This window comes from Oryx dammah, unplaced genomic scaffold (assembly GCF_014754425.2).
Source record: "Oryx dammah isolate SB20612 unplaced genomic scaffold, SCBI_Odam_1.1 HiC_scaffold_8, whole genome shotgun sequence".
Classification (NCBI taxonomy): Eukaryota; Metazoa; Chordata; class Mammalia; order Artiodactyla; family Bovidae; genus Oryx; species Oryx dammah.
The window spans coordinates 6,822,112-7,055,815 of NW_024070192.1; the positions used below are offsets into that span (position 1 = coordinate 6,822,112).

Here is a 233,704-nt window from a genome sequence, read left to right on the forward strand (position 1 = left end):
CCCCCCACCCCCCCCACCTCCCCCCCCCCACACACACACCGAAGACTCTCAAAGGTGAGGTTCCTGGGGGGCTTTGGTCCCCAAATCAGAGTCCCGGGTGAAGGATTTTGTTTAGCGGTAAGGAAACACCCCCAACCCCCAGACTGTCTAGTCCCAAGTGAAGTGTGGATTCTGAAGTGAGAGCTTTGTTCATTTTAAACAGGAAGGTGTCTGGACATGGAGCAGAGACAGCCCTGACCCAGGGGAGAGGCTCCCCGTCCCCGGATGTCCTGTGGGGTCGGGGGTCCCCGCTCCCCTCGCGCCGCACCCCTCCCATCCACCCGCTCCCTACCGCCAGGTCGGGGCGCAGGGCCCGGTACTGCTCACGGGCGAAGAAGCCGCGGCGCTCCTCCAGCGGCACGTGCGGCTCCCCGGGGAACCGTTGCAGGAAGCCCCGCAGCAGGCCGGCCTCGAAGTCCGCCAGCACGCCGTCCATGTCCACCAGCACCCGCACGGGCCGCGCGCGCCCCGCCGGCGTCCCCATCGCCAGCGCCGCGAGGCAGGGGACCCCGGGGAAACGCGGAACCCGCTCCGGGAGCTCGCGGAGCCGGGCGCGGGAACGGCCGCTTCCGGAGCGGCGGCGGGCGGAGCCGGGCCGGGCTGATTTGCATGGGCGCCCGGGTGCCCCGCCCGCCCTCCGGAGCCCGACCGAGCGTGGCGTCTGGTCTGAGGGTGCGCCTGCGTGGACATCAGCCGCCCTCCGCTCCAGCAGACGCCCTCGCTCACCTCCAAACGTTACTGGGCCAGACCTTCCGGGGGTCCCCTGGACTGTCCTGAATACTGGGGAGCGTGGGCCGGCTCCGGCTTTCTCAGAACCCACACCTGCTCACCCCGCTTGCGGGGATAGGGGGAGAGCTTCCTACCGCTGAGTCAAGGCAGCACCAACCCAAGACCCGAACCTCGGGGGCTCCCAGTAGCTGAAGTGAGTGAATCTGAAGACAATAGGCTCTTGCTGGCACAGCTCCTCAGAGATGAATTCACAAACCAGAGTTGGCTTGAAACATGGAAGCATCTACTTCAAACCTCCTGTTCTACCTGGAAGAGGCGATTTTCCACCAGGCTCAGGTAATCAGGACCATCCTTTCTGTGGAACTGATTTTTCTCTAGAACCCTCCTCAGTTATATACTCCTCTGAGAAAATGCTGGTCACTGCTAACTTTTGTTGACTTAAATTTTTTGTAGATTTCATGTAATTTATTTCCTGAATACATGTAAATATGCTGCGCTTACTCAGTCGAGTCCAACTCTGCGACCCCATGGACTGTAGCCCGCCAGGCTCTTCTGTCCATGGGGTTTTCTGGGCAAGAATACTGGAGTGAGTTGCCATGCCCTCCACCAGGACATCTTCCCAACCCAGGATCAAACCCAGGTCTCCCGCATTGCAGGCGGATTCTTTACCGTCTGAGCCACCAGAGAAGCTCACATGTAAATATATTTACTACAAACTAGATTCAGATTTGAGTGACTGACCCATCTTCCTGTCGCTCCTCACCTGAACACCCCTCCCCTTCCTGATGCTTCTGTTCCATTGGGTTCTGAACACCCCAGTACTTCTAAATGGAACAGAAGTATCAGGAAGGGAAGCCTGGTGGTCTAATTTTAAAACGCTTAAGAAGTAGACTGCTGCTGCTAAGTCGCTTCAGTCGTGTCCGACTCTGATCGACCCCATGGACTGCAGCCCACCAGACTCCTCCATCCATGGGATTTTCCAGGCAAGAGTACTGGAGTGGGCTGCCATTGCCTTCTCCGAAGAAGTAGACTAGGTATTAGCAATAAATACCAAGCCACTTAACTCACATAACTGTGTAAAAAAGCCGAGACTGTCATCAAAATGCTGACTCTTCTGCCCTCATCATTTTAAGTTCAACTTCACTTTCTAAACCATAAGCTTTCTAAGGGGAAGAATTCAACACCCTTAGCAAACATGTTTATGAAGAATTTAAAAAATCTGTAACAGTACCAAGATGACCGGCAGAACTCCTTCACAACACTTTTGGCCTAGGCACTTACCTTCACAGCATAGAGAGGTAAAGCCAAGTTACAGTTATGACGCAAATCAGGGAGCTGTCTTTCCCAAGTCTGTCCAGTTACTGAGAAAAGGGCGCAGGGTTCCTGCCTCTTTAGTTCTAACAGAAACCTTAACTCAGGTTATTTGTAGGATTAATCTGTTTTAGTGAAACTGGAAAAATTGTATAGCAGAGCTGCCCGTTTTGCAAAATAATACGGAAGAAAAACACCCCCACAACCTATGATTACCCTTTTTCTTCCCAAAGAGATGCTTATTAAGTCAAATGAGCTGGTGGTTACACACCAGGCTTAAATCATTTCAACCATGGTGGGGGGTGGTTAAAGGTGACCTGTTTCAAAGTCTTTTTTTTTTTTTAACTTTTTGGGCATGCCCCTAGGATCTTAGTTCCCCAACCAGTGCCCCCTTGAAAGCATGGAGTCTTAGCTACTGGGCCACCAAGGAAGTACCCAAAAGTCTTAAAGTTAGGAACTGAGCTTCCAAGTGACAGGCCCAAGGAACGCTGCTGATTAGCAGTGCAGGTACACCGAAAAAGCCATCGGACAGTGCCCGGTTTGGATGTTTGATACCTCGATCTGGGACTTTTTCCCTAGAACCCAGTGTGCTTTCTCCAATCTTCTGTATCACTTGACAGGACTCAGATGACCTTGTCCCCTTCTGGCTACATGACCCTTCTTTTCTTTGGAGCCCTCTTCTTTGATCACCCACCATTGAGAGGCATCCTGTAGGCATGAGAGAACTTAAAATATTAATGTTATCACCCAGCAAAGGAGGACAAGTGGTAGAAGAGTCCAAAGTGTATTGGCTAATAATTGTTCTGGAAGCCAGGTATCTGTATGACTCCTTTTACTACCAGATGTCAGTTAATGTTCATTTTGGCATTCTGCACTCACGCTGACTTTAAACTTGTTTTCTTTAGAGAGAAACCCACTTCTCTCTAGGCTTTCCTTAAGTCTGTTTTAATTTGAAGGGCTCATCAAATGATTGGCTAGCAGGGTTGTTGGTAACAAAGAAAAAAGCAACTAAGCAGGTAGAACTGCCAAACAATCTCAAAAAGATGACACAGGACACAGTGTTTCAAAATTTGTACATCGTTTACTTTAAGCAACAGTCCAGGGTTGTGAAGTACAACACACATTTTAAGGATGAGACTTTCGTTTCATGGTCAAGCACCGGCATCATGCACACAGCTTCAAGTTATCTAAGAAGAGCACTGCCCCCCGCGGGTCCCTTCCCCAGGAAGACCCCGCCCCTGCTTCACCACCTGGAATTCATCAGTCTGAGTGAACATCAAGCCTTCCTCTGCGTGGGAGCAGCAGGCTTTGCTCAGCCAGTCATGTTAAGTATCTGGCTTAAATGTATCTTAAGGTTCAGAAATAAAAGGCAATTTTTTACTTTTTTTTGCTTTGCAGGCGGCAAGGCATAGGGCACAGGCCTTTTATCGCTCCATATGGCACAGGAGATGCTTTTTAGCAAAGGGCACTGAGAAGTTAGGGCAACACCAGGTAGGTTTCGGCATCAAGACAACCCTTGTTTGGGGGCCTGAAGGGACAGCGCCTGTGGACTGTTTACTGGTCTGTCCGATCCAGGCTTGGTAAACCCAAGTAAAGCTGACCAAAAAAGGGTTTTAAAAACCTCAGTACAAAAGATCCTCTAACACATTTGAAACCAAATGGTTTGTTCTTAAAAACACGGTACTAAGTGTCACAAAGCTTTCCCTCCAATCTACTACTAGAAAACACTCATGCCAAGGCCTACAGACCCAGAGGAATAAGGACAGACAGAGAACCTGTTCTTCCAAAAAATAAAAATAAAATAAAAGACAGCAGTACATAAAGTGCTTCTTTTTTAATGAAACAAATCCAAAAGATGTCCAGTCAGGCTCAAGTTGTGCGGCTCACAAGCACGGAAAAAACAGAGAGACAGAACGACGAGAGACCAGGGCAGACGGAGCTAACCCAGGACGAGGCTGGACTTGCCGCCAGGGGGGTTTCTCCGGGATGGCACAGGCGCCGGCGCCACTGGGCTGGGCACAGGGGCGGCGGGCACAGGCTTCTCCTCGCTCTGCCCCAGGCTGGCCTGCAAGTCTGTGTCCATGTTTTCTAGGAAAACAGAATGAAATTAAGACTAATAACTATTCCCAGTGAAGATGACGAGTCTAAGTTTTTTGAAGGGGCTTTTTGGAGGATGGTTCAAACCATGCCTAGAGCTATAAAGAAGAAAACAGTTGGCACATGGCCACCATCCAGAACCAGCCACTGTTAGTGTTCTGCCGTATGCGTCCCCAGATCTTTCTCTGTGTACCTTCTTTTCTAAATTACCTAAGTATATGGCGACATAAATGTGTTAAATGTGAACATCACAGATAAGCTCTAGGTCCACCATTCCACTTCTAGGTGGGTCTCCTCCCCCTATTCCCAGAGGCCCCACTACTAGCTGTGTGCATCCTCTAGTCCATTTGTTTTGCGTAAGCTTTGTGTGCTTTATTTCTAGCATATCACAGATGATCTTGTTTTATTGTATTTAACATAATTGATAGCAACTTGTCCCTTTTGGAAATTTACCCCCACTTATACACATGGTCAGGACTTCCCTGGTGGCTCAGACGGTAAAGCGTCTGTCTACAATGCAGGAGACCCGGGTTCGATCCCTGGGTCGGGAAGATCCGCTGGAGAAGGAAATGGCAATCCACTCCAGTACTACTGCCTGGAAAATCCCATGGACAGAGGAGCCTGGTAGGCTACAGTCCATGGGGTCGCAAAGAGTCGGATACGACTGAGCGACTTCACTTCACTTATACACACGGTCAGGTGCTTCCCTGGTGGCTCAGTGCTAAAGAATCCGCCTGCAATGCCGGAGCCTCAGGTTCAGTCCCTGGGGCGAGAAGATCCCCTGGAGGAGGAAATGGCAACCCACTTCCCTCCAGTAGTCTTGTCCGAGAAATCCCGTGGACAGAGGGGCCTGGGAGGGCTACAGTCTATGGGGTCGCAAGATTCAGACCTGACTGAGCAATTAAGCAGCATACACATGGTCACACTTGATCTCGCTTCTGCTTTCTAGTATATATACAGTATATGTGATTAATCCTCTACTGATAGCCAAAAAGTAAATCCAGTCTGACCATTCTGAAACCGTAACGTGTGTACTCTGGAACACAGGCCCAGGGGGACACACGCTGTCGTCTACAGTTTGAACAGAGACTGGGCGTCTCCTTCCACAGTGGCAGTCCAGGTCAGAGCATCCTCTCCTCACATCTGTCCACTTCCCCCACTTGATAAACACACCTCACCTTAATATCTGCCTAAGTGACACGTGAAAAACGATTATTTAATTCTGTCATGTGTTAATGTTTCCATGATTAACGAGTGAGGCTGACTTTTTAAAAACCATATAGTATCCAGCTGTACAGACATTTATTAAAGACTCCACCCCCACCCACTGATGGTTAATTATCTTACTCCAGTTACTCCCATCATATCAACCCTGCCCTTTCCTCATTAAAGTCTTAAGAACCAGTGTTATTATCACCCAATACATCCAGTCCTAGATACTGCTTGACTGATTCCCAGACTGACTTGTGAAATTCTCAACCAGTATATAGGAATCCTTAACCAGGTTGTTGCCACTGATTCAAATTCAAGAGTAATTGCAAAAGAAAAAAAAATGCATTGTTTTCTACAAAAGGTAATTTTTGTGAAGAGTTTAATAGTTTACGGCATGTCAAAAAAAAAGCCAGCTCTCTTCATTTCAGTGTTAAATCTTAAATTCTGTTGTATATTCTAACACCTACCTTGCAATAGTCACACAGAGGCACCTTTAGTATAAAAAACTAAGATATTTATAAGACTTGGAAGAAAAACTACCTTAAGGTTTAAAGACATTTATTTCCTCCTAGTTTAGAAGTTCCAAAACCCTGGAGAAGCGAAGCAGAAATACTGGTTGACATATGCTATGTAAGAACTTTGTAAGCACTCATATTAGACACCAACGCAAAGTACTAACTAACTCCAAAAAAATTACTCATTAAAAAAAAAAGTTCCTCATCAGACTAAACATTAAAGGTCCACATCCCTAAAACCGCTTGTACTAAGTTTTCACTCTGCCGACTGAAACAGAGAAGTTCAAGGAGGAAGTCTTAGATCAGAAACATAACATCTCAGGAATATGCTACTGCTGCTTTAAACATTTCATTTCATGAATTTTTGGACTGTTCGATAGAACCTGACTTCTAAGGCATATAAAGTTCTATACTATTCAACTACAGGTAAAAATGTAGTACGCGCTTTCCAAGATGATGGCACTCAGTTATGAACCAAAGCTTGGCGAGAAAGGGTTACCCCTCAGCTTCCTGTTGCACAAGAAATAGGACCAAATGCATCAACACACTGTACCCAAGGCCTCCGACAGGCACCCTTAAATAACCTAGGGAAGCATGTCCAATTTACTGCAAATACAAACAAAACCCAAGAACCCGAATTTTCAAGCCATCCAAGACAGACGAATACAGACCATGAACTCGCCTGAGGCAGCGTATCAACCCAAGCTGTTTCATTTCTGCTGCGAGGACACAGCCTCCCCACTGGACAGGATCTGACTGAATCCACCATCCGGGCCACCCAGCTGAGGAACACTTCAGACGGACACAAATGTTACCCGGCATGGTAGTTTATTTCCATAAAATGATTTTTAGATAAACAAGCTCATTCCTGCCAATCTCACGTTTGCCTTTATCATTATGCACGGAGCCGCTTTGTCTTTCACAACTGGGTAACAAGAAGCCAAAAGAGAAAAAGGGAGGAAAAAAGCACCCGTGGAGACTACACAACCGTGGCCCTTAACCTAAACACTCATTTATCCGGTCAGAAATACTCTGGCCAGAGATAGAGGTTGGCTTGTTACTTCCTTGAGTCTGTGTTAAGTATACAAATTGAGAGTAAAGGCTTTAGAAACTTTTATGGGACTTGACAGAGATCTTTTGTCTACTGAATCCAGTGATTTAAAAGATGTTTTTGTTTTTTTAAACAAAATTATGGCTTCTGCCATAATATACGTCCTATCTACTCCTTACTTGTCTGCCTTCTCTGGCATACCAGTCAGACAGCAATGTCAGAAGAGAAAAAAACAACTCATCTAAGGATCACACAATTAGAACCTCTAGAAGACACAACAGACTTGCCCGAAGGCAGGTAAGGACTTCTGCCCAAGCTTCCTGGACCTTCTCCCTCTTTCTTCAAGATTTCCAAAGTCCTCACTAGAGACGTTCCTGTGTTTAGTTATCCCAAAGATGAAGGCAGTATATCCAAGCAAGATCTGCTTTATTTAACTGAGCAGAACTGACTGGCTTTGCAGTGAAGTTGCCGACAGAACTGGGGTTGACTTTTATTCACTAGACATGGTCTGAATTGTCATACCCCTTGTCATTTTATGACAGACAAGCTAAAAGCAGCAGCAGTCAGGAGCAGAGAATAATCAGGTGCCAAACTGACGATCGATTAGAAAGCACGAAAAGGAAGGGCCTGTCATACTGTACACGTGGCCTGTGCTACTTACCTGAAGGATCCCTAACACTGATCCTGGGGGTGGGGAGAGAATTTCATCTTTTCTTCAGTTACAGTTCAAGAGTTTTATTCAGCAAACAAAGAACAGTATACCCTCAAGGCGTGAAGGTGGGCCAACCCCAAAGGAGAGGTTAAGAGAATTAATTATTAGCAGGACAAATGACATATATTTTCATAACCTCAGGCTCTCACATACTGCTCTGGGCTCCCCAAATTTGTAATTCTATTCATTGATCAAAATTAGTGACTAAAGATTAGCTGCTTCTTGGGCCTCCCTGGTGACTCAGTGGTGAAGAGGAGACAAGGGTCTGATCCCTGGTCAGGGAAGATCCCACACGATGTGAAACAGCTAAGCCCGTGCCACAACTATTGAGCCCATGCTCCAAAACGAGAAGCCACCGCAGTGAGGAGCCTGACCACCTCAACTAGACAACAGTCACCGCTCGCTGAAACCAGACAAAAACCTGTGCAGCAACCAAGACCCAGCAGAGCCAAAAATAAATAAAATTCTATTTAAAAAAGATTAACTTATTATTCTTGCTAAATAAGGTCTGACATTGGAAGTATTTCTGAATACAAAAAGCAGCGAATCAAAAAGTCTAGATTTTTTTTTTTTCTTTTAACCTGCAGAACAATCTTTTTAAATGGAACAAACTAGATAGAAACAAAAACTAATACACCTTCAGTCCAATGAGAAGCAATCTGTCTGGGGAGGGAAAACCCAGGTAAAGTTCACAACGGTTCAGAAGATTCTTCTCCCCTCACGCCCAGCGAGAGACAACAAGGCAACTGAACAGGAATTTCTGTTTTCCTGGAAGACTGACTTGCCCAATCTAATGGCAGAAAAAAGCCTTGAAGAAGCGGCTTTGTCCTGGGCCGGCTGCGTGTCACCAGGTCAACTTGAACCTGATGGCTGCAGGCCAAACACACATAAACCTCACATCACATGCACCAGCAATTCTCTGGCACTTGTTAAACAAGTGCCAATAAATACTTCAAAGATTTTAAATAATTAAATGATTACAGCTCTTTTCCACTTATAATTTGATGATGTGGATGCTAACTGATAATTTACACCTGCCCGCTAAAGTCATCATTCACAAGATCACAGGGTTACCGGTGTCGTGCTGAGTAAGCACTTCAGTAGAAAATCAACTGTAAATGTAATGCTGAGGTCTGAGCTTGCAATGCCAGAGACAGTTACTAAGAAGCTCTCACTGAGTGTAACAAATACCAACCTGACTGACATCCGTCTGTTCTGAAAGCTTTAGGAGGTTTCCAGCCTTGTTCTCGCTGCTGGCCGTGCTTGCTAGCTTCCATTTTGCTTTCCTTTTCCCCTTAGAGGATGGGCACTGGCACCTGGGGCTCAGCCAGGTTCACTCTCCAGCCAGCCTCTTTCCCCAGGACATGACTTGAGTCAAAATTGAGTCTATTCTAACATTCAGAAATTGGCATACTTTTTTCAGACATACTCACCATGAACGTCACCTTCTCCCTGGAAAAGAAAAAAGTTAAAAATTTACTTCAGATTTTAATTTGGCCACACACAAAGAAAACAATCATAGTTCAGAGAAGCTACTGTCTCCCTGAAGACAGATGTCAAATTTTGTTTTTCTGTAGTCAAGTTCAAGGTCAAGGTGCTCTTTACAATAAACAGCCTTTATTCAACTTGGAACAATGCTACACAAAAATGCTACTGGACCAAAAAAAATAAATAAATGCTACTGGATAAATTGCCCCAGTGCTAGTAACATGGTCAAAACACCAAAAAACCTTAACATTGACACTGATGATATCAGTTAGCACTTCAGAGGAGCTTTTATCAGAATGGGAAACTGGTAAACCTATCTTTCCACCCCCTTTACTTTCTTTCTAATCTAGCTGTTGAAGGACCTTCATCAATTCCAAAGCCCTTCTACCAGTCTGCCCACATTCAGGCTGCTGCCGTCTCCATGTGCCCCGAGGTCCCCACTCGGGGACATCCCACCAGGCTTTCCAGACATACACCTGGGGCCTAGGGGCCGTGCTCACCTGCAGACAACCAATGGTAACACCGAGCCACAGCCTCCTGCAGTTTAGCTCAAAACAACAGGCAACATTTGCCAACAACTAAAAAATCCTTGAGCTCAGATATGTTACTATGTGTGAGATACACAGGAAGTGCGAGTGATCCGGTTTCAAAAATCAATACTGAAGGATAAAGACTAACCCAACTGGTAGCAGAGACACATGAACAGACCAAGGTCACATGAACTCATTTTTCTATCAATCCTCCATCAGCAGTACAGTCAGTCCCTTTCCTAATTACCACTCAATATAATAAAACTCCAATGGATAAAAACCTAGTGGGAGAAAAAGCTCAGGGATGACTGGATAAATAATTTGATAGAGGCTCTTTGCCCTGGGTATTAACTCCAGGGATTGAGATCATAAGCAAAGCCTTTAGAGAGTTAGGATAGACAGATGCCCTTTGAGAAATTGTTGCTGGAGTGATATTGATGATGATGGATGGGAAAGATTCATGGAAGTTACAGGAAAGTGATGACTAAGAACAATGCTTATGCCCCTGTCCATGGCCGCCTCCTTACCCCTGCCCCACCTCCCCACCCCTCCCCATTTATGCTATTTTCTCTTTACTCTGTATTTCTATTTATTTACTAATATTGTATTTTTTGATGTTATAATAAAAATTCAATAAAAATTTAGTGGTTAAGTGCAAACAAACAAACGAAAAACAAACCCCGCAACTCCAGTGGCAAGTCTTAGTACAGTGGAGGAAGGGCGGGGGGTGATGTGAGGATTTCATGTCTAAAGGGCGTAAACCTCCAAGCCTGTCTCTCCCCCTGTACTGTTGCACTGACCTTCAGATCTAAGAAGTCTCCAGAGTTCGCTTCAGAAGAATTCCTTCTCTGGGGTCCAGATGACTCAGAATCTTCCCTGCCCCCACTAGACTTGGCACCTGAATCAAAATATACTTTCGTGAGGAATACCAGGGAAAGACCTAAAGCACGCCACTATTTAATGGGCTCGCGTCACGTGACAACACGAGCCCACGGTGTCAGGGAGTGGCGGCTAGTGAAATGCTACACAGGGGCCACGTGAGCCAGCTGACGGCTCTCCTTGTTCTCAGCCTTCACACCGACTCCTGCATCTCCCCCATCTCAGCCCCCGCCTCTCCTCCCATGACAAGCTTTACCTGTTGTTTCCCACGATTAAGCCAGATGTTAGTCAGCAGCACAAACCCAGCGGCAGTGGTCCTGCTGGGCCCACCCCTTGACCACTGACCACAGAGACGGGCAGTACCTGCCGACTTGGCCCAAGAAGGGGGATTTTCCTCAGGCGTCCCAAAGATGCTGGAGGCCATTTTGTTCCTCCTCACAGGTTGTTCTGTTGGTTCATCAAAACCTAATGAAAAATTGGATCCACCGCCAGGAGGCCGCAAAACCCTAGAAATGATGGCGAAATGTCAGTTTCAGATCAGATCAAGACATTTCCTGGTACATGTTTTCAAACACCTTTCATTTCAGTTCACCCACCCATTCATTCCACACACACCCCCACAAAAGAGAATTGTTATGGGAAAATTAGGAATTGATTCCAACGGGGTATAAATTCAATGATGGGCCTTAAGGTGGTGAGATTGTGCACCGCGCCAGGCCGCTGAAACAGTCCTAAAGTACCAACAACAGGCTGGCTGGCATCCCCTTTTAGGAAGAGGCCAAAGCCTAATGGATCCTGTCTGCTAGGCCCAGCTGGACACGTTTGCAAAGAAGTTTAGAAGTACATCTTGTTATTTATTTTTAAAAAAAAGTTTCCATTTTTATTTCCAACAAAACATTTTTAAATGGAAGAATATACATATACATGACCAATTCAGAAGCCCAAGGAAAGCTCGTAATCGTCTCTCCCATCTCAGCATCATTCACAAGCCCTGTCTATACATGTGTACTTCACTATTGTCACTAACCATCCTGAGTGACCAGTCACAAGGAGAGTCAATCAAGAGTTAAGTGTAGGACTCCATGACATGCTCTACACCCATGAACCTTTAGACACCATCTTGTGTTTGACAAGGAAATATGGCACTTTCCCATTTCCAGATCTTCCGGACACAGGTTGACCAATTTGTCCCCTCCATGAAAAGACTCAATTTCATTTGTCCTGTCACTACTCAAAACAGAAAATGGAGATGGTTTCATGGGAAGATGTCCTAACCACAGATTCAGTTCCCTTATGGTGATAGGAGTGGTCTATTTTTCTATTTCTTAAGTCATTTTGAGTAAGAAACATTTCTCTAGGAAGGTGTCCGTTTCATTCAAGTTTCCAGATAAATCTAGCTGTCATTTGTAAACTCAGCTCCTTATATTTGAAAGGAAAGGAAAAATTTAACACTTCAGGTAAAAACTCTCTTCTAAGTATCCCTCCAGAGGCATCCCCAAGTTGTGATTTTTGTTCCCATTCTAAATATTTTCTCATTTCCATTATTTTCTTCTTTGACCCATAAATTATTTAAAAGTACATTTGTAAATTTGCAAACATAGGTCTTTCTAGTCTGATTTCCAGCTTTTCATTATAATACAGACGGGATCTATGTGACATGTTCCTTTGAAATGTGATATGTTTTATGGCTTAATAGGTGCTTCATTTTATAAATCTTCTGTATCTGCCTGAAAAGAACATATACTTACCAGTGTTCTATATGTCTACTAGATAAAGCCTATTAATTGAATTGTTCAAATCTACTGATTTTCTTTTTGTTTGCGCCGCATGGTATGTGGGATCCTAGTTCCTCACCAGAGATCAAACCTGCAGCCCGCACACACATTGGAAGCACAGAATCCCAACCACTAGACCACCAAGAAAGTCCCATCAAATCTACTAATTTTTAAGTATGTTTTATCAGTTACTGAAATTATGTTACCAACTTCTCCTACAATGGGGGTTTTGTCAACTTCTCGTCAGGACTGTCAAGATAAGAATTCTCTCTCAAAAAGACCCACCATTGGAGTATTTTATTTAGTTCAGTAGGGAGAACTGTGATGGATTAACTGGCTAGTCATTTTGATTAAAGGAACAAACCAAATATATATTCCTAACTCACTTCATTTACCACAATAAATTCCAGCTAGGTCAAATATTTAAATTTAAAGCCTAAGACAAAAACATTGGAAGAAAACATGTACGAACCTGGTTCTAGTCATGAAGGCTTTCCTTCTAAGCGCAAGATAAAAGCCAGAAACCATGAAAAATGGACAGATTAAACTTGGCAAAAATACACATATTTGACAAAGGATGATAGAATCACTTTTAAAATAATTAAAAGAATCATGAGAGAAATAAAAATGGACAAAAGGAACTAACAGACAATTTAAAAATATGGGTAGTTTCTAAACATTAAAAATTCAAATTCACAAGCAAATGAAACCTAAAACAAAAGAATATATTTTTGCTTATTAGGTTGGTAAAGATGAAAAAAATGCCAATTTCTGGTGTGAATGGAAGTGTGAGAATATAAATTTGCACAAACTTTCTACAGATAATTTTGATAAAATGTATCAAGTGTTTAAATTTGCATCTTGTGTGAATCAGGGAAGGGGTTCTACTTCCATAAGTTTTCCTAAGTAAATAAGCAGACATACGTACAAGTAAGCTTGCAGATGCAGGCTTGGTTAGGCCTAAGCCGAACAGAAGCAAACTGCTCGGACTTCCCCTCTCAACTATATCTAGTTCTCACCATCTTCTCCAACCCAGTCAGGCCACATTCTTCCCTGTTCCGTGAACTGTTCTGCCTTATCCCCACCTCAGAATATTTACTCCCATATTTCCTCCTGCCCAGAGCACTTTCCACCCTTTCCTCGATGACTGTTTCAGAATCTAGCCATTTCTTACACCTTCTCCTCTTCCAGGAAGCCCTCCATGACCTTGAGAAATCAGCAGGAGGACACTGAAAGGCAAGAATGTTAGATACCCTCTCTTTCTGGCCACCAGTTCTTTCTGTAAAGGACCAAACAGTAATTATTTTTGGCCTGTGGGTCATTCGGTTTTTTGCAGCTATTCAGCTCCATAACAGCACAGAGGCAAGCCACAGGCAACACGAAGATGAATGAGGACAGCTATGTCCCAATAAAGCTTTATTTATGGACACAAATTTGATTTTCTTGTCATTTTCACAAGTCATGAAAGATACTTCTTCTGGCCTTTTTCAGCCATTTATACTTGTAAAAATCAGGTGCCAGCTGGACTTGGCTATCGGGTGGTAGTACACTGGGCTCTTCTCTGTCTAGTTCAACAAATAGCCTCATTTTTTAAAAGAACAAAGTCAGGCCTGGAGAAGTTCTAAATGAGCTGCCCAACTTTAGTTAAAACAAGTGACAAAGATGGGGCCAAACCCCAAGCCCTGGCAGGCACATTTAAAAAGGGCTCAAAGTGAAGTAGGGGGATCACTCAATACCATTTTCTCTTTAAACTACAAACCTATATAGTTGGTGTTCTGATTGCTTTCCATGTTTTCTAGACTCAATATATTTCTTATATAGGTCCTCTAGCATCTTCCTCTAAATCTAATATTCAGGTCTCTCCATAGTAAAATTCAGTACTCAATTTACACTAAATTAAAATGTCATTATGATTTTCCAGGGGTGGGGGTGGGGGAAATCCATTGTGTGCTTTTATAACATGTAAAACATTTAAAAGCCCACTGTTTGTAAGTCTCCCATATTAAATATTCACTCAGATTAAATTCATTAAATAAATTAAGAAATCATGTTCAGGCATACCTCTTATAATTTTGGGTCTGCTAATAAAATTGTTTAAATAATTTAAAATATGTTACAAATTCTTAATAGTCATTCTCTATGTTAAAGTCAGAAGTGACTAGGTTTTTATCATTTGTACCTCAAATCAACAGACACTTGAGATATTATAATCAAAATTAGCTTGCTTCAGAGACTTCCCTGGCTGTTCAGCGGTTAGGGCTCTACGCATCCACAGCAGGGGGCATGGGTTTGATCCCTGGTAGAGGAACTAAGATCCCCCCAAAAAACAAAATTAACTTGCTTCTCTGTCATCCCCTTCATTCCCCAGAGATTAGACTGACTCTCCTTACTATCATAATTAAATTCTCATGAATTATTTCAGCCAGATGAAAATCTTCAAAACCCTAATAGGCCAGGAATTTTTTTTTTTACCTTAAAAAAAGAAAAAAGATACTACAATCCGAACACCAGCTTAGAAAAGAAAGTCAAAGCTCTGACCAGCCCAACTTTTTAAAGGTCTGTGTCCCTCTTGCAATAGCAGGTTCTACCTACTCCGATGACGTCAGTGTTGTGGAGCCCATTTGTAACAGCGAGACATCCCCAAACAAAGGATTTGGATCATAAGAGAAATTATTTCAATTTTATTTTCTAAGATCCTGCTATTCTTCCTGAACTATGATAATGGGATCAGAATTACATATCTGAGACTTAACAAAAATGTGTCCATGAACTGCGGGTAGCAATTTTCAAAAAAGTACTCTTTTTCTTTCTTGTCTCTTTAAATCCCAGAGTTTCCATGTGAGCTTTGCAGATCATTCCCTATCAGACTAAATTTATAATTTGTTTATGGAACTAGGAAACTGTTACTGAAGGAAAGTTTAAGAGAATTAGGTGAGAAGGAAAGGTAGAAGTAAATAAAAGGACAGTGCTACATAGAGTCTTAAGATAACAATATTGGAGGAAAACTGATGACAAAAAGGGGTTAAAACATTTATTTTGCAAAACCGAAAGTCATGTGTGTCTCACATTTCAAAGCTACAAATGAAAAAACTAGTGTGAGGATTCATTTGACCTGGTTACTTAAATTCTTTATGAATTCAGCACTAAACTGCGCTCAACCGCAAAGGATAAAAACCTCTGATTTTTTAATAGAATGCTTGAGTTTTCACATCCCAGTCACTACAGTCTGGCCAGCATAAAGTTGACCTCAGGGCACAAAATGAAAAACCAAAGTTTCAGTTTGTTCCAGTGTCCTCTGGGAAAAAAAAAAAATCTCACTGGAAGGATGACAAGAGAAGAGGGAGTGACCAGGGTTTGCGTAGGTCTATCTACTCAAGTTCCCCTTCCTCCGAGCAGCACACTGATTTAGTTGTTAAAATCTTCCCCATTCTTTTCTACATTTGAAAAGGCAACGAAAGAGCTGAAGTCTTAAGAATGTCATTTCCAACACTACCTCCTCAGCCTCACTGATGAGGCCTGCTTTTTGTCCCCAAGGACTCCAACCCCTGTGAGACACTGCTCTTTCACGGCTGTCTTCTTAGCCCCACAAAATGGCTCCCTTTGTGCAGCTTGCCCAGGACCCCAAGGCTGCCCACACATGACGGCGGGTCGGTGGTCGATGAAGAAGAGAGGCTCAGAAAAAGTGGAATCTAAGCTGCCTCCACGCCTTGGGCAGGATCCCAGAGATGCCTGTGTCCCACCTTGAAGAACAGCCTGCGTGCAATTAGCCGAGACAATGTGGACATCTTCCACGGCATCCAAAGCCTTCCACCAAGTTAGGCAAGGGCTCGGAAGAGAGGCCCTCCCAGTCCACACACCGTGCCCAGGGCCCCCTTGCCTGGCTGCAGTGGCATGAGTGGCCAGAAAGGCTCGGGCTGCGCAGGTGGAGATAGTACGGAAGAGACAATGGATGTCTCGGGCCCCGCCCAAGAACAGGAAACCTCCTCCATCCAGCCCGGGAACCCGGCCCAGAGGTGAACTCATTTGGCAAACGTCAAAGGGGGAAGCGAAAGAGGTGGGATGCAAAGACCGAGGTCCGAAGGTTTGAGCGCAGAAAACCCACTTGGAACGACACGCTCCCCCTCCCACTCGGAGGTGGGCGCGGGAGGGGAAGGAGCAGGGGTCTTTCCTTTGTTAGCAGAGGGGAGGCACTTGGCGGAGGGTTTACGGTTGGGTCCTGAACGGGGGCGGGGATCGTGATGACCAGCGCCGCCCGAAGACAAATGCCACCTGCCAGGCGGACCCGAGTGGGCAGGAGCCCGCCGGACCCGATCGCTGCGGCTGCAGGATCTGACCGCCACGCCGGGCGCGGGGCCACCCACCTGCTCCCGGGCTAGAGACACGAGCGCGTTGTCGGGGGTGGGACAATGGGGCCAGATCAAGGTGCCCCGCGGGCTACCCGCACACCTGGGGCCCAAGACCACCGCCCTGGGGCCGAGCCGGCCGCGCCGCAAAAGGCAGAAAGCGAACCCTCTCAGCACGTCCCGACTAACGAAAACCCGCCGCACGGCGAGCGCGAGCGGCCCCGGCCCTTCCCAGCCCCTTGCTTCGGGGGAGGAATGAATGGGAGAGGAGCAGGAATCGGGCGGGGCCGGCGCGTCAGGCTCGCCGGCCGCACAAAGGCGGAGCCGGTGGCCGAGCCAGGCCAGTCGGCCGGGCGCGAGCGCAGCGCCCCGGGCACGTTACAGCCAACAACCGGCCGCCAGACCCGCCCGGCCCCCTGGGCAGCAACCTCCCGCCCCGGAAACCCCTCGCCTCACCGGGAGCTGTTCCTGCTGTTAGGGTCGACACCCTTGAAGGTGGTGGTGGTGGTCATGGCGCCGAAGAGCGAGGTAGGCTGGCGCGGAGCGGAGCCGAGCACTGAAAGGGTCAGGTCAGAGGGGCGCAGAGGAGCTACCCGACCCAGAGTCGGCGACCGCTGCAGGAGCCTCCGCCGCGGCTTGCCAGCCGGACCGCCGCTTTTATAGGGCTCGCAAATCCCCGCCCCCACCCCGGCGGCATTGGTCGATTCAAATGACCCTGTTCACTCCTATTGGCTCCCTGGAGTGCCAAGCATCCTGCGGCGTCAAGACGGGCTGAGACGGGCCCTGCTCAGCCTAAACCCGCCCCCTTCCTAATCAGGGAAGGTCTGGGGACGTTTCCCCTCCCCCACCCCCAAATCTCGGAGATGATTGGACAAAAGACAAACCTGCCCCGCGCTCCGAACAAGTAGTGCTCGCTGTCACTTAAAAAAGTTACCTTGATAAAAGGAAAAGCTCGCTCTGGGCTAGTTGGAAATCGCAAGTTGAGGACAGGTTTATCTTCACCATCATTTTGTCTTATTCATGGCGGGTAGCTAGGGCATGCTCCTCAAGAGAGGAAAACGACTGCTACAAACCCACGTTTACTGAATACCTACTATGTGTCCTGCCTGGAAACCTGACAGTCCCAAAGCAGCAGCACTATGAGTCAGCAACAGAAAGCACACGAAGATGATCCCTTGTAAAACGACGGGAAATTCTTTACATTTTAATGTTACTATTTAGCTGTAACGCGTGGTGCATGCACTAAACCAAAATTACAGTCGTTCCGATTTGAGGGCCGGTTCTTAAGGCCGGTTAATGCCGGGCTTCGGGGAATGGCCACATCTCTTACTCCTAAGGCCACCGGAGTAGTCCAGGCCTCTGCAGCTGTTTATAACCGTTAAGTCATGACTCTTCCACCTGTCTGGGTAAATCAATCCCCACAACAAATGCAGACACACTTGTAGGGCTCAGGAATGACTGTTTATAAGATCATAATAGCAAAGTCTTGGGCAAACCAGAGGCGAGGCCTTCCTGGTCACGCTATTTCCTCAAGGCAGATCTCTTTATTTCCCGTAAGAAGTGAACTACATTCCGCTTTGTGTGGCCTCCTCCTTGCTGGCCATCTGTATTGGTTAACCACTCTCCTGGGTTTTCATGCAAAGCCAGAGACAAGCCCTCCTCTTCCAGAAGGCCTGGGTCATGTGTTTATGTGCTTACCACAAAAGCATGAAGCATACCACTTGTTTGGATTAAAATCTCTTTCCAAAGGCTGGACCTAAAGTTCCTAAACTGTAAAAAAAAAAAACCCAAAAAACTCTTCAGGCCAACCTAGTGAGCATGCACCCCCTCTTCAAAAAGTCACAGTTATTAACTAGGAGGTAGTGGAATATGGTGGTTGTGAGCTCAGGGTCTCAAAGGAGAAATTCAGGTTTGAATCTCAAATCCTATCTGAGCATTGTTTCATTTGCAAAACAAGGATAGACTAGTACCTAGACTCCACAGACTTGAGAAGACTGGATGAGGTAATGGATGTAAGGTGCTTGTCCTGACCTATCATCATGATAGCCATTTTTATTATCAGACTTACTTGGAAAGTAACCACATTTTTCTTTAAACAATCTGCAAGTGGTTTTGTTAAATGAGGGATTTAGACTTGACTCTTAAGGTCCATTTTCCCCTAAGTTTTTGAGTTTGCACTGGCTTGCCTTATTTCCTCTGGAAACCAGAAAGCCTATATCTAGTTCCACTTCCTCCCAACTTAAGACACTTGTAGGTCATTTATATACTTGAGCCCAGGTTTTTCATCTGTAAAATGGGTTAAGAGCAGCTATTCTGTAAGATTTGGGATGAGATACTTAGGTACTCCATCCTGGCTGCATAACAGAATAATCTATGAGCTTTGGGGGGATTTCTGGATACAAGATACAGCAGTGGATATCTGGAATAAGTTAAACAGACAATTCTCATATACATATAGCTTGGGCTGAGAACCTTTGCTTCAAAGGTAAGGAATCAGTTCCAAGAGAACCCTTTTTAACCTAATCTGATTTATGAAGAGTAAATTCACATAAAACAGACATCTAATTAAAGCCATCTGAGGTCTGTTTGGAACATTCCTTGTATTTTATAGTAAATACTGCCAGAAATTTCCAGAATAATTAGCCCTCCTATTTACTTGTTCACATACTTAACACTGAGTTGGTCAAAAAGCTCATTTGGATTTTTCCATAAGCTGTTTTGGAAAAACCCAAAGAATTTTTGGCCAACACAATAGTTTTGACCAAATTACCATACTTCACTTTCTGCTGCAAAATTGAGATTTGGGGTAAAAGATAACGATATGTAGTTCTGCTATAATCTTTGCTTCAGATGACCAACTAAGTTGAAAATGGGATATTAATCAAATTACATTTTTTCCCCCAAAGATCAACACAGATCAAGGTCAAAAGATGCAAAAGGATGAGACAATGTGAATATCTGCTTATAAAGTCATGAAGGCCTATCATTATGATTTTTAAAATACACACAAGGGTCTGTATCAATACAAAATTTGCTTCAAATTCTCAGGTTAACCTAAAAATCTAAAGAAATAGAAGACACATGAAATCTTGTAACAAGGAATGATCCCACAGCTATTTCAGGACCTACAGCAGTGTTTTTAAACTTTTATGAAGCAGAATCCAAATATATAAAATAGATTAACAGAACCCTGGCTCTCTCTGCTTTCCCATCCTTGGCCACTCTCTACATAGTCCTCTTTTTGCACAACCTGAGGGTTCTATGAGATTTTAAAGTCACTGCACTATATGCATGTCCATTTTCTCCTCCTTTTTAAACAGTTAATAGAAGAATGAGAGTGGCCTCCACTACTTTTTCAGCAGTAAACTCTTTAGCTTCCTGCAGTCCTCTTTAGCTTCCTGCAGTCCCAACTGCCACTTCCCTGCTATATCCATTTGTACCAGTCTTCCATTTTAATTCGCTTCAGGAAGCCTGGCAATCAGCTTTTCCAACAGGCCTTGTTTGTTGGCATCAGGTCCTAGTTTTAGTTGCAGCATGTGGGATTGAACCCAGGCCCCCTGCATTGTGATCACTAAGCCTTAGCCACTCAACCACCAGGGAAGTCCCAACAGATTTTTCTGGCCACTTCACCCAGCATGCATAACTTCCACAACCAGGGATCAAACCTGTGGTCTTTGCAGTGGAAACTCAATCTGTAACCACTGGATCACCAGGCTTTTGTAAACCCAGTATTTTTAGAAATTCCTTAGAACACAATCTACTGCTCTGAAGCATGTGGCAGAAAAATCTTTACTATTTAAAACATGTCAGAAAATGATTAAGGCCCTAATAAATTTGTATTTGGACAGGAATCCTGTTGCTTTTTATATTTGTTGCTGAGGGTGTGGACAGTGTTATCCAAGTATGCAATGTGCAACTTAAAATAGAAAAATCTGCTAGTTGTTCTTCACTACTTGTACACTTGTGCCTATTACAGATAAGTAAATTTTCACCAAACACAAAAAATGCACTAACGTAGCATCTCTTTGGGAGAAGGCAATGGCAACCCACTCCAGTGTTCTTGCCTGGAGAATCCCAGGGACAGAGGAGCCTAGTGGGCTGCCGTCTATGGGGTCGCACAGAGTTGGACACGACTGAAGCGACTCAGCAGCAGCAGCATCTCTTTGTTCTCACACGTTTATTTGTGTCTTCGATGTTACCAGCTTTCCCATTACCAGGTAAACTGATGTGCCCCTAATTTCAACTTGTCCTATTCCAAAATGCCAGAGGAAATAGGCAATCTACATAGTCTCCTTACTGGAATTTATTCCACCTAGATTCTGCACTTGCGTTTGAACCAACCTCAGAATAGTGTCTTTCCCTGTGATCCAATACACATATGTTAGGTTGAACCATATGACACTGCAGATATCTGCTTTTGATCTACATGAATAGCAACTACATATGTTTAAGCATACTTCAATACATACTCGTAATGTTTTCTATTCCGTATGACTAAAAGGAAATACTGGTCATGTGCTTCTGAACTTGGTTGAGTGACTTAATTAATGAACAGCCCAACAAGTACACGTTTCACTTTCCTCCCCTATTGCAGCATGCTCCATAAGTATATCACTCATACATACATTCTGCATCCATCACTCCTAGAGCCAAATTTAGTATACATCTGTCCATTCTTTTCTTAGCTGTATCCTCACCACACAAAAAAAGAAAAAGGCAGATCAATGCCACTGAGAGAAAAACAGCCCAAGGAGTTTAGTTTCTCTTAAAACTCATTTGCCATTAAGTAAATTAAATGAACCAACCTAGAGGCCTCAAATATGGAAAATGGCTTTGTCATATTCTTGCCTTCTCTTTCTCCAAAGTTAAACAAAAAGGTATGCACACTCTACTAAGGTCTGACATGCCCTCTGGTCATTCTGAAATACAAAGAGGAAGAGCACAGTTCCTATTTCCCTTATTTTTTCCTGCTCTTCTCATACTAAAAGCTGAGTAAGATAGTGATTTTTGTCACAATCTATCCTAAGGTGAATTTAACCTCTTTTACAAAGTAGTTACTAAAATTACAAATATCAAGTAACTTAAAAGGGTATGCTCAGAAAATGGGAAAATTCTTAATATTCCATATTCTGTAACTTGTTGCAAAATGAGCCACATAATACTTCTTAAAATATCTAGTGCAAAGAAAAGTATTACATGAAAATTCTTGGACTTTTCACAAAGGCCCTAAGGGCGTAGGAAATCCTAAAATGAGCTCATACATTGTCACATGTCACTGCTTACAGGGAAATAACACTCCACATTCCAAATAACAGATTAAATTCCTAACCTGTTTATATACTCTGTTCTAATTATGTTCCACTATTTCCATTAGTTAACCACTACACATACCAGTCAGTACGAAATACATATATTTCTTACTAAATCCTGGACTAACCCTCAAATCATTACCCAGATAATCAAAATATTGAAGCATCTTGTGAATGAGTCCTTTGGTTCTAAAGCATTAGAGAATCACTAAAATCTTGAGGATTGTTTTTCCTTTAAGACTGGTTAGGGCACAATTTAATATTAAGCATTTATTCAAAAACCTAAAGAAACATATAGTCAGTTTTTGAAATGAAAAGAAAATACAGGCCAATTGGTAGGGATTATGGTATTCAGTTGATGCCCCAGGCAGAGAACTTACCTCATACTGAAAATAATTTTTATTTAAAATTAAACATGGAACTTCCCTGGCGGTCATGGCTAAGATTCTGCCTTCCAATGCAGGGGATACAGGTTCGAACCCTAGTCAGGGACTCAAGATCCCACATGCCATGGAGCAGCTAAGCCCAAGACCACACTGAGCCCCCATGCTCCAAACCTGTGCGCCATAACTAGAGTCAGCGCACTGCGACTTCTGAGCCCCTCTGCCCCAACATGAGTCTGTGCACCTCAAAGAGAGATCCTACACGATGCAACTAAGACAAATAAGTACATAAAATTAAAGAGTTCAGTCCACGGAAGGGATTGTTAAGACGGCCGAAACACCTCATTTAATCTTTACCATGAGGTGCTTGGCTCTCAGTTCCATATTGCACTGAAAATGTATTTCTGGGGGTAGGGCCCAGGCACTGTTATTTTTTAAAAGCTTACCAGGAGATTCTAATGAAAAACCATGATCCAGTCAGTCATATTTAAAAGCAGCATCATTCCAACTCAAAAATAACCCTCTGTGGCACAGCTGCCCCTCATAGCCCCCACGAAGACCTTGGAAAAACTTTCCAACGGGCCTCCCTCAAATCCTGGGATTCCATCGTCCTAGACCTCCTTGTGTCACAATCCCCTGCACAATTACACACTGACTCAAGTCTCCAGTTTCAACTGTCTACTTCTTCCTGTTCCATTCAACCTCACCCTCTTTAGACACAATGTAACCTAATCACCCAATTAATTTCCATGAAAACGTAAAGAAAAACAGTAAGCCAAATAAGTTGATATTCTTACTTCTGAAAAGTTGCTAATGCCTTCTGAGATGCAAAGCAGCTTGTATGAAGTCTTCCCAGGTGGCACTAGAGGTTAAGAACCCACCTGCCAATGTAGGAGATGCCATCCCCGGGTTGGGAAAATGGCTGGGGAAGACAATGGAAACCCGCTCCACTATTCTTGCCTGGAGAATCCCATGGACAGAGCCTGAAAGGTTACAATCCATGGGGTCACAGAGTCAGACAGGACTGACTCTCTACAGACTGGGTTCACTTAGATACTATTTGCTACTTCTGAGATGCAAACATGTGGATATGCAAGCACAGCAAGAAAGTGTTTAGCAAAACTATCCTAACAGTTAACCAAAACAGCAGTATAACTCCCATCACTTGAACCTCTCCTCCTAAGCCAAAAAAAATAAAATAAAATAAAATAAAATAAAATGCTACAATTACTTTCAGCATTTTCAACAATTTGCTTATTTTCAAAGTGTTAAAAAGAATCCTTCCTTAATAAAGTTCTCTGGCTTGAATTTCAATCCTAACTTTACCTTTGGGGACAACAAAATTCCACTACTTAATAGTACCTAGGACAAGAGAAATGTACTTACCTGATCTAAGAATTCCTGGGGGCAGGCTTCTCACATTATTTCACAATATAAATTGTAAAAACAGGTTGGCACACTACACATACAAGAAAATAAAAACTTCTGTTGGTTTAACTTACAGTCAGGAACCTATGCAATTCCCACTCTTTCTCGCAAAGTTCATCCACTGTAGAAACGGAGAATATAAAACAAACCACATTGCAACAGAATAGAGTGCATGACAGTTCATGCGGTCTCCATTCAAAAGGCCACATTTAGGCAGTGAGGGTGGGAATTGTTTCTTGAGAACCATTATTGCAAAACTCCATTAAGTCATCAGAAAACCTAATCTCTAATCCCAGTTCTATAGCCATCTATTAATAACTGTGGGACAAATTATCCTCTGGACCTCAGCCTTCTCATATTTAAAACAGGGTTAGAATTTGACAGTCATTACATCTTTCAGCTCCAATATTCTATTTATTGGTTCTGTAGTTGTTTTCTTCCCCTATACATCTGAATTTAAAAACTGTAGTGATCTGCATACTTAATTGCTGTAAGAACATATATATATATGTAAAAATGTTTTGTCACTTAAGATCCTTAAATAAGGAACAAAAACTATTTTAGGTTAGGGAGTATTTACCATCAGACAAAATGAAGATTAGAATGGTGAAGTGTGATACATCAGCAGTCAGCAAAATCAGAACTTTTTCCTAGCCCTGTGTACTAATCAACTCTGCCTCAGGCAGTGGTTACAGAAAAGAACACTTAGAGAGTAAATCCACAACACTATGGCCCAATTTGTTGCTAGTAAAAGTTGCATACTTGGAACTGACTAAACTTGCTGAATGGAGGCTGAAGCATTCCTTGCTAATCATTTACATAACTTTGTTGTTCTTTGTTTTGCATTAGTCTGTCAGAAATGCAAAGTAGCTTTATTTCTTCCTTGAAATGTTACTTTTAGTAGGCCTATTCAGGTCATGTTTTCCTCTAAGCTTCAACTTTCTATTTAATATTCCTCAAAATAAAGAAAACAGCTCATTTTAAACAAGAAGTTTATTTAAACAACAAGACGCTTGACTTGAAGGGAAAACTATCTAGGATTCATTTCTTTTAGAGTAATTTATCCCTACTTAAAGACAGATTGCCCTACATGTAACAGCTACGTACAAAAAAGTTATAAAATTGTCCTTGGTTTTACAATGATAAATGAAAAACATTAAAATTCTCCAATCGAACAAGGTATGCAAGAATTTTTATGTTGTTCTTTTTTTTTGTTAAACAGTGAGAGCAAAATAACTTACTGGAATATAAAGATAAGAGCTGATGAGCATGCCACTAATGGAGAAAAGGGGGTATTTTCACAGAATCAGTATTTTTCCCCATCCCATCTCCATTTGATGTCAATCAAAACATACCATTGGCCATTTAGTTAAAAAAAAAAATGCAATATGCTTGCGCACATACACCAGTTACTTTATGTACAATAAAGGAATGGGGAAGGGGAAAATGAAAGAATAGAGAAACTATACTGTAGTAGTCAGGATGTGGTGGAACCAAATTGCGGTTTTCTAATTGAGAATGTCTTCTTGGTCTGGAGGAACAGAATTCTGGAGTAAAGTAGCAGGTTCCCTTTTTAGTAGACACCTCCTGTCTGCTGCTGGAATACATCAATTGTATCTTCATCTTCCATCTCCAACTAGCATAAATGAGAAAAAATAATCCACCATTGGTTATTCAGTTCTTAAAATGTTTAACTATTAGACTTAAATGTCCTGAATGAGTTCTACCCCTTCCACTGTTATTTCAGATGTCCCACAGCTTAAAGTAGCATTAGACTTAGGTTTGAATAATTTTTCACTTGGTCTTTTTTATTAACATTATAGACAACTGAATTTTTAAGTTAAAAAATGAGTATGACCATAAGTTAAATCTTCTCATTTTTCATTACTTAAAAGTGATGTGTATGAAGGATCTCAATGCAACGTTTAGATGAGCAAAAACCTGGAAATAACCAAATTATCAAAAACCCAAAGAAATATGGTACATTCATACATGAAATACCATGTAGCTATTATTAAAGAATAGATTTACACATGCAGAAAAGGAAATATCCCTTAGAGAGAATATTGTGCTAAAAAATTTAAAAACCAGGCATCAAATACAATATAGTATTACATTTGTATACATATTTTTAATTTTTTCTAACTGTGTGTACAACAGGAATATATCTTTGCCTATGCACAAAACAGTGGTTACCACTATGCAGTAAGGAAAGGCATATGGGAAAAACAGACTTGTTAAAATCAAAAGGGAACTGTTTCTAATGAAGTTGAATCATAGTACAAGTAAGGCTAAAGTATTAAAATATTAAGTCTCAACTCTCTATTTGTAAAATGGAGTATCATTCAGTTATAAAAATTCAATGAGTCAAAGTATCTAAAAAATGGTAAGTGCATTAACAATTATACTGCTGTTAAAACTGGCTGCTAAGATGTTCTAATTTATACAATTCTGCTACTTAATAAATACTGGAAGAACAATTCTAAAATGAGTCAGTGTTATTCTAAAATAAATTTAATTCCAAATACTAAATGGTCAATTCCAAATTCAATTTGAAGATTTTATAAATGCAGTTGTGAACAAACCTTCCCTAGGTTTAATTATTTGCAGTTAGCATAACAGACAAGTTCTGGAACTTTTTGGTGGTGGGTGAGAGTTTCAAAAAACAGAAAATACATTATCATCAGAGGCCAGCATAATGGTTTAATTCTTTTAAAACCATCAAAACTGGTCTTCAGCCTATCTACTAAAATGAAACTACCAAAATGTTTTTAAATTTTATAGTGAAAGTTTAAATGCTTTTGAAGGATACAGGAGAGCTTTTTCTCTTTCAAGAGAATTCGGCTCCTCCTTGTGGCTACACACTATAATTGCTTCTTAGAGACTCACCAATAGCAAATAAGACTTGAAATTTTTGAAGATTATCAACAAAAACAAAATCTGGATGTTCTGTTTCACTCATATTTATAACTTCCTATTTTTTATGGGGGTGATAAATTCAAAAGTACAGGGGTCCAATTTAAATTTCTGCTATCAATTTTTTCCCCCAAAACTGGAAGTCTTAAAATGAATTTCAGAAGATAAAAAGAAACAAAGACAAAAAATTTCTGCTACAGAAGGTAGCCCAGTCGATTCCCTACAAACTGACAGAATAACTGAGGTTATATGTAGAGATTAAGGGATCAAACAATTAAGGATTTGGAAACAGACCTACTATCAACAGCCTTATGAAACAAGCTATCAAGAGACTTGCAGTTACAACCTCTAGATTCCCTTCAGTTCAGAAATATACCTAATCAAGACTTCAGGAGGAACTAAAATGGCTACAATAGCCAATCAATCACTTGTGAGAAACCCTGAGTATGATTTAGAGTTGCAGCAATGAAAACAGAAGGAAAACAATCTGAAGCAACAGACAGGAATTTTATTATCTTCCAAATGATGCTGGCAAGAGGAAAACTTGGATTGAAATAAAATGACCTACTAGCTTTACTAAGTGATAAGTAGACATTAAAAAACCATTGGCACTTCCCGAATTTATTCCTGTTTTTTCTTTTTGTTCCCCTTTGGCCATATTTTACATAGCTTTGAACTCTGGTAAAGAACTATACTCCAATGACTAGAAGTTCACAAATTAACAAAGCTGCTGAGAAAATTATGAACCCATTTGCTTTCAAGTTAGCACAAAGAGTGTCTTACCTGTGCAGGTGTGTCTGTTTCATTGATTGGCTGCCCGTCAAATCGGAATCTGATCTGCCTCATTGACAAACCCTGGACAAAGCGTTTAAACGCAATAAGAATGCAAAGAAACAGTTAAGATTATGTTAAGATTTCCATACTGGTCAAGTGATTTGGGGTGATTTTTACTTTCTTTATAGTATGTTTTTCATTCTATTACTAGAGCTTAACTAATAAATTCTATTACTAGAGTTTAAGTTCAAGAAATTTTTATGTGCATTTAAGGAGATGAGCCTAAACATGCAACTTTCTGCAAAGGGGACTCCAATGTTTAACTTATTCAAGAATTACCTACCTGTCACAGGGGTGGGAAAGGGCAAGGAAAAAAATAGTGAAGCTGTTGGTAACTGTAGCCAAATGAGAACAAGATAGAAAATAAAGTATCTTTGGAGGTATGCTGTGAATACATTAACTAGAAAAATAGCTTTCTTGGAAGTGTCTTACACAAAGTCATTCCTGTATCATGCACAAATTACAAACTATAACTCTTGTTACACACTCTTTGCTTTAATATTTAAGAGAAAATTAAACTGAGTTCCTAGGATTAAAAATATTGAGATCAAGTATTCCACAAACACTTGTGTAACACCTGTATTCCCTTATTCAACAAGGATTCACTGAATTTGTCTTTGAAACTACCTGTAACATACTGCTTCCTTTAAAACTCTAGTCTTTGACACATACCCACTTCCAGACTAGCCCTTGTCTTGAGGAACACAAGCAATCCCCCATTAGGTAGGTGACAGCCATAACTTAATTCATTCCTCACGACTTTCAAATTTAGTTTGTGATTACACAAAGCAACCAAGAATCCAATGCCAAGCCATTACTACTATTACATATTTACCAACACTAGACTGGAGACGACTGCTTCAACAAAACACTAAGCACCTTTTATATGCCGTGTTCTTCCCTCACTACATCGACTGTTAAGGACCTAAGGTCAATGGTGTGACCACTTAAAATGAGGAGGGGGGTGGGGGAAGGCAGGGCCAGGAGAACACAAGCAAACTGTACTCCTTTATTGCCACCTTTTTATGCTTTTCCTTATCAATAAAAGCTCTTTTATTTTGCTGGAGATGAAAAGTCCAAAATTCAGGAAATTGGCTTTTGAGATTCCATAAACTATGTAAAGTTAAACAATGAATTTACACTAAACCAGTATTTGGTTTTCTCTTATGTATAAATCTCAACATTGAGCTTTAATTGTGCCCCAGAAGAGCTGTGTGAGGCTATCTCTACATGTTCCCACTTCTTCATTTCACAAAAATGAACTGGACTAAACCAATTCTGGGTTCTCTGAAACCACTTGACACCCTAGAAAACAACTAGAGTTAGGGTAAATTTATACTAGAATGGAATACTATGCTCTCAGTCATTTAGCTGAAGGATCTGTGGCTGATATAAAGCGGGCAAACTAATTCTACATGTGAATGAAATACTTATTTAGAAACCAACCTCCAGAGATACTAGTTTGAATCTCTATCATCTTATAAACATATAAGCCAATACTGGTCCAGGAACTAGAGAAACAGTGAACAAAACAGCCCTATGCTCATGGAGCTTACATTTTACTGCACAGACAGGTAAATACAATCATCACTGAAAAAAGCATGGAAACAAAGAGAACTGAGTGAACAAGGGCACTTTGAAATCAGAGAAGTCCCTGAGATAGTAGTCAAGTGTAGAGTAAAAATGGTTTGAGAGCTCAGCACTATCAAACAGAAATACAGTGTGAGCCATACATGTAATTTTAAGTTTTCTAGCTGCCATACAAGAAAATTAAAAATAAGTAAAAGCTTAATAGAAATGTTTTAACTCAACATAATTAAAATACTATCACTTCGACATACAATCAACATTTTAACAACTGAACCTTTTGTCATACCGACTTTCCAAAATCTGGCATTTATTTTACACTTTGCAGCACGTCTCAATTTGGACTAGCCACATTTCAAGTGGTAATCGGTCACATACGGCTTGTGACTACTGTATTGGGCTAAGTTTAGACAGAGAACAAAACTGGGTGATGGATTTTCAGTTATGATACATCATCAAGAAAGATCCTGAGGTTTTGGCAACTAGATGTAAAATGATGCTATTTACTGAGTGGGGACACCACAGAAAGATTTCTAATAGAATCAAGGATCCTCTTTTGCATGTTTAGTCTGAGGTGCCTAGTAGGCATTCACTGGGACTCCTCCAGAGATCCAATGCCAAATGAGTGCATTAGAAAGTAAATATGAGCATTCATTTAGAACCTTGATAGGAAATTCTTGGTCTTCTTCCTCACTTGCCAAAAAACTTAAGCTCTGCAAATCAGATGTGATAAATACTGAGTTTTTTTTAAAAAATAACATGTACCACACTTAAAAAGCAAGGACTCAGTCCTCTTCCTTAGAACCAGAGAAACCACTTGAAAAGTAACAGGGACCTTCTGTCACTCAAAACTTGGAGGTTATCCCCCATTTAAGAGGAAAATGGGAATAAACATCTTTCCAAATTCTTCCTGTTTTCAAATCTTATTTGCATTCCAATGGATATACAGTAGAATTATATTCTTTATGGATTGCCAATGTTTTTTCCTGTAGTGCAAAGTAAGAATGGCCTCAATAGGTTTAGTCAAATATAATCCCAACCTTATGCCTAATAACTGAAAAAAAATCAAAGAAAACTTTAATCTGGGCAGTACAGTAGATTTATCTTAACACACAAGGAAAACTAAAAAATCCTTGATTGACCTACTAACTGACCTTACAGAACAATTCCCTATAAAAGGAAAATCTGGAATACAGAGGATGTGCTTTACTTTTTCTGGGACACAGTATAATGCCCCAGTTTATATGCATCTGGCAAAAAAAATAAATATGTAAACTGTTAATCTAGGGGGTAGACTCATGGGTATTCAATGTATCTTTCTCTAAGTTCAAAAAATTTCAGTCCAGTTTTAAATGAAAGCTAAAATTTACTACTAATCAGAGAAAGGTTAGGCATGATATGCAGAGAACTTTGTAAAAAGTTACCAAATCTAAGCATGAGTTTCTATTTTGTATAAGATTGTGCTACATAAAAGTTCCACCTTTAAAAATTCCCCTGTAACCTGAAGGGGTATTATTGCTAAAATACTGTAGATATTCTTTAGCATAATTAGTAAGTATGTATTTACTAATTGTTACAGGATTTAACCAAAATGCTTCCAATAATAGTACACTTTGTACTTCGTAAAGAATTATGAAAAAGCTTACCTATATAAAAAATTATAATCACAATATTCTGTTATACAAGTAAATTAGGCATAAAACAAAGCTTCAAACTCAAAAGTCTTCAGTTTCTTTAAGAAGCCTTTCAATGTCATAAAGGAGACCCAAGTATCGAATTCAATCTCCCAACTTGTACAGGCACCCCTCGAAACTTGTAAATTTTAACTTTATTTTGAACCTATTTTTAGGTCAGTGTGCAATGTAGATAAATTGTTTTAATCTAACAAAATATTTTCCAAAATTTTATGTTATTCACCCAGGGTCAAGCAAGAAAAATACCCACTGTTGGATTAACTGATCTACTAGTTTCTGCTATACTTGAAAAAGTCAACTTTAAAGTTGCCTTGTAGTGTTACAGACTCAGCATCACAAAAGGAAGCTTCTTTGTCTTAAAGCTCACGTTTACCTCCTAGCATCTGTTTTCTACTTCCTCTTCTTGATGTAAAAAATTTACTATTTTCTGAGTAAAATTCAAATGTCTTTAATATAGGAATGTTTATGCCTGACCTCTACTATTAGTATAAAAAGAAAACATTACAATTTTACATGCTTCAGAAAACTTGCAATGTCCTTAAACTCACATTTTATTTCCAAGTTGGTTAAAATACTCGAAATAAACTGTTTCAACACAAGACAAATTTTAAATTGTCAAAAAAGAGCCTGACAAGAATGTACTACGTCACAGAACCAGAATCATGTACATTAACCATCCTAAGGGGTTTCATGAAAAATCAACAAACCAAGTGTATGATAAAACTCTGATATGTCAAGTATATAACTGTATATATATATATTCTACCAAAAACAATCTATTGTCACATTATGCTGGTTTCTATTTCTCAAGAAAATGTTTGTGTTTTTTAAAATCCGTTTTATTCAGAGGAAGTACACATGTCAGCTCCTCACCTGTCGTTCACAATAGGCTTTCATTAGTTTACTAAGTGGTGTATGCCTCTTAATCTTAAACTGCACCACAGAACCATCCTGCCCCGCCACCTTCAAATTAATATGATCGTTGTTCTCAGTCTTGACTCCTTCCTGTCGAAGAAAAAAAAAATTTAAGTATAATTTGGAAAATGTGAAAGACAAACACCTTTTAAAGAAGCAGCAGCCCAAGTCACTTCAGAAATCAACAGGTTTCTCATTCTGTATGGCAACAGAGCATACAGCTGTTTTCAGCTGCCTGAAATCAATCTGAAAGATGATAAATCCTGAAGCAACAATATTAAATAGCTGTCGCAGAAACAGAAAAGCAGCCTACCTCCAATACTATCAGTATCAACGATCGATTTTTAACGATGTATCCCCTTCAATTTACTGCAATGCCCTTTTGATTCTGAGTTTTAAAAAATGACATCTCCCAAAATATATCTTTGCTCTAAAACGGTTAAAAACAAGCATCCTTTCTCCTTTTAAAGTACTTTGAGTACACAATGCAAGAAACAAAAATCTAGAGCTTGCAATTCAAAACTCATCACAAATCTCGTTTAAAAGTTAGCAAATTAACTTTACTAACAAATCTCAAACTACATTAAAAAAACAAACACCTAACTGAGGAATATCCTTTGATTCTCTCCGAAGCAACAATAATAACTCAGAACCACTATTATTGTTCGCCTCTATGAGCAGCTTCATTTTTGTTTATTTTTAGTTAAGAGCTTTTTCTCCACTCCCCTCTGTTGTCAGGAGTCAAATGCACAGTTTTATTCCAAGTCTTCCTTGTGGATTTCGACAAAATCTGAAGTTCACCAAAATCAAGTGCAGAAAGAATTCTGTAGCCCCTAAACCACTTCAGAAGGGAAGAGAATGGCGAGGGGTGGGGGTCACAAAATCAACCAAAAGAAAAGTCCCGTGGGCCAGGAAGAAGTGTGCGCCCTAGTCCTCCAGGGAAAAGCCTGGTGCCTCAAAACTCACGTTAAAAAAGTTAAGCCCTGCAAAGTCTCTCGGCTCGTACATCTGCCTCCAACTTCTCCAAACCACATGGTCTCGGCAAGCTAAGGGTTACTTGGCACCCAGGGAAAAGCCCCTGCCCATCCTGACAAAAAATGTGGGAAATACTCCCCGGGAATCCCCCAACCCCTACCCCTCAGGACGGCCAGACAGGCATCCGGCTTCCAGACCATCGGCAGTCCATTGATTCGCCCCGAGCCCTCAGCCAACCAGTACGGCCAGGGGCAGGGGTCCCCAGATGCCTGCGGCCCCCACCCCCGAGCGGGGAAGCCCTGGGCCGAGGGAACTCCTCGCCACCGCAGAGGCTGCAACACCCGCCCCGGCGCGGGGTCCGCCGAGGGTGGGGACATCGCGCGCCCTAACGCCCCTCGTCACGCGCGCCCGGCCAACCGGGCCCGAGAAGCCCCGCTCGCGGCCGGTGGGCCCGCGGGTGTCCGCGATTCGCCCGCCCAACTCGCGCCCGGCGCGCACTCCAAGGCGGCCGGGGGCGGGGGAGGGCGGCGGGGCCTCCTCCCGCGCGGGCGGGAGGAAGAGGGGAGGGAGGAAAATGGCGCGGAGCGCCGGGGCCTGAGCCGCGGCCGCCCCGTGGGGGGCCCGGGAAGGCGCGGGGAGTCCGCGGCGGGCTCAGGCCGGACCCCGGCCCGCGCCGTGACCCCGGCCGCACGGCGAGGCGCGGAGGCCGGAGCCGAGCTCACCTTGGGCTTTTCGTCCGCCATGGCGAGCGCCGGAGTCTCCTCAGCTGCCGCTTCACAAAAGAGGTACCAGGTCCGCACGGAACGAGCACACAAGCAGCACCAGGAGCGGCAGAAGAAGGAGGCGGCAGCGGTGGAGGAGGGAGAGGGCGCGCGCACGTCGTGCGCTCCCTCCCCCCACCCTGCGTGCGCGAGCCCGAGTCACCGAGGCTCCTCATTGGTTGCTGCCTCGCGGGAGCGCGCAACGCTTACATAACCACCCCCAACCCCCGCCCCGCGCCGCCCCGGCCTGGCCCCGGCGCCCGCCAGGCCGGCGGGAAGAGGCGCGGACACGCGCACCCGGCCCGCCGCGGGGGCGCGCCTGGCTCTGGGCGGGGCTGTATTGTCCTCCTTCTGCGGTGGAGCTTAATCAAAATGGCTTCCAGCTGGTCCTCGGTGGGGACAAGGAGGCTCGAGGCCTAGACGTGAGAGACAAGCTGGGAAAGGCAGATTGACTAGACGAGGCAGGGGGAGCCAAAATCAAAGCCCCAGCACGAGGTTCGGGGAAAAGAACCTCTCATTCGGTGGCCCAAATGCAGCTTTCCTCTGGATAAGAAGAACATCACACTTCCTCTCAGTCAGCCTCTCATCCCTCGAATTTTAAAGCTTCAGCCTCAGCCCACTTCCCACTAGGCTCGTGCTTTAGTGCTTTGACTACTCTGTCCTGCTGGAAACCCCATACTTTGACTAGCTGAGGAAAAAAGGTTCAGCCTACAAACTCCTTACTCATGGCTTGGCTCCCAACTTGCAAGAGGATAAACAACATCCATCAAAGAAAAGTACCAGATATCTATCTTCCAAATCAGTCGATCATTTTCTCCGTCAGTTTCAGAAATAGAAGTAGGTCCTTCGCATCTTAAGAACAGCCCTGACATCTGTGCCCTGCTTCTCTCCATAGGGTTTATTGATTATTTCTTTTGTCCTGTATTTTCCTACACTCCCTGGTAAGCGTAGAAAAAGACTCTCATTTCTAGTTCCATCTAAAGTTACCACCGTATCTCTCTCCGTTCTTGGCCCAACATCTTGTAAAAAATGTCCACGCCAGCTGTCTCCACTCCCTCACCTCCCACTCACTCCTCAATCCATTGCAATCTGGTGCTGTCCCCATGGCTCCACTGAAACTGCTCTCTCCAAGGTCACCAACGATTTTCCTGCTGAATCCAGGATGCTTCCCGGTTCCTCACTCCTTGAACTCCCTCCCTGTGACTTTGGGTTGTGACTCTGGCCTGGCCTTGATCCCTTTGCACTTTTTTTTTCTTTCTTTCTCAGCTCTTCCGTTAAATGTTCCTTGGATTTCGTTCTGAACCCGTTCCTTTCCCCATTCTGTTAACTCTCCTGGGATGATTTCATACCACTTCTATTACCATCTATTTGTTAATGATTCCCAAGTCTAGATTCTAATCCAGACCTTTCTCCAAACTTCCAGCCTATAAATCCAACTGACTTCTGAACATCTCCACTTGAATGTCCAGAGACACCTCTAACTCAGCCAGTCTCAACTAAAATTCTCAATTTACTTTTCAGACAGGCTTCTGTCTTTCAAGTTCTCAAGTCACTGTATGACACACTGTTACAACCACAACATTGCTTTAAGCCAAAAAGCCAGGGGGCATCCTTGACCCCTTCACACACTTCCCATACAGTCAGTCCCCAAGTCTTGTCTATTCCCCCTTTCAAATACCTGTCAAATCTACCTACTTCTTGCCTATTCTACCTACCTACTTCTTTTCAGCCTCTGTCCAATCTTTGCTTCCCTGGTGGCTCACGCAGTAAAGCATCTGCCTGCAATACAGGAAACCCAAGTTCAAACCCTGGATTGGGAAGGTCCACTGGAGAAGGGAATGGCAACCCACTCCAGTATTCTTGCCTGTCCAGTCTTTGGACTCTATTCCATTTGCTGAGCTTTCCAGCTGGTCCTCCAAGGTGAAGAGGAGGCTTGAGGCCTTAGATGTAGGACAGGCCAAGAAAAGCAGATTGATTCCGGGCAGGCAGTGAAACCCTAAATTCAACTCAAATCTCCCTAGGGCTACTGATCTTTTGGTTTTGACTTGTGTCCCAACTGCGTTTGAATAGTTAAGCAAATCAGAATCATCTAAGGTGCTGCGTTTTTTGTTGTTTTGTTTTTTGGCCACAGCATCTAGGGGTATGCAACGTCTAGTTCCCGGACCAGAGGTTGAATTCAAGCCCCCTGCAGTGGAAGTCTGGGAGTCTTAGCCACTAGACAGACTACCAGGGAAGTCCCTAAGGTGCTAAATTCATATTCTCAGGCAGTGTGGCTCTGGGGACCCTCTTTCTTAAGCATTTTCCCCCCTTAATTTTTGGCTGTGCCATACAGCATGTGGGATCTCAGTTCCCTGACCAAGGATCAAACTTGTGCCCCCTGCAGTGGAAGTGAGGTGTCTTAACCACTGGACTGCCAAGGAAGTCTCAAGGGATCCCTCTTTCTTAACAAGCTTCCCTGGTGATTCTTAAGCACACTAAAGCCCCAGAACCCCAAACCATTCTAAAATAAAAACAAAATAAAAAAAGTTTCTGCCACTCCTTGGTTCAGTGGCAATCTTCTGTCTTATGGGATACAGTTCAAAATTCATATAAGACCTACAAAGCCCTTTGAGAGCTAATCCAGGCTCATCATTTCCTCCTCAAAATCTCTGCTTCAGTCATAATGAATTACTTGGGGTGTCCTGAATGTAGCTGCTCTCTCTCAACTCTAAGCTTTTGTGCATTTTTGATGTGCAAAGATTCACTGAATGACTGACTAATTGAAACTATCACTGTGCATAAGATCCTGTGCTAGGGTAATTTTGTCCGGGGTGTAGGGGGGATCAGACTGCAGTAGGGAGGGGAGGCAACATACAAGAAGTGAAAGGAGAAGAGAACCAACTGCAGTGTGTCAGGCAGTGAGTGGGGCTTTACAATATTAGTTCTTTTCCTCCTTTTACAAACCTATCCAAGTGTATTAGTATTTATTTACTCCTGAGGCTCAAAAAGAGCTAATAATTTGCACATCAGGAAAGTAGTGTTGACTGAGCTCCTATTATATGCCAGGGAATGAAGGAATTAGGTACTGTGCCAGTTACTGTAGAGAAAGAAAAAGAGGTACTATCCTTGCTCTCCTGAACCAAGGTCTTTTTGTTGTTGTTCAGTGGCTAAGTCATGTCCAACTCTTTGCAACCCCATGGACTTCAGCACACCTGTCCTTCACTATTTCCCACAGTTTGCTCAAACTCTTGTCCATTGAGTTGATGATGCTATCCAACCATCTCATCCTCTGCCACTCCCTTCTCCTTTTGCCTTCAATTTTTCCCAACATCAGGGGCTTTTCCAATGAGTCAGCTCTTTGCATCAGGTGGCCAAAGTATTGGAGCTTCAGCTTCAGCATCAGTCTTTCCAATGAATATTCAGGGTTGATTTCCTTTTGACTGACTGGTTTAATCTTGCAGTTCAAGGAACTCTCAAGAGTCTTCTCCAGGACCACAATTCAAAAGCATCAATTCTTTGGCACTCAGCCTTCTTTATGGTTCACTTCTCATATCCATACATGACTAACACGACTGCAGGAAAAACCATAGCTTCGACTACACAAACCTCTGTCAGCAGTTATGTCTCTGCTTTTTAATATGTTGTCTAGGTTTGTCATAGCTTTCCTTTCAAGGAGCAAGCATCTTTTAATATTTTTTTAAATATTTATTTGGCTACACCAGGTCTTCCCTGGTGGCTCAGCTGGTAAAGAATCCGCCTGCAGTGTGGGAGACCCAGGTTCAATCCCTGGGTTGTGAAGATCCCCAGGAGAAGGGAAAGGCTACCCACTCCAGCCTGGAGAATTTCATGGACTATATATAGTCCATGGTGTCACAAAGAGTCAGACACGACTGAGGACTTTCACAACACATTGTTGGGCTTCCCTCGTAACTCAGTCAGTAAAGAATCTGCCTGCAATGCAGGAGACTCGGGTTTGATTCCTGGGTCAGGAAGATCCCCTGGAGAAGGAGATGGCAACCCACTTCAGTATTCTTGCATGGAGAATTCCATGGACAGAGGAGATTGGCAGGCTACAGTCTATGGAATTGCAATATTCAAACACAACTTAGCAACTAAAACCAAACACCAGGTCTTAGTTGCAGCATGTGGGAACCTGCATCGTAAGTGTGGAATCTTAGCCACTGGACCACCAGAGAAGTCCCTGATCCCAGGTCTTCTATTGCCATCACACATCTTCCCAGGCTTATAGGATGGCAGAACCATCAAAGAGGAACATGTCATGTTAAACTTATACTCAGTAAAATGTGGGGGACTCCAATAATCAAATGGTTGTTTAGTTGTTAGCTTCAAGGTGACAAGTGGGTCCTACAATATCATCCCCCCCTTCTAAAGTTCTGCTAAATTACAAAAATCACCTTCAGGCAAAGGAGGAACTCTATAGAAAGTAGTTACATGTATTCAAACATGTGAACAATACATGTTCCAATGACAAACTGGAATTCTGTGAGCTGAGCCTAAGGCAATCTACTAAAACTGAATACTGAGAGTCTCTGCAACTTCCAGGGGAAACAAATTATGAAAAAAACAGTAATTTCCCAACATTCCCTCTATCATTTTCATAGGAATGGGAAGTTTGGTGGGAGGCTGTGCACTGGCAAAGGGTGCTTTGGGGAGAGAAAGTACATGGAGTAGTGTATACATGGAAAAACTGCTAAACATTAATTGAGTGATTACTATGTGGGGATTCTGTGCTAAGCCTTTAATCCTCACAAAGCCTGTAATATTATTATTCCCATTTTGCAGGTGAAGAAACTGAGACAAAGAAAGTTCAGGTGACTTGGTCACCTAGCTTGAAGTGGTAGATCCAGTAGACCTGAGACTTTCTGACTCAGAGCCCAGACTGAGTTTGATTACTGCAGGATTGCATCCAGGCCCCAGTGGAAGGCCTCAGAGAGATGAAAATGTGCAGAAAAAAACTCCCAGAATAGTGGTGGGAGCACAAGTCAAGTTGTTTTAACTTATTTTTATATATAAAATTTATTTTTGGCTGTGCTGGGTCTTTGCTGCTGCACGAGCTTTCCTCTAGTTGCAGAGAGCAGGGGCTACTCTCTAGTTGCAGAGAGCACAGGCTTCTTGTTGCAGTAGCTTCTCTTGTGGAGCACTAACTCTAGGGTGCGCGGGCTTCAGTAGCTACAGCATGTGGCTCAGTAGTTGTGGCACACGGGCTCAGTTGCTTTGCGGCATGTGGCATCTTCCTGACCTCGGGATCGAAACTGTTATCTCCTACACTGGCAGGAGGATTCTTTCCCCTGAGCCACCTGGGAAGCCCCAGGAATAATGAGTATTCAATTCCTGAATACTGCAGGAAATCTGAAGACAGCATCACAGAATCTCTCATGGAAACCTTCCGGCTTTCTACTCTTGGATCATGGCAAAGAAGATGGGACCCAAGCTTGCATCAGCAGTCAAAGCTAAGAAGCTGGTACATTTCACTTTAAATGTATCAGTTGGGGTATTAAATGTAGGGAAATATTGTTCCATTTCACAGTACAATCACTGAAATTTTTTTTATTATAGTTAATTTACAATGTTATGTTAGTTTCAAGTATACAGCAAAATGATTCAGTTATATATGTCTTTTTTAGATTCTCTTCTGTTATAGGTTATTACAAGGTAATGAGTATAGTTCTCTGTGCTATATAGTAGGTCCTTATTGCTTACCTATTTTATACATATTAGTGTGTATGCATGCATTAGTGTATATATGTTAATCCAAAACTCCTGGTTTGTTCCCCCTCCTTGCTATCCCCTTTGTTAACCATAAGTTTGTTTTCTATGTCTGTGAGTCTATTTCTGTTTTGTAAGTTCAATTTGTATCAGTTTTTTAGATTCCACATGTAAGTGACAGGCTTCCTTGGTGGCTCAGACAGTAAAGAATATGCCTGATATACTTGTCTTTCTCTGACTTAATATGATAATCTCTAGATAAATCCATATTGCTGCAAATGGCATTATTTCACTATTTTTTATAGCTGAGTAATATTGCATCACTGAACATCAATATTTACATTGCACAAACCTAACTTAATGAATGGTCCTGTAAGTTTTTTGAGGGCAGGTATTGTCACTTTTCAATTTCATAGTCTCTGCAAATAACAAGTTCCTGAGAGCAAGTGATTGATAAATGTTCACTGACTTATTTTTGCAATAGTAACAGAGTACTTGGCATGAGAATACCAAAAATGCTTAATTTAGGATTCCTGTCAGGTATTCTCGGAGAAGCCAATGGCACCCACTCCAGTACTCTTTCCTGGAAAATCCCATGGACAGAGGAGCCTGGAAAGCTGCAGTCCATGGGGTCGTTGAGGGTCGGACACGACTGAGCGACTTCACTTCCACTTTTCACTTTCATGCATTAGAGAAGGAAATGGCAACCCAGTCCAGTGTTCTTGCCTGGAGAATCCCAGGGACAGAGGAGCCTGGTGGGCTGCCGTCTGTGGGGTCGCCCAGAGTGGGACACGACTGGAGCGACTTGCAGTCAGGAATTCTATCAGGAACGCGATCTCTACGCTGCTATGACGACTTCCGGTTCTTCTCATCCTGTGAAATGCTCCAGTCTTACTCCTCTGTCCATTACTGGATTCAGGAAGGCCCTGTTGTGTTTCATAAGATGAACAGAAACGAACTGAACAAAGTTCATATTTTGCAATTGTGCCAAATATAGATAATAGCTGTACTCTTCAAGCTCCTGTCTGTGACTGATTACTCTCACCCTAAGGTAGGGAAGGCAGAGTTGGAAGGATGGTTCTCAAGGATGGTCCCTTGGGCAACATCACTTGGGAACTTGTTAGAAGTACAAATTCGAATAGATTCTGGGCCCTAGCCCAGACTTACTGTGCTAGAAGTTCTGGGGAAAGAGTCCAAGAATCAGTGGCTTAGAAAGCCTTCTAGATAATTCTGAAGTTTACTAAAGTTTGAGAACCACAGGGCTAGAGCAGCTTTAACTCCATTTCTCAATTGAAGTCTTATGTACATTAGTATGGCTATAAAGATGCTTGCTCCTTAGAAGAAAAGTTATGACCAACCTAGACAGCATATTAAAAAGCAGAGACGTTACTTTGCCAACAAAGGTCCATCTAGTTAAAGCTATGGTTTTTCCAGTAGTCATGTATGGATGTGAGAGTTGGACTATAAAGAAAGCTGAGCACCCAAGAATTGATGCTTTTGAACTGTGGTGTTGGAGAAGACTTTTGAGAGTCCCTTGGACTGCAGGGAGATCCAACCAGACCATCCTAAAGGAAATCAGTCCCGATTATTCGTTGGAAGAACTGATGCTAAAGCTGAAACTCCAACACTTTGGCCACCTGATGCAAAGAACTGACTCATTTGAAAAGACCCTGACACTGGGAAAGATTGAAGGCAGGAGAAGGGGATGACAGAGGAGATGGTTGGATGGCATCACCAACTCAATGGACAGGAGTTTGAGTAAACTCTGGGAGTTGGCGATGGACAGGGAGGCCTGGCGTGCTGCAGTCCATGGGGTTGCAAAGAGTCAGACCAAATGAGTGACTGAACTGAAATGATGGCTATAAAACAGGTTTTTTACAAAATGGCCTTATTCATGTATGTGTGCATATATATCTATATTTGTATTTAAAACATTTATCAGTAAAATATTTTTTAAAGAATAAAAAATTTTAATTCACATTCCCATAAGGCAACACTTAATTTCCAATCCTTATCCACATGTAAATTTCTTCATATAATTGTAGGAAGTTTTAATTTGGTCTTAAATTTAAAAAATTTTTAAATTATTTGGTAAACATGCTAAAAGATAACATTTTCTTTTTTCTTTTTTAAAAGCATTTATTTGGCTGTGTCCACTCTTAGTTGCAGCACACAGGATTTCTGACCTTCAATCTTCATTGTGGCAGGCAGGTTCTTTTTTTTTCAGTTGTGGCATGTGGGATCTAGTTCCCTGACCAGGGATCAAACCCCAGCCATGTGCATTAGCTTAGGGTTACCTGGACCACCCTATTTATTATTAATGGTTGTCTGAGGAGGCCTTGCAAGTAGCTGAGAAAGGCAAATAAGAAGTGAAAGGCAAAGGAGAAAAGGAAAGTATACCCATCTGAATGTAGAATTCCAAAGAAAAGCAAGGAGAGATTAAAAAAAAGCCTTCCTAAGTGAAGAATGCAAAGAAATAGAGGAAAACAATAGAATGGGAAAGACTAGAGATCTCTTCAAGAAAATTAGAGATACCAAGGGAACATTTCATGCAAAGATGGGCTTGATAAAGGACAGAAACAGTATGAACCTAACAGAAGCAGAAGATATTAAGAAGAGGTGGCAAGAATACACAGGAAGTGAAAAGTGAAAGTGAAAGTTGCTCAGTTGTGACGGACTCTGCAACTGTAGTCCATGGAATTCTCCAGGCCAGAATACTGGAGTGGGTAGCCTTTCCCTTCTCCAGGGGATCTTCCCAACTCAGGGAGCCAAGCCAGGTATTGCAGGCAGATTCTATACACTTGGGAAGCAGAAGAACTATACAAAAAAAATCTTAATGACCCACATAACCACGATAGTGTGATCACTCACCTAGAGCCAGACATTTTGGAGTGTGAAGTCAAGTGGGCCTTAGGAAGTATCACTATGAACAAAGCTAGAGGTGATGGAATTCCAGATGGGCTATTTCAAATCCTAGAAGATGATGCTGTTAAAGTGCTTCACTCAATATGCCAGCAAATTTGGAAAACAGCAGTGGCCGCAGGACTGGAAAAGGTCAGTTTTCATTCCAATCCCAAAGAAGGGCAGTGCCAAAGAATGTTCAAACCATGCACAACTGCACTCAATTCACATGCTATTTATTATTAAGTAGTCCCTATTTATTATTACTGATTTTTTTTTCAAAAAATTTAAAAAGTCTTTACAAAGTCGTGATTTTGTTACAATATTGATTCTATTTTATCTTTTGGTCCTTTTGCCAATGAGGCATGTGGGATCTTAGCTTCCCAACCAGGAATCAAACCTGCACACTCTGCATTGGAACATGAAGTCTTAGCCACTAGACCGCCAGGGAAACCCCCTATTTATTATCTTTTGGCTCTGCCTCAGGGCTTGTGGGTTATTAGCTCCTTGACCAGGGATTGAACCCAGGCCCTAGGCAATAAAATTGCACAGTTGTAACCACTGGACCACCAAAGAATTTCCAAGATAACTTTTTTCCAATTGCAAGAGTAATAATACACATTCTTATCAGTATATTTTTCTGCATAAATAGTGATAGCTTTTATTATTTTCTTTACAAAACTGAGAAAAATTTTAATTAAACTTTATTGTGGACTTCCCTGTGGGTTCAGTGGTTAAGAATCAGCCTGCAAAGGCAGAGGACAGGGGTTCCATCTTTGGTCAGGGAAGATACCACATGCTGAAGGGCAACTAAGCCCAGTTTCAGAAAGCTGAAAGCTGAGCCCATGCACCACAACTACTGAAGACTGGGGCGCTCTAGAGTCGGTGCTGTGCAACAAGAGAAACCTTGGCAAAGAGAAGTCTATGCAAGGCAACTATAATAGAGTAGCCCCCACTTGCCACAAAAGACCTAGGGCAGGAAAATATTAAATAAATACATACATAAAATAAATAAGACTTTACTGAATTTTATCTTTATAAACATTTGCTATAATTACCTTTTCCACACGTGCATGTGCTCAATTGTGTCATACTCTCTGCGACCCCATGGACTGTAGCCCGCCAGGCTCCTCTGTCCATGGGATTCTCCTGGCAAGAATACTGGAGTGGGTTGCCATTTCCTTCTCCAGGGGATCTTCCCGACCCTGGGAATGAATCGGGGTCTACCTGCACTGGCAGGCGGATTCTTTACCACCAAGCCACCTGGGAAGTCTTATCTGCTTCCTTTTAATTGCCTCTTAATGACTCCATAATCCTCTAACTGTGAGACATTTCTTACTTCCCCTTTTTTGGTAACTATTCAAATGTCTTGATTGTTTCCTGGAAGTGAATTTATGTGAGGAAAAAGGAGGACTTCCCTGGCGATCCAGTTGTTAACACTGTGCCTTCCAATGCAGGGGGTGCAGGTTTGATCCCTGATCAGGGAGCTGCAATTCTGCATGCCTTGCAGCCAAAACACCAAAACATAAAACAAAAGCAACGTTGTAACAAATTCAATGAAGAATTTTAAAACGGTTCACATAAAAAAAATGTTAACTTTTCCATGTTCTTATCAATCTTTGTAATTCTTCTGAATAGGTGACTATTTCACTGATATTAACTATACTTACTAAGCTGTTCCTCTCTTCCTGTGGTTGAATATCTATGCCAGTAGCTCTTAAAAGAGGTGATTTTGCCCCCGAGGGGACACTAGGAATATCTAGAGACTTTTTTTCCTCTTCCAGTTTTATTGAGATATAATTGACACAACAGCACTATACAGAATGACTTGACTTACATGTATCATGAAATGAGGACCCCAGTAGGTTTACTGAACATCTGTCATAAACATACAAAATTAAAGAAGTAGAAATTGTTTTCCTTGTGATGAGAACTCTTAGGATTTATTCTCATAACAACTTTCATATGTAACATACAGCAGTGTTAATTACATTTGTCATGTTGTATATTATATCCCTAGTACTTACTTTGGAGAAGGCAATGGCACCCCACTCCAGTACTCTTGCCTGGAAAATCCCATGGACGGAGGAGCCTGGAAGGCTGCAGTCCAGGGGGTTACTAAGTTGGACATGACTGAGTGACTTCACTTTCACTTTTTGCTTTCATGCACTGGAGAAGGAAATGGCAACCCACTCCAGTGTTCTTGCCTGGAGAATCCCAGGGATGGGGGAGCCTGGTGGGGTGCTGTCTATGGGATCACAAAGAGTTGGACATGACTGAAGTGACTTAGCAACTTAGCAAGTACTTACTTATAACTGGAATTTTGTATCTTTTGACTGTCTTCATCCAGTCCTCACACCTCCATCTTCTAGAGACTTTTTTGGTTGTCACAACTGTCAAGGGTATTATTGGGATCTACTGAATAGAGGTTAGAGATTCTGCTCAACAGCCTGCAGTGAACAGGACAGCTCTGTTTTGTCACTCAAGTTACTTTTTTTTCTCAGGTCTTCTTCTGAGGGTGTTTTTTCCTTCTGGTCTTTCATGTTTACCAGAATAATTTTTTTGGTTTTATATTGGAGAACAATAGATTAACGGCCTTCCCCTGGTGGCTAATTGGTAAAGACTCCACCTGCAATGCAGGAGATGCAAAAGATGTGGATTTGACTTTGGGTTGGGAAGATTCCCTTGAAGAAGGAAATGGCAACCCCCTCCAGTATTCATGCCTGGGAACTCCCTTGGACAGAGGTGCCTGGCGGGCTACAGTCCAGAGGGTCGAAAAGAGTTGGACATGACTGAGCAACTGTACACACACAGTTGATTAGCAATGTGTTACTTTCAGGTGTACAAAGTGATTCAGTAGCAAAGTGATTCAGTTATATGTATACATGTATCTATTCCTTTTCAAATTCTTTTCAGAATAATTTTTTTCTGGAGGAAATTAGACATTTCTATCAATGTCTTATTAAGCTTGGCTTTAACTTCACTTCTGATGCTTTAAAAACTTTCAATAGAGCAGCTATAATAGCCAGTTTTTAAAACATGATTTATCTGCTACTGAGAGTTTACATCTGGTAACTATCAGGCCTCTTTCATCCACTAGGAAATGGATATGACTTTGTAATTTCTCATAGCCACACCAATGGTGTAAAAAATGCTCAGATCAGAGAAACTTTGTGAAACATTTGGAAAATGCAGCAAGACATAGATGGTAGAACACTGTGGAATTTTGTGTGAAACTACATTAAATTTCATCCTATGGATGGCTGACTTCAGAGATACAGATTTGAGTAAAATTGTGATAACCACAGGATTTTTCTCCCTTTACTAAAAAGTGTATACCTCAAAAGAACAAACTATTGGGGTCACAGGGTTTTCCCAACATCCCAAGTCATCTTATTTCTACTATTCAAATAGGTCGTTGAGAATCATCTCAGTGAAGGAAGTGCTTCCCAAAGTAAATTACTGAAAATTTGTCTTTATTTTCATATCGAATTTATTTTCTAGATAATAAGAGCTGCTACATTTTCAGGCACCATTTCCAAAGGTTTAAGATATCGAATTAGCTCCAGCTTGTTTAAAAAAAAAAAAATGCGCTTATTTGGGAATTTAGAACCAGTAATATTCTCTTCTTTGTATGTCTGCTGCTGCTGCCGCTGCGGCTAAGTCGCTTCAGTCGTGTCCGACTCTGTGCGACCCCAGAGACCGCACCCCACCAGGCTCCCCCGTCCCTGGGATTCTCCAGGCAAGAACACTGGCGTGGGTTGCCATTTCCTTCTCCAATGCATGAAAGTGAAAAGTGAAAGTGAAGTCGCTCAGTCGTGTCCAACCCTCAGCGACCCCATGGACTGCAGCCTTCCAGGCTCCTCCGTCCATGGGATTTTCCAGGCAAGAGTGCTGGAGTGGGCTGCCATCGCCTTCTCCGTCTTGGTATGTCTATGCATTTGTAAACATGGCACTCACAAAATAAATAACTCCTTTAGGTCACCGAAGCACTTTTGAGGTTTTCCATAACAAGACCTGGGATTCGAATTCCCTGATTTGATTTTTTGTCCTGCTTTTCTTTGGTGAGATAACAAATCAGTTGTTCAGTCGCTAAGCTGCGTTCGACTCTTGCGACTCCATGAACTGTAGTCCGCCAGGCTCCTCTGTCCATGGGATTTTCCCAGGCAAGAGTATGAGAGGGTTGCCATTTTCTTCTGTAGGAGATCTTTCCCACCCAGGGATCGAACCCGCGTCTCGGTATTCTTGACCACTGAGCCACCTGGGAAGCCCATAACAAACCAGTATTTGTGTTCAACTGAGCCCAGGGGTCTCCGTTTCCTAGCTGTTTCAGCTGCATCGATCTCGTCCCCCTCACGCCTCTGGAGCCTTTTGGGGTAGGGGCTGGTGACGAATACCTTCGTACACAAGCCCGATGGACCAACGGGGCTCCTGCCATGGAAAAAGCAGCGGCGCCGACGACTGGAGCCTGCAGACCGACGCGCGGGAAGGAAACCCAGGCTCGCCAGAGGTGGTGAGCTCGCTCCCGCCGGGGCCAAACCGAGCGCTCGCCCTCGGTCGCGCACGCGCAGCCGCCTCCCCGCCGCTCCCGCCGTCTCCGGGGGGCCTTCTTTCCGCCCGGCTCAGCGGTGTCCGCGGCGGCGCCGGATCTGGCGAAAGCGGTCCCGTGAGGGCAGGCCGCCCCTGGCGCTGCCCTCCCCGTTCGTGTGGTCGAGACCAGAAGGAGGGGCGCGTGGGCAGCGCCGCAGAGCGGGTGGCCGAGGCTCTGAGGAGAAGGCCCCGCCGCGGCGGGCCTCTGGGCCTGCAGGCAGTGCGGGAGGCGCTCACGCGCGGGGTCCTCTCTCGCAGCCGGCCCTGAGCCGGGGCCCTGAGCCGGAGCCCTGAGGCGCGAGCCCTGGCGGCCCTGCGAGTTCCCGGCGGCTGGGGTGCGGCGCTATGGAGGAGTTCGACGGCGAGCCGACGGTCACTGTAAGGGGGCCCTGAACAGTACGCTTCCCCCGGCCCCGGGGCCCGGAGATTGGGTCCGCCTCGTCCCTGCCGCTGGCAGGGTGCCCGGCCCCTTCCCTCAGCACAGTTGCCCCCCGTTCGGAAGTCGCATTAATTCGCTCCCCGCGTATGGGTCGTGGTGGTCGCCGGGCTTCTGCTCCCTTGTGTATTCTGAGGAATACCTGGCCCTGGAGACCGCCCCCCCAACTCTATTCCTTTCCGTTCCTTGCCTCCCCAATCTCCCTGCTTCTCTGGCTTTTCCTCTTGGGCTAAAGCTTTAATGAGCGGGTTGGAGCCAGGCGGAGATATTGTACGGCTTTTTTTCTCCCAGCGGAGCAAAGCTTCACGTCGCAGCCCCGTGAGATTGGCTTCTGCTTGAGCTGGCCCAAGGTTTACCAAGTATAGTTCTCTTGGGAGACTGCTGTTGTTCAGTGGCCCAGTCGTGTCCGACTCTTTGCGACTGCAGCACGCCAGGCCTCCCTGTCCCTCACCACCTCCCGGAGTTTGCTTAAGTTCAAGTTCATTCCATCCTTGATGCCGTCGTCATCTCATCCTCTGACTCCCTCTGCTCCTCCTGCCCTCGATCTTTCTCAACATCAGGGATTTTGCCAAATGAGTCGTGTGTTCTTATCAGATGACCAAAATACTGGAGCTTCAGCTTCAGCAACAGTCTCTCCAGTGAGCATTCAGGGTTGACCTCTCTTAAGATTGACTGGTTTGATCTCCTTGCTGTCCAAGGGACTTTGAGGCGTCTTCTCCAGCACCACAGTTCGAAAGCATCAATTCTTTGGCGTTCTGCCTTTACGGTCCAGCTCTCACAACTGTACACGACCACTGGGAAGACCATAGCGTTGACCACACGAACCTTTGTCAGTAATGTCTCTGCTTTTCAACTCACTGCCTAGGTTTGTCATCACTTTCCTGTCAAGAAGCAGTTGTCTTTGATTTCATGGCTGCACTCACCATCTGCAGAGATTTTGGAGCTCAAGAGGATATCTGTCATTACTTCCACCTTTCCCCCTTCTATTTGCTGCAGTAGTGATTGCAGCCATGAAATTAAAAGACGCTTACTCCTTGGAAGGAAAGTTATGACCAACCTAGATAGCATATTGAAAAGCAGAGACATTACTTTGCTGACTAAGGTCTGTCTAGTCAAGGCTATGGTTTTTGGTGTGGTCATGTATGGATGTGAGAGTTGGACTGTGAAGAAGGCTGAGCACCGAAGAATTGATGCTTTTGAACTGTGGTGTTGGAGAAGACTCTTGAGAGTCCCTTGGACTGCAAGATCCAACCAGTCCATTCTAAGGGAGATCAGTCCTGGGTGTTCTTTGGAAGGACTGATGCTAAAGCTGAAACTCCAGTACTTTGGCCACCTCATGGGAAGAGTTGACTCATTGGAAAAGACTCTGATGCTGGGAGGGATTGGGGGCAGGAGGAGAAGGGGACGACAGAGGATGAGATGGCTGGATGGCATCACCGACTCGATGGTCCTGAGTCTGAGTGAACTCCAGGAGTTGGTGATGGACAGGGAGGCCTGGTGTGCTGTGATTCATGGGGTCGCAAAGAGTCGAACACGACTGAGCGACTGAACTCAACTGAACTGAATGGAGCCAGCTGCTATGATCTTAGTTTTTTTTAATATTTAGCCTTAAGCTGATTCTTTCACTCTCCTCCTTCACACTCATCAAGAGGCTCTTTAGTTCGTCTTCACTTTCTGCCCTTAGGGTTGGTATCATCATCTAAGTCTGTTGATGTTTCTCCCGCTTATCTTGATTCTGGCTTGTAACTCACCCAACCTGGCATTTCTCATGATGTGCTCAGCCTATAGATTAAACAGTGACAGCAGACAGCCCTGTCATACTCCTTTCTCAATCAGTTTTTCCATACAGGGTTCTAACTTTGTTTCTTTGCCGTTTAGCAGGGCTTACAGGTTATCAAGAGCTAAGAGGTGTAGAACAAGCCTAAGTGGACAGATGGAAATATTTGCCAGTCAGGGAGTATTTCTCAGGAGACAGGTGTGATGGTCTGGTATTCCCATCTCTCTAAGAGCTTCCCACAGTTTGTCATGATCCACACAGTCAAAGGCTTTAGGGTAGTCGATGAAGCAGAGATCGATGTTTTTTTGAAATTCCCTTGCTTTCTGTATCATCCAGCAAATGTTGGCAATTTGATCTCTAGTTCCTCTTTCTTTTCTAAGCCCAGCTTGGACATCTGGAAGTTCTTGGTTCGCATAATGCTTCAGCCTAGCATGCAAGATTTTAAGCATGATCTTACTAGCATGGGAGATGAGTGCAATTGTCTGATGGTTAGCACATTCTTTGGTACTACCCTTCTTGGGAATTGGGATGAAGATTACCTTTTCCAGTCATGTGGCCACTGCTGGGTCTTCCAGACTTGCTGACATAATGAATGCAAAACCTTGATGGTATCCTCCTTTAGGGATTTGAGTAGTTCTGCTGGAATTTCATCACATCCACTAGCTTTATTAACAGCAGTGCTTCTCGTAAGGCCCACTTGACTTTGCACTCCAGAATGTCTGACTCTGGGTGACTAACTACAACCGGACTAACTAGTAATCCGGTTCATTAAGATCTTTTTTATACAGTTCTTCCATGTATTCTTTCTATCTCTTCTTGATCTTTTCAGCATCTCCTAGGTTTCAGGAGAATATTCCTGCTTTTTCATTGCTCTGTTTGCTTTCACGTCTGTTTGAACTCTCAGGAGAGTATGTCAGATGTGGATGATATATAATGCTTAGAAGGAGATTCATGGCTGTTAGAAGAGGGATACCTATCCTTCCCCCGTCTGGGATGCTCTTCTCTCTTAGGTTTCTATCCCACTCATTTTTTTACGTACAAGCTCTAGCAGCCTCTTTGTCAGAAAAGCTTTCCCTGACTAGGAAATATTTCCGTCTGTCTGTTTAGGCTTGTTTTGCATCTCTTAGCTCTTGGTAACCTGTAAGCCCTGCTAAACGGCAAGCTGCCTGACCTTACATTTTTGCTTTTTAGAAAGTTGAGATTCCTTCAGCTTTCTGCTGAAGCCGTCAAATTGCAAAGCAGTATCTCACAAAACCAAAAACTGAAAGTAGAAGTCAGTTCAAAGCTAACTGGACAAGAGACATGAGATCTCAAACAGCAGTGAACGTGGGATGTTACGCTCTATAAAGCTTACTACTATATCCTATAGAGTGTTAACTTTTAATGCATATGTGAAGTACTTTAAATGCTAAATATCCATCAAGGACTGTGTCACTGTTTTGAGGGAGGAAAAATAGACTGTTGGAATCACTGGGACTTTTTCAGACTACGTGTTACCTTGCTTTTCCCTCCTTTCCTTATGTCAGAATCTTTGGATGGCAAAACTTTCCCAGTACTCTGTGCGACCCTGGAGAGCTACTTGCTATTGAACCATGACAATTATTCATGCATTTACAAATGGAATGAAAACAATCAAAGCCGAATTTTCCCCCCAGTAGTGATGACTGACTTGTGACAACCCAACTTTACATAGGTGTTGGGAAGACCAGGTAGGAAGACCAGGTTGGCCTTGTGGACACAGCCTCTCAGAAGGACATCATCCATAGTCTAGAGTCTGAACCTCAACAATGAAAGTTTGAATTCAGTCATGTCTGTATTTGAGAGTCTGCTCTTTAAGCTTGCCCTATACACACGTGTTCTCAAGAGGCTGATGAATAACCTTGAAAACTGTTGTCACTTTTTATAGCAGGGTGAATATATATCAAGGCTCGTGAAGGCCAGTTAGTAACTAGCAGATTCAGAAATGTTTCAGTGTGGATCCAAAGAGATTAATTTTGAGTAGTTTTTCTAGACCAATGGTATTATCTTTTTAGGTCAAGGACTCTTAAGAAATGTGAGTTACACTTCTTGTCTTTTTTTTTTTTTTTTTTTTTTTTAAGGGCTTCCCTGGTGGCTCAGCTGGTAAAGAATCTGCCTGCAGTGTGGGAGACCTGGGTTGGGAAGATCCCCTGGAGAAGGGAGCAGCTACCCACTCCAGTATTCTGGCCTGGAGAATCCCATGGACTGTATGGTCCATGGGTCACAAAGAGTCAGACATGACTGAGCAACTTGCACTTCACTTCACTTCACTTTTTTGGTTCTTTCCAGATAAATACTTAGAAGTGGAATTGCTGAGGTATGGGAGAGATGCATGTACTCAGTTGTGCCTGAGTCTTTGCGACCCCATGGACTGTAGCCCTCTAGGCTCCTCTGCCCATGGGATTTTCCAGGAAAGAATAACGGAGTGGGTTGCCATTTCCTTCTCCAGGGAATCTTCCCCACCCAGGGATCAAACCTGTGTCTCCTGCATTGGCAGGCAGATTCTTTACCACTAGCACGACCTCAGTGGGTCATGAGGGAAAGCGGAGGATTACAAGGGTTGCTCCTGACAGTTGGGGAAGGCTTTGTCCTACTGTGGGAGTGGAATGAGGTTTGGGAATGAGCATCAGAAGTCCCTGTTTTGGGACTTTCCTGGTGGTTCAGTGGATAAGAATCCACCTGCCAATGCAGGGGACACGGGTTCAGTTCTTGTTCTGGGCAGATTTCACATGCTGCGGGACAGCTAAGCCCACAGCTGGAGAAGCCACCACAGTGAGAAGCCCGAGCACCACAACTGCAGAAAGCCCGTGTGCAGCCATAAATTAAGTTCCTGTTTTGGCTCTTGATGTTATGGATATAGCTCTGGAGGTTAGATAACTCATAAAGGGTGGATTATGCAGTTGGATTTATGAAGCTGAGACTCAGAGGAATTGGTGTGACTGAGTTGGAGAAAAAATTAAGTGCCATTAAGATGTGACATAGAGACCATGGGGTTGGAGGTCTTTTTCGTGAGTAACAGAGGTTCAATTCCTGTTTAATATTTTTAACTGCCCTTTTTCTGAACTACAGATCACTAAATTACCATATAATAATGGATTAGGGGGTAGCTTTCCTTTTTATCAGCACTTGAGAAGTGGCAGGCTGGGTCAAGGTGCCTAACAAAACTCTCTTGCTCATTTAGGGTCTAATAGACTGGGCTTATCTCAGCCACACTCAGTTTTATTTATAGATTTATAGATTGATAACTTTCACGACCACTGATTACTAGAATTATACTTGCAAGTCAATTGAAAGCAAAGCCTTTAGGAAGAATAACAATTTCTGTGCCTTATTTTTTTTTTTTACTAGTGGATTCCAGGAGTGAATTCCCAGAAGAAGCAAATGTGTTTTGACTGGGGTCCAGGAGAGATGCTGGTGTGTGAAACCTCTTTCAATAGAAAAGGTAGGTTTTTTTGTTTCTCTTTTAGATTATCTGTGTTGGTACAATTTTTTTTCTCTCTTTATTCTCTCAGATTTGACTAGCTTAGATATGAAAGCAATTGAACTTATTTTGTATCATTTTCATTTTTGAAACTTTTTAGCTATTTAAGAATTTCATTGATTTGTGAGACTTGGCAGATGTTGAGTCCAGGGGAAAAATGTTAACAATGATCTTCCCAGTGTTAAAAGAGTTTTCCTTATACTTAAAAACTTGAAGCTTTTTGTTTCCCTTTTTGTCCCTGAGTGACTAAATTCTCTTTGTAATAGTCCTCTCATTGTGGATGTTTGCAGATGTCACAGCCCTTACCTTCATTTTTTTCATTGTGAACAAAATAACTTGTCCTCTAAGCTCTGGCAGGTGTCGGACATGGCTCTTACCTTTCCGATGGAGACTCCCTATAGTAGCAAGGTAAAATAGACTTCTTGATACTTGATTTTGCTTTCTCCTTTTCAAGAGAGAAATCTCAGGAAATGTTGAAAGGATTATTTTGTGAATCTTTGTCATGTTCTTGATCCAAATAAAGAGGTTTTCCTCTTTTGTTGGGAGCACATTGAGCTAATGAAGGTCATACAATTTTAGCAAATTACGTAGTATGCAGTTCGTGTGATTTTTTTTTTTTTAATTAATTTTTTTTGCCACTTGGCATGGCATGTGGGATCTAAGTTCCCTTACTAGGGATTGAACCCATGACCCCTGCATTGGAAGCATGGAGTTGTAACCACTAGACCACTGATGCTCAGTAGTGTCTGACTCTGCAATCTTACGACTGTAGCCCTCTAGCCTCCTCTGTCCATGGGATTCCCCAGGCAAGGACACTGGAGTGGGATGCATTTCCTTCTCCAGGGAATCTTTGTGACCCAGGGATCGAACTCTCATATCTTGTGGCTTCTGCATTGGCAGGCGTGTTCTTTACCACTGTTCCACCTGTGAAGCCCCTCATGTAATTTTTAAGCAGAGTAGTTTTTCTTGATTTTATAGTTTGAAATGATCCCTGATGTTGCCAAATATCTATGGGATATCTTGGTATTGAGAATCTCAAGTTTGGTAGAGTGGTAGAAGTTGCTCAAAAGAGAAACTTCTGTGACTGTGTCTGAACAGCTTCTTTCCCTACTTAATGGGAAAGCTTATCAACATTTCTAGCTTGTCCTTGATTGTTGGAAACTCAAGATTTTTTTTCTTTTTTTATTTATTGAAATCACATTCACTACAAGCCACCGAACGTTATTACAACTTATTTGAGAAGCTGCTATATGTGAAATTTCCATAAGTTGTTGGTTTACAGAGCCTTTTCATCACTGTTGCAAGATAGTTTAGTCAGTTCTTGATTCTTTGTTTTAGGAGTAATGACAATAAAAAGTAAGGAAACTTTATTTTGACATTTTGTAAAACTTTAGGTGTGGGTTTATCTTATTTTTTGAATTTACATAGGGTAATATTAAGTGGTTTCCTTTTTTTTTTCCTAGTATATTTCAATGGATAGAGGTGAAATGTCTTTACAGAGTATGCTAGTAAGTTGAGGCATAAAGTCTAAGAGTAAACATTTGTGTATAAAAATTCACATATGTCATAAAGCAAGATCCTCTATGACCCACCTCCTAGAGTAATGGAAATAAAAACAAAAGTAAATAAGAGGAACCTGATTAAACTTAAAAGCTTTTGCACAGCAAAGGAAACTATAAGCAAGGTGGGGAAAAAAACCCCTCAGAATGGGAGAAAATAATAGCAAATGAAGCAACTGACAAAGGATTAATTTCCAAAAAATACAAGCAGCTCATACAACTCAATACCAGAAAAACAACCCAATAAAAAAGTGAGGAAAAGACCTAAACAGACATTTCTCCAAAGAAGATATACAGATGGCTAACAACCACATGAAAAAATGTTCAACATTGCTCATTACTAGAGAAATGCAAATCAAAACTACAATGAGATAGCACCTCACACCAGTCAGAATGGCCTTCATCAAAAAGTCTACAGACAATAAATGCTGGAGAGGGTGTGGAGAAAAGGGAACACTCTTGCACTGTTGGTGGGAATGAAAATTGATGCCGCCACTATGGAAGAAAACCACCATATGACTCAGCAATTCTACTACTCACCATATACCCTGAGGAAACCAAAATTGAAAGAGACACGTGTATCCTGTTGTTCTTTGCAGCACTATTTACAATAGCTAGAACATGGCAGCAACCTAGATGTCCATCAACGGATGAATGGATAAAGAAACTGTGGTAAACATACACAATGGACTATTACTCAGCCATAAAAAGGAATGCATTTGAGTCAGTTCTAATGAGGTGGATGAACCTAGAACCTGTTACACAGAGTGAAGTGAGAAAGAAAAAGATTAATACCGTATTCTAACACGTATATACAGAATCTAGGAAAATGATACTGAAAAATTTATTTACAGGGCAACAGTGGAGAAACAGACATAGCAGATAGATTTAATGGCCATGGGGAAAGGAGAGGGGAGGGTGAGATGTATAGAAAGAGTAACATGGAAACTTACGTTATCATATGTAAAATAGCCAACAGGAATTTGCTGTATGGCTGAGGAAACTCAAACTGGGGCTCTGTATCAACCTAGAGGGGTGGGACGGAGAGGGAGATGGGAGGGGGGTTCAAAAGGGAGGGGACATATGTATACCTATGGCTGATTCATGTTGAGGTTTGACAGAAAACAGTAAAATTCTATAAAGCAATTAAAAAAAAAAAAAAATTCATATATGGCGGCTTCCCAGGTGGCTGAGTGATAAAGAGTCCACCTGCCAATGCAGGAGACATGGGTTCGATCCCTGGTCCAGGAAGATCCCATATGCCATGGAGCAGCTGATCCTGTGTGCCACAACTTGAACCTGTGCTCTAGAGCCCAGGAACTGCAACTGCTAAGCCAGTGACCCACAGCTACTGAAATGTGTGCCCTAGAGCCCGTGTTCCACAATAAGAGAAGCCATGGCAAAGAGAAGTCCCTGCACCGCACCTAGAGAGTAGGCCCTGCCCCCTGCAACTAGAGAAAAGTCCAAGCAGCAGCAAAGACCCAGCACAACCAAAATAAATAAAGACTAAAAGATTCACATATGAGGAACTTCTCCAGCTATTCAGTGGTTAGGACTCTGTGCTCCCACTGCAGGGGTATGGGTTCCAGCCCTGGTTGGGAAACTAAGGTCCTGCATGCTGCATGGCCAAAATAAGTAAAAATAAAAATTCATGTGTGGCTAAATAATGTATCATGAAATCAGTAGCAAAGAAGCTGAAGCTTTTGTAATTAGGTACTCAAAATTTTTAGAGTGCTTTGATGAGGATGATGGTGATAGATAATATTTTTTTTTTCCTGTTTCAGAAAAATCAGAGATGGTGGCAGGTTGCCCCTTTATCCATATCATCCGAAAGGATATAGATGTTTACTCCAAAATCCTGAGAAAACTCTTCAATGAATCCCATGGAATCTTCGTGGGCCTCCAAAGAATTGAAGAAGAGTTGACTGGAAAATCCAGGAAAGCTCAGTAAGTTGGTTTCTGATAGGTGCTGCCTCCCACAACTGAATTTTGAAAAACCAAGTGAAATGCATCCTTTTCCTTTTGCACAATGGATGGACCTCCTGGAGAAATATGGGACTCCGGGTTTGATTTTCTGGCCTCTGCTGGGCAGTGTAAGTGGTCATGGTTGGAGAATTCCTACAGAGAATGTGTGAATGGCTGCCAGTTGACTTGTTGGCTGCGTGATGAGCTTTCTTTGTTTCTATTCGTACTTCATTTACCCTCCAAAGAATAAAATTTAGGCCAGATAAGCACCTGAGAGTCATTGAATGAGGTCCCACTGTTGAGTTTTGTTTTGTCTTTAAAGAATTATTTTCAAGGCATTTTTTTGGGAAGAGACCAGAAAACTTGCGTTGTTTATAGACTAGAAGTGGTTGAAGTGTGGTTTGTGAATTAACTGCCTCAGTGTCAGGTACTTACTCAGGCCTCACCTCGTATCTCCAAAATTTCTAGGGGTGGATCCTAAAGTCCCTAGGTGAGTCAAGTACAAGTAGAGTTTGAGAGCCCCTGTGCTAGGTTTTTCTTAGTGTCTATTCATATGTCTAGGGAATAGATAATGTTGGTATTTGTGTTGGAAAAACAAAAAGTTTTTCCTGTGTTTCACTCATAACCCTTCTGACATCAAATGTGTGGGAGTTTTCACGCACCAAGCAGTTCTCTGACCCCAGCTGGGTGTCCTACAATTCAGCTGTATTCTGACACTGCCTACCTGGAGATAGCAACAGATTCCACCAATTAGGGGCTCTATCTCACAAAACTGCCTCCCATTCAGATGCCAGTCACAAATAGTGGGTCCCCAGGTTACCTACAGGTGCTCTCCAGCTTGGCTATAAATCAGAGGTTCCCATGGTGACCTCAGGTTTGATAAATTTGCTGGAGGAGCTCACAGAACTCAAGGAAAGAAGTTTAGCAGTTCATTAAAGGATATAAGAAAGGACCCAGATGGACAGCCAGGTGAAGATGAACGTGGGGCCTGGTCTGGAAGAGTCTCAAGTGCGGGAACCCTGTCCCTGTGGAGTTGGGGTGTGTCACCATCCTGGTACATGGATGTGTTCACCCACCTGGAAGCTCTCCAAACCCCTTGCTTTTGAGATTTTATGGAATCTTCCTCATGTAGGCATGATCCATTATTATCTCCATTTATGGCCCTCTCCCCTCTCCGGGGAGGTCAGGGACAGGGCTGATAATTTCAATTTCTAATTGTGGCTTGGGCTTTCTGGTGATCAGTTGTTATCCAGGAGCTACCTAGAGATGGAATAAAAGCTGCTGCTAGTGCTCTTGTCATTTAGGAATTTATACAAAGGTTTTAGGAGCTGTGGGTCAGGGATTAGGGGTGCAGATTAGTGTTTTATTTCTTCTTATAAACCACAGTGTCACAGTATTTTACTTCCTTGATAAGCACTTTACAGATGAATCACCCCAGAGGATACCCTGGTCAGCATGTGTGTGTGTCTGTATGCTTATGAAAGATCACTGGTGACAAGAGGCTCTGGTACAGGATATTGATAACTCAGAGAAATCTCTGTTGACCAAAGCATGTCAAAAGTCCTGTAATTCCCTGAAGGCAAGGACCCTGTCTTGTTTATGTGGGCCTTCTCCCAGATATCCTCATTCATCTAAATAGTAGATGCTTTTAAATATTTGCTGAATTTAATGAGTTGGTGAACATGTGAATGTCCTACTAATGGTGGGAGGCTAGCTCCTGTTTTGAGGCGGGGGTGGTCAGCATGTCATCTTGTTTTTTGCCCAGGTGAGTTATTTATTTGGGGCTGAGTCTTGACTGAAAAATTAAGTGAGAGTGTGTGCAAGTTGCTTCAACTGCTGCTGGCCCCATTGTACCTTCTGTTCATCTTTAAAGGGAGCCAGAAAATAAACAAAAATAATGGAGCCAGTAGGCAGCATTTAGGTCTTTTCATTTAGTACTAACGTTTCTTTCTAAGGATCTACATCTTGGTAACTAATAGCCAGTTCCTTTTTTGTTTGTTTTGTTCTGCTCTTTCCTTTTTTAAGAACTCTGTTTTGAAATAACTTTAAACATACAGAAAAAGTGCAAAAATAATAGACTTCTGTACATACCTCATCCACCTTCTCTGATGTTAGTATCTTGGACAACGACATTACTGATATTTAAACCGGGAAACTTAAATGTTGATGTAGTATGATTAACTGAAGGCCTTATTTCAGTTCCACTATTTTTTCCACTAATGCCCTTTTTTCTCTTCTGCAACCAAATGAGGTTGCATTTAGTTTTTTTTCTCCCTAATCTGCTTCATGGCCTTATCACTTTTGAAAAATATTGACCAGTTCTCTTGAAAACTGTCCTGGGTTTGTCAGATGTTTTCTCATGACTGAGCAGAGATTATGCATTTCTAGCCAGAATACCACAGAAGTGGTGCGATGTGTCCTTCTTCACGCATCACATCATGAGGTTCATGATGCTAATGTTTTAATATGTTTATATTGACCTTGATCACTTGGTTAATGTGGTTTCTACTGGGTTTCTGTGCTATAAAGTTATCATCTTTCCCTTTGTAACTAGTAAGTATTTGGGGGAAAAGCTCTGAGACTATGAAAATCCCCTTTCTCCTCAAATTTCAGCCACTAATTTTAGGATCCATTAGTGGGTCTCATTTGAGACAATTAATATCCTTGTGGACTCATGGATATTTCTTTTAGTCCCTGGGTTATATGGTATTTTGTTTATTTTGTGGCTCTAGTTGTTTTAGCTTTGGCCATGAGGAACTCCTTCAAGTTGGCTCCTGTCAGCAAGCTTTTTATCTTTTTTTTTTTTTTTTTTTTTGATACTTTCTATCATCACAAGATGTTCCTTATTTTCTGTCACCACAAACTGTTCCAGGTTCATCTTGTATGCCATTTCATCTTTTGTAGATTGGTTCGAGTGAGTAAAAATTACCGATCAGTCATAAGAGCGTGCATGGAGGAAATGCACCAATTTGCAGGTAAGTATTGTGTGTGTGTGTGTGTGTGTGTGTGTGTGTGAGCAATTGAAGTACTTACCTGGCTATAAGTACTACAAGGTAAAATCTGATTGACATTCTAGTTTAACATTCACTTTCCTATCTTACATAATCTTTAATTTTCGGGCAGTTGTCTTGAGTACTGCTGCTGCTGCTGCTAAGTCGCTTTAGTTGTGTCTGACTCTGTGCGACCCCATAGTCTTGAGTACATTTTAGAGCAAATTAGAACATATTATGTTAGCAGGTCTGAGGCTAAAGGGCCAAATTAAAGACCTGTGACAATTACATTCCAGTTCTTTGATCTTGGTGATTGAAGGTTAGCATAACCCCGAGAGCCATGTGACTCGAAGGTGCTGGTAGAATCTTGTATAGCATGGTGGTCTCTACGTTTGCCACATTGTAGTTAAAAGAGACACTTGTCATTTCTGGGCCGTGGTTTGAGGTCATTGATGTACAACAGAGATATGAAGCATGTTTCCAGAAAAATCTGTAGTGAAAATGGGTGGTCATCAGAAGGCACAAGCCATAGTACCTGCATATGAAGCTCTAACAGTAAGACTCAAGTTACATTGCTCACTTAAAATACTTTGTGTTTTGTTAGTTGCTGATAAAGATTCAGCCAGGGGCCGCCAGTTCAGCAGCCAGGTAAGGGGGTGGGGCCGCCTGTGTCATACCAGCACCATTCATGTCCTTCTGAGTCCTTAGTAGCCACCGAGGGTGGCTTTGTAATCACTGATACTGCAGACATCTCTTTTCTTGCCAGGTAGACAGGCAACTCCTTGGAGTGGTAAGAATCATCTTGAACCTCCTGGTGCCCTCTTCAAGGCTTAGCACCTTGGAGCACAAGGATGTGCTTGATAAACACTTGTACAAGTTTTCAGCTCTTAAGGGAAATATAAATCCTAACCACGTTGTGTCACCTGAGATAGTGAGCTGATGTCTTAGAACCACTGGTTAGTCTCATGAACAATACTCATTGAACCAGTATTTTTAAATGGCAGATTGTTACATTTTAGTTGGAAGATGACTTAAAGAATTCTCATTCTTTGGTTAGAATTTTGATATTATTCAAACTCAGTAGTCAGTAGGGACTGGTGCACCATCTCTGAAGTCATCAGACCATTTATTTTTCCTTATGATTAAGGTATAAAATTCTGTGATTGTATAAGGATGATGGGGTACTGCATATTCCTAAGGTCAGGGTCCACAGCTGATTTATTTTGGAGTCTTACATTGGGTTTACTTTTTTAATAGACTGTTTCCTAAACATCAGTCCCTTGAATATCAACATCATTAATTTTTGCTATCCTGTATATTATGATATTATTTGCTAAATATTTTTCTAAAAATCAAATCTCCCTTTTTACTAAGAGCTGCTTCCTAAACTATAATATTCATCAAGATTGGGTGTAAACAGCTACCTACATTTTCCTAACGCACATTAGACTAAAACCACAACCATTAAAACAGAAACTATTATTCTGTGTCCCACCCCCTAAAATTCTCTGACTGTCTTGTGGGGAACCCTACCATAGGAACAGTCATTAAAGGTTGAGTTAATGAATGACCATCATGTGTTTCAAGCTTTGCTTTGTTTCTTAGCTCTAGGGGGAAAAAACCTTAGGAATGTTTTCAGTCAAAACTTGGCCTCTGTTCCTTCCTTAGGTCTCCATTCTGTCGGCAATGGAGCTCATTTGGAACCTTTGTGAGATTCTTTTTATCGAAGTAGCCCCAGGTGAGCACAGAATCATCTCGTCACAGCGGCAGAGGTGTCCCCCTACCCTGTCCTGTGCTCTGATGAGTGTTTTGTTGCCTGGAATGCTCTTTTTGTTGCTTTTCATCAATTTAAGCATTGGGAAGTGTTACAGGATGCCTGAAGAAGCCTGTGTTTTTGTCAAGATACTGCAAAAAGAGTCAGAGTATCTTCTGAAAACCTTAAGTTGTAGGCAGGTGACCCCTAAAAAATATGAAGAAACAGATATTAAACTAGTGTGCGAAAGGAGTGGTCCATATTTATATCATGGACTGGTGAAGCTTTAGAAAGTTTTAGAAGCTCGGGAGAGGTGTGTGCAGGTTCTTCAGCCTCCCAGGGAACCAGCCCTCCCAGCTCTGGAGACTTTTAGCCTCCTGAAACACGAGACAGTACATTTCTGTTGTTTAAAATTTTAAGAATGAAATATGTTGTACGGATATGAGGCAGGATTAGGTGGTGGAAGGCAGAGTCCCTTAGAGAATTCCTTTGCTGGTGATTGGGTCAGGGGCAACCCTACAGCTTCATGCGTCCACTCTGAATTATTCCCTTGATCTTGAATTTGATTGTGGTCAGTACAGTATCCTGGCTTGAGTGGGCTCTCTGTGGAGGGGCTGCAGGCCTTTTTGCTTTCTTCTAATGGTTTGTATTTACTGTTGTCCGTAAGTGTGTATTAGTAGTCTCTGTGTGGTCACAGCTTTTTATTCATACTCCTGCTCAAGCACTGAGCAGCTTGAAATTGAATTGGTTGGTTGTCTGCTTTCCTCCTGCAGTAGATTCTGAGGACTGTCGCTGTCTTTTTATCATGTTTGTGTACCTGGCACCTAGTCAGTACCATCCCCATATGGCCACTACTGATGTGGTCACTGAGTATTGTGTAGTTGTGAAGAAGCTGGGGGTGTTCGGGGTGGTGAGATCTGAGTCTCATGTTCAGCACCCCCGACGATTCAGTGAAAGGTTGAGCTGCCTGGCACAGAGGAGGCGCCCACAGAAGTCCATTCGCTAGCTCAGCCCTGTTGCCAGGAGCACACGCCCACTCACTGAAGAGGAACAAACCACTTCCACCATAGTTCGCTCGCCTGCCCTACATTCTCTGTACTTCGAGAAAGTGGAGTCTACTCCTTGTGTGTTTCCTCCCAGCTGGCCCTCTCCTCCTCTACCTCCTTGACTGGGTCCGACTACACGTGTGCGAGGTGGACAGTTTGTCGGCAGATGTTCTGGGCAGTGAGAATCCAAGCAAACACGAGAGCTTCTGGAACTTGGTAAGACCCTCGTGCATGCTGGGCCTCCCTGCCTTCCTCCTCATATTCTCTTTGGCCTGGGCTCCTGGGCTGGCCTGTGGGTTTCCCTGCTGAGCCCGTGTGCGTGTGGTTCTTTGAGTCCGTGATCATGGAGATGTGCTTAGGGAGGCGTGCTTAGGAAGGTGTTTTCTTCCCTGCTCCGTGGGAGAGTTTTGAACTAAGTTATCATGTAAGAAAAATAATGCTTTGTAGACTTCACAGTGAGAAGAGAATTTTGATCTTTTTGTGGATCTAAGAATGAGACTTGGCGAAGACAACGCAAAGCCGATGGATAGGTGCTGGGGTAGGGGTTTGATGTCAGTGAGCTGAGGGCTGTTTTGAGGTGTTAGATGTGTTCTGAAACTGAGTTGTGATGATAGTGTCCAACTCCATAAACTTACTCAAATTCACCGAATTAGACACTTAAATGGGCGAAAGTTTATAAGGTGTACATTGCAATCAGTAAAGCTATTAAAAACAAAGACATTGATGATCCCAGTCATTTTGGATGGTCAGTTTGAAAGTCAGTGTGTGTGTGTGTGTGTGTGTGTGTGTGTATTCTATGTCTGGGAGAGCAGTACTTTTCCATTCACCTATACTGACCTATGACCCAGTTTGGAGCGACCAGGGTGGAGGTTGCTGGTTGACTTGAATGTTGGAGACTTATAACATCTGAAATTCAGGTAAAGAGCTGCTGCCTTTGATGCTGTTTCTGAGGCCTTCGGGTGCTCCGAGATCTGTGCAGGTAAAGGGGAGAGCCTTTGTTCAGAAATGGTTGGGCCTAGGGTTTAAGTGTGTGATTCATTCACTGTGTATTTGAGTGGTGCTGTGTGCAGGCCCTGAGGAAATAACCAGGACCAAAGCAGGCAGTGGTTCCTGCCCTTACGGAGCTTGCATTCTGGGTGGGGAGACAGGAAATAAATACAGAAGCAAGTAAAATATGTGTAAAAGCGAAGTGCTCTGGAGAGAAAGAGCAGGAGAGGGGAATTGGGAGTATTTAAGTCGAGGAAGGGCACCCTTGTGAGGTGACATATGAGTAGGAACCTGAGGAGGTGACGAGGAGTGAGGGCTCAGCTCCTAGAGAGGCAGTGTGGTGGTGATGCTTAGTCACTCGGTCCTGTCTGACTCTTGGGACCCTGTGGACTATAGCCCACCAGGTTCCTTTGTCCATGGGGTTTTCCAGGCAAGGATTCTGGAATGGGTTGCTGTTTCCTTCTCCAGGGGATCCTCCCGACCCAGAGATCAAACCTGCATCTTCTCATTGGCAGGAAGATTCTTTACCACTGAGCCACCAGAAAAGCCCCAGAGAGGAAGGGTAGTTGAATACTAAGAACAGGGTCTGTGGTGCCAAACTGCCCAGGTTAGCATCCCAGCTCTGCCTCTTACCAACTGTGAGCTCTAGTGAGTCACTTGACTGCCTTTAGTTTCTTCGTGTGTAGCCTGGAGAGTGTAACACCTGTCCCACAGGGCTGTTCTGATTTGGTTAGCTGAAGGAGATAAAGGTATGACCTAGCTGGTGGACACAGTAGAGCTCCCGTTTTACTCCTGAGTCAGCTGGGGTACGGAGGACATTAGAGAGTCAAACACAGGAACACTGTGATCTGACTTAGAGTTTCTTTTCTTTTTAAAAATATTTATTTGGCTGTGCTGGGTCTTAGTGTGGCATGCAGGCTCTTCAGTTGCAGCACGTGAACTCTTAATTGCGGCGTGTGGGATCTAGTTCCCTGACCAGGGATGGAACCCAGGCTTCCTGCATTGGGAGCACTGAGTCTTAGCCACTGGACCAGCAGGGAAGTCCCTGATTTAGGTTTTCAAAGGCTTTTCTGGCTGCACTGCTGAGAACAGAGCAAAAGCAGAACAGAGAGACCAGTCTGGAGGCTCAGGTCCTAAATCAGGCAGCTGTGGTGGTAACTTGGACCCGGGTAGGAGCTGAGCAGAGGAGGTGGTAAGAAGTGATTTGATTCTGGATGCAGTTTAAAGGTACAGTGATAGGATTCGCTAGTGAATTGGATGTGTAAGAAATAGAAGAATGTGGATTGGTGGGTTGGAGGCAACCCCGTGTTCACTTCGAGGCATGTTAAGGTGCCTGTGAGCCAAGTGGAGCCATTGGCAACAGGATGTGCGTGTCTGGAATCAGGGAGAGGGATTGGGACTGGGCAGCATGTGTTTCCTTGGCTTGCTTCTTCTTCCTTTTCTTTTGCCGTGGCTTGCAGGATCTTAGTTCCCCAACCAGGAACTGAACCCAGGCCATAAAATAGCATGCAAAAACCTGAACCAAATTTGGCTAACCCAGTATTTGAACTAGAACTTTTTCTTTTAACTGAAACTTTTATGGATCAGTGCTTTATTTGATGCACTTTGGTAATTTTTATTTTCTGTTCCATTTTTAAAAAGTCAGTCATACCTGCAGTGCGATACAACAACATGCAGTTAGAAAAGCATGGTACGGGTTAAAACTAGAAGGTTGGATGAATTAAATTACCTCTGAGGGAGAAACCATCACGCTTCTCTGGGATGAGGAAGCCAGAGCAGGCTGAGGGGACTGGCTGCTGAGTCTCCCCCTGGATGCTGTGTTCTTGGTATCTTCCCAGGTGACCACCTTGGTGCTACAGGGCCGGCTGGACGAGGCCCGACAGATGCTCTCCAAGGAAGCCGACACCAACCCCACCTCTGCAGGCATGTGCCGAGTCCTGGGGGACCTGATGAGGACCATGCCCATTCTCAGCGTATGTGGAGCCGCCCGGGTCGCGGAGAGGGGTTTATACAGGGAGCGTGAGGGGCTGCTGTGGTGACTGCCCCATCTGTGCCTCTCCCACAGCCTGGGAACACGCAGACCCTGACGGAGCTGGAGCTGAGGTGGCAGCACTGGCACGAGGAATGCGAGCGGCACCTCCAGGACGGCACGTTTGCCTCCAACCCCCACCTCGAGTCCCTCTGCAAGGTCTGCGGGGAGCGGGTCCTGGCCAGGGGCCAAGCCAGCTCCTTCTGGGGTCCTTGCATCCAGCCCAGCAGCAGCTCCTCCTCAGACGGGGCTCTGTATGGGCCCTGTTGGGAAGGAGTGAGCTTTTGACTCAGCTGCTCCAGCTGAGATGAGCCTTACGGGGAAGTGTCCCCAGAGTTAAGGGACAGCGTCTCTTCTCAGGTCCTGCTGGGAGATGATGCCGCCCTGCTGGAGCAGAAGGAGCTTCTGAGTAACTGGTATCACTTCCTGGTGACCCGGCTGCTGTACTCTCAGCCCACGGTCAAGCCCATGGATCTGCACCTCTATGCTCAGGTGCGTCAGCTCCTCCAGGAGGGGAGGGGAGTCGGCGTCCAGGGCTCCACTCCCTGCCAGTCACTTTCACCGTGTGGCCTCGTTGACTTGACCCTCCCTGGAGAACAGAGGGGGCTTTCCTTGGGCCCAGTTTGAAGGACCCCATTGCCCTTCTCCAGGGTCCCCTACACAGCAGCCCTGCCTGCCCCCTTCAGTCTCTGCCACCATCCAGGGACTGAATGGGTCACCACCTTTCCACAGTCCAGCCTTGACCTGTTTCTGGGAGGTGAGAGCAGCCCGGAGCCCCTGGACAACATCTTGATGGCAGCCTTCGAGTTTGACATCCACCAAGTGATCAAGGAGTGCAGGTAGGACCCGCTGCACCACCACCATGCTGGGCGCCTCAGGGTTGCAGTGCAGCGGCTAGTGCATTCACCGTGTCGTACGCCCGTCACCGCCGTCCTTTTCCAGAGCGTCCTGCTCCTTCCTGTTGGTGTCTTAGCCTTCTTCCCACAGACCCATGCCCCCCCGCCACAGCCACATTAGGTAGACAGTGTCTTCTCTCTGGATAAGCCTGGGGGCCTTCCTGAGGCTCGCAGGCTCCTGTATCTCTAACAGTTTGCACTTCAGGGATGTTTACTTAAAGTAATATTGCAAGAAATTACTATGGTATTTAAAATCCAGAAATAGCCAGCCAGCTTGTTTCTTGGAACCTGATGGACATGCAGCTACCTTACAGGGCACTTCTCTGGTGAGCCAGGAGCTACCACGCCACCACACGGGGCTGGGTCTGTTCGGAGCAGAGATTCTACACCAGCCCTCTCCCCAGACCTTCAGCAAGGCAGGAAAGGGAGCGTGAAACAGTGAACCCAAAGCAAAGCTTTCCAGAATCCCCACGTGTAGTCGGTCAGAGAGAACTTCCCCTCCCTCCTCGTGCAGAGGGAGAAGGCTGGGAACTGCTTTGTTAGTGAATCTGGGCAGTGGGAAGGTCTCCCTGCTTCCACCCCCCACCTCCACCCCACCCATGCTACCTGCTCTTCCTGTTTGGCCAAAAGAAAGCCAAGGCCCACCATTCAGAAAATGGTGTTAGACTTGGAGAAAGGAAGGTTTGTGTCCATATTCTTTTCACAAACCTCTAAAATAGGGACTGGTTGGAACTGGAGGATAACTTAACAGAATTCAGCTGATTTTGGCGAGGGGTTGTATCTGCAGTGAAGGGTCAGTGGGATGGCTCCCAGAGGCACAGACACCAGTCTTTAGCTTTGCCAGTGTCTCTGTCTATAATTCAAAGCAATAGGCATTCCAGAATGTGTTGTCTGTTACAGGCAGTGGGTTATTTCTTCCAGGGCTTCCTTCATAAGCCACATCTGGGATTTTAGGATCAAGACAGATTTGAGCTAAAGAGGAAGGAAGGACAATAAAAAAGGTAAAGCACCTTGCTGTTTTCAGTGGTTGTAGAAGGAAAAGATAAAGAAGTGTAACAAAGAGGCGTGGTGCTAATGAACGCCGCTGAAAAACGCATCACTCCTGCCAGTCTTGAAGGAGGAATGATCAGACTTGCAGCCCCTCAGTCTGGGTGTCCGTCTTCCCTGGCAGGCAGGAAAAAAATCGAGGTATTTCCACTAGCTCGGAATCTAGGAGCTCGGGTTTTCCTGACCAGTAAGCTTCTTCCCGCCCTACTCTGAAAAGCAGGTCCCGGGACCTCTGCCCATTAATTGAAAGAAGGGCTGAAGTATCCTCAGAGAGAGAGTGCCCTCTTGGATGAGGAAGGGTGGGATCTGGGGTCTCCTGAGCACTTGCTTTCTAATGGGTTGTTCCGGTTAGGCCCCAGCTCGCTTCCCAGGGGAGAATAGCGCCTCTGTCTGGGCTGGGCCGCTGGTGGTGTAGGGGAGCCTTGAGCTTCAGGTCTGGTGTCAGCTGTTCACTCCTCTTAGGGGTAATGAGGGAACCCTTCCTCAGCTAGAAGGAAGCTTTCTATAGGGGTACTTGATGACCCCCATGTCAACCATGCCAGGCCGTGGGGCAGACAGGGCTCCAGAGGCAGAGCAGAGAGACCCTGAAAGTGTAGTCACTCAGTCGTCTCCAGCTCTTTGTGATCCTATTGACTGCATATAGCCTCCAGGCTCCTCAGTCCATGGGATTTTCCAGGCAAGAATGCTGGAGTGGGTTGCCATTTCCTTCTCCAGGGGATCTTCCTGACGCAGGGATTGAACTCACGACGCCCGCATGGTGGGCAGGCTCTTTTACCGTCGGAGCCATGAGGGAATCCCAGGGAGGCCCTGGGAGATCACAGTTTACCAGCTCCTGCTGAAGGGGCACGTGTTTGCCTGGCATATCCACAGCTGGAGGAAACAAATTGGATTTCTTCTCTTGTGGGTTGCAGCTGCCAATTCTTGCCATCCAGCAAAAGGAAGAGGGGACCTGGCATGTACTTCACAGGACGACAGCAGCCCCAGGGCAGGGCAGACAGCCCATTTAGTCAGTCATTCAGTGTAAACCAATCCCTACTCTTTTTATATCCTGAGAGCAGGATTTTTTACCCTAGCAACATTGAAGGTGCTTTTCCCTCTCCCAAGATTTAAAAAATACTCAAGCATTACATACAGATACAGAAAGGCCTATGCCAAGTAACAGATTAAAAATGTAACTCAGAATGATGTAGTCACACTGCGGTGAGTGCGTTCGGCGATATAAAAAACCTTAACATCTGGAACATTTAGAGGGCCCGAGAAAACGTCATTTTTAATAAGGGCTAGAGATGATTTTAGGTTTTGATTAAATGTGGTTTGGGGATGGACTTTTAGACCTTCCTTATGTGTCAGATTACATATCCAATAAAACCAGATTATTAATCATGTAATCAAGCAAAAAATAATTTTTTATACAAAGTATTAACAGACAATACAAGGTGGTTTTTAAAGTGCTGTCGTGTAAATATAATTGTGTTCATCAGATATGCTAATCAAAACTATGCAACAGTGAGAAGTGTTACTAGAACGTAAACAGCAATCCAAATGCACACAGACATAGTTCTTTGAATTCCATGTTTCATCAAGAATCAAATCCCATTGATTTTTTCATCCTTTTCTTACCCATTACTCTGTATCTGCATTCTCTGTATCTCATTGGGTCCTTGGATTTTATTTTTCGGTGTGACGTTCTCCAATGAAACATCTTGCTGGCTGCTGTTTGGGGTTGAATGTCCTTCTTGGTGTGTTATTAGTCCCCACCTAGCGGGCAGACAGAGTCCAGCTTGACACTGTCTCTCCCCTCCTTTTATAACAAAGGAGGTGTGGGGCTCCTGCTTACGCTCCACACCTGGGGCCGTGGCCGCTCATCCTGATGTTGCCTCTTGCCTTGCTGTCTGAACCCGTAGCATTGCCCTGAGCAACTGGTGGTTCGTGGCCCATCTGACAGACCTGCTGGATCACTGCAAGCTCCTGCAGTCGCACAACCTCTAGTAAGTGAGCCGTGGCCTTGCCAATCTTTCTGCTTGCTGCCACCCAGGCCCTTGAGGGTAGGGTGACCAGAATGCCTCAGGGGAGGTTGGGCTGCCGAAGAGGACCCTGAAGAGCAGCCCGGGAGCCTTGGTCTCGTGGTCTGTTCTCTGCCAGCTTTGGATCCAACATGAGAGAGTTCCTCCTGCTAGAATATGCCTCAGGACTCTTCGCTCATCACAGGTAGGAAGGCCGCAGGGCTGAGGGGCAGCGGGGTGCTCTCCAGCAGGCACTGCCGGTAGACGGGGCTCTCTCCCGTCTGGTTCCTTGAGGGCACAGGGTCTGGGGAGGAGCTGCCTTGGAGGCTGGTTCCTGGCCCCAGGGCAGCCTCTGGGCTCTCCAGTCCTCATGTCTGTCCCCCTCGGACCCATGCAGCCTGTGGCAGCTGGGTGTGGACTACTGTGACCACTGTCCAGAGCTGGGCCGGGTCTCTCTGGAGCTGCATATTGAGCGGATCCCTTTGACCACGGAGCAGAAAGCCCTCAAGGTACTGCGGGTCTGTGAGCAGCGGCAGATGACGGAGCAAGGTGAGTGGACTCTCTTCCCAGCCTTTAGAGAGTCTGGGCAGTAGCTGCCAGGAGGTGAGCCAGAGCGCTGGAGAATCCCTGGGGCAGGGGGAGGAAGAGCTGGGGCCCCACTGGGACCTAGAAGCAGTCGAGCACGCTGCCTGCTATAAAGGTCCTGACCACTTCTACGCTTGTGCTTCCAACCAGAGGTCAGGCTGGGGCAGCCGTGGTTTGTCCTGTCCCAGGGGGGTTGCCGTTGCTGACTCAGGCTAGCTTGGGGGGATGCAGGACTGGAGATGACTCAGGAAGAGCATGGGCAGACGTTGAAGTTTGCCCCGTCTCTTCCCCCTTCGCTGTTGAGTGGTACAGGCCTAAATAGTTATTCTTCCCAGAGGCACTGCGTGTTTATGACTGTCCCTGAAAGCATATAGCACTCAAGACCCAAAGCTTGGTGGGATTTTCAGCATGTGGACAGATAATGACGTGCTGATATGTGGGGAGCCTTGCATATATTCTTGCTACCCCTGAAGTGAAACCTACTCAGAAAGCCAAAGCCTACCAGGGTGGGTCAGACTGTTAACGAGGCCAGAAGACAATTTATAAACCTTACAGTTCCTAGTTCTGCTGCCCAGAGAAGCCACATAAAACTCAGAGGCAGTGGGAAGGCTGTTCCTATCTCAGCAGGGTTTGGGAATGGAGTGATTTGTAGGGTGAATGGTTTGCCTTTTCTCTTTTCCCTGCAAAGTTCGCAGCATCTGTAAGATCTTGGCCATGAAAGCGGTCCGCAACAATCGCCTGGGCTCTGCTCTGTCTTGGAGCATTCGAGCCAAAGATGCTGCCTTTGCCACGCTGGTATCAGACAGGTGGGCTCCCCTTCTGTGTGCTTCCCGGGTGCTGCCTGGGAAGCTGCAGGGCTGAGGAGGGGGCCTGGGGCTGCCGCTCTCATCTCTGGGCTGGCCTTGCAGGTTCCTCAGGGATTACTGTGAGCGAGGCTGCTTCTCTGACCTGGATCTCATTGACAACCTGGGGCCAGCAATGATGCTCAGTGATCGACTGACGTTCCTGGGTGAGTCTCTGAGCTGTCCCCTGGACCTTCAGCACAAGCGCACAGATAGGGACTTGCACAGAAGTTCTAGACTTCTCCAGTCCAAAACACATAGAACTCTGAGGGACTTACCTGGCAGTCCAGTGGTTAAGACTCCATGCTTCCACTGCACAGGGTGCAGGTTTGATCCCTGGTGGGGGAACCAAGAGCCCACATACTGTGTAGCATGACCAAAGGGGGCAAAAAAAACAGATCAAAATACATAGGCGCCTATGTGGTCTCTGCAAAGGGTATTTTTTGGTAACATTTTCTGGTAATTTGAAACTCAGAAATTGTGAAAGTAGTGTAAGGAATGAGACTACCTCACACACTTTACCAAGTTAACCAGTTATTTGTTTTGCCTCATTTGTTTCATTCTGTCAGTCAGGTTTTTTGGGAATAGTTTGAAAGTATGTTGGAGACATTGTTTCTCTTCCTCCCTAAATATCTGAGCATGTATATCCTAAAGAATAAGAACATTCTCTTACTTAACCAGTTATGAAAATCAGGCGGTTCAGCATTGATACAATACTCTCACCCAATCCATATTCTGATTCCATCAGTTGTCCCAATAAAGTCCTTTGTCATGAATTTAGTTTTCGTATCTCATCAATGCCTCTGCCTTTGTTGGTCTTCCTTAACTTTGATATTTTTGCAGTCTGTTCAGCTCTCTTGTAGAATATTCTTACTTTGGGTTTATTCATGAACAGCCTCAGGTTATATACTTGGCAGGAATTCCACTGAGGGGATGTGTTAATAGGAACTCCCTTTGTGGAGTTCACCTTGATCACCTGGTTAAAGCAGCATCCACCAGGGGTCTCCTCTAAAATTTATTAAACAGATTTATTAATCTATGGAGCTGTACTTCAGGATTATTTAAATCTCCTCAGACTTTGATAGTGTTCATAACTACTGGTGATTTTCTGACTGCCAGTAAAATTGTGTTTTAGTTGGCATTCCCCTGTATGGAACTCCCCTTCCTCCCATTTATTCTTTCATTTATATCAGCCATGGCCTCGAGCGTTATTTTATTCAGTCTATTATCACCCATATCTCTCGTTCATTTTGATGCTTATATTCTCCCAGGTTTGGCTCTTTGGAGCCCCCTTTAAGCAAGGCATTTGAATCCTTTTGGTCTTGTTGGGTGATGAGCTTAAGAGGCCACTCTGGAAGAATTTCCTTGCTCTGGGGTCTCTTGTTTAGGGTCACAGGTGACCTAGTGCGCTCTCTTCCCAATAGGGAAGTACCGCGAGTTCCACCGCTTATACGGGGAGAAACGCTTTGTCGATGCCGCTTCTCTCCTCCTCTCACTGATGACGTCCCAGATTGCCCCCCGGTCTTTCTGGATGACGCTGCTGACAGACGCCCTACCCCTTTTGGAACAGAAACAGGTACAGGTTGAGTCCACAGTGTCTTCTCTTATCCCGTAGCTGTTGCAAATGTGTATCATCCATCGTCTCCTAAGTAGGGGTGTGTGTTTGTACCCCCACTCTGGAAATCTAGTATCTCCAGAATTTAGTTTTTGTATCTCATCAATGCTTCTGCCTTTGTTGGTCTTCCTTAACCTTGACGTTTTTGCAGTCTGTTCAGCTCTCTTGTAGAATATTCTTACTTTGGGTTTATTCATGAAATAATACATACTACTTCTAGTATTTCCAGCGCCCACTCTGGAAATCTAGTATCTCCACAAGAAAATGACTTGAAATGAGGCAGCCATCCACTGACAGTGCTCAGCCCAGGACCCTGACGAGAAGAGCTGGGAGTGAGTGGGGCCTCTCACCCCCAGCACACTTCTCCACATGAGATACGAGAAAGGCTGTCTCAGCCCAAGCCCTCGCACAGACCGCGACAGGCGCTGGCTGGGGAACAGCTCCGCGAAGCAGCCTCTCCCCGCAGGTGATCTTCTCCACAGAGCAGACGTACGAGCTCCTGAGGTGTCTGGAGGACCTGACCTCAGGAAGGCCGCTGTGTGGAGAACCTGACGCCCAGCAGCTCCAGGTCAGGCTGATGGTTCCAGGATGGAGAGGAGAGAAGGCCCCTGCCCCATAAGATGTTCGCCCGTTACGAACTCACACGCCTCTCACGTTACCACTTGTGACTATGGCACACTAACTTTTTAGGAGGAAATGGGGTGATTTTAGTGTTCTGGGATCTTGATTTTTTTCCTTTCCTGTCAGTTGTGGTGGTCCTCTGCAGGCAGCTCGGTCTCATACTGAGAACTTGCTGGAAGATACTACTGACTGTTGTGTGCCCTTTCTCTCCCTTTGGATTAGTCTTGGGAAAGAAGGAAAACTTCCTGCTGGTCTTCACACAGGGTCTCTTTGCTTTTAGGATGATGATATTGAGACCACCAAGGTGGAAATCCTGAGACTTGCTCTTGCGCGGAATCTTGCTCGGTCAATTATAAAAGAAGGCTCGTTGGAAGGTTCCTGAAGCTGGCTCCAACATGGTATCTTTGTAAAAGCAATGTATATACACTTTTAAAAGAATAAATGTTTCTTTTTGCAAATACAGGCAAGTTCTTACAGAACTTAAGAGTTCTTACGTGTGGGGAGGTTTTAACCTGACAGCACTGGAAACCTGAAGTAGCCACCTTGGCGAGAAAGCATCCCTGAAGTTACGGGGAACACAGAGCCCTCCTGCCTGCAGGTAGAAACCTGAACAAGAGTGTTCAGTGGTTTGCTTATGCATCTGAAACTTGGCTTCACCTCAGAATCATCTGTTAACTTTCTGGTTATCTTTTTTATTTAGCTTTTTATTTTGTGCTGGAGTATCGCCGGTTAACATTGCTGTGACAGTTTCAGGTGAACAGTGGAGCGACTAACCCATACATATACCTGTGTCCATTCTCCCCCAAACTCCCCTCCCGCCCAGGCTGCCCCATCACAGTGACATTGAGTAGAGTTCCCCGTGCTATACAGTAGGTTCTCTGTTGGTTATCTCTTAAAATAGCAGTGTGCACATGTCCATCCCGAACTCCCTAACTAGCCCTTCCCCTCAGCTGGTTATCTTCTTCAAAACAGGAAACAGTCTAGGAACTCATCTTTTAACAGAAACCTCAGGTGGCACCGGCATAGCTGCCTGCCTGCCTGCGTCTAGAATTCCCACGTGGCACCTTTCCCCACACTGGGGTGACAGTTATCTATATTAGAAAGATTCCAAATAGGGCAAAAATGGTTTTATTTAACATGCAGCAAAACAAGGGAAGCAGCTGATATATCCAGTAGTTTTTTGTCACGAAGTGACCTCAATAGTAACGAGTAACACTCATAAATAACTCTAAAGCCTAAAGCTTATTGTAAAGGTACATTCCGTGTAGTAGTCCCACAGAGCTTCCCAGGGCTGAAGCAGCCCATCTCTGGAGAGCTCTTGGATTTACTCCTTAAGGAGTGAAATGGATTCACTTTCTTTCGTCTGTCCTAACGAAGCAGTGAAACCTGCTCGCTGATGAGGGGAGGGGGCGATGGCCTCTTGATTAAGGAAGCCTGGCAAGAGCAGGGAGGGGTCAGGGCTGCCTCTCCCTGGAGCTGGCTCTGGCTCATCCAGCTGAGCACAGGTGAGCCACGTGCTCATTCCCCAGTGGCTAGGTCTTACCTGCCTGTCAACCCGTGAAGCCTGGACTCCCTGGCCCAGCTGTAGCCAGTGGACGGAGCACTGTTGAAGCAATAGGGCCTGGTGACTCGATTCAAGCAAGGCCCCTAATCTCACCACCTCCAGACCCAACATATCGCTGACAGCGCCCCTCAGCAGCTGGGTACACTCACAGTTTCTGGGCAGCAGATAAGGACGTGAGTTTAGTGCAACGCGCCTGCTCCTGAGGCCTCCTGTTCCCAACTGCGAGCCACCCTGCAGGCCAGCTGGTGGGAGGAGGGGGCCAAAGCGGGACATGGGGTGCTATCCTCCCCTCAGAGGCGTGAGGGCAGCACGGCGGTCTGCTCCACGCCAAGCAAGAGGTAGTGAGTGAGAGATGGCCTGTTCCCACGGCAGGAGGCACCCTTTTCCCGGAGAGCGCTGGCCATCTGCTTCCGGAGAAGGCGCGACACCGCTCTCTTCCATTTCCTTTCTTGGTTGTAGTTCAGGCTGCCGCAAGGCCAAGTTCTGCTTCTAGCAGCTGCAGTTCCTCATCCTACTGTGATGTCCATGGGACACAGCCTGCCGCCGCCAGGGCCCAGCACAACTCCTCGTGGCCGTTCCAGGGTCGTGCTGCCCACAGAGGGCAGGAGTGGCGATCCAGCAGCACCAGCGCCCTGCTCTGGGCCCAGGGCCTTGCGGGAGCTGTGGGCTGTGCCCTCCTCCCAGGAGCCTGCCAAGGGGGAGCCTGGGGATGTGAGGACGTGGTCCTGAAGGAGGGCCCTGAGTCTCCGCATCAGAGGATGCCAGCACAAGGGGAAAACCCACTCCAGCCTTGGGGCCATGTCCCGGGCGGGGGGGGGGGGGGGGGCGCGGGGGGGGGGGGGGCACCTGGGGCCACTCCCCACTCCTGATGTATGTGGCCACTTCAAGTCACACAGGTAGATAAAAACAGGTCCTTCTGGGGGCCGAAGGAAGAGAGATCACAGCAGCGGCTCGGCTCCTGGCAGCGGTGCCCAGGGCCCCTGTTCCACATCAAAGCTCTTAAGCACAGCGGTTAGGATGTGAAGGAAGACTGGGCCTGGAGAGCTCCCCTTCTCGGGGTAGCCTGCCTGGGCTCCAAAGTGCAGCCAACACGTGTCCTCTGGGGTTATAGGTTCCCCCACTGCTCCACGGGGGGGAACTGGTCCACCTCACCCACCTCGGTGCTCAGCTGCTCCCCCAAGGCAAAGGTCAGCCTGTACCGAAGCCTCGCCTTCTCCTGCAGCAGAGGGGCCGCGCGTCAGACATCCCTTCTCTGATACCCTCGGGGTGCTTTTGTGCAGGGGACACGCCCTGCTCCTACCACCCCATCCTCACTTGGCCTTTGGGCCAGGGTGGAAAAGGGACGTGGGAGAAGCGGTAACAGTCCAGGCTGGGAGGCAGTGGACGTGGGCGTCCAATCTTGGGCAGCCGGGGCTTTCAGGTGGGGTCCCCAGCTCCAGCTCACCTTCAGTGGGTTGGCCAGCAGCATGACCTGCGTGATGGCTGCAGGTGGCTGGATGGGGCTGAAAGGAGAGAGTTCTGTCCCAGAGGGTGGTTGCAACTTCACTTTCATTGACTAGAGAGAGAGAGAGGCTCCTTTGAAGAGATGGCAGGTGCCCTTGAGGTGGAACGGGGTGTGGACATGTGGGTACAGGAAGAGGCCCCAGGGAGCGAGGATACCTTGGGCACTGCGGCCTGCAGCACTATGCTCTTGATGGGCAAGGGAGCCGTATTCAGCATGGACACCACCACCACCAGCACATCAGGCCGTCCTGGAGGACACTCCTTGGCAAAATGGAAGAGGATGCGGAAGCCGTTTTTATCATAGGCTGTCACAGGAAGGGCACTGCCTGTGTGTAAGAACGGGGCAGGTAAGGGCGGTGGGGAGAGGTGGGCCTGAGACAAAGCACCGCAGCCAGGCGGGAGGGCACAGCGACCCCGGGACCAGGAAGCTCCTGAAGGAGCCTGGGAAGAACCTCCTGAGTGCACAACGGGGACAAACACAGACTGCGACACGGTAGGGAGGGCTGCGTGTGGCTCTCAGGGACTCTGGCAAGAAAAGCCTGGACCCACCCGTCCCTTGCCATGCGGCCCACACCTCTGCAGGCTGGGACCCCCGCCTCTCACCCCGAGCCTCCAACACCTACTAGGCTTGATAGACTCCAGGGGCACGTGGACACTGGCCAGGGAGAGCTCGGGCCCCTTCACGGGGCTGCCCTGGGCCTGGAAGAGAGGGCTGCCGGGCCCCGCGGAGAAGGGGAGGAGAGGCCGAGTGGAGGCGCCACTGGGGAGCAGAGAGGGGGCGGCGGCGCCCGGGAAGCAGCTGGAGGTGGCGGGTTTCACCAGGCCCGAGGTCCTGGGCAGCAGGAAGGAGGACAAGGCATGTCGAATTCCAGGCAGAGCTGCTGACGGCCCCACACAGGCGCCCTCAGACTAGAGCCGGCTGTCCCCTCATCCCGCTTCTAGATTCCAGCTGACCCACCAGACTGAGAGGGAACTCCCACAACCCCCTGGGGCTGCCTCCCCAGCACCCCCTCCCACTCATTACACTTTAGCCTCTTCAAGAAGCTGGTCGAGGGCATCCAGCTGGTGCACGGTGCTGTCGCCCAAAGCGGAACCACGGTGCCCAGGGGCGATGGGCTCAGCCTTTGGGGCCAGAGCTGGGGCCAGGCCAGTGGAGAACAAGAAGGGGCTGGCTTTGGGGGCAGGAATGCCAGCTGGGGCCACTGGGGCCTGGGAACTGCCTGCGGGGGCCACTGAGGGCTGGAGGAGAGGCCCATCTGCGGGGCTATAGGCTCCCAGCCCAGGTTTGGGGCTGAAGAAGTCCAGGTCCGACCGCTCGCTCTGGGGAATGAAAGTGAGAGTGAGGGGGCCCTGCAGGTGGTGGAGGCTGCAGGCTCTCCACCCAGCCCACCCCCCACGCTGTTCCTGGGGGCTGGGCTGAGCCCTCTGCAAGAGCAGCCGTCCTGCGGATAGAGCGCGCAAAGCGCTGTGTGCAGGACGGTGCCCAGGGCCAGGACGAGGCTGGGAAGTGAAGGCAACACGGCGCCCGCCCCTACCTGGAGCAGGGGCCACTGGCTATTCCCAGCTACCTTGGCGGGAGGAGCACTGGGCGCCGGGTCAGTGAGGCCTGAGGACAGAGGAGACGGCTGTGGTGGAAGAGGCTCCAGGCTGGGGCAGCCCCAGCCCCACCTCACCTGAGGGAGGGTCACCCGTGACCACCAGGCCGCCCAAGGGTGACGGGGCATCCCCTGTAGCTTCTGGAGGGGAATGGACCCTCTTCCGTCTTTATGCTGCAGGGGGCGCCTGCTGGGGAAGGAGGAGCACAGCCAGACAGGATGTCCACCAGAGGACACTGCCCTGGGCCCTCCTTCCCACCCTTGCTAAGCACTCAGGGTCCCCCGCTCGGGCCTCCCCGCCCCAGCACTTCTTGCTGAGGCCCCAGTAGCCCCAGGCAGTCCCCTCCAGGACGCACCCAAGCAGAGCAGCTCCTCGTCCAGCAAGCTGAGGGCGTTGCTTGTGCTGCTGGGCCCTGGGGGGGCCTCGGGCTGGCCGGGTGAGTGGCTGCGCCCAGGGCCTGAGGCCTGGGGGGGCGGAGGGAGGACAGGGATGCCCGAGCTGGCAGGGGTGGGGGTCAGTGCTGGGGGCGGGCCGCTCGGCACCTCCACCTCAGCAAGGTCGATGAGAGTGCCTTGGTTTCCTGGATGGATAACGGAAGAGTACAGGAATCACTGGGGGCCCCTCCTGGACTGCGCAGGGGGAGAGGGACCCTGAGCACAGCCTCTGGCCACCTCCCAAAGCACCTATCTGGGCAGCGGTGAAGAGCTGGTGGAGACGGCAGGTGGGGGAGACCCTGTGTGACCTGCTGGGAGGGGCTTGGGGGGGCTCAGAGGCCCCTCAGGCCCATGGGCTGATACAGGGTCACCCTGCACCGGGGACCCAGGCTGCTCCGGAAGGAGTGGGGAACCAGAACACTTTACCTTCCGAGTCGGGACTGGCTGAGGTCACCACCTCACCGTTGACGACCTGCCCTTCAACGACTGTCTTATAAGAGTTGATGACCCGGGAGAGGTTGTCACTGGCCTGTAAGATGTCCCCTAGTACCGGAGAGAAATCTGTCACTCCCGGCCTGACAATGCCCCCACCACACACATCTAAACCCCCGGGTCACCCCCACAACCACCCTTCCCGGGCCGCTCACCTAAACTACTGTCATTGTCCTCGGTCTCACTGGCGAGCTTGAATAATGTCCGCCTCTTGTTCTCACACCGATCAAACAGCTCCTAATAGAGACCCAGAGAGGAAAATTCAAGCTGCCAGGAGATCACCCAACCCACCATCCACGCCACCAAGTTCTGGCTCCCCTGGTACATGGGTTAGGTGGTACCACACTTAACCCAGATCACCTAACCCAGCATCCACGCAGAGTCCTGGCTCCCCTGGCACCGTGGTCAGCTATCGGAGATCACCTAACCCAGCATCCACACCAGAGTCCCGGCTCCCCTAGTATCAGGTCAGCTCCTGGCAGAGTCAGGCTCTGCACACACGTCTTCCTGCTGCCAACCTTGGCCACTCTGAGTCACAAAACACCTGCTCAGGCGGAGAGGCCGCCAAGACAGCAGGTCCCTTCCCACTCCCGGCCTGGCACACACCTCAGAACTCAAGAGTCTCTATGTGACCGAGGATGGAGGAGCACATCAGGGAACCAGGGTGGGCCTTTCTCTGCCCAAGCGTCCCCAGGCAGAAGGTGAGGTGGAGAGCAGGGGTGCGCCCCGAGGCAGATCTGCAGAGCCACGCAGATGGGAGGGTGCATGGAACGAGTCAGCCACAGCTCATGGGCACTTGGGGGCACCACCCCTCGCGGTCTGGCTGCTGGTGGAGGAGGACTACCAGGTGTGTAGCAGTGTCTCGGGGCAGGAACACCCTCTCCTGGGGCCTACCTTCATGAGCTCCTTGTCTGCCTCCGCAGAGCCCTCTCTGCTGTAGTGACGCAGCATCTCACCAAGCAGCTTCACGCTGTTATCGACCTCCTCTAAGGTGTGCAGACGCTCGGTCACCTTCTGGACCCGCGCCTCATCCTGCGCCAGAGAGGACCAAGGAGCGAGAGCTCAGCTGGACTTGGCCCACTGCCCCCCAAAACCCCGCCAGGGAGGGTGCACACCTGCCCAGGGAACACGCGGGCCAAGGCCCGCCCCACGGAAGCTCCTTTCAACACGTGATTCTTGGAACCACTGGCCTCAGACCCAATCGACAGCTCTTCTTTCAAAGCAGCAGCCTGCCTGCCCCCAAGCCTGGCGCCACAACTCCCGCTCCCCTCTCCTATCCGCCCCCTGCTCCCATGTGTGGGTGAGCCCTGGGGACAGGGGAAGGGATCGCTGCTCTGGGGTCATGGGCTCCTCCTCCCCAGGGCTCATGGCCCACCCACCTCCTTCACCATGGACTTGATGAGCTTGTTGGCCTCCTGTAGGTCGTCCGGGTTTTTGCTTTTCAATAGCTTGGCTAAAAGCTGGAAGAGGAGGGCATCAGAGGCGGAGGGACGGCAGTACCCCCCGGGGAACACACAGGAACTGAGCACAGCCCGGTGCTGAGCGAGCCCACGCCCCATTGAGGATTTTACCTTGGATTTCTCCTCATCATCAAAAACAGGGTTTTTGGGACGAGGCGGTGGAGACGGGATCAGCGTCCTGTCCACAGAGATCAGCGGGTCGGAATGCACGATGCCTGAAAGGGGACGGAGCAGCAGTCGCACAGGCTGGGCCACCCTGGCACCCTTTCCCACACAGCAAGGGGGCGCCCCCGGGACCAGGCCTGCAGGCCGCACACATCTCAGCCCCTCAAAGCCCAGCCCCGCGGCCCCTGCTTGGGCAGACATCCGCGTACCCTGTCTCTTCAACATGTGGTAGGCATCCTTGATCTTTGATTCTTCCGGCAGGGCCAACGTCCAGCTATAAAGCAGCTCAATAACCTTGGTCTTCACTTTCTCAGACACCCTGTCCCCCAGGTACTAAGGAGCAAAGGAAATGGGAAAGCTAATGTGTGCAGCCTGGAGGCAGAGACAGAGGGAGGCTGTGCTCACAGCAATCAAACGGCTGCTAACTGGCTGCAGTCCCCAAGCCGCCTCCAGACTCGTGGGTGTGAGCCGGCGCGGGGGAGGGGAGCGGCATCCATGGGGCACAGACTCCACTCAGGAAGGAGGCCGGGAGCTCGTCACTGTGTTCACGCACAACAGACCAGACACACAACTGCACTTTCTCCCGAAGGAGTGAACAAGAATGCCTTCGCTGTGAAGAAGTGTCCCCTCTGCCGTAAGCGGGTGCCCAGAGCTGAAGCGACACTAGTGTGTGGCCGTGGTGGAGAGACGAGAGCGGCCGCGTGAGCACGGTGAGGAACCGTGGCTGCTGTTGCGGGAGCCCCATCAGCTGGTGCACTGAGGCCAGGAGGGTGGCAGAGACGTCCCTGTGTGCACGTCCACCCTCAGCATGGCGTCCTCTGAGCACAGGACCCAGGGAACCCCAACCCCAGGGAGACACTGGTCCGCGTGGTGAAAGCCGGTAAGGTGGAACCCAGGAGGAACACAAAAGAAGTTCTGAGAAACAGAACTGCCACCGACTGACCTTCGGAGAGACGACTTTGATCAGCTCATTCAAAAACCGGAACTTCCCCACTTCGTTATGGAGCCTCCTCCCGCAGTTCTTCATGCAGGCTTCCAGCACCTGGAGAAGAGGCCAGGCGCTCAGACCAGGACCTGGCGCTCGGCCAGACCCCACACACTGGCGGCGCCGCACAAACACTCGCCCAAGGAAGGACCTAACCAGGAGAAGAGGCAGCCCTGGGGGACATCAGGGCAGTGGGATTACTCACAGAAGAGTCCCTCAAGGTGCAAACCCCTCTGGGGAAGCTCAGCAGAAACTAAAGTAAACGCTGAAGCCCAGATAACAAGACAGTCAGACGGTCAGCCCTGGAGGTGGCCTGCCTGCAGATCCTGCCCTCGGGCTTCACAGGTAAGGAGATGGAGGCAGAGACCACACGCCCCTCTGATTCAGGGTCCAGGGCTCTTTCCACAAGCTGATCAACATGTTGGGCAGGCCGGAGAGGATGTTTCAATTCTGTCTTCTTCATCTTAGATGGACATGCTATTTTCCCACCCTGAGCCCCATCGATCTCCCTCTGGGGCCTCAAGTTCTCAAGTGCTGCTGTGGGGCCTAGCACCTGAGTTTATGCCAAGGAGCACACCACCCAAGTGCAGCCCCGTGCCCCGGCTTCCATCTTTGTAAATCGGGGATTTTCAACCACACTACTACAGACGTTCTGGGCCCGTCACTTGTTCTGGGAGCCTGTCCTGGGCACTACAGAATGCTCAGCAGCACCCCGGGCTCCACCCACATAGATGCCAGTAGCACCCCCCGACCTGTGACCAGCAACAGTGTCTCCAGACACTGCCCAGGGTGCCTGGGGGACAGAGCCGCCCCCGCTGGAGAGCCAGGGTTAATGAAGCCTTCGCTCTGCAGAGCGCACGGCACAAGCATGTGTGCAGGCTAAGCGCCTTTCCCCAACGACCCCCTCCTGCCCTTCGAGGAGCTAAAGGGAGTCAGGAGAGAACCCGGGCATCCTGGCTTAGGGGAAAGCCCAGAGGCACCCCAACACCGCACTCAGCTCTGAATCCCCCGAGTCTGAATAAACGCTAAGATCTGCCCACTGGGGTGATGCCTTCACTAGTGACCCACATCATTTTTAGCTACAGGACAAATTACACTCGGCCAGCTCTTACCTGGCAAGACAGCTCTGTCAGCCTCTCTACGCCCCACCCAGGGCCCACAGCCACTACCCCTCTGCCTTGGCCTCTCTGCTTCTCCCATCAGACCTCGTGTTCACACTCAGTCATCCGTGATGCTTGGGCCTGGCACAGGGGCACACCTGTTTGTGGAACAACTGACTGTGCAAGGTCCAGGTAAGTCTAGTTTGTATCCAGGATGCTCAGCTGGCCGAGGGCATGAGCCATGACCCACTCACAGTTCCCAGCGAACTCGTGAAGAATCATCATTAGCAAGAAAAACCTACCGTCAGGGCCTGGACCGCCTCCCATTCCTGCGGAGACTGGATCTTATGGGCCAGCAGTCGGACGGCGATCTGTGGCCTAGAGACCAGCAAAACCACACCTTTAGGACGCTGCCCCTCGGCCACCTGGCTAGTCCTCCTTTGCCAGTTTTTCACTTTCCCAGTCAACCATCTCTCACCTGCCCCCTACCAGTTTGAGACTCACCCTTCAAGTTCCTTGTTGATCTGATCACAAAAGCCAATTATGTATTCCCAGTCTTCCTGGCGGTTAGAAGGATTGGTAGCTTTATCTGGGGAGAGAACGAAGACGACGACAACTAGTTGTTACAGAGAGCAAGGACACCATGGAAGGTTTTCCTCACATTTTTAAGGCACTGATGTGATGATTTCTTCTCTAATGGAGAAGACTCAATAATTCAGTCAGACAGCAACTCAAATACAAATACTTAAAAAAAAAAAACTTTTTTCTGGTTGTGCCACATGGCTTCTAGGATCTTAGTTCCCTGACCAGGGATTGAACCTAGGCCCTAAGCAGTGACAGAGCAGAGTCTTAACCCCTGCACCACTACCGAATTCCCTACAAATATCGCTTTCTGTCCAGTATTCTAAAAGTTACAAACAAAAAAGAAAACAAATCTGAAGCTTTAAGGTAGGCTAACGACGTTTACTGAGCCCTCTAAGCACAAATTGTGCTATCTGTCCATGGGGTCACAGAAACAGAACCTAAGCTTGAGTAAGCAGCATCCCTCAGTTTAAATGGTCTTCCACGATCAAGGACAAAGACAAGCACTGAAGAGGGTATCCCAGGGTTTAAACTCCAGGAGGTAAATGCCAAGTCTCCTAACACGTGGCGTGTGTCGTCTCTTCTCCATCATGCCCAGATCCTGTGCTTAGAGAGGACAGCCCCAGCTGAGGGTGGTTAAATGCGTTCCCATCTCTGATTCAGATCTTGGAGTCAGCCTCTTCCACAAAGCACTCTCAAGCTGTGTGCTAAATTTAGGGCTTCAGGTTCAGAAAACAAACGGAAGACTGAAGGCGTGTATCCTTTTTTAAGTCCAGGCTCCTCCAGCAGATTTCCGCCAGGGCCAAAAGCAGAGTGAGGGCCTTGAAAAAGCCCTTCCCAACAAGGGGTGATGTTAGAGGTTCCTGAATTCTGATTGCTCGTGACTGTGTTTCTTTACTTCCATTTTCCTAATGTTAAAAATCACTAGCTCCACGCTCAAATCCTAACAGGGACTCCTAGCCAGCCCCATCCCCCGCCCCTCAACAGGCATCACAAGGCAGCAGACGCCACCCAATGGCCGAGGGAAGACCTGCAGTGTCCAGCGCTGTGCGCGCAGGGCAGCGTTTCTGCTCTGGAGGCCAGAAAATTCTGGTGGTTTAGGATCATATTTGGGGGAAAAGAGAGATGTCAGTCCTCAGTCTTGAAAAGAGAATTAGCAGGCCCTTGAAAATGTCATGCTTGGAGGGAAGGGAGATTAATTCTATCAAGAGGGACTGTTTGTTGCCACAGGGACCCACTAACTGTCACCCTCCAGAGAAGCCCTGAGTCTCCCCCACCAGGTACCTAAAATTTTCTCAGGTGTCAGCATGGCTTTGTTACTAATCCCTAGCATTTGAGATGCTTGGAACTCTCATATGACATTAAGAGGGTGTGGGATACAAAAATAAGATGGTTTGAGGAGCCATATCTGCCCCTGTCACTACAATCATTTTGGGAGCAGTCACACGCCTTCCACTGTTTGCCACTGGAAAAGATGTCACAGACACAGGGGACACGTGCACAGCCCCTCCCCTCCCCACACACAGACAAAGAGCCACGGGCGTTCACCAAAAATGTGTTCTGCCTGGAACTGCCACGACTCCATTTCTGATTCCAGAAACGCTCCCACCTACTTCTCATTTTCGTTCGACAGCTCGAGAATCCCACTTCCTGTCCCCCAATAGACTTTTCTACCGCAAACCCTCAGGGAGCTCTCGGCCTACACATGAACACAAAGCCCTGGTTTCAGCCACGGTTCGCCCCACTTCTGAGTATCTCCCCCAACTCTCCAGCCAGCTGAGACAGCAGACCTCAGTCACCCACAAAACTGCATGAACCTCTGGAGATAACTTGGGGTGACTCAGGCACTCCGCCTGCCCACCGCCTCCTGGCAGATGCACACACCCACCACCCACTCAACGTTCCCCTCACCTGCAACGGAGGTGATGCCGGAGCCTCCCCTGTAGATCTTGCCTTCCAGAACCACCCCTCTGCGCTCCAGGTTTCTATTTTGGGGTCTCTGTTGAAAGCCTTATGCTAGTCTGTCTCTCTGCCTCTATACATCCTGCTCTCATTTTCAACTAGCCATGACTGTCGTGGGACCTCTGGTCCAGGAGGGAGGGGAACAGCAATGGCCACCCCGCCCCAACATGGCTCAAACAGTCCAGTGACAAGTTCCACATAGCAAGGATAAGGATGGAAGGGAAGTCAAGCGTCAAACTTTAGTGCGAAGGTCTTAAATCAAGGGAGACTTAGTCAACCACCAAGTCTGTTGTTAAACAGCCACAGAAAACTAAGCAGACAAGTCAGGCCCTGGAGGAACTACAGGAAAAGTACAAGATTCAGACCCTACCCTTGAGGAGGTTATGCAGCACGTGAGGAAACAACCAGAGCAAAACAAGACGGGAATTTTAAGTGCTCATCTGGTGCAGAAACGAGTCTAAAAACACTCATCATTTCTCCTCCCTGACTTCCCTATTTCTATAAATGGTGCCACCATTCCAAAGCTCCTTTTGCCCCCACCCAGGCACCCAGGTCTGAAGGCTCCTTCTTCCCTCTCCTCATCCATTTTCATTTGGAGAAGGCAATGGCAGCCCACTCCAGTACTCTTGCCTGGAAACTCTCATGGACGGAGGAGCCTGGTAGGCTGCAGTCCATGGGGTCGCTAAGAGTCGGACACGACTGAGCAACTTCACTTTCACTTTTCACTTTCACGCTTTGGAGAAGGAAATGGCAACCCACTCCAGTGTTCTTGCCTGGAGAACCCCAAGGACAGGGGAGCCTGGTGGGCTGCCGTCTGTGGGGTTGCACAGAATCAGACATGACTGAAGTGACTTAGCAGACTTAGCAATCTCTTCCTTCTCCATCTCTTTACTATGTTTTTTCCCCTCAAGGCTGAGCCATGGCCCTCGGCAGTTAAAGTGCGGAGTCCTAACCACTGACCTGCCAGAGAATTCACCTCAATGTCTTTTTGTGTGTTGTGCTCAGTCACTCAGTTGTGTCCAACTCTTTGCAACCCCACAGAATGCAGCCCACCAGGCTCCTTTGTCCATGGAATTTTCCAGGCAATAATACTGGAATTGGTTGCCATCTTGTACTCCAAGAGATCTTCCTGACCCAGGGGTCAAACCCGAGTCTCTCGCCTCTCCTGCACTGGTAGGCAGATTTTTTTTTTTTTTTACCACTGAGCCACCTGGGAAACCCCAGTGTCTTTTTAAAATTGTTTTCTTCCTCCTGCCCTGACTGCCTGGTTTCTCACTTGCTTCCAGAACTTCTGCTCCAATCCATCCTATGTAAAACACCTATAGGAACCTTCCCAGAACACTGACTTAACAGGTACAGTATGAATGGGAATCCCTTAACTGGAGATACAGACTTCTTCGGGTGGAATTGGAGCCAGTCCAGAGTTTGGCTCTTCCCAGCTTCCTCTCCCATGTTCCCACAGGAATGCCCTGCTTGAATCAAACGTCTGTTACTGCGTGCCCCAAACACGGCCTGCTCCCTCCACACCACTGTCTGCTGTTTTCTTAGCCTATTTTCCCATTCTTTAAGGCCTAGCTTGAGTGCCATCTCCCCACTCGGAGAACCATCTCCCATTTCACTTATCCCCAGTTTCCCAAAATAAACTGTCTGTATTTTAGCATTTACGGTTCCTGCTTTTTTACTTAAAAATGCTTTATCCACTCCAGCACCACTATCATCAAACTGAAGGCAAAGACTTTTAGTTTTCGTTAACACCTCACACAGCAGGTCATTAAGCACTGATTAGCTGCAGTAATGACAGGACTTTAGAGAAGGCTGAAGTCGTCAAGAGATGGTTTGCGGGGAAGGAGATGCTGGGATGGGTTTCAAAGCATGTAAAGGGGAACAGGGCTTTCAGGAAAGGAGAGGAATGTGTGTTGGTGGCTCAAGAACATCCAGCTGACAGAAGCAAGGAAGAACGCCAGGAAGTCACAGCGAGGCAGGGGGACAGCAGTGCAATGACCTGACTGAGCAGAAGGGCTCTGGGAGCAGAACTAGGGGAGAGGCGGGGAGACCTGAGACCTGCCCACAACGTCAGTCTAAGTAACAGTAAAGGGCCAAAGGCCAGTCTCAGCTCTAGTCTCTACAGATAACCTTCCCTCTCCCCCATCACCATCTCCACTCTCCCTCAAAAACAGGTCTAAACTCTAAACCTAGCCTATTAGACTCAGCTGAGGTCATTTAAATTTCTACGAAGTCCCCATTAACATCTGTAAATGGAACCAATTCCAGGGTATTTATATCCAGTTGGTGGCTCTGGGCATTAGAGCCAAGGTGTCCTCTTGTGACACTGTGACACCAGTACCTACTTTGCTAGGATTCTTGATAAATGAACGTCTTTGGAGCACTCTGAGCTCCTGGGAGAACAGTTCCATATACACAGAAGGCTGTGACCTGCCTGCAGCTGCAGACCTTGCAAATGTAACCTGCGTTCAACCACCTGAACAGGGTTTCTTATCAAGGGGACTCAGGCAATTGGAGGAAACGGGCATCACCCCTCAAGAGGCTGCAGACTCTAGTAAGTAACTGACAATGTACAAGGCAGCATCTCGGCTCCAGCCTGTCTTGTCACCCTGCCCAATTTGTCTTCACTTAAACAGGGCTCCAGGGACCTCCTCTAGCCCATACTTAGTAAACTCAAAGTACTAACCCTTCAGCCAAATGCAACCTGCTAAAGTTAACCTGTATTTCCTCAACAGCAATATAAATGAGCGATCATAGCAATAGGCCGCAATAACTACAATATCAGGCTGCGTCTCTCAGCTTTGCTGAGTAGTTTACCAACGAATGACTCGTTAAGACATGCCGGGGGTGGGGAGAAGGGTCCCCCAACAGAGCTTTCATCATGCTTCGGTTACTGCAGGTAAAAGTACTCTTTTTCTCCTCTCTCTCTTTTTCACCTCAAACATTCAGCCTGCGCGAAGCAGTCACTTCTACTGGAATACACGGTCAAAATTCTGAAGCTATGTGGGTATGGCTCAGCACCACCCACCGCTCCCGGAGTTTCAGCCCCAGTTCGGAGGTTTCCCCTGCGTCGGAAGAGCGCAGGGGTCCCGGAGTCACGGCCTTGCGCAGCCCCACCACAGTTTCCCCAAAACGCCTATGCATGTCAACCCGAAGCACTTGGCTGTCGCTTTCGCGGAGCCCGCGGGGCCCGAGCTCACGGCGCAGCGCGCAGGAGCGAGAGGAGGCGCCGCGGCTCAGAAAGCACGGGCCGGGCCGCCGAGCGAGGAACGGGCGCGATCCCAGGGCGCTCGCAGCGCGTGCGAGGCTTGGCGCGGGCTGCCGGGCGGCGCCACCGCAGGCCCGGGGGAAGAAGCCGAGGGCTGGGGAGAGGGGAGGCTCGAGCGCGAACAGACTCGGCCGCGGATACTCACTCAGCCAGGACTCCAGACTCTCCCCTTCCGCCTCCGCCATATTGCAGCCGTCCGGGCCGGCCCAGCGGCCTCAAACCTCGCGAGAACCTGAGAGAGACGAGCCGGGGCGGGGCCTGCATAGGGACCTCAGAAGACCAAGCGCCGCCGTCTAGGATCTTGCCAGGCTGCAATGGATAATACGAGGGCGAACGTTTCCTTTTTGACTCTCCGCCTTAGACCTTGGAGTGAGAGACTCTTCAGGCCCAGATTAACAGGGTGATGCGCAGAGCTAGGACCTTGTAGCTCTTTTCCCCCGTCTTTAGTCACTCGGTCAGGCACGCCAAGGGCAGTCTCCGTGGGGTCCTGCTGGCAGCCAAGATGGCTGCCCCCACGGTGAAGGTTGCGCTAGGGTGGTCCGGCTTGGCTCTCGGCGTGCGGAGAGCTGCTCTGCGGCTTCCAGGGTGAGAGGGTGGCGGCAGCTGGGAGTCCTCTTGGGTCTTCACGGAGAGACCTGCTGGGGAGGGAAAGAGGGGGCCACAGGCAAGCCTCGCAGGGACCTGGAGAGAGCCTGGGAGGCCGGGATAAATGAGTCCAATGCTCTTTAACCCCCTCCGTGAGTTTGGGTCAATCTGAAAGCTTAGTAGTAGCTCCCTGCCTGAGGAATTCTCACTTGGAACTGATAGTGCGATCTTGTTGAAGAATTCAGAACTAGGATTTTCTTTGCTGGGAGGTGGAGGGGAGGGGAGATCCATAGGCGGATTGTCTATTTTCTGAAGTTCAGGAGCTTGTCCTTACTGTTGGCACTTGAGGAGCAGACTTTCCTGGCCTCTTTAGGGGAGGTCCTCCTACCTCTTGGGACAAGAATTACTGCAGCTCAGCTTTGGCTGGCGGTCTCCTCGCTGCTCGCTTGGCGGCGGTTTGGCATACATGCCTATTGTTAAGTCAAGCCTTTTCAGTTGAGTCAGCTTTTGCCCTCCTCTTCCTCTTCCCCCCACCCCAGGCTAGTGCAGGTGAGGTGGAGCCGCTATGGCCCTGAGTACCAGGATCCCCAGACTGACAAGGAATATTACCGCAAGCCCTTGGCCCAGCTGACTGAGGAGGAGACGTATGAGCGGGAGCTCCGGAAGACTCAGGTTATTAAAGCTGCCCCAGCCACGAAAACATGCTCTGTGTTTGAAGACCCAGTGATCAGGTTAGCAGAAAACAAACTGTTGTTCCACAGAGTGGGACTATACGGGGGAAGGCGGAAGGATCTACAGTAAGGATTTTGTGACAGCCTTGGGAACCTAAACATCTTTTTTTCTTAAAGTAAATTCACCAATATGATGATGAGAGGAGGAAACAAAATACTGGCCAGATCCCTCATGACACAGGTAAACAGTACCTCTCTCTGTCATCTTTGTTTTCCCCATAGCTTTGTGTTTGGCTCTTTCATCTTAACACAAAAAAACAATGGATTCTGTACCTGTCATTAAAAGTACAGAGTTTCTCTGTATTTATGTGTGGGAGTGGAGGCTTAAGAAGTCCTATAGGAGTCAAGCACTGCCATCCCCCAGCCCCACATTACAAATCTTAGCTCATTCTTCTGTCCTAGTCCAGGGTTTTTGTTTCAGAAGTACTAAAGGAATAGCTGGGCAGCTATAGAAGAACAGGATGATGGGAATAAAGGACAGGTTCCTAGCCCAGCTGGGTGAACCCTTTAGGAACCCTGGGGTATCCTCTTCCACTGTATCCCTTTGCAGACCCTGGAAGCTGTGAAAAGGAAGCAGTTTGAGAAGTACCATGCTGCTTCTGCAGAGGAACAGGCAACCATCGAACGCAACCCTTACACCATCTTCCATCAAGCACTGAAAAACTGTGAGCCTGTGATTGGGCTGGTACCCATCCTCAAGGGGGGCCATTTCTACCAGGTGAGTGGTCAGGGTGGGAGAGCAGGGCTGCTCATGTGTGAAATGTTGGGGGTAGAGGTGGGGTATTTAGAGTTGGGCCAAGATTGATAGCTTTCTTGGGACTGCAGAGTGCCAAGGTCTTTTCATCTCAGTCCCATGGTATAAAGATTACAGGCAGAAGATGGAAGAGCCAAAAAATTATCTACATGACCTCTTTAGAAGGCCCACAGTACTTTAGAAGGCCCCCATTGCCCCTTCTGTCCAGCATTCTGTGTTCCAAAGTATAAGTTTCTGATGGTGAGGAGCTATGTTTATACATCAGTGTCTAACATAGTGTTCGACTGATGCTTCATCACTGTTTAACTGAACTAGGTGAAGTGTTAGTTGCTTAGTTATGTCCGACTTTGCAACCCCATGGACTGGGACTTGCCCTGCTCTTCTGTCCATGGGATTCTCCAGCCAAGGATATTGGGAGTGGGTTGCCATTTCCTTCTCCAGATCTTCCTGACCCAGGGATTGAACTCGGGTCTTCTGCGTTGCAGGCGAAGGTGGCTTTACCGTGTGAGCCACCAGGGAAGCTAGCATTTAATTATACTTCATTGTCAGAAGTGGGTGTTCTTTCCTTTTTTTAAAAAATATATATTTGCTTTGTCTTTCCTTTTTCAGTGTAAACCTCACAGGGTAGAGACTTTCTCAATGCCTGTGTCCCTAGGGTCTGGCACAGTGCCTGACACATAGTAGGGGCCTGGCAAATGATTCTTGGGACAAGAGGGACCTGTTTCTAGGCGTTCATGATCCGTGTTGGCTAAGTCGTGCCAGCTGACAGGGCTTTTCCCAGCGGTGCTTTTATCAACTTGGCTGAACTCCTTTTAGAGGTGAAAGAGGCCAGCGCTCAAGGAGTGTTTGTTTGATGAATGCCTATCATGTCTGCTGCACTGAGGTCAGCCAGGGGTGAGAGGAGCTCAGAGAGGAGCAGTCAGGCCCTCCTCCCCAGCACCCTTGCCAGGGCTGGCCCTGAATGGACATGTGGCTACTTATCGGAGCTCTGGCAGGAAGGAGGCTGCAGTCCTGGCCAGTTCTCAGCCTAACTTGCCCCTGTCCCGTCTTGCCCAGGTCCCTGTGCCGCTGGCTGACCGGCGTCGCCGCTTCCTGGCCATGAAATGGATGATCACTGAGTGCAGGGAGAAGAAGCCCCGGCGGATGCTGATGCCGGAGAAGCTGTCTCAGGAGCTGCTGGAGGCTTTCTACAACCGCGGCCCTGTGATCAAGAGAAAGCACGACATGCACAAGATGGCCGAGGCCAACCGCGCGCTGGCCCACTACCGCTGGTGGTAGAGAGTGGGCAGAGGGTCCGGGAAGACGGCAGCGCGCTCTGCTGCCAGAAACAGCGTGAGCCGCTGCCACACTGCAGAACGCCTGTGGGTTAAGGGTACCGTTCCCTCTTCCGGGCAGGCGGGCCTCCTACCAAGGACGGAGCCGCTTGTTTACTGCCTGTTCGTCGTTTCTTTGGGGGCTGGAACTCGCTCTCCCTGTCCCATCTCCTTGGAAAGAGGGGCATATCAAGTTGGATTTCCTCCTAAGAAACCTAGGGCTAACCCAGCCTTCTTTTCCTTCAGCTTGGGGTGGACCTTTGGGTGATACAGAAAGAAGCAGTTTTAGTATCAGAAAGAGTTTATTAGAAAATTCTCGTCCTGACCTGGTGTAACACGTGATGTGGTATTACGATTCATTAAAACCAACTGGAGGAAATACGCTCAGTTCTAAAGTGGTCCTTGTACAGAATGTATAAAAAGCAGTTTCTGGTGTGACTCTGCTCGTCCCCTTTGATATCCCTAAGTGTCCCCACCAATGGCTCTGGGCACCAATTTTACAGATGGGGAAACAGGTACCAAGATAGCTATTGCACCAATGGTTCCACAGGGCAGTGCTTGTCGGGAGTTGCCCAGGTCAGCGGTGAGGGGAGAGAAAGGCTGTTGGGACTGTGGAGTAGGTGTGCCTGTCTTCCGCAATCCTGGAATCGGAGAGAAGGTGCTCAGGGCAGGACCGCTGCATTAAGCGGGATCATCTCAGGCGCCCTTGAGTCTGGAAGGGAAGAAGTCTTTGGCAGAGGTGAAGACTCCACTGCCAGGTTGGAAGGTGGGCAGAAGAAAGGCCGGCGCCACTGGGGAGGAAGCCTGGAGGCCTAGTCAGAGACCTCGCTGTAGTAATACTTGTGGGCAGCCGGGGTGGTCTTCCAGCCGGCTGCCCGGAACTCGATGATCTCCAGCAGCAGCAGCTGGGCCAGGGAGCCGAGGCCGGCCGGGAGCAGGAAGCCGTCCCGGATCAGGACAAAGAGCTCATCCATGCGCTGCCCGTTCATCTTCTCCAGCTGCTCCCCGACCCGGTGCAGCTGCAGCACCAGGCAGTCCACCTGCAGGGGCAGCGGGAGGGGACCCCAGGCACGGCCCTCCGTTACACAGGGCAGCCATTTACTGAGCGCGCTCTGTGTGCCAAGCTCCGGGCTTGGCCTGTGCATACGTTTCCCCCGCTTCATCCTCACATGACCCAGTGGGCACTGTCTCTGTCTCACATGAAAGGAACAAGCTCAAAGACTTGCCTCAGATCTCTCACCTGGGCCAGGTGGACGCAGGCCCCGTCCCCAAACTGCTTCTCAATCCCACTCCCCCTGCCCCCCAATCCGCCCCCCCGCCCCAGTTTAGTTTCTGGGCCACCAGTATCCACAGTTGCTTTCCTACTGTAGGGAACACAGCCTCTGAACCAGGAGGTTCTAGCTGCGCTGTGTTCTGGGTAAATCCCAGACCTTGCAGCCTGTCCTGTAACCCTGACAGGCCATGAACACCCCCACCAGGTTCCTGCCCACAAGTGAAAGTCTCCATGGACAGGGACAGGCATTCCGAGTTGAGCCCATCTCCACAGTCTTCGGTGCCGGGGCCACTCACCTCCTCCTCCTTGCTCAGGCTGTCGGGCTGGGCCAGCCGGAAGAGGCAGTCGTAGACGGGGTTCACCAGGGCCATCATAGGCATGTTGTTCACCTGCGGGGGGAGAGCAGGGCCCAGAGCACTGGCTTAGTGGCACAGGAGACAAGTGGGCCGCCTCTGCTGCACGGGGTGTGGCTGGCGGGGCCTCACCCTCAGGTAGTCAAAGATGTTGCAGATAAAGGTGACATAGCAGACCCAGCCCTGCAGGGAGCGGGCTCGAAGCTGCTCCCGAGTCTGGTACTCCTGCTGTAGCCGGTTGAGGAGTCCACGGCGGAAGACACTCTGGCCCGCTTGCTTGCTCTCTGCCTGTGAGCCAGGGAAAGGGAAGGGCAGTCCCGGGGCCCAAGCTTCCCAGGCCGAGTTCCCTGCTGTCCTCCTCCTCTCCTGCCTCTGAGGCCAGCCCTTCGCCTCTCTGCCCTGCTGGCCTCTGCCCACTTCAGAAGCACCTTCCTCAAAGCGTCTCCCCTTCTCTGCCAGCCCCACCCAACCTGAATGATGGCGTGGCACATGCGTCCTGCTTCCTTGCTGAACACACTGTCCTGCAGAGAATGGTCCACAATCACATTGGCCACTTTCTCCAAGTCCACGGCACCTGGATCTAGGGTAAAGACAGGTGGGGAGTCTAGAGCTACTTAAGTTATATATGCCTCCACCTGCTTCTAAAGGATCTGAGGCATTTACTGACGAGCACTCCCATTATATACTTCCACTGCTGGGAAAGATTGAGGGCAGGAGGAGAAGGGGACGACAGAAGATGAGATGGTTGGATGCCATCACCAACTCAATGGACATGAGTTTGGGTAAACTCCAGGAGTTGGTGATGGACAGGGAGGCCTGGAATGCTGCAGTTTATAGGGGCGCAAAGAGTCGGACACGACTGAGCGACTGAACTGAACTGAAAGACCAGAAGGGGGAATTCCTCGGAGGTCCAGTGTTTAGGACTCTGCTCCCATTGCAGGGAGCACAGGTTCGATCCTTGGTCAGGGAACTAATCCTGAAAACCATGCAGTGCGGCCAAAAAAAATAAAGAGACCAGGAAACAGAGGAAACATCACACAGGAGCAGCTGCAGCCACAAGCCTCCTGGTGACCCAATAAGAGAAGAGGGCTGTGTGGCTGATAAAGAGTCAAAGAGCGCTCATTTTTTTTAGGACACGTCTTTTCCTGGCACTAGGTTGAAGATGGAACACTGACAGCCATTTGATGGAAGAAAGTGTTCTTAACAACACACACATGAACCCCTGACAAAAGCAGGCCAGGGAGGGCCTCTCTGCAGGCTTAGCTTGGCACGCTACAGGCATTGCTAATCGTTCGCTGAGTCAAACTTCTGTCCTGAGTGCTGCGGGAGGGCCTTGGCCCAGGACAGTTAGTGGAGCTCCTCTGCCAAGCAGAACACTCCATCTTCTGTCCCAAGTCAGGCAGCTCCGCATATTCAAGAGAGGGGCTGCAGCAATGCAGAAACCAGGTCCAGCATAAGGACTTAAGGGGCAGGAACTGGGTTTTCTGTGCCTCACCCTCCTTTCCTGGGTACTTTAAAAACACTTTACAATCTGAGGGGTGACTATGATCTATGATTCATACTCCCAAATACTGGCCTAAATGTCTTCCAGTTCCAAATTATGTTGTGGACTCCTGCTCTCAGAAAGTGAAGGGAGAGGGTGGTGCATTCTCAGGGTCATCCCAGTCCTCTGGTCCTGTCCCCCTCTCTGGTGCTCTGGAGCCAGGCTCAGGGGCTCCCCACGCTCACCTTTGAGAGCTGTCTTCAGCAGCTGCTGGGTCTCTGCATCAAAACACTGGATTTTATACTCCTCTTTACCCGGATCCCCCATGACTATCCAGCCGCAGCAGCTCTTTACTGGGGTGGGACTAAGGACAACACCTGGGTTGGGGGAGAGGCGAATGGAGAGGTCTTAGGTGTGGAGCACGGAGGCAGGGCTCCCAGCCCTATGGGCCCTGGATAGGGCTGGGCAGTCCATGGCATTCAGGGGTTGGCTGGGTGCCCACCAAGCTTGGCTTCTGGTGGAGACTGGGCACCAGCCAGGCACCTGCTGCTCAGTTAAAGAATCCTGATAATCTCTGGGATTACACAAGAGTAAAGAGATGAGGGGTGAATGTGTTTGCCCTCTAGTCTGCCTCAAGGTTATTCTCAACTGATACCAAAGCTGGGGTGGGGTCAGGTGCACTGAGATGAGGGGGTGGATGAGTGGATATCAGACACTTTCCATGCCTGTATAAGACGATCGAGAAGCTACTGACTGGTCCACCACGGCTCCCTGCGAGTGAGAGGACCGGGGCTCCAGGCTGTGGGCGTCTGTCCCAGCAGGGTTCCAAGCCCCATCTCCCCATCCCTCTCCCTTGTCAGAGTCCTCAGCCCAGAAAGCCCAGTCCCGGGCTGGGGCCGGCCAGAGGGCTGGGTGCCGCCTTGACTCCCCTGGTACCGGCCAGTTTCTCCCCGGGACGGACTGGTTAAACTGGCCTCCCGAGGGGCAGAAACCTGGCCCTCCCTTCTCAAGAAGGGGGCAGTGCTAAGAGTCCTTAGCTCCATTCTGAGCCTTCTTCTGAAGGAAGGGAGAGCGGTGACGTGACCCACAAAGGTGGTCCCCGCTGGGGTCTCCCCTCCGGACTCGGTGCCTCTCCCTCCGGCCAAAGGAGCGGATCTTAAGGGTCTCCAGACCTGGGCAGCTTTCCTAAGCCCGGAACGCCCCTCCCGGCGGCTCAGTGGAGCCCGCCGTCCGGTGTCTCGTGAGCTGTAGGGGTGGCGAAAGAGCCGGGGACCCACCTGCCGCGTCGGCGCCGCGCCCGCGTGCCCGGAGGCCGCTCGGCCGACATCGTGCGCGCGCCGCGCGTCCACGGCGCTGCAGGCTGGGCCGCCGGCGCCTCACCGCCGCTGAGGTCATTTCCTAGCGCAGGGGCGGGGCGGGGCCTGGGTGGGACCGCGCACGAGCGCCCCCTGCCGGAGCCCCGACGAGGCTGCCCTCGCCAGCCGGCCGCGCCAGCTCAGAGGTTCCCGGCGTGCGACGACGCAGGACGCCCGCGACCCCTGCCCCCACCGCCCCCTTCCTCTCCTCACCTCGTTTTCCCCGGGCCTGCCCGGGACCACGCCAGCTCGCGGGCGCTGGGTCGGACCTGCTCCTCGGTCTGCGTGAAGCCCTCGGTCTTGAGCAGTGGCACTCACCCCGCCCTGCCCCACGCTGGGGCTGAGGTTAAAACGGGGTCAGGAGCCGGGCCCGGCCAGCGGTGTAGGAGGGGCCTGCGGGGGGCGCGGTCCGCAGCCCGGCTGCAGGCGCGGGGAGCAAGGTGGGAGGGCAGAGCAGTCGGCGGGAGGGGCCGGGCCTCACAGAGGTTAGGCCCGGGCTCCCCGCCCCACTGCCCCCATCCGAGGTAGAGAAGGCGAGGAAGCTGTCAGGGCTAGATCGAGTTCCACGAAGACCCCCCGACCCCACTCCAAGTACAAACGATATTGGTAAAATAAATTGACAATCAGTGAACCAGCTCAAGAGAAAGGGGTCTGTTTGCCAACTTTTGATGCCCCAGGAGTTGGGAGTGACCCTGACGTTGAGCTTCCCCGGGGGCTCAGAAGGCAAAGAATCTGCCTGCAATGCAAGAGACCCAGGTTCAGTCCCTGGGTGGGGAAAGATCCCCTGGAGAAGGAAAAGGCAGCCCGCTCCAGTATTCTGGCCTGGAGAATGCCATGGACAGAGCAGCCTGGCGGGCTACAGTCCACTGGGTCACAGAGAGTCAGACATGACTGAGTAAACACATCCACATCCTGACTGATGGATGAGCAAGCGCCTGGCTCAGTCCGTCTTGGTCTGGGCTTGGGGAGAGGTGTGGGCTCAGCAGCCCAGACAGGGCCAGGTCGGAGGTCAACCCTGCGCCACAGGAAGGCATACAGGAGAGGCTGGGAAAGAACTGCCTTTTCCTGTAGCTTGGACAAGAAAGATGTGTTGATGGTGATTTCTGTATCCAGGGCTTGCTTCTCCCGCTCACAGAGCAGCCAAAGTGGTCTCCAGAAAATGGATCGAGGAAGAGAACCTCAGCTGCTGAGAAAGAAAACCAAAGAGCGGAGAGCTGAAGAGAATAAAGTTTACTTCCATGGATATCAAAAAATACATTCGGACAGTGGCCCCCTTGGGCAGCCACAAGCCTTGACTGCCAGACACCCTCTAGCCACACGTGGACCTTCATAATCAGCAACCAAGGGCAGGGAGGTTCCAGGATTCCAGACCAGAGAGGACACGGTAATGGTGAGAAGGGGCCCAGGACCCTGGGAGAGCCATGACACCCACCCATGGCTGCTCCTCGCTGCCACCTTCCTCAGCTGTCAGTGCAAGGGCTGGAGCTAGAACCGAGGTGAGGTCAGGGGAGCAGTCCTGCGTGGGGGTCCCCCTGCACAGCCAGCCTCTAGGGCCATGCTTCCCAGCGGGTGGGTCTTCTGTGATTCTCTTCTTTCGTACCCCTGGCTGTGTCTAGACTGTGGGTTCCTGTGCCTGGCAACTGCCGGGGCACCAGGTGTCCCCGCAGCAGGCAGCCTGCTCAACCCCTTCCTGCGGGGATTGTAGAGGATGCACCCAGCACCATGCTGGACCCAGGAGCTCACCAGCGGGCAGCTGATGCCTCCTGGCCCAGCCTAAGCTCCCACCCACTCAGGAGGGCTAACCCAGCCTTCAGCGAAAGAGTGATCCTGGGAGACTGAGGCAGAGGGCTGCTGCCTTTACCCACACCCCCGCCCCGTCAGCATACCCCCACTGCCGGTGGTGCCGCTGGGATCAGCTTTCCCTAGAGGCCCACAGGCTGGGACCAGTCCCGCCCAGGGAGAGAACAGCCTGAGCAGTGCCTTTATAGATACGGAGATCTGAGTACGGTGGAGTTTTTATATAAAGAGATCAATTCAGCTGGACTCTTTCCCTAGAACTAGAAGCAGAGCTGCCTGAGGGACACAACTGCAGAGCAAAGTAGAATGCAGGGAAGGCAAGGCTCCCTTCCTCCAGCTTTGGGAGGAGGGATGTGATTTAGAAGGGAAGGTGGAGGGGAAAGATTGCTTTCAGCTTTAACATCTATTAAATAGGTGGTGGGAGTAAGCATGGGGACCCTGTACAGGGCCCAGTCCAAGCCTCACGCTCACCCTGCGGCCCCGCCCAGAGTCAGGAGGGCTCTCTGGGCAGCCAGGCTCAGCAGGAGGGCAGCTGCTGCCCCCAGTGTCCGCCAGACAGAGGACGAACACCCAGCTCCTCCTGATGGGCCTCCCGGTGCCCTTCCAGTGGAATCCCGATGGCTCTTCGTGCCTGAGACAGCTGGCCTGGAGGGAACGACCAGGCAGCGCCTCTCTGTGCAACAGGAGACCGTTGATCAAGTCTTCTTCCAGGAGGGGAAGACCGCAGGCCACCCTTTCTGCCCTGGAGGCTAGCTGTCTGCCTTGCTCATGTGATGGAAGAAGTTACAGAAGAGCTCATACCAGAAGAATACCAAGCCAGTGGAGAGGGCGGCCTTCAGAAGGCTGGGAGACAGGCCTTTGAAGCAGCCCTGTGGCCCCTCCTCTCGCAGCACCTGCCCGGCGCAGTCCAGGAGGCCCTTGTAGCTTCGCACCTGGGGAGAGGAGAGGGTGGACACGTGGATATGAGCTCTGTTCTGTCAACACAGGGCCTGGCACATTCAGGTTCCCAGCAGACAGCTACTGGAAGAAGGAATGAATGCCAAGAAGATGGAAGAAGTGAACCTCATTCTTTCTCTTCCAGCTGGGCTAATTCAGGCTTCACAGAGAGGGGCGTGGAAATCAGCACTGGACAGAGCTCCTTCCTTCCTGCCGGGGAAGTTCCCACGGACAGAGGCCCTTAAGGACCCAGTGAGAGCTCTGGACCCTCTCCCAGAGGTGCTCTGACTGTGTGCCCCATCACTCCCTGCCCTCCTTGGGCAGTGGATCTGAATCTGGTCCTTGAGGGCTCTGAGCCTGACCAGTGTCACCAGGCTGGCCACCTCCAGTTGACCACAGATGGCTGCCGTGTCCCCAAGACACAGCTCGGCTCAAGCCTTGCTCAACCCCCAAAGCTCCAGGAACTCCCGAAGATGATAATCAAGAATCAAGTCCAAGCCACGTGGCCTGGTGTTCAGGGCCTTCCACCATTTGGCCTCAGCGTCCCTCGCTGATCTGCCTTTATTGCTCACTGGTCCACTCACGCGGCCCCCACCTCCAGCCACGCCTGCTCACACTACATCTCCGTTGGGAGCAGGGCCTCCCTCCTGTGTCCTGGTCTCTCACCAGCTCTCCCTGTCCAAATTCAAACCATCTCTTCAAACCAAGTTGGTCAAACCAAGTTGGTAATTGGAAAGAGGAGGTCATAAAACCTTGTGTACGACCCCATTTTTATTAAAATGTCCACGTGTTTTCTGCAAAGAAACAAAACAGTAGCAAGGACGGACCTGGGGGTGTTATGCTGAGTGAAATAAGTCAGAGAAAGACAAATGGTGCATGCTCTCACTAATGTGTGGGATCTAAAAAGTAAGCTACTGGTGACTAGAGGGACATGGGCAGGAGCAGGCGAGGAGTAGGGGATTAAGAGATACAAACAAACCACTAGAAAATAAATTACGTGGGACCTCCCTGGAGGTGCAGTGGTTAAGACTCCACACTTCCACTGCAAGCGGTGCGGGTTTGATCCCTGGTTGGGAAACAGATTCCACGTAGAGCCAAGAAATAAATAAGCAACAAGGATATACTGTGCAGTACAGGGAAATGTCGCCATTATTTTATAAGTAAGTGGAATATAAACTATAAAAATGTTGAATAAGTACGTTATACACCTGAAACTAACGTAGTATTGCAAATTGAGTATACTTCAGTAAGAGAAAGAGAGGGGGGAGAGGAAGGGAGACAGAGACAGAGAAAGAGAGGAAGGAAGAGAGAGAACTACTACAGCTCAAGGTTCTGTGTGATCCTCTCCGGGTGGGTGGTGGTGGATTTACCTGTGACTTTATCTTCCTTTTTGTCTAATATCTCTGAAGTTTTCTACAAGGAAACTGTACTATAATCTGTAAGCCCCCTTCTTTCTCCCTGACCAAGCCGTGCATTCTTCCCTTCCTAACCCCCATTCCATGCCCTCTCACTCCTCTGCCGTCTGTCAGGCACGTTGTGCTGTGACATCTTCTTGCTGTGACATCCCAGGGTCCCAGGTTCCAGAGGGAGAAGCCCTGAAGTCACCCAGCCCTGCCTTCCACCCCGCACCGCCCCACCGCCTACCACCTTGGTCTTTCACAAAATCAGCGCCCCACAAGGAGTAGATGAAAACCCAGTATGTGAAAATCGAAGCAGATTAAGGAATGACTATTAACATTACAAAATTACCTACAATGGGGCTTCTCTGATGGCAAACCCTTCAAGTGAATTTAAAATATAATTTAGTTGGTCAGATTTAATTCAACCCTATCCTGGGATATCTATAGCATAAAGCAAAGAACCCCATACACCAGTATGAGCCTGCTTCTCTGTGTTGATATCTTGGGGATCTTTCTTATATGAGTAAACTCTTGGTCCCCAAATGAACTGAATGCTTTGTAAGAGCAGAGCCTGAGTGTGCCTTCTCCTGGGTCTCTGCATGGCGCCCAACACATGCAAGGCTTTGCTCGTGGCTTCCCGTTTGCTCAGGGGTCCCCAGTGTGAGATAAAATTCAGATTTCAGGGCAAGACAAGACAAATCTAAACATAAAAATTCTTCTCCGCTCTTCGGCTGCCCTCTCCCTGCACTGTGCCTCACGTTATCTGTATTTTGCGTTGACCAGACCTTTTCCATCGGCGGGAATACCTGCCCAACCATAGACAGCAACATTCTCCCAGCATCAACAAGGCAACTCCTTAAAGACAATGTTCCTTCTTGATCTCATAAGGGGTCACATGACCCACTATGATGGTGCTTAGATCAGGATTATGTAAACTGTCAATAATGTTTGATGCACAGCCCTCTGTCTCAAACAAAACTTAATCTAAACTGTGTGTCAACGTCCAGCGGGAAGGACAGTTCTCAGAGCTTTCTGAGATGCTCCTCCTGGGTTATAATCCTCAATTTTTCCAATTCTCTCTTAGATCACCTTTTTTTTTTTAATCCAGAGCACTGCATGAATTTGCGTGTCACCCTTGCACAGGGGCCATGCTGATCTTCTCTGGATTATTCCAATTTTAGTGCACATGCTCCCCAAGGCAAGCACTGATTAAATTTCCATGGACACCAGGGCCAGGTTGGGGGTGAGAGGGCTGGGGGAGCCAAAGCTGCCTGACGGGCAGGCGCCGACCCTCGCTCCTTCACACACCTGGTGAGCGGCCAGGATCAGAGCTGTCTGCTGGGGGACGGCTCACCTGGCCAAAGGAGGCTCGGGCCTGCTCAAACCCTCCGACCTGCAGCCGTTTCTTAAAGAGGTCCAGCGGGTACGTGAGGGTCTTGCTGATGACGCCAGCTCCGCTGCCACAAAGCAGGTTTTTGAAGTTTCCTGGACCAGAGATGTGGGATGGAGGGGGGAAAAAGGAGAGAAATGCGGTCTAGGGTAAACGTCAAGGTTATACCTTCTAATTCGGAGCCATAAAACAAAACCTTACAAGCACCCTTGATCTCAGAATTTAACCCAGAGCAAGAGAACCCAGGAACGCGGTCCCTTTCATCAAGGATGACGGCGGACTGCAGGTTGGACAGGCTGATGGCAGAAGGGGTGTGAGCCTGGAACACGCATCGCCCCAGCGGGAGGCAATCGGGGCCTGCAGGCTCTGCCACGTGACCTGGGTCATGCTCAGGAGGGAACAGGATGCCCGTGCCCCTCCCCAGCTTCCCAAATGAAAACCAAATCAAACACGTAAACAAAACCAGGCTGTCTGCAAGTTGGACCTTGGACAAAAATGAAAACCATGACTGGTGGCTGGAGATAACAGTGGCAAGAGCTGAAACAAAGTAATCTGTGAGTGAACGGATTTGTTTTGCTGGCTGCACTAGAGCGGGGGGTTCAGAGGTTTGCGGTGTCCTAGCTGCTGCGGGAAAGCCTTCCTTCCCACCCGACTCAGAAAGAGATGCTATGGCTGGGGAGTGGGGTGGTGGGGGAGCGAGACCCAGATCCCCTTTCCCGGGAGGGTGGTCTTACCGTTTTTCTTGCCTTCGGCCGGCAAGGCCCACTCGTAGGCACGCTTCAAGGAGCTGTAGATGGAGAACTGGAACCCCGCGTAGGGGAAGATGGCGATCAAGGTGGGGTTCAGGCCTTTGTAGAAGACCAAGGGGCCTTCAGTCCTGTACATAGTCACCACGGCGTCTCGCAGGGTTTTATAGACCTGGACACCACACGTGCAATGATGAACAAGGTTATTTCAGTCTGAGAACCCAGCCCGCCAGGTATATTTCCCCGAGCCTAGAAACCAGCTACCAGGGGTGTTACTTCTCCTGCCAGGATGACAAAGAAAATGCTGGGCCAAGGGTGGGATTGCCCAGCAGCTCCCATTCTGGCTATTTACACCACGGGCTTCCCAAGGAGTGCACAGAAATATGTGGGACTGTAAAAGGTGTGAAGTCCACCCTTGGATGATCCGTTTTATAATTTACAGCGTGCGTGCCTGCATGCTCAGTCGCACCTGACTCTTTTGTGACCCCACGGACTATAGCCCGCCAGGCTCCTCTGCTCATGGGATTTTCCAGGCAAGAATACAGAAGTGGGTAGCCAATTCCTTCTCCAGGGGATCTTCCTAACCCAAGGATTGAAACCGAGCCTCCTGCATTGGCAGGCGGATTTTGTACCACTGAGCCACTGGGGAAACCCATGCATATACTTAACCCTTCTTAAACTGTCAACAGGCAATCTTTATGATAGAGATTGAGGACGGTTTTAAGTATACTTCCATTCGACATATATTCTATATATTTTTTGCAGTGGTCCAGCGGGGCTAACTTTGCCTGCCTGTGGGTACTGCAAGGCAACGCACTGACCAAGGGTGACTGATAGAAAAGTCTGCCCCAGGCAGGGAGGCCCTCTTCACACTTGCTCCCAGATGCTGGCAGCTATACTGAAGGCTTCCGCCCTCAGAACTTGCACAAAAGGGTTGGGAAGGCCCTTTGGTGTTTGTTCTCTTTCCCGCCAGGTTCTGTGTCCCCTCAGGAGGCTGTTAGCACCTTGTCTGGTGCCGAGAGCAGTCACAGTTTCGGGGATAGGCTGAAGGGCCTGAAGACCCCCACTCCCCTCCCCCAGCTTTGTTCCCTCTAAGGAAAAGGGCCCCCACCCTGTCACACACCCCCCAATCCCTCGGGCACCCCTTTTCTGACCTGGCCACTCACCCTGGGCTCACCCTGAGCTGCAAAGCGGGTGCGCAGCACGTCCACGGGATGCACGGCGAGGGTGGCCACGCAGGCGGACAGGCCGCCGCACAAAAAGTGCACGGAGAAGTCGCGGGCATCGCGCATGCTGGCCCTGTGCACCAGCTCGGTCAGCACTTCAAACGACAAAAACTGCAAGGGTGCGTGACAGCGTCATGGATAAACAGCCCCGGACGCTTCCCCTCCACCCCGTGACCGGGAGATACTCTCCTTGAGCAGGGACAGAATTCAATAAACACGGAACCTGTGCCCTTTCACTCTGAGCAGAGCCAAACACCCAAGGGCTAAAGAAACATGCGAGGGAGTTTTTACATCAGAAAATTCTACGCAGAAACTAGACTGTGAGTTGTCTAAAGTAACAGACAACAGTTTACGATTTTAGAATTATCTCTGACATCCTTTAGCAGCTAAGAATTGGAGGGTATTTTTTAAGTGGATGAACAATGAATTGTATATTCAGCTCCTGGCATCATTCTATCTTCTTGGATGCAAGTTAAAATAAATAAGCAAATAAGGGAGCAAAAAAAAGAAAGAAAATTCTACTCAGGAATTCCCTGGAGGTCCAGTGGTTAGGACTTAGTGCTCTAGCTGCCATGGCCCTGGGTTCAATCCCTGGTTGGGAACCTAGGATCCTGCAAGCCACAGAGTGAGACCAAAAATAGAAGAAAAAAGAAAGGAAAGAAAATTCTATTCATCACTTAGTTTCCTGACAACTGAGAAAAGATGGTCATCGTCTGATTCTAGGCTGGGCACCCTTTCAGAGCAGCAAGCCGTGGCCCTGAGGCTGAAATTCCATTGGGAGAATTCCATACATTCCATATTCCATGGTGGAAGCCCCCCTTGGGCTCAGATCCTTCTCCATCCAACTCACGGAAGCTCGGGGTGCTGAGAGCACATGTTGCTGCATGAACCCACCAGCATGCAGCGTCCGCGCACTGGCTCAGCGCTAGAGCTGCAGGGCATGTGACCTGAGCAACCCCTGTGATGTCACAGGAAGAGCAGGCAGGGCAGTTCTGTTGCTGGCCGCCCGGCTGGAGTCCTGGCTCGGCCACTTTCCACCTAGCGACTTTGGCTAGGCTAATTACGCTCTTTTTTACGTCTTCTCATCAGTAAAATGGGGGTGACAACAGAGCCTACTGAAGGACTGCTGTGAGATAGTGGATATGACATGCTTTTCCAGGCCCCCAATTAGCATGGTGCAGGGTTGGCTATTTCATCACCACCTCTGTACAACTACAGACTACACGTTGAGGGGTGAACTGGCCCTCAGCTGAACAAATGCGTAACAGACAAGAAGCCTGGACCCTAACCCTAGCCTCGCCACCTATGGGCTGTGTGGCCTCAGGCAGCTTGCTCAACCTCTCTGTGAGCCACGAAATGCCTGCTGCACCTTCCTCACAGCGCTGCTGGGAAGTTCAGAGGAAGCACAAACATGAAAATGCTACTTTGAAAAAGAAAAGTGTTCGTACTGCCATCTGCCAAGCCCCTCTGGGCCTGGCATCAAGACAGTCTCCTGGACACAATGCCTCATGTTCTGTGGGTGCCAAGTCCCCAGCCTTGGGTGATGTGGGGAAGGGGACGCTCCTGGTCTATGTCTTCCATCGCCAAGTAGCTTCCCCACCAAGGCAAGTGGGAAGTGTGTGACTACGTCCTGTTGCCTTACCCCAGGCGGCCCGGGTGCCCACCCTACCACCCCTGGTTCCTCCATTGTGCAACATGACCCCAGGGGCCTGGCCGCTTCCCCTGCCACCTACTTGGACAGCTCCATAGCCTATGGAGAGAAGCTGGGCTGGGATGTGCCCTTTCCAGAATGCTGTTGGGCCCTCCTCTTGAAGAATCTGTCTCCCGGCCTGCAGGATTCCATGGTATTTTGCATTGGGGTCACTGCGAGACAGGCGCTCAATCTGAAGCTAGGTATCAAAATGGAAATGATCAGGATGATGGGGGTGGGCAGGGGTAGGCAGGAGGAGTTTCAGAGATGGCAATAAAGAGCTTCTTCACAAAACTCCAAGCCCCAGGAGCCGCTTTGGCAAAAGAGAGTGAATTGGTCCTCCAGCCCATTACACGGATAACAGAGGAAAGGGTACCTGGAAGCGGATTTTGATGACATCCAAGGGGCTGATCAGCACCCGAGTGACAAGTCCGGACACAGACCCAGCCACGGCCACCTCAAGATTGGAGATATTCCTGTCATCTGCTTTGGGGTCATAGCCCACCATCCCTGCCTCTGGCCCATACGATGTCCATCGGCTTCAAGCTAAACGGGAGAGACAAAGAGTAAACACTAGAGCAAGTGCTTAGGGTCCCTGCTCACACTCCCCAGAGCAGCCCTCCTGAAACAACCCCCCAGAGCAGAGCCCACATCCTCTCCTTATCCTGCTTTATTCTTCTCTGGAGCATTTAAATACTGGACATTGATTCTATACATCTGTTTCTTGTCTCTCTTCCCCACTAGAATTCGAGCCACTCTTTTGAAAAAGAAAAATAGCAAGATATACATGCGCTCAATTGATAAAGAATCCACCTGCGATGCAGAAGATCTGAGCTTGATCCCTGGGTTGGGAAGATCCCCTGGAGAAGGGAATGGCTACCCACTCCAGTATTCTGGCCTGGAGAACTCCATGGACTGTATAGTCCATGGGGTCACAAAGAGTCCGACACGACTGAGCGACTTTCACTGTACCAACGTATAAAGAATAGGGGGAAAGTCTGCAAGGACACACACACCCCGACAGGTTGGTGAGGTTACCTCTGGGCGGAGGGCTGGCAAGGGAAGAGGGAGGACAGGTCTCCCTTTTTCTATATGGACTGAATTCATTATGCCCCACCCTCCCGCCTCCCAAGCCCCAGCTAAAACGAAATATAAAATGATTTCCAAAGAGACTTCAGGGCTTCCCTGGTGGCTCACTGGTAAAGAATCTGCCTGCCAGTGCATGAGACATGGGTTCGATCCCTGATCCAGGAAGATCCCACATGCCGAGGAACAGCTAGGCTGGCGCACCACAACTTCTGAGTCTGTGCTCTAGAGCCTGGGAGCTGCAACTCCTGAGCCCATGGGCAGCAACAACTGAAGCCCCTCGCCCTAGAGCCCGCGCTCCACAAGAGAAGCCACCGCAGTGAGAAGCCCACACCCGGCAATGAAGAGCAGGCCCTGCTCACTGCAAGCAGAGAAAGCCCACGTGCAGCAATAAAGACCCAGCACAGCCAAAAAGTAAGTATATAAAATAAAAAATTATTTAAAAAAGAGAGAGAGACTTCAGAATTAACCTAGTTCTTGAATACCTGGTGGCAAGGCTGGTAAGGAATCCGCCTGCAAAGCGGGAGACCTGGGTTTCATCCCTGGGTTGGGGAGATCCCCTGGAGAAGGGAAAGGCTGCCCACTCTGAGCAACTCGCTTTTGTTTTTGAATACTTTTAGGAACAGGAGAATCAGGGTGCACACAGTGACCCCCTTCACCCCGCTATTGTCTCTTTTTCTCCTTTCATCCTCCCAAGTCCTTACTTTTCTGAAACTTCCAAAATAGCACTCCAATCCATCTTTAAAATTAACAAGGCACATCCATGGGGCTCGACTGGCAACGTATTGTAAAATAATATCTTATTCAAGGTCTAATGGGGTCTTCCCCAGCGGTCCAGTGGTTAGGACTCGGCACTTCCACGGCTGGGGCCCAGGTCTGATCCCTGATTGGGAACTAAGATCCTGCAAGCCTTGCAGCATGGCAGAAAAAAAATAAAACCCAAAATACTAATGGTATGAAACCTCCCACCCCCTGCCAGGAATGTGCCTGCCCCTTGGTAACTTCCCCCCAGACCCTCAAAGGAGACCTCGGTTTTCCCATCAAGTTCTCTTTGATGCTAACTCAGGCTGCGACTCCCAGGGCACCTGTGAGGAGCAGTTTAAATGTGAAGCAGGTGAATGAGAGGCAGGGTCTCTCCACAGGTTACTCAGAGACTGCTCGGGTCACACAGAACAGTGTCAGTTCCCTGCTGTCATGGAGGGAAGGTGGCATTTCTATAAGTAGCTCTGCATAGCTGGTCACAATCTTAAACCCAAGATCAATTTCTGATTCGCTCATGTACCGCGGGCAGGTTTATTTATCCTAGGCTCAGTTTTTCTTCTGGAAAATGGGAATGACAGTGGTCCCGCCTAACGAGATTCCTGGGAGAATCATGCAAGATACTAGGTAAAAGTCTTATACACGTGAAGGGGCTTGCTGAATACAATTCATTAGTGGCCTTACTTTTTCCGCTTGCTTAAAATTTCCTTCTTGTAGCAAAAAGCCTTGATATTTATCTAGAGACAAAATGAACACGAAACACGATTATAAGCATGATATAATAAAGTATCAGAAGGTGGGAGGGGTGCCTTGGAGTGAACAAGGGCAGGTGTGTGTGTGTGGGGTGGGTGTGTGTCCGCTTTCGCCACCCCAGGCGGGAGCCCCTGGGGTTCAGATATGCAGGAGCCCCGCGGTAAGCCTCGCCCCTGAGCCCACGTGCTCAGCCGAGGGTCTCTACAGATGTCCCCGCGTATGGATACCGGTGTCCACATGTGCTTCAGGGCGTGTGTTTGTACCCCGGGTCCAAGAAAACGCCCGCGAGGCGTGAACCCGCGTGTACAGACAGGTGCCCCGGGTGTGTCCAGGGTTTCGCTTCCTGCGCCCCTGAAGATGCTTCACGGCCCCCGCCCCCGCGTGAGGACCTGCGCGTGTGGTCGCCCCCAAGGAATGAGGGTGCAGGTCTCCGAGCGGACAGCGAGAGGGCGGAGGCAGAGGTCACTCACCGGGATGAGAGGGCTCGGCTCCTGTCGCTCGCCTCTCCCTCCTCGCGCAGTCTAACAGTAAAACTTAACTGAGCTTGGCGGTAACTGACAGGCTTCTGGGCCAATCACAGCACAGCTTCCGACAGACGCTAAACCAATGGTTGTACCGGGCACCACCACCCCCCCCACCCCGCCCCCGCCATCGACGCCTATTGCAAGGGGTTGCTTGGCAGTGTAGTCCTCTGCGACCAAGGCCAGCCCCTGCGAGGCGCAGAGCCTACTGGGAGATGTAGGCCCTCGGCGCGCGCGTGCGCAAACGTCTCCCTCGCGTTCGAGGGAGGCGGGTCCAGAAGCCCGGCTGCGTCCGAAGAAGGTCGCCGCGCCGAGTCGGGCGTGTGCCTCGGGTCAGACTGCTGGCGGGCGGAAGTTTAGGGCACGCTGGACTTGACCCGCATTCGTCAAAACTTTCTTAGTTCCAGTACCCGGATACTCTAAACTTGGAAAAGATGGCGGGAAGTTTAGCAAAAGCCTGGGGAAGAGAACAGATGAGTTTTTAAGACCGGGACGAGGACGGCAAAAACACAGAGATTTTGTTTTCCCCCTAGGGTTTATTATGCGTGAAAGGGTTAGTCGCTCAGCTCATTATGAAAATAATATAAAAATATATAGACACAGACAATGTAGAAATGGAAGGGGGAAATGACTCACCCTACCACTCTCATCCTAGAAGCATCAGCATTTTGCAGGACAGTCTTTCTTCCCGATTTTCAAACGGTGTTTTTCACATTAGCGCAATAATTTTGATGCATAGTTAAAAAACATTTTTATTGCACAATGTAAAACTGTTGCGGGGAACTTCCCTGGAAGCCCAGTGGTTAAGACTCCACACGCTTCCAATGCAGGGGGCATGCGTAAACTAAGATCCGGCACCTGGAGAGGCAAGCAAGCAAGCAAATAAATAAATGCATACATATACAAAAGTAGAGCGAACAGCCCAATGAACCATCGTAGAGTCATTACTCAACTTCAACAATTAACCAACTCTTGGTCAGTCTCCTTTTCCTCTATATCTGCACCTAAGTGTTGCTGTTACTTGAGTCTAATAATTAATTGATTCCCTAATACCTTCCAAAGGTTATTGGTCAATGAGTTTATTATTATCATTATGAATACATATTTTATATCTATCATTGTGAACACATAGATTTGTGTCTGTCAGTCCGAACACTGTATTACTGTTTGTCCTTTTTCAATCCACTGCGATTTCCATCCACAGTAATTATTATCCTAATTGATACTCGTATTTTCCCATAGTTGGCCAGTGGGTGCCTATTTAAGTTGGAACCTGAATCTTTTTGACACACCCACTAGTTTCCTTGTTTTCTGGCATGACAAAGCGTTCTAGGCTCCTCACAATTTTCTGCACAGCTTTATTGAGGTGTAACAGACATACAGTTGACACGTTTCCAAAGTGAACAATTTTATGTTTTGACCTGTGGTGTACATTACCATGAGAGAGTGAACCTACATCCATCGCCTTAAACGATTCCTCACGCCTCTTTATGATCCCTCCCCCTTGCCCTCTCTTCTCCCTTCCCAAGCAATCTCTGATCTGCTGTTAGTTTGCATTTTATAGACTTCCATATAAATGGAATTATACATGACATGATGTTCTTTTTTTCTGGCTCCTTTCCCTCAGTATAATTATCTAGAGATTCATCCATCTGTGTGTATTATTTTTTAATATTATTATTTTAAAAGCAATATTTATTTATTTTTGGCTGTGCTGGGTCGTTGTTGCTGCGCGAGGGCTTTCCCTAGCTGCGGCAAGCGATGGCCACTCTCTAGCTGTAGCTCGGGCTTCTCGTTGCAGTGGCTTCTCTTGAGGAGCACCAGCTCTAAAGTGTGGGGGCTCCAGCAGTTGCTGCACGTGAGCTCAGTAGTTGTTTTCAAGGGCTTAGTTGCCCTGCAGTAAGTGGGATTTTCTGGGACCAGGGATGGAACCAGTGTCCCCTGCATGGTAAGGTGGAGTCTTAATCACTATATCAGTAGGGAAGCTGTGTGTGTTATTAATTGATCCCCTTGTATTGCTGAGTCGTATTCTATTGTATGGGTATACAAGAATTTTTTTTTATCCATTCACCTGTTGATGGACACTTGGGTTGCTTCCAGTTTTTAGCTCTTACAAACGAAGCCCTATTGATAGGGACAGAGTAGGAGAATGAAATAGTTTCGAAATCCTGCTAGGGGATAAAAGACAGAAAGGGAATTTTAAGGGAATTTGGGAGACTGTTGTAAGCTAATAACTACTCAGGAAAAGAATCGAGTAACCTAGCAAAAAAGAAATGCAAGTAGGCAAAGAGATTATCTGAGGAGGCTTTACAAATAGTTGAGAAAAGAACAAAAGTGAAAGGCAAGGGAGAAAGGGAAAGATATACTTAACTGAGTGCAGAGTTCCAGAGAATAGCAAGGAGCAATAAGAAGGCCTTCTTAAATGAACAATGCAAAGAAATAGAGGAAAACGATAGAATAGTAAAGGTTAGAGATGTCTTCAAGAAAATTCGAGATATCAAGGGAACATTTCATGCAAAGATGGGCACAGTAAAGGACAGAACTGGTAACGACCTAACCGAAGCAGAAGAGATTAAGAAGAGGTGGCGAGAATATGTGAAGAATTATACAAAAAAGATCTTAATCACCCGGATAACCACAATGATGTGGTCACTCACCTAGAGCCAGACATCCTGGAATGTGAAGTCAAGTGGGCCTTAGGAAGCATCATTACAAACAAAGCTAGTGGAGGTGATGGAATTGCAGCTGAGCTACTTCAAATCCTAAAAGATGCTGTTAAAGTGCTGCACTCAATATGCCAGCAAATTTGGAAAACACAGCAGTGGCTATAGGACTGGAAAAGGTCAGTTTTCATTCCAATCCCAAAGAAAGGCAATGCCAAAGAATGCTCAAACTTCTGTACAGTTGCCCTCATTTCACTTGCTAGCAAGTTCAGTTCAGTTCAGTCACTCAGTCGTGTCCAACTCTTTGCGACCCCATGAATCACAGCACACCAGGCCTCCCTGTCCATCACCAACTCCCGGAGTTCACTCAGATTCACGTCCATCGAGTCAGTGATGCCATCCAGCCATCTCATCCTCTGTCATCCCCTTTTCCTCCTGCCCGTAATCCCTCCCAGCATCAGAGTCTTTTCCAATGAGTCAACTCTTCTCATGAGGTGGCCAAAGTACTGGAGTTTCAGCTTTAGCATCATTCCTTCCAAAGAAATCCCAGGGTTGATCTCCTTTAAATGGACTGGTTGGATCTCCTTGCAGTCCAAGGGACTCTCAAGAGTCTTCTCCAACACCACAGCTCAAAAGCATCAATTCTTCGGCGCTCAGCCTTCTTCACAGTCCAACTCTCACATCCATACATGACTACTGGAAAAACCACAGCCTTGACTAGACAGACCTTAGTTGGCAAAGTAATGTCTCTGCTTTTGAATGTGCTATCTAGGTAGGTCATAACTTTTCTTCCAAGGAGTAAGCGTCTTTTAATTTCATGGCTGCAGCCACCATCTGCAGTGATTTTGGAACCCCCAAAAATAGTCTTGACACTGTTTCCACTGTTTCCCCATCTATTTCCCATGAAGTGATGGGACCAGATGCCATGATCTTCGTTTTCTGAATGTTGAGCTTTAAGCCAACTTTTTCACTCTCCTCTTTCACTTTCATCAAGAGGCTTTTTAGTTCCTCTTCACTTTCTGCCATAAGGGTGGTGTCATCTGCATATCTGAGGTTATTGATATTTCTCCCGGCAATCTTGATTCCAGCTTGTGCTTCTTCCAGTCCAGCATTTCTCATGATGTACTCTGCATATAAGTTAAATATGCTCAAAATCCTTTAAGCTAGGCTTCAGCAGTAGGTGAACTGAGAACCACAAGCTGGGTTTAGAAAAGGCAGAAGAATCAGGGATCAAATGGCCAAAATTCATTGGATTATAGAGAAAGCAAGGGAACTCCAGAATATCTACTTCTGCTTCCCTGACTACGCTAAAGTCTTTGACTATGTGGATCACAACAAACTGGAAAATTCTTAAAGAAGTGGGAATACAGACCACTTTACCTACCTCCTGAGAAATCTGTATGCAGGTGAAGAAGCATCAGTTAGAACCAGAAATGGAACAATGGATTGTTGAAAATTGGGAAGGGAGTATGTCAAGGTTGTATATTGTCACATTGCTTATTTAACTTATATGCAGAGTATATCATGCAAAATGAGGGGCTCAGTGAATCACAAACTGGAATCAAGATTTCCAGGAGAAATATCAACAACCTCAGATATGCAAATGATACCACTCTAATGGCAGAAATTGAAGAGGAACTAAATAGTCTCTGAATAAGGGTGAAAAAAGAGAGTGAAAAAGTTGGCTTACAACTCAACATTCAGAAAACTAAGATCATAGCATCCGATACCATCACTTCATGGCAAATAGAAGGGGAAAAAGTAGAAGTAGTGACATATTTTATTTCCTTGAGCTCCAAAATCACTGCAGATGGTGAGTGCAGCCATGATATTAGATGTTTGTTCCTTGGAAGGAAAGTCATGACAAAATTAGACATCATATTAAAAAACAGAGATATAACTTTGCCAACAAAGATCCGTATAGTCAAAGCTATGGTTTTTCCAGTAGTCATGTATGGATGTGAGTTGGACCATAAAGAAGGCCCAGCACAAAAGAATTAATGCTTTCGAATAGTGGTGCTAGAGAAGACCTTTGAGATTCCCTTGGGTTGCAAGGAGATCAAACCAGTCAATCCTAAAGGAAATCAACCCTGAGTGTTCATTAGAAGGACTGATGCTGAAGCTCCAATACTTCGGTCACCTGATGCGAAGAGCTGACTCATTGGAAAAGACACTCATGCTGGGAAAAATTGAGGACAAGAGAAAGGGGCAGCAGAGGATGAGATGGTTGGATGGCCTCACTGACTCAAAGGACATGAATCTGAGCAAACTCTGGGAGATAGTGAAGGACAGAGGAGCCTGGCATGCTCTGGGGTCATGGGGTCACAAAGAATCAGACATGACTTAGCAAGTGAACAACAACAAACGTAGCAACAATCTACTCTTTGAAGGAAGACCAGGCACACTCAAGCCCCAGACACACTCAAGCCACAAAGTCCTGATAGTTTAAAGACAACACATTTGGGACTTCCCTTGTGGTCCAGTGGCTGGGACTCCATGCTCACGGTGCAGGGGACCTGGGGTTGACCCCTGGTCAGGGAACTAGATCCTGCATGCCACAACTAAGAGTTTGCATGTGGTAACTAAAGATCTGGCACGCCTCAAGGAAAATCGCAGATCCAAGTGCAGCAAGTAAGACCTGGTACAGCCACGCAAATAAATTAAAAAAAAAAAACCCACAAAGACACAAGGCAGTAGCTACGGGGTCTACATCTTGTTTCATGAAGTCAGGGAGGAGTCCTTGAAGAGTAGCACTTCTGCAGGTAGCCAAGACAGGAATAGAAGTGAAAGGGGAAAGAAAACTAGGTGAAAGAAGGCATTACACCAACGCCTGCCATGATATTTTAGGACGTTACTGTGTGTGTGCTCAGTCGCTAAGTCGTAGCCCACCCTTTGCAACCCCATGGACCAACCTTTTGGTAACAGGCATATGATTCCAACAGTGCCATGGTAGTCCTTATTAGACCATATAGGGTTAAAGGAGGAACTAATGATGGAGGTCTTGACGTCTGCCCCCAAATGAGGAAGAAGTTGGTCTTCTCTCCTCCCCACATTTTCTTTGATTATACAAACGTATCTGAGTGTATTCCGGGGGCTGTGCTCCCTTGCCTGCCTGCTTGTCGCTGCCACAAGCCTTCTATGCTAATAAACTCCCTCATCGCCTGCCACTTCACCTCTTACCTCTCATCGGATTCATTCTGCGCTGAACTCTAACTTCAGGAAGTCCTCAGACCAGGTGTGCAGTTTCAATGAAAAGACAGAGGGTTCAAGTCTCCTCCTTGGTCAAGGATTGTGGATTCAAGTCCCAATCTGATGTGTGACTGGCTCCCACCTGAAGGAGTGTGGCTTAACTATCCATGTTCATATATATCTCTGTATGGACAGCTGTGTTAATTTCTCTTGGGTACAGACCTAGGAGTGGAGTGTCTAGACCATATGCTCAATGTGTATTTAACCTTTTGAGATACTGCCAGACTGTTTCCCAAAGTGGTTGTGTATTTTACTTTCCCCTGGCAATATGACCATCCTAGTTCTTCCACATCCTTGAAAGAAAGTGAAGTTGCTCAGTCGTGTCCGACTCTTTGCGACCCCATAGACTGTAGCCTACCAGTCTCCTCTGTCCATGGGGTTCTCCAGGCAAGAGTACTGGAGTGGATTGCCGTTTCCTTCTCCAGCGGATCTTCCTGACCCAGGGATCGAACCCGGTCTCCCGCATTATAGACAGACGCTTTACCATCTGGGCCACCAGGGAAGTCCTTCCACATCCTTGGTAAGGTTTTTTTTAAGAAATTTAACCATTTTCCTAAACACAGAGCAGTGTCTCATCATTTTTTAAAAATCTTTTGGCCACACCCCCAAGGCATGTAGGATCTTAGTTCCATTTGCCCTGTCAAAGCAACGTGTCCTAACTACTGGATCAGCAGGGGAGTCCGCAGAATTTCTTAATTTTAATGAAGTCCAATTTATCGATTTGTTTCCTTTTATGAATTTTTTTTTTTTTTTGCACCACGTGGCATGCGAGATCCTCTCCTCCAGGGATGGAACCCCTGCCCCCTGCACTGGAAGCACCAGGAAAGTCCTGGGTCATGTTTTTGGAATCATACCTAAGAATTCCTTGCCTAAGGATTTGAATTTTTCTCCTGTGTTTTCCAATAGAAATTTCATAGTTTTTGTTTGTTTGTTTGTTTGTGTTTGTTTGTTTATTTAGCTATGCCAGTTTAGTTGCAGCACGTGGGATCTTCAGCTGCGGCATGTGGGATCCAGCTCCCTGACCAGGGACTGAACCCCGGGTCCCCTGCATTGAGATCTCGGAGTCCTAGCCACTGGACCACCAGGGAAGTCCCTGGTTTTAGGTTTTACATCTAGGTCTCTGACGCATTCGGGGTTAATTTTGGTGTAAGGTGTGACATATGGGCTTCTGGTAAAGAACCTGCCTGCCAATGCAGGAAATGCAAGAGATGTGGGTTTGATCCCTGGGTCGGAAAGATCCCCTGGAGAAGGGCATGGCAACCCACTTCAGTATTCTTGCCTGGGAAATCCCGTGGACAGAGGAGCTTGGCGGGCTCCATGGAGTCGCAAAGAGTCGGACATGACTGGGTAACTCAGCACGCACGCACATCTCCTTCATTTGGATATTTAATTATTCCAACACCTGGAACACTGGTTTTTGTTGAAAAGTCTATTTTCGTCCCCCCACTGAATTGCCTTTTGCACCTTTGCTGAAAATGAGTTGAGCATAGAGAAACAAAATTTTTACTTCCGCTTTTTTCCTTTCCACGTAAGTGCTACAGGCATTGTCCTCATGGGAATAAAATATTAAGGTGGCCCACAGCAGGCAGAGCCTGGTACAGAAATGTGACTTCCTGTTCTTGAAGATTCCCCCACTGTGTCCTCAGGGTCACCTCTATCATCGGTCACTTTCTCTGTCTCCTTGCTTAGAGATTGCTTTATTTCTCCCATGAAAGCCCTGCCTGTGTGACATCTGCATCTTCCAGCAGTTTTGTGGACTGGCCACTAACTTCTCTCCAGATAAGCTCGTTGGCTATTGAGATCTTCAGTTCTACTTTGTTCTTCTGGATTAGAACAAGCCCACATTAAAAAAAAAAAAAAAAACACTTTTGTTTTCCACTTACTTACCTTTGGCTGTGCTGGGTCTTCATTGCTGTGTGCGGGCTTTCTCTAGTGGCAGCGGGCAGGAGGCTGCTCTCCAGTATCCAGCTGCAGTGTGCCGGTTTCTCGCGTGGCTTCCAGGCTCTAGAGCATGGTTTTCAGTAGTCGGGATGCACAGGCACGTGGGATCCTCCTAGACCAGGGATGGAACTCGTGTTCCCCACATGAAGGGGGTGAATTCTTAACCACTTAACCACCAGGGAAGTCCCAAGCCCACATTTTAGAATAAGTTTCCCAATGGTCATTCAACAGATAAGCCAGCAGGACTTTTGGCTACAGACTAATTGTAGAGTGAGTTAGATTGAGGGAACCACAGAGCATCAGAACTAAAAAGACTCAGAGCCAGGGGCCGGGGGCCAGAGGGACTGGGTAATCCACCCAAGGTCCCCCAAGGTTAGATGGCAAGTTGGTGGCCAAGCTGAGGTGAGATTAACGGCAGGTGCCCGTTTTTCGGGCTTACACCCTGGTTCTAGTTTTTGCATATTGGAAATCTGGTCATTTCATTTTAAGTTTAAATATACCAAGTAAATCAAATCATGTGAAAAGAGAAACCGGAAAATAATGGTTCCCGTCAGCTTAGGGAAGTGAATCCTCCTGTGACTTCATCATCACTTACCCAAAGTAGACTATTAAAAGTTCCTTTGGACTTCCCCTGCCTCCTCGGAGGGAGTAAACACCTCCTTGACCTTGACCAAACAGAGCTGGTATTTATCAACTGTCTAGATCGTTGTCAATGAAGATTAAGAGATTGGGAACCTCCCTGATGGTGCAGGGGTTAAGAGTCCGCCTGCCCATGCCAGGGGACATAGGTTCAATCCTTGCGCCAGGAAGATTCCACGTGCTGTGGGCAACTAAGCCCGTGCGCCACAACTACTGAGCCTGCGCTCTTAAGCCCGGGATCCACAACTGCTGAAACCTGCGGGCTCCAGAGCCCACGCTCTGCAGCAGGAGAGGCCACCGCAATGAGAGGCCTGCGTACCGCAACGGAAGAGTAGCTCCCACTCACTGCGACGAGAGAAAGCCCCTACAGCAACGAAGACCCAGCGAGGCCATACATACAGAAATAATTTTTTAAAAGATTCATCTCTTATTTAAGGAAAAAAAAAAGATGAAGGGCTTGGACAACAGGGTGTTCCAAGCCTTGTTGCCTCTGCTGTCTGTCCACAGGTCTAAAATCATCTGCATTTTAAATAAGCGTTTCAAGTGTTCTTCACTTCAGCTGACACAAGCACCATCTGGGATGCTTAATAAAAATGCAGATTACCCTCTCCTTCAGGACATTTTGGGCTTCCCTGGTGGCTCAGTTGGTAAAGAATCCGCCTGCAATGTGGGAGACCAGGGTTCAAGCCCTGGGTTGGAAAGATCCCCTGGAGAAGGGAAAGGCTCCCCACCCCAGTATTCTGGCCTGGAGAATTCCATGGACCATATACGGGGTTGAAAAGAGTCGGACACGACTGAGCAACCTTCACTTCAGGACATTCGTCCTAATCAAGCAGATCTGCCACGTGGTCTGAGCATTTTGATCGGTGGCCCTCATTTGGAGAGAGACTGACTTGGGGATCAACTTCTTAGTTGATCATCCTAAGTAGCCCTTGTTTCTTCCTCCTTTCTGACGACTCAGAATGAGAGGAAGGGACTCTCACCCATCATTTATTTTCCCCCATTACATATTTTTTGAGGATCTACATGGCCAGAGCAGAGGATATAGCAATGAACAAGTCAGAATTTCTTCCTTCTTGGAGCTGACTTTTTCACTTAGTGATACATATCCAAGGTTCGCCCGTATCTTGACAGCTCTTTTCCTGTTAGAGCTGAATAACAGTTCACTGGATGTCTGGATGTATCACACAGCTTGTTTATCCGTTCTTCTGTTAAAGGATATCTTGGCTGCTCCCATGTTTTAGCAGTTATCAATAAAGCTGCTATAATTAAGCGTGGGTAGGTTTTTGTGTCGACATGAGTTTCCATTACCTATTTACTTATGTACTTATTTTTCAAGCTGTAAGTTTGAAAAATCAACTGTTGGAAGATTCTGGGAGATGTTCTGACAGGCTGCAGGGGCCAAAGATAGAGACGACACTAATCCAGTTCCCTTTTTCATCCTTTCAGATTCACTCAGCAAATGATTAAAACACCAGTAAACGAACCAAGAGGAAAAAAAAAAGAGGAGTCACTGTCCAGTAACTTTCAAGAGCTGGTTTCTTATGCATTTCAACTTTTTTCTTTTGCTCTTCTCAGTAGAGCCAAAGGGCAAGAAGCTATGTGTGTGCGCTCAGTCGTGTCTGACTCTTTGCGACCCTGTGGACTTGGACTATCGCCCATCAGGCTCCTCTGTCCATGGGATTTTCCAGGCAAGAATACTGGAGTGGGTTGCCATTTCCTCCTCGTGGGGATCTTCCCGACCCAGGGATCAAGCCTGCGTCTCCTACATTGCAGGAAGTTTCTTAACTGCTGAGCCGTCGGGGAAGCCCAGCAAGAAGTTATAGGAAGTGGCAGTGTCAGTCTGAAGAGGGTTTTCTGGGCTTCCAGCTGCCTGGTTTTCAGCATCCGGTTCTCTGTAACCAGATCATCCACCTTTGTGTTTGACAGCCCTTCACCGGTCACCCACTTCTGAGCTTCACTGAGAAGGTACTTCCTGTCTGTGCAGAGCCGGTCTTCACTCACCACCAAACGCAGAAGGAGGCAGTGGATGCAGCTCTGTCATGGAGGGAGGCAGGGTTGGCGGGCCCTGCGCTGACCTCAGACCACGTCTTCTTCCTCCGCAACGTCTCATCCCAGCAGACGAGGGGGTGACTACATCTGGGAATCTCAAATCTGAATGTAAAGTTGACAATAAAAAGCTGAACAACCCCATAAACAAATTAAGCCAGAGATTTCAACAGACATGTCACAAAGAAAGATAGGTAATAAGCAATCACAAACAAATAGGTAATAAGCAATCAAAAAAGCACTCAACACCATTAGTCAGAGCAAGGGCAAATTAAAACCGTGAAGAGATACCACCACCCAACCCCCAGAATGGCTAAAATTAAAAAGGCTGACAGCTCCAAATGCTAGCAGAACTGTGGAGCAACTGTGTAATTCTCAGGCATTGCCCAATCCCTCCCAGCATCAGGGTTTTTTCCAAGCCAGTAGGAGTGTAAAATGGTACAAACACGTGGAGAAAGGCCCGGAAGTTTCTTATTAAACCAAACATCTTATACCTATGACCCAACAATTTTACTTCTGGGTGTTTATTCAAGAAAAAATGAAAACATGGTTACCATAAAATTTGCATAAAAATGTTCATTGTACCCAAATTTGTAAATAGTTTAGATATCCGTCAATAGAGCACCATACTGTGTAGTATATTTGTGCGTGTGGGAAGTCGCTTCAGTCATGTCCGACTCTTTGCAACCCCATGGATGGTAGCACGCCAGGCTCCTCCATCCAGGGGATTCTCCAGGCAAGAATACTGGAGTGGGTTGCCATTTCCTCCTCCAAGGATCTTCCTGACCCAGAGATCCAATCGGAATCTCTCCTCTCTCCTGCACTGGCAGGCGGGTTCTTTACCACTAGCGCCACCTGGGAAGCCCAGTATATCTACACAATGGACTATTATTCGGTGACAAAAAGGAAAGAACCATGACATGGATTCTCAAAAACGCCCATGCCTTTTGCTGTGTTACATCCTGGTCTAGTCCTCCAGGCCTCTGAGGGTAGAGTTAGGTCACCGGGAGGTAGGAGTGGAAGAAGGTGAAGTGGTGAGACGGAAGCCACAGTAGAGACCAGGACAGTGTTTGCACACCCTTGTCATGACTTGCTATTGTCTACTTTTCTCATGCCGCGTGCTCGTGCGTGTGCAATCTTCCCTTCTTTCCCCCGGTGTCTCTCTGAAGCCCTTCTTGACCCATCTAAGTCTGTGGTCCCTCTCATCTTCTTGTCCCCTCCCCTGTCCTGGGATAGATCACTGTTCAGTATCCTCCTCAGGTCTGGAGCGGAGGTCAGTGTTTGATAACTTTCTTATTCTGGGTCTGTCTCCAGTGCCTAGCACGGTCCATGTTCAAAGTGCTCAGCAGATGCTGTGAGAGCAGCAAGGGAAGAAACGAGACTGGGCCAGGCTCCGAGTGAAATGACTTCCCCTTTCCACGTAAGCCTCCACCCCTGGAAGGTATTTATAGACGGGCAATGTGGGCGTGGAGGAGGATTAGATGGGTGGGAGAGTCAAACAGAGAAAGACTGTGGGGGCATCTTTGGATGCCTTTCTTTGGCTCACTTTGGAGAGAGAGACACTTGCTTCTGAGGTACCTTAAATGCTGGAGAAAATGAGATGTCAGGAAGTGTGGAGACTGGCCACTTGGTAGACAGTCCTGAATAACAGGGTACAGGATAATATTCAGAGGCTGGGAAAGCGACAGGGTTCCATGATAATTGCACTTTAAATTCATCAAAGTCCTGTCCAGGTCTGGTCTGGCAGCTATCCCCACAAACTTCCCAGGGGCATGGACTCTTTCCAGTTCACCATGCCCCGCTTCTAGGGTGTGGTCCTCACTGTCTGACCCAGGCCAGCGGGTGGAATTCCAGCCAGAGGATGGGGGATGGATGGAAGGAGAAAGGGGTCCTGGGGAGTATGCCTGGAGCTGCCGGGGGGACTTTTACTTGGGCCATATTGGTCAGAATTTAGTCACATGGCCACACCTAAACGCTAGAGTGGCGGGGACAAATACTCTGCATAACCAGGTATGGGCTAAAAATCGAGCATTCCTCTTGTATAGAAGGAAGAGGGGAAAGCGGCTTACAGACAGCCTCTCTGCCACCGATGGACAGATGAAGAGAAACATGTATTGAGTGAGACTACTGGTATTGGGCATGGTATTTCATATATGAGTCACTTCTCCCCAAAACCTTGGGAGCAGACACTGTGTGCCATGCCATCATACTCGCGAGGAAACAAGCTCAGAGGTGTTGGGTAAGTCGCCCAAAGTTACACAACTAGTAGGGTCGGAAGCTACGGCTACAAACTTTGTCCCAGATTGCACATTGAGTGAAAGTCATTCACTTGTGTCCAACTCTTTGCGACCCCATGGGCTATACAGTCCCTGGAATTCTCCAGGCCAGAATACCAGAGTGGGTAGCCTATCCCTTCTCCAGTAGATGTTCTGGACCCAGGAATCAACTGGAGTCTCTTGCATTGCAGGCGGATTCTCTACCAACTAAGTTATCAGGGAAGCCCAGACTAAACGTTGGCATCCCCCCAAATCATATGCTTAAGCCCTAATCCCCAAGGCGAGGGTATTAGGAGGTGGGGCCTTTGAGCTGGAATCAGCTGTAGATGAGGTCATGAGGGTGGGGTTCTCACGGTGAATTAGCGTCTTGATTTCCAGAGTGCTCTCTGTCTGTGTCTGTCTCACTTTCTCTCTCCCGTTGTGGGAGTCTCCACAAAGAACCGAATCTGTTGGCACCATGATCTTGGACTCCCTGGTCTCTGGCATTTTGTTACATCAGCCAGAGCTGACTGAGACAGGCTTCAGAGCTTTTTGCCCACTTTCTCCTGCCTTGAGAGTCTCAGAGGAGCAGAGGGTGGAAGGAGAAGGATGTTCAACCACCTTTTTCTCCTGTTCAGACCAGCTCCTCAGGCCAGGAAAGGAAGCGAGGGTTGGGAGGGAAAACAGTAACTTCTAAAATAAGCATCTGGGGACTTCCCTGGCAGTTCAGTGGATAAAGAATTTGCCTGCTAATGTAGAGGTCACAGGTTCGATCCCTGGTCCGGGAGGATTCCACATGCTGTGGAACAGGTAAGCCTGTGCACGACAGCCACTTGCCCTAGAGCCCGCAAGCTAAAACTACTGGAGACTGCACCCAGAACCTGTGCTCTGAAACAAGAGAAGCCACCGCAATGCGAAGCCCATTCACCACAATGAAGAGTAGCCCAGGCTCGCCACAATTAGAGAAAGTCTGCATGCAGCAGTGAAGACCCAGCACAACCAATAAATACATAATATATATATGTAAAGAATCCCTCACTGGGTAACTAAGATCCTGTGTGCCACAGGGCACGGCCAAAAATAAAACATAAAATATTCATTTGTCTTCTCATTTTTAACTCTTAGGGTGAGGGGTGCAGATGGCGTGCAGGAGGGCAGTATTTTTGCTGGTCTGGTCCTCACCAGAGCTGAAACTGGGTGACTGTTCACGAGACGGCTGAGATTCTAAGGGCTCTGGCAAGACCCTTATTACCGCCTCTGGGTGTCTGTTCCCCATGCATCCCAGCAAAGGAGGAGGGTGGGCTGGAGCAGGGCTCCTCGGGCACCAGCATCCTGGCGGAGCTTTGCAAAGATTATTTTTGTTCCTCGTCACACGGCTATTACCCACTTTCCCTCTCCCACGAGGTTCCAGAACCAGCTCTTATAGTCAAGTGATCTTTCTTTATATTTTTTAATTTTTAAAATTTTATTGTGGTAAGAACACTTAGCATGAGAGCTACCCTCTTAAACTTTTATGTGCTTAACACGTTATTGTACAACGTTGTACAGCAGAGCTCTAGGACTTCTTCATGTTGGTGACCTGAAACACTGCCCATTGATCAATAACTCCCCGTTTCCCCCTCCCCCAGCCCCTGGTGACCACCATTCCATTCTTTCATTCTATGAATTTAACTACTTTAGATTCCTCGTCCAAGTGGAATTATCCTTCTGTGACTGGCTTATTTCGCTAAAGCATAGTGCCCTCCATGTTAACTGGTGGTGTTGCATGTTGCAGAATTTCCTTCTTGTTAAGGCTGAACAGTATTCCCGTGTGTGTGTGTGTGTGTGTGTGTGTGTGTGTGAGATACCTTCTTTATCCATTCACCTGATTTTTTGTTTTTTCCTTGTATAATCTAATATTTTTTGGAGGATTTGCTGTTTTGTTGTTGTTTCCGGTTGTGCTGGGTCTTCACTGCAGGATGCACGCTTCTCTGGTTGTGGTACGTGGGCTTAGGTGCCCTGTGGTATATGGGATCTTAGTTCTCCAACCAGGGATCGAACCCATGTCCCCTGCATTGGAACATGGATTCTTGATCACTGGACCATCAGGGAAGTCCCACCCATTCATCTGTTGGCGGACATTTGGGTTTTTCTACATCTTGGCTATTGTGAACAGTGTTGCAATAAACATCGGAATGCTAATATCCCTTTGAGATCTGGATTTCAGTTATTTGGAATAACCCCAAAGTGGGAGGGCTGGATCATCTGATTGTTCTATTTTTAATTTTTTTGACACATTGTCTTCAGTTCAGTTCAGTCATTCAGTCACTCAGTCACTCAGTCATGTCCGATTCTTTGCAACCCTGTGAATTGCAGCACGCCAGGCCTCCCTGTCCATCACCAACTCCCGGAGTTCACTCAAACTCTTGTCTATCGAGTCGGTGATGCCATCCAGCCATCTCATCCTATGTCGTTCCCTTCTCCTCCTGACCCCAATCCCTCCCAGCATCAGAGTCTTTTCCAATGAGTCAACTCTTCTCATGAGGTGGCCAAAGTATTGGAGTTTCAGTTTTAGCATCAGTCCTTCCAAAGAACACCCAGGACTGATCTCCTTTAGAATGGACTGGTTAGATCTCCTTGCAGTCCAAGGGACTCTCAAGAGTCTTCTCCAACACCACAGTTCAAAAGCATCAATTCTTCGGCACTCAGCTTTCTTCACAGTCCAGCTCTCACATCCATACATGACCGCTGGAAAAACCATAGCCTTGACTAGATGGACCTTTGTTGGCAAAGTAATGTCTCTGCTTTTCAATATGCTATCTAGGTTGGTCATAACTTTTCTTCCAAGGAGTAAGCGTCTTTTAATTTCATGGCTGCCTTCACCATCTGCAGTGATTTTGGAGCCCAAAAAAATAAAGTCTGACACTGTTTCCACTGTTTCCCCATCTATTTCCCATGAAATGATGGGACCAGATGCCATGATCTTCGTTTTCTGAATGTTGAGCTTTAAGCCAACTTTTTCACTCTCCTCTTTCACTTTCATCAAGAGGCTTTTTAGTTCCTCTTCACTTTCTGCCATAAGGGTGGTGTCATCTGCATATCTGAGGTTATTGATATTTCTCCCAGCAATCTTGATTCCAGCTTGTGTTTCATTCAGCCCAGTATTTCTCATGCTGTACTCTACATATAAGTTAAATAAGCAGGGTGACAGTATACAGCCTTGATGTACTCCTTTCCCTATTTGGAACCAGTCTGTTGTTGCATGTCCAGTTCTAACTGTTGGTTCTTGTCCTGCATACAGATTTCTCAGGAGGCAGGTCTGGTGTTCCCATCTCTTTAAGCATTGTCCACTGTTTGTGGTGATCCACACAGTCAAAGGCTTTGATATAGTCAATAAAGCAGAAGTAGATGTTTTGGGGGGTGGATGCTCAGGAAATGCCAGGGGGAAAACCTGAGGTCTGATTAGCCTTGCCATTAGAGCTACCTTGCTAGGAGTGCAAAGAGAAGTAATTAACTCAAAAGTCTAGTGTTGCTAACATCAGAACTACTATATATCTTTTTCCATATCCTGTTTACATTGATTAACATCCTCCCAGGTGCCTAAAAGATAAAGAATATGGAGGCCTGGTGGCAATCATTGAGTCAACAGTGAAATCCCATCACTCCTATTTCTCCCAGCAATCTTGACTCCAGCTTGTGCTTCTTCCAGCCCAGCGTTTCTCATGATGTACTCTGTGTATAAGTTAAACAAGCAGGGTGACAATATACAGCCTTGACGTACTCCTTTTCCTGTTTGGAACAAGTCTGATGGGCTTCCCTTGTGGCTCAGCTGGTAAAGGATCCGCCTGCAGTGCGGGAGACCTGGGTTCAATCCCTGGATTGGGAAGATCCCCTGGAGAAGGGAAAGGCTACCCACTCCAGTATTCTAGCCTGGAGAATTCCATGGAGGTCCATGAGGTCCCAAAGAGTCAGACACGACTGAGCAACTCTCACATTATCTTATTTTATTCAAATACCAGTCTGCTCCATGTGGTCCTGAACACCCAAACAATGAAGCAGATACAGTCACATGTTAAAGACTGGTCTTCAAACATCACAGGTGATGATGCCACTCTTGCCCAGGATCTTGCCAACATAAAATCACACCCACAGCTCAGTGGCCACCAAACCGTTCAGCAGAGCTTCCTTAACTGTGAGCTGTTTGCAGTTACCAGTTCGAGCAATATGGACAGTTTGTTCCAAGCTCTGATGAGCTGTAGGGACCTCAGCAGGAGTTGGAGGAACCTGCTCAACTGTTTCAAAATATGGCCAGTTGGGGCTTTAAGTCACAGCAGCATCGACCAATGGCAAGGTTATCTGGGCCGTGGTTCTAGAATGGAGAGTCCGTTGCCCTGAATGGCTGGCTGAATTTTACCTGCCTGGAAGGCTATTTTTAATTTCTTGAGGAACCTACATGTCGGGAGCCAGCATGAGGAATTCCACCAGTGACAAGGTCATGCGGCAAGAGCTCTGATGGCAAGGCTAATCAGACCTCAGGTTTTCCCCCTGGCATTTCCTGAGCATCCACCCCCCAAAAAATAAGAATCTGCCTGCTTTTCCACTTTTCTGATATTCTCTGGAAAAAAGTCAACTCAGGGCTTTAGTCTTCTGCATTTGAAAGGGATGTTTCAGTTAACCCCCTCTGATTGCTCTCTAGCTTGCCTAACAGGTTCCCCGGACCTCTTACAGCTTGTGAATTGCTTGCAGCCCCCAACCGCGAGAGGCACAAAGCTTGAAAGCATCTTAAAGATACAGAGCCTTTTCTAAAGAGTTAAAAATTATATTGGTGACGGGATTTCACTGTTGACTTAATGATTGCCACCAGGCCTCCATATTCTTTATCTTTTAGGCACCTGGGAGGATGTTAATCAATGTAAACGGGATATGGAAAAAGATATATAGTAGTTCTGATGTTAGCAACACTAGACTTTTGAGTTAATTACTTCTCTTTGCACTCCTCTTGTGTCCTTGCTATGTAAGAATGTAACTTTATTTAGTACTTTCTGAGAGTGGCACCAAACTTTGGGAAGATCACACAAATAAGTCTTCTGGTTGACAAACCCTTATCAGAAAAAAGGCTGTAAAATGTTAATTGGTCCCTTTTGGCCAGAAGATGATGTAAACCACCTAAGACTTGTGTATACAATTAGGTATGCAGAGAGAAAAGCCTGGTTTTGATAAGAGTCTGGGCTGCTAACACTGCATAATTTTGTATTACCCATTGATCTCTATGTACAATCTAAAAGGTATATAAGGCCTTCTAAACAATAGGAGCAGGAGCCAGTCGCTGGACTGGTTTCCCCCGTGTCTCTCTCTCTTTTTCCCTCCCTCTCCTCTTTACTTTAATTTCAGGCTGAATTTCCATCTGGGGCACGGAGGCTCGCCAAGTCTACTTACTTGCCCTGGCTGTTAAGACCCGCGTGAAAGGGAGCCTAAGGCGAGGCACCCTTAGATATTCAAGTGAGAGCCGGTGGCCCACCCAACGTAGATGGTGCAAATTCCTTGTCTGGAATTTTATTGGTCTTCCGCGTAATCCAAGTTATTCAGCCCTCTTCCTCCACTTAATCTTCCTACTACACTGTTGTTTCTTAATCTAATCTTATATTAATAAATAAATAAGTCTTTTCCTCGCCGACTCCGTCCACCCTTCGAATTCCCTGGATCCACCGGGGCTGGACCCCGGTATCTACATACTGTTTTCCAAAGCAGCTGCACCAATTTACCTTCCCACCAACAGTGTACAAGATTCCTTTTCTTGTTGTTTTTTGCCTTTTTTTTTTTTTTAATAGCCATCCTGACAGGTGTGACATTTTGTCCTGAGAAACATAATCGCTCCCTGTGGGTTAGTTTTCTCAGGCTCCCAAAGTGTTGGAAAGAGCAACTATATGGTCAGGAAGTGTTTACAGAAGGACTTATATCCTTTATTCAGAACTAAATATTTTGAATTGTATTCACACAAGATGTTTGAGCAGATTTAAACAAATTTCATTATAGGAGTCGTAAAGCATCTAAGAGAGCACCTTCAGCTCTATTTTATGTTTTTTGTTTTAACATTTATTTATTTATTTGACTGTGCCGAGTCTTAGCTACAGCACATGGGATCTTCCATCTTCATTTTGGCACATGGTATCTTTAATTATGGCTTTCAAGCTCTTACTTGTGGCATGTAGAATCTAGTTCCCCGACCAGGAATCCAAACCCAGTCTCCCTGCATTGGGAATGCAGAGTCTTAGCCACTGGACCACCAGGGAAGTGAAGTGAAGTGAAAGTCACTCAGTTGTGTCTGACTCTTTGAGACCCCATGGACTATACAGTCCATGGAATTCTCCAGGCCAGAATACTGGAGTGGGTAGCCATTCCCTTCTCCAGGGGATCTTCCCAACCCAGGGATCAAACTCAGGGCTCCCGCACTGCAGCCATACTCTACCAGCTGAGTCAAAGAGAAGCCCAGATGACTAGGGAAGTCCCCTCCAACTCTTAGCCTCAGTATTTGCTCCCTAAGCTAATTTTGTCTGCTTGGTTTTGGTGCAGGGAGCTCTGGAAGCAGTGGAAAAGCCTTCTTGGAGCTTGCCTTCTCGAGGGGTTTAAATGGGAGATTTAAAACACAGCACTGTGTGTGAGATCAACTGCCAAACACCTTCAGTTCAGTTCGGTTGCTCAATCGTGTCCGACTCGTTGTGACCTCATGGACTGCAGCACGCCAGGCCTTCCTGTCCATCACCAGCTCCCAGAGTTTACTCAAACTCATGTCCATTGAGTCAGTGATGCCATCCAACCATCTCATCCTCTGTTGTCTCCTTCTCCTCCCGCCTTCAATCTTTCCCAGCATCAGGGTCTTTTCAAATGAGTCAGTTCTTCACATCAGGTGGCCAAATTATTGGAGTTTCAGCTTCAGCATCAGTCCTTCCAAAGAATATTCAGGACTGATTTCCTTTAGGATGGAAACTTCGAACCATCCAATAATTAAGTAGGGAAATGAGATCAACATCTGTCTAGAGAAATCGATACCTTCCCATATGTAGACAAACACCAGTGAGATGAAAAGACCAGGGAAAAGATGGCTGATTTAAAGTATCAATAAGGGACTTCCCCAGTGGTCCAGTGGCTAAGACTCTGTGCTCCCAATGCAAGGGGCCTGGGTTCCATCCCTGGTCAGGGAACTAGATTCCACATGCCACAACCAAAAGATCCTACAAGCCACACCTAAGACCCAGCACAGTCTGAGAAATATATAAATATTAAAAAAAGAAAAAAAGAGAGCCTTTCCTGTGCTCTCTCCTGCTTCCTCATCTCTAAAATAAAAATAAAAATAAAAATCAATGAAACACAGGGAGTTCCCTGCTGGCCTAGGATTTGCTTTCACTGCAGAGGCCCGAGTTCCATCCCTGGTCAGGGAACTAATGAGCTCCTGCAAGCCATGCAGTGCAGACAAAATAAAAATAAACAAAAAGTTAAAAAAAAAAAGACAGTAAAAAAGTAAAATGGGCGTTCCAGTTGGTGCTAGCGGTAAAGAGCCCACATGCCAATGCAGCAGACATAAGAAATGCAGGTTCCATCCCTGGGTCAGGAAGATCCCCTGGAGGAGGGCATGGTAATCCACTCCAGTATTCTTGCCTGGAGAATCCTGTGGACAGAGGAGCCTGATGGGCTCTTCTCAGTTAGACACGACAGAAGCAACTTAGCTCATGTAAAGAAAAAAAAAATCCACAAAAAAGATGAAATATGAATATCTGGGAATAAATAGGACAAGAAATGTGCAAAACCTCCAGGAGGAAAACTTTGAAACTTTCCCAGGGGACATGAAACTGGAGATACACTGTGTCTTGGACAGGAAGGCTCAACGTCATGAAGATGTCAGTTCTTCCGAAGGCAGCTTACAAATTTAACAGGATCTAAATAAAAACACCCAGAGGCATCTTTTTTTTTTCCTGGACCTAGACAAGCTGATTCTAAAGTTTACATTAAAAATGTAAACAAGAAGAGCTGGGACAAGGTGAGAAGGGAGAGCGATGGGGGATGGGGGCGGAACAGCCCCATTAGGGGTCCTAACTGCTGGGGAGCCTCGGGGAAGCAGCCCCTCCACGCTTTGCAAGGGCTGAGGAACAGGACCCTGCCACACGGTAACTCAGTACAAAACACATCCTCTCACTCTGCTGAAGGCTATGGGGCAGCCTGGAGGGGAGGGGAGTTTGTGGGAGAATGGTTACGTGTATATGTATGCCTGAGTCCCTTTGCTGTTCACCTGGAACGATCACAGCATTGTTAATGGGCTATACCCCCATAGAAAATAAGTGGTGTTTTTTTTTTTAAATGCATTCTCTCAAATCTGAGAGCTGACAATGGCTCTTTTAATACATGGTATCTGGGCAACTGGGGAGCCATCTGGAAACAGAGATGGACCCAAACTCTCACTGATCACAGCCTTCAAATGGATCAAAGACTTAAATATAAAAAAATTGAAAACAGTGGATGAATTCCTTTGCCCTCAGTAAGAACAAGAGTTGTGGGTGGGCACAGGGCTGAGCAGGAGTGCGCTGGACCCTGAATGAATTGCCAGCTGTGGGAACCAGCAGTAACAAGTAGCCCATGCGGTCTTCACTTTCTTTTTATCGACTTGTTTCTTGACCTGAGGCTTAGCAAGGTAACTTGATCAAGGTTACCGACCTGGTGACTCACTCCCCAGACGCAGGTGACCTGTCCGAGGCCACCCCAGAATCTGGGCTCCTCACTGTGGCACCACTGCTCCCAGCTGTAGACAAGATCCACCGGCAGCTGAAGCAGGGCCCGGGGCTTGCAGGTGGCGGGTGGGGTGGTGTCACAGGACGGGTCAAGGAGCACTCCTGCGTTTGGGGCTCTGAGACGGCGGTGGAGCAGTGTTCACTGGGCGCTGGTCAGCAAGTGTTCTCAGAGGGTGGGGTATGTAGTGTTGGGGGTAAGCGGACAAGCAGAGAGGAGGAGAGACCTTGGCTCCAGATCAGAGAGAAAGGTGGATGTTGGCAAAGCCAGGGATACTCAGAAAGGGCTCCGTGGGCCAAAGGGCTGGAGGACTGGCTGACTATAAAAGGCTTTGAACACCAAGGCCATCATCAGTACCAGTCCCACTGTACTTACTTTTTCCCCCCAGTTATCTTTACCACAGGACCGCCGGTGAAGTCCCCCATCACGCTTTAATGGTCTGTAAGACGTCTACAGATCCCTCAGGGCACCCTGGTGACAGGGCTTGCTTTTAAGCAGATGAATGAAGCAGTCAGAGGTGAAGGGCTCTGCCCAAGGCCACACAGCCTGGAACAAAGCCCTGGTCTCGCAACTCCGAGCTCACTCTGTCCTCTCAGCACACGTGTGGGTCACGAGGCTGCACTTCGTCCTCTCAGCAACCTGGCAGCCGGGGAAGGTCTCTGGGCAGAAGGGAAAAGGCGTGCTGGGCAGTCTGGGGACCATCAGGATGGGCTGGGAAAGACAGGGTGGGGGTCAGGGAGCCTGGGGAAGGATGGCCTTGGGGGCCAGCTCCTGGACGCACAGCTCCCCGCCGGCGGCCCTGTCTGCATCCTGCCCTCCGTCCCCGCCTCCTCTCCTTTGCCGCTTCCTCATCCAGGTCCCAGGGCTTGGCCTTCCTCAGGGCTTCAGCCCGCATCCTTCCCTGTTCCCTCTCTGAGAGGCAGGTGTGATCTCTCGCCCAGGGCGGGGACTTCAGGGCCACCTCCACACCTCCACACCTCTGACCCTGACCTGAGTCCCCTGCCCAGATCTGTCTCCCGAGCGAGAGGGGAACACCTTCTCTGCTCCAGATGTCTGGCTACAGGTACCTCACACACAACTGTCTACCCTCCCTCCCCACCGCACCCCTGCTCCGTCTCAACCGACAACCACCTCAGGGCCCCTGCTGCCCAAGAAGGATCCCCACAGTCATCACTACCCTTCCTCTTCCTCGACCCCCCAACCTGTCCTCCCACACGTGGCTCAGATCAACCAGCTTCTAGTGGCTCCCCCTGTGGCCCCTCCTGCTCACCAGGACAACTGCTCACCAAGAGGGTCTTCTCCGTGGTCCCCGTTCTTACTGTTCCAGCTGAAAAGGACTGTCTGCTCCTCTGCTTCAAGTCCTTCAGGGTCTGTCCTTGTACACCCCGACACAAATGTTCATAGCAGCATCGTTCAGGACAGCTAAAGAGTGGACGCAACCTGTATGCCCATCATTGCTGCTGTTTACTCGCTAAGCTGCGTTCGACTCTGTGACCCCATGGACTGTAGCCCCGCCAGGCTCCTCTGTCCATGGGATTTCCCTGGCAAGAATACTAGAGTGGGTTGGCATTCCCTTTTCCAGGGGAATCTTCCCAGCCCAGGGATCAAACCCTCCTCTCCTGCACAGCAGGTGAATTCTTTACCACTGAGCCACGTGAGACGCCCCCCATCATTCTATGAATGGATAAAAAAGACGTGGTGTCTCCACACCAAAGCGTGTTAATAGCCGTAAAGAATGACATCCTGATATGTGTCACCCCAGGGATGAGCCCTGGAAACATGACGCTGAGTCCAAGAAGCCCGCCACAAAAGACCACGTATTGTATAATGTCACTTATGTCAAATGTCCAGAATAGGTAAATCCAGAGAGACAGAAGGCAGATTAGCTGTTGCCAGGGCCTGGGGGACAACGGCAAGTAACTGATCATAGATGCATGGTTTCTTTGCGGGATGATGAAAAGTCCTGAAGTTGATTGCATCATCTGTGAATACTACTAAACACTGCTGAACAGGCTACTTTATTAAAGGGTTCCCCCCGCTCCATTTTAATTTTTGGCCACATTCTGCATCATGTGGGATGTCAGTTCCCCCACTGGGGACCAAACCCCAAGTCCCTGCACTGGAAGCCCCCGAATGGTCTATGTTAAGTGGGTGACTTGTGGGACTTCCCCAGCAGCCCAGTGGTTAGGACTCCAAGCTTCCATGTTAGGGGACCTGGGTTGGATCCCTGGTCTGGGAACTAGACCCCACAATCTGCATGGCATGACCAAATAAAGAAATAAGTGACTTCCACATAGTGAAATGAATCTCGGGAAAGCTATCCTTGGAAAAACAAAAATCCCCAAACCCCAACCTTCCAGAGCTTCCAACTCCTTCTAGCGGAGTCCTGCTTCATCAGGCCCCACCTGGGGTCTTGGGTGGAGGGGTCTGTAACTCCCCAGCCCTAGTCTAACAAGTCCCCAAAGACACACACATTCCGTCAGTAAGCAAGCTCTTCATGCTATTCTGTGAAAAACGGGGCTCAGATGGAACCTGGAGAATTTGCATGTCAATTCAGGTTCGCTGGTTCACTTGTTTGGGAAAGCAAGATGTCCTGACTTGAAGGTCAGCTACTAGAGGGACGAATGTTGAGGAAAGGCAGACACGGCGCCCATGACCTTTCTCCTTCCAACCTGCCCCCTGCCTGGGAGCGCCAGGCAGGCGCTATTACCGCCACCCCCTCCACAATCAGGTCTCCGTCGAGCTTCTGTTACAGACTCCCAGGGCACTGGTAAGAAGAGTGTCAGGAGGGCTGCTCAGAAGACAACAGTGCAGAGCCCACTCAGCCAGCAGAGCTTTCGGTCGTCAAAGCCGGCTGAGCTGTCCCACGGCGGAGTCTCTCCCCAGAAGCGCTCCCCACCCAGAAGTGACAGACCCAGTGTGGGAGGAGGGGGACACAGCCACCAAGAAACTTGTGACCGGACTAGTGCAAAAGCAGTCATTTTCCTATTAATTCTGAGGCTGTTCTGAAGCCACGAGTCAAAAGGGGGCATAAGAACCTCATGGAGCCTGCAGGTTTTCACTCCAATGGCCCCGTTTCGGATCAGCTTCGGAGGAGCCAGCCCGAGTGGACCGAGCCCCTTGGCTCCCAGCACACTGGCCACAAGCAAGGCGGTGTGCTGGGCTCCAAGGACACTAGGGAAACTCCTCAGGTTTGGTGGTGTTTTCTCTCTAAACAAGTCCTACTTCACCTCCTGTTGCCAGTGCTGTGGGTGGTGACAGGCTCAGGGTCACCCTGAAGAGGCCCACTGAGCTGCCGAGACTGCTGCGATGACTCAGGACACTGAGACTCCTTCCACACGGCTCCTTCTGTCCGTCTTTCCTTGATGGAGGTGGGGGGGCGGGACGAGAATCAGGCCAGCCACACTAGGTCCTAAGTACTAGATCTGGGCTGGTTTTCAAAGTGTGGCCCGTGTCTTCTGTCAGAACCATCAGGCGTGCTCGCGGGTGCCCTCCTGCCCTAATGGCGGAGCCGAGGGTGGGGCCTCCTACTTGACAGTAGGAACCTGCTCCCAGGGATTCTGATCAACATGACGTGGGCATCACTCCTCCCGGAGCCCAAGAGACCCACGTGGTTCCCCAGAGTGAGGTGAGTCGGAAATAAGAGCACAAGCGCCCCCAGTCCCTGACAGTCTCTAGGTTTTTTAAGGCAAAGGAGTTAAAAAAAAAAAAAGGGGGGGAAAAATACAGTGAAGAATTCATTGTATGTTTATTATTCACAGTTAATCACTACCTACCAAATGCTATCCGCAGAGTTAAAGGATTAAGTACATAGGTCTTTTTAAACACTGATTTTCTTTTAAATATATACACACAAAACTTAGTTCTGCAAGGCTGCATGATATACACCAATTCCAAAATAAAACAATCAAATGGTCCAGGTGCAGAATGCCAGAGATTCCTTGTATTATCAGGAGAGAAGCGAGTGGAGAGTGGCGGAAGCTCTGTCCAGGGCAGTGTCTCCTGGGCCCCAGGCGCTCCGGGCTGAGCCTGGTCCACGACCAGAGTCCGGCAGAGACGCTGACTGACCACTTCAGGAGCTGAAGGCCACCACCAACTCCCAGCGGCTCTGTGTCTATTGTGGGAACGGGGCGGGTGGGCAGAGGATGTTCACGGGGCATCACCACGAGGGACAAGAAGCCGGCAGGAGGCGGACGGACAGAGCTCTGCCACGGATTCAGCCTTCCCAGTTCCAACCTTCCTTGCGCCTGCCCCTGTGTCAGAGACACTTCCTTCTCGGGGGGCCAGGTGGAGCAGCTACGAACACAGCCTGCTGTGAATGCAGAAACGAAAAAACCCCCAGATGCTTCCCGAGCGCGGCCTGAAGCTCACCTGGGCGGGTCAGGCAGGGGACACAACAGTTGAGAGCCATGAACACCCCCAGCTTTCAGAGCAAGGAAGATGAAGCGAAAATGCTCGTTTTCTCCCCTAGTATAGAACATGGTAGAACCTGATACAGTTTACACTCCTTGGACTTTCCTGCACTTGAAACTGGCTGGCTCCAGAGACTGGTTACTGTGGCTGTCTGGGACCAAGGAGAGGACAGATAACACCCGAGACTGCAAGGTCAAGGACCCAGCACCCCCCACCCCCGGGCCCCACAGCCAGGTGCAGTCAGACGTGGGGAGGGTGGTAAGCTGGTTCCACTGCGCCCTGGCTCCCTTAACCTCCAGGGGCTACAAATGTTAAAGCTGAACCTTAAAGGTTCTGGCTGCCCACAGGCAGGACGCCCACATCCTCCTCTCGCTTGTCTCCTCTTCTCTACCCTGTCCTCCCCTCCCCGGGGGGAAAATATTTACACAGAGTAGGAGACAAATTGGCTGACTGTCTTTAACTTATTTTTAAAACAAAACAAAACAAGAAAAAAAAACACCACTCAGAGGCAACCCTCGAAATAAGGCAGAAGGCACTATGAAAAACAGCATGCTCAGGAACACCACTTGAAAGGGAAATGGATATAGAAAAGACACAGGTTTCGCGCCTGGCTCGCAGGAGGCCCTGGGTGGCACCAACCCCTCCTGTCACCCCCACTCACGCCCTCCCTCCTCTAGCAGAAGCTGAAGGGCAGGGGCCGCCTGCTCCTGTGTGTATATAAAACGCAGAATACGGGAGCGGCTGTTCTGTCTTCCCAACTAAAACAGACATTTTGCATAGAGAAAATATCAGCCCACGTGGTTTCTTTTCTTTTATTATTGGCATCAGCTAGGACTATATGTGGCAGTAAACGTCATGCATTGATGGACAGAAGAGGAAAAAGGATGAAAAAAGGACAGAGGAGGCAGAGCAGGAGCAGCAGTGAAAATCTGTAATAAAAACTCTTTTCTTAATTTATAGGTAAGTTTTGGCATTGTTATATCCAACTCCCCCTCCCACCCCCCCGAGTTCCAACCAAAGTGAGCTGGTCACCAGGTGACCCAGCCAGGTGCTCTGAGCTCCCTCACAGGCTGCTGACAGAGGCAGCTCGTGGGTTTAATTCTTTTGTGTGTGTTTAAATTTTTTTTGCTTTCTTTAAATAATCTCTGGACTCTTAGACGTTCCGGTTCACGGGGGTGACGTAATTGCGTGGGAACATGCCGGTCTGGCCGTGGCAAGCCCCTTTCCACCAGTTGGGGTCTGAGTTATCCATGACGTGGATAAAGTCTCCCCGACGGAATCCCAGCTCTCCATCCTCCTGGGGGTCAAAGTCAAAGAGGGCTTGGACGTATGTCGGCTGCTGCAGAAGAGGGCAGGGAGAAAACACACATTGCACCCTTGACCGTGGCCAGCCCCCTGGAAGCGGACCAGCGACGGGGAAATGAATGCGGGCAGCCTTTCCACACCTTCTGAAATAACCCCTCATTTCTCCTCCCCCTCCACAAATTCTTACGGCGTTTACTCCGGGGTGTGTGTGTGTGTGTGTGTGTGTGTGTGAGATCTTTCACCAATGATGGAAACCACTGCAGGGTCCCCGCTGCGGTGGCCAGCCTCGCCCCAGCATCCAGCAGCAGGTACTGCTCCAGGAAAGAACTGCAGAAGCAGCCCCCGGAGCTTTGCTTACAACCCCAGATGAGGAAATGTTTCAGTTCCCATCACTGTGTCACTTAGGGAAAGTCGAAAGGGCAAAGCTTGTACACAACACGGTGGTGCCAACCAGTAGGTGAGGCGTAGGGTTTCAGCCCTGAGTGTGGACCCCACCCCCTTACAGGTGTGACTTTCCTCACAGTCTACTTCCAGGCAAAGTGTGTGCGAGGGTGTGTTAAAGACCCTCGTCCTAGAGACACAGGTAACTTCTGCAGCACACTGCTTCACAGAAGCAGACTCTGGGAAATGCAAAACTCTATTTCAAATCCCAATCTTTAACATGAGTTAATAATGAGCATAGAAGGCCCTGAAGTAACCTTTCAAAAAACAAACAACAAAAAAACACACCTGCCTGCCTAAAGGGCTATTCTTAACTGCTTAAGAATGATCCCAACCTCTCTTTTGAGGCTTACCTGTGGCACCTGCTCTATGTCCCGGAGAAATATCTGCTGGTTTCTGGAGACGGATGTAGATCTGTGATAATCTACCAGCTCATTCAAAGAGTTGAACTTGACCACCCAAAGGAAATACTTTCCAGCCCCATCTCGGAGCACCTTGAAGTGCTGTACATCATTTCCAAACCTGGGGAGGGGCAGAGGATACACGTGAGACGGGGCCGGAGGGCTCTGTCCTGGCTGCCCAGGGGCCACCTGCTCATCGAGCAGGATCCCTGGAGACCTGGTGTCTCGGCCATGCCCTCCCAGGCCGAGGAGACCAGGACTGCGCACAACTTGACTCCCTAGTGAGTGGAGAGTGCCCTGAGACCCTCCATCAGGATGATGACTGCCAGTGACAACAGGAAGAATCCTCGCCGGACAGGAAGCCCTATTAACCTAATTCTGAAGACATTTGTTGAAAAAAAAAAAAAAAAAGGCCGCAACCTACAGAATGTTTCTACATGCCCTGGACTGTGCCAAAGAAAAAAAAAAGAACTGAAATCCTGTGTGACGTCTGAAGACTACAAAAGGTAGGATAAGAAATGAGGCGAGAAAAGGAGGGATTGGACACACTTCCAACAATTCTCCTGTACCTGGGAAGAATTTAAAGTTATGTTTTCTAATCAGGGATTTTAGTTCTATACACGCTGAAAAGGTCTCAGAAGAAAAGGACATGTAGGGACAATAAATAAAGGCTCAAGCACCTCCTCACCCCCCAAAGGCTTCTCTACCACCTGGAGAAATGACAAGTGGTGTCTCTACAATGGCCCAGAAAAACGGCATGATCTGGTTGAGTGGGAATGGCCCACCACCATCATGCTCTCTGCCTTGAACATCAGCTCAAGCAAGGGCCCACCTGTCCTGCTCTCTGCTGAGTCCTCAAGGTCCCCACTGGCATCCGAAATGCTCTATCAACATCTGTTAAATGAAAAGTGGGAGCCTCGTCCTCCCATCATCCGTGTTAAAGCGAAACTACTTCTTAAAACCAACCCAGCAGGTGGCAGCACTGAGCTTGAAGGCAGTCACTGAGTACAGGCGCAAAGAGGTTAGAAACTGCACTGCTAGTTCATGAGGAAAAAGGTGGATGAGCAAGAAAGCTTTACTGAAGGACATATTTAAGTGGCACTTCTGGGCTCAGGGAAGCCCTCTACTGCTGTGCATAGCACATGGCTTCTGAAAGGGGTACAGGGTCCCTGATGGGGTGAGCTGTTAACGACAGGAGTCTTTCAACCACAGATGCCCAACACCTTGAAAACTTGAGGCTGTGGATTCTTGAACCTCCTTGGCTCGGGAGCTTGTGTTATTAAGAGGTGGTTATGACACCTGTTTCAAACTTTATTTCTAAAGCAAGGAAAACATGAGCTCTTTAAAGATTTTATTTGATAAAATGGGAGCTTTCCGGCAGCCACCTGGCGAGCATGGGCAGGGATCATGGTCATCAGACAACCAAACGTGAACTGCCAGGGGCTTGTGGGCACCAGTCAAGGATTAACTGCCTGTACCTCGTCTTCCACAGTTGGGTTTATCCTCAGGTCTGTGTAAGGTGTAAGGAAGAGGAGGAAACGCAAGTTAATAAGAAGCATAAAACCCCTGCAGGCTCAAGGTGCTCCTCGCCCACCAGATGCTCGTTTGCATGTGTGTAGTCAGGCGCGTCAGAGCCACTGTTCTGGGCGCGTGGGAGTGAGGGGTACACGGGAAGCCTCTGCACCTTCCACTCAACTTTGCAGTGAACATAAATTCTGCTCTTTAGAAAAGTAAAGCCTATAAGAAGGAAAAAGAAAAGCCATCGCTAGAAGAGGAAAGCTGATCATTAGAGGGCTTGATTTTTTTCATGATGGGACTAAAACCAAACTATACTGGAAATGTAGCTGAGAATACTGAAAACATTACCTGAAACCACCTCCCACACCTTCACAGAGAAAAGGAACACAAAAATTTTTCGATTTAAACCTACAGTAAAAAAAAACCCCAACACTTTAACCGCACATTTGGTCCTAAAATGAAACAAGATATTGATTCCTGAAACTGAAAAATCTTGATGTCATTCGTAAATGGCAAATAAACTGTTTTACAGTCTTCATTTTTAATGTATATTAAAGTGACCTGAGTTTTAATTTAATCAGCCCCTCATCACATAAAGATGAGGTGATCAGTAAGATTTCTGGGGTGGGGATGGGGTCGGGGCAGATTTCCTGTAATATGAGCTAGCAATGGACAGAGTCAAAACACATATGGAAAGGACAACTGGAGTCAAAATCCTTGTGTCGTGGGTGGGGAGTGATTAGCTTAGAATTCTCAAAGTTCCAGTTTATATTCTCCATGATCCCCACGGTGGTATGACTCCCTGCCTTCCCCCACTGCATATCAGCTCCCTGCCACATTTAAATTTACCCCTGGGAAAAGTAAAAAGCCCCCAAACTCCTGTGGTCGACTTTTGCTGATGCCGGCAGCCTTTGGCTGGACTCATGGAAAAGATGCACGAGGCAGCTGACCTGATGACCAGCTGCTGTCAGAGAGGGTGGCGGGGAGCACTGCGGGCTGATGGGGACAGAGAGCACTAACAAGTGCTTCCTCTCTGACGCTCAGCTGCTTGGCAACTGAAGACAGTCTCCACTGCTGCCGCTAAGTCACTTTAGTCGTGTCCGTCCAACCCTCAGCGACCCCATGGACTGCAGCCCACCAGGCTCCTCTGCCCATGGGATTTTCCAGGCAAGAGTACGGTCTCCACACGGGCACCTAAATCCAGTGCTGCGAGAGACAACTTTTAAGAGGAGCCAGAGATGAGGATTTTAATACACAGTTTTCCGATTTAAAACAGGCTGTTTAGACGAAACCTTTCCTAGGTTGCCACCTTCAGTGTGTGGAGCCAGACACCTGGCCCCTGGCTTCACAACGTCCATCTGCTGGAGACAGGATTCCAGGCAGTCAGAGCAGGAAATACTTACTTGACGGAGAGGGAGAAATCCCCAGGAGCACTCTCGCTCTCTCGGATAAGAAAGGCCCCATCATGCCGCTGTTTGCTGAGCATTTCTTCTGCCTTGGCTCTGGGGATTTTGCCAAAAAACCACCTAAGGAAGGAAGGCAAGCCAGTCAACATCTGCTTCCCCACAAAGAAACGGGATGTCCAGCCTCCCAAACGTAACAGCACAGTCCTCGCCAGGGGAAGGGCCTCCTCTCAGCCCTCCTGTCAGCACACGCCCGTCCCGGCTTGCGAGGGGTACTGTCTCCTCCCTTCCCCCCTCTCCAGAAAGTGACTCATAAGACACGATCGTGGGCCACTCTCTACAGAGGAAGACACTTAAAGATGGGCCTCCTGAGCCAAAGTGCAGTGGGCCCCCAGCTGACTCATCAGCAAGGCACCAGGGGAAAGCCCAGATCTACTGACTGGAGCACAGAATGAACCACTTAAGGTGAGACAGGCCTTCCTGCAGCCTCTACAGTGGGATGAAGAGAAGGCGGGGCAGGAAAGCTGGGAGGCCCAGAAGCTGGGCCACTTCTAAGGGTACCAAGGGGAGAGGCTCGGGCTGGGAGGGAGCAGCCCCAGAGGCAGCTGGGGCTGATGCTCCTCTCAAGGGCTCTCTCTGCCGTCACGGCTCAGAGGTTGGTTTTCAGAAACCACCAGGAATGCTATGGTCTACCCGGTGCAGAGCTAGCTCGCCGCATTTGGAGCAAGTTACAGAGTCTCCTCTCCCAGTGCTGATTCACTCGGGTCACAAGAAAAAGTGGGTGAAGTCATGGAAAAGGGCAGGAGTGGCTGGGGCGGGCAGCAGGAAGAGGAGAAGAAATCTCTGAAACAGCTTCAGGTCACAGGCGCCTCACTTCTCACAGGAAAGCCACAACGAATTACGACAGATGACTGTGAAAACAGGGTTCTCTCTGCAGAGCTGTCTTTACTGTTATTTAAAAAAAAGCAACTGACACCACTTGTAGCTGATAAAGACCTACTCGCTTCATCTGACTAACATGCATTAAATGTGCAAACTAGAATAACACAGGTAGCAAAGGGTCCTTTAAAGTGATACATCTAACATATATCTATCTTACTTATAAGTGACTGCATGCAAGATGTCTCTGAAATAACTGTCATTACTGTTCAGTCGCTAAGTCATGCCTGACTCTCTGCAACCCCATGGACTGCAGCACGCCAGGCTTCCTTGTCTGCCGCTATCTGCTGGAGTCTGCTCAAGTTCATGTCCATTGAGTTGGCAATGCTATTTAACCACCTCATCCTCTGCCGTCCTCTTCTCCTTGTGCCTTCAATCTGAAATAATACACTCTGCGAAAATTCAAAGAGAACGATGGGGGCTGCTGGGAAGGGTGTATTCAGAAGCTGCCATTAGTGACTTTAAACAGGCCTGAAATCTGCAGCCCTGTGTCTACCTCATTGAAGGCAACGCACTGCCAAGCTGCTGGGGAGCTGGTACCCCCTATCTTCCTGTGCCTACAAAGAACTCGAGGGTGAGTCCTCCAGTGCCTGGAAGGAAGGCCACAACAGAGAAATCAGGCAGTCACCCAGCAGAATGACAGCCAGCCAGGCAAGGACAGTTCCCAGTGCCACGACCTTGTAGGTACTTGCTGGTTTGGTCTGTGCTCTCGGGTAGACAGCGCACACGCCCTTGGCAGTCCTTGGGCTAAGAGGTAGGCGGAGTGAAGCTCAACTCTTTCCTCATAGACTGCCAGCCATCTTCCCACCAGGCAGGCCTTTTCCCTTCTGTCTTTCTTTTTTAAGGTATAAGTAATGGATCTAAATTAAAATAGCTTAGATGTGCATGAAATAAAAGTAAAAAGCAAGACTTTTCTCCCAAACTCCCCAGAGGCAGTGATTGTTGGCAGGTGGGGGTGTGTGTGTGTGTTTAGACCTTCCCCTTATGGTGCACGGCGATACAGATACAAAGGGAAGTATTTTTTTGCTCCCAGCTTGAAATTAACTAATTTTTATTTTCAACTTAAAAAAAAAAAAATGCTGTAGTGATGCAAAGTACTGACTGGAATTTTTACAAAGTAAACACACCCTTATTATAAGTACCCCGACTGAAAGATAGAAAATTAGTTGGGGAGTTTGGTGTCTGCTCCTGTTTTCACTAAACACCCCCGCAACCCCCACCAAGAGAAAGAATGTCTCACAATAGAAGGGATATGATGCTACGTGAGGAACAGCTGTCACTCTCAGTTAAAACATTTAATACCATGTACACTTCCTTAGCATTTCACATTATTTATAACTAACTTCTTTCAATGGTGATATTTGGGCTTTCCAGGTGGCTCAGTGGTAAAGAATTCATTTGCCAATGCAAGACACACACACAGGAGACTCAGGTTCAATCCCCGGATCAGGAACATCCCCTGGAGGAGGAAATGGCAACCCACTCCAGTATTCTTGCCTGAAAAATTCCATGGACTGAGGAGCCTGGAGGGCTACAGTCCATCGGTCACAAAGAGTTGGACATGACTGAGCATGCATGCAATGAAAGGTGATATTTATGTGGAATTATATGGCTATGGTCAAACTGTTTATAAACTTTTTTAAAAAATATGGGTTTATGCTATAATACCATGGGAAGAAGCAGCTTATTTCCAATTCAAGTCTATATTACATCCCATAGGCACACATCCACAGGCATTTAATGTGAGGAGCATATATTTGGATCCACCCCAGTATAGACAACTCACGCCGCAACACTAATGCCAACAGTCACTTTGCAGTCTGTGTTTAATTTGTTAGCTCAAACGCTGTATTAGGTCATACTCCACTTTAAACTTCCCTCTTCCTCCCTAACAAAAACTTCAAAAAGGGGGAGAGAGGGGATGGGGAGGGAGGGTGTTCCATGCCCTCCCACAGCTCTGAAGCCAACTCTGACCCTGTGCTGCTGGGCATCCATTCACAGAGCAGCTCTGCCTCGTGAAACAGGCCTAAGAGGCCAACCACACCCCCTGGTTCAGGGTCGTGGTCTTTTCTGTACTATGGTTTCTTTTTTCAGAGCTCGGATGGATGAGCATTGCTTGCCTTCCAGTCAGTCTGGGAAGGAAGCACCACGAGGCCTGGACTCGATGCTTCCTGATCAGTTATTATTCCGAAGTTCCCTATAGTGGGGAAACAGGAGCAGGCATGAGAGTGGGTTTTTCAACCATCAGGCCAGTAACCGCAGCTATCCAAGGAGGATGGCCTTTTCCTATGTTTTCAACAGTCAGATCTGAAATGCCTAAGTCACCTGAAACAATCGGAAGAAAAACAAAGATTTAGAGCCACAGACAGTTTATTTAATATAAAAAATTACAGCCTGCTGTTCTGCTGAATTTCTCTTCAGCCTGGAGATATGAAAATGAAAGGGAACTTAAGTTGATTTTGTTATCACTGGATCTACTGCTTAAGTCAGCAAACTATGTATGACCCTTGGCTTAAATCTATCTGAGTTTGGTATGACTTACTAAGACTATTTTAAAATTTTTAAGAGTTATTTTAAAAAATTAAAACAAAGATGAATACGTGACATGACAGAGACTGCACATGGCCCTAAGGCTTAAAATATTTATTATCCGGCCCTTTAAGAAAAGCTTGAGCAAATCCTGGATCTCTTGAGGCAGGACTGCAGGAGCAAACGTGCACATTTTTGGCTTGCGTGGACCAAGAGGTAGGAAGCCCTGTGTGACCCCCAGTGACCCAAGTGCTTTTCCTGAGGGGTGTATTCTGTGATGCAGTCCGTGAAAAGCCCACATAGTCCCCAAAGCAACTATGGAACCTAAGTGGCCACAAGAATGCAGAAGCGTGCTTAGTACACGTCCCGGGAATCTGTAATGATCTGTCTGTCTTTTGGAGTATCTTGGATAGTACTACTTGCACCAACATTTTAGTAACCCAGGCATCAGTTCAGTCGCTCAGTTGTGTCCGACTCTTTGCGACCAAATGAATCACAGCATGCTGGGCCTCCCTGTCTATCGCCAACCCCTGGAATCCAACCAAACCAGTGTTCATTGTGTTGGTGATGCCATCCAGCTATCTCATCCTCTGTTGTTCCCTTCTCCTCCTGCCCCCAATCTTTCCCAGCATCAGGGTCTTTGCATGCCTAAATGTTCAGTTCAGTTGCTCAGTCGTGTTAAAGTGTTAAATGTTAATGGCTAAATGTTAAAACTCGCCAATCTAATGTTACAGGGACCTCAAATGAGGGACGTTATCAGTCCATTGACAAGGGGCCAGGAATCTCTTCCATGGAATGCCTCTGAGTATTTAGTATTTTGGCTTTTATTGTCACAGACAAATTGGTCCCAGCCTTTCTGCAAGCATTTGGGTCTGAGTATCAAATTCAAAACCACTTACTGAGCTACTATGTGCAGAAGCAAGGCATGAGTTTCAAGGGAGTATAAAAGCAGAAGACAAAAATTCCACAAGGAATCTAGTATCTTTTTAGGGGAAGTGGGGAGAAATCAATCTCATATAGCTATAAAGATACAAGACAGTCCAAGTTTCAAACAAAAACTAGAAAAATGTCCTTTATAAATTAGACTGTTTTTCTCCTTGTAAATAATTCCATGAAACATTTAGTGAGCCATCAAAAGGTGCTGGGTTTTTTTTTTTTTTTTTGAAGCATAAGCAGTTTCCTTGAAGACCCCACAGATGCTTCATTACAGACAGTTCTGTATCTATACAGAATAGACATTAATAGGTTTCTTCCCATTGCCAAACTGAAGGGTAACCCACCCCTTACTCTCCAGGTGATAACTTCCTGGACGTGATCTCTCAAAGAACTTCCTATTAATTGTGTAGCCATTTTCTTATACCATGATTTAACTCTGCACGTAATGAGAACTGTGGAAGAGTTCAGTGACCACACCCTGAACCTGACAGATGGTTCAGGGGGAAGCTCCGGAGCCATCTGTTTTGTTTTATGGAAGGCAAAGCATCATCTTCGAGCTGACTCGGTTCATAACAGCACATTTAAGTCCCTTCACTTGCTGGAAAAAGGGGTACATGTGTGGGGAGAAACTCACATTGCTCTATAGTTTTCTACACTGGTAGTCTTTTATAACGATAACTATATTCATACATCGGGAGCTTAGGATGTACACACACTACTGTATGTAAGACAGATAACCAACGAGGACCTACAGTATAAGACAGGGAACTCTACTCACTATTCTGTGATAAACTTTATGAAAAATGAATCTAAAAACTAACACAATATTGTAACTCAACTACACTCCAATAAACTAAAATATTTAAAAAGATGAGAACTATATTCAAAAGTTAGTCGTTTTAAAACTGAAATACTGGAAGCTTCTCAATTGGCAGGATAGAGGGCAATGCGCTGTGCCATGGTCAAAGCCCTCTATGGCACCTGGGTAAGATGACGTGAGGTCTGTGTAAGACAAGCGGAGCTTAAGATCTTTGCTCCAGTATCTGGGGGCAGAGAAGTACCAGGGACACATCACCACAGCGACAGTGAGGGAGAGGGGCAAATGGGCTGCTACTCGAGGCAGGGCAGCCGTCTAAGAGCCTTCTTTACCATTCTGTTGTTCAAACAAGTAGGAAAGATCTACCACTTCTCTCTGTCTCAGTGGCATTCTAATCTGAACGCTGAAAGCCTCTGTTCTCCCTGACATATAAGAAAATGACTGTGTCTGAGGCAGGAGCAGAGAGGATGCAAGATGGGGGAGAGAGAGGTGGGAGGGAGGTGGCCTGTAAGGGCTCCCGGACCCCACCCTGTCACATAGCAACGTAACAGGTTCTGAAATTAAAAACAAAAATTTCCCCACTGTTCTCAGCAGCCTGTTGTTTTCTCTGAAGTGGGAACACTCAAATGGAGGCTAGGGCAGTGATTATAGTAACACTGACAGAGACCTAATTACAGGCCCAGTACTATGCTCTGGTGGTATCAAGATTATTAAGACATGGAAAATCAAACATACCAATACAAAACCATGTGATAAGTACCTCTTCTAAAAACTCAAAAAGCGCAGAAAAACACATCTGGCACCAAGGGTTTCAAAGAATAATAATTACGGACCTAACTTTTATCATTTGCAGATCATTGACAATTATCACTGAAAACATAGACCATTATTGACTATTATGTCCTCGTTATATACTCTTACGAACATGGAAAATCAATGTGCTTTGTTAATTCCCTGGGAAAACAAGAGTAAAAAGCATGATATCCATCCCGATGATCTCAATTTTAGAAACAAGCAGGCGAGTCTGACCCTGGATGGTCAAGCAGAGCCCAACTTACGGATGTGGTTTCATTTCTATGTAGTTCTTGGGGATGAAGCCGTCTTTCCCATTGAGCTCTGCCTTGTACCAGTTCTGATCGCATTCTTCATTCAAAACCTGAAAAGAATTCAAACAAGGAGAGAAAACAGTCATTTCCTTTTCACTCTTGGGTGGGAAGCCATGAGGGTGATTATGGTGCCTTTTGAGTTTGTTTGTAAAAGGTGTTCTTTTGGAGTATGATCACATGGACGCCGAACTTGTGATTTTCAACAAGCCGAGTTATGGCAACTTAAAAAGAGAAGGAGTTGTCTCTGGAAATGAGAAGTTCAGGCTCCTAAAAATCTAGCATTGATGCCTCAGCAGAAAAGGAAAGGGAGGGAAAATAAAAGGTGAGTCTCTGCAAGGAGATGCTGGAGAACAGCCAGCCAGAGAGTGAAGGCACGGGAAGGTGTGCCTGCACAGGTGGGCGGCAGCAGAGCACGCCGAGGCCTGTCCAGGGGTCTTCAGCAGATTTCCACCACGAGACACCACCCGGGGCTCTCCCCATACTGTCTCTGGGTTACCCCAAGTATGGGTCAGCCACTGGCACACCGTCACCTGCAGGCACCGCTACGTGCCCTTGTACGCGAAAAACGTATTTTAATGAAGAAACATGGCAAGTCTTACTTCCCTTATCCTCAAGGGCAGTTAGAGAATGCTCAAAGCACACCAACCAGTGTAATTAGGGGAAAGACCCAGAGACCATACAACTGAGCCACCGCATTCTACAAAGTGAAAACAGACCTAGAAATGTGACGTAATCCAAGGTTACGAGCTAGTGAAGACCACATAGATTTTCAGAACTCAAAGGAAGGTGCTCTCCAATACTGACATTTATATGGATAGGTCAGGCCAAGATACTGTCATCTGCAGAGTATTAAAGAAGCAGAATAGAGCTAGGCACAGTATAAAATCCGCCCTCTGAATCCCAGATTTCTAACAAAAGGCAAGGGGTATAAGGCATTTTTAAAAAGCTATTAACTTAAAAAGAGAAACTGAAATGTGAGGCCAACTCCACAACGCGAACACAGGAAAATGTTGATGAGCTGACTAGTACGGTGGTAGCTAATCTCTCCTACAGAGCAAAATTCTAAAAGGAAGCTGGTAAAATTCTTTAAAAAATTATTTATTCATGATGCTGAACAATGCTGGGCTCACTGCCAATTTACAACCTGGGCTGCTTGGTGTACATGTAGTACTGGCATTTCAAAGTGAGATACAACTTTGCAAAGGACAGATGAGGCTGATAGATACCAACAAATAGAGAAGCTGCACTAAGATGCCTCCCAGCGACTTCACTTCTGAAAGGAGGCTGCAACGGAGGAGTCTTACAAAGCTGGTGCCTACTTGTGATGCTGCCTAACCTGAAGTCCTCAGAATCAGTCACTGAGCTGAAGTGCGCACAAGCCAAGGCAGCAAATCTTGCAAGGGCTGATATATGTGATAGCTGAAAAAAAAAACAAAAGAAAAACCAGCTACTGGTAAATCCCATCAGACTCAGATGAAAACCTTTTTCTTTCCATATTTTCCCTTAAATTTTTTTCAAAAACTGTACTGTGAACAGAGAAGTCATTCTGTTGCCAGGCAAGTATAAAGCGCACGCACACCCGCATACTAAGGACAATGGCTGGAGAGAGAGGGGCTCCTGAGGCGCTCCCTGCCACAATGACATCAGTGTCTGGCCTTGAGCACCATGGCTAATCCACCCGGATCACAGAAGATTCCAGAGCACGAGAGCACCAGAGCAGAGGAGCTTCAGGCCAGGATTCTCCTATCTACCAAAGAGAAGGGGCTGGGAGAAAAATGCAGTCTAGTAATTATCTCATAAAGCATCGTGGCCTGTTTGGACCTAAAAACAGAGTAAGGTAAAAAAGGACAGTTTTAATTCGTGACTAATAACCCTGCAGCAAAGGTGCTACACACCAAGCTTTTGGAACTGTACATTCTTCTTGTCACCTAAGACAGAGGCAAACCTCCCCCTAAAAAAATGCCCACAACCCCAACAACAAAGGAACCTCCAGGGCAACCCCCAGATTTGGCCCCACTTTTAGAACTACAGTTTTTTCCAGAACAGAATTAATACTTGTTGTTTAGTATGCTCTTCTTCCAAAAAGGTAGGGAAATATGGAACTAATACGTTGAGATCATCATCATTACTTTGGCTGCATGGCTTGTGAAATCTCAGTTCCCCAACCAGTGATGAACCTGGCCTCGGCAGTGAAAGCCCAGGATCCCAACCACTGGACCACCAGGAAACTTCCCAACACTTAGATTATTTTTCATGTACTGTTTGAATATGGGAGGGTAAAATTTTAGTTTTCTGGAACATTCTAGTATCCAGAATACTGCTTTGCCAGAAAGCCACGGTGCTGCTGTGGTGTGTTTCTAAAGCTCCATACACGATAAATTCAGCGCAGACTGGTTCTGCAGGAGAAACGGCCCTGCTAAGCCAGGGCCACGGAGAGTGAGGACCAAGGCTGCCACCCAGCAGGCCATCAGCTTTCACAACTCAAACCAGGAAAGCCCAGATGGCATAATGTGAGAGCTGAAAGGAAGTTTAAATGCTTGGGAGTGAAGGGCATAAATTGACACAAGCGAGTCTAAAGCAGAGCTGAGAAGGGCACCAGGCCCAGACGCATCTGTGCCTACAGAGACCATGCTGGATGTGCTGTGGCTTTAGATGAAGTTCCCGCCCTCCCCAGGTGATCTGCTCAAGCCCAGGCAGAGTTCTGAGAAGCAGCAGACTGCTCCTATCACCACTTCCCCAAAACACAGGCAACTCACCCTTCACTCATTCATGACCTCTTAACAAAAGAGATGATTGAGTTCAACCACCACATTTTCATTCTGGTTTGAAAATTCCAAGGAATGTTTTTAGCTGTTACCCCACAGCTGCATGTTCTATGCCAACCCCCATATTCCCTCGAGTGATGACTTTGTAGCCATCAAAACACTTTGGTTTAACGGAAGCAGACTGATCAAGAGATGAGATTATGAGAGGAGGAAGAGACAAGTTTTAGTGAAGCTTTCATTTGTTCTTCTGGTTGCAAAAAGACTGAAAGTAAGATCACAGTCACAATCAGGAAGAAAACTAAAAGATAAGGAATGGTCTGAGGTTTGCAAAGGAGAATTAAAACTACTGCAGTCTGTTCCATGGAAGGGACACAATGGCTGCTTTTGAGCTGTCGCTAAAGCTAAATTTCTCAACCTACAAGCTGATAAACCTGGATATATTCAGCCTGTGAAAATTCACCGAACTATGCACTTACAATATATAATTTTTCTATATGTATATCATACTTCAACTGAAAGAAATATTTCGGTCAAGAGAACAGTAATATTATAGTCCAATTTACTTGTAAGCAACACACACCAGGGCCTCATTCACCTCCAGAACAAACTTTTCACACCAAAAATACACAGGGGAGCAGAAAAGAACACAGTGAGGCTTCAGAAACCCCCGCCATGATAGCCTAACATCACTAACCTGTGAAAAAATTTAATGCCCGGAAATAAGAACTTTCTGCACAAATAATAACTCAGAGGATTCCACACGTTATACTTCTGTATATATATGTTTTACTGGAGTATAATTGCTTTACAGTGTTTGTAGTTCTGTTGTACAAAGTGAATCAGCTCAATGTATACATATATCCCCTCCCTCTTGAACCCCCCACCCCTTCCATATTAGATAATTCTGATAACATGATTCACTGTTGCCCCCACCCCACCCCCAATCTGAGACCATTCTAAAGGCAATGCAAATTTCCATTTATATTGCCAACTTAAAGGTTTCCAAATAGTTTAAAAAAGAAAGGAGAAAAAAAAAGCCAAAGGTCAAAGATTCAGGTCTCAGATCCCTTAGCATACACCTAATGCGACAGGATTTGACAGGCTCACGTGGGTTCAAATTCTAACTTCCCCAACAAGGAGCTGTGTGGCCTTGGGCAAACGACCACTTTCAAGATTTTGGTTTCCCATCTATAAAGTGGTGATAATACCTACCACTGAGAGGGTTTTTAGTGGTAAACAGCACTGCATTTCTATACAAATTACAGAAAAAAGGTGTCTTTGAGGGAAATGGTAGATAAAGTTTGTTTATAGACTGCTGTATTTTGAAATATGGGGGGTATTTTCTGGCCTGAACACATCCAGTCATTTGTAAATATATAAACAAAATAAGGAAACCATGATTTAAAAGAGACAAAAAAGCCATGCAGTTCTAGAACAGTACCCATCAAAGTTTTCCATATTCATTCTAACAGCTTGCATGGGGTTCAACACTTCCTCAGGGAAAAATCATCCAGTTTTGTATCAGTCTGTGAAGCAATGTATAAGAGACAGCATTTATAAAAAAAAAAAAAAAAAAAAGATAGAAATGATTACATATTTAAGCTCCTTCACCACATAAAAATAAAAATACCAGTACAGGTAGTCCCTGCTTTACAGAACTTCTACACAAGGAAGTGAGGTTTCCCAGCTCTTTAAAGAACAGCCAATCCCACTCAGGCAACACTGAAATACTGCCCTCACTTGAAGACAATAGAAAGAGCTATGGCGATCCTACCACATAATTTCAAACACACGCACACGCACGCGCACACACACACACACACACAGGCTTTTTTAAAGATTATAACCCTAAGAACAACTGGCTAGGGTAACAGTACTGGGACTGCCATTTAAAATCAGTTCTCTTCAGCCTGTTACATATTTTATTAGAAACTCTTAGGATACTCTTCAGCCTCTCAGACTCCTTTAGTATGGATGACAGTGCCAGCCTCAAACTACACTGATTCATTCTGAACACTTTAAATAAGTGCTCTACAATCACCAGCTCCATCTGTTACAGTTTTTGCTCAACATGAAAAACATCTTGGCTACGCTGCTTGCTCTACTGTGTGCCAAATCATGAAAAACACCCACACTGTAGACAAGTTACTCTGAATTTTAATGATGAGATGATCAACTTAAACGTAGTTTAATAATTAAGGCTCCTGGCCCCACAGAAACCTAAGTTGCTCATGTAAGCGCACCGAACAACAGCCCTCAAATTCGCGGCAGGGATGGAAGCCTACACCTCCGTAATGACACAGCAGTACCTTTCGACTCCATCAAGACAGCTGACAGGTAGTGGGCCCTTAAAGACCAGAAAGCTGAGAAGTGCATATATGAAGTTTTAAAGCTCTCTCAATTTTGGCAGATTTATAAAAATGTGTGTAAACACCAAATTATGTTTTATTAAAAGAAAATCTATTCACTTAAAAAAGTATTTATGTAATGATATCACATTGAGGGAGTATTTTTGCTTTATGGTGATATCTCTTTCAACAGAAGTACAATATCTGTGCAGGAAATGTGTCTTTTGTTCCCTTTGAAATGGATATTTCCAGAAGATTCATTTCTTTGGGGATCAAGAAGCCCTAAATTCTTTTTACATTACTTTCCTTTTAAGAAAGGATTCTATTTACCAAACTAAAGAAATCCGAAGGGCATTCATTGATCAACTTTACTTTCTGACCACCAGAGACACAGGCATGCTAGGTTTTGTCCAGAAAACCCCCAAACCTTCCACTGGTAAAAATCACTCATCGCTTGTATAATCCCACTTGAATACAACCAGTAACGTGGTGCTTTTTCTCCTGTCGCCCAAGAGAGGTCTCGCTACCCTCCCTAAGCAGCTGCTATTAACGGGGATCAGTTCAAAAGAGAAATACTGGTGAATCAAGAGGCCAAGTCGCCTAAAGGTCCAGGTGTCATCGTTTAAGGCTGACCAGGTGTGACCTCAATCTATATCAATCTGAATCACTTCAAACACCACTGTTTTCCTGTTAAGAAGTCTTAAGGAGCCTCCTATGGGTCCAAGCTATTCTCAGTTTGGCATTCCACTTTTCATAATTTAGCCACCAACTACTTTCTGTCCTTCTCACCCAATTCTCTAAATGAACCCTTCAGTTTGCCAAGCGAGTCAACTCAGCCAGCTCTGAACAGTCCTCCACGTCCAGCCTCGCGCCTTGCCTCCTCCCCATCTACTCACACCTCACCCGCCGCTGTTTTAGTACTGTGTACCCGAATGCTCTGTCCTCTCCTAAACTGCAAGCACCCTAAGAGCCTGGCTCCACGCCACTCTCATCCGTATTCTCCACAATCCTCAGAATGGCATCGAGCATATTCTGAGGAACTGATTTGTATGTAGGGGGGTTTGTTCCAAGTAACGCACATGGGATCAGAGCTAGCCGGGCCTAGGGACAAGAGAAAGGGCACCACACGTTACACGTTACCATGAAATGCCTTGTGAAAATAATCTCTCTTAAAATGACCCTCAAAAGATGACTGATCGTCATGAATCTGTTCCCCCCAAGAAAGAGAGGCAAAATAAAGGAAGTAACAGAATTAGGCAATCCATTTCCTGTAACTTAAGCACCATGTGGAATACTTCAAAAGGGAGTACCCCAAATCGTTCCCACAATACTACCACTTCTCCAAGCTAAAAAAGTAGAAGAGTTGGGTGGGTAGGCAGGGAAGGAAATTTCTGTATGACTGATGAAAGGGTATGTCCTGGGTGGACGAGGGAGGGAAGGTCTCTATATGCGTCCCAACTGACAGCTCTCAGCATGGGGACTTCCTGGACCAGTAAGATGCCTGGTTCAGCATGCATGTCTGGCTGCTGTTGCTGCTGCTAAGCTGCTTCAGTCGTGTTGGACTCTGTGCGACCCCATAGACAGTAGCCCATCAGGCTCCCCATCCCTGCGATTCTCCAGGCAAGAACACTGGAGTGGGTTGCCATTTCCTTCTCAAATGCATGAAAGTGAAAAGTGAAAGGGAAGTCGCTCAGTCGTGTCTGACTCTTAGCGACCCCATGGACTGCAGCCCACCAGGCTCCTCCATCCATGGGATTTTGCAGACAAGAGTACTGGAGTGGGCTAGTGACTTACTTTTGCAGGCTGTTAATTTTATAGCTACAACTCCTCCAGCAAAAGGCTTACAAAGGACAGTAATGAAGATCTTCACCTTTTTCCTTCTTCTGAATGGCAGTCAAGATGATGCAGAAAGAAAAATGTCCGTACTCGCTCTCTCACACACAATCATGATCGACTATTAAGAGTTCAGGATCACTCCCGCATTTTTTTTTTTAAATGAAAGATTTCCTTTATAATGTTCACATATGTAGGAGGATGAACAATTAAGAAGACTAACCAAATTATTATCATAAGAATAATTATAAGAATAACCAAAAGATTTTTTTTTTTTTGAGAAATATTTCAGTACTCAAAAAAAAAAAAAGAAAGAAAGAAAAGGATTGGGTACTCTTATCAACCTCTCCAGGTTTGGCTGTCATTAAGAAAGTTGCCCATGACATTTTAACAAAACAGGAAGGTCATTCACACTTATGTAACTATTACTCCACCCAGATGAATCTGGAGGCAGTGAAACCTAAATGCACAGGCAGTACCCCAAAATAAACTCTTTATATACCAAAGGGGTACAAGAGTTTCCATTCAAAATTGTCTTCTGTATTTGGCGACTTGCGGAAGACCTATTACTTTGGTATAGCTGACTGCTCACCAGAAGAATGCAATGCTCTCAAGAGTGTCACGATTTCAACCGCGGGGGTTTGGGGCAGTTGGGGGGGGGGGCATGGTGGACAGAAACAAAGATAAATATGAGGGAGTTTCAAGAGAAAATGCTGCGCATTTGAAAAACTCAACAATCCTGCCACAGCCTGCCAGGAATGAGATTGCTAAGCCCTGAGCCAGGTGAACTGAGGACACAATGGCCACCCCTCCCTCCCCAGGGAGCTTAGAGTCTGGTGAACCGCCCGTGGCAACACCATGGGGGGATGCCAGGAGAGGGGGGAATTACGGGCACTACGGCAAGGACTAATTCGACAGAAAATGTCTGAGTTCCAAACACTAAAGGGAAAGACCTAAGTCCAGTTTAGGGGTTACAGGAAAGCTTCATGGGTAAAGTGTGCTTAGTCACTCAGTCCTGTCTGACTCTAGTGACCCCCTTGACTGTACCCACCCCCAGGTTCCTCTGTCCATGCGATTCTCCAGGCAAGGATACTGGAGTGGGTTGCTATGCCCTCCTCCAGGGGATCTTCCCAAGCCGGGGACTGAACCCAGGTCTCCCACATTGTGGGCGGCTTCTTTGCCATTTGAGTCAGCAGGGAAGCCCGGGTGAAGTGTTAGGAAGGTTACATTCCCCTAGTCCCAACCGCAGGTTACACTGTCTGCATCTTTAGTTCTGCTTGGCTTGCACAGAACTCTGAGTGGAAGGAACACGGCAGACTTCCCAACTTGCTATCAGGCAAATGGAAGGGTGGACGGTTCCCTCGGTCCACTTGGCAGCCACTGACCAACAGACTGGTTAAGCTTCCCTAAGTTAGTAAAATCTTTACAAATGGTATCAAAACTCCTAATCGGAAATAACCAAAATAATCACAAAACTTCCTGGGTAAAGATCCCTGGGTTGGGAAGAGCCCCTAGAGAAGGGAATGGCTACCCACTCCAGTATTCTTGCCTGGAGAATTCCATGGACAGAGGTGTCTGGCAGGCAACAGTCCAGGAGGTTGCAAAGAGCCTGGCATGACTGAGTGACTAACACACACACATGGCTAACTCTTTAATGGCATATATTTAGCTGCTGTCCTTGTTCATTAACGGAAGGCTTTCAACTTTAGGCTAAATCCTACAACCCTCTCCTCAAAAAACACCTAACAAAATAAAAAAAAACAAAGCCTCTCAATCCAGGGGAACAGCAGTCACCTGTTTTCTAATGACAGGTAAACCTGCTCAGGTTCATCAGCTCTATGGTCTATGATCTAACTCACTTCCTATTGCTTCAGCAAAAAAAAGCAGGAATTTCCAAAAAAGTCCTTTTCTGCCCCAAATTAATGACAATAGAGTTTATTAAGTTTTACTCCGGCTTATTGATCCAAGACGTGAACTAAATAGGGTCTATTGATTTATAGTCATTGTGGGGCCCAAGAGCCACCCCACAGAATCTAATAGGAAGAAAAGGCATCAGTCACTGCGCTTCATCACTGGCAACTGCATGAGACTCTGTGACTCTGTAAATCTCAAGGCCAGGGGTCTTTACACCTAGGGTGCTACCGTTCTGAACCAAAAAAACCTAGTTCCAAAAGCATTTTCCACTTCTGAAGCAGCTAATCCAGCTCCATGGCAGCAGAGTCCGTAATCCCATGAGAGACAGAGGACTAAGCTAGCATGTTAAGTCCCCACTCCACTGCCAGGGTGGAGGTGATGCAGGCAATTAAACAGGTTAAGTATAAATACTGAACTGAAAATGTGGATTCGTGCTGTGTTAAGTGTAGGATTAGGGAGCAGAAAAGACAGGGACCTCCTTTAGTCTGGGAGGGAGGGGGAATGTGGTCAGAGAGTAATATTTGAGGGGACACCCAAAGAACTGCCTATGAGCAATCCAGGCAGAAAGCTCCAGTGAGAAAATCGGGAGCTCAAAGTGATCAGAAGTCATTGAAGAGCGGCAGTCACGTTTGCCTTTTTCAAACATTCCAATGTGAGGATGAAGTGGAGGAAAGACCAGGTGAGACCCACCACAGCCGCCAGGTGAAAGATGCCAGCATTGGGACTGCAGTGGGAAAGTGCGGTGGAGGGAAGCAGACAGATTCAGGATACCTACAGAGGTGGAATCAAAAGAGCTCGGTGGGTAGATGGACTCAGTGGCCTCCCTCTTGACCATCGATTCTCTTTTTCTCTCTATAAAGCACTTTAGAAAACCAGCTATATAGAGCTGCTGGCGAATGTCCTTTTAGCGTCCTCGTGAGTAAATAGCCTAACTGCAAAGGCAGACAGTGCTCCTGAGCCTCTCCAGGTCCAGTGGGCACTCTCCTTCACCTCTCTGTGCCCTACATGGACGTGCCACGGCTCTCTGGTTCCCCAACCCCAACGGGAGGCCCGCAGACGGAGGCTTCCTGCTGGGGATTCTGTGGGCGGCCTCGACCCCTCAGCTAAGGTCTCAGCCCTCTCAGCTCAGTTGCCGCCGCCGCCTCCTCCTCCTCCGGGCTCTGCTAGTGCCTCCCCCTTCCTGCATGCTACGGTCTTCTTTCTCCAAGCCTCAAGATGGTAACCTGCTTTCTAGCTCCGGGTACTGCACCATCCCCTGCGGTTTCCAGAGAAACCCTGCCCATACCTTTCCTGTAAATAGTCTCATTAATAAAATCTCTTCAGGTTAGCCAATTTAGGTGTGTCATGTGTTTCCTACCAGGACCCTGGCTGAGATTCCCCTCCAATCCGTTCTATCCATCCTTTGAAACTGATTAAGAAGATATTCCATCATATAAAGTGACAGTTACAGGGCAAACAGATCACAGAAGTATTCCAAATTCTACTAACTACTTGGGAGAAGAAAACTTAAAAGACTCTTGAGGTCCACCACTCTTAAGCCGCTAAATAATTCTGTCTACTATTAACGTAGTTACAGGGAACTAAGAAAGGTGATGAAGCAATGAAGACCTAGGATCTGTAATCCGGCTAGCGCTAGGCGGTCCTGACGAGTTAGCTGCAGCTGCTGTCCTCTTTGAATTGCACTTTGGTCCATGTTTGAGTGTGTACTACACTGACAGCTTTGTGCTAGGAAGCTGTGATGGGATCTGGGGCATGGGGAAGAGACACAGTCCTACCTTTGGAAGTGTTTACAGCTAAGGGAGCTATGCATGTAAGATAATAAGGGAATAAGTAGAAAGTGGGATAAGGAAAATGGCTGATTTTGAGCTGACTATGGAATTCATGGGAGAAGGTGATGGCACCCCACTCCAGTACTCTTGCCTGGAAAATCCCATGGACAGAGGAGCCTGGTAGGCTGCAGTCCATGGGGTTGCTAAGAGTTGGACATGACTGAAGCAACTTAGCAGCAGCAGCATGGAATTCACAGCTACATGTTTCCAAATGAGCTGCTTGGTTGATGTAGAAAAAAATTCAGTTCATGTCTGGAGGAACTAGAAAAACGGCAACTTCAAATAGTCCAGGAATAGAGCAAGAACTTAAAGGCAGAGCAACTCAGAGTAGGTAAGAAGGTGTGGTAAAACAAGGCCATCGTCCCTTTTATATTTTAATTGGGGTTCAAAAAAGGAGGGAGTTGCTGTTAAGTCACACAGCTGGTATCCTCTCTCTGCAAGACTACAAACTGCCCTCCTGCGAAATGGAGCGGTCACATGTTTAAGCGACAAATGGTAATAACAGGCACTGTGGATGGCTGGATGTGGCTCAATGGCGTGGCGTTGCCTCTCAGAGGTAATTTCCAGGGCGAGGCTACTCTACCGCCCCTCCTTGCTGTCTCCACCATGCTGCTCAAGTGGCACTGGGAAGGCTGAAGAGTCTTAAGAGCCCAGAAGCCTTCAAGGCTGGGGTATCATGTGGGCCTGCCTGGGGTAACTAGATCAAGTGGTCTATTTCAGTCTTCTATCACTCAGAGATTTGACAGAATACCCCCTTCCTCTACTTTTTGGATGACTGTATTGGCAAAGATGAAAACAAGTTAATATTCAGTGATGATGACCGGGTGTTCCTGGTGGGAGTATAAAAAGGTGTATGGTTTCACTGAGAATTTAGCCTTAAATATCAAAGATCTGAATTTTCATACCCAGTAAAGCCTAGCCATTCTTAGGACTCTATTCTAATCAAATGATCAAGATGTACTGTGTTAAGACTCAAGGAGCAGACAATTATGACTGTTCATTTTGAGTCAGCATCTGTGCTCAGTCCCGGGGAGACCGCAAGACAGAAATGATCCTTACTTACAAGGGCTGACAGCAGGGAAGGGAAGGGAACCATGTAACTTAAGGCATCATAGGTTATGATGGAAAGTTCAGAGTGCTCTGGATGCGAGCACACCCTGGGGAGACCTAATCAGATCATGCATAGAGGTGGCAAGGAAAGCTCACCTGGGAAGTATCATTTCAACTGGAAACCCTAAGTACGAGTGGTCTTAGCCAGGTTTAGGGGTGGGAATGGAGGACACGAGTGAGAGAAGAAATACCCCACGCAGAGGGACGAGCACACGTAGAGGCTCTTGGGTGGGAAGGGGTTTGGTGTGGTCTGGAATGGAAATAACAGATCCAAAGGAGTTCTGTGAGAAGTCGAGGCTTGGAGGCTGGAGAGACGGAACTGGCTACACTGTGCAGGGCTCCGAAGAGTGGAGTACGGGTCCTGGGAGACCAGAGACTGCACCTGCTCTCGAGTGTGCGGATTCTGGCTTCTGTGTGGCACAGAGATCTGGGAGGGATGCAGAGTGGCAGCAGGAAGACCACTTAATTAAGGGGCTACTCAGTAAGCCAGGCCAGAAGAGATGGGACATTCTGACTAGGGTGGAGGGATTCTGATTGCCTTGAGAAGACTCTAAGATGAACACAAGAAACCCATACGCGTTATTTTCACACTCTTAAATTTACCCCCCACCCTGTTTGCAGGAACAGGGAACCTAGTACAGTACAGGGTGAGATCTAATTTCAAGCTGTATCACTAGCTTCCCAAGGCCACATAATCTAAAACTTCAAGTTTATTCTTCACCATAAATAAAGTGAAAATGTATAAAACGGATAACCCCTCAGTTGTGCTGAGGTGATGTTTTGATTGCTATTAATGTATAAGTAAACGTCTACACAAAACTTTTTCAAACAACCAATTCAAATAACTATAATGTACAAACTGTAGACTATGAAAATACTCAGTTTGAACTAGTATACCCTAACATATGCTTCCTCACATATTAAACCTTCTCTACTCCCCAAAGTGACCCCAAATACAGACATTTTCATTAAGAAAACAGACGTGAGAATTCAGGATATAGCAACTTTTTCTGGGTACCTCTCTAACAGAATTGGAGACAAATATAGCTGTTGTTGACAGACAGGCTGAGTTACCCCTCCTTTTACCAAAAGAAGGGAGACTTGTCTTGTAACCAACTAGTTTTCACGGCCTCCTTCAGGCAGCTGCAAGGCTCAGAAGGCAGGAGGGAGGCCCGGGGGATGGGGAGGGTGGTGGGGCGGGGGCGGCTGGGGCAGCGGGGATGGGAGGGTGGTGGGGCGGGGGCGGCTGGGGCAGCGGGAGCACAGCCACGCAGCTCTGCTCTTGGCCTGTGCTGTCAAAGGGAGACAAGGCCAGCCCCGCTCCGCCTATTAGTTTTATCTGAGCACCTACATGCTGCTTCATGCAGAAAATCAGCACTTTCGTCCCACAGAAACGTCACAACCCGCAGAGAATAGGGGGACTAAGAGAACTAAATAATAGGATGTATTAAAGCAAACAACGGGCTTGTCAGGCCCTCAATTCCAGATTACAAGAAAGACTTCCTGATTTCAGGCAGTATTTAAAGTGGGAAGCTAGTGTGCCACCCACAATTCTGGGTCGCTACAGGACTTAACAGAACAACATCGGTGCTGCCTGGAAACTCAAGGGGAAACCAGGCATACGGGGTTCCTCTCTTGCCCACAATAAATAACAAGGAGCTTTCCAAACCATAAAAATGATCAGCCATATGATGATCAACTCAGGTACGACTACTGTTGGCCACTACAGAATGATTATTACTGAGCCTTTCTAACCTCTCGACCCGTCCCCATAAGGTCAAAGGCTATGAATGACTATGCATAACACATCTATAATGATTCAACTATTAAATCTGAATTGACCGGAACCAAAATGCCCAGGTGAATTCTCACTGTTGAAGTCACAGTTTGCAGCCCTGGGAGGTATAGTGAGGCTGGTTTTAAAATTTGTACTCCATTTACTGGGTGGCCTTCTGTTTTCCCTAGAGTTCTAATGGATTTAACACAATTTCTCTGGCTTTTATATATTTTAAAAATTATTACTACTTTTCAAGGATGGTATATGTAAGAAAACGCCTTAAATACTCATTTTCCTCTTCAGTCTATCACTCTGGAATTTTCCTGATACTTTCTTTGGTTGGACGTGTGGATTCCTAGACTTCAAGGCTTCCTCATTCTTGGTTTTTACAGTAGGGCACCAGTAATACACCCCAAGAAAGGGTGCTGGGGAAGCAAATGACTTCAGTCCTGGCATGTCTGAAATTGCCTAGATTCGTCACTTGTAACTGAATGCTGGTTCAGTGAGGTGTAGAATTCAGCAGAATTCTAGGCTGAACAGCATTTCTTTCAGAATTAGGAAGCTACTGTTTTCTGGTATTTGGAGTTGTTCAAAGTTTACTGGCAATCTGATTATCACTTCTTAACAGAGACTTGTTTCTTTATTTTCTAGATGCTTTTAGAACCTATTCTTTCTCCTGGACATTTTGAAATTTAACAATAACTTATCTGAGGATGGATCTGTTTTTATACAAATTGCTGGGTAGACTCAGTGGTCCCTCCTCCTCCAAAAATTCACATCCATCACCTACGAGAAATTACCTTCTTTAAAAAAAAAAAAAAAATCTGCTAGTCTTTCCTTTGCACTGTTCTCCTCATTATGTGACTTTATGAAAGACCTCAGCAGGCTCACACGGCACTTCCTGAGTCCATTCACAGCCTCCTCGACGACGATCTCATTTTCTCCTTGAGCCGCGACAGCTCCTCCACTATCCTTCCCAGCAGACGATCTTTCTTTCTGGTGCTGAGTCGCTTGAGTTGTGTCTGACTCTGTGCGACCCCACAGACAGCAGCCCACCAGGCTCCCCCGTCCCTGGGATTCTCCCGGCAAGAACACTGGAGTGGGTTGCCATTTCCTTCTCCAATGCATGAAAGTGAAAACTGAAAGTGAAGTCGCTCAGTCGTGTCCGACCCTCAGCGACCCCATGGACTGTAGCCTTCCAGGCTCCTCCGCCCATGGGATTTTCCAGGCAAGAGTACTGGAGTGGGGTGCCACTACCTTCTCCGGATCTTTCTTTCTATTTCACCAAAAATACAGAAGCAAACAGAAGAGATCCTTTAAAGCTCCCACCACCTGTGTACAACCACTTGTACCTGTAATCCTTACCCTCTGCCTTCTATTTCTTTTGTCCATGCTCCTAACCACATAAAATTCTACTTCTGTGCTAGACCCTACGTTTTTGCCTGCTCAAGGACATTAGTGCAAGTAATTTCCCCTTATTTCTTGTGCATTATCAATTTTTTTGTCTCTACTGGATCTTTTCTATCAGTAAATAAAAACGCTATTATTTCTCCCAACTGTCAGAGTGGGATGAAAACAGACCTCTTTTGATTCTACATCAAAACTCCCTGGAACAGTTGTTCACATCCCCTGTCTCCAGTTTCTTTCTTCCTGTTCTCTCTCCCTAACATTTTATTATGAAAGCTTTCAAACACAGAGCAAAGTTTAAAGAATTTTACCAACCAAGACACATTTACCCACCACCTAAATTATGCCATTAACAACATGTGCTTTATCACATATCGATCTATACAATCTCCCATTAATCCATTTTTTAAATGCAACAAAGTTACTGTCATCAGCATTCTCCAAATACTTCTCCAAAAACATATTATTAACTATTAGTTAAATGTTAGTTTGCAATGTCTTTTTAAATTTTTGTTTATTGATCTATTTTTGGCTGTCCGGGGTCTCTGTTGTTGCGCAGGCTTTTCTCTCTGGGGAGCACAGGCTCCAGGATGCTCACTCGGGCTTCAGTAGTTCCAGCACATGGGCTTAGCAGTGTGGCTCCCAGGCTTGGGATCCTCCCAGACCAGGGATCCAACTTGTCTCCTGTATTGGCAGGTGGATTCTTTAGCAGTGAGTCACCAGGGAAGCCCTATTTTATTTTTTTCATGTATCTCAAAATCGCAGACGTCAGTACTTCTCCTCCTACATGCCTCTGCATATATATTACTGACTACAGGTAAATATTAGTTTGCAGTGCTTTCTTTTGGTGTAGCATTTACACAGCCATTGCCACCCCCCAGCAAGGCTCCCCACGCCCCGCCCTGACTCACCTTGCCTGAACCCACTCCCAGTATGTTTCTGCTCTCTCCACTGAGACTACTCAGTGGTCCCAGTGATCGTGATGGCCTGTTGCTGCTGCTGCTGCTAAGTCACTTCAGTCGTGTCCGACTCTGTGTGACCCCATAGACAGCAGCCCACCAGGCTCCCCCCTCCCTGGGATTCTCCAGGCAAAAACACTGGAGTGGGTTGCCATTTCCTTCTCCAATGCATGAAAGTGAAAAGTGAAAGGGAAATCGCTCAGTCATGTCCGACTCTTCACAACCCCATGGACCGCAGCCCACCAGGCTCCTCTGTCCATGGGATTTTGCAAGCAAGAGTACTGGAGTGGGGCGCCATCGCCTTCTCCGATGGCCTGTTACTGAATGCAAAGGTCAGTGCCCCGCCCCCTTTTGACTTGGCCCATCAGAAGCCACAGCAGAGTGGTCACTTACTCTGCAGTGAACACTTGTTTGGCTTCTAGGATACAACACATCCTAGGTTTTCTTCCTGTTGAACTGGCTGCTCTTGTTTGGTCTCCGTTGCTAGTTTCTTTTTATCTCATTAACTGTTAAAGGGCCCCAAGGGCTCCATCCCAGAACCTATTTTCTTCTCTACCAACACTCATTCTCTTAATTTTCTCATATAGTCAGATGGCTTTTATATACCCTAAATCAACCCCTTCTCTCCACTTCCACAGCTAGAACTCTGGAAGCTGCCAATAGCTCTTGCCCGGATTCTGCCCAACTGGTCTCACTGCTTTCACTTTATCCCCTTCAGAATGTTCTCTATTCTGCAAACCAGAATAACATTATTAAAATGTAAGCCACACCTGTTGTCACAGCCAGGAGGCGGTGAAGCAAATGTGACAACTAAGTATACTGTGGTATCCTGAAACAGAAAAAGGACACTAGGGAAAAGCTAAGGCAATCTGGATAATACCAACTTTAGTTAATCACATTTGCCCGGAGCAGTTCACTAACTGTTAAAAAAAAAAAAAAAAAAGGTACTAATGCAAGATGCTAAAAAGAGGGAAAATTTGGTGTGGGGCATACTTGAACACTTTGTACAAGTTTTCTGTAAATCTATAACTGTTCTCAAAAGTAAAGCTTATATATTAAAAAAAAATCTAGACTGTGGATCTGCTTAAAATCCTTCAAAGGTTTCTCATTTCTCTAACACTCACTGCTCCTCAATTGTGTATTCACATTTTAAATTGAGGCAACACAATAGCAGTCTAGGGATTTCCCTAGTGGTCCAGTGGTTAAGACTCCACGCTCCCAAAGCAGGGGGCCCGGGGTTCCACCCCAGCCAGGGAACTAGATCCAACATGTTGTAACTGAGAGCCTGCGTGTCACAAGTAAAGATCCTGCAGGCCTCCACTAAAAGATTCTGCATGCCGCAGGGAAGACTGAAGATCCCAAGTGTTGAGGGCTGCAAGTACAACCCAATGCAGCCAAATATTATAAAAACAAAAGCAGCCTAGGAACTCTACTGGAAGTGGGTGAGGCTTGACAGAGTTTGCTTTATTTAAATAGAGCTCTAGATGCAGGGAACTTTAGCAAAAGTACCAGAACACTATTTCCAATGCCACAAAGTTTTTCTGAGACAATTTAATGCAGAAGTACTACTGTCTATTATTCTCAACGATAGTTCTACCTTTGTTGACAACAAATTCTCTCATACTGTGACCTCTCTTTGTTGACTGTTCTTTGTATTGTGTAACACAGTTAACAAACACTGGAAGGGAGTGGGGAATGAGTATGTTCACAGATGACCTACGAAAGGCTATAATGTAACTTAAATTGGGATTAAAAACCACCATCATCACCACTACCAACAGCAGCAGCAAATCACCTATAATGGAGAAAATAGTTAATAAAACTCATTATGTCTTTAAAGCTCTAAACAAATGTTAAATATAAGGATTTTTTAAAAAAACAAGGTAAAATGCAATTTGCTATCAATTCATCTTAGCAGGCCTAATGGTCTCATTTTTACTTTAAATATTTACTTACCTACAGAGCTATTTTTCTTACTCTATACTTACCTGTGTGGACAATGAATCTTGTAACTAACGTAAGTGGAAAGACAGAGATGATCAATTCATTTAGCTAATATGGCAAACCTTATCAATCGTTTGGCCAAAGCCCACAGCATTTCCGGCCCAGCATGAGGCAGCACAGCGATGAACACTGTGCCTCCCACTACTTGGCCCCCCAACTCTCCAGTCTTCCTGCCATTTCATTCCTTGAACTCCAAATTCCAACAATACTACTGCTACGGCAAGGTGCTTCCCAACTGCCCAGCTGTTTTATGATTTTTCAGACTCGGTATATGTGTTTCCTCTGGCTAAGATGGCAAAGTCAAGGTTTAAGGATCACTTTCTGTCTGCAATCATGGACCTCTGTATTATTACCACAGCTCTATCATCACACCAGCTTCAATATATTGTGACTACTTGTCCTTTCTATGAGACTGAGCTATTTGAGGGCAGGTGCCTCATCTGTTCACTTTGGTGTCCTCAAGGACACGTCTTGCAAGAAAAACCTTCATTGGTGAAAACAGTATGTCCCCAAAATATTTTAGATCTTCCTTAAAAGAAATGATAAGCTATCTCCCAAATGCAAATGAGGAAATATGATTATTACATAATCAATTTTTATGCCTGGTTTTCTTTTTGTTCATGATAAGCAAATGCTTCAGTAGCTTAAATCTCAAAAATATGGTTTCAACAGATTTCAAGCACTAGTGTGTGTGTGTGTCTCTCTCTCTCTCACTTTCTCTCTCACCCACCTACACACATACATACACACTCACATCTTAGAAAGACAATTCTGGACAACATGGGCCAGTTTTACGTGTTTGGAACAATTCCTGGTAATTTTAAGTCCTTCACACACAAAAATCAAAGGACCAGATGGGATTTTAGGAGATTTTCCAATCCATTTTCCTATTATAAAACCTAGTAAGTAAATGAAGTCACCAATATGGGCAAGATAATCATCCTATTTTAGAAGGCTTCCACAGAACTATCCTTAGGAATGTACCCAAATGTAATCAATCCCTACCGATGCAATTTAGGTCAAACTCAGCGTTAGCTCACACAGGAAAGCAAAATACCATCATTTCCGTGCGCGTGTGCAGAGTAAGGAACGACATGACACAGAAGGAAAGCGTAGTGGAGTGAAAAGAACACCGAGAACCAGCGACATACATGCCGTCCCTGCTAACCTTGCCCTGGCGCCTTGGCCTGTCTGGGCCTCATAAAATCCCCCGTAAAATAAGAGTGCTGGGCTGGAATGCTAGGTTCTTTTTAAAAGTAATATCTTAAAAAGGCACAACACACTTATTGTGCACCTGCTGTATGACCTTTTATGTATATTAAGGACGACCTTTCCCAGAGAGAGCATTTTCACAGGTGACTGCACAGTTAATAAAAAGTGAAACTGTAATTCAATTCAAATTCAGGTCTGCTTGTTCTAAAAGACATTGTGCTAATCTGCCTCCTGGGAAAGGGAAGAAGGGAAAAGAAAGGAAGGAAGGGAACTACAGACTGGCAAAGATACAAATAAGTGTTTTCCTGCAGGCAGCATAAGGACAGAAAAATAGGCCAGAACAAACCACTGTGGCATGAGCAGTGACAGGGAAACTAAGAGAAACGGGTCCCCATGCTTGGCTCTTTAACTGTCACCACAAATGCCAACGGCTTCATCTGCTAGGATATACCGTCCTACTTCTTGTGTGTGCGTGTTTGTGTGTGAGCGTCGTCACTCAGTTGTGCCCGACTCTCTGCAACCCCACGGACTGTGGCCGCCAGCCTCCTCTGTCCATGGAATTCTCCAGGCAAGAATACTGGAGTGGGTTGCCAGTCTCTTCTCCAGAGGATCTTCCCAGCCCAGGGATCGAACCCAGTCTTTTGCATTGCTGGCAAGGTTTTTTTTTTTTTATCGTCTGAGCCACTAGCGAAGGCACGTCTCATATATCTACTTGCAACATACCAGACATCCTGATTGAAGGTATGAGGCTAATACTGAAGAATCTGAGTAACCAATCTAAAATCCACGGTTTGAGGAAGGGTGAGGAGAAGGCATGGAGGACAACACTCCTCAAATTAGGGGGAAATTTCCCAATTTAATAGGTTTTTATATCTCTGAAAACATGATTCCGGGAGGAAAATATATTATGCTCGTTACGTACCTGTTACTAACTAAGCAACTCCACTCATACAGACTATTAAATCAATACTGTAAATTGTAATGTTGCAAATATCACAGGATTCATGTCTTCCCACATCTAGTATTTTTCTCAGCTTATTTTTGATTTAAACCAAAGCTTCCCAATGAACTATATAAATATATTTTTCAGGCATTATTGTATTTCCTAGTGTTAGCATCACACCTTTTTTTTTTTTTGGTCATAATCCTAATAATACCCATAAGCATTCAGATTAGTGACAGAGCTTATCACCCTTTTAGATCAGTTTAGAGAGGAGAACAATAAAGAAGGTGCAGTAAGATCCTCAGAGCCTTGGGCTCAGGGCATGGCAGGTACCAGTAAAAATGCCCACCACGTCTCAGCCTTAAAATTAAAAAATCACCCCCTCCAGACACATGAAAAGTTGATTCACAGACACATGTGTATCAATTTCTGTACTGTATCCATAAAAATAATAAGATTTTTTTCACCCTCCAATCACTAAATTTCTCCCGTTTGGGGGGAGTGGAGAAATCAACCCTGTTGAGAATATAAGACCCAGCTCATTTACTCTACTAAACTACTCAGAACACACACAAGTCAGGAAGTACTAACAATCTGGGAGCCAGCAAATATTTTTTAATATATTGATTTTTACCCAATAGATAGCAACAGATAGTTAGCAACAGATGACAGATGTTAAATAACTGTCACTTTATTCTTGTTCTCAGTATTTTAAATGGCTGGATATAGGACAAGAAAAACAGAAACAGAAGTGCTCCTTTGTAAAGTTTATCTCACCCGCCCCGCTAGGTGCATGGGCTTTGTCTTGCCTTTAAAGATTCTAGAACTATATACTCTCCCACCCACAGGATCACGCTTTTGCGTTCAAAATTCAGCCAGCTTGCCTCAGCTCCTGTGTGGGCACCTAAGTACAATGGTGTGTGGGCCAATCTTCAAAAGGGCAGAACAGCCCCCCACCTCCAGCCAGAATCACCCAATTACTAATCTGAAAAACACCGACAGCCAAATAAAGTACTCCAGTTAAAAGTGAAAGGCTTTCTCCGTTGGGGAGTAGAGGAAGAAGTCAGCCTAGAAGATTAAAAAAAAAAAATCTACAATTGTTTGAGCTGGGTAACCGAAAGAAACAGAAGGGAAAATAAAGGTGTGAGTGAGAGTTTATTCTTATGCCATACTTGTCACAAAGGCTATGTGTCAGCTTTGGGGGGAAGGGAGACTCTTCATTACACAGATCTCCTGGTTTCTAAAAAAGAGTCAAGAGACCCTTCCTCAAAGGTTTTGAACACCCAAGTTATCTTCTTCACGCCTAATCCCTAACAACTAAGGAGTGGGTGCCAGGTCTTCCACTCCTGACCTCTAAAATCAGCCTATCATTTACACCCATAAAAGCACCTTCCACTTTGACGGTTTCTCTCTGGAAAACCTTTCCACCTTGTAAAATTATGTGGATTATCTAGAGGGTAGTGATGGATCTACTCTTTGATCAGAAACCCAAAGTGCAAACGCAAAGAATGTTAAATCTACAAAATGTTTTACTGAGTCTTTTTTGTGAAATCACAACTCTAAATTTTTGTTAAGCTTGTCCTAACAGCAAATCAGACAAAGATCACAAAGATGCAGCTGACCCGTGTACCAGAAAGTCAACACAAAAACTGTGACCGAGAAAGTCAACCTAAGACCCTCTCAGTAAATTCTACAATGGCTCTTTCCTGTTTCGGGGACAGCAGGAATGCCTCCGGGGACAGCACCGATTCCTGCTGGTGCCTTGTCTTGTGCTCTCTTTTTGGTGTTGTGCTAAGGCTACATTTTCACTTTAGGAAGAACTCACCCCTGCACAAGCTTCCATTACTGGCTATATTCTGCTTCAGTTCAGTCACTCATTTGTGTCCGACTCATTGCGACCCCATGCACTGCAGCACACTAGGCCTCCCATATTCTACTTGAAGTGAAGTTGCTCAGTCGTGTCCGACTCTTTGCGACCCCGTGGACTGTAGCCCCCCATGCTCCTCTGTCCATGGGATTCTCCAGGCAAGAATACTGGAGTGGGTTACCATTTCCTTCTCCACCATATTCTACTTGGATATATGCAGATATCTCTAGCCCAAAAGAACCTCAACAGCTAAATCTCTTTCCCTGGAGGTGTCTTAAGCATCTCAAACTTAACCACAACCAAATGGAACTCAAGATGTTCCAGAAAGTATTCATCTCCCATATTACCTTTCTCAGTTAACAGTACCCATAGCCACCAAGTAGCCTTAGACTTCTTTCTTATCCATCCCTGAGTATAGTTCCTTCTACTATATACATACATGTCCTCTTCAATTAAAATGTCCATCATCTCTATAAAACCCTGACTTCCCTTTCTTTACCACTCTGCTACAGTTTCTCTCTTAAAATGCAACTGATGTTATTTCTGTGCTTACTGTCCTTCAAAACTTCCGACCCTTGAAGAATCAAGTCCAGTACTTTTTAGTCTGGCATATGACCCCCCTAATGATACAGCTTCTGCCCAACTGGCCAACTAGCTCTGCCATTTCCCCCATGAAGATCTCCCATCCTGTCTGCAGCCACCTTCTGTCTGTCCCAGCTGACCTGCTATGCGTTCATGCCTCTGCCTGGATTGCCCTTCCCTCCATGTTTGTTCACCCAGTCTTATTTCACTCTTCAAAACCCAACGAAACGTCCACTCTGTGACATCTATCACCACCACTCTCCTTGTAAACATTTCTACTAGTGAACGGAAACTGTGCAACCAAAGAGTGTATGCGGCCACGTCCTTCACAAAGTCGTGCCTGGTTTTACTACGTACCTATAGAAGGTAAACACTTGATGCCTGTTTGGTAAATCACCTCTCCTCTAATAAATAACTAAAATAACACAACTTATATTTATTAAGAATTTATCACATGCCAAAATGTACAACATAGTAGGCCATTTCCTCCTCATAACAACTCCATAAGGTGGGTAGGTATTATTCCAGTTTATAAATGAGGAATCTAAGGTGCATTCAAACAGGCCAGAGAACTTGCCCAGGAGTTACAGCTTTAATGGAAGAGATGGGACTGGAACTCAGGTCTGACCAATTCCAGAGTCCATGCTTGTAACCTCTCACTATTCTACACTGTCTTTAACAGGCCTCCCAAAGAGTGTTGTCCACACTATTTTGTCTAAAACTTCAAGAATGAATTATTTAGCTAGGTTTCTATTAGGGCTTTATACTTTCTGCAGCTAAGGGAATAGAGTTATTCTGGATTAAGAATGCTATGGACAATGAGCTCAGAATGATTACTCTAAACTGTCTCATATACAAGTATCTGGCACCCAACCTAAACTCAGTCAACCAGAAAAGTTTTTCGAAGTCCATGTAGGAAAAAAGAAAATGAACAACTACTATTTCCTCAGATCAACTTTCCAACAGAATAACTCCTTCCGTTTTTTTGGAAGGCAGGGCAACCTGCAAATACAAAGATTCCTTTTATTTGGGAGTTTTGAGCCATATACCAAAACTCCTCACAGCAGTCTATGAAGAAAAAGTCAAGATAAACTAATCTTGTTAAGCCCCTCCTCCTCTGCTCCTGGCCATCTTTTATTTTTAGGACATTCTCTGGCAGTTGTAGTATCAAATGATGGTGATACTAAGAGTATGTGAGCTTCACAAGCTGGCAGGTGTCGGATGGCGACCCTGCAGCAGCTCCATCGGCAGCCCACCCAGACGCTTATGTTTAAACTGGGAAAAAGTCCACGAAGCGGGCAGAAGCCAGTGGCTCATCTTACACCAGACCCCCTACTTTCAGCTGTCTCAAAAAAAAACAAAACAAACCCCAAACCCTCTAAATTAGAATCATTTCAATCTTCCCAGACAGAATCTTGTATCAAAGAAATGCTAAATCCTACTTTAACGACTTCTACTTCGTTGCAACGGTGCAGGAAATTCAGCTGTCCTTTTACTCAGAGGAAGCCAGTGTGCGTTTAAAACAGAAGCTGAACACAGTAAAACCTGAAGGGGAGAGACATCAGGGACGGGCCCTTCTGGCATGATGTTACCTTCACAACTGAGCTGGGAGTGACTGGCTGGTTTCATCTGAAAGAAACATCTGGTACCATCTATACCAAGGTGGAAAAGCTCAAATCAAAGTATAATGGAAAGGAGGGAGATAGAAAATGAGCAAAAGAAAAAAAAAAAGCCATCATCAGTACCTTTAGTGTTCTTAAAAGATAAAACAGAAGAATTTAAAAGATAAAACCGAAGAATTTAAGTGGGAACAATGAATAACCAGCGGGTACCAAGAGATTGCTCAAGTACGTCCAAAAGATGAATAAAACAGCCCAGGACTGGACCTCATTAGATACCAGAAGCACTCATCCTCCTAAGTCTCCCCACTAACCAACTCGCTGAGTCTATGGTGCTACCGTTTTCACAATTACTTCTTCTTTCCCTTTATTTTTAAGTCGTACCGAGTATTATATTGTACTCTTCTTTAAAACGCCTTTAAATATAATAAGGATGGTCAACTAAATTTATTTAAAATAGTGAGGGGATGGGGGAGGAAACACTGTAAAATGTCCAGCAGCAGCAGCAGTGAAAGGGTTAAATCAAGCACACTCAGCCGTGGAGACACTCTGCAGCTGTTACAAATGTTCTTTACTAAGAGTTTATAATAGCACGGGTGGGGTGGACAATGGGTGGTCTCCTAAACCTCTGCTGGGCCTCTAGGAAGCAGCCATGAAGCTTGGGTGGGACTGCCCCCTCAACCAAATCCCCCAGAACAAGTCTATCTCCTCTACCTGACAGTGACTGGCTTAGTCCTGTAACCTGGACCAATCAACCCAAACTGTAAAACATTTGCTGTGAGGCAAGAAGGGCTGTGTGGATCACAATAAACTGTGGAAAATTCGGAAAGAGATGGGAATACCAGACCACCTGACCTGCCTCTGGAGAAACCTATATGCAGGTCAGGAAGCAACAGTTAGAACTGGACATGGAACAACAGACTGGTTCCAAATAGGAAAAGGAGTCCGTCAAGGCTGTATATTGTCACCCTGCTTATTTAATGTCTATACAGAGTACATCATGAGAAACTCTGGGCTGGAAGAAGCACAAGCTGGAATCAAGATTGCCAGGAGAAATATCAATAACCTCAGATATACAGATGACACCACCCTTAAGGCAGAAAGTGAAGAGGAACTAAAAAGCCTCTTGATGAAAGTGAAAGAGGAGAGTGAAAAAGTTGGCTTAAAGCTCAACATTCAGAAAACGAAGATCATGGCATCCGGTCCCATCACTTCAAGGGAAATAGATGGGGAAACAGTGGAAACAGTGTCAAGACTTTATTTTGGGGGGCTCCAAAATCACTGCAGATGGTGATTGCAGCCATGAAATTAAAAGACACTTACTCCTTGGAAGAAAAGTTATGACCAACCTAGATAGCATATTGAAAAGCAGAGACATTACTTTGCCAACAAAGGTCCGTCCAGTCAAGGCCATGGTTTTTCCTGTGGTCATGTATGGATGTGAGAGTTGGACTGTGAAGAAAGCTGAGTGCCGAAAAATTGATGCTTTTGAACTGTGGTTTTGGAGAAGACTCTTGAGAGTCCCTTGGACTGCAAGGAGATCCAACCAGTCCATTCTGAAGGAGATCGGCCCTGGGTGTTCTTTGGAAGGAATGATGCTAAAGCTGAAACTCCAGTACTTTGGCCACCTCATGCAAAGAGCTGACTCACTGGAGAAGACTCTGATGCTGGGAGCGGTTGGGGGCAGGAGGAAAAGGGGACGACAGAGGATGAGATGGCTGGATGGCATCACGGACTCAATGGACGTGAGTCTGAGTGAACTCCGGAAGTTGGTGATGGACAGGGAGGCCTGGCATGCTGTGATTCATGGGGTCGCAAGGAGTTGGACACGACTGAGCGACTGAACTGAAGAAGGGCACACTTCCCTTTCCCTGTGATGTTAACGAGATGTCTTCTGATTTAAAAAGGCAATTTCATATACAGTACCATCTTTAAATGTCCAGAAAAAAAAAAATTAGGAGAGATAATAAAATAAACTTATTTCTGGGCAACAGATTGGGTTGGATTTGGGTACTGATCATTAACCATCATATATATTTTTAATTTACAAAACAGACTGCCAGATTAATCACTGTCTTTGAAACTCATATTCCATTCATACTCTAACCCTCTGTGAATCCTTTCACCTGAAATGCCATTCTCTCTTTTCCCCCCAAATCAGTCACTTAGGATCAGGGCTTCTCTTCTTCCCTAGCTATAATCCCCAACAACTTCTTTCTCTGAATGCTCGATGCCTTCAATAATTAGCAACCATTACAATAACTAAGTCATTTACTGAACACCTACTATAATGCTACAATCCTGGGCACTCTTATGTTATTACATTTAAACATGACTGTTTCTAAATGAGTCATTTCTACTCAACCAAATATGAAATTCTTGGGGGGCAGGAACTGTTTTACATTTATGTTGATTTGTCTTATTGCCTAACATATTCTATCACAAAACAAGGCAGACGTTCTAAATATGGATTATTTACATACATTTGGAGGGGGGGAAATACTTTTAACAGAGCCTCAAGGGCTATGACCTTCAACTAGGTTTAAGAACCACTGTAGCAGAGATTCAACAAATAGTTCTTCAATCATAACTAAACACATCACCAATAAGCCCAGAAGATTTCCAGGAAAAACAGCTTGTGATACGTATCAGGCTGCACAAATGGAAGAACTTGTTTTTAGTCACATTTTGAGTGTATGACAAGGTACTGGAGTGGCATGCAGACAGTACTCTAGTGACATGGAGTCAAACACAGTTTCTCTTTGCCAACTGACAGCACTGTTAACAGTCCCTATCCACCAGACCTGGGGAGGAGTGCCTTTGTTTTCATCCTTCTGTTTATACGAATCAGCTGTTGAACCTGTAATCATTTTACCCTAGTCAGAAAGCTCTTCCTAAGCGTACTGTAATAAGCACAGTAGCATAATGGGGGAAGTGACAAATATAAAGTTAACACAACGTGGCAGTACTTCAGGGTCTTATAATCGAGAATTCTCACTTGAATCTCTCTGAATCAGTAAGGCTTCCCTGCTGGCTCAGCGGCAAAGAGTCCGCCTGCAATGCAGGAGCTGCAGGCGACGAGTTTGTTCCCCGGGTCGGGAGGACCCAGGAGGAGACGGCAACCCACTCCGGGATTTCTGCCTGGGAAATCCCATGGACAGAGGAACCTGGAAGGCTGTAGTCCATGGGGTCGCAAAAGAGATGTGTATGACTGAGCAACTAAACAACAAATTCTTACCATTAGCTACAAATAAAATTTAAAAAACTGTAATTAATTCAGAAAATCTACAGCAATGGAATAAGGCATTTGCCAAAAAGGGTTATGCTCCCATTTATTACTCTGTTTTGAGAGCTAGTGCAATATTAATAGGAACTGCCCAGAGCAGTCCATCTCATGTTCTTCAACATTCAGGCTGCTTCTTGCTATGGAAGATGCAGAAAGAAGTTCCCTCGTGAGAATGAGTTCGACACTGCTAATGTTCACAGCCGAACCTCTTCCTATGGTTTAACATCCAACCTTTATCTTCCCCAATAGATAACCACTAACATTCCCATCCTGCTAAGGACGCCAACACTCTCCCCAGCCTCAAAGTCTCAGCATGCTCCCACTGGACCGCATCTCCTCCCCAGTCATAGGGCATCTTCCCTTGTAATGCCCTCTAGATTTGGACTCTTCTCCATTTCCATTAGGGCACTTCCCTTGTGGCTCAGCTGGAAAGAATCCGCCTGCAATGCAGGAGACCTGCGTTAGATCCTAGGTTGGGAAAATCCCTTGAAGAAGGGAAAGGCTCCCCACTCCAGCATTCTGGCCTGGAGAATTCCATGGACTGTATGATCCATGGGGTCGCAAAGAGTCGAACACAACTGAGCGACTGTCACACACACCATTTCCACTAATTTATTTCAGGAGCTTGCATGCAACAAAACTACTTTCTGGGAATTTCCTGACGGTCCAGTGGTTAGGATGATGTGCTCACACTGCCGACTGGGTTCAATCCCTGGTCGAGGAACTAAGATCCCTCAAGCCTCCATTTGCCACCCATCCCCCATAAAAAATATACTTGCGGTTTTAACTGCTTACATGTTTCAATTAATTTAATCCTCACAACAATCTGATAAGCTAAGTGCTATTATCATCCCTGTTTTTCCAATCAGGAAATTTTGGCACTAAGAAGTTTAAAAACTTGCCCAACATCACAACTATGGCAAACGAGGTACCGCTGAAGCCTGAACCTAGCTGGCCTGGCTCCAGCCGGGCCTCCATCCCTGTGCTCCATCTTGCTTCTACTCTTTCTCCTCTTTAATCCCATACTACTCAAAACAGTCTTTCTAAAACTCTGGGTAATTTCACTGCTCCAGGACCTGTTAGAAAACACTGCTCTTTCATCACATGAATGTCGCTTTCTGGTTAGTTCAAAATGTGAACCAGATCAAATTATGCTCAGAAATCTATTCTCTCACCGATTAGCTGTGCAATTTTATGCAACTTACTCATCCTGTGTGTTAACAAACTTGAAAAAGTTCTTTCACTGTTGAGAGGAATTGAGCAAAGTACTTGGTACAGAGCCTGCCTGGCTCTCAAGACTGCATGAGCTCAGTAAGAGCTAAATTTCTGGGCTCATATGAAAGCTTCACCTTCTGTAAGGTATTGCCAGGCTCAAGTCCATTCTGTTCTCTTGGTTCCTCCCACCGGGAAGGCCTGATTACTCAGACAGTAGCTACCATTTCCCAGTACCTTGAGTCCAAACTGACTTATAGTACACAATCACTACACCTGATTCTCTCTTGCTATAAGTCCTCTAAAACAATGTTTAATCAGAAGACATACTCAGTAGAACAGTCTTCTTTACAACCTGCTTCACAGGGATGTATACAGAGAGCCTCACCAGTCAACTCTAAGTCCCCAGTATACTGAAACTGTCTCCCTGGCACACACACTCAAAAGCTTGCAGACCAACCTAAATGTAGTCTATAAAAAGAGAATCTGAGAAATGTATTACGTGCGAATTTTCTACATTTAATGTCAATGTGTCACTAGATGCGCCTCAATTCAAAATGGGACGTATGAAAACTATCTTATTTAAATGATTTGAAGCTGGACCAAAGGAGGAGCAGCCTAAAGTTCTAGCAAAACTGAACGTTTCTTTACATTATAAGGCCAGAACCAAAAGAGAAATTTAAGAAGACATAAACAACCACATGCAGCTTTACTTTAGTTGAAAGATGCTGACAGACCTGATAGAGAAAAACTCCAATTTATTCTCTGCTTCTTCTGAGCTCAGCCTAGAGTCACAAAATAAGACTCCTGAGATGAGGACTGTGGGCTGATTCGGACTGGGCTGGCCAGACGCTGACTGACTCCAGCCAACCAGCCTGTCTAAAGATGGCACCGGTTAAGACAGTGAAGGTGTTTAAGAACTTACTGACTGCCCCCATTTCCACCCCACGTATATACCCACCACTAGAATAACGACTCAAAGCGTATGTACTCCTTTAAGGACAGCATTATTTCCTCAAAATATGAACCACAATCTCATCAATGAAGAGACGCAAAAACTTAAAACTAATGAATCCTTAAAACTGAGACTTAGATTGACTTAACGGAGTCAAAGCTAAAGCCAGGCCCTACTAGAGATGTGAATTCATTATTTTATTTTTTTATATCCTAACAACATTCAAGCTCTGGGTTTATCACCAGAATACACACATTCCAAGAGAACATTCATGAGCAAATTTAAAAAGAGACATTAGTGTCTTGTTGACTGAAACCAACTACTCAGGGCCTAGAAGAACCAAAATGTTAAGTCTCTCCACAAACTGTCGTCAGCCTGTCAGGTCCGCCTGCATCCCCCTCTCCTGAAGGCTTCTAAGAGCACCTGCCCCACTTGCTCATTCCCGTCCTAGGCTGGCTTCAGCGATGCTTGGCACCATGCAGCACACTGCCAGTCCTGGGTGTGTTGCTAATGGGTCAGAAAGCGTCCCTGGAAACACAGAACACCAATAAGAGTGCACACAGTTGTTCGTAAGTGAAGTGTTCTGGCAAAGCTTGACAAACAAGAAGAAATTCTTCCCCCAACCCACCTCACTTTTAGCAGCAAAGTAAACTCAAGAGAACATGAGATAAGACCAGCCTCCTTTTCCTGCAGTCCAGCCCCTGCAGAGCGGTTCTCGATGGACCCTGAGGCTGGGAATTGTATAAACTATGTAAATTTACATAAAACTATGTAAATTAGAACAAATCATCAGGGTTACTCTGAACCAGTCCTGTAAAATTTTTTTCCTTGTTTTTCTTATACACTTAAAGAAAAAAAGAATTCAACAGAGAAAGCTAAATGTGTGCAATCTCCTTCTATATAGCAACATCTTATGAACCATCTGCTGAAATAAAATGCCATCGTGACTATAGATGGAATAAATGTCCAAAAACAAAAATTGGTGGAAATCGGGAATGTTTTTTGGACAGTAACAAAAGTAAAACTGGCTAAACAGTCTTTAGATCACATGCAGAGTAAAGTGTAATCACACCTCAGAGAGACACAAAGGAAAAGTAGCTAAGAAGCATAACTCAGGTGGTGGCAAAATAAGGGAATAAAAAATTACAGCAGAAATTCCAGAGTTCCTATTTCTGGTTTATGTCACCTAAATAAATGCAAAAACAGCTGAGGCAACATAAGAACCCAGTCTGACCTCCGACAGGGCAATACTGGGTAATAAAGACAACATCCAACTATGGACTCAATTTACACTGAGAGGGATGGACCTGGTGTGGGTTTCAATGCTTCTTCTGTTCCAACAAACAAAACGACCATGTTGCGGGGCGCTCTGCAAGACACGGACACACAGGAACCCGAGACCCAGGGAATCAATACGCCAAGGGCCAACACACAGTGGCACCTCTTCTGAGGCACCTGAGGGAAAGAAAACCGTCTAGAAAGACTTCTGGAACTCAGGCGGGCTTGCTGTAAGTCAAGAGAGAAGGATGGGAGGTGACCAAGGTTATACTGGACAAAAGGAATGGCAGGTCTGAAGACCACAAAGTGTTAAATAGCTCAGTGTTCAGGGAAACGATGCACCTCGTTTTTGAAAACTGACCAAATACTGTTTAAACATAATTACAATGGTTCATCATCCCATTATTTGACATTTCTGGCAAGTTATGTTCACTAATGAAACACTGTAGAGCTTTTAGGGAAAGGATATTTAATTCTGCAAAATGTCAATGTAATTTAACACAAAGAAACAAAATGACTACAGTAAGAGTAAGACTTTGCCCAAGATATTTATGTAAAACAGAGTTCTGAAAAGAAAACACAATAATTATGGTTTTGCTGAATTCAGAGAAACGCTGCCTCTGCGCTCTGGATGGGCCTCAGATGCTGCGGTCTGCACATTCAGCTCAAGACCACATTACACGTCCAATGACACAAGGAACTCAAATTAGAAGAGGCAGCACTGGACTCCACAACACACTGTGTGTCACCCCAGTGGAGCCATTCGACGAGCACGCTTCAGACTCCACGGGTTACTACAGGTCCCTAGTATCTGGCTCTGTCTGCATGGCTGGCGGTAGAAAAGGCTCAGCGCTATGGAGAAAAGGGTCTGGGAAGTCAAAGGGCCACAAGCAAAGGGAGTAGTGCCACCAGGGAAGAACTCGTGAAAAGAGAAATCCTGCCCCAGTTCCACTGTCGGTGCACAGCAGCCTCCTACTTTCCCTCCCCCGGCCTGATTCTGCCCAAGGGCCCCATCTCCAAAGACCAGGGTCACCAGCAATGGTTTGCACCGAGAGGAAAGATATGATTCCCGGCATTTCCAACTGACACCCAAAATACTGTGAACACAAAAACACCGATATTTGGTGGTGACATTCTACAGCAGGGCTGTCCAAAGAAGCTTCTTACAATGACATAAATGTCCTATAGCTGCACTGTCCAATATAGCAGCCATTAGCCAGACACAGCTAGTAGGATCTTGAAACACAGCCAGTGCAAGTGAAGAAGTAAATACTTTACCTAATTTCAACAGTCATATAAGGCTATTGGCTATAGTGTGGAAGAATGTGGTCAATATCCAGCATCATCAGTTCGCACGGAAGCCAAATACTTAAATGGTCCAACCTTAAAAATGTCAATAAGCGTTACATGAGCAATAACATCTTCCACAAAAACACCAATTTATGAGCTTTTAGGAAACAATTCTTAAGTACAGACTATCAAAAAATCAAAAGGACATATTAAACTTTGAGTGTTTGTGTTTTAATCTATGTTCGGCCAACACAGCCAAGACAAGCCTAAGGAGACACAACTCAACAATGCAGCATCCTGGATGGAATCCTGGAACAGGAAAAAGGACGCTAGGAAACATGAAGGAAGCCTGAGTAATGCATGGACCTCAGTTAACAACACATCCTGAACGCCCCTGGTGACCCAGTGGTAAAGACTGCTTGCCAGTGCAGGGGACACAGGTCTGCGCCCTGGCCCAGGAAGATGTCACAGGCTGCGGGGCTGCAACTGCTGAGCCCGCGCGCCACAGCGACTGAAGTCCAGGTGCCTAGAGCCTGTGGTCCGAAACAAAAGAAGCCCCTACCAGGAAGGCCTGCTTGCCACAGCTACAGACACCCATGCGCAGCAATAAAGGCCCAGTGCAGGCATAAAAATGCTTAAAATGGTGGCTCAGTATTGGTTCACTAGAGGTTAACAAATGTACTACACCAATGTAAGACGTTAGTGAGAAACTGGGTGTGAGATATAGGGGATCTTTCCGTGCTCTCTTTCCAAGTTTTTTGGTAAATCTAAAATGTTCTAAAATAAACTTGCTTAAAAAAAAATCTATGTTAAAAAAAACCCCTAGGTTCATAAAGGGAACTCTGCTCAGTATTAAGTAACAACTTAAATGGGAAAAGTTTTAAAAGGACACATGTATAACTGCTGTGCACTTGAAACTACCACAACATTGTTGATCAACTGTGCTGTTCAGTCGCCCAGTCGTGTCCAACTCTCTACGACCCCATGACTGCAGCACATGAGGCCTCCCTGTCCCTCACCATCTCCTGAACTTTGCCCGAGTTCATTCATGTCCACTGCATCGGTGATGCCATACAGCCATCTCATCCTCTGACGCCTCTTCTCCTTCTGCCCTTAATTCTCCCCAGCAGTTAACTATATTCCAATACAAAAAAGTGAAACACAAAAACAAAACCCGGGAAACTATGCTCAGTAAAGACGCTGTAGCAGTTTTAGTTTTATCTTAATGAGAGAATCCTGTCGAGGGACCCTGGCCAAGAGCGCAAGTAGCACTGACATTTCATTCTACCCTTCCTGTAAAGAGAACACTGAACTTTGGGGCTCCCATTCTTATATCTGATAAACAACTGAGTACATGCTTAGCTCAGTAAATGTTTTCAAGTCTATGAAGAGGAACCTTGAAGTTCTTTATTTACTTGAGCAATTTTCTTTCAAAGGCTTCATGAAAAGGTATTCAATTTTCCACTTCTCTGACCACAGATTTTTTAAACTTTAGAAACTAACATCTAGATAGCAGATTTCAGGTGTATATCATGCTGGACTATAAACTTGTTAAATATAATTCACATTCATATGGTGTTGGAGAAAATAAAATGTTTAATCCTTTCCATTTCTGAGTTACCAAAATACTAGTGTGAAGTTCACGCTATTTTAAATAGCTGGAAAGTTCTACTTTAAAGTAATCCCCCTTAAAAACATTACTCAGCATGTTCTACATTCAATTGTGTAATAGAAACCTATTTCCATAAATATTTCCTTAAAAAGTGGGGTGGTGGTGTCATGGACATAAAATTGACATTGATGGTTACAAAACATGAAGTGTCATAATTACCTGGCAGCTCTCTGCACGGGCCATGTTGTTATCAGAATGTCTACGTTTATAACTGTCAAATACACTGAACGGCAATTAACCTTTCAAGTTTACATGTTCTAGGACAACTCCAACAACTCTTCAGAGTTTGACAGTAAGCTCTGCTAATGTTAGAAACAAAGGCCTCAGTACGTCAGACATATCTGGATGGACGGAGCAGTTATGAGTGTTTCTAAATTAGCTCAGAAAACTTTTCAATACACCTGTCTTACCAAGTCTGTTTTCATTCAGAACACTGTGCATACCTCTAGCATAGCTCTCAAAACTGAATTATTAAATACACCTATATCTCAAACCCTCTGCACTAAGCACTGTACCCTTAGCCTAGGAAAAACTCAAGTTTGTTCATGTAATTCACCAGGACACTGGGGTAAGCAGTCTTAATGTACTGTTGGCAAGAGACGTATTAATGCCAGAGTTGTTAGTTTCTGCAAAAACCCACCAGTCAATAATGTGTTAAGAATTCATCAAAATTCTACAACTATCATGACACATACTCAAGGAAAAAAAAACCGATTAGACCTAAGAGACATCCAGAGAACACTCAAACCAACAGCAGAATATACATTCACCTCAGGCACACAGCAGAACATTCTCCAGGACAGACCACATACCAGGCCATAAAACAAGCCTCAGTAAATGTAGAAGAACTTTAATCAGCATGCTCTATAAGCCTAATGGAATTAAAATAGAAATCAGCAGCAAAAGGAATTCTGGGAAATTCACAAACATGTGGAAATTAAACAACACACTCCTAAATAACCAATAGGTCAAAGAAAAAAAACAACAAATTGGAAAATATTTTGAGATTAATAAAAACAAAAACCACTGCACACCCAGATTTATGGGGAGTAACTACAGCAGCATTTAGAGGGAAATTTAAGGCTATACTCTTAAGTATTTATAAACATTTACATTAAAGGAAAAAGTGTCCCATAGTTCACTTCAAATTGAGGTTGCTATTCTTTTATTTATAAAAGTCAACCCCCTCCTAAAGCAGGTAATCAATCATTTTTCATCAGGTTATCGGAGGATATGCAAATGAGAAGTCTGCTTCTTTTGCGAGACCTTTAATATCTGATAAGAAAGGAGAAGAGTGAGAGAAAGAACATGCAGAAAGCTTACACTTTTGACACACAATACCAACACACTAATAGCTACATTTGAAAATAACCTCTATAGTTTTTAAGGGCAACAACTGTTCAGGTATGTGTATGTACATCAGCTGCTCCAAGAAGGCAGACAGAGGGCACCTGAACACAAAGAGAATGACTTTCCGAGTCAAACGCTAGTTCCTTCTCAGTCAGCAACCTACATTTGTTGTTCAGTGGCTCAGTCGTGTCTGACTCTGTGTGACGCCATGGACTGGAGCACGGCAGGTTTCCCTGTCCTTCACTATTTCCCAGAGTTTGCTCAAATCCATGTCCACTGAGTCAGTGACAGCATCCAACCATCATCTCATCCTCTGTCGTCCCCTTCTCCTCTCCTCCTGCTCTCAATCTTTCCCAGCATCAGGGTCTTTTCCAGTGAGTCAGCTCTTCGCAGCAGGTGGCCGAAGTATTGGAGACTTTATTGGTCTCCAGGAAAAGACTTGCAGGGCTACAAGTTTCCACTTCTAGCACTAAGTGAGGCCATTAGCCACAGATTCATTTGGATATCAGATGCAAACAATGTTAATGTTAGCACAGCTTCTGGGAAACTTAACACCAATTTCAGGTTCAAGATCTACTCTGACTCAGCTAAAACATGTGACTCTGAGAAAGTCTTAATCATTATTATCTTCTCTGATAGGCTGGCAAAGAAATCTTTCGAGCTACTGCTTTTTTCTAAAGAGGTTCAGTACATTTAAACAGAAACCCCATGCTTCCTTCCAAAGACGAAGTATCTGCTTTCTTTCATTATTACAATTTTGCATATGGCTTCACTGTGCTTCTCATCATACCCAGAAAGTATAGTGAAAGCACCTATGGCTATATTCGCTAAATGCTTTTTTTTTCCTGAAGGTTACAGAAAAGCAGAACAGTTATTTTCTATGGGAAGAATGCCTGCCTTTTACATCTGCTAACAAGTACAACATCTGTTTATTTAATTTCAAAAAGTTATCTGGCTGACAGGAGTGATTATGTTCCTTTATACTTTTCTATTAAACTACTTTGATAAACATTTAAAAATCATGAAATACAGACAACTAATTTTTTTGAGTGCACTACAGATAATTAAAACCCACGGAAGGAAAGTTATATAGGAAAGTTAGATAGCATATTCAAAAGCAGAGACATTACTTTGCCGACTAAGGTCCGTCTAGTTAAGGCTATGGTTTTTCCTGTGGTCATGTATGGATGTGAGAGTTGGACTGTGAAGAAGGCTGAGCGCCAAAGAATTGATGCTTTTGAACTGTGGTGTTGGAGAAGACTCTTGAGAGTCCCTTGGACTGCAAGGAGATCCAACCAGTCCATTCTGAAGGAGATCAGCTCTGGGATTTCTTTGGAATGATGCTAAAGCTGAAACTCCAGTACTTTGGCCACCTCATGCGAAGAGCTGACTCACTGGAAAAGACTCTGATGCTGGGAGGGATTGGGGGCAGGAGGAAAAGGGGACGACAGAGGATGAGATGGCTGGATGGCATCATGGACTCGATGGATGTGAGCCCGAGTGAACTCCGGGAGATGGTGATGAACAGGGAGGCCTGGCGTGCTGCGATTCATGGGGTCGCAAAGAGTCGGACACGACTGAGCGACTGAACTGAACTGAACTGAATAACTGCAAATCCTTATTTTTTCTCTTAATTTTACTTTTCAAAGCTAAACATTTTTATAGATGTTGATAAATAAAACGTAAACTTGATTAAAGCTCAATGTAGACAGCAGACAAGGAAGGAGACATGGATAATTAAACCTCTGAAAAACTACAATTTGGCTGCATTACTAATCTCAGTCCAGTTTGGAGACAGACTGAAATCAAAATTACATAAGTAAGAAAGCACATTACATTAGTTTTGTATCAGGTGCAGGGAAAAGATAAGCGAGATTTAACTAGAAATCTGGGCAGCAATACCAGTTTCAGGGCCAATCTTAGTTTTTCATAAGGAAAAGGGCAGAGCAGGCTTTTAGCTTATTGCTGTACATTCTCTATTTTACATCTAGTCATTCTATGGAGTAGACCTAGATAATGTGGAGATCCTTGCATGCCTGCACCAAAAAGAACTGAAACAAATTTTGTCTATGAAGCTGTACATTGTGATTTCTTTGTCCTTTGAAGAAAGCAAAAGAGACTCTAAAACGTTTGTTGACTTATACACTGACATCTGGAAGACTACTGTAGTGTTTTTGTGTTTTTTTTACGGTTTTTCTGATTATGAAACTAATATATGCCTATAAAAATATCCATTATAGAAAAGCATGCTATAGAAAGCAACAGTTCTCAGTCATCCCAACAATCAGAGAAAACATGACAGTTTTCTTTTCCTTTGTATTGCAGTACGTGTAAGAGCGTGAGGATGTTTCAATAAGTCTCTCTACTTTTTTCTCCAAAGCTCTCAGCAAAGCCTCCTGGCTCTAAAGCTAAACATTTGCAGCATCAACTCAACAAAGCCTGGTTTGTCTGTCTTCCCATCTTTTTCCAAACATGAGTGAGGACGGACGATCTCCCTCTAGAAGGGATTCACTTAGCCAGAGAAGTAAAACTGAATTAAAACTACATCTATGAATACACATCAAATTTCTCAGCTATCAAAATTACTTGTTTACTTGACACAGCTATAAAAAGGCAAATTAATCACCTGAAAGAACACTGTGAAATAAAAGATGCTTCAGAAAAACCGTATGCTGCTGTGAGGTGTCTTAGATGCTGAAGAAGGATTCAGTCACTTCACGATCTGGTTCCAGTCTTATAAAACACTGTCCAACTGTGAAATAATGTTCTACTGTTAAAGGAGGACAGACGATGAAGCCAACACTAGCTGCCCTATTACTGTGTATTCTAAGATTACGGGCCATTCTCATTTAACATGATCTCAAGTAGGTAATCTGTTCAGTCCTTTAGGACAACAGAGCATCAGACATAATCAAAAACCTCCTCTGAGATTACGCACTAAATTTTTAATAGAAACAAGAATCCAGCAATAGGAAAATATCTAAGTCCATTATAGAATATTAACTTTACAAGTATCTAAAAATACTAAACCATTAAAAATAATTCGTAAAACAAAGATGAAAATGGTAACATATGTTGTATTTTAAGTCTACTATAATTATAGCACTATAAAAATGTTTGTACAATGATAAAGCCTAGAAGAGATCTGTAACAGTAAAAATGCTGCAGGGAGGAGTTTATGTAGGCCTTTGAATTTCCTATTTTTTTCTATTAATATTTGTTAAAATAATTTTAAATGTTAAGAAAAATGGAAAAACTGATAATAAAATGAAAATATATTCTTTTTCCTCTAGCAATCCATTTCAAACCATACACATTCGTCCAGGAAAGTAAAAGACCTATGAAATAATGACACGAAGAAGACACGCAATGATCAATATTCTGACTGAAAACACGCTGCTCTCTTGTTCTCTGTGAAGTTTACAGTTTCAAGGTCCAAAATACATTTCCTCTCACTTTAAAAAAACTGATGCTTTCTGTAGTTTTCAAAAGCAAAGTATTACAAAAGTCTTTGCCATTTTGCTAAATGTACATTTTAAAGCTCCACTGTTAAAGAAAAAACAAACTAGTTAAAAATCAAAGCCATTGTTAGCATGAAAAAAACACTATTTAACCAGTAATAATTATTACCTGTTTCAATAAAAGCATTAGGACAGAAAATGTAAGAGCTACTGCTAGAAATGAGACCAAAGCAGGCTCTAAGCTTTCCTACATGATAAAGAAGGAAACATACCAAGGCATTGTTTATAGCATCCTTAAGATTTCAAAACGCTGTCTGAGGGGAAAATATACCTCTCCTAGATACTGAGACCATAGAGAACATTCTCCCACAAGTCCTGCCTGGGGACACCTATAATAACCAAAGACTCCAGGCTCCTCTGTCCATGGGATTCTCCAAGCAAGAATACTGGAATGGGTAGCCATTCCCTTCTCCAGGGGATCTTCCCAACCCAGGGATCGAACCCACGTCTCCTGCATTGCAAGGGAGATTCTTTACCATTTGAGCCACCAGGGAAGGCCTAATAATGAAGGACACCTTATATAAAATATAAGGAGTTTTTCCCAAGACTGTTTCATCTATCATTTCTAATACTAGCCAGAAGCATAATCCCAAAGCTCCACTCAGCCCAAGAAATATACAACAGTGGGGTCCCCAACAGGACGCTGGGCTAAATACCCACCTCTCTGCTTTCCGGTTTAACCCTAAGAGAGAAGAACAAAGGAGCTACTGTCTTTCACACACCCTCCACCAATATCATGCTTTCAGCTCAGTTCTGGGACCAGGGGACACAGTTCCGAGTCTGAGGTAATTTTAGGACAAGCACCTGGCCAGTTATGTGCATCAAGTCAGGTGACTTAAGTTACCTGAGCCAGTGGCTGGAAGACACCCTCTTGCCTCTTGTGTCTGAGAAACATTAATACAATTAATGGCAGGGAGCACAACTATCTGCTTAATGCAAGTCACTGCCTTAAGCACACTAATGTCTTAGGTCTTGAATCCTCACTGTGACTCTAGGAAGGCATATGCCACTGTTCCCATTCCGAGGACGGTAGAACCAAAGGAGAGCTTCCCAAGAGCCCATGGCGGGACCTGCCAGCGGCAGAGTCGGGGTCTGAAGGGGAGTCAGGCCTGGAGCAGGTTACCACCGCAGGTGTCTCTCATTCCACACCCACCAGGAGGTAGGAAAGAGGACATACCTGCCAAAAAGACCAACATTTTCCTCAGAAAAGGCACTGCTCTTTTCCAGTTGCTCAGTTGTGTCAATCTCTGCAACTCCATGGGCTGTAACCCAACAGGCTCGTTGGTCTATGGGATTTTCCAGGCAAGAATACAGGAGTGGCCTGCCATTTCCTCCCCCAGGGGATCAAACACACACTTCCACAGAGCAGGCAGATTCTTTACCACTGAGCCACCTGGGAAGCCCACTTAACAGGCACCATAATCAGTTCTTGTAAGGTTTTTTCCCCAATAGGTAATTCTATGGATTCGAAGATGCCTTTGTTTACATCTTTTAGTATCTCTGAAGTGCATCTTAAAAATGATCCTATTTCATAATTTAACTGCAGAAATTTCTTTTCTAGGTGGTATACAGATTCACTGAAATAAATATCCTTATATCTACAATTTTAAAAAATATGTGTGTGAATTTTCTTAAAACTGAATTCTTAAAAGTAGAATTGCTAGGTCATTTTATGGTCTAACCTGTATCACCAAGCCACTGTTCAGAAAAACCAACTGTGTTCGCACAAACCTCTACTGGCGGGAGGCGACAAACCCATATCCTCACACCCTCGCCAAGAGAGGGTGGGCCCATGTTCATCAGCTTTTCTCACCGGACAGGTGAAATGCCCGTTTCCCCACCTCATTTCCTTTATTATTACCCTCAGCTTACTTTAGGTAGGATGTCCAATATGTCACTACGCACAGACAGTGCCAAGAGACGGCTGTCCGTGCCTCGCAGTGAGCAATTCAGGACTGCCGAGAAGTTTCCATTTCTGGTTTACTCACACCTGATGGTTAACAGGGGCATTAATGCACTGCAGGGGAAGTACTGTAGCCAGCTGAAGATCAATCCCCAGCTCTGCCTCTTACCTGAGCCCATTAGTTAACTTCTGCACCCATGAGATGGCACTAATAATGCCAACCTTTCGATGCCCCACATCAGAAATCACGTGTAACTTTGAGGCACATATTAAATGCCCCATCAACAGTAGCCATTCAATGATGACTTAACTATAATGGCTCATGCGGTCAAAACTGAAGACCCCAAAGCAACAGTGCGTTTCCTTAGACACTTCTTTCTCCAAACAGCGATGACTGGTCTTCAGCCAGTTCCCCCACCTCCCCGGGCCCCAGTCCCCTCAAAAAGGAACACTGCATAGGAACTGAAAGTTCATCCTTAGCACCTACTTAGAAATAGTTCATTCAGATGGCAGAGGGCGAAATACATACAACGAAAGGCAAACTGTTGTAAGAACACAAACTGCCCTCATTCTTGAGGGTTAAACGCAACATTTTCAGTTTAGTTAACAAGACTGGTAACAATTCTTATCAATAGGCAAAGAAATACTTCAAAAACTATATCAATACGCTCATTTTGAAACACTGAAGAAAAAAAACCTACCCTATCTTATTTTTTAGGTATGATGTTCAAACACCTGAAATGAGACGTGCACTGAAATTCAGGACTTACGAGCTGTTGTGAAAACTGTAACTAATCAAACCCTAGTTCATGTTCCTGGTTCTCAGGAGCATACTCAATGGACATTCTTTTCTCAGTTACACAGGAAATGTATTCAAATGCCCCCATCACCACCCGTCACAGGCAGAAATCCCATTATATTTCCTTTAACTCAAAGCACCCCTGTCCTTCACTCCTAGTCTCCAATACCTGTGCAGGCCCATATCTCACAGCCTGATAACTGTGACCAGGGAGGCTGGGACTCCAGGCTCCCCTCCTAGAAATCATTAGATTTACACAGAGGATACTTTCATCATCAGCTAATAACCTTCAGAGGCCTAAGGACAAGATCAAATTCTTACTGAGTTTTCCTTGCTTGGCTCCAATTCTACCTTATTTTCCATTCTGTCACAGACTATCACCTTATTCTAACATTCCTGTCTCAAACACAACAAAACAAGACCAGTCCCGCCCCCCCTCCCCCCTGCTCAACACAAGGACCAGCGCAAGTCACGCCTCCTGCACGCAGCTCTCTCCGACTCGAGCTCTTACCAATCTCTTTCCCTCTAGGTTGCACTGGCAGTTAAGAGTGTGTGGCCCAACTTCAGCATTATCTCAAATACCAGATCAGCACTAACCGCTGTGACACGTTAACCTCCACGGCTACCATTTCCTCACCTGTAAAATAAGGAAGTCTCTTCCTGTTCTGAAGACCCTCTTATTTTACACACTGGCACAGTTTCACATATTTACCTCATGTCTCTTATTTTAGAGTTCCTGAAGGGACAAAGTACATCTATTTTTCCCCCGACTCTCAAGGCCACTTACCCCAGAATGTGGCTCATGGAGACGCTGTTTAAGCGTGGACCAGGGCCACCAGCACTGAACGAGTTTTAACGCCACCAAGACCGAGTTTTAAAGCAGTTTAGGAACCTGGAAAGGAGGTTCCTGCCAGACAGAGATCATGAGATGATCTACTGCTGCTATTTTTCAAGAGTCAAAGGTCTGTCTCTAGAAAACAAGGATCCAGCTCGAGAATGCAATGAGCCCAGGTTTGAGAGCTCAAAACAGTCTCAATTCCTAACTGAAGTAGAAGTACAAAAAAGCCACTAGAAGGCAGATGCAACTTCAGATAAGCTCAGCATTCCGTGTATTCTAGGGCAGAGGATTCAGGGCCCCAGTGGAGAACCCCTGGGGCTACCTCAAGGCTGCCCTTCAATGGGGGTGAAATTTAGGTTCCTTTCAGCCATGCAGGACGGGGGAGCCTGGTGGGCTGCCGTCTATGGGGTCGCACAGAGTTGGACACGACTGAAGCGACTTAGCAGCAGCAGCCATGTAAGACCTGAAACTGCAGAAATAGAGCAGTTTCCTTCATTCCCTATGTCCCAGTGCCCTCCCTGGCCCGCCTCAAAAAAAAGTAAGCTTTTTTTAAGAGGGAAATTAACAAAGGCAGATACACTGAAGCCTTACTTAAGGGCTCCAAAAAGCTGTTTTAACTTGTTCTCTTTTCTCAGGGCAGTACAAATCGATACATAGAAATTAAGGAAGTGGTGTGCTGGAGGACAGGCATCAACACCCACCAAAAGTTAACCAGGAACTCTAGCCCAGAGGCAAAGGGCCGAGCCCCTTTCTATTTCATTATCTTCAAATAAAATGTATTCAATGCCCATATGTATGTGTCCCTCTTATCAACAAAGAGAAAATATATGCTTATTTCAATCGAGGGAATCTAGTCAATGCTTTCCAGCCACTTTTAACCATAATTTAGCTCACAACTAACAACCTAAAGAGTTAGCAAAACAAATCACAGCCACCCAAATGAAGCCAGTTACTTCTTTAATAATCAAAAGAAAAACAATTTTTTTAAAAATAATAGCATTTAAGACAAGCAGTGTCCCTTCTCTTCACTCAGGTGTTTCACAGAATTATGAGACAAAGGGCAACTACTGTATCGTCACTCTTTTTTTTTTTGGAGTAAAGCCACAAGATTACTAAAAAACAGCTAACGGCTACCATTCAAAAGCAATAATGGCATTATGACTTCATATGCCAGTTATCTGCCAAACTGGAAAGAACCAAACATATGTATTTTCTCTTTCCCCAGACACTCTGAAAGTAAATGTGAGCACTCTGATTCACTTTCTCCTCCATCATAAAAATTTCATAAAAAATTTACAGTATCATCCTCATTGTGGGATGGGAAAGGATATTACACTTGTTCAAGAAGTTTGAACAAGTGTCACTGGACAGCAAAGAGAGCAAACCAATCAATGCTAAAGGAAATCAACCCTGAATATTCACTAGAAGGGCTGATGCAGAAGCTGCAATACTTTGGCCCCCTGATGTGAAGAGCTGACTGACTGGAAAAGACCCTGATGCTGGGAAAGATTGAAGGCAAGAGGAGGAGGAGGCAACAGAGGATGATATGGTAAGATGGCATCATCAACTCAATGGATATGAGTTTGCGCAAACTCCAGGAAATACTGAAGACAAGGAAGCCTGGCATGCTGCAGTCCATGGGGTCGCAAAGAGTCAGACACAACTTTAGTGACTAACAACAATAAGTTTACCGATTTAAGGTGGAGAACTTACAAAATGCTCGTGATCTAGACTAACTTCAGTGGTAGTACCAACAGGGAAAGTTCTCACCTAAAAATTCTCTAAAACAGACCTCAAGCTCACAGTTTTGTTTTGATCTGTAGCTTCAGTGCTAAATGTGCAGCTGGATAGACTTAAAGAAAAAATATGAACTTCTAGGTTCAAGTTTCAAGTTTCTAGGGTAAGCTTAACAAAAAACTCTAATTTGTATTTAAGTAAACAAACAAAAACCCGAAGCTTGACCCCCAAAGCATTTTTGTACAAGTGACAAATGTGGCTACTTGACTTTTTTTCTTCCTCTTTGAAGAGCCAATCTTATTTTGGTATCAGGAGAAGGCTATCTGCTGAAAATAGTAATCACCTAAGAAAAACATCTCTCTCCTCTGTACATCAATGATAGAATAATTTAGGGTCTAAGTTTGGTGATTTCTACCTAAAGAAACAGAAACAGATGGCGTATAGTATTTCACTCAGCTGGTTTTGTCTGCTTTCTGATAATTTCGTGCTTACTTTGAGAATACTGTCAAAAAGCTTGGCATCGCAAAAACAGCTGAAGAGAACACACGCAGTCTCCTTCTCCTTACAGGGCTCTTCATCACCTTCTATGAAGCACAGGCTGCATTTCTAACATGAGGGAAGCCACCGTGCAGGTAGCTTAGGAGCAAGGAGCAGGACTCTGCGCCTCCGGTAGCCAGAGCGGGACTCTCCTCAGGCCCACAGAACTCAAAAACAAGCCACAAGCCCTCTGATAAAGAATCATACTTCTGCATTCCCACTTTCTTCTTTATAAAATGATAATAATTTCATTCAAGAGTAATAAACAACTGGTTGGCAAATTCCAACCATCTGACTGAGGTTCAGTGGGAAAAAGTCAAAACTGGAGACACAGTGAAGACTCAAACATTAAACTTTAGGTTTTTCCCAGGGTTGATGCACTATTCGATAACACCCACCCGTGTAAAAATGAATTACATATCCAAAAGGGCAAGCTGCCATCATGCTACCCTAATTAACACGTGCCAAGTGGAAGGCGAATCTCACGTAAATAGTGGGGCTCAAAACGAGCTGCAAACTGTAAAGAAGCTTATTTTTAAACTGTCAGCAGGTTTCTTTTGTGCAACTGTCTTAATATGGGGGTAACTGCTCAAGTTTCTTTCAAGAAAATCGAAATCTGCTGTACAATAGCAAGTTGAACCTTGTTATTTAGAACTCCATTGGCTGTTTCACAAAGAATAAGAATACACTGAGGTTCTTGAATAGGTTTTGCCATGAACTTCTTACCCTCTCTAAACTAGGGTAAACTAATTTCTAACCTACTAGAATCACATTCCAGAATGAAAAAATCTTTTGACTATGTAAAATAAGACTGTTGCTGTTAAGTCGCTTCAGTCATATTCGACTCTGTGTGACCCCATAGATGGCTGCCCACCAGGCTTCCCCGTCCCTGGGATTCTCTAGGCAAGAATACTGGAGTGGGTTGCCATTTCCTTCTCCAAAAATAAGACTAATTGAGTGCTTTTCACAAATCCTTCTTTAAAAAAAAAAACTCTACATGAACTACCGATATTAACAAGCAAATATGAATACTTAGGCATTCACACAAAGGCAGTTAAGGACCATACATCACCTCAACCACCTGAAGTCATATTTGATATTCCACCAGGTATCTAGCTTTCCAAATCACCCAGGATGGTAAATGTTAAAGTGGGCAATGAAACAAGGACAAGCACAGCTTCTTTGTGTGTTATCAGGGCAAAATAAGGCAGGTGAGCACGCGGAGAGGCCATCTCACCGCCTGGTGGGCATCAGTACTTACCTTGAGGATGTCCCCCCTTTTGAAGCTCAGCTCGTCGTCTGCGGTGGCTTTGAAGTCATATTTGGCGATGGCTTCCATTCTGAGCAGGGCTCAGGGCTCAGCAGCCTGGAGCAGGGGGGAAGGGAGTCTTCCCTGCTGAAGCGACCCAGCGCTCTGGGCTCAGCCTCGCCTCTCTTCGGGGACTGGCTCCCGCACGCCGGGACACACAATGCCACCCTGAATCAGGAGAGCGCAGATTGAGAGAAGTGGCCCGATCGAAGGCAGCCCCGCCCTGCCCGTCGGCCTGCCGTCCCAGCCCCCACGCCCCCTGGCTCGGTCGGGCTCAGCCCTCCGCCCTCCCTTCCAGGCAGGAGCCCCGAGCTCCTTCTTCCTCTTTTCAGCCTCAGCCCCAGGCGACTGACAGGCCTGCCGGCCAATGGCGGCGGCGGCTCGGGCCTTTCCCGATCACACTTCCTCTTCCCTCCCGCTGGGTGTGCTCGGTGTGCAGGAACCGGCTGGAGTCCCGGTGGTCTCCGCCTTTCCTCCCTCGACCCTCTGCTGCTCTCCAGGCACGAACTGCAGTCCACCGGAAGAAAGGCCTGCTCCAGGGGATGGCCCCCTACTCTTCTCAGTGATACAGGCCCCTTCCCTCCTTTCTCCTACCAACCGATCTGGTTTTCTGAAAAAGCTGGGTCCCCTTCTCCACAGTCAAAAGGCAGCAACGTGGGTTTGGTCCCGGGCTGCTTTAACTGTTTTCTGAAACGAAACCTCCGTCTCCCCTAGAAAACGGGAGCATGACCCTACGAACTACTATTTTATTCGGCTGGCTGCTCTCCACTCGCGATCCGTGATGGGCAAGCTCAGGTGACCAGAGAAAGGAGATGGAGCTCAGAATCTCTGGTGGGCGGAGATGGACTCCTGCACAGGACTCCCCTACCAAGACCCCCAAGACTTCAGGGGCCCCAACAGCCCTTGAAACAGCCGTCCAAGGCTCAGCATTCCAGAAGCAGCCTCGACTCATTCCTAACTAGCTTAAGGAGCACAGTTAAGTCCTGATCTACACTTGAAAGCAATCCCTTTTTCAGAATCTGAGCTGCCAGATATCTTGCCTAGGAAATGGTGCCAAAAGGCCAAACAGAAGCCTCTCACAGTTACCCTGAGAACAGCTGCTTTTCTCGCAGCCAGAGGAGTACTAAACTGATCCAAACAGCATCTTGCAGGCAAAGACGCTGTAATAACCCTTGGGTCATGTACCAGGTGATAGGGAAGGAACCTGGGCAGTACAATCACTGCAGAGGAGTGAAGAGTTTGGAGCCCTGAATTTGAAACACAACCTTGGCCTTTGCACAACTAAACGAGGATGAAGCCCCATTCTTGTTTGGCCAGTCACTGTTTTCATACAGGCTAAATAAAAGCAGAAAACAACAATGACCCTGGCAGAATGAGGACAGGTTATTTATAGTGACACCCTTTGGTGGATAATTACTATCTAGCAGAGGACTCATTTGAGGGGCACGAGTGATTATCATTCTTTTGTTCTAAAGTTAACAATTGGGGCATTAATCAAGCATAGCTACAAAAAGACTGAGGCGTAAACCAGCTGGGAATATTAAGATTACAGGGAAATGAGTGTTACCAAGGAGGAAAGACTCACCAGGCAACAAAAGTCCTTCAGTCGAATTCTGAAGGCCAAACATTCCATGGCAGGTAAACTAATAAACTAACCCCATGTTTATTCAGTCAGGCCATACCTAGGATATATTATGCTGTGCTGGCTCTAAGAGAGGAAAGCAAAGAAAGTCCCAGCAAATATATGTATAAAAAAATGAACACTAGTCTCAGAGTATTTGTGTGTCCTTAAACACCCTTTACTTACACTCACCATAGTTACTTTTTAATGAAATGAATCCATATACGTAATTTTTAAACTCAGGGTAAATAAAAGGCTTATTAAAAAGAACAGTTCCCTACCCAACACCCACAAGCAAGGACCCTCAATTTTGGTTATAGTTTCTCTTTAAGTTTACTAACAATATTTCTAAATAATATGCTTCTGCTGCTGTTTCTTAGTTTATTCCAGCCATCAACTGTCACCTAAAAGACAAGGACTCAGCTGTTTCACCCCTGCCAATTTCACCTTGCCCCATCCCTATAGCTTCCCAGGTGGTTCAGTGGTAAAGAATTTGTGCTGAGCAGGAGACGTGGGTTCCATCCCTGGGTCAGGAGGATCCCCTTGAGTAGGAAACGGCAATCCACTCCAATAGTTTTTGCCTAGAGAATCCCACAGACAGAGAAGCCTGGTGGGCTTCAGTCCTGCTGCTGCTGCTGCTAAGTCACTTCAGTCGTGTCCAACTCTGTGCGACCCCATAGACGGCAGCAAAGATTCAGACACGACTGAGCAAAAACAGCCCATCCCTATAATGCCACACATTCTGGTTTAAGCAGTTGGCAACCTACTCCAGTATTCTTGCCTGGAGAATCCCTTGGACAGAGGAGCCTGGCAAGCTACAGTCCACAGGGTGGCAAAGAGTCAGACACGACTGAGCAACTAACGCTTTTTCATACTATTACATTAGGAAATATTGTTCACTGGTGATTTAAATAACCTATGATAACCAGTCTTCCTTTCTGGTACAATCTTTCAGTTTTCCCGGCATTAACAACTTTCTCCTTTTTCTGCCTACTTTCCAGTGCATACATTAAAAAAAATTTTTTTTTACAGCTTCTCCAAAAAAATCTCTGCTACACGACTATCAACATTTTCCATACCCTTTTCCCTACACTGACCTGATCCTTTTATTTTCACTGGTCTCCAGGTCTGACTTTTGGGACTAGGTACCAATGATGAGAAGCTGAAGGATAATTACGCAGGTCAAAAAAAAATTAAAGAGTTTCATTTTTGAAAAACAGAAATCAGACAGAAACCCACAGCACTGTGGCCCTAAAGGCACTATGGGTCACGGGGCATCAACTTCGTCATCCAGGACTCCAGACAGCTGCAGTGCGACCAAACAGCCAGACCCTAGAGATCAAGACGGTTTCCAACATCTGCTTTCCTGACACTCAACCTTCTAAAGCTTAAACAGACTCACACTCATGAAAACTGTGTTTCAAGCAATAATCGCTTTGTAAGATACAGTTGAATAGAAACGAAACCAATCAGTAGCTCTGTAGCTGTGCCAAATAAAAATTAGTGTCTCACAGAGGAAACGCGAGGAGGTCAGCTTGTTAGGCTAGCCACAGAAAAGAACCCAGGCTAGAGAAATTCAAAAGGGTGTGTTTCACTAAAGACAGAAACAAATTCTATCACGTACGCCACACTAATTACTTAAAAAGAAAGAAATCTAAAAGTACACACTATGTATAATGATTTTAAGAGTGTATGTTGCTGTTGATTCCCCAGGAAAATGGAGTGGGAGTACACTAACGCCTGATGAGAGTGTGTCCGAACTGTAACCAGCCCACACCCTACAGCCCATCTCAAGCAATGTTAAAACGGCGAGTGCAGCTGGAGTTGTTCATTTAAAGCGATGTGCACCGCATCCTAAAAGGCAGTCTCCTAAAGGTATTTGTGGGCTTCCCAAGTGGTACAGTGGTAAAGAATTTACCTGCTGATGCAAGAGACTCGGATTCGATCCCTAGGTCAGAAGATCCCCTGGAGAAGACAGCAATCCATTTCAGTTTTCTCACCTGGGAAAACTCAAGGACAGAGGAGCCAGGCAAGCTACAGTCGCTCGGGTTGCAAAAAGTCAGACATGACTGAGCACACACAGGCACACAAAGGTATTCGTAGGATTTTATTTTCTCTATGCAACTCTCTCCTTCCCAAAATTCATAGAAAATAAAATACAGGACACTGGACCAACATAGCTTAGTGTTACGCCTGCATCGGCAGGCTGACCCAGGTTCAAGTACTGACCCTGATGCATATCAGCCGTAATTTTGAATAAGCCTTTTAAACAAGCCTCAGTTTTCTCTTCTGTAAAAATGGGGATAATATCACCTACTGATTTAGTAAGCATTAAATTAGATAATATAGATAATATACATACATGAAGCGCTTTGGATAGAGACTGACATTCAGTTCAGTTGCTCAGTCATGTCCGACTCTTTACGACCCCGAGGACTGCAGCACGCCAGGTTTCCCTGTCCATCACCAACTCCCAGAGCTGACATCTCCATAGATACTGACATTAAGTCACTCAAACATAAGTTAAAATGGACTCTGCTAAAAATGGACATCTACTTAGCAGATGTTTATCTTCATTATTAAAAATGGCAAATTAGGGCCTTCATAGCCATGGCCCAGGTACAATAGCCAAAACAAAAAACACCCCACCAAAAAAACCCCCAGCAAATTAAACAATGAGATTTCTTTCACCTAATTGTCAAATTTTTAAAGATTTATCCAGTCTCTGCAATACTATTCTCAGACTCTTTATCCAATGTTTATTAATTTAACATTTTGAAGAATTACTATATATCTAACAATATGCTTGGAACTGGATTAAAATTATTAAAACCATTACAGTCCACACTCTAGCAGGGAATTAATTCAATTTTTTTGGAGAGTAATTTTATAGCATTTATTGATACTTTAAGACATCTATCCATCCCCGAACAAGCAATATCACGTTCCAGATTTATCTCACTAAAACAGTGACACAAATACCATGTGCAAAATACATCTATCCCTGATCAATATCCATGAAGCTAACTAAGAAATACCTTTCTAAATAAGCACCAAGACATATGTTCAAGTCTTTAAAGAACTGCAGAAAAATTAGTTATTCCATTTCTATAAAACAATTATATCAGTGTTATTTAAAAATTTTAAAGGTTAACAATGATTATCTCTGGAAGTAAGACAGAGATATTTTTGTGAGACAGAATATTTTTACTTGCTGTACCACATGCCTCAACTGTACTTTCATTGTTTTTACCATAAGCGTGTATTGCTGTTACAGTTAGAAAGAACAAAACCCAAAACCTTACTGATGCTCTGGAGTTAGACAAGGATTTAGTTATCATTTTACCACTTATTAACTGGGTGGGCAACACTGGAGAAATAACTCACATTCTCTAATTCCTAGTGTCCCTCAGCTGGAAAATGAAGAAAATCACAGCACCTACACCTTATAAAGTCATTTTGCTAATTAAAAAACCTGTAAAGGCTGAGTCCCTGCTGTAAAGCGCTAAGTGGGATCAACTAGCATCACTGGTACCTCTTCAATATCCCACATGCTCTCAGTAAATCTAGAGTTCCAACTACACACAGACTCAGGAGAATGCTCTGGTAGGCAAATTAACAGTCCCATTAAATATAGGTTTCCCTGGTGGCTCAGTGGTAAAGAATCGGCCTACAACACAGGAGACGCAATGCAGGAGATGTGGTTTCGATCCCTGAATCAGGAAGATCCCCTGGAGGAGGAAATGGCAACCCCCTCCAGTATTCTTGCCTGGGAAATCCCACTGACAGAGGAGCCTGGTGGGCTACGGTCTATGGTGTCACAAAAAAGTCGGATGCAATTAAGCATATTGACCAGTAAATATAAACTTCAACAGCTCCAAATCCAAGTCCTGAAAATGAAAGTCACTCAGTCATGTCTGACTCTTTGAGAGCCCATGGACTATAGTCCATGGAATGCTCCAGGCCAGAATACTGGAGTGGGTAGCCTTTCCCTTCTCCAGGGGATTGTCCTCCCTACCCAGGAATCAAACAGGGATCTCGTGCATTGCAGGTGGATTCTTTACCAGCTGAACCAGCAGGGAATCCCAAGAATACAGGAGTGGGTAGCCTATCCCTTCTCCAGCGGATCCTCCCAATCCAGGAATCGAACCGGGGCCTCCTGCATTGCAGGCAGATTCAGGGAAGCCTCAAATCCAAGTCCTAACAATGCGCAAATATCCCCATATGTAAAACTGATCACATCTATAGTCACTTATTCTGTTAGGCTTTTAATTGTTTACTGTCTACATAAAGTGTAATTTTAAGTTGAGTAATTTAAAGTCACATTGCAGTCTCACGAATTTACAGATGCATCCTGTAACAACAATTTTGGCCCTTGGTCCAGTTACATCAAAATCAGCCCATCCAGGGACTGCTTCACTGTGAGGCGCCTTCTGGAGTTCTGCAATATAGCCCCGGACCTAATTTTAAACAAGATTCACAGGTAATGTTTTTTGTTTTGGCCTCGCCATGCCACATGAGATCTTAGTTCCCCCACCAGGGATGGAACCCTCGCCCCCCTGCAACAGAAGTTCAGAGTCTTAACCACTGGACCACAAGGGAAGTCCCACAGGTAACTCTTATGCATGCTAAATTAAAATAAAACAAGACAAGGCTGTACTGTAAGGGCTTCTAGACCAGATTTCAAACTTTGTATCTCAGACGGTGCACTACCATGTCTTTGCACAGAGTGAAAACATATTCACTTGGCACAACTGGGAAAAAGCCAACTTTGAGAAATAGAACCAAAGACTCTCAGTGGAATTCAAGACTGCCAGAAAGTTCTTCTGAATTAAGGAAGTAACTATCAGTTTCTCTCAGGATGGACAAGATGGGTCTCTACTCCATATTACTTCATTTCTCCAAAATCTACTACTCTTCTAAGTAACAACTAGAGCTGTTGCTGTACAACATGCAACATGATAACAGGAATCATGCAGAAAAATCTCTAAGTACCACTGACTAGTAGTATTTAAAACCTAGCAGTCCTTCAAATCTGTATACACTGGCTGAGTAAAGTAAACTGCCTCAAGCATTTCAGCACCTGCTTTTAGTATCAAAGAAAGTTATTACAAGAATTAACCTTTTTTAATTTGGGGATTCACAAAATTCTGAACAAAGGAAGGAGTAACAGAACAAACAAAGTTATTTCTTTCTGCCAAAAAAAAAAAAAGCAATAACAAAGAAGGCTGATTATAACAGATGCAGGAAAAGACACCTGGTCTCAGAAGTCTGGTAAGGAACAAATTAGTACTATTACCACCAACAGGCTTTTACTTAATTCATCAATGGCCTAAATAAGTTTTATTTCCTTAAATGTATCAGGCTATCTTAATTCTACTGTAATACAGGGCTATCATTGGTTTTCGTTTTGAACATTCATCACCCCCACTAAAAGCCAATATAAGCCCCAAAGTGACCCAATCTCCTTCACTAACAGAGACATGGGAAGAGAAGTGTGAACAGGCAGAAAACCGTGACCTAAACACGAATAAAACAAATAAAACACAAAAGCACAATCACGCTACACTTAGGGCCTAGTGGCAGTATTGATTACTTATGGCTGAAATCAATCCTTCGCGCCTCCCAGTTCCCAGGGGGGAGAACTTAAGTCTCGCACGGCTCTCTAGCAACCCTTCTGGCTGGCTGCAGGAACACAGTGAACGCTCAAAACTAAAGGATAAAGCAAGAAAGAGGGCATCTTCCCGGGAGAGACACGGGATCTTTAAATGAGGGAGAAAACAAATTATGCCAAACAGCCGAAACCTCAAAAAACTGTACCAGAGAGGGGACAATAAGGAGGAAAGGGAAGTAGATAAGAAAAAAAACGGGGGGGAGGGGGCAAGTGACTTGCATTATACGAGTAAGCATTTAGTGTCCGGAGTGGAAAGAGAGAAATAGAACGAGACAACTGGGTAGCAGGGAAGCGAAAGAGGCACTAGAAAGCCAAGGAGACTAACGCTAATTTCTCTCACATGTCTTTCTCGCTTTTTCCGAGAATCAACAGTACCCAAAGACAGACTTAGAGGGCACCTGGGCTCCCCTGCAAATTATACTGTTTATGTGAAGCCAACCTTAACTCCCTGAATAAGCTGTAACTCACAGAGCTTACCATCAGATACACGGAGAACGCTGCAAAATGAAAAACACCAGGGATTCCCTCCCATCTCTCCTCGAAGCATTCCAGTGAACTGCTGCTTATTTTTCTTGACAAATGTTTTTTCAAAGAGTAGTCCCCCACAAAAAACCAAAACGCGACAGAAACAAAGCCACTTCGACTGGCTCCGGTAGCAAACGTCCTCGCTCATAAGATTTAATAGGAGTGGTGGGTTTTCTCCCAAAATTCGGCCCCCAAACACCCGGAGATGGTGACGTGGTGGCCGAGCAGGTTGAAGAAGCATCAATTACCACATTCGCAACCGCCCCGAACCCCTCCGCCTCCCGGTGCCGAGTCAGACTGACTCACGGAATGAGCGCCCGGTGCTCTGGAGCTTCTTCTCCCCAGGCCCCTGCGGCGCAAAACCCTCACGGAAAAGGCGTGAAATTCAATTAGGAACCCACCCACCCGGTCCTCCTGCGCCGCGGTCTGGGGCTCTGTCCAGGGTCAGGGGAGAATTGGTGCCCAGGAAGGAAGCGCCCCCAAAGGGGAAACGTGGAGCTCCGAGCCCGGGGGTTCCACTCTCCCGACCTCCAGGCCCAGCAGCCCCCGGTTCGCCAGGCCCGGGCCACCCCCCAACCCCGGGCCAACTCCCGCTACCGAAGCGGGGAGGAAGGGGCACCGGGGCAGCGGCGCCGCCACCGGCCGCGCTCACCGTGGCGCAGCTGCTCGGCTTCTGGCCCGGCCGGCCCCTCTTCAGCGGTGCGAGCGGCTGCCGACCCCGCTGCGGCTCCCAGAGGGCAGCGCCTGTCCCCGCCGCCGTTACCGCCACAGTCCTTCCCGTCGTCGCCGCCGCCGTCGCCGCCGCCGCCGCCGCCGCCGCCGCCGCCGCCGCCGTCGGGTAGCTGAAGCAGCAGTCGCCTGGCTTCCGCTCCTCCTCGGGGTCCCGCGAGAACTTGCGCGCGCGGCCCCTCCCCGCCCCGCCCCGCCCCACCCCCGCGAGACTTCCCCCGGCGGAAAAGGCCCAGAGCGCAAGCGCCCCACCCCCGCCAGGCCCCCGCAGGTAGACCGGCGACGGGCCAGGGCGCAGGCGCCGGGCCGCCCCGCAGCAGGTGGCACCGGCCGGGCTCCACCCACCCCGGTCTTTTTAACCCTTTCGGTGCCAGAGCGGGTAAATTAGCGCTCACTCGGCGAAATGATTCTCCTCCACGTCCTGATCGCTTCCTTTCCCCTTCCACCAAACCGAGGCAATTTGGCTGGGGTTGGGGGGCGGGGGGGAGGTGAAGAGGAAGGAATCTCCAGCGTGAAGCACTCCAAATAAGAGGACCAGGTCTTGAAATATTTGAGAATTTGGTCCAAACAGATTCTCCAGTATGCTTGAGCTTCGCTGGTGGCTCAGCTGGTAAAGACTCCGCCCGCAATGCAGGAGACCAGGGTTCGATCCCTGGGTTGGGAAGATCTCCTGGAGAAGGGAAAAAGCTACTCACTCCAGTATTCTGGCCTGGATAATTCAGTCCATGGGGTCACAAAGATTCAGACACGACTGAACGACTTTAACTTCACATCAAACTCTGCAGTATGAGATGAATTAACCTATTCGTTCATCCGTTGAATCAAGTGCTTAATACAGGCTAAGCACTGTGCTAACTATAGAAGGTACAACAATGAACAGAAATCCTCGCCCTCAAGGAATTCAGGGTCTAGAGGCGTGGAAGAAAAAGAAACAGAAACAAATAACACCACAAATACTGTTAGAATTATTTGGAGTAACGCTGAGGAAGCTAAAAAGATGGGAGAGAGGGGTTGCTACTTTGCCCATCTCAGAAAAGCCTTCCCAGAGAAGGTGATGACTGAGCCGGGTCTTGCAGGATGTGTAGGAGTTCGCCAGAGAACCCAAGGTAAGGGCATTCCAGGCAACGGGACCAGCATGCACGTACAAAGGAACGGAGGCGTGAGAGTCGTGTTCCCTGCAATGCTAAGGAGTTCAGTTCATAGCCGGGGAATGGCAGATCAGGCAGGCTTGGAGGAGTAACTCTTATTTTTCAGTTCCAAAAGCTCCTTGCAGTTAAAGGAGAGAACAGAGCATCCAATGGTAATGTGCTTCCTGGAAGCCAAAAAAATAGCTAGAGGTGAGAATAACCAAAAGTCTGATCCTATAGAGAAAACAAGCCCACTGAAATGACGAAAACAAATTGTTCTTTCATTCAGTATTTGTTGAGCATCAGCTGCATGCCAGGCACTCTGCAGGGTGATGGATGACCCTGACAAAGCCTCTGCTTTCAGCAGTTTGTCTTCTATTAGAGAGTTGCCTGGTCTGCAAGGCAAAACAGTTGGTCCTGAGGGCCACTGAACTGCATACAGGACTGCAAAGGAGGGAGCCAGTTACTTGGTGCTCTGGTAGTCAGGGAGGACTTGGTGTTTGAATTGCAGCATGAAAGCAAGGAGGAAAGAGTGATGAAAGCAGCCAATATTTCAGATTGACCAGCGTTTAGGATTTAGGGGGAGGATAATTTGGAAAACTCAGCAGTGGCCACAGGACTGGAAAAGGTCAGTTTTCATTCCAATTCCAAAGAAAGGCAATGCCAAAGAATGCTCAAACTACCGCACAATTGCACTCATCTCACACGCTAGTAAAGTAATGCTCAAAATTCTCCAAGCCAGGCTTCAGCAATACGTGAACCGCGAACTTCCTGATGTTCAAGCTGGTTTTAGAAAAGGCAGAGGAACCAGAGATCAAATTGCCAACATCCGCTGGATCATGGAAAAAGCAAGAGAGTTCCAGAAAAACATCTATTTCTGCTTTATTGACTATGCCAAAGCCTTTGACTGTGTAGATCACAATAAACTGTGGAAAATTCTGAAAGAGATGGGAATACCAGACCACCTGACCTGCCTCTTGAGAAATCTGTATGCAGATCAGGAAGCAACAGTTAGAACGGGACATGGAACAACAGACTGGTTCCAAATAGGAAAAGGAATACGTCAAGGCTGTATATTGTCACCCTGCTTATTTAACTTATATGCAGAGTACATCAAGAGAAATGCTGGACTGGAAGAAACACAAGCTGGAATCAACATTGCTGGGAGAAATATCAATCACCTCAGATATGCAGATGACACCACCCTTATGGCAGAAAGTGAAGAGGAACTAAAAAGCCTCTTGATGAAAGTGAAAGAGGAGAGTGAAAGGTTGGCTTAAAGCTCAACATTCAGAAAACGAAGATCATGGCATCTGGTCCCATCACTTCATGGGAAATAGATGGGGAAACAGTGGAAACAGTGTCAGACTTTATTTTGGGGGGCTCCAAAATCACTGCAGATGGTGACTGCAGCCATGAAATTAAAAGACGCTTACTCCTTAGAATAAAAGTTATGACCAACCTAGAGAGCATATTGAAAAGCAGAGACATTACTTTGCCGACTAAGGTCTGTCTAGTCAAGGCTATGGTTTTTCCTGTGGTCATGTATGGATGTGAGAGTTGGACTGTGAAGAAGGCTGAGCACCGAAGAATTGATGCTTTTGAACTGTGGTGTTGGAGAAGACTCTAGAGAGTCCCTTGGACTGCAAGGAGATCCAACCAATCCATTCTGAAGAAGACCAGCCCTGGGATTTCTTTGGAAGGAATGATGCTAAAGCTGAAACTCCAGTACTTTGGCCACCTCATGAGAAGAGTTGACTCATTGGAAAAGACTCTGATGCTGGGAGGGATTGGGGGCAGGAGGAGAAGGGGACAACAGAGGATGAGATGGCTGGATGGCATCACTGACTCAATGGATGTGAGTCTGAGTGAACTCTGGGAGTTGGTGATGGTTAGGAAGGCCTGGCGTGCTGTGATTCATGGGGTGGCAAAGAGTCGGACATGACTGAGCGACTGAACTGAACTGAATGAGAAGCAAGGCCAAGATGCACAGTTCAGGCTTCACTGACAAGTAACAGCCTCTGAAGGTTTTTAAGCAGGAGATGTCTGACACGAAAACAAGAGTTATCTATTTACCGCCTGACTTGTACTAAAGTCATAGTGTTTCTACTGTGTATAATATCCCCATTTCACAAACTGGGAATTTGAGGCTTAAAGAGGTTAGAAACTCACCCAAGGAAACCCAAATATAGGAGATCTGAGATTGGAACCTAGATCTGTCTTGTTGTAAAAACCCATTTTTCCCCCCAACTTTGAAACGGTTCTAGCATGGTGTCAGGGAAAAAAAATAGAAATTAAAGGGAAGGACTTAGTTGCTGAGCAGAGAGGAGGAGGAAGTGAGGGAAGAGTTGCTGTTCTTTGTTTTGAGTGGGCAGAGAAATTTGCCAGTTAGAGGAGGAGCTGACTGGGCAGGAGATGGGGGTCATGGGGCTGACTTGGGGGGTAGGCATGTACTGGGAAGGGGCAGGTAGAAAAATACTGATACCCTACCTGGGAAGGGCAGAGTTCATCATTCTGAGAAATATGCAGGTAGAAATAACAAGTACATTGTCCAAAAGCTCCATGCATTCATTCTTGCTGTCTACAACATTAGCTGAGCCTCTACTCGAGATAGCAAGATAATCTGTCACAGAGCTCACAGTCTGAAGGCGAAGACACACTGCTGAGAATATAACACTCAGGATGGGCAGCTTTGGGACATAGAGCAAGGGACCTGATCTAGTCCAGGACCAGGGAAGAATGAGGCCAGAGGGTTCAACTCAGACTCTGGTTAGCCTGAGAGGAAAAGATTGCCCCAGGAGAGGGCACAGCATGTGCAAAGCCCAGACATTAAGAAAGAACTCCAGGAAGCCATTTACACCTGGGATGAAGAAGAATGTGGCTCATGGGTGAAGCATCTGGAGAGGGGAATACCAAGACTTTCCAGCACTGCTAAAATCTAGGGACTGGAGGGACTTCCCTGGTGGTCCAAAGGTTAGAACTCGGAGCTTCCACTGCAGGGGGCACAGGTTCGATCCCTGGTCAGGGAACTAAGATCCCACCTGCCGCTTGATTCTATGGGATACTGAAGCACTGGGTACACGTTGGTCATCTCTTCATCTTCAAAATACATTCTCACTCTAGCTGCAGAGTGAAAAACCCAGTGAGACCCAGTGAAAAACTTAGTGGAACTAAGTTGTTCATCACCTACAAGACAGTGTCCTAAGACCTGTGCAAGACCCTGATGGATCTGGTCCCTGCCTGCCAGCCTTACTCTCTCAGTCTCCAGCCAACATACACTCTACCAATATTAAACCACTGTGGTTTCCGGAAGATGCAATGATGTTTTGAGTGTCTGTATCTTTGCATTTGCAGTTTCCTCTGCTCAGTTGGTCTTCTCCCCTTTCTTCAGGCCCCCAAGTCAGTTTTAGGGTTTCTTCCTCAAAAATACCACTGGATCACCAATCTCACTGCAGCATAATGGTCTGTTCACTTCTCTGCCCTCCCCATCCACCACCAAAGGCTCTCTACAAGCTCCCAAACAGGACCACACCTTCTTCTCACATTTGTCTTCCCAGTCTGCAGCACAGTGCATGGAATGAATTAATGGATGGATGGAGGGATGGATGAATAAATAGCAGAGGTTGAGTGGAGATAAACATGTGGCTGCCTTTCTGGGCAATGTAATATTTGAAGTTCAGGAAGTGGGTGAGATCTCAGAAGAGACTAGATAACTTAGCAGAACAGAAATATATATATATATGAGCTTCTTTAAAAAAATGATAAAACAGACTCTGATTATGTCTTTGCAAAAATGTATGCCTATGGACCAGGTTTGGAAGGGAACACTTTTAAATAATTTAAGTAATTATGCTGAAATGAAGCAATTGTGGATGACAAAAACAAAACAAAACTTCCAACATTTGTTACACTGTCTCTTCGATTAAAAACCCGTCTCTGCCGACAGACTCAGAAATTTGAGAGAATGCTGTCCAATATCATTCCATGCAGAGGAAAAATCCACACCAGAGGCAGTCATAGGTAGAATATGTGTTTAATAGCAAAAAGAAATCGGAACAAGAGGTGCAAGGCACACCCTGGTGTGAAAAGCTGTTGAAACTGTAGCAAAACTTGCTAATTACAAATTAGCCACATCAATCGCTTTGGAATGCACAAATTAATCACCAAAACGTCCCTCTTTTCAGTTGGGGGGTGGTTTGCGGTTATTTTTTAGTCGTCGGAAACTATTTCTCCTTTTGGTTTCTGTGAGTTGTCGTGCTGCCCCCTGCCGGTCATAAATGGACACTGCCCTGGCACTGCCTGAACGCTGGAAGCCCATTGCAGGCACTTCCTCTGAGCCCACTTTTATGAGTTTCTCTTAGTGGGAGAGATGGAAACAACCAGTGACAACCAAAACGGGTCACTGAAATTCTACTCCTACCTGCTCCGTTGATCTTGGAAGTTCTCATCTTAGAATTTCTTCTGTTCTAATTGTGACTGCAGAAGGCAATGGCACCCCACTCCAGTACCCTTGCCTGGAAAATCCCATGGATGGAGGAGCCTGGTGGGCTGCAGTCCATGGGGTTGCTAGGAGTCGGGCACGACTGAGCGACTTCACTTTCACTTTTCACCTTCATGCATTGGAGAAGGAAATGGCAACCCACTCCAGTGTTCTTGCCTGGAGAATCCCAGGGACGGGGGAGCCTGGTGGGCTGCTGTCTCTAGGGTCGCACAGAGTCGGACACAACTGAAGCGACTTAGCAGCAGCAGCAGCAGCAGCAGTTGTGACTGCAAGGAGATCAAACCAGTCAATCCTAAAGGATATCAGTCCTGAATGTTCATTAGAAGGACTGGTGCTGAAGCTGAAGCTCCAGTACTTTGGCCACCTGATGGAAAGAGCTGACTCATTAGAAAAAGACCCTGATGCTGGGAAAGATTGAAGGCAGGGGAAGGGGGTAACAGAGGATGAGATGGTTGGATGGCATCACCGACTTAATGGACATGAGTTTGAGCAAGCTCTGGGAGATGGTGAAGGACAGGGAAGCCTGGCGCGCTGCAGTCCATGGGGTTGCAAAGAGTCGGACGTGACTGAGCAACTGAACAACAACAGCTGTGAGCCAAGGCTGCATACACTCCTCTCGGGCTTGGAGGGTGGCCTCTGATATTGAGCCTACCCCTGGGACCCCAAGTCCTGTCCCTTCCCTTCCTCAATCTCCTGACTTTGTGTCTATCACCCTACCTGGTTCAAACACTACCATCCTTCCTGATGGACTGACCAATCACCTTACCCTTTCCAAGTCGCTATCTACACTGCAGCCAGAAGGGACTCTCTGAAATACAAATTGAATCAGGTGGTCACAGGGCAGGTACTTAGCTTGCTCCAAATGGCCCTCTTGACTGGCCCCTGCCAGCAACTCTGGCCTCAGCCCTTTCAATTTGTCTATCTTTTCTCTTCTGGATGACTTGCAGCTTCCTGAATGACCCTACAATTCTCTTACCTCTGAGGTTTTGGCATACTGCCCCTTTGGGCTGGAATGCCTCCTCTCCCTGCCTTCCCTGCCATCACCTGGCTCCTGTCTGTCTTCCGAATCTCAGCTCAGGGCCACCTCGACCAGGGAGCCTCCTATGAAGCTCTGGTCCCTCCAGTGGGTTCTGATAACACCCTTGCAACTCCATCACTCCTATTTTTCATAAGACCATATATGAGCCTTTCTATTGATACTTGTCCTTTTCCCCTTTAGGCCAGAGTTCCTGATGTCTGTGTGGATGAAAAGTATTGTCTGCCTTACCAATAAACAAAGGATATTGTAGCCGTCAAGCCAGCACAATACAGTGCCCCAAAGGGTGAGCCTTGAGGGACTCAGGATGGAGGCAAAGGGGCTGCCCACTGCCAAACCCTCAGTGACTGCAGTCACCCCCAACTTCAGGCACCTTGAGGGGATTTAGGAAGGAGATAAGCAGGATACTGACCCCAGAGAACTGAGGTGCATTTCAAAGGAATGATTTCAGTGAGCCCAGATTCTTGCATCTTCCCATTCATAGAAAAGCACTGAGTTCCTTAATGGGAGATATCTGATTTTCTTTAATTAACAGGAATCTTTTTGATGTTCTAAACACCTGGTCTTTGCTGAAAAAACTCCTGTATATCCTGGCTGCCTGCTTGCCTCTTTGGAGCTGAGTCCTGTCTTCTGCCTCTAGATCAAATAGCAAGTTTTTATTTTTTATTTTTTTTTATTTTATTTATTTTTTTTTTTTTAGCAAGTTTTTAAAATGGACAAAATGTTTAGTTGCTCAGTTGAATCCAACTCTTTACAATCCCATGGACTGTAGCCTGCCAGGCTCCTCTGTCCATGGAATTCTCCAGGCAAGAAGACTGGAATGGGTTGCCATTTCCTTCTCCAGGTGATCTTCCCCACCCAGGGATCGAACCCAGGTCTCCTGCATTGCAGGCAGTTTGTTTACTGTCTGAGCCACGAAGGAAGCTCTAAAATTGAGAAAAGGGCCAACAATTCTCTAATGTTAGCAGGGCTCACATTTTAATACACAAGAGAATTGCTTGGAGACCTGTTTAAAATGTAAGCTCCAGTGACCCAGAGATAGTCAACTCCTTAGGTCTAGGAAGGGCTCAGAAATATGCATTTTAAATAAGCAGCTGCAGGTATATTCTTAGGCTGGTCATCTGTGGAGCAGACTTTGAGAAAGACAATGCTTACTGAGTAATTGAGCCATGGAGATTCTGGGATCTTCCCACCCCTGTATCCTAGATTACAGGAATCAGGATGTGAGTTGCCATGGGTAGGAGAGAACTTGGGACTCTTCCCCCAGGGCACTCCCTGGGGTCTTAAGCTGCCTGAGGCTGTGGAATGCCAGTAAAGCCCATTGGTGTGGTCAAGGTCTTGGGCGGGTAGCACTTCTTAGCACCACACTGTAAACAAATTAAAAATAAAAGCCCAGATAAGCAAATGGACTCTGATCCTCAGAGCTCTCTGTAGGATGCCAGAGTCAAGTTCAAGGAGGCTGGCCCTTCTCTATCCCTTCTGTTTCAGTTTCCATGTGACTCTTTCATTAGAATACATTCTGTTCATTAAGGACAGGAAGTCAATTCCATTTTGGCCTGAGCTAAATTGCAAGTGATGTCTCCAAAGGGTGGAAATTTCCCCACTGTTTCTACCCCTGCGAGAAAGACGTATTAGCAATTTTAATACTGGGAAGTTCCTCTGATATTGGTTTTAATTATATGTTTGAAAAATAAATATTCTAACAGAGGAGACTCTTCCTCTTCTTCTCCCTTAACTTTTCCCATTTCAAAAAATTTATTTGCGCCTCTGATGTCTTTTTTGCTTTTTAATCTTTTTTATTTTTGCAAACTAAGTTTTAATTAGACAAGTCACCCGTACTTCCTTACACCTCATTGTCCCTTTTCCCCTCTCAGTTCTTTTGCTAATCTCCTCCTAGACTCGCACCTTACCAGCTACAGAGAATGTTCCTGTCATTGTCACCCACAATCTCCATCCATACAACAGACAAGTATTACATGAATTCATTCTCCCATGAAATGTGAAAATACTGTATTTAAGACTCTGACAGGGGGACTTCCCTGGTGGCCCAGTGACTGGGGCTCTGTACTGCCCAGGGGGCCTGGGTTCGTTCCCTGGTCAGGGAACTGGATCCCACATGCCGCAACTAAAGACCCCACCTGCCACAGCTAAGATCAAAGGTCCCGTGTGGCGCAGCTAAAACCCGATACAGCCAAATGAGTAAATATTTATTTTTTAAAAATTGTAAACTTGAAAAAAAAAAAAAAGACTAGCTGGCAGGGTCTGAGCACTAATTTGAGGCCAGGAAATGTCTAAGGCTTTGTGTATGTTATTTCATTTAGTTCCCACAATAACCAGACATGGTAGATATTACAACTATGCCCATTTTATGGATGGGGAAATTAAGGGTTTCCATATGGAGGGGATAGTCAGCTGTGTCCAATATTGCTGTAGAGGATGGGCAAGGTGAAGATGGAGACTCAACCATTGAATTTGGAGAGATAGGGACTGTGGGTGACATTGACAAGAACATTTTCAGTAACTGGTGGGGTGAGAGTCTAGGGGAGGAGATTAGAGAAAGAATTGGGGGGAAAGAGGGATATGGGGTGTAAGGAAGTGCAGGCAGCAGGTACAGGTAACTCTATGAGAGTTTTGCTATATAGCAGAGCAAAGAGTAGAATTTGGGGAACCTTCTACCCTGTTGGTAGGAGTGTAAATTGGTGCGGCCACTATGGAAAACAGTATGGAGGTTCCTCAAAAAACTAAAAATAGGGTTGCCATATAATCCAGCAAGCCCACTCTTGGGATTATATATCCAGAGAAAACCATAATTCAAAAGGACACATGGATTCCTTTATTCATAGCAACACGATTTACAATAGACAAAGCATGGAAACAGCCTAAATGTCCATTGCAGATGAATGGATAAAGAAGAGGCGGTAAGTGCGTACAATATACCATATGATATATTCAGTGGCAGGACTGACGTTAAAGCTGATGTTAAAGGACTGATGTTGGAAGCTCCAGTTCTTCGGCCACCTGATGCGAAAAGCTGACTCATTGGAAAAGACTCTGTGGCACAAAAGTACATATATACGCACATACACGTGCATGTAAGTTGCTTCAGTCGTGTCTGACTCTTTGCGATCTTATGGACTGCAGCCCGCCAGGCTCCTCTGTCCATGGGATTCTCCAGGCAAGAATACTGGAGTGGGTTGCCATGCCCTCCTCCAGGGGATCTTCCTGACCCAGGAAGGTCAGGAAGTGTCTTACATCTCTTGCATTGGTGGGCGGGTTCTTTACCCATGAGCCACCTGGAAAGCCTATATATATAATATATACACACACATATATAATTTAATCGATTTGCTATATAGCAGAAATTAACAGAACATTGTAAATCAATTATAGTTCAATAAAATAAATTTTTTAAAAACGGAGTGGGATTTGGATGGCCAAGAAAGGGATTTTAAATATGGGACCTATCAGGGCATGTGTGCTGAAGGGAATTATCTGGTAGAGAGGGAAACTTTAGGACAGGGAGAGAGAAAGGAATTGAGGAGCAAAGTCCTTGCAATTCATCCATTTTCGTGGACAGGCAGCCACGTAAGTGAAAACAGATGTAGGTCAGTGGGCGGCAGCGGTGGCGGGCAGAGGCTTCTCTTTTCTCAGTTAGGTGCGTGAGGTCACTACCCAATTGCAAGAGGTTTGTTTGGATTAGAAGGTATGACACTGAACTTTTGGACTGTGGGGGTTCAAGAGAATTTAGGAAACACTGCGGGTGGTGCTAAGATCCCACTCAGATTTACGATTGTTAACGTAAAAGAGGCCACTCCACCTGGTTGCCTGTTTTAACCAGTTACATTCAGCTGCCTGGTTGCAGACACAGGGCAGGTGAAGAGCCTGATTTTGCCAGATTGGGATTTGCCAGGCCAATACCACCAAAGAGGTGAGGGGTCAGGGTGTTGAGGGTGTATGCAAAGTACCAGATAAAGTGGGGGGCTTGCAGTCTAAGCCAGGCAAGAAAGAAAGGGGGAAGGGAAGTGTGTTTGTGGGGGACCAAGTTCAGTTTGGAAAGATAAGAAAGTTCTGGAGATGGATGGTGATGATGTTTGCACAAAGACATGAATGTCCTTAATGCTACTGAACTGTACATTTTAAATGGTTAAAAATGATAAATTTTATGTTATGGATATGTTACCACAATAAATTTTTTTTTTAATGTTGAATATCCCTGGAAATCCAGTGGTTAGGACTTGGCACTTTCACTGCCATGGCCAGGGTTCCACTCCTGGTTGAAAAACTAAGATTCTGCAAGCTGTGTGGTGCAGCAAAAAAAAAGTACTATCTTGATCAGTCAGTTCAGTTCAGTGGCTCACTTGTGTCTGATTCTTTGTGACCACATGGACTACAGTACACCTGTCCATTACCAGTTCCCAGAGCTTGCTCAAACTCATGTCCATCGAGTGGGTGATGCCATCTAACCATCTCATCCTCTGTCATCCCCTTCTTTTCCCACCTTCAATCTTTCCCAGCATCAGGGTCTCTTCCAGTGAGTCAGTTCTTTGCATCAGGTGGCCAAAGTGCTGGAGCTTCAGCTTCAGCATCAGTCCTTTCAATGAATATTCAGGACTGATTCCTTTAGGATTGACTATCTTGATACCTAGCTCCATCCCAGATAAGTTAGAATCTCTGGGCTAGGGCCTCTAGACTTGAGTATTTTAATAGACTGTGGAATTGTTGAGTTAGTTATGTTTTTGTTCACTCATTCATTCCACAAACACATTGTATACACATCATGATTGACCCTGGGGGTGCGCTGATTAATTTAAATGGATAAGGTTCCTGCTCTCATGGAGCTTACATTCCAGGAGGGGAAAGGCAGACAACACATTAGTCAACAAAGAAATGTGTAACAACAATTTCAGAAGTGTGTTTCAACCATCCAAGTGAGCTTGAACTAGGATGATGTGTTGGAGACACGCAGAAGGGCTGTGGGTGTGGACAGACCTAAGATCTTCAGTCAGGGAGAAGCCTCAAGTGGCAGCAACAGACCATGGAAACACGTGACTGCACCTCGCTGATGGATTGTGAGAGCTGTGTGAGAGCCGGGAGTGAAGACCAACTCCCAGAGTTCACTCAAACTCAGGTCCATCGAGTGGGTGATGCCATCCAACCATCTCATCCTCTGTCATCCCCTTCTCCTCCCACCTTCAATCCTTCCCAGCATCAGGGTCTTTTCCAATGAGTCAGTTCTTCCTATCAGGTGGCCAAAGTATTGGACTTTCAGCTTCAGCATCAGTCCTTCCAATGAACATCCAGGACTGATTTCCCCTTAGGGTGGTTGGATCTCCTTTCAGTCCCGGGGACTCTTAAGAGTCTTCTCCAACACCACAGTTCAAAAGCATCGGTTCTTCAGTGCTCAACTTTCTTTATAGTCTAACTCTCACATCCATACATGACTACTGGAACTTTCTTTATAGTCTAACTCTCACATCCATACATGACTACTGGAAAAACCATAGCTTTGACTAGATGGATCTTTGTTAGCAAAGTAATGTCTCTGCTTTTTAATATGCTGTCTAGGTTGGTCATAACTTTTCTTTCAAGGAGCAAGCGTCTTTTCATTTCATGGCTGTAGTCACCATCTACAGTGATTTTGGAGCCCCCCCATATAAAGTCTGTCACTGTTTCCATTGTTTCCCCATCTATTTGCCATGGAGCGATGGGACCAGATGCCATGATCTTAGTCTTCTGAATGTTGAGTTTTAAGCCAACTCAATGGCACCCCACTCCAGTACTCTTGCCTGGAAAATCCCATGGATGGAGGAGTCTGGTAGGCTGCAGTCCATGGGGTCTCGAAGAGTCGGACACGACTGAGTGACTTCACTTTCACTTTTCACTTTTATGCATTGGAGAAGGAAATGGTAACCCACTCCAGTGTTCTTGCCTGGAGAATCCCAGGGATGGGGGAGCCTGGTGGGCTGCCGTCTATGGGGTCGCACAGAGTCGGACAGGACTGAAGTGACTTAGCAGCAGCAGCACTCTCTCATCTTTCACTTTCTGCCATAAGGGTGGTGTCATCTGCATATCTGAGGTTATTGATATTTCTCCCAGCAATCTTGATTCCAGCTTGTGTTTCTTCCACCCCAGCGTTTCTCATGATGTACTCTGCATAGAAGTTAAATAAGCAGGGTGACAGTATACAGCCTTGACGGACTCCTTTTCCTATTTGGAACCAGTCTGTTGTTCCATGTCCAGTTCTAACTGTTGCTTCCTGACCTGCACACGGATTTCTCAGGAGGCCGGTCAGGTGGTCTGGGTAGTCCCATCTCTTTAACAGCGACTTTCACTCACCACTATAAGGTGAGAGAGGTGCTTCCAGCACAGTCTTTCTCCGATAGGTGCGATCACCTGTTGGCAACAATTTCCTCCTTGAGGAAAAAAAATAGGGAAAATAGGGGCTTCCCTGGTGGTCCAGTGGCTGGGACTCCGCTCTCCCACTGCAGAGAGTGCCGATTCATTCCCTGGTTGGGGGACTAAGACCCTCCACGCCGCACGACACGGCAAAAAAAAATATATATATATATGTATATATATATATTTTAAAAACGAGGAAAATAATAGCTCACCAAACAGTTGTCGTGAAAACGAAACAAGATAATGCGTCATCAAAGTGAAGCAAAATGTTTCTGAGTCATAAACTTTTAGACACACATCTAGTTATCCCTGTGTGCATTTTCGCGATCTCATATGGATGCACTTCCTGTCGTTATAAAAAACATATCGGGCCTTATCTCTTAGCTATTTTTTCCTGAGTGGACACACCTATACTCCCAACCCTCAGATGATCTCAACACATGTTGTAGATGGTCACCATTATTTTTCCTATAAAGTCTTAAGTTCCCTCCAGAGAGAAAACGTTCACAGCCACTCTGTGACCAGGCAGATTACACCCCTGGCAGGTGGACAAGAGTCTCATTCCAACACAAGGCGATCGCTGCCACAGCTGGGAGGTTGGGCACATTTAAACATATTCAGAGTTTTCATGTTTTACTTAAAAGAGTTGTTGTTTAGTCGCTCAGTCATGTCCAGCTCTTCTAAGACGCCATGGACTCTGTCCATGAGATTTTCCAGGCAAGAATCCTGGAGTGGGTTGCCATTTCCTTCTCCAGGGAATCTTCCCCACCCAGGGATCGAACCTGCGTCTCCTGCATTGCAGGCGGATTCTTTACCACTGAGCCACCAGGGAAGCCTTACGTGAAAGCATTCATCATGGTTTTGATTAGCAAGTGGAATGAGTTGCTCATGTTGTCAGCCCTACTTGTCGTCATCAACAACAGGGCAGTTAGTGAGGGAAAGAACCAAGAGGCTGAAAATTGGGCGACTCCCCATGGTCACCACTAGAGGTCACTCTAGGGAAGCGCTACCTTGAGGTTGCAGAACTCACCGCAAAGGAATGCTGGCGTTTGGCTCCAAAAATGGATTCGACCTCGCTTCTGTTGGGACTCGCTGCTCCCGAGTGCCAGGAAATGCCGTTTGCCAGGTCCCAACGATGAAACGTGGAGGAAATATCCAGTTGCACCCTTTGCAATGGAAACCCCAATTCCCTGGAACCCGAACAGAAATCAAGAAGGAACAAGACTACCCACCCCCTGGCTCTCCCTAACCCCTAAATCTTTAACCACACGTTTCAATTCTTTGTGGTTACCGGAGAACACAAGTCATATTTCCCGGTTTACTGAATAGACCACAACGCTGCATTTCCCCTGCCTTCTCCTGTGAAACATGTTTCGTCTCTGCTAGCCTAATCTTTTGGTTTTATGACCAAAGTGCAGAGTGTTATGGAATTTATTCTCGCTTTCTCAAACTTTTTCAGATTCCGATAGCTCAGCAGCCAGGTTTCTGGTGTCCTCCCATCTGGCAAGGATCCTCAGTGTCTGAACATTTTGTCTTTGGAGCCTCGATGAAATAATGTGTGGAGTGTGTTTAAGTCAGAGCCTAGTCCTCAGTAAGCTCTTAAGAAAAGTGAGCTTGTGATAATTATTACTGTTATTACGGGACTTGGACTATGACATTAAGATAATTGTTAAGACTAAGGGAAACAAGACTGGTTGCAGGAACTCAATGGCATCTCAAGGCCCCTCCCAAGGTGGCCCGACAACTTAAACCAGATTGTCTTTGGGAACAATCCTCCTTGGGCAGTTTGGCTATAGACGCCATTTATTGCCTGTGTTTTATATGACCATATAGCTGAGGGCTTAATTGGCAGCTAGCAGAATGTCAACGGCATTACTCCTTTAACCCTTGTTGTTGTTGTTGTTCAGTTGCTAAGTTGTGTCCGTCTCCTTGCAATCCCACGGAGTGTAGCATTCCAGGCTCCTCTGTCCTCCACTCTCTTCTGGAGTTTACTCAAATTCATGTCCATTGAGTCAATGGTGCTAACCATCTCACCCTCTGTCACCCCCTTCTCCTTTTGCCTTCAATCTTTTCCAACATCAGAGTCTTTTCCAGTGAGCTGACTCTTTGCATTAGGTGGCCAAAGTATTGACACTTCAGCTTTAGCAACAGTCCTTCCAATGAATATTCAGGGTTGATTTCCTTTAGGATTGACTGGTTTGATCTCCTTGCAGTCCAAGGGATTCTCAAGAGTCTTCTCCAGCACTGCAATTCAAAAACATCAATTCTTCAGTGTTCAGCCTTCTTTATGGTCCAACTGTCACATCTGTACATGACTACTGGAAAAACTATAGCTTTGACTATACAGACCTTTGTTGGCAAAGTGATGAACACTTTTTGTTAATAGCAATACAGTTAGAAAGTCCTGAGTTCCAACTATGTTTCAGGGCTCTGTGTTAGGCACTTGGCCCAATTTATCTCATCTAACTAAACTTCAGGGTCCTCAGTCATAATAATGGAAGGATATTGTGAGAAATAGTAGGTAATGCATCTTTACTTGCTTGCTTTCCTTATTTTTAATAGATTTTTTTGATGTGGACCATTTTACAAGTCTTTACTGAATGTGCTACAACATAGTTTCTGTTTTATGATTCAGTTTTTTTGGTTGTAAGGCATGTGGGATCTCTCAGCACCGCCCTCCCCACCACCCCCCCCGCCCCCCAAGCCAGGATTGAACCCATGTGCCTTGTATTGAAAGACAGAGCCTTAACCTCTGGACCACCAGGGAAGACCCTCTTTTTTTTTTTTTTTAATTATCTCTATTTTTGGCCGTGCAACTTTCAGGATCTTAGTTCCCCCACCAGATTTTAACCCTGGGCCCCTAGCAGTGAAAGCCCCAAGTCTTAACCATTGGACCGCCAAGGAATTCTCAAGTCTACTTGCTTTCTTCCTAAAGCTTGTTTTATTTGAAAACAGGATAGGATGGCTTATGGAGAAGGAAATGGCAATCTACTCCAGTATTCTTGCCTGGAGAATCCCATGGACGGAGAAGCCTAGTAGATTACAGTCCACGGGGTCGCAAAGAGTCGGACACGACTGAACGACTTCACCTTCACCTTACTTTTCAAACTCTTCCTCTTCCTCCTCCTTCGTCTACTTCTTTTTTGTCTACCTGAGTTTTTCATGAGACTTTACCCAGTCACAAAACTCCGGGAAGTTTACTCAGGCTATCTCTGTTTTTCTGCTTGTGAGTTCCAAAATAATAAAGCAGCTTGTTTCATGGTCTTGCCAGAAACCTTTTTAGGTCTAGGAATCAAACTCCGTCCTTCAGTCTTTGGCTCGGCTCAAGAAATCAAATCTCCACCCTCTCCCAAATTAACGTGAGCATTTAAGCTTTAGGAAAATTAAATCTCTGCAAGCATCATCATGAGTTCAGAGCAATATAAATACCAGGGCTGCCTACAGACCAGAAGGGAGTGTCATCTTCACTCGCTCTGAGATTTAGGAATGTCAGATGGGCAAAATCTTCTGCTTTATATAGCTGAGCTTATAGACATGCCAGCTTGAGATGAACGAGGCAAGCAGCTCCAAAGGTTTGACGGATGCATGAGAAGAGAAGAGTGGAGTAAAAGATGCTGTCAGAGGTCTTTCTTGATATTCTGAACCGAGAAAGTTCTGGCCTGGATTGGAGGCCGAGAAAAGAGAGCCTACAGTCACAGGAGTAAATGGGGGGTTAGAAATTGAATGTAAACGGAAGATGAAAGAACTTGGATGGGCTTTCACTTAATATTTTTTAAAAATATTTATTTATTTGGCTGTGCTGGGTCTTAATTGTGGCACTCGGGATCTTCGTTGCATTATGCAGGATCTTTAGTTGCAGCAGCTGCTGCTGCTGCTAAGTAGCTTTAGTTGTGTCCGACTCTGTGCGCCCCCATAGACAGCAGCCCACCAGGCTCCCCCTCCAGGAGCCTGGCAAGAACACTGGAGTGGGTTGCCATTTCCTTCTCCAATGCATGAAAGTGAAAAGTGAAAGTGAAGTCACTCAGTCTTGTCCAACTCTTCACAACCCCATGGACTGCAGCCTACCAGGCTCCTCTGTCCATGGGATTTTCCAGGCGAGAGTACTGGAGTGGGGTGCCATTGCCTTCTCCTTAGTTGCAGCAAGTGGGATCTATTTCACTGATCAGGGATAGAACCTGGATCCCCTGCACTGGGAATGTGGAGTCTCAGCCACTGGACCACCAGGGAAGTCCCTCAGTTAGTATTAAAGGGACAAAGGCTAATGAATGTTTCAAGTACACGGAAGATGATCACCACTATTTTCCTTAATGACTGAATGCTGGATAAATTCCAGCTTGGTGAATTCAGATTAGATCCAAGTGAAAACTTTCTGACATAAAAAGTACTGGAATGTGTTACCGAGGTCGCAAAATCTTTCAGTTTGGTGATTCAGTACCCTTTTGATTGACAGAAGATTGGCAGTAAGTGGGTGACCTCTCTTGGCTCCATATTTATGCACGGTTACCGTGTTAACAGTAGGGTAACAAACAGCCCTGTTTATCTGCTAAACAGGTGCGTCTTGGGACTTGAGCAGGTTTAAATTTCCCCAGTGGATCCTGGATAAATATATGTGTATTTTACAGAATAGAAACTGGACTCCAGGAGGCCAGCGGGGAGAATGCAGGAAGGGACTCTTGGCTTCTGATCATTGTCTCCTCTAACCTGTCCTCCGGCCCCTCCAGCAGCTGAAGGCAAAACTATGTGACCCAGAGTATCCCTGTCCGAGAGGAGAGCAGAGGCCCTAAACCCTCGGGGAATGTTGGCAATGCGGGCTTGGCACACTCGGAATGTGGGGAATGAGTCCACAGTCCAGAGTTCAGATCTTACAGTTTGGCTTTGCCCTGCCCTGACAGCGTCTGCTTCACATGAGGGGCTCTGCTTGGGGAGCTGTGAATCCTGCTTCTGAATCATATTGCTTTTCTGAGCCCGTGGGTCTTATTATAGCTAAGAAGACTTCACCCAGTCTGGCTCAGGCTGCAGAGAATTAAATATGCTTTCAAAATACTCCCTCCACTTGGGGTCCAACAAGAACACACAGGCAGCTGTCTTTACTACATCAATGTCTTCTGCCCTTCAAAACTCATTTCCCTCTGAAGCTGATTTAAAAAAAAAAAAAGGAAGTATAGTTGATTTACGATGTTCTGTTAATTTCAGGTGTAGAACAAAATGATTCATTTATATATATATATATATTTTAAATTCTTTTCCCTTATAGATTATTATAAGATATTGAGTACAGTTCCTTGTGCTATACAGCAGGTCCTTGTTAGTTACCTTTTTGTTTTTGGCATGTGAGATCTTAGTTCCCTGACCAGGGATCAAACCTACTTCTCATTGGAAGTGTGGAGTCTTAAGCACTGGTCTGCCAGGGAAGTCGTATTTTATTTTTAGTAGTAGGTATCTGTTAATTCCAAACTCCTAATTTATCTCTTTCCCCTTTGGCAACCATAACTTTGATTTCTAAGTCTGTGAGTCTATTTCAAACAAATTTTTTCAATATTGAAAATTTCTGGGAAGATTCTCAGGAAACTAGCATATTAGTTGCCTCACAGAGGGGAACTGTGAGATGAGGGATGGGAGGAAGACCTATTTTTTATCCTTCTTTGTTTCTTTTGAATTATTCATGTGCATGAATAGGTATATCCCCAAATAAATATGATAATTTTTTTAACATAAGGTTTATAAAACTCTGTGTGGAATTTCACTTAACTCCTTTTTTATTTTCTTTTAAAAAAATTATTTATTTTTAATTGAAGGATAATTGCTTTACAATATTATGCTGGTTTCTGCCATAATGCATGGATCAGCCATACGTATATGTATATACATCCCCTCCCTCTCACATCTCACCCCTTCCCACTCCTCTAGATTGTTCCAGAGCCCCAGGTTGAGTTTCCTGAGTCATACAGAAATTCAAAACTATGGAACACTTGACAAATTTGCGTGTCATCCTTGCACAGGGGCCGTGCTAACATTCTCTGCATCGTTCCAATTTTAGTATGTGTGCCGCCAAAGCACACCACTTAACTCCTTTTCTTCCAAATAAGATTTTTCCCTCTGTCTTACTCAGCTCCCCATTTCACAAGGACTGCATCTGCCTTTGACTAAACACTCACTGTGGCCTAGGCGTTGGGCTCAGCATCTTCTGTTCATTATCTCACTTTCTTATTTAACAAGCCAGGAAATCCCCTGGTGGCCCAGTGGTTGGGATTCCTTGCTCTCACTGCCAAGGGCCCAGGTTCAATCCCTGGTGGGGGAACTAAAATCCCACAAGCTGCGTGGCATGACCAACCAACCAAACAAAAGCACAAGTCAGTGAGAAGTTTCTCTAGTTACCCAAATTCTACAGGTGAAGAAACGGAGGCTTCGAGAGAGAGGTCCCATAACTGATAAGTATCAGGTCTGCTATTCAAACATGGGTTTAATTGGCCCCAGTAAGAATCTGCCTGGAATGCTGGAGACCCAGGTTCGATCCCTGAATCAGGAAGATCCCCTGGAGAAGGAAATGGCAACCCACTCTAGTACTCTTGCCTGGAGAATCCCACGAAGGGAGGAGCCTGGTAGGCTACAGTCCATGGGGTTGCAAAGAGTCGGACACGACTGAGCGACTTCACTTCACTTCACTTCACTTCAAAGAGTCAGACACAACTGAGTGGCTAACATTTTCACTTGTTTTTTAAAGAGTGCTTTATTGTTATTTTAAAAATCTTTCTGTATTTATTTATGGCTGTGCTGGGCCTTCACTGCTGGCACAGGCTTTCTCTAGTTGCAGCAAGGGGGCTCCTCATGGTGGGGGCTCCTGTTGGGGAGCACGGGCTCTAGGTGCCTGGGCTTCAGGAGTTGCGGCTTGTGTGCTTAGCTGCCCCTTGGCGTATGGAATCTTCCGCGATCAGGTATCGAACTCACATCCCCTGCACGGGCAGGCGGATTCTTAGCCACTGGACCACCAGGGAAGCCCTGGGCCCCACTTGTCACCCTCACAGCCTGCTGCCTCCACAGCTGAAAGAACACTGATGTGTCAGCTGCCAAACTTATTAGGAACTTTCTCACAAACTCCTTTGTCAAGCAAGCCCTTAAAAGCCACAAAAGAGATGGAACAGATTTAATGCACATTCTTCGGCCAAAGGAAAGCTGGGTTCTCAGTACATGTGTCTTCGTGTTGGGGGCACTGATTATTATGCAGAATGACTGACTCATGGGCTTATCAAAGTCTGAAGCCTCTGATCCCCCGAAAGCAGATCCTGAGCCAGGACCCTCTCAGTGGGACACATCTCAGGCAGCATTCAAATGGAAAAGGGGACACTTCTGGTTTGAGTTTGAAGATGCCACCAGTACGTGCACCAGCCCTATATCTGGCTGAAGCTGGAAAGCTCTTGGGCTCAGAGCAAAGCTGTGAGAATCTTAAAGGCCCTGTGAAAGGACAAGTCCCCGCATAACTGCTAGTTTCTATGGACACAGAAGAAAAGAAGGGATTGCAATGAAAAATAGCTAAGCAGCCAGCAATTCGAGATGAGGCTGCAGAAGGCCAGGTGGACTAACAGCTGATAGTATATCACACACTCTCATGAAGCCCCTATAACCCAAAGATAGCAAAGAAGTTTTATAAAGAGCCATCAATTGTTCCAAGTTTTTGTGTTGAAATCAAGGCAAGGATCTGGTCATCACCCTTAAATAAACTTGCCTCGCTTCATGTATCTTATTCACACCGTTAGGGAGAGGATTTATAAAATACTTTCTATAGTTTTGCAGCATAAAAGCATCTTCACAGGGAATTCCCTGGTGGTCCAGTGGTTAAGACTGTGCTTGCACTGCAGATATTCGATCCTTTGGTCGGGAACTAAGATTCCAAAAGTCAGATACTGCAAGCCACGCATCTTCACGTGCTTTGTCTCATCTAACCCAGGATCTTCATGTGCGTCATCTCATTTGATCAGGAGTGGGTCCTTGTCCACCTCCAGTCCAAGTAACTCTCTCTCCACCTCGACCTCCCAAGCAACCACCTTCGGTGGGCTGCCTTTGAATAACAGACCCTGGGAAACAGCAGCAAGGAAGGTTCTTGGTCTGAAGGTTCTGTCCAAGGTCAAGTGTTTTGGGACATACGTTGTTGTTTAGTCACTAAGTTGTGTCCAATTCTTTTGCAACTCCGTGGACTGTGGCCGGCCAGGCTCCTCTGTCCATGGGATTTCCCAGGCAAAAATACTAGAGTGGGTTGCCATTTCCTTTTCCAGGGGATCTTCCCAACCCAGGGATCGAACCCTAGTCTCCTGAGGCTCCTGCATTGGCGGGCAGATTCTTTACCACTGAGCTACCAGAGAAGCCTTGGGGACATATATTTGATTTTAAATAATGAGGGTCACAATGATTTGGTGCCAGCACCAACACAACATTTAAGGGAGATTCTCCCACCTTCCTTCTCAAAGTTTGTATTCGTGATGCTCTTGAAATTAACCATTTGCAAATGGCAGCAACCCCTGGAGTGAGCCATGTGGAAGCAAAAGGGATGAAGACAGCCTGAGCCCTGGGAAGCTCTCCTTTCTCAGCGCTCACCCATGGCCCTGACAGATCCTAGCATGATGCTACCCTCCGGGTTATGCAGGACTGATTGCCACCATCCCAGTGTTGCAACCCTGGGAGTCTGACTCCCAAGTAGTAATCAAGACTTCTAGACAAAATCGGAGCTAGAGATGTTCTGTGGCTAAAGGCGTCTTCCCATGAGACATGGAAGCTTCTCTTAGAGCAGTGTGTTTTTTCTTTTTAATTTATGTTTATTTTTGGCTGCACTGGGTCTTCACGGCTGCGCCCAGACTTTCTTTAGTTGTGACAAGAGGGGCTGCTCTCTAGCTGTGGTGAATGAATGGGCTTCTCGTCGCAGTGGCCTCTCTCGTTGCCGGGCACAGGCTCTAGAGTTTAGGCTCAGTAGTTTGTGGCGCACGGGCTTAGTTGTCCTGCAGCACGTGGGATCTTCCCAGACCAGAGATCAAACTGGTGTCCCCAGCATTGGCAGGCAGATTCTTAATCACTGGACCACCAGGGAAGTCCTAGACCAGTGTTTTAAACTTTAACTTTTTTTTTTTTTTACAAAAAATTTCCCCCAAGAGGGAAAAAGTAAACTGAATTTCTCCTTCATGAAGGAAATTAAATACTAAGAAATAAGATTGTGTAGGGTAGAGTTGAGTTTTGGAAGACCACAAACTCTTACAAAATCTTGTTTTTTTCATCTTCCAAGAACTGATTTTTTTCCCCCTTTAGGAGCAATACTTCTTTCAGTGAGAATTCATTTGGTAAGGGAAATTCAAATGTTTATCTTTCAGGAACATAATTTCTCCCCCTAGACGACCTCTCAAACATCATTCTTAACTTGGGAATTATGACTTCTATCAAGCAATTGATATTACAATGCCAAATAGAAAAATTGAAAACTATGTGTTTTTTCTTATTGAGTTTTTTTCTCTCCCCGCCCCCCCCAATCAGGTAAATTTGGTCTTTATCACTTTTTCAGTTTCTAAATCTTCAACTACACATGAATAACTTGAGCCAAATTGTTCTTCTGCAACTATGGAATAGCCTGGATTCGCCTGGCTGTTTATCGAGAATAAAGAAAACAAAGACAGCTACATACTGTACCTTCAAGTTAAGCCAGGATTTTCCCTTCCAGTCTAGGAGTTGAAAGGGCATGTTTGAATTGACTGGGATCTGGAGGGTGCGGGGGTGCAGGCCCCAGGAATCTGCTCCCCCACCACGTGTCCCCTCCCCTCGTAAACTGGGCTTAAGCTCTCAGACTGTGGGCAGCGTGTATTGAATGACAAGCTTGGGACTTATTTTCAGTCCTCGACCCACAGCCCATTATTACCTGAAGTGAAGTGAAGTGAAGTTGCTCAGTTGTGTCCGATTCTTTGCGACCCCATGGACTGTAGCCTACCAGGCTCCTCTGTCCATGGGATTTTCCAGGCAATAGTACTGGAGTGGATTGCCATTTCCTTCTCCAGCGGATCTTCCCGACCCAGGGATCAAACCCACATCTCCCGCATTGTAGACAGACGCTTTACCGTCAGAGCCACCAGGGAAGTCCATTTATTACGTGATCCTAAGCAAAACCACCTGGCCTGGTTGTCCTACTTTTCGGCCTTCTAGGCTACGGATATGATAAGATGTTAATCAGCTCTGTAGCCCATTTCACAGGGATGTCCTAGGTCATCAGTAAAAAAATGCTCTGTTGCTGTTGTTCTGTCGCTAAGTCATGTCCGACCCTTTGTGACCCCCTGGACTGCAGCACACCAAGCTGCCTTGTCCTTCACTATCTCCCAGGAGTTTGTTCAAATTCATGTCCGTTGAGTCAGTGATGCTATCTAACCATCTTATCCTCTGACGCGATCTTCTTTTGTCTTCAATCTTTCCCAGCATCAGGATCTTTTCCAATGAATCGGCTCTTCGAATCAGGTGACCAAAGTATGAGAGCTTCAGCTTCAGCATCAGTCCTTCCAGTGAATATTCAGGGTTGATTTCCTTTAGGGATGGACTGCATTGATCTCCTTGCTCTCCAAGGGACTCTCAAGAGTCTTCTCCAGCACCACAATTTAAAAACTTCAATTCTTTAGCACTCAGCCTTCTTTACGGTCCAACTCTCACCCAAAGGAAAGGTGGCAAGTGAATTCAAGGGTTTATTATGAGAACAGCAAATAGACCTGAGCTTCAGTCCAATAAAGACATCCAGGCAATACTAAAGTTCGTTTGGTTCTGAACAGCACAGTCACCACACCCATGATAAAATCAAAACAAAACCAAGGCAACAACCTGTGTTCGTTGACGGTTACACCCTCGATGACCTGCTCAGGCTTGGGGCTGTTTTCTCCTGAGCTACAGAGTGCCTCCCCGGGGGCACCTGCTTTCTGAGCTGACATTGATCATGCAGTCCTTACCGTGCCAGCGGGCCCCTGAGGCTGGCCCCCTCAGGTGGGCAAGGTGGGCTGAGGGGTGTGACACCACTGATCTGACAAAGCCTTGTCCAGAGCTCAGCAGAGACACCTGAAGGGGTGGTCCCAGGTGTTTCCTGCAGGCAAATCCACCCTGCTCCTTCTTTTTTTGTTTTTAATATTATATTTAGTGATTTGTTTTGGCTGTGCTGGCTCTTAGTGATGGTACGTGGTATGAGGCTTCTTAGTTGTGGCACGCAGACTCTCAGTTGTGCCATGTAGGATCACCAGGGATCGAACTGCATTGGGAGTGAGGAGTCTTAACTATGGGACCACCAGGAAAGTCCCTGTTCTGATCTTTCTCTAAGGCTGGTGGATCTTGAGAGTCCCATAGCTAATTTGCTTCCATCTACACATCCTGACCCTGGAAGTGGGACAAGCTCCCTGGGGAGAAATGTCCATCACGATGAGTGGATGAGCCTTGGTCCTAAGGGGCTGACAGGTGGTTCGAGCCTGAGCTGAAGGGCTGGGAAAGACCTCAGTGGCACTTGATCCCTAAATGACTAATTTTTTGGAAAAAAAGGGTATTCTACTTTCGGATATTGACAGCACCTCCAGACACTAACCAGTCACCTCCTAAGTTTCTGCCCCTGATCCGAAAGGACCATAGATAAAAAGAGGCAGGTGGATGGGTTCAAATCCATCTCTCCTCTTAGAAAATGAAGTAGCATAAACTTTGTTCGGGAAGGATCTTATAGAGGACTCTGAAACTGGTAATAGTTTTTCCTCTGGAGGCATTTTCTGTCATTCTCAGGCCAACCGCTCACTTCTTGGGTCACCTGGAAGTGATCAGATTCTAGGGTCAGGCAGGTGTTAATTGCATTAAGACCCTCAAGACTGATATCATCCCCTGGTGGTCCAATGACTAAGATTCTATGTTCCCAATGCAGGGGGACTGGGTTTGATCCCTGGTCAGGGAACTAGATCCCACATGCTGCAACTAAGATCCAGGGTGGCCAAATAAATATTTGTTAATATATATATTTAAAAAGACTGATATCATTTAAGCCAAACTGACCATTTGGCTCAAGGTATTTATTCACTACAGGAGGCTGTATAGTGAAGCGTTTAAGAGCCTGGTTTCTGTACCACATGACCCAGCAATCTCACTCATAGGTGGCTATCTACCAAAGAAACACACATCCACACAAAAACACATCCACACGTGTTCATAGCAACACTATTCATAATAGACAAAGAATGGAAAGAGCTCAAATGGCCACCAGCTGATGAATGGGTAAACAAAATGTGGTCTATCCATATGCTGGAAAATTACTCTATAATGAAAAGGAATGGAGTGCTGGTATATATCGCACCATGGATGAACCTCAGAAACATGCTGAGTGGAATAAACCAGTCACAAAAGATCACTGGCTGGGACTCCCCTGGTGGTCCAGTGGTTAAGAATCCACCTGCCAGGAGACACAGGTTCAATCCTCGGTCTGGAAAGAGTCCACATGCTGTGGAGCAACTAAGCCCCTGTGCCTCAACTACTGAAACCTGCAAGCCCTAAAGCCTGTGCTGTAGAGAGTAGGGGCTGCTATAAAGTAGCCCCTGGCGGCCGCAATAAGAGAAAACCTGCGCACAGCAATGAAGACCCAGTGGAACCTAAAATAAACTAAATACATTTTTAAAAGGCCCCAGGCTGTATAATTCCAATTTCACGAAATGTCCAGAATAAACAAAGCCTTAAAGACAGGAAGTAGATTAGGTTTACTGAGACTGGGGGAGGAGGTTGGGGACAAATGGAATTGAGTGTTAGGAGCGATGGGGTGTCTTTTTGGGGTGCTGAAAATGTTCTCTAATTGGTGTGGTGATGCGGCACAAATCTGAACATACTAAAAGCCATTGAATGACACTCATGAATGAGTGACTTGTGTATGACATATGAATTATATCTCAATAAAGCTGTTTGAAAAAAAAAGAAAAACTTGGCCTCTAGAGCCAGACCGCCTGGCTTGATTCCTGCTTGGTCACTTATTAGCCCTGTGATCTGGTGGTAAGCTACTTGGACCCTCTGGGCCTCACTTTTCTGACCTCTGAAATGGGAATGATAGTATTTCTATCTTCATAGGGTTATTATGAGTTATATAGAGCAGACAGTGCATAGTGCATAGTAAACCCTACAGAAGGGTTAACAATATTAACCTTGGGTTAACCTAAAGGTTAACTATTATGATATTATTATCAGTCACATGTGTCTCCCAGGACATCCCCTAGCTGGTTATGAGGCTCAAGTCTCTTGTCAGAGGATGCTTAGAAAGCATGAAGTCAGAAGCAGGTGCATATTCTTGTGGATACTTCATCAGACCTTGGAAAGCCCTTCATTCGCTCATTTGTCAAAGTCATGAATATGTGCCAGGCACTGTTCTAAGTGCTGGGAAAGCAGAAGTGACCAAAATAGATTCAATTTCCTGTTCCGATGAGGCTTGTAGCCTCATAGAGGAGTCAGACAATGAACAAATAAACAAGAAAATATAGAAGATAGAGATCAGTACTCAAAAAAATTTTTTTAAGGAACTTCTCTGATGGTCCAGTGGTTAAGACTGCGTTTCCAACGCAGGGGGTGAGGGTTGGATCCCTGGTCCAGGAACTAAGATCTCACATGCCTCAAAGCATGGCCAAAAAGTGAAAATAAATAAATCATTTGAGAATTTTTTTTTTTCTTTTTAAATCGAAAAACTAGTGGGATCTTGACTAGGGGCATGTCAGATGGGGAGTCAGAATCATCCATCCAAGCTGCTCTCAGATTCCTGACTCATATTAATAGAAACTGTCTGAGATAATAGATGCTTACTGGTTTTGAAATACCAAGTTTAGGGGAATTCCCTGGAGCTCCAGTGGTTCGGACTCTGTGTTTTCACTGCCGAGGGCCTGGGTTCAGTCCTTGGTCAGGAAACTAAAATCCCACAGGCTGCACAGCAGTGTGACAAAAATAAAAAACCCACCAAACTTGCAGGCAATTTGTTACACAGCAATAGATAAGTAATACATCATAGTTTGGGAAGCCATGCAAGGATTTCAAGCAGGAAAGTGATGTGATGTGTGTCATGCTATGAAAAGATCCCTCGGGCCACTGTGCAGATTGGATTGGTAGGGTGGGGGGGTTGCTGGAGAAGAAAACGGGGTCCTGATTAGGAGTTGTTGCAGTAGTACAGCAGGTCTAGACAGTGGCCTGGACCAGAGTGGTAGAGCTGGAATGAGAGAAGTGGATGAATTAGGATGGTAGTTTAGAGTTAGAGCCCATAGAGTTTGCTGATAGTCGAATACAGAAAGTGAGGAAAGGGAAGGGATGAGAGACGACAGGTTTTAGCTGGAGCAGCTGGGTATTACTAGTGCCACTTACTGTACTAGGGATGTGGAAGAAAGGAGTGGGTAAAGGAAAGAGGCCGTGAACTTGGCTTTCGATGCTTTAAATCTGAGATGCCTGTGGGGCTGCCCTGGTGGTCCCGAGGCTAGGGGTTCACCTTCCAATATAGGGGTGTGGGTTCAATCCCTGGTTGGGGACCTAAGATCCCACATGCCTTGCAGTCAAAAAAACAGATCGTAAACAGAAGCAATACTGTAACGCATTCAATTAAGACTTGAAAAATGGTCCGCATCAAAAATCTTAAAAAAAAAATAAATTTGAGATGTCTATTAGACATCCAAGTGGAGCTGTCAAGTAAGTGAATCTGGGGAAAAGAGGAGAGATTAAGCCTGATATAAGTGTGGGACTCACTAGCATATACATGGTATTTAGGACGGCAAGAATGAATTTGACCACGTGATGTGACTTACTTGAGACTCGAGCAGAGAAGAGAGGAAGTCCTTCCTACTCTGATATCTGGGGTGCTGAACAGAGGAGGAGCTAGTAAGGGGGATTGAGAGGGAGTAACCAGTGATGTGGGAGGTGAACCAGAGTGACCGAGAGGCCAACAGAAAAATGTATTCTTCCGAGAAGGGCGGAGCGCACCAAGAGTAGCTGTTTATGTTTCAGGAAGCACGTCTGTTATCCTCCGCAGTCCTAACTGCTCACTGACAAAGAGCACTCCCCTGCAGGATGTTTTACTGTTTCTGTAAAGTGCTCCATCCTGTTTGATTAACGTGCCCCGCTCTGTAGCTAAGCCAGTGTTCTCCTGCACTGGGAGGAAGCTGGTTGCCTCCTCCCGTTGGCATATTCCAGAGTAGAGGACCCCTGTGACAGCTATGTAAATGTTGTTCAGGAACAGCAGGGATTTCCTTGGTCTTTTAGATCTAGACAACATTAACTTGAACCCCGTTCAAAAGAATTCTCTGCAGAATCTTATGTTCTCATGAGCTTTTCTGGTTCCCAGATGAACTGGTTTCCTTCAAAGATTCTCCCACAATTCTATGGGTGGAGTTCTGTTGTCCATACCCGGCCCCTTAATTTTCACTAAGCCAATCACTCACACAGGTATCTTTATGAGTACATCTCTCTCTTGAAGGATTGCACAGATGCAGGGGTTTATATTGTAGAAATACCAGCAACTGTATTGTATTTATTTACTGGCCGCCTCCCACAGCTTGCTGGATCTTAGTTCCCTGATCAGGGACTGAACCTGTGCTCTTGGCAATAAGACCATGGAGTCTAACCAATGGCTCCCAGGGAATTCCTGAAACACAGGCAGTTTTAAATCCACACCAGGGTATATTTTTTCCCTAAAAGTGCTCTGCCGTTTCCACACTTCAGGCTGCAACCTCCCTTCACATCGCTCAGCCTTCCTCTCTGCTCCTTCCTTTCTTTCTCATCCAGCTCCAATTTGGGGGTTCCTTTTTTTTCATGCAGAGCATTTGGGCTCATTCTCTTACTGCTTTGGCGCTTGCTGACCTAGGCCTTTTCGATATCATCTTTCTTGAAAATAGTTATCAAGTATTTTCCTAAACAAAGACAGTTTCCTTCCTTTTCAGGACTTTTGGTACCACTTTAAGGACACGAAGGTACATGTAAACAGTCACCAATCTGATTATCTATGAGGGATTATAGAGCAAAAAGTGCTGTCCATCCTCTCACAGAGCTTAAAAGCTAGTTAATGAAACGATGTTTGTACCTAAGGTGCTAAGAAACAGTGCAAGAAGGAGCCCAGAATGCCAGATGGAGAAGCGGGAGTTGGGGTTTGGAGATAAAGAGCTGACAACAGTTCCTGGGGTTGGGGCGAGGCATAAGGATGCTGGCTGCCTTGTCACTTGGCACCTGGACCAGATCCTATGGCTTCCTGTCTCCACTGGCTCCTCTTTTATCTACACATTCATTTTTCTTCCTTCCAAACCCGACTGTCTCATTTCTCTATTTATAAGCAGGGGGTGGGGGAGGGAGCGTTCTCCTTTTGCTTCAGGTAACAATAACTGATGGATCCCCAGAAAAACACCTCTGACCTCCTCTAGCAGGATTCTCTGCCGCAGCCCCTCCATGAAGTGCACCAAACTCTCTGACTACAACAGGCAGAGCACGTGCGTGCTAAGTCGCTTCGGTTGACTCTTTGTGATCCTATGGACCTTAGCCCACCAGGCTCCTCTGTCCACTGAATTTTCCAGGCAAGAATGCTCCCACTCACTGATAAGCGGTGAAATGTGGCTTTCATGATGGAAGATTAAAACGGCTGCTTTGGCGGCACTCAGAAGATCTGGCTGTCAGTGAGTTGCTGTTATTTCTGGAAAGGAAACAACACAGAAGCCTCTCCTATCTGGAATCCCAAAGATCGTAAGAGGACACAATGACGGTGTCTCACCTGAGGCTACACAGGATTTCTCAACCTTGGTGTCACTGACATTTTGGACCAGATAACTCTTTGTTGTGGAGGTTGTCCTGGGCCTGTGGCTTATTCAGCAATTCTTTGCCTCTACATATTAGATGCCAATAGTAGTCCTCAATCTGATGACCAAAAATGTCTCCAGCTGTTGCTAAATGACCCTGAGGAAAACCTTACCCAGTTGAGAGAGGAGATTGTTTTATACATATGAAAGTGAAAAGTGTTAGTCGCTCAGTCGTGTCTGACTCTTTGTGACCCCATGGACTGTAGCCTGCCAGGCTCCTCTGTCCATGGGATTCTCCAGGCAAGAATACTGGAGTGGGTTGACATTCCCTTTGCCAGGGGATCTTCCTGACCCAGAGACTGAACCTGGGTCCCCTGCATTGTGGGAAGATTCTTTACTGAGCCACCACCTCTCAATATCTGCATTGATATATGCATATATAAAGATATATATATAGCTATTTATGTATATTTATCTATAGATACATATATATCCTGGACATGAATTTGAGCAAACTCTGGGAGATAGTGAAGGACAGGGAAGCCTGACATGCTGTAGTCCATGGGGTCACAAAGAGCTGGACACAACTTAGTGACTGAACACATATATCCATATATGTATATATATATTTAATATTAAATATACCTCAATAAGAATATGTGCCTATATATATATTTCTAACTAAGGTATAATTTAAATACATGGAAACATACAGATTTTAAGCATATAGTTTGATGAGTTTTGACAAATAGATAAACCTATGTAAGTCTCACTCTAATCGATGTATACAACACTTGCTTCATCCTTCCAAATTTTCCTCATGTCTCTTTTTAAAAACTACTTATTTGGCTGCACCAAGCCTTAGTTGTGGCACATGAGATCTTCACTTGCAGCATGTGGGATCTAATTGCCTGACCAGGGATTGAACAGTCTTCTGCATTGGGAGTGCAAAGTTTTAGCTGCTGGACCATCAGAGAAGTCCCCCTCAGGCCCCTTTGATGTCAGTCTTCACCTACACCCCAATCCCTGTCTGAGTTCATATAATGGAATCATATGGTGTGTAACCTCCTCTGACTTCCTGCCTTTAGAATAATGTCCTTGAAATTCACTCATATCGTGATGTGTATCGGTGATCTGTTTATTTTATTGCTGTGGGGTGCTCCCTTGCATGGATATACCACCATTGTTTGTCCATTCTTCTGTTGATGCACATTTGAGTTGTTTCCCATTTGAGGTTATCATGAACCAAGTCTTTATGGAGATATTCACGTCATCCAGAGATTTAAATTTCAGAAAGAGTGGGAGCTCCCTGGTGGTCCAATGGTTAGGACTCAGCCCTTCAGCCAAAAACAAAGATTTTGGAAACGGAATGTAGCCAGATGCTTGCATTTTGTTGTAAAGTTGTGCCCTTGTTTCAGGACTGCTCTTCAGGAGAGCAAATGAGTGTTGCCTCATTCTCAGCATCATTTACAACAAAGTTCCCCCAGAAGACCCCTCAAGGGAATCAAAGGGTTCAAGAGAAGACCTTCATCAGTGAGACATGACTACCACTTTCTCCTAAAAATGTCACTTACAGCTTAGAGACAAACGGCTCCTGCCAGCTGAGGGAGGAACATGTGAACTGCCCACTCAAGAACCAACATCCCAGACCATTTCAGCTGCCTCACCTCCCAGTTATCCTCATGCCCGATTCCAAATGCCAGGCCCCGTCATCAGCGCCTCTTTCACAGCCTCTGGGCCATTTCCTCCACTTCCATCCCCTCCAAACCTTCCTCCTGTGTTACCTGAAGCCCTTGTTTTTTTTGTGAAGAAAATCTCCAACAGCCTTGGCATCTTCAGAGGACTCTCCGGCTACCCACTCCTTCACCTGAGAGTGACTTTCCCATGAAGCAGCCGCTTCTCCTGAAGCTCTTGAGTGGAGGGAGAATTCTCCCAAATCCAAGTTGGGAAGGGAAGCAGCAGCATAGTTTTCTAGGCTTTCATGGCTCCTTCCAGACCATTCTGCTTCTTTCATCCTGAAAACTCCCTTTTTTGAGGTGCATGCCCCATGGTGGTCCTCTGGGACCCCACCTTTCACACTTGGTTCCGAGTTCTACTATAAGCCTGCGTGGACACCCCATCCAGGAACTTAGTTGCTAAGTTGTTGTTGTTTTGTTAAATTGAGAAATCCTTGACGTATGACATTGTGTACGCTTAAAGGGTGAGTTTTCCTAGTGGCTCCGTGGTGAAGAACCCATCTGCAATGCAGGAGGAGATGTGAGTTTGACCCCTGGGTCAGGAAGATCCCCTGGGGAAGGAAATGACAACCCACTTCAGTATTCTTCCCTGGGAAATCCCATGGACAGAGGAGCCTGGCAGGCTGCAGTCCATGGGGGTGCAAGAGAGTGGGACGTGGCTTAGTGACTAAACAAGTTTAAAGGGTAGCACATTTTTTTTTCTTTTGCCTGCACTGTGCCACGTGTGGAATCTTAGTTCCCAGGCCAGGAATTAAACCGACGCCCCGTGTCGGAAGCACAGAGTCTTAACCCCTGGACCACCAGGGAAGTCCAAGGGTAGAAGATGTTGATTTAATACATTTTTACATATTGCAATGATGATCACCATAGTAGTGTTAGCTAATACCTCTAACACATTTCTTTTTTTTTTTTTTTAACACATTTCTTAATTATCATTTCTGTTTTTGTGTGGAGGACATTTACGACCTAGTCTTTTAGGCAATTTCCTGGTGGTCCACTAGTTAGGACTCTGCACTCTAGGATCCCCCTAGCCAAACGGGTGCAGCAAAAAAAAAAGACTTAGTCCCCGGTGGCTCAGCTGGTAAAGAATCCGCCTGCAATGTGGGAGACCTGGGTTCGATCCCTGGGCTGGGAAGATGCCCTGGAGAAGGAAATGGCAACCCACTCCAGTATTCTGACTTGGAGAATTCCATGGACTGTATTGTCTATGGGGTCTCAAAGAGTCGGACATGACTAAGCGACTTTCACTTAGCAATTTGAAGTATGTAACACAGTATTGCTGACTATGGTCATGATGTTATGTTTTCCATCTCTAGAACTTAACTTTCTTGTAGTTGCAAGCTGGCTACTAAGTTTCCTGCCCTCTTATGTGATAAGAATCCCTAACAACCAGGTTATTTCAGCCCCTGACTACCATGCCACCCCCTGGACCTTGTCATCATTTGAATGAACAAAGAAACAAGAAAACAAATATATTCAGGAGTTGAGAAATATCAAGCCCCTGCTTATACTACAAGGCCCCACTCGTATCCACCCTGCTCTGCCAACAGATTCAAGGAGTTGGTGTTGGCCATCAGATCCTGCAAGAGAATCAACTATGTTAAAACACACACACGTTGTTCAGAATAACTTCTAACAAAGTTCAGAGGGTTGTAAGTGTTATCCAGAGAATTCACAGGTAGGGACTGAATTATATTTCCAAAGTCCAGACCAACATCATCCAGAGTCCTGCTGTATACACAATAATACTTATAGATGAGTGTGTGTGTGCACACTAAGTCATTTCAGTCATGTCTGACTTTCTGTGACCCCATGGACCTGTGGCCCACCAGGCTCCTCTGTCCATGGGATTCTCCAGGCAGGAATACTGGAGTGGGTTGCCAGGCCCTAGTGCAAAATGCATTTAATTAGGTGTTTCCTCAAATACACGTTTTCACTGAAGCTTTCTGTGGTCTCCCCATCGCCAACGAACCCAATCCTCGGCATTCTCCATGCACCTCCCCAGCTATTTTTCTGTATATCATTTACCACCATCTGACACACTATTTTATTTACTTTTTTTAAACAAATCTGTCAGCAGCTCCCCTCATACCTCCAAACTGCAGTGGAGGCTCCTAGAGAGGAAGGATTTTTATCTACTTGTTCATTGCTGTATCTGCCATCCCCCCACCCACCCCCATACACAAAGGTTTGGAATTATTTCCTAAAGCAGTACTATCATAAAAAGAGATAATCAAGAGTTGATTCTTTTATGGTTCTTTATCACCTGCTGTCAGATTGCCCAGCACAGATATTATAACAATGTTCAGTTCAGTTCAGTCGCACAGTCGTGTCCGACTCTTTGCGACCCCATGAATCACAGCACGCCAGGCCTCCCTGTCCATCACCATCTCTCGGAGTTCACTCAGACTCACGTCCATCGAGTCTGTGATGCCATCCAGCCATCTCATCCTGGGTCGTCCCCTTCTCCTCCTGCCCCCAATCCCTCCCAGCGTCAGAGTCTTTTCCAATGAGGCAACTCTTCCCATGAGGTGGCCAAAGTACTGGAGCTTCAGCTTTAGCATCATTCCTTCCATAGAAATCCCAGGGTTGATCTCCTTCAGAATGGACTGGTTGGATCTCCTTGCAGTTCAAGGGACCCTCAAGAGTCTTCTCCAACACCACAGCTCAAAAGCATCAATTCTTTGGGGCTCAGCCTTCTTCACAGTCCAACTCTCACATCCATACATGACCACCCGAAAAACCATAGCCTTGACTAGACGGACCTTAGTCGGCAAAGAAATG

The 233,704-nt window shown here is 46.2% G+C and overlaps 9 protein-coding genes, 1 long non-coding RNA gene and 2 other non-coding genes across 19 annotated transcripts in view; 2 read left to right on the forward strand and 10 right to left on the reverse strand.

The window, feature by feature from the left end:
• NT5C (5', 3'-nucleotidase, cytosolic) overlaps positions 1–649 on the reverse strand; it is a 1,984-nt gene extending 1,335 nt beyond the window's left edge. The window contains exon 1 of one of the 2 annotated variants that reach the window (XM_040244619.1): positions 332–630. In XM_040244619.1, coding sequence (XP_040100553.1) covers positions 332–523 — 192 coding nt within the window. In that variant the 5' untranslated portion in view covers positions 524–630. Of the gene's footprint in view, positions 1–331 lie in introns of both variants that reach the window. The other variant, XM_040244618.1, reaches the window with a different exon arrangement.
• A 2,491-nt stretch (positions 650–3,140) lies between these two features.
• JPT1 (Jupiter microtubule associated homolog 1) lies at positions 3,141–32,772 on the reverse strand. 2 transcript variants are annotated; one of them, XM_040244648.1, is made up of 6 exons: positions 32,767–32,772; positions 17,138–17,270; positions 10,927–11,069; positions 10,485–10,582; positions 9,100–9,118; positions 3,141–4,167 (listed from the first exon to the last, which is right to left on the reverse strand). In XM_040244648.1, exons 2-6 carry the CDS (start codon positions 17,191–17,193, stop codon positions 4,019–4,021), a joined length of 465 nt encoding a protein of 154 aa, XP_040100582.1. In that variant the 5' UTR covers positions 17,194–17,270; positions 32,767–32,772; the 3' UTR covers positions 3,141–4,018. The 2 variants fall into 2 exon arrangements, with proteins under 2 accessions (XP_040100582.1, XP_040100581.1); XM_040244647.1 differs by lacking the exon at positions 32,767–32,772 and having other exon boundaries at positions 17,138–17,337.
• SUMO2 (small ubiquitin like modifier 2) lies at positions 24,777–33,768 on the reverse strand. The gene is made up of 4 exons (XM_040244656.1): positions 33,445–33,768; positions 31,706–31,837; positions 27,501–27,572; positions 24,777–25,437 (listed from the first exon to the last, which is right to left on the reverse strand). The coding sequence occupies exons 1-4, from the start codon at positions 33,463–33,465 to the stop codon at positions 25,375–25,377; spliced, it is 288 nt and encodes a 95-aa protein (XP_040100590.1). The 5' UTR covers positions 33,466–33,768; the 3' UTR covers positions 24,777–25,374.
• A 13,182-nt stretch (positions 33,769–46,950) lies between these two features.
• Positions 46,951–72,792, forward strand: NUP85 (nucleoporin 85). Of its 2 annotated transcripts, none has more exons than XM_040244568.1 (19): positions 46,951–47,058; positions 52,260–52,353; positions 55,736–55,898; positions 58,821–58,891; positions 59,511–59,554; positions 60,575–60,644; positions 61,800–61,921; positions 64,531–64,665; positions 64,758–64,880; positions 65,082–65,213; positions 65,454–65,560; positions 68,569–68,652; positions 68,807–68,872; positions 69,065–69,216; positions 69,941–70,058; positions 70,161–70,261; positions 71,519–71,670; positions 72,176–72,277; positions 72,611–72,792. In XM_040244568.1, exons 1-19 carry the CDS (start codon positions 47,026–47,028, stop codon positions 72,710–72,712), a joined length of 1,971 nt encoding a protein of 656 aa, XP_040100502.1. In that variant the 5' UTR covers positions 46,951–47,025; the 3' UTR covers positions 72,713–72,792. The 2 variants fall into 2 exon arrangements, with proteins under 2 accessions (XP_040100502.1, XP_040100501.1); XM_040244567.1 differs by lacking the exon at positions 46,951–47,058 and adding an exon at positions 47,560–47,754.
• A 650-nt stretch (positions 72,793–73,442) lies between these two features.
• On the reverse strand, positions 73,443–87,689 carry GGA3 (golgi associated, gamma adaptin ear containing, ARF binding protein 3). 2 transcript variants are annotated; one of them, XM_040244560.1, is made up of 17 exons: positions 87,590–87,689; positions 82,134–82,218; positions 81,932–82,007; positions 80,488–80,586; positions 79,754–79,877; positions 79,491–79,594; positions 79,299–79,379; positions 78,814–78,951; positions 78,075–78,156; positions 77,854–77,970; positions 77,349–77,573; positions 76,933–77,003; positions 76,422–76,717; positions 76,021–76,229; positions 75,554–75,723; positions 75,339–75,449; positions 73,443–75,110 (listed from the first exon to the last, which is right to left on the reverse strand). In XM_040244560.1, exons 1-17 carry the CDS (start codon positions 87,627–87,629, stop codon positions 75,000–75,002), a joined length of 2,139 nt encoding a protein of 712 aa, XP_040100494.1. In that variant the 5' UTR covers positions 87,630–87,689; the 3' UTR covers positions 73,443–74,999. The 2 variants fall into 2 exon arrangements, with proteins under 2 accessions (XP_040100494.1, XP_040100495.1); XM_040244561.1 differs by lacking the exon at positions 73,443–75,110 and having other exon boundaries at positions 75,356–75,469.
• On the forward strand, positions 87,684–91,205 carry MRPS7 (mitochondrial ribosomal protein S7). Its single transcript, XM_040244627.1, has 5 exons — positions 87,684–88,029; positions 88,569–88,760; positions 88,878–88,941; positions 89,311–89,478; positions 90,571–91,205. The coding sequence occupies exons 1-5, from the start codon at positions 87,947–87,949 to the stop codon at positions 90,790–90,792; spliced, it is 729 nt and encodes a 242-aa protein (XP_040100561.1). The 5' UTR covers positions 87,684–87,946; the 3' UTR covers positions 90,793–91,205.
• Positions 91,111–95,645, reverse strand: MIF4GD (MIF4G domain containing). Of its 3 annotated transcripts, none has more exons than XM_040244621.1 (6): positions 95,214–95,335; positions 94,182–94,313; positions 92,924–93,033; positions 92,586–92,741; positions 92,397–92,489; positions 91,111–91,867 (listed from the first exon to the last, which is right to left on the reverse strand). In XM_040244621.1, exons 1-6 carry the CDS (start codon positions 95,329–95,331, stop codon positions 91,640–91,642), a joined length of 837 nt encoding a protein of 278 aa, XP_040100555.1. In that variant the 5' UTR covers positions 95,332–95,335; the 3' UTR covers positions 91,111–91,639. The 3 variants fall into 3 exon arrangements, with proteins under 3 accessions (XP_040100555.1, XP_040100556.1, XP_040100557.1); XM_040244622.1 differs by lacking the exon at positions 95,214–95,335 and adding an exon at positions 95,505–95,645 and having other exon boundaries at positions 91,117–91,867; XM_040244623.1 differs by having other exon boundaries at positions 91,117–91,867; positions 95,109–95,312.
• Positions 95,646–96,506: 861 nt separating this feature from the next.
• Positions 96,507–107,626, reverse strand: SLC25A19 (solute carrier family 25 member 19). 2 transcript variants are annotated; one of them, XM_040244614.1, is made up of 9 exons: positions 107,545–107,601; positions 107,006–107,058; positions 106,048–106,122; positions 104,853–105,022; positions 104,520–104,675; positions 102,727–102,897; positions 101,549–101,732; positions 100,779–100,909; positions 96,507–98,020 (listed from the first exon to the last, which is right to left on the reverse strand). In XM_040244614.1, exons 4-9 carry the CDS (start codon positions 104,982–104,984, stop codon positions 97,838–97,840), a joined length of 957 nt encoding a protein of 318 aa, XP_040100548.1. In that variant the 5' UTR covers positions 104,985–105,022; positions 106,048–106,122; positions 107,006–107,058; positions 107,545–107,601; the 3' UTR covers positions 96,507–97,837. The 2 variants fall into 2 exon arrangements, with proteins under 2 accessions (XP_040100548.1, XP_040100547.1); XM_040244613.1 differs by lacking the exon at positions 106,048–106,122 and having other exon boundaries at positions 107,545–107,626.
• Positions 100,523–100,630, reverse strand: LOC120867522. The gene has a single exon (XR_005721944.1). It is a non-coding gene; the product is annotated as a U6 spliceosomal RNA (small nuclear RNA).
• A 25,248-nt stretch (positions 107,627–132,874) lies between the features above and the next one.
• On the reverse strand, positions 132,875–199,507 carry GRB2 (growth factor receptor bound protein 2). The gene is made up of 6 exons (XM_040244633.1): positions 199,282–199,507; positions 190,762–190,977; positions 144,906–145,003; positions 138,627–138,749; positions 135,658–135,826; positions 132,875–134,897 (listed from the first exon to the last, which is right to left on the reverse strand). The coding sequence occupies exons 2-6, from the start codon at positions 190,837–190,839 to the stop codon at positions 134,712–134,714; spliced, it is 654 nt and encodes a 217-aa protein (XP_040100567.1). The 5' UTR covers positions 190,840–190,977; positions 199,282–199,507; the 3' UTR covers positions 132,875–134,711.
• LOC120866790 lies at positions 181,417–188,683 on the reverse strand. Its single transcript, XR_005721739.1, has 3 exons — positions 188,591–188,683; positions 186,542–186,543; positions 181,417–181,438 (listed from the first exon to the last, which is right to left on the reverse strand). It is a non-coding gene; the product is annotated as an uncharacterized LOC120866790 (long non-coding RNA).
• Positions 199,508–218,375: 18,868 nt separating the features above from the next.
• On the reverse strand, positions 218,376–218,478 carry LOC120867517. The gene has a single exon (XR_005721939.1). It is a non-coding gene; the product is annotated as a U6 spliceosomal RNA (small nuclear RNA).
• Positions 218,479–233,704: the final 15,226 nt, after the last annotated feature.

What these genes read in the sequence shown, in the direction of transcription:
- MRPS7 (XM_040244627.1), top strand. Translation starts at nt 87,947, where the DNA reads ATGGCTGCCCCCACGGTGAAGGTTGCGCTAGGGTGGTCCGGCTTGGCT. An exon ending in TTTGAAGACCCAGTGATCAG is followed by an intron (nt 88,761 to 88,877) that starts GTTAGCAGAAAA and finishes TTTTTCTTAAAG; the next exon opens with TAAATTCACCAATATGATGA. An exon ending in AGGGGGGCCATTTCTACCAG is followed by an intron (nt 89,479 to 90,570) that starts GTGAGTGGTCAG and finishes CGTCTTGCCCAG; the next exon opens with GTCCCTGTGCCGCTGGCTGA.
- JPT1 (XM_040244648.1), bottom strand. Translation starts at nt 17,193, where the DNA reads ATGACCACCACCACCACCTTCAAGGGTGTCGACCCTAACAGCAGGAAC. An exon ending in AACAGCAGGAACAGCTCCCG is followed by an intron (nt 11,070 to 17,137) that starts GTGAGGCGAGGG and finishes CATCATTTCTAG; the next exon opens with GGTTTTGCGGCCTCCTGGCG. An exon ending in TTCTTGGGCCAAGTCGGCAG is followed by an intron (nt 10,583 to 10,926) that starts GTACTGCCCGTC and finishes ATTTTGATTCAG; the next exon opens with GTGCCAAGTCTAGTGGGGGC.
- GRB2 (XM_040244633.1), bottom strand. Translation starts at nt 190,839, where the DNA reads ATGGAAGCCATCGCCAAATATGACTTCAAAGCCACCGCAGACGACGAG. An exon ending in AAAGGGGGGACATCCTCAAG is followed by an intron (nt 145,004 to 190,761) that starts GTAAGTACTGAT and finishes AATTCTTTTCAG; the next exon opens with GTTTTGAATGAAGAATGCGA. An exon ending in GATTTCTCCCTCTCCGTCAA is followed by an intron (nt 135,827 to 138,626) that starts GTAAGTATTTCC and finishes GCCCCTCCCCAG; the next exon opens with GTTTGGAAATGATGTACAGC.
- GGA3 (XM_040244560.1), bottom strand. Translation starts at nt 87,629, where the DNA reads ATGGCGGAGGCGGAAGGGGAGAGTCTGGAGTCCTGGCTGA. An exon ending in GGACAATGACAGTAGTTTAG is followed by an intron (nt 77,971 to 78,074) that starts GTGAGCGGCCCG and finishes CTCCGGTACTAG; the next exon opens with GGGACATCTTACAGGCCAGT. An exon ending in TGCTGGCCAACCCACTGAAG is followed by an intron (nt 75,111 to 75,338) that starts GTGAGCTGGAGC and finishes CCTCTGCTGCAG; the next exon opens with GAGAAGGCGAGGCTTCGGTA.
- MIF4GD (XM_040244621.1), bottom strand. Translation starts at nt 95,331, where the DNA reads ATGACCTCAGCGGCGGTGAGGCGCCGGCGGCCCAGCCTGCAGCGCCGT. An exon ending in GCGCGGCGCCGACGCGGCAG is followed by an intron (nt 94,314 to 95,213) that starts GTGGGTCCCCGG and finishes CCCCCAACCCAG; the next exon opens with GTGTTGTCCTTAGTCCCACC. An exon ending in TGTGCCACGCCATCATTCAG is followed by an intron (nt 92,742 to 92,923) that starts GTTGGGTGGGGC and finishes CCTGGCTCACAG; the next exon opens with GCAGAGAGCAAGCAAGCGGG.
- SLC25A19 (XM_040244613.1), bottom strand. Translation starts at nt 104,984, where the DNA reads ATGGTGGGCTATGACCCCAAAGCAGATGACAGGAATATCTCCAATCTT. An exon ending in TAGGCTATGGAGCTGTCCAA is followed by an intron (nt 102,898 to 104,519) that starts GTAGGTGGCAGG and finishes GCACCCTTGCAG; the next exon opens with TTTTTGTCGTTTGAAGTGCT. An exon ending in CAGCTCAGGGTGAGCCCAGG is followed by an intron (nt 101,733 to 102,726) that starts GTGAGTGGCCAG and finishes TGTGGTGTCCAG; the next exon opens with GTCTATAAAACCCTGCGAGA.
- SUMO2 (XM_040244656.1), bottom strand. Translation starts at nt 33,465, where the DNA reads ATGGCGGACGAAAAGCCCAAG. An exon ending in TGGCGGACGAAAAGCCCAAG is followed by an intron (nt 31,838 to 33,444) that starts GTGAGCTCGGCT and finishes TTTCTTCGACAG; the next exon opens with GAAGGAGTCAAGACTGAGAA. An exon ending in AAGCCTATTGTGAACGACAG is followed by an intron (nt 27,573 to 31,705) that starts GTGAGGAGCTGA and finishes CGCTTTGTCCAG; the next exon opens with GGTTTGTCAATGAGGCAGAT.
- NUP85 (XM_040244567.1), top strand. Translation starts at nt 47,611, where the DNA reads ATGCCGTCGTCATCTCATCCTCTGACTCCCTCTGCTCCTCCTGCCCTC. An exon ending in GCGGCAGATGACGGAGCAAG is followed by an intron (nt 69,217 to 69,940) that starts GTGAGTGGACTC and finishes TTCCCTGCAAAG; the next exon opens with TTCGCAGCATCTGTAAGATC. An exon ending in CCCTTTTGGAACAGAAACAG is followed by an intron (nt 71,671 to 72,175) that starts GTACAGGTTGAG and finishes CTCTCCCCGCAG; the next exon opens with GTGATCTTCTCCACAGAGCA.